This window comes from Chionomys nivalis, chromosome 19 (assembly GCF_950005125.1).
Source record: "Chionomys nivalis chromosome 19, mChiNiv1.1, whole genome shotgun sequence".
NCBI lineage: Eukaryota > Metazoa > Chordata > Mammalia > Rodentia > Cricetidae > Chionomys > Chionomys nivalis.
The window spans coordinates 34,559,896-34,848,253 of NC_080104.1; the positions used below are offsets into that span (position 1 = coordinate 34,559,896).

Genomic DNA, 288,358 nt, shown 5'->3' on the forward strand with positions numbered 1-288,358 from the left:
CATTTCCCGGGCATCTTCTTCTCTTTTTCAGAGCTAAGGATGCGACTCAGGGCTTTGCAAATGCTATGTAAGTGGTCTCATACCAAACCATACCGATAGCCCTTCAAAAATGGCTTTTAAAGGCGGGAACTTGCTGCCAAATTTATCATATTCTCCATCTGTTATTTTTACTGCACATGGATGGTGCTGTCTCCATACATGGCAGACAGAAATTTGGAGGTTTTTAAGAGGATCTGCTAATCATTTTACCCAATTCTCCAATTTTATGTGAGAAAACTGAGGATTCAAGAGGGTATAATTCTTCTCAACACCTAGGCCACCAGAGAAAGCTCTCTGGCCTGTTGGCCTGCCTCTCCCCCTTTCATCCTTCTTTGAACACAGTTAAACATCTTTCCCCTTATTAGATTCAATTGCCTTTTCTCATCAATACTTTTATTACTTATTTCTAATCAATCTACATCCTCAATGACTTTGAATGCTCAAATCATATCCATGCTATCTACTGCCCTATTCTGATCTGGAAAATACATTTCCCCAAATACTTCTGCAACAAAGAAAAGCTAAGAAATAAGTAAAGCGGTGTTGTAATTGTCAGACAGCCTTGCATAATGAAGCTTTCCCCGGAACTTCTGCGCTTGGGTACAGATGTGACTGTCGTCCCTTATACCTCAGGAAGATGAGCTTTCAGGTCCTATAACCTACTAAGCTCAGGAGTTACTCATGGGCTGTGGTTTGCATGTATCACTCAGAGTTCCTGTGTTGGAAACAGAATCCCCAGCACAACAGTGTTGAGAAGCAGGATGTTTAGAGGTGCATGTGCTTCGCAGACGCTGTCTGCACATTCCTTGACATAACTGTGATTTTACATGTCCCTTAAAGGCCCTTGTGTTGTGTTGATGGCTTATTCCCAGATAAGCCAGGAAGTAATGGGAGAACTTTAAAAAGTGAGGTCCAGTATGGATCCTGGATCACTAAGTAGTGTGTGTGTGGGGGGGAATTGGTGGAACCCCCCAACTGCTCCTTTTTCTTTCTTTGCTTCTGGCTGCCTTGAGATGAATGACGCTGCTCTGGCAAGGGCTCCCTGCCACTCTGCCATCTTACTGTAGGTCTAGAAGCAATGGGGCCCACGTATCATGGACTGAAACTTCCCAAACTGAGGAAAACAGAGCTTGCTCTTGTTACAGTGATGGACGAGTGACATGTTCTGCCTTTATTGAGGACCCTTACTTGAGTCTTCTGCCTAGTCTGGCTGATCTCTACACTCTTCCAAGTTTTCCTTCTTTATCTAAGACAGCTACTTTACTCCCTGACCTGAAATGTCAGGGTGGTGTTAATTTTCTAATTCACCACCTTCATAGCTCAGTTTATTTTGTGTGCTCAATCAGATACCATTTTAACAACTTTTCTATTGCCGTGATACAATGCATAAACAGTATAGAAGGAAGGGTTTATTTGGGCTTACAGCTCCAGAGGGGTAGAAGGCCACTGTGGCAGGGAGCATGGCAGAGGGCAGGCAGGAATGACTGGAGCAGTAGCCGAAAGTTCACAACCCAATCTACAAGCAGGAGGCAGAAAAACACACTGGGAATGGCATGAGTCTTCTGAAACCTCAAACCTATCCTTTGTGACGCATCTTTGGGAACAAAGCCACACCTATGAATCCTTCCCAAATAGGTCCATTAACTGGAAACCAAGTATTCAAATGTATTAGTCTACGGGGGCATTCTCATTTAAACCACCACAGATACCCAATGACAAGGGCTTGTCTCTACCCCCGTTCATATGTTGAAGTTTTACCTCCTCTCCATGGGTTTGTACTTGGAGGTAGGTTCCTTGGGGGAAGTAATTAAGTTGGGGTAAGTCAGAAGAGTGGCACCTAATGCCACCTGAAGATGGCTTAGTGGTTACCATCATTTACTGCTCTTGTAGAACTTGAAGATCTGGGCTTGGCTCCCCAAACCCATGTCAGAAGGTTCATAAATGCCTATAATTTCAGTTCAGGGGCACTGACGGCTTTTTCAGGCACTTGTACACACAGTGTACATATCAATAAGCAGGCAAACATACATACATGTAAATAAAAATAAAACAAGAAAACAAAAAAAAAATTAACAAGGGTGAAGCCCAGAAGGTCAGGACAGCACAGAGTACATTCTCTTCTCCTTCATCAGGCACCCAGGTGGATGTCTTCCAGACTGAAAAAACCCTTGGTAAAAACTGAATTGTTAAAAGCATTCATCTTGCACATAGAGCCTCTAGAACCATAAGAAAATACATTTTGCTAGTTACACATCAGTATGTAGCTGCCAAGATTATCAGTGGATGTATGAAAATGCAGATAATATCCCAGCACACACACACACACGCACATGCATACACACATATATACATACAAAAATAATAAAATAAAACAATAAAACAATTATAACAACATACTATAATAGGTTGTTTAAAACTTGTGAAGTTTATTTCCAGAATTTTCCACTTAACATTGTCAGATTGAAGTTGTTCTTGGGTAAAGGCTACCTCAGAAAGGAAAAGCATAGTTCATGGAGGGCTACCATACGAAAGGTACCTGGGTCAAGATCTTTGGCTATGATTACCTGAACTAATGCATGGCTGTGCAGTTTTAGCAAGGCACCTACCCACAGAGTTAGAGGTTCAAGTGGGGCAGAGGTAAAAAGGTTCAGTTTACTTTGGTTTTGGGTGCAAAAGCAAACATTTGGTCACTGTTATCCAGCAAACTCCATCTTTTCCCTGCTCCTGGCAAGATGCTGCGAGTGCCAGCACAGTGCTGAGGCACGAGGACAGGGTCTTACCTTTCACCTCCATGCTGCGCTCTGGAATCCCTTCAGGTGTCAAGTCTTTGAAGAATCTAGCATCCCATGACCTCTTAGACCTAGTCACCAGTCCTCACTACCCTGGCCTGAGCTCTTGCTTCTCAGTTTGTCTTTCTTATCTCTTGCCTTTATCTAGTATACTGAAGAGGAAATAGGCTGGGGGGGTTAAGCAACAGGAGCAAGGTTGCACAATTGACAAATAATAGAGCTAGGGTTCAGCCCCAGTTCAGCTTTGCCCTGATTTCTGCAGACTTCAGAGGGCAGCTGTTTAGTGCTCTTTCTGTCTGGCTGGGATTACAATACTCCGAGTTATGGGTATTTATGAAACTGTCCCATGACCATCCTTCAGCTGTAAATTCTCTGAGGATACACTGTGACACTCTTTCTGATATCCTGGGCACTGGTTAGCCCTTTCAATAAGACATACTGCCCTGAAAGTGGAAAACGACAGGCTCAGCGGTGACACTGGCCATTGCATCTTAGGATGGATGAGGGACTTATAGTGGGATGTGGTGGCTCTGAAGTGATGGGAGGGATTCATACAGATGAGAAGGAAGTGGTATGAGGTAGGCCTCAATGTCGTGGGTCTGATGCTAACCCGTGGAAAGAGCTGGGGGGGGGGGACTGCTATATCTGGAAAGTGATCAGCTGTGTACACAGGACAAGCTACTTCTTCAGATTTCATTTTCCACTGTGTGAAGCAGGACAGTTAAGAGCACCACTTTATTATTATTAATAATAGCATGATCTGAAAGTACAGTGATGTGCGCTGACCTAGTTCACTGAGTAAGTTAACCTTCTCAGGGGAATAACTTAAAATGTCGTTGCTGTTGACCAAAACAAAACCATTTAAAAGCATGGATAGACAGTGGAGAGGAGCCTCAGAGGAATGCTTACCTTGCATGTGAAAAGCCCTGAACTAGATCCCCAACACAGAATAAACTGTGCACAGGTTTAATTCTACCAGGCTGGGAGAATCAGAGTTTAAGGCTATATTTAGCTAACCTAGTGGGTTTGATGCCAGCCTGGCGTGGGTGACACCTTGTCTTAGAAACAAAAACAAAACCAAATTAAAAAACAAAAGCGGGTGGTGGTGGCGCACGCCTTTAATCCCAGCACTCGGGAGGCAGAGGCAGGAGGATTGTTGTAAGTTCGAAGCTGGCCTGGTCTACAGAGCGAGTTCCAGGACAGCCAGGGCTGTTAGTTACAGAGAGAGAGAGAGAGAGAGAGAGAGAGAGAGAGAGAGAGAGAGAGAGAGAGAGAGAGAGAGAGAGAGGGAAGAGAGGAAGAACACTAACAAATTCTCAAACACCTGTTACTATGAATTTCCTAATAAATGGATATAAGGAGTTTCAAATATAAGTTAACTTTACAATGGAGTTCCACGTCAAAAATCTTAAGACTGTAAACTAGCAGGAAGCAGGGGAGTGCTAGTCATTCTCTGGGCGCAGCTGACTTGAACTTTGGGTATATATAGGCTGGCCTGGCGAGGGTCCCCACTCCTTTTCCACACTAGGCTCTTAATGGGGTTGTGTAAAACACTTATGAGTATTTTCCACTCCAAGGCTATAACGTAGCTACTGCCTAACTTAGACCAGTTCATGAGTGTGTGGCAAGGAAGTAGGTGCAGGGCTGCTAGTGACAATAGATGCCCATGTCTGTGAAGCCTGGCACCCTGGAACACCAAGCTCCGCTTCATTTGCTAACTGGTCAGGACCATTCCAGGCCTCTTAACATGTGCGAGTCAAGTCCCCAATCGGCGATTTTACAATACTATCTGGCCATTCTGGGGTTACTCCCGAGAACACCGGCTCTAAGGTAACAGGGAGCCACCAAACATGCTTTTGGCTGGTCCAGAAATGCAATAAAGATGACTTGATGAAACAGTGTGTAAACTGGCTAGCTGACTTGCTTCCATTGTGTTGGAAGAAGCCTGTTTGGTGACCCGTGGAGATCTCCAGGTACTAAGCACGGTCCTGCCTTTAGAGCCCAAACAGACTGTCAGGAACACAGCAACAAGCAATTACAGGGGCTGTTTTGGATTCGGCCCGGCGGTCAAGTGATGCTCAGCGAATCCTCTACCTGCAACCTTGTCACAAATCGAGCCTGGAAAAGAGAAAGGAAAGGAAAAACCTGTGGGGAAATGGGGAAACGAGGGGCTCCGCGACCGATAGGCGGCGGAGAGGGAAACCGGGAGAGGTGGGTGGGAACGGAGGTAGCTCCCTTTGCCCGGTCGGGCACACCCTTTCCCCGGCGCGGCGTGGGTCCGTGGCCTCGCGGCCGCGGGGATCCTCGCTGTTCTCCATTCATTGTTAGCAGAGGCAGGGGCGTTCCCTCGAGCCCCGCACCTCCTCCGGGAAGGCCCCGAGGGCTCCCCAGCCCCACCCAGGGCCCGACCGCCGTCCCGTGGAGGTCCCCGCCGCCCCGCCGCCCCGCCATTGTTCGAGCCCCACCCCTGCTGAATATTCACGCAGCTCGGGCGCGGGCGAGGGCGAGAGCCGGGTTCCGCCCGCTTTCCCGGCCGGAGGAGGAGGAGGAGGCGGGGGAGCCGCTCGCTCCTCCTCAGAAGCGCCGGTCGCTGCCCCGCGTCCCCGCCCCCGCCCCCGCCTCCCGCGGCATCTTTGTCTCGCGGCCTCGCGCTCGCTCGCCGCACTCTCCGGCGCCGCCGCGGCCCCAGCTCCGGGCCGCTCCTCCGAGGCGGACGGACGGGCGGGCGGGCGCGCGCGCACGGGCGAGCGAGCGGGCGGGCGGGCGCCGGAGTCTGAGGCGGCGGGCGACGCCCGGGGGGTGGGGTGGGGGGCTGACGGCCGCCGCGCCATGGTGTGAGCCCCGCGGCCCGCGCCCGCTGCGCTCCGAGGAGAAGCCGCGCCGACCCCGGCGGCGGCCTTGCCCGTACGGCCCGCGCCCCGGCGCCGCGGAGCTCCTGACCGCCGCGGCTTGTCGCTCTCGGGGCGGCGACCGGGGAAGATGGCGAACGATTCGCCCGCGAAGAGTCTGGTGGACATCGATCTCTCGTCCCTGCGGGTGAGTGTGGCCGCGCCCTGGGCATCGCGGTGGCCGCGGACACCCGCGGGCGCGGCGGCCCCTTTGTCTGCCGGGCGGGCGGGACTCGTCGCGGCGCTCCCGGCCGGCGGGGACCCGGCGGGGCCAGAGCCTTTGTCACCGCCCTGCATCCCTCCGCCCGGCTCTGTGTCTTCATTTGGGGGGCCCCCTTTTAAAACGACCATCTCCCCCTCCTCTCTCTTCAGGACCCGGCTGGGATTTTCGAGCTGGTGGAAGTGGTTGGAAATGGCACCTATGGACAAGTCTATAAGGTCGGTGTGGGGCGCCTTTGTTCCCCGTGGCGTGGAGAAACTTCTTAGGGGACGAGGGAAAGGGTGACGAGACGCTGCTTGACTGGAGGCCATGCCGCCTGGCCAAAGTTGGGAAAGGGGTTTCGCCTAGCTTTTTTTTTTCCGCTTGTGTTCAGACTGGCCTTAAAAGACCTCATTTCCTGGCTTTGAGATAAAGGAAATAAGCCACACTGTTAGGCATGCACTTTGCTTCAGCAAAATAGAAAAGGAATTTTGAGTTCGAAGATGACCAGAAGGTCTCCCCCTTCACCCCACCCTCCATTTTTCTCCAAATCTGGCCTCCACGCGTTTGCATTGGTTGGTGAATTAAAATTCAGTGTAGACAGGCCTTGCCTGTGATTACCCTCAACCACTGGCTGGGTCTTCTTCAAAACTGTCGTCATGCTTCTTCCTGAAGAGTGCTTGCCAGGGGACTTGACGTGGGGAGTTTGGTGTTACCTGGAACTGCTTTTCAAAGCTCTGGCCAGCCTGCCCATTTCTGGCGGACAGTATTTTGGGGAGGCCGGGGGTGGGGTGGGGTGCGATGGGGGTAGTGTGTGTTTGGGTCACCGGAGCAGGAAGAATTACAGTGTGGGGATTATAAAATCTGAATTCCAGGAATAACCTGTGTAACAGCTGTGTAATTGAGATAGCGAGGGAGGAGGAGTAGAGAGGGTGCCCGGTTTCACACCCACCACCCCAGGTCTTTCTCTTCCTTTACAGTTGTGGAGACTGTTAGTCTGTGCTGGGTAGTAGCTGGCACCCGATGTGCCTAACTGCGTCGTTCATTCTGTTGAGTGCACGTTCTAGAAGAAGGCTAAGGCTCCAAAAAAAGGAAAGAATGAAAGAAAGAACTTTAAATTCTCTTTCCCGATTTCTTTCTTGTTACTAAACGTTCTCTGGAAGCTGTCTTCACCGGGAGAGTTTTCCCGTTGTTAGGACTGGGTCAAGGTTGAGCTACAAGAAAATTATCTTATGAAGGAGGCTTTGTGGCTCACCATGAAGAATTGTGATTGTTTCACTGAAAATGGGGGTGGTGGTGGAAGCTGACTGCAGACATTTTCTGAGGCCAAATTAAGTGTGGATTCCATTGTCCCTTTTCTGTTTTATGAATAGGGTTATGTGTTCCCCATTGCTTCTAGCTTTAGTGCCCCCCTTCCCCACTCTGGGACCTGGATGCTGGTATTGACAGGCCATGGTCTGAACTTGAGTCCATATTTTTAGGTGATCTCAAGTGAATTAGCGTGTTTCGTTGGTTAACTGTTGGGGCCCGGGCCAGATTTTTGAATTTGAAAGGCAGCCCTGTTAACAGCCTGCTGGGCTCAGCTGAGTTTGGAAGGCTTTGGAAAATTTTGGAAAAGCTTGTGTTGCAACTCAGAGTGGCTGGTAACTGGCTTAGAGGCTTGCTTCCCAGCCCCAGTGTTTGCTTAAGCACTGCATGGTTTTTTTCTAACCCAGTTTCTCTGGCCAACTCTGAGTGGTGAGTAGACTCTTCCAAGGGAGTTAGCCAGAGCTTGTTTTTGACCTGGTTACACAGTAGTTGGATTGTTCGGGTCTCCCTGGGTCAGCCTGGAGGCTGTGGTAGTGGAGTCAGCTAGAAGGCCCTGGTGCGGTTTAAAAGGCATGCCCGATGAAATTAGTTTTAAGAGGTGGGCACTTGGTGGTGTGAATTTGGGCAGGTTCTTTATTGTTCTCCTCTCTTCTTTCGCCCCACCCTTCCTACCCCAAGGGCTCAGCTAAGCATTGCTTTTGGGGAGTGTTAGGGATACAGTCTCTAGTGTTCTTGGACTCCACCCTCTGCAGCTGAAGTATCCTCTATGCAAATCTAAGGAATTAAGACCTTGACATAGAAGTTGCAGGTCAATGATAACAAAGTAGCGCTTAAGGTTTTCCTCCCAGGCAGTTACACATTTCCCCTCATCTTTGAGGAAGTTTTCAAGTACGCACGGTTTTTATAGCACAGTTTGATAGCCCACCATTGATTCTGTTTCATCTGTAGTCTTCTTCCTTTCCTTTTTCTTGAACTTAAGATCACGTTTTATTGATAAATACTGGAGTGTTTCCTCCTTCTTCTTAAACATTGTCACAGTGTTATTCCACACTTAGACACACATCAGATTTTCTCTAGCGTGCCCCGCCTGCCCTAGTCCTTGCCACTTAGCAGGTACAGGAGCTTGAATTTCTTAGAAATGGCATGTTTCCTTTTCCTTTTAAATGCATAATTTCTAGATCCGATACTGTTGTGCAGAATGGTTTAGTTACTATTTTTTTTTCTTGGTTGCTTGGCATGGGGTAGTTTTGGGATTAGTTGAATTTATTATAACTTATAAATTTTAAGCATTTTTAGGTTAAACACTTGGACAACCTAGAATTCTAATTTATTTCAGTGTTTCCTATTTATATATACACACACGCACATGTATATATTTATATACATTCTACATATATACACACATGTATGTGTATGTGTATATATATGTATGTATGTGTATGTATGTGTGTGATTGAGTGTGTAACCCCATGTATGGATATGTATGTGGGTGGCATGTGGAGGCCTGAGGTTAATGTTAGGTGTCTTTGATTGTTCTCTACCTTACATCTTGTCGTAGGCTCTCCACTTAGACCCAGAGCTTGTCAGTTTAGCTGGTCTAGTTAGTTGCTTGTTCTAGGTTCCCTGTTTCTACCTTCTATATGGGGGGGTTACCGTGGGTCACCATGCCCCCTGGGTGTTGGGGATCTGAACTCCTAGCCTTAGATTTGTGCTGCAAGTGTTTTACCTCCTAAGCCACCCTACCTGCCCCTCTATTTTATAGGGACAGAGTGAGGTAGGGTGCTTATTTTGAGGGGCTGTGCTGAATGAAGTGAGATTTCTTTGAAGATGACTTTGTGAGGATATGGCCTGGTGTGTTTGAACCATATCTGCAGTCTTTTCTTTGAGAGGTAGCTCAGCAGGCAAGAATGCTTGCTGTGCTAGCACAAGGACGAGTTCAGATCCCCAGCACCCATGTGAAAAGCTGGGTTACCTGTCTCTGTGGGGTTGAAAGCTGAAAGACCACTGGGGTTTGCCCTCCAGTCTAGCTTCAGATTCCCTGAGAGATTCTGTCTCCAGGGAACGAGGCATAGGGTGACAGAGGAAGATCTCCTCTGTCTTCTGGGTGGTGAACACAGGCATGTGCTCCAAACACATATGCATATAACATACCTACCCCAAAGGTAAAAAACATAAAAAATAAAAAAAAATGAATTGAAAGACTATATTTTCTTCAGAGAAATTTATTTCTAGCCTTAGTTAATCTGGATGATTGTGTGGAAAGATACTCATAAATTAAAGCTTAGAAAAATAATCTTTGGGCTGCTTCCTATGTTCAGTGAGCTGGTGCTTGCTTACTCAGAGGTAGGCCCTCAGTTCTGTCCCTAGAAACCTACTGTGTGTGCAGCTCTGGTTACAAGGTTCTATTCAGAATACCATGTAAAAACAATGTCTGTAGTAGTGGTTTATCTGCTTACTAGTTATCCACATTGAATAAATGGCAAATTACAAGTGTTTTTGTCAGTGAGACAATAATAGCATGGAAGATTAAGACCAGCAAAAGGCTAATTTCCATGTTACTTTGGGTTTTATTTTTCTTCTGAATATTTGAGGATTTTTGCTTTTTTTGGGTAACTACCATTATTTTGTATTTTATGAGCATACTGCCTTCTTGAGAAGTACTTAGTAATAGGCATTGCAGGTGTGGGGGGGAGGGAGGGAGGGAGAGAGAGAGAGAGAATGTCTGAAATCTGGGTGAACTCGGAGGTACCATAGTTTTGGAGGACAGAATTTGGCCCTGTTTTGTTGACCTTGGAGGAGTGGTGTCAGGCAAACCTGGGTGGCTAAACAGGAAGCTCATTTAGGCCCAGAGACCTTGATGTAAGTAAGGGTAACTAACACTGAGAGTTTGTTTTTGATGATTCTGCCCCTTCAGTTATTTAAGGAAGATAGAGGGACAAGGGTGTGTGGCAGATGAAGGAGCGAGAGTGACCATTGGGAATGGCAGTATCAGGAAGGCATTGTTTTTGGACTGCAGTTGAGGAGCAACCGTATTCCTGAAACACTGAGAAGTCTTTAAAAGGTTTTATTGGGCCCTGGGATCCCTAGGGACCTATATCAGATGATACTCTGGGAAGAGCAGGTAGGATGGGTGACCTGGGACCTGAGTCCAGAGAGGGGTGGCGAAGGTCTGAAGCAGGGTAGTGGTGGAGGTTCTAGAGGGGAGCAAGGTGGAGACAAACACTCGGTAATGTCTTTCTGTATTTAACTTGGGGGATGCATGTATGCTTTGGTTCTCCCTTTTAAATGCGAGTTCATGTCACTAGATTAGGTGGAGCTTTGGCCGACAGGGTAGGAGTGCCCCAGTTCCCCAGCTGATTCTGATTGCTGCTCAGGGATAAAGAACCCAACAGGCAGAGCACCTCTTGTTCCTGGTCGGAGGTGAAGCCATGCAGTGGGCAGTGAGAATTCTGAGCGTGATGTTCCGTCAGGAGAGTGTTGTGTCAGCTGATCTGTAGCTGAGTGGCATGTTCAGACTTGTTCTGAGACTTGGGTTCCTTCACGCTGGAAGGATCCTGGCTGTGGGTAAGGTGGGAGGAAGCCAGCCTGTTGAACAAGTATTGCTGTGCAGCTCTTCAGACTGTCAACCCCAGACTTCTACATGCTGTTTCCCAAAAGCAGGAACATCAAAGCTTGACCAGCGGGCCCTGCTAAGGTGCAGCTTTAACAGTTTCTGAAACATTGTAATAAATATGAACTCATGAGTAGCTTCAAACTTGTATTTTGCCTTTTTTCTTAGCAAGAATTGGAGATGTTTATATTTCTATGTATTAACACAGACTGAAAGTATTATCCATGCCTTTTGATAGAAGTGCATGTGTTCACAGATTGAGCCTGAAAGAAAAAAAAACATAAAAAGGTGTCCTCCTTTTGGAGTAGTGTGTCCCAGGAAAGTGGTGCTGAGCGGAAGAATAGTTACCAAAGCAGCTTCCTTCCTAGGGAGTGGAAACATTGTGGTTGAAGTACCTGAAAGGTGGAAGCTTTAACCTAGGGATTTCTGGGTGGTATTTTGTTTGTTTCTTTGCCCACTGGTGTGAGTGACTGAACTAAGCAAGGCCCACACTTGGATCATGAGGCAGTTCTCAATTCTCTCTGCTGTATTAAGTTCACAATGCCCCTGTTTTATCAGCGCCTTCATTTTCCCCGTCATTTATTCCAGTCATTGAAAACAATAGCAGGGAGCAGTAGGACATGCAGTTGCAGAAATTCACACTTTTTGTACCCAGAAAGGCAAGGTGCTGAGACACAGCTCTGGCGAGAGGTGAGCACTGCCATGTGGTCACCCCTCAGGTTTATTCTCCAGCTTAGATGAGGGGGTTTCATGGACAGTAGAGTGAAGTGTTCAGAAGGAATTAGATGGCTTCTTTGTCCTCCGTTTCAGGGTTTGAATTGGTGTTAGCACAGGGTAGACAGATACCTAGTAGATTGTAGCAGGCTGGGTATTTGCAAATAGTTACTTAGAGAATTTAAGTAGATTTTACACTGTGTTTGGCTTCTCATCTGAATGATCAGTGCTGCTGCTGATAAGGGTAAGGATCCCCAAGTGCTTCACTGTGGAAGACTGGGGTGACATTAGTTGACTCTGCTCATAACACAAGGATTGAATCAGGGCAAACTGTTTGGATATGGCAAGATGGATGGGGAGCATGGAGAAGGGCAAGGAAATGCTACATTGTTACCAGTCGCCAGAAATTTATCTGGATTTTAGAATTTTACACCACTGTTTGCCAAATAGAATATGATCTTTTGTATGAGACTGTTTCACTACCACAGACTGCTGGCTTTGTTTGGGCTAAGAAATTAGTGTAGTAATGATTTAGGATACATGTTTTCATGAACATATCTTAAAGAACAGTGTTTTAGGACTTCATGTTTTAAGACGAGGAATGTTTTATGTTTGGGGCCATTAAGAGGAGTTTAGAACTAAATGAGGAGTCAAAAGAAAAATGTATAGCAGTGTTTTTTTCTTTTTTCAGGTACTTACTGTACTGTTTCCTGCATGGGGCTTCTTGTGTGTGTCAGTGCACTGTGGGGAGGGACACTGCTTCCTTTGATGAAGGCAGGAAAGACAGGAGAGTGGACACAAAGTGACAGCTACCAGCTGTATGTGCCTCAGCTCTGTGTGGTCCCCAGGACCTCAGCACCTGCTTTCAGACACGTGAAACCAGCACAGTGCACGCTTATTGTGAGACAGATTCTCACTACACAGTCCTTGATTCATAGCTCTTGACTGGTTAGGAACTCACTGTGTAGACCCAGCTGGCCTTGAACTCAAGGTTCTCCTTGAGTTACTTACTCAATGCCTTACTTAGTCTCCAGAATAGTGGGGACTGTAGGAATGTCTTACACCTGGCTACAGTTTAGGAGGTTCAGGAACTGTTCAGTAAAACACAGTACAAGCAGATGACTGGAGAATGGGAAGGGAAGATCGGCATATAGAGTGCTGGTGTGTAGTTTCCCACAACAGTGTGCTGTGCGTGTGCTGTTTCAGAAATGATCTTATTGCACACTGATAGTGAACTGTGCTCTGAGAAGTTTGGAGCTGACTTGTAAAACTCATAGGGAGTAGGGCTCTTAGCTCACCCGGCTTGGCACGTCAGCAGGCTGATGTCGGTGTCTAGCAGTTAACTTCCCACCACTGAGCAGCCGAGCCCAGGAACCTGTGCTTCCAGCTTTGTGCTTATTGCCAAATATCTCTGGTCTCTGGCATTGTGTCTCAGATATGGCTACATATGGACAAGTTATTCTATTACAGTTAAATAATTAAAGAAAGAACCCCATCTTGGCATTATAATTTTAAAAAAATCTGTTATTTATGATAAGGGCCTTAATGTGTATTACAGTTAGAAGCAGAGTAGGGATCAAGAATTTTAGGATGCTCTTTTCAATATGTGGAGCTGCCCTGTCCTTCAGAGGCGTCAGTTTCTGTTCTGTTTGCTGCCCCTTTTGATATTTACTGCCATGTCTCCCTCCCTGTTGTATGTTGGTACCCATTTTTCCTCAGTTTATTAGCTGAGTTCTGCATTGGCAGCCTGTGACAGTAGTTTCTGCTCTGAGCTGCTGCAGTTCAAGAGCACCTGAATACTTGGCTCCTGCACTTGCTCCCTCCATAAATGAGTATGTCATCATTTGGGGCTAAAATGATAGCAGTTTATATTATCAAGACTGTGTAAATATTATTATCTGCGAGCCAACTGGCGTATAATGTTTCCTTTCCTAAACAGTACCCTTCCTCTTACATTCCTTTTCTTTGTTATTGCTTAGTTTTCAATGCTTTGCCGTTTCTTTCTCATTCATACACTCCGAAAGATAAGCTAAATTAATGCTTAGCAAAGTTCAATCTCTCTCAGCCGATTTCCCTAATACTGAGTACATAGAATTAATTGTTTCAGATAACCTGTTAATTTCAGCTTTTCCACCCTGGAGCCCCCTCAGAGCTGAGCAGATAAGACTGCCCCTAGACCTGGTGTCCAGCTGTGTCATGGAGTGTCCCTGTTTCTTATGGCCCCTTTGGCTTACTATTTATTATGCTGAGATACATCCTCCAGCAGCCTTCAGGAAAGCATGCAGAATGTGAAGCCATAAGTCATTGCAGGTCTAAAGCACATCTTCTCCACCTCTGCCCTCCATTGGCCTCTACCATGTGTGGGAGCATCCCTTCTTCTAAGGGTTAACCCTCTGACTCGCCATGGTATGGAGTGATGTCAGATAGTCTCCCAGTTGTGCGAGGCAAAGCAAGGGCTGCAAACTTAGATACATTCTCTGGAGATTAGCCTTGTACTTACTCCGGATGAGTTGCTTTCAAGTGATGTTTTCTGGACTCCAGAGGGCAAACTGCCTGACTTGTGTCAGTGTCTGTCTGTCCTGGCATTTGGGTTCATAAATGCTCTGTCTCCTTTTGGTTTTCAGAAATTGATAGAAATGATCTCTGTCATAGTCTCTCTTGGTCTCTTTTTCATTCTTTTTTTTTTTTTTTTTAAATATTTATTTATTTATTATGTATACAATATTCTGTCTGCGTGTATTCCTGCAGGCCAGAAGAGGGCACCAGACGTCATTACAGGTGGTTGTGAGCCACCATGTGGTTGCCGGGAATTGAACTCAGGACCTTTGGAAGAGCAGGCAATGCTCTTAACCGCTGAGCTATCTCTCCAGCCCCAAACTGTGGTTGCCAGGAATCGAACTTCTGACCTTTAGAAGGGCAGCCAGGATTCTTAACCACTGAGCTATCTCTCGAGCGCTTCTCTTTTTCATTCTTTTGTTTACCTTATAATTTCCAGTAGTTCATGGTGCACATGATAACTCCACCACGATTAGCTAGGAGTTATGACTGTGATGTAAACTTAGGGGTTGGCTCAGGTGTTTCCTTTACTCCGACAGTAACAGAAACAGCATGGAAACAAAGGCGAACAGGTCAGCGGGCCTAGTGCAGGCTCCTGTGCTGACTTGAGATGTGCAGGCCCTGGAGGTGAAGGAGAGGAAGGGGGAACGGAGGAGGTGTGTGCTCTGGAGTGCCCTGTGCTGCTTGGAGCAGCTTTTCAAGACAGTGAGTTTGGAAATTGATTTTTCAAAGTTTTTTCTATTTGCTGTAAAGTTGGCCCTGTTGAAGCTTGCATTTTGGTGATTTTTGATCCATTTATAGAGCAGCACAGCCTTTGCCCCCAGCAGTTTTCATAAGGTGATGGCCCAGGTAAGATACTCATCCTCATATACATTTACTCCCCATTCTAACTCAGCACCAGGCCAGTCCTGGTAGTTCTGTTTGTGTAAATTTACCTTTTTATTTAAATTAGCTCAGTGTGTAGCATGTGATTTCTTTCACTTCCTGTTTTTGAGGTTTACCTATATAGTGGTCTGGTGGTTTCTTTTTATTAGTTCATAGTATTCCAGTATGTGGATATGCCATACATCTGCCTAGATGTTCACCGCTTCACAGACACGGCAGTGTGTTTAGTGTGTGGCTTGCTTGAATGGTGCATTTGGAAGATATTTTTGCTTGGCATTGCGTTCTTGTTCAGAAGGCAGCCTGATGGGGTTACCTGAAGGAGAGAAGAGAAAGGAGCAGGGGTTTGTGTCCTTGGGTCTTTCCATTTCTGTCATTTTAACCAAACACCCTTTCTGGCTATACTACCCTGAATGTGCCTGATCTCTGATTCTCATGACACAGCTTTGGTACAGGGGTGGGGTAGTGGGTGGGGGTTGATATGGGGGGGTAGCATTTGAAAGTTCCACTTTCCTGAAATCTTTACCTTCTCCCTTGCTGTAAGGCTAAGTCATAGTCTTGAGCTGTGAGTACAGTTTCTTTCTCTTTGTTGTACAGACAAGCTTTACTGAGTTCACTCTCATCTGAAACAGCATTCTCCCTTCTATGTGTTTTACAGATTTCATTTTATAAAGGTAGCCAGTGCCGTGATGCTGAAGGCCGTTGTCTTCCTTTATACCAAATAGGAGCTGTTGATCTGCCAGGATTTAAAAGCCGGAAGGTTCAGAGGATAGAGGCTCAGGCCTGAGAGGTCCTGAATTCCACTCTGGGATCACACTAGGTGGCAGGAGAGAAGTGACTCATGTGTGTTGCCTGTAGCATTTGTGCACATGTGTAAAAATCTGTATTTGGACAGAAAAATGCATCTCAAGTTAAATAAATGATTTTTCTCTGATATACGTGAAGGAATGAGGTTACTCATCTGAGTTTGCTGCAGAAGTTCCTTCAGAATGTTTCCTGGGGGGAGGGGTATGGGTTATGGGTGATACTGTGAGACAGGATGTTGCTAAGAAGTCCAGACTGATTTTGAACTCATGATCCTTCTGCCTTAGCCTCCTGAGTGTCTGTCTGAGTGTTGGGAGAATAGGTGTGTGCCAACTTGTACAACTTTACATTTTTAAAAAATGATTATCTTTTATTAGAGACTTGAGGCATTAGCCCTCCTCTTATTAAGTGTAACGATTGTGCACCTCTTGGGAACTCTTGACCAGGGAGCCTTCTTTCTTACCTGTTTAGACAGTGTGTTGCCTCTCAGACAAACTTCTTTGCCTACCTCAGTTTTTTTCTGATGTCTTTGTGTAATTGCTGAGTAGCTTTTCTGACTGTAACTTTGAGATCTCGGGTTAAAGATAGTTATTGGAGTAGAGACTGTGCATCAAGGGACACAGACTTTCTCAGGGATTCCCAGTGAGATACTGAGTGTTGGGTGTGGTTGAGGATGAGCCTTCCAGTTGCACACAGTTGTTGGCTATGCTCACTTTTACATGACTCAAGTCCCAGGGCATGCCAGTGTGAATTTGGGGTGTGTAGCTCCTCAGACCTCTGAGGCTGTGGGTGCTCTTTCCTGTCATTCTTGCTTTGCTCTCCTATGATTGTCAGGAAAAGAAATTGTGGATCCTCAGCTCTTACTTTGGATTTAAAGTCTTAATGTTTTTTTTTTTGGTTCACTATCCACAAGTATTTGAGCCTAGTTCAGCTAGGCGAGATCTCTTACTCATTACTGAAATGCTTAATGTGTGTATAATGTGTGCCAGGCACCAATGGAACAGCGAACAGGCAAGTCCGTGTGTGCCGCTGCGTATTTACAAGCCCAATGTTAGGCAGACAATGAACAGTTTAAGGGAGTGATGTTACAGATGGAGTCCTGCAGAGGCTGTGAGAGAACCTGTGACTGGAGCAGAACTGCATTTGTTAAGTAGATGGCGATGTCCACAGTAGAGAGTCTTTGCAGGAGGCATAGACTAGCGGGGAGAAATAGTCCCTAGGTTCCAGAGAAGCCATTTAGCCTGTGACTTATTGTCTTGGTTAATACCATATTAGAGGCTTAAACAAAGAGAAAGAGAATGGGGAGGATTCTATATTTATTATGGTGATTGACTCTTTTCCTCAGTTTGCTTTGAGCTAGCTGTGTCTTGGGAACCGTTGCCTCCAACAGTGTTGATTGCTTTGAGTCTCCTGTATCCATGTATCAGCCTGGACATCTCTTCAGAGGTAGGTCTCATTGGCCTGGAATGTTCCAAATATTGAGTAATATTTGGGTTCATACTTGGAGAGTGGAGACCCAAAGCAGGCCATGTGTGCCCTGCACACAGAAAGGAATCACTTTCTCAGGTGCTGGCCCTCCTGATCTTAGAGCTAGAAAGGGGGGCCCGCTGTAAGATGGCTACATTGGTTACAGGTTTTCGGGATAAACCCATATGCAGGTTTAAAAGTTTTAGTTTCCGTAATAGAAGTAAATGATTGAAAGATGAACTTGCCATTTCTTTTTTAAGCTGTTTTTGAACAGTTAGTTGTGGGTTGTTTAATGCTGGGAGTACATTCTGAGATATGTTGCCCTTGAGGTTTTTTGTTTTTCTAGTGTGTAACTTTAGTGTGTATATAAATGAATACAACTGTCACTAGGCAGGACGTCATCATGTGTTGAGTCTGTTACTCAACACATAATTGTTTGCTTTTTGATAATGGATAAAAATTTTATATTTCAGAGCTTACTAAGTAAAATGGCTTTGTTGGATTTTCCATTTTTAATTTTTAAAATTATAATTATTTGTATATGGGTGGGAACATGCCATGATGTCAGTGTGGAAGACAGAGAACAGCTTACTAGAGTTCGTTCTCTCCTTCATTGGGTCCCAGAGATCAAGCTCAGGTTGTCAGACTTGGGTGAAGTGCCCATACTTGTAGAGCCATCTCGTAGGCCCTCAAAATCAACAGAATATTTCTAACCTTTTTCTGATCTTAATAGAAAAAAAAAACTCTGCAGCTATTAATGTTAGCTTTCAAAGTGTGAAATTCTTTTTATTTTGATTTAATAGGGCCTTGTCAGCCATCAACCCCCAAGATTGAATTAGACAATTCATTTTTCACCAGTTTGTTACTTAATTAGCTGAAAATAATTTCTGCTGCTTACTTACTGTTACATGAAAGAAGTGATTTTATGCTAAGTTTTATATAGGATTTCTTTGTTTTGTTTCCCGCGACTCTGTATGTAAGGAGTTGTTTTCCCTTTTTGTCTTTGGGAGTCTTTCCTCCTCCCATAATTCCATTTTTTTCTTTGCAGGTTACTAGCTGTAATTTTGTTATTTTATAGGTTGCTTTAGAACTTGTAGTGCACTGCTTGCTTACTTATTAATGAGATAGGGTTTCCCTTTGTAGAACAGGTTGGCCTCCAACTCAAAGAGATTCTCCTGCCTCTGCCTCCCAAGTGCTGGGATTAAAGGCGTGCCTAAGTTTTAGTGTAAATTTTTAGCTACAGTCTAAGTTGAGACGGCATACGTTTCATGTGTAAGTTAGCCTGTATTACCTGTTAAGAAGCAAAGATAAAGGAGGAAGGGTTCATCTCAGTTTGAGGTTTGAGGGCACAGTCTATGATGGTGGAAAGGCATGGCAGCATAAAGTGGAAGTCTGGTCACCCTGTAGCCACACAGAGAGCCATTTGTCTTTGCTCAGCTGGCTTCTCTTGTTTTTCAATCTAGGATCCCTGTCCTTGGACTGATGTAGCTGACACATTGGGGGATCTTTGCATCTCTGTTGATGCAGTGTGCGTAATCCCTTACAGGCATGCCCAGGGCTTTGTCTCCCAGGTGATTCTAGGTCCTGTCAACTTGATGGTATTGACCAACTTTGCCACGTTACTGTGGTTACTGTGTTAGCTAGCGTTCTGTTGCTGTGAAGAGACACTATGTCCAAGGCAGCTCCTATAGAAGGAAGCATTTAATTGAGACTTGCTTTCAGTTTCAAAGGTTTAGTCCATTATCCTCATGTCAGGAAACATGGTGGCATGCAGGCAGACATGGTAGCTGAGAGTTCTGCATTTGGATTTGCAGGCAGCACATAGAGTGAGATACGGGGTTTGGCTTTGACTTTTGAAACCTCAAAGCCCACCCATGTGACGTACTTCCTCTAGCAAGGCCACATCTACTAATAAGGTCACACCTCCCAATTCTTTTAAGTAGGGCCACTCCCTGATGATCAAGCATTCAAATTTATGATCCTGTGGGGACTATTCTTACTCAGCCACCAAACTCTACTCCCGGTCTCCTTAGGCTTGTAAGCATATCAGAATGTAAAAATGCATTCGATCCAACCTCAGAAGTCCTCATCCTTTGTCAGTCTCATCACTGTTTAAAAGTCCAACGTCTCTTCTGAGACTCATGGCCATCTCTTACTTGTAACCCCTGTAAAATCAAAAAAATCAGAAAGCAGACCACATACTTCCAACATACAGCAACACAGGATATATATTACCAGTCCAAAAGGGAGGAAAGGGAGCATAGTGAGGAAATGCTCAACCAAAACAAGACCTAAAACCAGCAGGATAAGTCCCAAACTCTGCATCTCCATGTCTGATGTCAAAGCACTTTTCAGATCCAGCTCCTTTCAGCTTTGTTGTCTGCAACATACTTATTATCTCTCTTGGGCTGGCTCCGCACCTGGCTTGCAGCTCTTCTTGGTCGGTATCCCACAGCTCCGGAATCTCCAATATCTTGGGGTCTCTAATGAAGTTAGGCTTCACCTTCACACTTTCATGCGGTGGCCTCTCTGGGTCTCCATTCAGGGACACCCCTGGCACATGCCTGGCTGAGGGAGATTCCGTAACCCCTTTATTGTATCCTTGACTCTAAAGCCAGAACCACGAGGCCAAAGCTGCCAAGTTCTGCTGCTTGCTGGGCTAGGGCTTGCCCACCTCCTTCAATTACAATTGTTCAGCTGTCTGTTGTTGATGGTTTCCTTTACTGCTTAAGCTTTTCTGTAATTCCTTTCTGCAAGTTGGAAGCTTAGCTGGGTGGGATCTTGCCCTGAGGTCACCACTCCCTTTGGACCATTTAGCACCAAGGCTTTTCTTAGCTTTTTATCTTCTCCATCATAGGACTTAGCTTCTTTAGACTTTCTGGTGCTCATTTTTTCCTCAAACTGTTATGTTTTGTAATATTCTTATTCACTTGCTCCTTTTCATTATAGATTTGCATATGACTGGCCATTAATAATCACATGACAGAGTCAGTACTAGATTGTCTTGAAATCTCCTGTGTTAACACCATTAATTCAAAACTCTTCATTTTAGCCTCATGCAGATTTTTGGGGAAGGGGGCAAGGATAAAAAGCAGCCACATTTTTTAAGGAGACAAAACTGGTCTCCTTAGTAATGGTGACTTACTAATATTCTTCCCCTCTGCAACTTCTTGAGCTGGGCTCTTACAGTCCACCACACTCAGGACCATTATCTTGTATGCTTCTACCAGGATGGCCTGTTAAACCTTGCTTAAAGTGTTCAACTGCTTTCCTACCTAATTCATAGTTCATGTCTTGCCAAATAACATGGTCAGGCCTGTCACAGAAATACCCATCTCCCTGGCACCAGCTCATGTCTTGGTCAGTGTCTATTGCTGCGAAGAGACATTCTGACACTGGGCCTACCCACACTGACATACTTCCTTCAACAAAGCCACACCACCTAATCCTTCTAGGTAGTACTACTCTTCCATGGCTAAGCATTCAGATAAATGAGCCTACGGGGACATTCTTACCCACCTACCTCACATGACCTTATAGCATTGTGGCATACAAGTGATTACCATGGATAGTACTTGTCATTTTTTATTTAGACCTGTATTTTTTGGTATCATCTTCTTGTGTCTGAGTATTTTCTGTAATTTATTGTTATTATTTAGTGCAAGTTGGCTGACAATAAATTCTTTCAGCTTAGCACATCTGAAAGCATTCATTTTTCATTTCTGGCAGATATTTTTGTGCATATAGCATTCTAGGCTCATATTTTTCCTTTTAGTATGTTAGAGTTACTCTGTCTTCATTTCCATTTTTGCCTCTATTTGAATCTGTTAATTCTTATTTTGTTCCTCTGTTTATAAATGTCATTCTTGCCGGGCAGTGGTGGCGCACGCCTTTAATCCCAGCACTTGGGAGGCAGAGGCAGGCGAATCTCTGTGAGTTCGAGACCAGCCTGGTCTACAGGAGCTAGTTCCAGGACAGGCTCCAAAACCACAGAGAAACCCTGTCTCGAAAAACCAAAAAAAAAAAAAAAATGTCATTCTTTCCTGGCTGCCTTTAAAACTTTATTTTTATTGTTGGCTTGATTTGATTATCCTGTGCTCATGTGTGTATGTGTGTGTCTGTGTGTATGCATTTACCCTGTTGCTTGCTCAGACTTCAGGCTTCATTTGGGGTGGTCACTACTGCTCAGGTTTCATGTTCACTTACCCTTTAAAAACAAATTTGTTTTTACTAATTTATGTGTACGTATATGTTTGTGGGTATGTGCATGTGAGTTTGGTTTCTACAGAGGCCAGAGGCATTGGATCCCTTAGAGCTGGAGTTCCAGGGACTTGTGAGCTGTCAATGTGAGTGTTGGGAGCCACTTGGTCCTCTGCTGTGCACTCTGAACCTCCATGCCGCTTCTCAAGCACTTTCCTTTTTAGCTCCAGGGTCCACTTTGCTAGTAGTTTCATCTGTTATATATTTTTAAATTTCAGACATTAACATTTTTTCAAGGATTTTCGATCTTTTTTTTTTTGTATTTTTCTAGGCTTTATATTGTCTCTATGTTTTTTGAGCAAAAGAAATAGCTATACTGTTTTTCATAATGCCATCTAATTCTAACCTTTCAATTTTGCAGTTTTCAGTTGACTTTCAGAGACTTATTGTTCTCTTATGGGTTATGCTTCCCAGTATGTTTATCTTGCAATGGATGCCATTTACCGTGAATTTTACTGTGTTTTAGTGCTGGGTATTTTTATCTGGGAGTCAGTTACATAGGAGAAAGTAAGTTAATCTTCTAGGGACCCATTTCTCTGATTTCTAAATAGGACACAACAGGGTGGCACTAGCTGTTTCTTTCTACACATGCAAGACATTTTGGAGTGCTTAGTTTTCTATGAACTCTGCATTCAGTTATTTCTCTGAATTGGCTCTGTTCCATCAGTTTTTTTCAGTATATATTTTATCTTCACCATAAGTAGTTTCCTTATGTATGTATGGTTTGCACTGTCTGAACTCATACAAACCCCCTTTTAGAGCTTGGGGTTCTTTATGTCTGGGCAGCCTCTGTATCCCTGCCTCTGCATTCCCATTTTAACTCTGACTTCTTAATCTACCCAGATTCTCAACTCATCCTTAGCTAAGGGAATATATTGGCTGGGTTTTGCTTTGGTTTCTTTTTGAGTAATGGCCTGAAACTTTATAGGTAGTCCCAGGAGTCAGGAATCATTCTCTGCCTTTCATTGTTTGATATCCAGTTTCCCCCTTTTTTCTTCTCCCTTTTTCTTCCTTTCATTTAAAAACAATTCAGTGTATATGCAGATGCACCTGTAATGCAGTGGTTCCCAACCAGTGGGTTGCATATCTGACATCCTGAGTACCAGATATTTGCATTCTGATTCGTAATGATAGCAAACTTACAGTTATGAAGTAGCAACAAAATAATTTTATGGTTGGGGTCACCATAACATGAGGAACTATACTAAAGGGCCGCAGTGTTAGGAAGGTTGAGAACCATGGGTGTAAGAACAGAAAAGAGTATCCAGTGTCTAACTCTGTCATTCTCTGCTTATTCTTTTGAGGCATAGTCTGTCTCAGAACTTGGGACTTGGGTTTTCTGAGCAAGGTTGGAAGCCAGTAAGCCCTGTGCTTAGGTAGATGTTGGATACCCTGGGTTGTTAATCGGCGCTGTGATCTGAACTCTGTGTGATTGCCTGGCAAGTACTCTTAACCACTGAACCATTTCTCCAGGCCTCCTTTTTCTTGGTTGGATCTTGCTTTGTAATTAGTTGCCTTGAGATTCTCCCTTCTCAGCCTCTTGAGTGTTGGAATGTAAGGTGTGTGTACTACCACAATTGCCTAAACATCTAGGTTTCTTGTTTTTGAGAGTCTCACAGGTAAAACTTGGCTGGCCTGCTGGTGTTAAAGGTGTATACAAACATGCCTTCCTCCTTTTTTTTTTTTTTTCTTTGATGGTAGTATTGACATGTGGAGCAAACATGTTAGCTTTAGAAAGAACTGCTTGTCTTTGGTTTTGTTTTTGAGACAGGGTTTCTCTCTGTTGCCCTGGCTGTTCTGAAATTCACTCTGTAGACCAGGCAGGCCTCGAACTCAGATCTGACTGCTTCTCCCTCAGTACTAGGATTAAAGGTGAGAGCCACCACTGCCCAGCTAGAAAGAAAGAATTTTTTTAAAAAGGAAAGTGTTATTCTGATGATGTGATTCATTTCCTGCATCGCACGCCCATTTACAACATGCTCTCCATGGCTCTTAATGTATTCAGAATTGCACACAGTCACAGTCTGATGACATCCTTCACAAAGACCCATGTTCTAGTCCTCCTGGTGCCCTCTGCTACCGCCTTTGTCTCTGTCTTTTGTAGATGTAGGTACTGTAGACATTTCATAGAAATAGAGCCACACAGTGCCTGTCTTCTTTTGGCATGGTGTTTTCAAGGTTCATGGATGTCTTAGTAGGCATCAGGGCTTCGTTTCCCATTTTTGTCTAATGGTGTTCTGTTGTGTGGTTATACCACATTGTACTGGTTCATCAGTTGTTGGACACGTGGCCGGTTCCAGTTTGAGCTACTAGGGATAATGCTTCTGTGGGCATGCACGTGTAGTTTCTGTGTAGACTGTTAGGGCTGTAGGAGTCTGATAATTGTGAATTTTGAGGAGCTACAGAGTATATAGTTTCTGTGACACTCCCATTAGCTGTATAGGAATGTATTTTTTTCTTTTTTGCTAATGCTTGTAATATCTGTCATTTTTATTATGGCCTTCATAATGAGTATAGAGTGTTATCTCATTTGTAGTTTTGATTTGCATTTCTCTGATGACTAATGGTGTTGAGCATGGTTTTACTTGCTTTTGGCCTTTTGAATATTTTTATGGATATAGTTTTCAAGTCTTTTAGCCATTTTTTAAGTTGGGTGATAACGATTTCTGAATTTTCTGCCTAAAAGTTCTTTGTAAGTCTAGGATCGCCAGGCATACAGAGCGCAGCATTTTTTTGAATTCTGTGATTGCATTTTCACTTTCTTGTATAGTTTTTTCAAGCACATTTTTCATTTTGATGAAATCCAGTGTGCCTCTTTTGCCTGTGATGTTGGTGTCATATCCGAAAAACTTTTTCCTAATCCAGGGTTTAGAAGGTTCACACCTATGTTTTCTGCTTTGCTTTATTTAGCTCTTAGATTCATTTTTAATTACTCTCTATGTGTTTCACGTTGTGTGCATGGTCACCCATTTGCACATGGATATCTGATTTCTATCCCCATTGTTTGAACCCACTTGTTAAAACTCGGTTGATTTAATGCGAGAGCTGCTGGACTCCGGCCTCAATGTCTGCTGTGTCTGCTTATGCCAGCCTCACAGCATCTCGATTACTGCACCCTTGCAGTGTTTGGAGATAGAAAGTGAGCCTTCTTTCAGAGCAGCTTGTCAAAGAGCCTGCTGCTTTTACTTGACATATGACACATATTTTTTAAGGAACATTGTTAGCAGTTGCTATAAATTTTTCCATTCAGTACTTATTTCTCTCAAAGTTAATATTTCACCATTTCTCCAGAATAACACATATTTATATATTCTTACATATCATGTATATAGTAGAGCACCATGTTTTTGTAAGGGGGGCATATAGAAACATTGCTAAGTCTTACTTGCCATATACATACTTCAAAGAATAATTTGATAATGCCAATGATTTCAGGATCTCGACCTTATCAAATTATAGGCCATATAGTATAGAAGAAGATAAAAAGATTTTAAGGAATGGGAATCAAGCCAATATCTAGATGTAAGATATCTGCAAAAAAATTATGGTGTAAAACACTTGCAGAATATGTACAAATTCTCTATGTTGATAACATATCTTTCAATATCACAAAAGTCTAGTGATTTAGGGTAGATCAAAGTCTGTCCATGGAACACTAAGTAATAGTTTGCTTTGATTTTTTTTTCAGAGCCAATTAGTTAAAAATTTCTGTTAAACCGAAATCTTTATTTTGCTTAAAATATTTCCCATAGTAGGAAAAATGTGCTCTGCTATTCCCATGTTCCCGTGACAAATGGAAGTTCTTAGTCTCCCATCATCTGACCCTACCAGAAACACCACACCGAGGTGCTTCCTATTTCATTTGCCATCCTGAATGGTCTCATGAAAAGAGTAAGTCGCCAAATATTTTTGTCTTAATACTCATACAATACAGATAAACCTCAAATCTAATCTAGAGCTCTTAAGAACAATGGTGTACTTAACAAGGAACTCCCTGTATCAGGCTTACCTTAAACTCAAGAGAGTAAAGGCGTATGCCACCATGCCTGGCCCTTCTCACACTTTCAAAGCATAGTTTTCATTCAGTTTGTTCAACTGCTGGTTTATAAATATTAGTAAAAGAGGAACTACCCAGAACACAGATTTCATCAAGCAACCTGTTGAGACTAAATTTCAGGGGAGGAAGTTTTTGCTAAGATGCATTTTTTTTATGGTGAAGAAACCTTTGTTGAGAAATTAACTTCAACTCTGAGAAAATGGTGGCATTTCTGTGCAGCCTTTAAGGAACATAATTTTCTGACATTTCAGTTAGGATCTTTGAAGAGAATCTTTCCACTACAGGAGTACAAGGAACTTATTTTACAGCTATCCTATGTGACTACCCACAAGACTTCTGTGCTGGTTTGAAAGAAAATGACCCCCAAAGGGAGTGGCACTAATAACAGGTGTGGCCTTGTTGGAGGAAGTATGTCATTATGGGGGTGGACTTTGTGGTCCCTTGTGCTCAAGATACCACCCAGTGTCTCAGTTCACTTCCTGTTGCCTGCAAGATGTAGAACTCTCAGCTACCTCTCTAGTACCATGTCTGCCTGTGTGCCACCATGTCCTGCCATGATGATAATGGACTAAACCTCTGAAACTGTAAGCCATCTAATTAGATATTTTCCTAATTAGAATTGCTGTGGTCATGATGTCTCTTCACAGCAATACAAGCCCTAAGACAGCCACCATTTTTCTAAAGCACGAGGAAACTGACCTTCAGTGAAAGTCAACTCTGATGTTAACTAAAGATGAAAAGTTAAAACTCCTTTCTAAATTGTTTTGCAGACTATTCTGATTTCCATGTAAGCTCGCTTAGGGTTAGTGGCAGTCTTGGCAGGATATTTTGTTTGAACTGTGATCAAAGAATGGATCCTCTAGAGACTGTAGACCTACTCCCGAATATAAAACCTGCTAGTCATGATACTAAAATCCACCTCAATTAAAAAAATGCTTGTTCTCCAATTTCCATGAACTCTAATTGATTTATTAAGAATCCTCCCCAGCCCCTACCCCTTAAAACAGTGTTTTGTTATGTTGTCCTGGCCAGCCTCTCATGATTAAGCAGAACAATGACTGGGCTGGGTCCATGCTCAGCATGGTGGTTCTAGCCCCTCAGGCAGCTGCTGTGTCACTGAGTTAACTGGAAGTTTTGTGGTATTACATAGGGGTTGGCAGATGTTTAAAACACCTTTGCCATCTTGGTCACATCAGTTTTCTCTTTGTTCTTTTTAATATAATGTTAAAAAGATACTGGCCATTCCAGCACCTGGGAAGCAGAGACAGTGGAGACTTGGGAGGCAGAGGCAGGCGGATCTCTGTGAGTTCAAGGCCAGCCTGGTCTATAGAGTGAGTTCCAGAACAGACTCCAAAGTTACAGAGAAACCCTGTCTTGAAAAATCAAAACAAAACAAAACAAAACAAAACAAAACAAACAAACAAAAAAACTTGACTTTGTGGAAGAGCTGGTGCTGAGTTAGAGTTAGGAATTTTCCTCTATCACTTAGGACAGTAGTAGAGTGACCAAATGGTTGTAAGCTTTGCTTTGGTGTAGGAGCCTCAGTTCATGCGTGGCTATGCTAGACCTGCTTTGCTTAGCTTTACAGGAACGAGAGTAGAACTCTGTAGAAGGAAATCCTATGTTCTCAGCTTTCAGTTTGCAGGCTTCTCATCGGTGGTCTAGGAGAACAATCATGTTCTTGCTCCTCAAATTGCTCATGATTGAAAAAAAACTCAGGTATAGCTACAGTAGATTCTGATTCAGTATGTCTGCGGGGAGGCCTGGAACTCTGCTTGTCTTCGATTCCACACTTTGAGTACTGAGGACACAGGAGACTGAAGTTAGCCTAAGAGTGTTGGGGGCTAGCTGTCGACTTAGGTGTTTCATTGGAGCAGAGTGTATCAGTGTCAATTTGGATTGAGATTGTGCTGGGTGAAGTGTCATGTATAGTCACACACATTGATGATGTGATTAGATTGTGGCTTTAGTGAGAATTCTAGTTTTGGGAGGACTCAGTGTTCTTAGTAGAAAACAGGATATTAGAGATTGCAGTGTGTGGCCTTTGGGTACACAGATGGAAGTGGGGTCTTTGTGGCCGTGTTATGGAGATCTGGGGTCTCTCGAAGTCTTTCCTCCTATTGGGAGTACAGATAGGTGGTGCTACTTCCTTGCCACCCCAAGTGGGGATTTGGTGATTATTAATAGCATTAGAAACTCATGGAACACATTCCATTTTGGTTTCTAGTGCACATCTAGAATAAATGTAAAAGTGTCTGAGAGTGTGAATGAAGAAGAGGCCTATCTCCAGAGTGAGGTGGGTCACAGTAGGCCCACGGCCAGAGTGGCCTGCCCTGTTTGTACTAGAAAAAACAGATGAGACCATTGTGGTGGTGTGGAAAAAAGCTATAGACTCATACAGTGACAGGCATTCAGACCACAGCTGTGATCTGAGTCAGCGAATTGGGCAGGTATAAAAATAATCATATGGGTAGCTCAGGGAAGAAGCTTATGCATGCCCCTCCCCTTCTGATTATGTGCCCATTCTTGTATCTAGGGAAGCAGTCAGGAAAAGATGTCATAGTTAGAGTAAAAGCCTGTGGGAATACAGATGCCATAAAAGCAGTGGCTGGAAGGTAGGGTGAGCTTGATAAGGGGAAAGACAGGTGAGGGAGAAGCAGGTTAAAAATCAGTCTTGGCAGAGATTTGCATGTCATGTTTAAGCATGTCCCGTGGGCTGGCGGATAAGAGCTTCTATGTTGGAGCTCTGGAACTTCAGAATGGTGGTTCTGAGGGAACTTTAGGAGCTGGTATTCTCTCTCTTTTCTAGAAGTTCTGAGACTCATTGAGGTAGAGGGACTTGATCAAAGATTAGTGACATTCCAGTGTAAATATCCTCCTCCTCCTCACCCCCACTCTGCCTTCTCGCTGGAAATGTTATCTGAAATAAATTACTTTCCAGAGCTTGCAAACCAGTGGTTTGGGGTGAAGGAGAAGCTGCCTGCTAGGCCGTATGCCGACAGAGTCCCACAGTCACTCTGGTGGCACCAGCTTCGTGCCTTGTTTCTAGTTCACATTCACCGTCTTGAATAACAGTTTTGACTCTAAGTAACAGAAAATATAGCGGAATCCCAGCCAGTTTCAAAAGTGGCTATCGTGTGACATGATGACTCAGGACTTAGGGTTTGCTGGTCTTCCACTTGGCTGTCTTAAGGATGTGGATCTGTTCTACATACCCTTTCTAGCTGCAACCTCTCTTTTAAAAAGTAAAATTTTTTTTAAAAAATTATTATCTTAGGTACAGACACTGTAATAAATGTTATTTTTATCAGCTTTATTTTTTGACTTTAATTTCTTTGTTTTTAAACATTCATTTATTTTATCTGTATGAGTGTGTCTACATGTATATATGTGTACTGTGTGTGGTGGTGTCCTTGCAGGCCAGTAAAGGGCGTTGGAGTCTCTTACAATGGTTGTGAGCCACCTGGGGGTGCTGGGAATAGAAACCAGATCCTCTGCCAGAACAGCAAAGTCCTCTTAGCCACTGGGCATCTTTTTAGTTCTCTAGTTTCTAGAAATGTATTCATGCAACTTAATGAAAAAATCTTGGGTTGAACATGTTAGACTAGGTTGTAATTTCAGGACTCTGGAGTCTGAGACAGGATGAGTTCTAGGCTGGTCTGGGCTGGTGAGACCCTGTTTCAATGCCCCTTCCCAGGAAATGAAATCTTTTGTTAATGTTTTCTTGATAGGCCAATAATTACTAAGTCTATTTAGGGTAGGCTATTATGTAATTTGGAAAAACAAGTACAAGTGTTTATTGCTGAATTTGGTCAGCCTTGGTACAAATTTTGCAGTCTTTTGCATCAGGCGGGCCAGTTTTTAGAGAATAACAGTTTTAAGATTATTTCCTATGATTCATAAGAATGAAAACCAGACTTTATATTTTGACCTTTCAAAGAACTGTAGTCTGGCAGAATTGCATTTAGCTTTATTATAGCACTTCTAGCATTAATTCAAACTGTCTAGTTATCTACAAGTGTAGATTTAACATTTCAGTTTTACAAGTGTGACTTTGATAGTTAATTTCCATCTTCAAGTTAGCAGGCTCAGAGTTAAAAAAAGTTTGACTGCTACTGGAGATGGTCAATATGACATGCCACTATACAGAGGCAATCCCTTGAAGCAGCCTGATAAACAAAGTCCACCTTTAGATGACTTTGGAAAAGAACATTTACCTTTCCTTTTAGGCCGTTGTAAGAAACGACTTTCCAGGAGATCGCCCAGGTTTGAGAAGGAGGAAGGGCTGTGGACTTGGCAAGGAGAGAAGATGTTAGCGGACACTGCCAGGGCCAGGTCTGAATAGTGTATTCAGCAAGGTGCACCTTAGCTTTGGACTGCAGCCTTTGGCCTGCTGTGTGAGAGGAAGTGTGGTTAGTATTGAGTTAGAGACTTGTCGTAAAGCTTCACTTTCCCCAGCAGTATTTAGAATATAGTCCTCTCCCACCTCATTTAAAACAACCCTGAACCTAGCAACAGATCAGCCACACAGTAGACCGGCTCTCAGTGAATAGCAGCTGCTCAGGTTAGCTGTGTGTAGTCGCTGCCTCCTACTGCACCTGGTGAGTGCTTGCCTATAGCCGTGCTCTTTGGAGTTTGGAGACTGCTTACTGGGGTTTATTCAGAGAAAGCAGTCATACAAAATTTGAAGGGAAAATTTCGGACAGCATTGCCGTATTGTTCAGAATCATCTTGGGGGAGCTGTAAAGCTTCACTGCAAGCGGAAAGGCAGCTTTATACAATGGAACTGTTTATCCGAGGTGTGGACATAGCTAATTGAAAACTTTCCCCACTACCTTGCTCACACAGTATAGTCACTAGGAAGATCAGAAAAAAATTGATGCCTGTGCTGCAGCCCCAGGAAGAAAGACTTGATATTCTTCAGTGCTCTTTGGGCATTGGCGTTTTACAAAGCCCTTAGATTACCTTGTCGTGCACACTGCTTCCAAACCCAGTGCTTCAGTAGCGCTGTCAGCCAGGGTTGCTGTGAGACTTGAGCTGATACTGAATTTAGAAGTCCTTTGCAGTACACACACACACGGGGGGGGGGCAGGAATAGAACCATTTGGAGCACAGTTACGACTGTAGGTAGGGAACTTTTAGAGCAAGTGAACTTCTAAGATTGCCAGGGTGCTGTTCTCCACAAATCAGTAGCACGGGAGGTGAGTTTCAGTTCAGCCCAAGCACTCTGATTTTTCCAGTTTAGGACAAGGCTAGAGTTAGACCCATAGGCACTAAAGACAAAAGATGTATGGAGTTTGCATGGGCATGGGAAGAAAGGGGTTTATATTATACATACCTGTGCACAGGTGGCCATGGACAGTGCCCACTTGCCATGTCTTTCTTTATCTGTTCTGCTGGAGGAGGGATGGCACTGTTAGGAAAATAGCAACGATTTATAGACTCTCACAGATTGGTTTTGTGATCCTAAAAAAAATCCTGTTTGAATCCTAGACATAGCAGTGCTGACTCATCTTAGTGGGTGCACTAATACAAAGTGTTGCACCTGGCGAGCATTTTATAAATTTGATGAAGTCTCATAAGAATTCTTTATCATCTTTTCTTTTATTATTATTCTGCTAATTGGTAGAAAAAAGTTCCCAAAAAGTGAGCTATTGTCCATTATGTGGTATCACACTGGAGTGTCTGTAATAGGAAAGATTGAGGCTTTGGAAATGCTTTAATTGAAAATCGGTGCCAAGTCAGATCTTGAAAGTATAAAAAAATGACCTGGTAAAATGTTATGTTGAAGTTCCCCCATTTTTTCTAAATTGTATAGCTAACAATTATGTGCTATAAAATTCCCTTTTTTAGTAAAAAAAAAATCTAGAAGAGAAGAACCTCACGGCTAAGTCTGAGGCACATAGTTGTCTACATTGAGAATGTGCAGAATGGAACAATATGAGAATTGGGCAGTTTGCTTAGAAAGCGTCCACGATCTCATTATATAGCAGGCCGGAGTTTTAATACTCTTACTTTTCTTTCTTTTTTAAAAAATATTATTTATGTTTTTTATGTATGTGCATTCTGCATGCCAGAGAAGGCATCAGATCCTATTATAGATGGTTGTAGCCACCATGTGGGTGCTGGGAATTGAACTCAGGACCTCTAGAAGAGTAGCCAGCGCTCTTAACCACTGAACCACCTTCCCAGCCCTACTCTTACTTGTCAGTTGCCTATCTTTGCATCTGCTCTGACACAGCAGTTCAGCCTTCTCTAGTTTTCCTGATCCTCTGAAAAAGGGGAAAAGAGCCCTAACCATCGAGCCATCTCCCCAGCCCTGGACTGGCCGTTTTTGCCGAGGCCACCCTCCCTCTGAGTTTCTCGTCTGAGGGCAGTGGTTTTACTTCTCGAGTGGTGTCTAAGTAAAAGTCAACACACTGTGCATGCCACCTGTTCTGATGCTAGAGTTTCCCGTTGACCTTGCTGCGGAAAATTTTGGATTTTCAAGCAAAATTGTTTTCAAGCAAACAGTTTTCAGAATATTCCAGTTATTCCTCATTTTGGGCAGGGCCTGAAGGTTGTGGCTAGAGGACTGTTAAGTTAGTGAGTCCAGGCTGTATTCTGAAGGAAGACCTGTTCTAACGTAGTGGGCAGGCCAGCATGGAACCATGTGGCTGAAGGTACTGCTTTGGGTGCTGCTGGGTTAGGAGCCGGAGAGAAAATAAACATGGAGGTGTGTGGAAGAATCAGTGCTAGAGACAAGAGAAGTACAGACCAAGGGGTAGCTGGCAGAACAAACTGGGATTTTGACAGACTTTTTTTTTTAAAGATTGTTTCATTGTCTTTTTAATTTTTTTTTTTATTGAGCTATACATTTTTCTCCTGTCCCCTTCTTCCCCTCTCCCATGATCCCCATGCTCCCAATTTACTCAGGAGATCTTCTTTTTCTCCTTCCTATGTAGATCCATGTATGTCTCTCTCAGGGTCCTCTTGGTTGTCTAGGTTCTTTGTGGTTGTGGACTGTAGGTTGGTTTTTCTTTGCTTTATATCTAACAGCCAGTTATGAGTGAATATACTTTAATATGTTTTTTTCTAGATCCATCCACTTGCCTGCAAATTTCAATATGTTATTATTTTTTGCCACTTTGTAGTACTCCACTGTGTAAATGTACCACATTTTCTTTATCCCTTCTTCAGTTGAGGGTCATTTAGATTGTTTCCAGGTTCTTGCTATTATGAATAAGGCTGCTATGAACATAGTTGGGCACATGTCCTTGTGGTATGATTGAACATCCTTTGGGTATCTGCCCAAGTGTGGTATTGCTGGGTCTTGAGTGCTGTAGGAAGATTTGCCACACTTGAGGTAGATTTTTTTCTTAATTTTCTGAGAAATCACCATACTGATTTCCAAAGCGGCCATACAAGTTTGCACTCCCACCAGCAATCGAGATCGAGGAGCGTTTCCTTTACTCCACATCCTCTCCAGCATAAGCTGTCATCAGTGATTTTGATCTTGGCTATTCTTATAGGTGTAAGATGGAATCTCAGAGTTGTTTTGATTTGCATTTCTCTGATGGCTAAGGATATTGAACATTTCCTTAAGTGTCTTTCAGTCATTTGAGATTTGTCTGTTGCGAGTTCTATGTTTAGATCTGTACCCCATTTTTTTTTTTTTTAAATTGGATTATTCACTCTTTGGATGTCAAGTTTCTTGAGTTCTTTGTATATCTTGGAGAGTCCTCTGATGTGGAGTTGGTGAAAATCTTTTTCCATTTTGTAGGCTGCGATTTTGTCTTGTTGACCGTGTCCTTTGCTTTACAGAAGCTTCTCAGTTTCAGAAGGTCCCATTTACTAATTGTTGCTCTCAGTTTGACACAGACTGAGGTCTGAGCCGCGTTGAAGGACTGCTGGCAGGTGCTTTCAGGACAGTTGATGCAGTGGTGCTTTTTTCTCAAGAAGACATGCACCTGCTTTCAGCTCGTGTTTGCTGATGTCGCCTGTTGACATGCAAGGGGCCCGCTTCCGAGGTGTTTCGTGCCACTCAAGCATGTTGCCATCAAGCGTTTTGAAGACCAGAATGGTAGACTTGCTACCAGTGCTGCTGCCGTGGTCAGGGTCCTTCTGTTTGTCTGTGAAGCCCACAGCAGTACCTTTATCCTGCCTGGCCTCTACCTTTGACCTTATAGTTACAAATGTTTCCACAAGAGATTGATTATGTCACCTTCTTCACTGTTCCGAGTGCTGTGACATGTACTGTTAGACACATTCTGACTGGCCCTGGTGCAGTACAAGCCCAGCTGACATGCATCCCTCCTTGTTGCCACCGCTCTAGCCTTCTGTCAGGCCCTGGTTCTTACATCATTTCCACCTAGCGCTTAAAATTCTGCTGACCTCTGCCTGAATTCCTCACTGGGCCCTAGTTATAGATATAGGTGTTTAGTCTATTGCCATAGCACTTGGCATTTTCTTTCTGCAGTCTTTGATTAGTGTTAGAGAGGGCTCACCACTACACCTCCTGGCTTATCACATAGTTGAATTCAGCCTAGCGTGGTGTAGTAATCCATTATGTCGCTGAATCCTAACCCCCCTAAGAAGTTTCGTTCGGTAGGTCTTCCTGATAGTCCTACTGAAGTCACTCTTTATGCTGGGCTCTGTAGTACCTCTTACAGCTTCGCACTGCTCTGTGAATGTCAGCGGTGATCTTTTGGGGTGCAGGATTAGTGCTCCTGACACAGTAGTTTTTGGCATCCACTGGGTGCTACATCAAAGTTTGTTGGGCAAGATTCACCTTGGGAAAGGTGTGTGTAAAATTAAAAGTCCTGGCAGCAAAAGTCTTCACCAGTTCTTCTCCCTCTCCCTCATTGGTCGGCTCATTTTCACTCTTGTAGTATGTGTTTGCTTTGTTATGAGCTGTTCACACACAGGAAAGGAGGAATGTTGGGCAATTTGGAATTCTGGGTATGAAAGTTAGTCATTATGACTAGGCTGTGAAACACAGGTGATAAAGCTACTAATAAACTTTAATCTCTGAGATTACTCGTCTTCCGGAAGAGCTGCCGTTCTGATGATACCTTTACGGCTGGAGGGTGTGTGTGCTGCTGTTTACTACATAGTCTTAGATGGTGTCTTGTTGGTCTTGCTGTTTTCTTCTTGACGTTTAGATTACATTATATTGGTCTCATGGTTCCAGAGAACTTAGTGCACACCATCGCTGCCAATGACTAGTGAAGTCTTAGCAAGGCGAGGTGTTTTCATTTCTGTCTCCTCCGCCCTTTGCTATTACTAATTGTTGCCTCATTTGATGGATCACAGAGTATGATTAGGAAATACTGAGTAGTTACATTTGGAGAGAGACAGCTGGAATAATCTGGCAGGACTGCCCAGTGTCTCATTAAAGATGTTGATGAGTGCACACAGGAGCAGTCCTGTGCTTCCTCCTCTCTTGAATCACTCAAGACCCTTCAGGGTCCTGGGCTCAGAACAGGTGACTCAGATGAAAGTTTGGAAAGTAAAGCTGCTGTCGTTTCCGGCTGTTGTTATCATTCATGGCCTGAGCTAGTGAACGCCTTCCCCTGCTTTCTCTCCTCTTGCTCTCTCATGTGAATTCTTGCCTACTTTATTTCTCTTTGCACAGTCTTGGTTTTCCAGAAATGAGTAGAAATGCAGAAGAATGCCGTCATTACTATCTGTTGATCCTGCTGTGTGGCAGGCTCTGACCTCTCGTCTGTACATCACTCCCAGATCCTTTTCTGCTGTGGAGCCCAGGTTGCCCTGGAGTTTTAACCTTCTGAGTAGTAGCAAGACAGTGGACACTAGGTACTGTGCCAGCAGAACATTATTTTGTAATAGTTTATATGCCATGTACTAGGTTGGTTGGTTCTTTTTTTCTTTTTCTTCCGTGTGCGTTTGTTTCACTGCATAGGAGTAGAGATAGTGAACAATTTTTGAAGCCCTTTTCTTCCACCATGTGGGTACCAAGGAACAGAGCCAGGTAGTCAGGTGTGGCAGCAAGTGTCCTTACTTGTTGATCCAACTTGGCAGATCTGCCAGAACAGCTTTTAGTACTTTTAATATAAGTCGCTTGGAGGTTTTGAGCTATTTTCTTAGAGGACATGTTGTATAGATCAGGGCCGATGATGTATAATTAAATAAGATGGAAACTCTTCCTTTACGGTGGTTACATAGAATTTGTAGTGAAACCGTAAACCCCAGAAATTAATAAAGAATTTGCTTCAGTTATAGACAGTCACTTCTTTGTCTCTCCACTTTGAGAAGTCAAGAGTACATAGGCTCTGGACCAGCCCAGTGGATTCTGTCTGTGTCACCTTGTAAGTAAGGCATTCTCCCTTGCTGTGCTTGGGCAGAGTCTCTGGTCCTTACATCAGAAGAAGTAAGAGTGAGAGCAGGGTTATTGGAGCTTCCGGGTGCTGACACGGGAGGCCCAGGGTGAAGACGGTGAGTTTCCTGGGAGGAGAGAAAGTTCTGTCATGGCTTCAGTGCAGCATCTGCTGTTTGGGGTTTTAAGGTGACTTATCATCTTGATATCTTCTCCCTAAACATTGTAATTCAAGCCCACATTGTCTCTAATTTACTCTATAAATCTGAAATAGTCCAGAAAGGATTTCCATCTTCAGTGTCATCACAATTGAAACTGTGTTTTGACCTTGATGCCTGCAGTTACTGTTGTTTTCAGTTGTACTGAGTAGACTGCAGTGTTGACATTCAAATGCGAAAATATACATTTGAAGATCAGCTGTAGTTTTCTCAGTTCCATTGTCAGCACAAGAAAGCCTTTTTCTTATCTGTGCTGAAAAAGCACCTTATGTTTAGAGTAAGGAAAGGAGGAGGGCTAGGTTTTATGAAGTGGGACACTCAACCCTCTCTCCTTGCTGCAGCTAACCACAGCAGTGAAGATTATTACATCAGCATGAGTCTCTGTGGCCAGGTCTTCAACTACATACCTGGCCCCTAAAAACATCCCAGTGGTTGTTCCTTGTTTCTGCGGGTGATAAGGCTGAGCTTATAGGGCTTGTTATCTCTCCCACGGCAAGAGAGAGTTAAGCACTCTGTGCTACCTCAGGACTCTGGGAACATCAGTGTAATAAATAGATATTCTTCTCCCTTAAGGATCTCACAGATTCTGTGTTAATGATGGATTCCTAATTCATACTAAATTAGATCAAGGGCATTTTATTCTGTCTCCTTTCTCTCTGTAATTATTCAACTTTAATTTCTCATGTAAATTGTGATAGTATTCACCTTAACAAAAGTTTGATTTTTCTAAGTGTAAAAACCAAAACTGGAAACAAAACCACCGGCATATGTTTTGGGACATGCTGCCTTGAGTTTGTTCCCTTTCTTTAATCTTTAGCTGTGGGTCCTTATGGTATTTATTTTTCCGATTTTCAGTGCCCTTATTTGAAACAAATAAACAAACAGACAAAAAACCAAACCAGCCAATCAGAGTAAGTAATGGGGTTGTGAGATGAAGTAAACTTCCTCACCAAGTGTCTCTCCTGGCAGAATGCAGAGTTACCGTTGTGCTAGACACCAGAGATAGCAAGAGTATTCTTTTTTTTTTTTTTTGGTTTTTCGAGACAGGGTTTCTCTGTGGCTTTGGAGCCTGTCCTGGAACTAGCTCTGTAGACCAGGCTGGTCTCGAACTCACAGAGATCTGCCTGCCTCTGCCTCCTGAGTGCTGGGATTAAAGGCGTGTGCCACCATCGCCCGGCTAGCAAGAGTATTCTAACTGCAAGTCTGGAAGAGCTTACAGTCAGTCATTCTGAGGCAGATTTACTTGTCAACAGATAAATAAAAATGTATTGGTAGACAGGAAAAGCACTCACTAGTGAACATCTACTATTTGAAGATGTCGCTAACAAAGGCATAGGTTGAAGAGTTCTGAGATCTGGTCCCGGGATCTTCCGTGCTCCAGTGGGCCTTGCCATTTGTCCAGGAGGACATGTAAAGACCCCTTCAAAATCTTATGTTCTGGAATTGGTTTCAGCCTATCTCTGGAGAAAGTGCCATCCAGCAGGGACTGTGAACTTCAACCTCTCTCTGGTCCCCTGGGATTTCTTTTGGAGACCTCCTAGGCATGTGCCAGCGTGTTCTGATCTTGATTCATTCAGGTTGAATAACAAGGTATTGTCGAAGGCAACAGGGCTCTGCACTGAAAGCCTTTTTGGTAATCTCAGGTTGTGTCTGATGTCAGTGATCTCTTTGGACTAGGTTGTTTCCCTAAGTCTTTTAAATTAGTTGACTTCTGTTTTCCTTGGCTTCCTGTGCCACACTGCCCTCCCACATCCCTGCTCATGTCCCTCTGCTTACTCATCTGTTGCCCTCCCAGTGCCTTTGTCTTTTCATTGTATGGGGCTTACAGTGAAGCGTGTGTGCCAAAGAGTGAAGCGTCTTCACTCCAGTGCTAGCTTGGGCATGCATTAAAGGAGTGAGACTTCCCACTTCCTCTGGTGCTTCTTTGTCGTGGAGAAACTTGACTGGCAGATGGAATGGAGGGCACAGAGATTTTTGCTCACTATGCACGCTTTACACGTGGCAGGCAGCCTTCTTCACATCCTAGACGTGACAGGAAGATGACTGCCCTACAGCAGCTGCTCACAGGAAGAGCACTGATTGGTCACTGGGATTGAGTGTCTCTTCAGACTCCAGTTCTCAGCCGCAGTCAGCCCTCCACAGATGTGTAGTGCTCCCCCATGTGGCAGGGCCACGGTGAGCTCTTGGATTCTATGGAAAGATGTTGTCACCCTTTATTTCTGTCCTGTCTGTCCTACCCCAGATACAACCACCGTTTTTACCAAGGAGAAAGATACCATAACTCCCTTCAGTGCTGTACCCAGACTGTGATTGATCTGGCTGTTCAGTGCTATCAGTGCAGTTTACCTTCATGTGCTGGAACACAATAATATAGGGTCTTGAAGGCATTGTTTGTAATTCTCACTGTTTCTAAAACTATGTGAGCAGCACTGGCCACCAGAATTACGATAGGAACCATGTGTCTTTTAAATTTTCCTACAGTGCAATAAAATGTGAAAAGAAATAGGTAAATTTGATTTTAATAATAGGTTTTGTTTAACTTATTATAGCCACAGCTGTTGCTTCATCATTTTAAAATGTCATTATTAATCAGGCAGTTTCCTTTCTAGAAAAAATAAGCCCACTGTATAGTGTGTGTTTATAGTACATGTTCACACCTTCTCAAAGCCCTCAGATAGGCAGAGCAGACTTAGGGGATTTAGCCTTACCTCTCTTCTCAGCTTTTTGGCTAAAATTGAGGGTTGTGAGAATTTGATTTATAATTAAATGAAACTTTGTTTAATTCCTTTTTTCTACTCAATGAATTTTAGACGGTAGATTTACAGATTTGCCCTTTGGCTAGTACGGAATGGTGTGCTGCTGCTTGTGTTGGGAGGCCTGAACTTGTCTGAGTTCTTTGTGAGTGGTGGTATGTGCAGGGTGGGTGCCGCTAGGGAGTACCGTGAGGGCCAGATCAGTGGCTTCACTGGCCATAGAAAAGGCCTGCCCACGTCTTATTCCAGGTGAAGAACAAATTCTTCAGAGAAACTTGATTTCTGGGCTAGTGTGTTGTTACTGAAACCGAAGGTTTACTGAAAGGTCTGTCCGCAACTCCATAGCTTAGCAAAGGATTCTCTGCTCCCCCCTTCTCCCAGACAGAGTTTGAAGTGGACCTCCCACAGAAGAGTTGACTCCCGGGATGGAGGATGAAACTGACAAACAAATCTAACAACTTGGCCTTGGATTGTTTTTGTGCACTTCAGTTCGGCCAAGAAAGGTCTATATGTCCTTGTGTCTGAGGGGTGTGAGACAATGATCCTGGTCTCCCTAGAACGGAGTAGGCATTTCAGAGCTGAATAATTAGAGACTTCTTTAAAGGAACGGGCATTCCAAACTTCTAATTAGAAAAGTCTGTACTGCATATGACTGCAAATTAAAACAGCTCAGCTGGTAAAGGAGTCTATAGATGGCAGTGCCCAACAGCCTTGTTTATTTCTCCTTTTTCCGAAGGATCATTTTTCCTTCCTAAGCCTTATATAGGGATTAGAGAAGCTGTCTGGCTTACAAAGTTACCAGAAAACAACAAAAGCTCCCACATGTTATCTCAGACTAACTGTGCCTGTGTTTGGACGAGAAGGAAGCTTTGATTAACTTTTGCAGCCTTTCAAAATAATCAGCTAGGCTTGGGCTAGACTGTTCTCACTGTGACTGACCAGTTTGTAAAATGATTCTTGTGTAAAAAAGCTTTGGAGGCACTCGAGAAACTTGGAGCCATTGATAATAACTTTGGCATTAGCCTCAGAGAAACAGAAATACTTGAAATGTCTTTAGCATATTGATATGTTGGGCATAATTGTAATGTATTTTCCATCTGTTCAAAGGAGCAGCCACACCCTGAGGCTGTGGGTGTGAAGCAGTATCATAGTAATTTAGGACGTATCCCAGAGAATTTTAGTGGGCTGTGCGCATAAATCTATACCCTGCTTTTTGGCTTCTGAATAGTCGAAAGTTTAGTAAGTAAAGCTGCTGAGAGCATGTTAAATACCCAACAAAGGTAGCTAGGTATGGGTGTGTGTCTGTAGTGGACTCAGAAGGAACATGTTTCTGATAAACAAGCAAAACAAAAAGCAACTCTAGTCTTCTGCTTTGACATTAGAATTGTTTACTGTCAGGTGATGGACTTATTGAAGCTTTCATTTATCCATATGATTTGTGTTTCTCCCTCTTGATCCTCAACTTGGAATAGCAGGAAATTACAGTTAGAAATAAAGAATGAGGAAACATATCCAGGGCTATCAGGATGACCTAACAGAGGAAGAGGCTGTCAAAATAATGCATCCAGCTATTGCTGTAAGCTATCTACCGTTATATCTTTTCATTCTTCTTTTTAAGAAGTTTTTGTGTGTGTGTGTGTGTGTGTGTGTGCGCATGCACATTCATTGTGTATGATTGTGTGGGTTTATATGTGGAGGCCAGAAGTGGGCATCTGGTGTTTTCCTCAATTGTTTGCCACCTTATTTTTGAGGCAGTTTTTTTGTTTGTTTGTTTTTTAAAATTGAACTTGGACCTTGCTGATTACATTAGCTGGGCTAGCCAGCAATCCCTAGGAACCCTCTTTCTCTGCCTCCCTGGTGCTGGGACTACATGTGTGTGCTGCCTCACCAGGAATTTTATGTGGATGCTGGGCATCTGAACTCAGTTTTTCCCAACTTGATGAGGCATCTATCTTCTTTGTCCATCGTTTTACTTCCCTTCATGTTGGTATTTTAGCTGTCTCCAGGGTTGACAGCTTGGCTGTAGCACTGATCAGAGCGATAAGAAATGAGGTAGTGCCATGACCTTGCATGGTTTGAGTCCCAGAATCTTGGCTACACAGAAAATCTGGGATCAGGTGGTCTGGTCTCTCTGGAGAACCTACAGCACTCTTGAGCCCAGTGTGTTTATCATATACATCTAAACAGGAAAGTGGGGTTATTGCATACAGCTGGAAAAGGATGAACTATGAGGCAGGTTTTGTTTGTCTCTATAGGACCAGTCTCTGTCGGGGACTGTTTTAGGCCGTAAGCATCTTTGGGGGAAAAGCTATAGTGGACATTTTCTGTGTACGCTGTCAACATTTGCACTCAGATTCAATCCAAGGAAGACTTTGCCATTCCTCTGAGCCTCACCTGGGGGAAGACTTTGCCAGTTCCATGGGGCTGAGTGTTTGGTCCTTGATATGGCCAAGCTCATGTCAACACACATCTGCTCAAGCTTTCACTTGCTCCCTACATGACATCCTTGGATATTCTGTTGGTGTTCTGCCACTTTCACTTCCCTGGCTGTCCTGGAAAGTTTGACAGAGCTTTAATAATGGTGTTTGAGTTACAAATTAGCATTTCTGTGAAGAATTTTTGTTTACTCTCCGGATGCACACATTCTTACCAGCTGAAGAAATATGACGTCAACTACGAAATAGACTAAGAAACAGGGAAATTGGGGAGTTGTATGAAGTAAATACTGCTTCCCCAGAATGGTATTCCTTCCTGGCGTGCCTATGCCGGGGAGAGGTAGAATCCAAAGATCCTTTCCGCATCCTGACCACAGCATATAACTGTTACAGCAAGTAGCATAGCCTTAGACTTCATGGGGAATGGAGTATCTCTGCTGAGGATGGACTTCCTTTTTCCCGGCAGGTGTTAATTGGGTACCTACTGAGTGCTACTAGGCACAGTGCTCTTTCCATTTCCAGGAATAAGTGACCTCTGCCCTCCTTTGTTCATGCGGACAGTATAGTGAGGTAAGCAGGGACAGAGAAGATGGTAGTTTTATTTAGACATAGGAGGGATGTTAGAGATTTGACTGCTGTCCACAACAACAGAATTTAGAGGCTTTAACTGTGTGCGTGCGTGGGCACTATTTTAGTTGGGCTCTCTGGGTTTGCATACACCTGAAGTTTCTGTGTCCTGATGGAAGGTAGGAGAGTTGAGTGTTGAGGCGGGAAACACGTATATATGACTGGATGGATGCGTGAGAAAGACTTAGGGTGAGAGAATTGAGGGAACATACATTTGTAACTGACTCAGAAAGGCTTTTTAGATGTCATTTTATTCTCCAAAATCTTTGCATCTTGAACACCTTAAGGGAGTAAATTTAGCAGGCATTGTTGTCACAGTCAGCGTGCGTCTCTTGCGGTCTTAGTGGTCAAGTTGCTTTGTTTTCAGTTTTACTCTGTCTCAGTATAGACCCAGAGAAGCCAGCATAGTGCTCCTGACTCAGGATGAGGTGTGGGCCAGGATTCTTCTGCTTCTTTGGCAGTGTTCTGCATTTTAACTGTGAGTAGTCTTGCTGCTGAGTTGTGTGTGCATTACTGGGTGCTAGAGAACACTGCTTTCCTGCACTTGGGGTGTTTCGGTACAGTTCTTTGATTTCTCTGTTATATTTTCCTTTGGAGCCATCCCTTCTTTTCAGAGTTTTAAAGTGGGTTGATACTAATTTATACTGAAGTTGAAGGTCTGACATGCACAAGGATAAAGAAGTCCAAGTATTAGAAGCCTGGTCTGTGAGTTAGGGAGAGTAGCCTAGGATCACACTGGGCCACGTGGATTTGAGATTCTCAGGCTGTGCCTGCAATGCCATGGCTTGTTCCTTTCTGAGCATTTCATTCAGTGATTCATGTGCCTATCTGAAAGGGGGCGGTTACATCATTGGTTCAATTTTGCATTGGTTCATTCTTGGCTGAGAAGAGGATGCCACTCCCCTTATTAACCTGCATTTTCTCATGAACACAGCCGTATGACAGAAGCTACTTGGTGTTAGACAGTTCCAGGGCAAAGAAGGAGGGGAGAAAGAAACAGGATGATCTGGAAGGTTCATGGAAGTAGGCCCTGTGCCAGCACTGTCATGTGCTTATCTGTTTGAGCTGAGGAGGACATGGGAAGCTTAGTAAAGTTGAGTTACCTGTCTGTGATTATATGGCTTGAAAGGTGCTGGCTTGGAATTCAAGATCTTTCCACTGAGCAGTACTAAGAATTTTCACTACATCCACTTTCTACGTCATTATCATTGCTGGTCCCTGTCTGTGTCTGTCTGTAAAACCATGGCCAACTGAAGCGCTCCTGTCCTGTTTTTTTCTGGTGCCAGGTTCTGCCTATAGGGAGCACTGGCAGCCTTGTACTGATGGGGTCCTGGCACCAAGGACAGAACAAACCATAGGACAATGTTGGTTCTGTCTGTGCCATAAGTGACTGTAACAATTAGTGGCATTTACTGTGTGTTCTGTGCATGCTAGAAGTTATAGAGCATGCTTGTACGTAAACCACCATCTCAGGTAATTCTTTAGATTATTTTGTTGTCCATCTTGTAGGTGATGAAATTTAGGTTTGGAGTTGTTTATGAAGTTGCCTGAGTTCTTACAGAGCTAGTCTGTGCAGAGTTGTGACTTGAGATCTCTGTTTGAAATAAAAGCTTTTGAATGTGCTTTGGTGGTTTTGCACACACATTTTCATTGTGCTGCCTGGAGGAGATTGTGGAAATGCATTTCCTGGAGAACTTAGCAAAATAAGGTAGACAGACTTTTTTGTTGAAGCTGAGACATGAGAAATGAAGTAGTGGATACAGAGGACTCATCTGGCTCTGCTCTCTGGAGCACAGAGATAAGTGATTTCAGCAAGCGTGCAAACCATTTTTGGCTTTTTGTGAACTTTATTTCCTTCCATTTTGTCCACAAATATTAATTCACCGAGTCTCATTTAACCCAACAGAACATTTCCAAGCTTTAATCTAACAGATACTTCTTTTCAAACAATATTCACTATAGACACTGTAGAAATTGCCAGCTCTCGAAGGTATTTTGCTGCTTGCTTTGGATTTAGTCAGCTGTGTTTTTTAAAGTTTCCCTCACTCTGTGGCTTAAAGAATGAAGTCATCTGTGTGATTTGCTCTTCAGCACATCTTGCTGTCTGCTGGAGTTTTTTCCCTTATCTTTCAGGAGTCACTATTGCTCAGCTCATGTGCAGAAGGGTGGTCCTAGTAAAAATGAAGCCAGGTTCTAGGATGATTAGCTAGCCCAACGTGTTCAGAGTTTCTTTCTCTTAATCGAGAAAGACTCAAAGAATGGCACCCCCACCCTTTTTGTTCATTGTTAGGTATCTATGTGCATGGTCTTTCCCCCCTCATTTTGTGAATGAGCCTTGTGCAGGGTATCAGTTAGCAGTAAATTCATTTTAATGTCTTCATGTTGCTGTTCAGATTCAGGAGGTGGTTGCTGGCCCATTTGTGAGAAATCTCTTTCTAGTTTTAGGTATTCCCCTATTCTTCTGTTGGAGTTAGAATTGTTGATTTAAGTTTGCATTAAACAGAGTGAATTAAAGCCCTAGGAAAATGCTCTGGGAGAATGAGGCTGGCATTTAGTTGGTGCTAGAACCAGCAGCAGCGTCTGAGTATTCAGCAGCTAGCTCAGTGGTGGAAAGCGAGAGTCTTTTCTGCTTTAAGCATTTTCAAGAGTGCTGGGAAGGTATCCAGAGGAAGAATATATAGTAACATTAACAAAGATTGACCATCAAGTTGTGTGTTGTATCACAAGAGTGAGTAGCAGAGTTAAATGTGTTTGTTTTCATTTGTTCCTTGCTATTGGGAAAAAAATAAAGATGTATCCTCACTGCTTAGAGTAGTCCATGGAAGGTAGTTGGGGGTAATGAGAAATTTGCCTGTGCTGAACTTGGATTTCATCAAATGTTTTCTAAAAATGGAATTTGTTTTGATTTTTTTTTTTAAAGTAGAGTGAAAAATTCTGTATTCTGGTCTAAAATTTTTGAAGGTTTTCTTGTAGGCTTCACAGTAAAGCTTTTGTCTGCTATACAAACTGAATTCATATGATTAGGACTGGGGAATAAGTATTTAAACACAGCAAGGGTACATTGTCTTGTCTTCTCAGTCTACCCTCTATTTTTCTGAGTCTAAGAATCTATTGGAAGAAAGGTTTATACAGCTAGTCTTGACCTAGGACACTTGGAGGGGCTGAAGAGTATCAAGACTACCTGACTTAAAGCTTCAGTTCCTAGTGTACTGTTCATCCTCGCAGTCAGTACCTGAGTTTGGCCTCTTTCCCTGTTGAGTGTACTTGTTGTTGGACAGGACAGAATAAATATAAACAGGTATTTGTGCTTCATTAAGAAGTATGTATCTCAAGGGTGACCCCAGCTAAGACTCCTAGCAATAGTGGAGAGGGTATCTGAACTGGTTTTCTCCTGTAATCAGATTAGTGACTACATTAATTGTCTTCAGAGAGCCTTCTTCCAGTAACTAATGGAAAAAGGTGCAGAGATCCCCAGCCAAGCACTGGACCAAGCTCCCCAAGTCCAGTTGAAGAGAGGGAAGAGGTTTTGTACCAGCCAGGGCATCAAAATCATGGTGGGGAAACCCACATAGACAGCTGGCCTGAGCTAGTGGGAGCTCATGGACTCTGGACTGATCTAGCTAGGGAGCCTGCATGGGGCCGACCTAGCCCTCTGCATGTGTGTGACAGTTGTGTAGCTTGCTTTGTTTGGGGCTCCTAACATTGGGACCAGGACCTGTGCCTGGTACTTGAGCTGGCTTTTGGCAACCCATTTCCCTTTCCCAGCCTTGATGCTGGGGGAGGAGCTTGGACTGCTTCAACTTGATATGCCATGCTTTGTTGACTCCCATGGGAGGCCTGCCCCTTTCTGAATGGAGAGATGGAGGAGGGGTTAGGAGAGAGGGGGAGGGAACGGGAAGAGAGGAGGGAGGGGAAACTGGTTGGTATGTAAAATAAATGAAAAAATTTAAGAAAAGTGTGTATCTTTTATAGGAGTCCTGGCCATACTTTCGTTCATGAAGGAAACCTTATGCATAGCCAAATTTTCATTCTAAGTTTGATAAAAAGGGCTAACAAGAGTCAGTTTCATCTCTTCTTTGTTAGCCACCCTTCTGAAAGTTGTGTATTAGCAAAGCACTCTTAGTGTGACTTCCAGACAGTTTCATCCACTTTTCCCACTTTTCTTTGGGATAAAGTTGTTTGTACTAATAAACTCACAATTTCTTTTTTGAGGGATAATTTTTGAGAAATGAGAATTATATGAGAGGACTTACACTGAATCTCCTATGTTAATAAGGGAGTAAATGTCTATGTTTGCTTTCTCATTACTCATTGGCTTTTCCCTTAGAAACTGTAGCCTGTAGCTGAGAGGACACCCGGGAGCTGAGGAGACGCCGTCTAGTCCAGCCTACTCTTGTTTGTGCCTCTCCATAGGGGTTGAAAAGGTCCGGGAGATTATTGATCGGTGATGCTTCCCATTGGTAGGGACAGGATTGAACCCTGACCGTGTCCTTTGTCCTCTAGCCATCTTCATCACAGCTGTGCCGCATTAGAAGAAGTGCAGCCCTGTGTTAGCTGGACTTTATCCAGTTTATTGAAGCCGTGTAGTCATGATCCCACCATTGTTAGTGAATTTTCCATTTTATTTCGTGGAGAACACAGAGATGCAGGGCTTGCTTTCTTCCTATGGTTTCACTCAACTGTTGAGACTACTTCAGAAGGGTTTGTGTGTAACTTTGAGATAGAAGTGAGAGGAACACCATAGGCCAGAAAGACCCCTCCACACTTAGCTAATGTAGTTAACGACATTAGCAGCTCACTGAAGTGATTGTTTGACAAGATGCTTTTGGAATATTAACCTTCTATTTTTAGGGCATCCCCTCTTGGCAACTCTAGAACACTTGTTAAAAGTTTCAGAAATATTGTGTATAAACTTTGTTTCTGAGTCTGTCCCTCTATGAAAATGGAAAACACCATCCTAGTAAATGCTGTAGTGAGCAAATGAAACCTGTAGTATGCTTCAGAATTTTTACTCAGTACAGTAGTAGTAGCAGCAGATCATTGAGTATTTCAATGGGAAAGTGAAACTTTCTAAAAATGGTCAGTAATTGTGGTGATTTGGGATAAAATGACCTCAGAGACTCGTAGGGGGTGGCTCAGTTGGGAGGTGTGGCCTTGTTGGAGTAGGTGTGGCCTTGTTGGAGGAGGGGTGTCACTGGGTGGGGTGCTTTGAGGCCTCTGGTGATCAGCTAGGCCCAGTGGGTCACTGTTCCTTCCTGCTGTCTAAGGATCCAGAACTCAAAGCCCCTCTCCAGCACCATGTCTGTTTACATTCTGCCATTGTCTTAGTTACGGTTTCTATTCCTGTGACGAAATACCATGGCCAGAAAGTAAGTTGGAGAGGAAAAGGTTTATTTGTCTTAGGCTTCCCATGTTCATCATTGGAGGAAGGCAGAACAGGAGCTCAGGCAGGGCGGGAACCTGGAGACAGGAGCTGATGCAGAGGCCATGGAAGGGAGCTGCTTACTGACTTGCTTTCCCTGGTTTGCTCAGCCTGCTTTCTTATGGAACCTAGGACCACCAGTCCAGGGGTGGTCCCATCCACCACGGCCTGGGCCCTCCGCCATTGATCACTAATTCAGAAAATGCCTTACAGCTTGATTTCATGGGGGCTTTTTCTCAACTGAGGCTCCTTCCTCTCTGATGACTTTAGCTTGTGTCAAGTTGACACACAAAACCAGCCAATTCAGCCATGCTTCCCATCATTACAATAATGGACTACATCTCTCAACTATAAGCTGGCCCCTAATTAAATGTTTTCCTTTATAAGAGTTGCCCTGGTCATGGTGTCTCTTCACAGCAATAGAAACCCTAACTAAGGCAGTCATATAACAGTGGATTTAATCATAGAACCCATTGTCCTGGAAGGTGATAGATAACTCAGAGAGATTTTGTATGTTGTAGCTGTGGTGGTAATACATCTTACATCCCTTTTTGGAAACGGATGGCATAGAGGGTCTTAGGGCTACCATGCCACTTTAGTCTGCTCTGCTAAGTATATAAAGCTCCCCCAGGTTTCAGGCTGGCTATATAAACTTTTCCCTTGGTGTCCTTAGTTCTTAGGGTCCTACAACTTTGCTTTATATGCTTTTCTGCTTATGAGGAAGCAGCTGGTCTAAAGAAAGGAAGGAAAAGGCTTGAGAAATTCAGCCAGTGTCAGGAATAGAGACATTAGAAATAGCCACACAGTTCTCTCAGGTTAAACAGAAATCAGTCTCTTTCGGGTATTCCCGGCTGTAAAAAAGGGTTTGCTGTTTTATTTAGGCTTCTTACTTCAGTGTCAGTAGATTGAAAAGGCTCATTGAGCCATATTAAAATCTTTCTGTGTGAACAAAATTTCCTGCCTTGGACACTTTTCCCCTAGAAAGGAGCTCTTAGCTATTCTAGTTTTTTTTTGTTTTTCGAGACAGGGTTTCTCTGTAGCTTTGGTGCCCGTCCCGGAACCAGCTCTTGTAGACCAGGCTGGCCTCGAACTCCCAGAGATCAGCTATTCTGTTTTTGAAGACATCTTGCGTACCACCACCTCTTAAGCATTTCCTTCAGTCTGTGGATTTCCTAGGAGGGGGAGAGGAAGAGGCCATGAAACCAAGTGTTCTCACTAGCTCCACCCTTCTTTCCTTCCTCTCTTTCTGTTTCTTTATTTGTTCCTCTCTCTCCCACCCCTTCCATTTCTTTCTCTCTTTTTCTTTTTTCCCTCCCTCCCTCTTTCTCTCTTTCCTTGTTTCTTTCTCTCTTTCTCTTTCTCCTTGCCTCCCTCCCTCCCTCCCTCCCTCCCTCCCTCCCTCCCTCCCTCCCTCCCTCCCTCCCTCCCTCCCTCTTTTCCTTCCTATGTTTTATTTCCATGTTCTTATACGGTGTAGGACCTTGCACTGACTCACTGACATAATGAAGCAGCAGCATTAACTGGGTAAAATAATGCAGTCAAGTGATAGGCAGGTAAACCATGATTAGAAAAATGCTGTTAAAAAAAATCCAGCTGAAACCTGGGTCCTTTAACTGGATGAATCAAAGGAATCTTTTGTCTTAGATGTAGGCTGGTCTCAAACTCATAGTGTATCTGAGTATGTCCTTGACTCTTGATCTTTCTGGCTAGGATTATATGCAACTTCTCTTCATGCAGGACTCAAAGAACTTGATTTTATCTTTGGAATTGCTAAGTCTTCTAGAAGCAAAATATTGAGGCAATAATAGATTTTTAAGTAGCATTTGTGCTTTACAGATACACTATAAACATTAAATATTCTACTGGAGTAGTGTTGCTTTTCTTTGATAGCACTTCATTTTTAAGATTATGGTAGTGAAGATTTTCAGATTTGATTTTTCTTTTATATTGTGTATACAGTGATGGCTTGGCTTTTCCCAGTGACATATGGGAGACATTACTTAAGTAGTCATGCTTGTTCATCTGGCATTATCGTAGGTGCCCATCTGCATCTGCCCGTCTGCACTGAGTTTATGCAGCATGGGTCTGGATTTAGGACAGTCAGATTCAGGTCAGTTACAGCTGGAAAAGCAGGGAGCTCTAGGGTGAGAGTCTACCTTGCCGAGCTCCCTGGCTGTGCCTCAGCAGGTCTGGAGATTGGGCAACTGAGCCTCTTAGTTGATTTATTGATTGGAAAAATTAAACCAGGAGCTCCTGGCAAGCAAAGTCATTTTCAGGATAGGAAGTGTGTGATGGTAAGTGAACTTTTAACTAAACATGATGTAAATGGTAGTGCTGTGACCCATCCTGATGATGGCTTTGATGTCAGAACTTGAGTGTTCTCCATTTAGAGGGGCCCTATCTTAATGGTCTAGAAGAATTCTTCATCTAGAATATGTAATGTGGTAAGTGCCGTGTCTTGATGTGATGCTTAACCTACCCTGACTTTAAAGTTGCAAGTTGTCCAGGATGGCATAGGTAGCACATTTGGTGGTGTCCCCTCCCTTCCCCTTCCTCTGGGCAGTGAGGATTCCCCTGCATTGACTTGAATGCTTAGGGTTTAGAAGGCCAGAGAAGTTTTCAAAGAGGCCCTTGTGAATAGAGTCTCTGTCTGGCCCAAGCCTTCGGTACTCCATTCAGCTCTGAGTACAGAACTGCTTTTGATACCATCTGCTGAGTTGTCAGCTCTTGTAGAGGTAAAACAGCTGAAGTGGCACAGGGGGAGATTATTAAGGGCACAGCCATCTAAATGGGAGCCCTTTAACAAAAGTCTGGCAATAAACATAATTTCCTCATTCGAAATTGCTGTGGAGAAACCCCGAGCATGTGGTACACAAAGCTGTACTGTTGTCTCACTGGGCTAGCAAAGGGCTGAGGGGTTCTCAGACTTGATACAAATTTCCTCCTCTTGGGCCCGTAGTGCTTGGCCCTCCTTCTGGTGGAATTGAAAAGAGGAGAGGAAAGGATTGTGGGAAGCAGTGGTTTCTTTTATGCTGGTTCTAGCAGTCGTTTTGGATGGGTAGGGCTGGGTATGTATGGTAATGGATTTTAGTAGCTACCATGTATGGAAAGGTAACATATGAGTATCATTTGCTAGGCAGCTGTATGTGGGGAAGAGAGGACAGAACAGCACAGAGAAAGAACATTCAAATTGCATTCTTAGACACCTGCTTTGGACTGAGATAACTGGGAGCCTAAATCCACTTTACCTCAGCATATGGCTCTAGAGAAGAATCCAGCAAGAACAGGAGAAGCACAACTTCTTTGCACACACCCTTTACCTCCTATTTCAGTAGTGGACAAGGCCCTGTCCTCACAGCTGCTGTGAGTGGGATGGGTTCATGGTAGAACCATTTTGAACAGAGTAAAAGCCCAACCCATTTATTTGTTGGGGTATGCCTTTACAAATTCCAGCCAAGTCGAGTGACTTTTGATAGTATGTATGAACTCTTAGATCCCTTTGTGCTTTGTGTTGGACAGTGTAGTTTTTCAAGGTTTTTGGTGGTTAAATTGGTGGGGCTTGTAAAATAAAATTTTCACCCGGTTAGTTTGTTCTAGACAGAGAAGAAGAGTCTGAGTTGTTTCCAGAATGTGCACAAGTTCTCTTGTGTTTCCCAGACAAAGGAATTGAGTGAAACAAATTTTTCTTGAGTTTTTTTAAAACTGATAACATTCAGAGACTCAGAGGAATGGACTGGAAAATGCAAGCTTTCTATAGGAAACAAAGATTAGGAATTAAATAGGATTCTGGCATGAATGCACCTGTGAAAGAGTTGGAAATCCACCTTAACCTGACACATTTACAGTGTATCTAACAAAGAGTTGGAAATCCACCTTAACCTGATACATTTACAGTGTATCTAACAAAGCAGCAACACAAGTGTGCCAGCCCCAGGCTGAGGATGGAGAGAGGTGAGATTTCACAGAGACCGGGCTGCCAATGCTGGGGTTCTGACAACCCCTAAATGCTGTTTTTGTCTGAGCACACAGGAATAGATTCTGGCAGTTGTAGTGCAACTTTTATTTGTCATGTGAAGCTGTGTGACAGCTTTATGTGTGGGGAGCTTTGTGGGTTTGATGTGCCTTAAAGAGGGTTTATTTCACACACTTGGAGATTCTGTTAGCTCAGGTAAGGGGGCATTGACATTAACAAAAACTTATATATAGTTTACATATATTGTTTATATATATAGTACATGAAATGGTACCTTGGTTTATAAAAAGAACATTGTCGCACTGTAGTATCACATTAAAATATTTATGAGAAATTGTACTCCAGTGGAACCTTGCTCAGAATTTATATCTCAAGTTTATTACAAAGGCCATTATACTGAGTGTCAGGCTATTGGAAATTTAACTTTAACACCATGTTGCAGTACAATGAGGGTGAGAACATTTTAGTCTCCCCCCACTATTAAGTGGCTGTTAAGAGAGATCCAATGTGTGTGATTCATGTATGGATGCGGGCGAGCTCTTGCGTGTTTGAAAGTCTATGGATTTGAAGACGGCATATCTGTTTGCTTGTATATATTTTAAAATGTATTTTAATGCTATCCAAAGAATAGTTTGAGGATTAGATTTCCAGTGTTAATTGCATGATAACTATTATCTCCTGGCAGTAAAGCAGACTGACAGACTCCACTTTCTGTTTAAATTTGTCACTCATAACCTAAACTAATAGAGCCAAGACCTGGATTTCTATGGTTGTGGCTCATTTACTTCTCGTATTATTCCCTTTTTTGTTCTTGTATTCTCTCATTTATGATGCTTGTAGGTGAAATGACCTTAGAGTACAATACTGATATCATTGCTTAATTGAGCGCAGGATCACTGGTATACGGCCAGTCGGATAGCCTGCCATTATATTGTAGATTTGTAATACTGCCATTATATTGCAGCTTATGCCATTATCCATAGCGTGTTCATAACAATTAATCAGGACCTACTGGAGGTAAACTCACTAAGAGGAACAAATTTATCAATACAGCTAACACAAGGGAATTGTCAGATGAATTCAAAACAGGAGACTTTCTTTAAGGAAACTGCCCTGCTGTATTAGTTACTTTTCTAGGTGCTCTGACCACCCACTTGACCGGCAAGGAAATGTTTATCTTGGCTTGCAGTTTAAGAAGGGGTGTGGCCCCCGGTAGGAGGTACTGTATGCTGGCTGGGGAGTGGGCTGGCTGTTTATACTGTATTTATAGTTAGCAAGCAGAAAGAAAGTGAGAACTGGCCATAAAACCTCTACTCTAGGCTCACCTTTAGTGACGAACCTCCTCTGGCAAGTCTCCACCTTCAAAGGTTTTATAACTTTCCCAGATAATGCCAGCAGCTGCAAAGCAAAGGTTCAAGGACATTATGAATGTCTGTGGGGGAGGGAGCGATGTCACTTTCACAGTGACAGAGTCAATGAGTGTGTAAGACCGTTTAGAAAGTGTATATAGCTAGTGGGTAACATCGTTTTCTTAGCTGTGATAACGGTATTGGAAAACTGCATGTGATGCTCTTTTTGGAAAGGGTTGTTTTGATGTCTCTGTTTTGAAGTAGTTCATTGCAGTAACCTGTCTTAACTAGGAGAAATCGGTAATGTTACTGTTAGCAGGTGTGTAATCTAGGTATTAAACAATTAGATAACCGTTACATATAGGGCTGTTACTTTCACTTGTGTTTTAACAATAATAAATACACAAAATTGTTTTCACTTCTGAAGCAGTACTTCACAGATTGTATTAAAATGTAGACTCATGAATTTCTTTAATGAAATTTGTCATACTTCTTTTTTAACTTTTAATTTTTGAAGCCCAAACAAACCTAAAACAAACAGAAAAGCTTGTGGCAATAACGCGTTTGTTTTGTGGTCCAGGGTGTGGGGCGTGCCTGCTGTTTCTGTTGGTCCTGGACCAGTCACACAGACTCCTTCTCTGTCACCACCTTCTGTGGACTCGTGCTCTCATTTAGATTGTTTCTGGACAAAATTTCTTTTCTCCCTTGGTCAGAAAATTGAACTAAAGTGGCTGCCCAGTCTTCTGTGCTGCGTTATAGGTGAAGCCGGACAGGGGAGAGGGTGGTAGCCGTGTAGACTGGGTGTGAGGGATGACACTGCTGTAGCTTTTGTCAGCCAGCAGAGCAGTTTGCTTTTGCTTTAGGTTAAGCCTGATCAGAGATATCTTAAAGTTGGAAGTTAGAAAGGGCCTGGAGGCCTGGAGCAGCCCGTGCCCAGCTCTCAATCATTGAGGCATGGCCTTTGTCTCTTCAGTGTCTTCCCCGTGTATAAATATATACACACAAGTGGAATTGATTAGGTAGTTTGGAAGGAAATAAACCTCAAGCCTCGTATTTCCAGCTGTTTTCAGATTTAGAGGCTTCTCAGAATTGAGGGTTTTTTCTTCCACTTTTCAGAGTTTCCTTTAAAAGTTTGCACATTTGGTTGTGTTTTCCTAACTTGTGTCCAGCTTTGGCATCTTTGTCTTCATTTCTCTGTTTCCTGTACTAGGAAATCGTGTTTTTAAACTCTGCTTGCATAGGCCAAGCAGCTTCTTTGCAGTGGAGAGATATGTTGACAGTGGAAAGGGGAACCATGGCACGTGGTCTGCTCTAATGAGAAAATGCTACAGAGGCTTATTGAGACTGTCTACACGTTGAGTAGAAGAGGCTGTAATTTAACCTGGCTTTTATTTCACCTCTCCTCCACTAATTCAAGATTATAAAGTTTTCACCCCTTCCCTCAGTGTGGTTTCCCAGCCTCTAGTCTGAATTCATCTTCAGAAGGAGCTCTCTGACTGCAAAGGATTTTTCCTGAGCAGGATGACTTGCTTTGGTGTCTTGGCTTTGGCTGTGCTGTGATCTGTTATCTCCAAAATAACCTTACTGTTTATTCTCAGATTTTGGAAAGCACAGCTTTGCTACTTTTTTGGTGTGATCCAGTGTCTTACCTTTGGTGCTGCACCTGCCGCTGCTTTCTCCAGGCCACAGCTTTTGGTGTTGAGAGTGTTTTCTACCTGCTGGCTCAGGGCAGCCTCCCCTGACAGAGGTGCTCCCTTCTGACTGCCACTGAAATGAAGTGTATGGCAAGGCAAGTTGTCTTAGCCTTTAATTAGGCACCTGCCTCCTGAGTGCTGGGATTAAAGGTGTGTGCCCACTGCCCGACCTGGCCTTGTTTCTTAAGAGGGTAGGACTCAATATTTCTCTTTGATCATCTCCATTGCAACGAATTGAAAAATGAAATGTCTGCCCTGGCAGTGCTGAAGCATGCATGGGCAGCCCTTATATGACGATTCTGTTGAACTTGTCCATATTGGGCTTTATGGTCTACATTGATGAGGACAACTGACCAGACTTCTTTCTCAAGAGGGCACCAGATCTCATTACAGATGCTTGTGAGCCACCATGATTGCTGGGAATTGAACTCAGGACCTTTGGAACAGCAGGCAGTGCTCTTAACCGCTGAGCCATCTCTCCAGCCCCTTTCCCATTTCATCGAACTTAGATTAATCGAGTTCTTGGGGTGTTGTCTTGGTGGCAGTCAGTTATAGGAGCTAAAATGATTATAAGAGGCAGTTTGCTGGGCAGACAGCTGTTACCAGGTGCTGTGCTCTTGTGACTAGGATCCAGCTGAATGTAGATTGTACAGGTAGTTCACAGTACTGCTTCCCCTATTTATCCTTCATTCACAGGTTGAATTGAAGACTGCCCTTTGAAAGCAGGAGGGGCTATAAACGGAGGACCCCAATCAACTGCACACTTTCTCTCCTTAGATAGAGGCAGAAATCAGGAGTAAAGGAGGCATTGATTTGTGATAGATGATTAAAATATCACTGCTACTGGTGAGGTCAGCAGCTTCTTCCCCGAGCTTAGCTATCTAAGCATAGCCTGACATGGCAGGGCCAGGCCTCCAGCAGACCTCACTGTCTTTACCCTGAGATTGTTTCATTGGGCTTCAGAAGTCTTGGCTCAGTGTGTTTTGAAAGGACAGTGACCAAATAAAGTGGTCAGAAATGGCCCTAATGAGGAAGACTGCAGGCTCACCGACTTGTGTTAGCGTCTAGGCTACCCAGCAACCATTGAGAATCATTCCGTGTGTTTTTCTCACTGGAAGGACAAATCGTCTCTCCAGACTTAATAGTCATTTTAAACTTGGTTTATGAACTTGGGGTGAAATTTAATGAATTTTGCAAAAATTCTTTTAAAGTGTCAAATTAGAAACACACCTACCACTTAAGCAGATTAGAACTTTTAAAATGATTTGTTTTCACACAAACTTTGTTCTTTTTAAATTGTGGACAATTGTAACTTACTTTCCCAAAACCTGATTGAAATTATTTTGTTTCCTTGCAAGGAGGACAAAGAAAAGTTGCCACAGATGTCAGTTTCCACCTTTACTTTGAGGTGGAGGTGTCCAGCGAGGGGACACTGGAGGCTGCTCACCACTTCATGTGATTCCTCCGCTTTGTTTTATCTGAGGGATACAATTGACTTATTTGCATTAGGTTTTCAGCATGTTGGTGTAGGGTGGTGTTTATAGATACTGGAGGATTCCACGATTCATGGTCCTTGTACTCCACTGAAGAGTCTAGCACTGGAGGAGGAGCTCTCCTTGTCGTGGACCTCCCAGATCACCAGGAACTCTTAACTTTGAATTTCTTGAGTGTCAATGTGAAAAGAATAGGAAAAGGGAAGGCAAGGGGGAGAAGGAAGGAAGACAATGCCAAGAAACACAATCTTTGAGTGGATGTGTCTGTCTGTCTTGAGGGGCCCCTCACTGAGAAAACAGGAAAAGAGAACCAAGGTCTGAGAGACACATAGGGTTTTGAGTCATTGCTGCTTCAGCTCAGTGACTTAAAAAAGTTGCCAAGTAAAAGTGACTCTAGTTTTCCTTGTGTGTACAAGTCTGAATAGAGTTTTAACACATGTAAGGATTGTTGAATCTATTGCTAGAACAGATCCAGTACCCTAAGGCCTACTATGTGGTCTTCCTTTGGTTTCTGAGTAGAGAGAGAGAGAGAGAGAGAGAGAGAGAGAGAGAGAGAGAGAGAGAGAGGAAGAAGGAGGAGGAGGAGGAGGAGGAGGAGGAGGAGGAGGGGAGGGAGGGAGGGAGGGAGGGAGGGAGAGAGAGAGAGAGAGAGAGAGAGAGAGAGAGAGAGAGCGCTGGTTTTTCCCTAAGAAGTCTACCTAGTGCTCTTGGAGGACCTGGGGTCATACACAGACAGCCCCATAGGTCTTCTACAGAGGCAGCTCTGGGCCTTTCCAGCTAGGTGTCTGGGTTTTGCCTTTATCACATTTTTGTTGGTATATACATTTAATGGCTTTAATGGCGAATAGGGTTTCCTGGTTTGTTTGTTTTTCCCCTCCTTTACGTATATAGTTCTTTTTTTTTTTTTTTTCTTCAAGGACTGGATTAAGATTGTAGCCACCCATCTGTAGGTTTCTATTTCCCTGTCAATGTAGATCCCTGAAGTTTACTGTGTATCATGCAGTGGCTCCGCAAGGCTATAGTATACCTGTGAGGACCAGGCCATGGGGCACCTGGCCTAAAAGGAACAGCAGGGGTGTCTGGTACTGGAGAGGCGATGTCCTGTCTACTGCAGAGGCAGATGAGTTAATTATATCTACCTGCCTTCCTTCCTTTTCCCTCTCCCCTCTCCCCCTTTCCTGCCTCCATTGGATTGTGTTTTTGAAGAAGTTGTATTTCAGTGAGCTCATCCTGGGTGGTCTGTTGAAGGAGATGCTGCCTGGAAACCTAAAAGGAAAGGCCACTGAGGGGTTTCAGGGTCTGGCCCTGTTGCCATTGCATATACAAAGGTTTGTTTATAGACCACTGACTGGATTTCTCTTTGTTACTTGCTGATCTCCTGCTGTGAGCGGTCCTGGACTGGCATTAAGGGTGAGAGGTTAGCTCCAGTAATTCATGATTTGCCATCTTTTTTCTCCCTTTTTTCTCTCCAGGGCCTTAGATAACAAAAGCAACAGCAACTTGCAGCCTGGTGAAAGGAGGGTTTCATACCTCCAGTTCGCCTGGTCTGGCATAGTTTTACTCCGGGTCCTGTTTGCATGGTGGGTTAGTGTGGTCAGAGCAGGGAAGGGAGGACAGGGCTCTCAGAAGTCTCCTGTTGGTGCCTCATGGGTCGGCTTCTTGTGTGCCTTCTTGTCAGTTCAACACCTGCCTCCTCCTGCATCCAGGAGACAACCACATATCTTATTAGCTGTCTTATGATGTTCAACTTACTGCAACGTGTGATAGTGTTTCAGGGATCTTACAACTTTTTTTCTTACTGACAGTTTGGGTTTTGGTGTTACATACTGAAGTGTGCTGATACTACTGTCCATGGGGTATGGTACAGTAGATTTAGGTCAAACATATTTGACTAGAAACAAAACAAAACAAAACCCACACAGTAAGACGTTTCTTCCAGAGACTGAGCTATGGTTCAAGACCTACTGCTGTCTGGAGCCTTGCAAATATATTTCAGGACTCTTTGTTGGTAAAGGCCGGGAGGATGCTGAGAGCTGCTGCTGCTTGGTCAGCACCCAGAGGCAACAGTCAGCTCCGCTTTAGATGCTGATCCCTGGGCCTAGCCTAAGACACCAATTTTAACTAGGGTTTTTAAAGTGGTGAGTGTTTGGGAAGAAGAAAATTAGTGAGAGAGGGAAAGGGAGACAGGAGATGCTAATGGGGAGGGAACATGCCCAAAGCTCGAGATATACTTGAGCAAAAATGTTACAAAATCCATTGCTTTGTACCCTGAATATACACTAATAAAGTTTTTAAAGTATGTAATGCCCTGATTTTTGTAATATTCAGCAGAAAAGGTGAAATGCAAATATCACCCCACTACTCACCCTCCAGCAAACAAGCTGCAGGAACCATGTTGTCCATCTTAGTCTGCGAGCTACCAGGGAGAAGACCCCCCTGTTAACCTTTAGAGAGTGGGCTCTGCTGTCGGAGCCTTCAGGAAGCCTGTAATACGGTGCTAGGATGATATGAAGTGGGAGCTGTGCAGTCATAGCAGACAACACAGACTCTGAGTATGGGCGCTCATGAACTTCTGCGGCTGTTACTCAGCACCCTAGTCTACGGTGACCTCAGAGCCCCTAGAGCCACATGTACATAATAACATGTAGTGGGTGTGCCATAAGTTTTCTTATTTTTAAAATGATCTTTTTCTCCGTTTCTCTCTTTGATTCATTTGACTGCATAAGCAGTGTACCATGTCTTTGCTCAGGAGCAGGGCTTTTTAGAGAAGCAACAGTTGGAAACCTTAATTGAGGGTTGGCTAGTGGTCAGTGGAAATCCATGGGCGGGTCCGCTGCCCAGAATGGAACCAGAGTCCTTTTTTCACACGATCTTCTGTCTTTGGATGGTGTCTCAAATGCTGATGCTCGGCCCTAAGCCGATGGGAAACGTTACCCTTAGTGCTTTAGTGATGTTTGAACCTAGTTTCCAGGGTTGCAGTGATGTGGTGGATATAGTCTCACAAAATGAGGTATGCTGTAAAGTCACAAGGAAGAAATGTATGGAAACTTCTTGGGTGAGGGGATAATGCTGCATTTCTGCCTGGTCTTTTATTCTGGACAGATGGTCACCATTATAACGTACAGGGTTTTTATTAAAAGTCACAGGTGGATGGTAGTAGATGGTAATGTGTGTGCTCATGGAGCCAGAGGTCAGTGTTAAATATCTTCCTCAACTCAATCTCTTGCTTATTTATTTAGTTTTCACAACAGGGTCTCACTGATGAGGAGCTCAATGATGGGCTAGATTGGCTGAGCAGTGAATCCATGGATCATCTTATCTCTGCCCTCAGTACTAGTGTTTACTATAGGTACATGCTGTCGTGACCAGCTTTTAACATGGGTACTGGGGATCTGAACTCATTATGCCCTGTGCTATTTTCTATCTCCCAAGCCCCTAGTATTTATCCTTTTTTGAGACCCACTGTGTAGAGGTGGAATTCATCACATAAACCAAGCCAGCATGGGTGCTGGAATTAAAGGCTTGCACCCTGACACCTAATTCATTCCTAATGTGTCAGGGCAGAATGTGAATTTGAGGTTTAGCATGAATAGACTGACTAGTTACATCGAATGTATATTTCTTGGTGGGTAAGTTTGCATATAGTATGAAGAGTAGAGAGTTTTTCTAGTGAATGAAGTGAGTAGTGGTTATACCGGTATGACACATGTGTCATAGCTGTCTGCAGCCAGCATCTTCCATTGTTCTAGCCCTCAAAACAATCATTCTCACAAAACAATCCAAACCCACTCTAATTTGATACTTACATGCTGAGGGATGGAAGTAGAAAAATATTCAGAGTCTCTTTTCTGAACTAGAACTGTTAGGTTTCCATAAAAGCAGTAAGAAGTGTGCAGCTCACCATAGGCAGTGAGTGGCCTGACTGAGCTAGGGTGTCTTGGGCAGCGTTCCTTGGTGTTGGGTGGCATCTGGCACATGCTGTACAGAGTACTCACCTGTGTCCACAGCCCAGGCTGCAGGGACAGGATCCCCGTGAGGCCACAAACACCTGGAATCGAGTATTTTGAGTTTTTAATTAATTTTTCTCTACAAAGAGTTCAGAAATTTTTGCTGTTCCCTAATTCTTTTTAGACCCCATATTTAATTATGCTCCCTTTATGGGGTCTGACCTCATGGCTTAAGAAATTGTGTTTTGAGACAATTTCTAAATGACAGAACAGATAAGTAGGCAGGCCTTTCGTACTGCCGGGGCGAACAGTTCCCTGAAGTGCTCTAATTGCAGGGACTGGGTAGTACTTGTGTCACAGTGTCCCTGAGCCATTAGGAAAAGCATTTTTATGGCACTGAAGAGTTCAAGGTTTAGGAATTTTCCAGACTGGCCCCTTAAAGAAAATGTGCTACGTAATGCATTTAACTTTCTGTTCTTTGCCAGCTCTGCTATGCAAGGTGATGGATGACTCATTGACTGGGGAGGGGCATAAGGCAGTCATCCTATGGCCCGCTTTTGCTTTCCCTCACTCTTATCTCCATTTACATAGTTGTCTTTAGTGTTGTTTTAGATAAGTAGCTTTTATCTAAGCAAGGTACGATTTGACATTGAGATTTTTAATCTTAAACTCTTGGGAGTGTTCTTTTTTTTTTTTTAAATTAAAACTCAAGTTCTGACTGATCTCATAATACACATTCTAATGCTTCTTCTGTCTACCTGCTCACGTGAAGCTCTGGTCCTAGGAATGGAGAAGCAACAAGCCATTGTTAGTTGTGTTAAGTAGGAGCTATAGGATTTGATATGCAAAGGTGTGAGCCTGCCTGTTCTTAGCCAGTATAGGAGGGCAGTGACATGGGTCAGTGGTCTCCTGCTGCCTTATTCCTACTGCCCTGCAGGGAGATATTTAGAACATTCTAGTTGTTTTCTCAAGTACTCTCAACCGTCTCCTAAACTAATGAAAAGCTTTCTTAGATGGCTCACAGTGCTGTCTGGCTGCCTTATACCTTCTCTCCCACTGCCTGCCTGCCTGCCTGCCATCCATCCATCCATCCATCCATCCATCCATCCATCCATCCATCCATTCATTTATAGGCACTTCCTGTAAAGTCCACTCTGAAGTGGTTTTGAGGCTTACAGTGTGGAACCAGTTACCCTGTCCCTCTCTGCCTTTGGGATGGATCGATGGAGTGGTCATCAAACTGCCCAGTGCTGAACTCATGCTGTTTAGCAGAGAGCCATGGAGGTTTCATATGTGCTTTAGAAAGCAAACTCAGAGCAGGGAGGGCCTTGGAATTTTCAAGCTGACCTCATGGTGGTCTATATAAGATGTTGCCATGATGTGCTGGTCTAGATGAGGTACTATGTGGCTCTTTGACTTTACTTCCTCATATGAACTGCTTATAAGCGATAGGGAAATCTTAGTCTGGCCCTCTCAAACAATCATTTTTTAAACTTTAAGAAATATTTTTGCGATTGTATTATAATTACATTACTCCTCATTTCCTTCCTTCAGACCTTTCTATATACCCCTCCTTTATCTATTTCAAACTCATGACTTCTTTTTTTATTAACTGTTAGTAAACACATACATGTATATGTGAATATAAATATATATTCCTAAACATTACCTGTTCAGTCTATATAATATTACTTGTCTGTTTTCAGGGCCGGCCATTTGGTATTGGATAACCAATTGGTGTGCTCTTCCCTGGAGAAGACTGTTTCTCCCACTCCCAGCTTTCCTCAGAAGTGCCTCAAACCCTAGGGGGCACAAGCCACCAGGCACTGCTTTAGAAAGCTATGGATCTTGTTTTGCTCTCTTCAGTTCTCATGTTGGATCTGGGCTGGAAGTCTACACATTTTGTGTGAACAGGAACAATTTTTTTTGTGTGTGTTTTGTTTTGGAACATGACTTATTTACTAGAAAAGCTTAACACTTCTACGTTGGGTAGATTTTGTTTTCTTTTTTAACAAAAGGTGTGTGTGTGTGTGTGTGTACATGCATGCCACTTGTGTACAGGTAGCTGTGGTGGTCAGAAGAGCATGTTGGATCCTCTGGCGCCGGAGCTACAGGTGTTTGTGAGCCTTCTGATGTGGGTGCTGGAAACCAAACTCAGGTCCTGGAAGAGTAATACACACTCTTGACCACTGAGCCATCTCTTCAGACTCCTCCATAAACTTGATTTAAAAAAAAAAAAAATCTGTGTGTGTATGCATGTGGGTGCATTTGTCTGGAGGTCAGAGGATAACCTTGGGCCAGGATCTCTGGTTGATTGCTGCTGCATGAATTGGGCTAACTGGCCTGTGGACTTCTGTGGCTTCTCCTGTCACTGCCTTCCTCTTGCCATATGAGATTCGGTCCATTCAACCTTTTGTGAACGAGTCCTGGGCATTCATCCTACGTTCTTTATGCTTATACTCCAACCTCCTGTGAACATCTTAAACCCAACTAACTTTTCCAAATCAACAAGACATCACGTCTAGGAACAGAGATTTTGGAAATAAAGCTTATGGTTGGGTGGGAATGAGAAACAGCCAGATCTGCTTCCCTTTTTATACTGTGATGAAATCTCTTCCTAAGCTTTCGAGAGGGCTGCTGTCTTGGCTGGGTGCAGTGCATGCCACTGCCTGTTGGTCTGCAGAGAGTTTGCATGGTTTTGTGACAGGGCTTTTCATCCCAGGTGAGTCATCATGTTCTTCCTTTCATTTCTGGCCACCTGTATGTCTGTTTTGGGATATAGGAAAGATTGTGTGCAGCTCCACTTCTCAGGAGGGAACCCATGGCCTACTCTTTGATCGGTTGTTTTCAGGTTATTATTGCTCCCTAAAAACCTACCCTTTTGCCTTTTCTAGCAAAGGAGAACAGTTGGTTTCTCACTGTCATGCAATTCTACTATCGAGTCCCAATAGTGCTTTTCTTATTGGGTAAACACAGTGTTTCTACATACACACATATTTCCAAATTACCATTTCTCTGAGCAAGTACCATGTCGTTAAGCAGTTTTGGACAGATAACTGTGGGAATAAACAAAAGCCTAATACAAGTTTCAGAGACACATGAGCTTTGAATTTGACCTCATATACCTCTGCCTACACATCTCTCTCTCCTCACTGGGATTTAAAAGCTTCCCTTAATGTTATTTCCTCTGTGCTTCCCACGGGACAGGGACAAACTTCACTAAAGGTACAGACAGGCTGCAACGGTGTCCTGAACCTTAAAGCTATATAGTGTAATTTTCCTTGGAGCATGTATTGTGTATTGTATATTTGGAAGTGCAAGGTGGTGATTGTGACTGGGTCAGAAGCTCAAAGGAGAGTTGAAAAATAGGTCGTTTCCTTAGCCTGTATCTCTACCAGGCCTCTTCCCCCCCCAAAGAAGACATTCATTTTCTTAGTAGGGGGGGAAGCAAAAGTGAATCAAAAGCTATGAGGTTCTGTACTGAGGGGTAATTCTCGTTACTGTGAGTCAGGCAGACTGCCATGAAATGACACAGGTAGAATATTGTTACTTAATTGGGATAAAGAAAGATGACACGGTGTCAGTCTTTGGAGAGAGAGTGTTTTGACAGACTCATGAGTTTTCTAGATTTAGAGTCCCTACTCTATATTTTATCTGGGCCAGGCCAGCATTACATACCTACCTTCTCAAAAAGAAGAAAGGCCAAACAGCTCCTGGTGTTTTCTACTATTACCCGGTTTCTAGCAGTGAGAAGTTTGCTGTAGTGATCTGGAAATACCCTTTTAGCCACTGTAGAAAGGCCGAAAGATTGAGGGCTCTGTGGGAGGAGATCATCGTACTCTTTCTATCGCCGGTGTCAGGGTAAGGTTACACTGTGTCTTAAGTGTACTCTTCCTTCTTGGATTCCAGAAAAGCACAATTTGGCTTTGCGATTGTGCTGTCACATGGGAGATGCTTGATGCTGTTACTGATGGAGGGGATAGGCTCATCTTCTGCGGTTATATTTGACCACTGCCCAAGTGTCCCACAGTATTTTTTGCATCTCGATTATTATATTTCACAATGCTATGAAGTATATCACTACGGTACCCCATCCTCCGTGGAGCTCAATACACCAGTCTAAAACATGTCTCCACTACTGGTTGCTGAGCATGCTAGTTGTTATTTAATTACAGTGTACTAGTTGTCAGATGGTACCATTTCAGGGATTGCCTTGTCCTTGTAACTTGAGTTTCTGCACAAATTTCGTGAGTAAATACAGAGTTGTCCTTTGATGTTATAAATTCATTCTTTCTGTCATGAGACCACAAAATAGATCTTCGGGAAATGTGAGGGTGTTATTTCTGCTTTGCACAGTTGCAGAAGGGCCATTTGTAAACACTGCATCCTTAAGTACCTCATGTACAAGATAGCTGGGTGGTTCCTAGTTATTGCTTTGAGAAATGCTAGCAAGGCTTTGTTGCAGAGAGTAGGCTGATAACCAAACCCATCCTGAGAGAGAAGAATTATACCAGATTTTTTGAAATACAGAGTGACATGAATGAGCAACACAGTTTTAGGTCCTAGATCAAAAATTATAGTTGTGACAAAGTTATTTTGCTTGCCTCTGAATCTTTTTGTATACTTCCTTTGCTCTGGAATATAGCCTCTATTCCCTGCATTGACTGTTGGGGCTGTAGGAAGATTTTAAAGAGGACATTCTTTATAATTTGTGAAATGAAGTAGTTACTATTGGGATTCCACTAGGAAAATGCAATTACCCATTTATGGTATAAAATAAATAGCTAGAGCTTTATCCATCCATCCATCCATCCATCCATCCATTGGCCATTGAAGGAAAGGTTGGCGACCCTGATATATAGACACACACATTACTTAAAGTTGATTGGAGGACTGGAGAGATGGTTTTCTCCTCTGGTTGCCAGCACCCACATAGTGGCTCAGATTTCCCACACCCCCATTACCTCCAGTTGTAGGGGGATCTGATGCCCTCCTCTGACCTTCATGACTCCTGAATGCATGAAACTTACACAGGCACACGTATACATAAATTTAACAAAAGTATTTTAAGTTCCTTGGATTAAACCAGAAGAAAAAGAATTGATGTTTTATTTAAATTCATTAGAACTTCTCTTATTAGTAACAGAACAAGCATAGGGAAGAGATACTGTGTGAGAGACTTCAGCCATTCTGTTTGGGTGACTGTCCAGAATGTTGGTATTAACCAGTCTTTCTTTTCTCTTTGTCCAGGGTCGACATGTTAAAACAGGTCAGCTGGCGGCCATCAAGGTTATGGATGTCACCGAGGTAAGGCTGGATCACGTATGTTTATGAAAGGATCGTGACTTGAAAGTTACTCCTGCCCTAATAAAAAGCCTCTCTGTGTTTGGAGATTGTGATCCCTTGAGCACATGGCTCTGCTGTGGCATTTGGTGCTCAGGGTCCAGTGGCAGCCAGTTGACATACTTGAGTTGTTGCAGATGGTCCCCAGGTAGCTAAGTCAGTAGCATTTGCTTATTATTATTATTATTATTATTTAAAACAGCCGTCCTAGAACACCTCCCTGTGATGTCATCCTTGGCTACAAAATGGAGTGTAATTGGAAACATCTTCATTAATAGGAAAAAATCTGAGGCAGGATCATGGAGGTCACATGAATAGAGAGTGAAGGAAAGCTTCCCTTAGGGTAGTAGTCTACACCTGTGCTATTTTTTTATCACGGGAGAAGAAAACATCCAGCCAAGTTCCCAGGGGTTGTAAGAGAAACATCTGTTAGAACGTTGAGTAGATTGTTGGCAAAATTTAGTGGGAAAAGATAGTTCTTGAAATGATTGAGAATTTATGGTGCAGCTTTACATGGGAAAAGAGAACTGAGCCAAACAAAATGTGAGTCCACACACGTGGACATGCAGGGGCCTGCCTATTTGAGTGCATTGAGAATGCATACTTAGTTCATAAGATAGACAGACATACGGTGTGAGGAGCTGGGGGTGTCTTTACATCAAATCGTCTGGAATCTACTGAGGATGCTAATGGCTACACTGAGTTCAGTGTGCCACCAGTAATCTAGTGAGGTGTTCTCTGACCTCTCCACTGCTTTCAAACAGCATGCACCTCTCCAGTCTTCATGGTTGTGATGTGGAATTAGAAAACATGATAGACCACAAGACATCTGTTGAATCTGACAAATATTTGAAGGTGTGGCAGGAGGTGACTGCCCTCTTTGTCAGAGAGCATAAGGAGATCTTAGAGGAAAACGTATTTGGTTGATACCCAAAAGATCTGCTTAGCAAATTATGTTATGGACAGTTTATATGCATGTAGGATCCTACCTTGGCATATAGCTCAGTGGAAAACTAGATGCTTTTCAGCTAAATTTTTTTGGTTTTCTTTTTATTTTTCAAGACAGGGTTTCTCTGTGTAACAGCCCTGGCTGTCCTGGAACCACTCTGTAGACCAGACTGGTTTTGAACTCGGAGATCTTCCTGCTTCTGTGCCCCACCCCCTATTTACAGCATTTGAAAGAACAATGAAAGAGTAGTACAGTCTAATTTGGTGTGATTTAAATATTTGTGAAGTGCTCTCTGAGACTGGACCAGGCAGTGGCACCTTCTTGCTGAAGCCCCTATTCCTGCCCCTGTGACTCTTGTTGCTATCTTGGGATATGGTGTCCCAGAGCCCAGGAATTTTGAATATTTATAAACTTTTGTTGACTGGTTTATTGTTAGATTTGTTGATACCATTTTAAATATAGACTTTGATCCAGGCATGGGTGTGTAACCTTTAATCCCTACACTCAGGAACCAGAGGCAGATAGATCTCCATGAGTTCAGGGCAGCCTACATAACAAGTTCCTGGACGGCAAGGGCCATATAAAGAGACCCTGTCTCAAAAACAAAAACAAAACAAAACTAAAAAAAAGTAAGCCTTAAACTTTGGATATCTATAAATCCAGAATTTAGGGCTCAATGTCTTTAGCCTGTGCTGTGCTTCTTGAATAGCTGCTGTGGCCTCCTGGTATGTTGCCTTCACACCTCAGATAGACTTCAAGGGAGGACCTCCTTATCTATGGCAGAGTCTGATAAATGTGCAATGCATGGTCACCAGAGAAAGAGATTGTAATATATAGGAGAATATAAAGAAAGTTACATCCTTCCACCTTTCCACAGTAGCCACTGTGTGCCTCGGTATATTTCTCTTCCAACCATGCGTCTGTGAGAACATCTATAAAGTACATGCAAACTTATACATGTACTAGATGCTTTTGTATTGTATTATTATTGTTGTTATTTTCTATGCTGGGGATTAATGAGGACCTTGTGTGTCCTAGCTAAATAAGTGCTGTACCACTGACCTACACACCAACTGTGTGTTTTCTTTCCTGAAAAGTAAGGCAACAGTTTGCAAATGCATGACACAAGTATATTCAGGGTTTCTTTAAAAATAATTAGTGTAAAGCTCATGTATTCCAGTAAAAACCAGAGTGTGACCCTTAAAAAGAACCGACCTTCAATCAATCATTGAGTATATTGTATTGTATTGAGTAATATTTTTTTACATGTGCTTTTCTTGTACTGACCTCTTCTGTTGTAGCCTGGGGCTCAGAAAGGATCTAGCATAAGTGTAGATTATGAATAGAAGACCATGTTCAGCTGCATGGAGAACATGCTCTTGTCTGCCCTGAACATCAGTAGCTTCTAGGCTTTGCCTGTGAACTTGTAGGCATGGCTGGAACCTGGGAGGCACATAGGAGAGATTTCGCACCAGACTTGAGCTCCAGCAGGAGATGTCATTGGATAGGAAGGTTCTGTCTGATTTCCACTCTATTTCATCTCAGGGACAAAAAGGCGCAAAAGCTAGTTTCTGGGGGTGGGGGGGATCTTGTTAGGAGAAACTTAATGGTTGTTGTAGACTCAGAAGGGAGGAATGGTATGGGCAGGAAGACTAAGCCATGGTTCTATCCCTCAGTTAACTATTGGCAGCCTGAATGAATCCAGCTCCAGCACCAGCTGCAGTGAGTGGGGGAATGGAGGCCTGCTTCACCCAGTTTACTTGGTTATGTGAAGAACCTGGACACAACCAACCAAGAACTCATGTTCTGCTCTGGGGTGTTTTGACATGAGTCTGTTGTAGAATATTATTTTAAGATGCGTTAACATTTGTTTATGCTGTGGAACATTTAATAATGCAAAGATGTGTTGCATTTTTTTTATTTACTTTTGTTTAACTCTGTGAACTTGTGATACTTTGCCTGCCTAAAACACCCCATGGTCTGATAAAGAGCTGAATGGCCAATAATGAGGCAGGAGAGAGGATAGGTGGGGCTGGCAGGCAGAGAGAATAAATAGAAGAAAAGAGCAAGGAGCAAAAAAAGAATGGGCAACAAGGGAGCCACCTCTGAGGGAGCAGGCCTGAGCCAGCGACCTCTGCCAGAGTAGGCCCAAACCAGCAACCTCTGTTGGAGCAGGCCATGACAGCTACCTTAGTGGAAGCAACCCAAAGCAAGCAACTACCCTGGAAACAGGCCCAAATGAACCTCAGTATTGCAGATCGGACATCATCCCCCCCCCCCCCCCCCCCCAGCTCTGAGCAACCTTCAGGAACATCAAGTGGCCTCCAGGGCTGACTGGAACCTTGGCCCTGACTGCACTACGAGGAACAACCATCTGAGCCTAGGATCCACTGGCACCTGGAAGATTGATCACCAGAGATACAGACAGTCCCAGCTACACCAATCAAAGGAAAAGATGGGTAGATAAGACAAGAATACATTCAACATGACACCAATAAAAACTAGTGACCCTACAACAGCAAGACTTGAACAACCAAATACAGATGAAGCAGAAGAAAATGACCTAAGAAATAACTTTAGGAGAATGTTTGAGGCCCTTAAAGAGGAAATGAAAAATCCCCTCAAAGAAATAGAGGAAAAGACAAACCAAAAATTGGAAGAAATCAACAAATCCCTTAACATCAAGAAAAAACAATCAAATATATGAAAGAAACCATTCAAGATTTGAATACTGAAATAGAGACAATAAAGAAAACACAAACTGGGGGAATTATAGAAACTGAAATTATGAGAAAATGATCAGGAACCACAAATGCAAACATAAACAGTAAACAGCAGAATACAAGAGATGGAAGAGAGAATCTCAAGCACTGAAGATACAATAGAGGAAATAGACTTATTAGTCAAAGAAAACATTAAATTTAACAAAGGCTTAATACAAAATATTCAGGAAATTTGGAACTCCATAAAAAGATCAAACCTAGGTATAGAAAAAGGAGAAGTCCAACTCAAAAGCACATAAAATATATTCAACAAAACCATAGAAGAAAACTTTCCCAACCTAAAGAAAGATATGCCTTTGAAGATACAGGAAACTTACAGAACACCTAAGGATCAAGAAAAAAAAAAGTCTCCTCACCACATAATAATCAAAACACTAAACATAGAATAAAGAAAGAATATTAAAGCCGGGCGGTGGTGGCGCACGCCTTTAATCCCAGCACTTGGGAGGCAGAGGCAGGCGGATCTCTGTGAGTTCGAGACCAGCCTGGTCTACAGAGCTAGTTCCAGGACAGGCTCCAAAACCACAGAGAAACCCTGTCTCGAAAAACCAAAAAAAAAAAAAGAAAGAATATTAAGAGCTGTAAAGGAAAAAGACCAAGCAACATATAAAGGCAGACCTATTAGAATTACACCTGACTTCTCAGTGGAGACAGTGAAAGCCAGAAGGTCCTAGTCAAGCGTTATGCAGACATTAAGAGACTATGGATGCCAGCCCGAACTACTATAACCAGCAAAACTTCCAATGACCATAGATGGATAAAACAAGATATTCCATGACAGAACCAGATTTAACCAATACCTAGCCACCAACTCAGCCCTACACAAAGTACTGGAAGGAGAACTCCAGCCCAAGGAAGTTGGTTACATTCACAAAAACACAGACAGTAGATGATATCACAGGAGCAAATCCCAAAGAAGGAGAAAGCACATATTTTAACATCACCAACAACAAAAACTAAAATAACAGGAACGAGCAATCACTGGTCATTAATATCCCTTAATATAAATGTTCTCAACTTACCTATAAAAAGACACACACTAAAAGATTGGATATAAAAACAGAATCCATCCTTCTACATACAAGAAACACACCTCAACTTCAGTAACAGACATCACCTCAGAGTAAAAGGGTTGGGAAAAAAATTTCCAATCAAATGGACCTAAGACACAAGCTGGTGTAGCTGTCCTAGGCTTCAAACTAAAATCAATCAAAAGAGACAAAGAAGGACATTTCATATTAGTCACAGGAGAAATCCATTAAGAGGAAATCTTAATACTGAACATCTGTGCCCCAAATACAAGGGCACATTCGTATGTAAAAGAAATACTTCTCAAGCCTAAATCACACATTCAATCCCACACACTAATAGTGGGAAATGTCAACACTCCACTCTCACCACTGAACATGTCTGTCAGACAGAAAATTAACAGAGAAATAAGGAAACAGGAAGATTTATGACTCAGATGGACTTAACAGACATCTATAGAATATTTCATCCAGACATAAAAGAATATACCTTCTTAGCACCTCATGGAACCTTCTCAAAAATTGACCACATACTGGATAATAAAGCAAACCTCATCAGATACAACAAAATTAGAATAACCCCATGTATCTTATCAGATCACCATGGCTTAAAATTAGAATTTAACAGCAACACTAATTCCAGAAAGCCCACAGACAGATGGAAATTAAACAATGCTCACCTGGACCATCAGTGTGTCAAGGGAGTAATAAAGGAAGAAATTAAAGACTTCCTATAAAATTCAATGAAAATGACCACTCAACATACCCAAGTTTACGGGACGCAATGAAAGCAGTGTTAAGAGGAAAGTTCATAGCACTAAAGCATACATAAAGAAGCTGGGAAAAAATACCACACTAGTGAGTTAACAGAACATTTGAAAACTCAAGAACAAAAAGAAGCAAACTCACCCAGGAGGACTAGATGATAGGAAATAATCAAATTGAGATCAGAAATCAACAAAATGGAAACAAAACAATAAAAATAATCAATGAGACAAAGAGTCGGTTCTTCGAAAAAAATGAAGAAAATAAGCATTTTCTTTATCCAAACTAACCAAAAGGCAGAGAGAATATATCCAAATTAAAAAAATCAGAAATGAAAAGAAGGGCTTAACAACAGGCATGGAGGAAATTCAAACAATCATTAAGTCCTATTTTGAAAACTTGTTTTTAACAGATTTGGAAAAAGAAAATGGACAACTTTTTGGATAAATATCACTAAAATAACATCAAGCCTACCTCCAGTGACCCATTTCCTCTCTCAAGGTGCTACTTCTTAAAGGTTTTACAAGTGTCCTAAACACCACGGCCAGCTGGGGACCAGGATTTCACACACATCAATCTATGGTGGACATTTCACATTCAAACCACAATGTTCTGTCCCTGTTCCTCAGAGACCCATGGCCATTACATAATGCAAAATGCATCCATTCCAATCACATAGTCCCCATAGTCTTAACATGTCAAGCATTTCAAAAGTTCAAAGTGTTTTCTGAGACAGTTTGCTTAACTGTGAGCTCACATAGAATTAAAGAAATTATATAATGCCACAAAATAAACATTCCACTTACAAAAGGGAGGAATTGGGACATAGTAAGAAATTATCAGACCAAAAGAAGACTGAAACCCATCAGGACAAACACCAAATCTTACAGCTCCATGTCAGGTACCTGGGGCTCTCCCAAGGGTTAGGTAGCCCTTCTGCCTTTGACACAGCCTCTCTTGGCTGCCTCCAGCTTTTTTCAGCTGCTGTCCATGGTTCCACCCCCTCCGATCCTGAGGTTTCATTGCAATTTTGGCCTTACTCTCATTTACTGGCTTCTCAGGGCCTCCTTGAAGTTACTCCAAGCCTTCCATGGATTGCTTGGCCTCAGTGATTCTATAAAACCATGGTAGAAAACTTCAGGGCCCCTCAGTCTTTTGCTTTTTATACCAGAGGTGGTTGATACTGCCAAGTTCTGCTGCTAGCTTAGGGTCAAGCCTGGCCCCTTGGACCACAGTTTGCAATAGCCTCTGTGTGTGCTTTCCTCACCTTGAGCACTCTCAGTTTTGTAGATGGGCGTAGGTGGAGCTTTCTTGTGCTGGCGGCCACACCCAAATAGCTACTCAAAATATTAATTATAAGTGGTCGGCCAATAGCTCAGATTTGTTGCTAGCTCACTCTTAACATTTTAAATTAACACACATTTCTAATTTACCCTCTGCCTTGTGACTCATGGCTTGTTACCTGATTCTCTACACATCCTGCTTCCTCTGCATCTGCTGGCGTCTCTTCTGACTCTGTCCTTCTTCATTCCAGCATCCTTAGTTTGGTTGTCCTGCCTATGCTTCCTACCTGGCTACTGGCCAGTCACCTTTTTATTAAACAAATTTGAGTGATAAATCTTCAGAGTGTTCAGAGGATTATTCCATAGCAAATGGGGACTTCGATGGGATTGTGCCCTTAAGGTCCCCTTCCTATTGTTCTAGTACAGACCAGGAGACCGAGCCATTTTAGTCTCTTTCCAGGAAGATCCATGGCTGCAAAGTTAAATTTATTTGAGGCCTTTCTTTCAACAAACTGCCCATTGTTTATATCTTCTGTCCATTTGCTTTTTTCCCCCCGTATACCTTAGAGAAAGTGATAATAATGCTGCAGCCTGAATGCTATCCTGCCTTGAAACCCTCTCTGCTAAACATATTAGTCCATTACTTTTAAATCATCCTTATTCAGTGTCTTGGGACATGAACATAATGCAGCCAGATTCTGTGATGGTGTGCAGCCTTGATGGCTTCTGTCTGACTCCCTAAGAGTCCTTATTTTCCCTGAAGGGTAAACCTTATGAGTTAGGACACCACTGTCACATTTCTCTATGCATTCTAGTCTTCCATGTTCTGGCCGAAATGCCCTGGTGAGCACTATTTATAACATTATAGGGGTTTTCACCTGCACAGCGAACTTTTCTCATTCCTCCTGGGAAACCTGTTCCCAGAGTGTGTGGATTCGTCACACACTCTATCATACGCGGTCAGATTGCCACAGCGATGACTTGACTTCTCAGCACTGATCTCCTCCTGGCTCCCTTGTGTGTTGTGACAGAAGGGAAAGGAAGAGCAGTGTCAGGTGGGAGGCTGGCAGGCCACACTGCATCTGTACTTGGGGAGCAGGATATGAACAGGAAATGGACCGGGGTTCACCCCCTTTACCCACTCTCTCCAGCAAACCTAACGGTTTCATAATCTTCTTAAATAGTGCCCACCTACTAGGGTCTAATTTTCAGACACATGAGCTTATGAAAGACATTTCACATTAAGGCTCCAATGGCTGGCATTAATTACTTGCATACAATATTGGTTTCTTTGGCCAAGAAAATTAATCTTATTTTCATATCCTTTTTATAATTGCAGATATCGTAATTAGGAATGCTAATAATCACCAGGTATAGTGGTGCAGGCTTTTATTCTTAGCATGGGGGAGGCAGAGGCAGATGTATATCTGAGTTTGAGGCCAGCCTGGTCTACAGAGTGAGTTCCAGGATAGGTAGGGCTACAAAGAGAAACCCTGTCTCAAACAAAACAAAACACCCCACCACACACACAAGTAAACCCTAGAAATGCTAACAATCATAAATAGTAGCATGATATGTTCTTTATACTTTTACACTTACATTTCATGTCCCAAGAAAAGAAATTATTAGACTGACCATATCTATAATTCCAGCACTTTGGAGATAGGAAGATTGCCCCCAAAGAAAGTAGGCTGGATCTTGTTAAGAAGACAAAGATTTTGTCGCTAAACGAATAGAAAATGCCTTAGTCTTTTTCCTGTAGACATCCATTTGAAGAACATAAGTACCTTCCAAGTTGAGTTGTGAATCTCTAGTATTTTATGTTCGTGTCCTTGCTTTCTCCTGGAGACAGTCAATCTTACATCATTCCTTAGAATATTACTCAGGATTAAACAAGATAACATTTCAGTTTGCTTGCATATAGAATGGAAAAATAATTCCAATCTTGTAGGCTTTTTATCAGGGCTAAAGCATCTAGTTAAGTACTTTTTACTTGATAAGCCACGCTTCCTTGCTTCATTGGTCTCTCTCAGTACATTAAAATACCGTTTTAAAAGTTACTTTATCATTATATGTTATGTGTATGTTTATTTTACATGCACATTTGTCTGCACCACGTGCATGTGTGCCAGTGGAGGCCAGAAGAGGGCTCTGGATCCTCTGGAACTGGAGCTAGAGACAGTTGTGAGCTGCCATGTGGGTGCTGGGAATTGAACCCAGGTCCTCTGGAATAGTAACTGGTGTTCTTAACCACTGAGCCACCTCTAGCCCCGAAAACACCATTTGCTGAAGATATTTTAAGGCCTCCTGGTGCTCTTATTGCATGTTTGCTACTGCGGTGAACTAGAATAGTTAACTGTGCTGTAGAAACATTTATTCTTTATTTTTTAAAACCTTCCTAGACCTGGATGGAGTGGGGAGGACCTTGGTCTTTCCACAGGGCAGGGAACCCTGACTGCTCTTGGGGCTGGAGAGGGAGGAGAAGAGGAGTGGGGGGGAGGGGGAGAGGGGCGGGAGGAGGGGGAGGGAAATGGGAGGCGGGGAGGAGGCGGAAAAATTTTTTTTCAATAAAAAAATAAAGAAGAAAAAAAAAGAAAAAACTTTTTGTGGCAGGATGTGCCTAGTGTTAATGAACACTTCACAATCAGATTGGATGTCTACATATTTTAGTTCAAGTTTATTTTAAAGTAAAATAAATAAATAAAAATTACTCAACGTATTTTGTACAACTAAAAATTTTTATATCTGTCTTTTGTCCTTCCATTATTCTGTTCTTTCTCCTTACCGTGTTATTTTAGAGCACGAGGCTACAAAGCAAGATGAGCATGGGTGTGGGGAGATGCATTAGTGAAGTTTGGAGGAGTCTAGGCACAGACCTCGGATGCCCTGGAGGCACATAGAGCAGACACACTTTCTTCCAAAGACACCTGGGCATTTTCATCTACCAGCGAAGCTTGTTAGACTCAGGCCCTGAGCTTTAGTTTGGGGCTGACAGTATAAACAGCCACTGTTAGCCCTATTCTTCAGCAACAGTTCTACATAGTGCCCTTTTGTCTTCCTTCTGAGCCACACTCCATGTCTCCTCCATATCTTCTGGGAGACTGGGTAACTTTTCTCCTGACCCTGTGAGCTGGCAGCTTGTCTTCTCCCTTGTGGAGGTTGGGAAGGAATCAAGATAGTAGCAGAGGGAGCTAAAGCCAAACAACATCCCAAGCCAGCCTGAGATCTCACCATCCTACCCTGTTGGCTCCACTCTGATCCTGTCTCCATAGCTCCCACAGAGCCTGGAGAGACAGAGATCGCTGTAGCCATTGTGTTGGTGTGGTGACGTTTTGTTGTCCCTCATAGAGAGCAGCAGTGAGGGCAGTAGCTGTCCAGGTGATGCAGTACTTCCTGTGGGTGACCATTTCTTTTTTGAATGAGAGATGTTTATACAAAATAAGTGGGCGTTGTCTTTGTAGCTGTTTCCCTTCCGACAATGACAGCTGAACTCCACATAGACTCTTATCTAATTCCTACTCTACTAGAGATTCTGGACTCCCCTTTGCCCTAGAACTAAAGAAAGTTGTGGTCTTTCATTAAGTTGTTTAGGAAGAGGAGAAAACAGTGGAAAGTGCTCCAGTAGATTTTAAAAATCCTTTTGCTTAATTTTTTTCATGAAATACATTTTGATCATATTCTGTTCCCTCCCCAGCTCCTTCAAGATTTATGTATATTTAGTCAAGTCTTAAGGTCACATACTCACCTAGAGATAGAACATAGATTTCCCCTTACCTTGGGCTGTTCCTCAGTTGCTTAGCTTCTGACTGTTCCCAGTATGTCTTACTACTGCCAGTCACTCAAAGGACTCTACTTGGTCATTTGCTTACCTTAAGGTTACATTTAATTTCAGAACTTTGCATTTATTCTAGGAAATGTTCTAAATAATTCAGAAGATGAGTTCCTTAACTTACCTCATCTCAAATATGTCCCTTAATGTATTTCAGATACCCCCCCCCCCCAATTTCCCACCTCACAGTGAGCTCTGTCTTGTAGCTTATAAATAGCGTGCGCAGCCAGCCAGTCCATGCATAGTTACTTCTGTCTGTGCGCTTAGGCAGGCTGGCTTTAGGTTGTGAATCCCAAAAGACCAGGCCAGTTTTAGTGACAGTTTTTACTTCTTTCTTGTAGTTGTTTTTGTGGTTGGCGCACAGGGTCTTGGAAGGTGACTCTTCATTACCACCGTCTATACTGAAGATTTAATGAGTGCTCTCCTTAACAGATACTCCTAAAAGGGCAAGACAATTGCCATTGCCTTTATTATTTTAACTTGTAGAGAAGGAAGCAGTATAACCCATGACTGAAACCTACCCATTTTTAAACGTTCTCCTGATGTGGACGCTTGAGCCCAGGTGATGTAGATTGACATCATTTCTTCACATAGCAGGGAAGGAAGATGACTGGAAGATGACAGTCACTAAGCTGGGCTGCAGCATGGTGTCTGTGACCAGTGGAGCGTCAGTACTAAAACACCTGGTTTAGAGCGTTCTCTTGCAGCTGGATGAAAAGTAATAGAATAATGCCAAGTATACTTAATTGGCAAAGGGGGGAGGCACGTGATTTAAAAATCAAATAGGATTTTGATTTTTTCCATGCAGCCCTGAGGATTTCAGTGCACATGTACTCCGGCTGTGCTAACTCCCTGTGCTCCAAGCACACAAAGAGCAGTGAAAGTTTCAGCTAAACTCAGGGTGAATTTGGTTTGGATTAAATTTCTTGAGAATTGCTGTGTCAAGAGATGTGTTCTTAGTAACTCTTGTACATTTTTAAAAAAGATCTTTAGAAAATTTACCCTTCCAGCACACACCTTCAATCCCAGCACTCAGGAGACAATGTCAGGCAGATCTCTGAGTTTGAGGCCATATTGGTCTACCTAGTGAGTTCCAGGAGAGCCAGGGATACACAAAACCTTGTCTCAAAAAACAAAACAAAACAAAAAAGAAAGAATAATTTTCCTCAATACCACCATGGGTATTTTCTTTATGTAATTAACATTTTTAAAACTATACAGTGCACATTTATGTGCTTATATTATTTTTTCTATATTAAGCTCATGTATGCCCATAGTTAATGTGTAATAGTTAACCTCACTAGTTCTTGCGTTGGATGAGGTGGGTTGTTCTTATCTCAAGATTTTACAATCTGTTTCCCACATAATCGAGGATGTAATCTTAAGTGAAGTCACTTAACTTGCTGAGCTGTGTGCTCAGCGTTAGAGTAGTCAGCTGCTTCTTTTCTCCAGCCTGTCTAATTCTAGTCAGCTGACTGCAAACAGAAGCCGTGTTTCTCTGCTGCCATATTTTAGGCCAGACTGTAGTGTTTGTAGCTGCGGAATGTGCTGGGTGCAGCCTCTGATCCTTACACGTTTGCTTTGTCTGATAGGTTCATTAGTGTGGGCTTGAGCATGAATATAATTGTTCTGATCTGTAGGAGTGTGTGTGTGTTGTGTGTCCGTGTCCATCTGTCCCTCTGTGTCTGCTTCATTTTAGATGCTGTGAGTCATGTTCTGGATGACTTGATGCTGTAAGATTATCTCAAGCACCATCTTCAGTCTCTTGTCTGTCTTCATCTTCCTGGGGAGCCAGTGACTGTTGTCTGTCCCTGTGCTGCAGAGTCTGTTGACATTTGTTGCATAGTGTTCATCCCTGCCCTGTGCATGCTCCCTTGTTCCAGTTCAGCTTCAGCTGTGAAGCTGACCCTCAATGTGAACATGGAAATTGAAAATACTTTATCAGCGAGCAGGAGAATACATTTAAAAGGCTGGCAAGGAAAGTGACATGGTCTCCTCAATCTTCTTATACTTGTTGTTTATTGCTGGTGGGAGGAGGAAGAACCAGGCAGATTTTTACTTAGGAATTTAAGTCGGTAATGGTCTTTCAGGGTCTTGACTGCGGAATAGTCATTTCGGCATATAACTAATTGGCTTAAATTCTAGACTCTATAAACCAGTATGTATTGTTGAGGAGGTAATATCATTTGGTCTCCTTCCTTCCTTCTTTCCTCCTTCCCTCCCTCTCCTTGTGTGTGTATATGTATGTATGATGGTGATAGATTTAATTTTCCTTTGATGCAGAAACCCAGTTCTGCCATCCCACTACTTTTGAGTACAGGCATGGGATAGTAGGTGGTCCTCTTTCTGACAAGTGAGTTCTGTTTCTTGTCTCCAGCGAGAGTTCCATTTTTAAAACAATTGTTCTGACTTGGCCAACCTCAGGAGACTCCAGACAAACTCTTACCATGTGTTTTGCTTTATGGTCATGCAGAGTGCCAAGAGAGGGTCTCTGGGGAGAGATGACTGTGTTGTTACTAGGGGGTGGTATCACTCGTCTGCTGGCAGGACGGAGAGCTGTTCTGAGGCTCTGCTCCCAGACCTCTCTTCCAGAGAGTTCCACTGCCTCTGTCTGTCTGTGTACTTGCACTGTCGTGATGACTTCAGAATAGAAGGAGGAAGAAGGAACTAAAGAGCCTATCTCAGGTTAGTGAGCTGCTTTTAGACCAGACTGAAATGTGCATGCCGTCGGCTGCCCTGGAGTTCTGTGTTAAGATTCATCGTCAAACAGTGTTTCAGTCACTTCCCTTCCTAGTTCCCTAAGATAGAGGTCTGTTTTTCTTTTACTCTCAGTAATTGCTATGCAGCTTTCTTGCAGTGCTTAGTAGGGTTGTGAAGTAGTAAAATAGTAGGTTTAACCAACTTCTGTTTTCAAAACTTCATAAGTTATAGTTTGCCCATTTGAATTGGATCATGCAAATCCTGTAAAAGTTTACTTTTATATCCAACAAAATCTCACACATTAAACAGTTGTCTTATATATATCTTTTAAAATCACATTTGAAAGGACAACTATTCTTTGATAAGATACACAGTGTTCAGTATCAACACAGCTGTGCGGTGTGCTCAGAACATACCCTAGCATGCATTTAAGGGAGCAGCAGCAGTAGAGTTCATGGTAGTGGTACTCCCTGGTGTAGCACTGTTGAGCGGGACTAGCATCAACAGTGGGTAAATATAATTATCTTTCCTTACCAGTTTCTTTGGTATCTGTAGATTATAGTCATCTTTCCTGTTTTTCTAAGAAGGAACACTTGCAAGTTGTTTTTGTGTGTGTGTGTGTGTGTGTGTGTGTGTGTGTGTGATTATATGAATAGAAGTAACAGTATATATAGTTAGGACTCAGATTGCTATTCATTGTTAGCAAGATATTTAGCCTAACTGGCCGTTGGAAATAAAGCAGGTTACACTGGCATTGTCTGGTTTGACCTGTGTCATCCTTACTCTGTTTTCTTGCTTCATCCCAGCAGTAAGTTTTAGATTTCCGGGCTGCCCACTGCTGCTAGCAGGAAGGCCATGCTGAGCATTTGTGCCTATATTCACCAGGGCTAGCTTTTGTGTTACAGGCTGCTGTAGGAATGCAATGTAAAAAGGCAAAGGTAATTGAAGTTAAAATCACAGCACATATTTGCTATGTGCTGTACACTGTAAAAATATTTTTATGCTAACCTAATTTATTATTTATAACACTGGGGGGGGGCCCTCACCTGCTTGGAATGGATCCCCTATCTTGAATGTAAAGAAACTTGAGTGTAAGGAATTGGCTCATGTTATTTTTAAAGCAAAAACATCATCATTGCTGTGTGTAGTGGATAATGTTTCTGAAAGCAGGTGCTGTAAAGAATAAGACCACGAATTTCTATTGTGTGCATGTGTGTAAAAATATTAAAGAAAAAGACCATGACTTTGAAGGGAAACAAAGTGGGGGGGGGGTGAGATAAGTGGGAAGGATCTTAGGCAGGAAAAAGAAGTTGTGCAGTTATATTAAAAATAGAAACTAATTAAAAATCTTTGCTTGTTTGCTAGTACTTTAAAAGTCAGAATTAAAAATCACTTTATTATTGCTTGCAGTATGGGCTGTCTAATAGTTTCCATGGTATCTCTACTTTTGGTTCTGCATTGTTGTGTTAGCAGTTGATAGGCAACAAAAATCATTAAAGTGCTGTGATTTGATACATTAATTTTAAGGAGGGTTTTCTTTCCTAATTGTGATGATAATGTTTTTTAAAAATCATGATTAGTTCCTGGTGCTGCATGCCTGATTCCAGCAGAGTTAAGGCCATCAAGATTGTGGGTTTCAGGATAGTCTGATCTGCATAGTGAGATTGTGTCCAGATAAATAGAAGTCACAGTTATATTCTCCCAGTGCTAGGTAAGTGGAGACAGATGATCTGTGGGGTTTTCTTTGTCATCGTCTGGAGGAACTGAAACATGTAAATCAAGTTGTGTTAATGTAGCACACCCTATCAAGCCAAGTGATGCTATTTCAGGAGCATGTTCCTAACAAGCACAATAGTCAAAACCAACAGGAATAGGTTGTTGGTTGTTTATCCCGTTCTCTTTTGTGGTTATTTGTTCTCATTTCTTTACCTGGCAGTTTCTAGTTAGATCAGCACCATGAATTCTACCTTCTTGGATTCACAATATTTTATACTTTGATATTCTTGATTTTGCATGGGGTGGAGGTGGGGTCAGTTAATTACCATAAATTGGGGATTGGATCAGCATCTAGTCAATGACTAATTCCGCTCCGCTGTTGAGACCATGGCTTTCAAAGTCCTGGGGGATGATGTTTTCCAGTTGGGTTTGTTGCAGTTTGCACTGTTCCTGTCTCTGTGAGGGCTGGTTTCTGCTCACAGGTGCCTGGTAAAGACTGGCTTCTTCCTCATACCCCAGTTTCTTGGTGGCAGTGCTCTCCTGCAACCCGAGAAGGGTTCCATATTCCTCGGCTTTCATCTGTGCAATTCTCTCCTCTCTGGACGTTTATTCATGTGGCTGCTGCCGATCTTCCAAACTCTGTTCTACTCCCTGAGCTCATAGGCTCCTCTTGCTCCATTTGAGTCTCCTGTTCTTGGTTAGTCTAGACTCTCTCCCCAAGGCAGGAAACTGCCCATCCTTACCTGGTGTCTTAGCCTCCTCAGGATTTAATTTTAGTTGTTTAGGTAGGAGGGTAAATCATCTGGCCCTTGATACTTTATCTCCTCCAGGAGCAGATGTCCCTCCCTATATTCTTTCTAATTGCAGATACTTCTCGGAGCATAGCCTGTATCTGAGCATGCCAAGTGAGTAAGCAGGAGCTCCCGTGACCTGGGTCACACATGGGTACTGCCCATCACTCCCTTGCAGTTTTCCTTTGTCAATCTGCACTTGAGTGTTTGTATGACTTTAACACCACTATTCAGCATATACAGTATTTTTTTTCTTTCTTGTATGTAGTATGGGGAGCTTTGTGAATTTGTCACTGACATGAAAGTTTACAGTGTCTGGATGGCCCGAAGCTATCTATATCCCTATAAGGGAGCCTCTGGCAGTCAGAAGTAAAGACAGGATGATGAGCCTCTTCCTTGCTTCTTACTGGGAATGACTTACTTTTGGAAACAGCTCATCTTAGGTCACAGCAGACAAGAAAGAACAAGCCTGAGGCCTTGTAGTGCCTCTGGCCTAGTCCTAGCCAGGCTACGAGGGTCTTAGGTTTGGCAGAACCCTGCAGCATTAGGGACGGGAGACACACATGGAGCAGACCATAAGAACTGACAAAGTTCTGTTGAATTCTCACAGGACTCACATTCCTGTTCCGTAAACCATAATTTTTTCGGAATTAGCTAAATATTACACGGCCATGTAGAAGATTAAGACATTAAAGAAGAAACTGACCTAGAGATGGTCTGTATTAGGATCTCCTCCTCTTCCTCTGTTTTGTGTACTCATTCACCCTGTCTATAGCACATTTACATTATGGACAGCCGCGTTTGTTGCCAAGGTCATAACTGCTTTGCTAGCTTCTGGGTGTTTTAGATTTTGGATCCCCCCTCCCTTTTCGTTCTTATGATTTAACAGTTTGTACCCTTTAAAATGTTGAAGTATAATCACTTTTAAAACATTGAAGTGTAATTACAATTTGGTTTTGGAAATAAATTTGTATTATTTGAGATTGTATCATTAGAAACACTTATACCTATGGTATTTTGCCTTATAGTTTAGGACTGACTTTGGTGTCTGGGTGTTGACACGAAACTTTGGAACAATCTATTAGTTCAAGGGCCTAGAAAAATAGTGCTTTATTGGGACTTGATGGAAGTCACCATTTGCTGTGCCTTTTGGAGGTGTGCTTTGGGCTTCTGTGTTTTTTTCATTGTGTTCATGGGGGCACCAGTCCCCTAAGGCTGCTCACAGATGAGTGCTGGTGTAGAAGGAAAGGGCTCTGCTCACTGTATTGTTGTTTTAGTTGCAATCTCAGGTCTGTCTCATTCTTCCATGCTGTTACTTGTTTTGTTTTTAGTCACACTGCTAGATAACCAGGTGACTAATAAGGTCTCATTGAAGTTCTCAGCAAGGGGCAAACTTAGAGAAAGAATGTAGAAGACTCAGGGCAGTTCTGACTAGATGTGTCACTAGGCAAAGAAGAGCTTCGAGGCCAAGGCCGTTACCAGAAGAAACACCCTGGTTCAGTTACATAAAAAGAGTGTGACTTAATACAGAATGTGTTCAAAAGAGTGTTTTTCTTCTATATCTTGAGCAAGCTGCTGTGCATATGCGATTTTCACTTTGGTTATATTAATTTTCATGAGTTTTTACTGTAGTATTCAGTGATTTGGATGAGGATGTTAGTTTTGAAGACTGTCAGTCTTATGACCTGATTCCATAACCTTAATTTTGTTCTAAAATTTATCTTCTTCTAGAATCTGTAAAATTTTCTTCGTTTACATGTTGTTGAATGGTGAATTTAAGATGTGTAACTTTTTATGTTTGAATCAAATTAAACTTAATTGAGTCTGTGCTCCATTTAACTTGACTTGAACTGAGTAATACACTCAGATCTACCAGGACTCTGTAAGTTGAAATATCTTAATTTCTTTCAGTTTGCAGCCATAAGGAAGAGCAGAGTAGCAGTTGACTATAAACCATTCATTTCTTTCAGGAACATGCTTACATCTTAGTGCAGAAATCCTCCAGAGAGACTATCTCTCTTTACCAGTGTTTTTCTCCAATTTTGCAAAGACCATCCGTTGCCTCTCTACTTGTTCAGCTGTCAGTAACTGATATTTAAATTTGTGAAGAAGCCAGGTGGAAAGATGGTAAACTCAGAACATTTCTCAGTCCTCGTTTCCCAGTTAGCGCCCCGGAGGTCTGCCTGTCTCTGATCAGTCCTACCATCAGCGGACACTGAGACAATAAGGGGTTAAAGCATATTTTAAGGGAACAAAAAAAGGCTGGAGATGTAGCTCAGTGGTAGAGCGCTTACCTAACATACTCAAGGCACTGCAAAACAATCTTCAGAACACCACCCAAGGGGCCATTAAAGGACAAAGAGCCAAAGTAATAATTTGCACCCCTATGTGCTCAGATGGTGAAGTGGGCAGTGCTTCTCATTTGACTCATTTACAACCCATAGCTGCTTGTGCAAATTAATGTTGTGCAGATGTTGGCTCCTCCCAGCCCCCAATCCTCTGATAGCCAACTGAAAGCTCACCCACTGTCAGAGCCCAGCTCCAGACAAAGACCTTTTCTCTGAGAACTGCTCCTGTTGGTCAGAGGCCAAAATGCTAATTGGCACCAGCTGCATTAACTCACTAAGTGGGGGTCAGCAGCTGCCTCCTCATTGCAGGAAACCAGAAGAGAGCCCTCTTCCTTTTTGCACCAAGAAGCTCCCACCCCATCCTTCAGATCCTCCTATTTGCGATCATCTTGGCTCCCCTAAAGTAGAGTATGAAGGACACAGTAATTTGGACTCTAAACTAGACACATGGGGTGTTGTATAAACTTTCTCTATGTAGCGTTGTCAGTTAAGCTATTTTTTAAATGCCAGCCCCAAGTCTGTTTACTGCCTGTTTACTGCTGTATCTTCTACTTAAAAACGGTGTTTACTTTGATGGTGGTGGTGTGTGTATCTAATAAATGTTGAAATAAGACTACCAACTTATTTTTTTAGAAAACATTTGTTTTTTATTTTATGTGTATACAGTCTGTGTACCACATGTGTACCTGGTCACCATGGAGGCCAGAAAAGAACATTGGATCCCCTAAAACTAGAGTTCTAAATGGTTGTGCACCTTCATGTGGGGGCTGGGTATAGAATCAGGATCCTCTGGAAGAGTAGCCAGTGTTCTTAACTGCTGAGCTATCTCTCTAACCGTGAACCTTACTTTAAACCAATGATCAAAGGGAAGTTGAAACTCAAAACTTGCTTCATTATATCTGTAGTCTAAAGAAAATGTAGACTGTTGCATACTCAGTATTAGTCCTTAGGTTCTAGTTGTAATTGGCTCAAAGTCCACTGGCAAATCTCTATTTCTGATGCTTTTTCCTCCAAGGCTAGGCCTTCATAATAAGTCAGTAAATGACAATAAGTGGTGGAGAATGTCTTTATTAGATATGCAGTAGTCATCTATTTTAAAGTCATAAAAACAATAGAGATAATGTTCAGAGTATCCATTACATTACATCATCCTAAAACAGTACTTTGGAAAAGAGATCATGATTTCCTCTCAATATTCTTTGTAGTCGAGTTTCTTATGGCTTAGGATTTGACTCCTTAAGACCTCAAGGGCATATTTTGGCAAGTAAATGAATGTGATCACTTTCTCTCTAGATGATGTATCAGTCCTCTAGAAAGGCTACTGTTGAATTGAGTGCACTTAAGGTCTTGTATTTCATAGACTAAGACGTAACCCAGTTTCTCTTTTTGAGATGAGTCCCATTATATAGCCTACAAACTCGCAGTCTTCCTGCCTCAGCCTCCCAGATGCTGGGATTCCAGGCTTCCCAGCCCAGTTTGAAGGTGTTACAGCTTGAGTCTTGTGATGGTGAACATAGTTACAGAACACACTAGTGTGTTTTTGTCTAAAGATGTTTAGAATTAGAAGAAACAGTGCAATGAAAACCTGCCAGTCATATTTCTCAGTATACATACTCAATATTTTCAGACCACTGGACAGTACTGAATTTAAGCTTATAATGAGAATATGTGCTTGTTTTTTAACCAGTGGGTTATGGAACTATCAAGTACCTTTGGAAGCGTTTGATGAACAGCTAGATCTTAGAAGAATTGCCTTCTGGTAATCAAAGGAAAAGTGCACTGCAGCCAGTCAGACTCTTCTGGTTCTTAATTACTCTTGAGGGAGCTAGACAAGGGGTTGGTTCTGCTTCTTGTCTAGTGGGGTGCGACAATGACCCTGGGAAAAATCAACCGAGATGGAGAGTGGAAGAAGGTGGGGTGAGGGATGTGTGGGCAAACATGTCCCTGAACAAGGACAGCTCTGCAGCAGTGAACTATAGGTAATGTTTAGCTTTTTCCTGCCTGCTGAAAGTACTCTTTTTGTTTTGTACATGTATGCTCTTCAAAGACAAGATCTCACTGTGTATCCCCGGCCTGCAACTCTGTATGTAGACTGAGGCAGCCTCAAAGGGCTTGAGCCACCACGCCTGGCTGTGCACTTTTTTTTTAAAATCTGCTCCAAATTTCTCTATGTTTATTTATTTCTTTTTGTTTAAGTAAAAATGATCTGATCTTTAGTTTCTGCTGTGATTTCCTGGCTACAGCTAATGTAAGGAACAGGGGATTTGGGGCTCTTTGGATCATGTGTTTAGCTGTGGACCTTGTTCCAGGAGAGGGCATTGAATGGCTTTGTCAGCAGACCCTAAATGGTCCTTATTAGCACACTCACCACCTTCTCATGTCTCATATATATTATTCTGGACATATGAGTGTGCATGTATAGGTAAAGGACACAATTAAAGCCTTTCTATGAATCGAGAATTCTTAGTTTTGTTAGAGACATATTTCTGCCTTTATTCATACTACTTTTTGTTTTAATATAAAGTTCTTTTGAAGAAAAAATTTAGATAGGATCATTTTTTTTCTTATATTAGCCAAGTTAAGTGTTAGTTTGTATAGAATTAAGATAATTACCATAGCCATAATTATTGTCCCAGTTTTCATTGCTGCTTTGAACACGGCCATGTTTGAGTCAGTTGTTGAAGTGGTATGCATTTAGTATGATTTTCCTCTACAGGGCGGAGAATCATTGTAGAGCCTATATTTGGCCAGCTTACTCTGCTGCCTTGTGGACAGTTGTCTCCTATGGAAATTACAAGATCACTGTATTTGCAGAACGTCTGTAACATCCCAATATCTGTGCCTTTGATTTGTCATATCTTTTTTGGTAATAATACCCAGGAGGAAATCTGTCCTTCATGGATTCACTACTTTAAGATGACTGCATACTTTCTGAGGTGTTTGGTTTCTAAAGTAAAATATATAACTGAAATTATATTTAGTACTTTTCCTTTTCCATTTCCTTTGGTCTTCTCTTTAACATCTAATTAGTGATAGTTATCTTTTATCTTAGAGTATAATAGTGATAAAGTCTAATATATTTTTTGAGGCTTTAAGAGAGCTTCTGTAGATGCTAGCTAGCCTAAAGCAATTGATATCTTCATACTTTGTGCCTGTACTCATACACACACACACACTTGTGGGTACTTTACTATGCTTCACTGGACATGCGTGTACACACGCCTGTGTATTACTCAAGTTATTCCATGAAAAGGGAAGAACGTCAATGTTGAGTAGGTGTATTGCAGAAATCTAAGGAAGCTGTAACAATGGAGTGCAGAAGGAATTTTAGAGATTTTTATCATGAATTTACCCGTTATACTGGGCTCTCACTTCAAGACTGAGTCCTACACACACACACACACACACACACACACACACACACACACGGTTTTCTCACTTTAATTCTAATTTTCCTTCATTTGTATGATACTTCGTGAACTTCCATAATCTGCTGTCTTACAGGAAGTTTGTCAGTGTGTGTAGCAGGCAACAAAATAAAATGTCCATGCGCTTTCTTCCCTAAGTGTAAAGAGAGGTGGAGACTATGACCTCTCTCCCTTTGTCATTCACAGGACAACTTACTGAAGTTTTTGTGCCCATACGTCCGGTCCGTCTGTTTCCTTCTTCCTCCTCTTCCCATCTTCTCTCTTTTTCCTGCTGCTCTACTTATTAATATGACAGCAGGCGCAAGGAAGAGCTCAGTCTGAAACAACCTGTGTAAGGAGGTCAGCCTCTGATGGAGCCTCGTACAACACCTGGAACACATGTGTGTCATCTGAAGTCTATTCATAAATGTTTCCTAAAAAGGAAATGGCCCTTCTTAATGATCATTTGAAATAGTAGCAGTCAAATTACCATTTTACACTGGGGTGGGGTTTTTACTTGAGCAAACTGCCTCCCAGAGAAGTAGAGTCAGTAGCCTGAGGTCACAGGGGGTGGAGGAGCAGGCTGGTTATCTCTCTCTGTTGTCTTGTAGTCAGTCACCTGCGGGAGGGTGAGCTGAGAGTGAAGGGAGCCTGTGTTTCTCCTCACACTTTACCTTTGTTTGTGTGGGAGGAAATCAAATCATTCAAAAGCCATGTTTTGTTTTGTTTTTTTTCCTTAAGGATGAAGAGGAAGAAATAAAACTGGAGATAAATATGCTGAAGAAATATTCTCATCATAGAAATATTGCAACATACTATGGTGCTTTCATTAAAAAGAGCCCTCCAGGACATGATGACCAACTCTGGGTAGGTAGATCTTTGCAAGTCTTGGGTGTGTTTTCTGTCTGTGGTTGTTGTAATAAGGGAATTAAGGACTTCACAGGAAATGTGGAGAGAGGAAAAAAAAGCAAAACCAAACCAAAGGGGGTTGTTATCGTTAACCTTCCTTATCCTATATCTGTAGTATGGCAAGGAGATGGGGAATGAGAGGCCATTTCACAGGAAGCCGTTTCATAGACATCTCAAGGAAGTGTGGTGTTCTGAGGAGTAGAAGAAACTCTTCTGGCTGTGCATCTGATGGAGGATTAATATCTAGAATACATTTTAAAAATCAAAAACCAAACAACCCCATCAATAGATGGGGTAATGAACCCACAGGCCTCAGATGAAGTCCATATCACCAACAAATACCTGAAAAAGTGTTCAGTATTCTTAGCTGTCAGGGAGAAGCTGTCACAAATGCCTGTGAGGATGTGGGGAAGGGAACTCATACACACTGCTGGAGGAACGTAGATTGTTGGCCACTGTGGAAGTCAGCGTGGAAGTTCATGTGACTAGCTATATATACCACTTGTAAGTAGGTACCTGACAGGCTCCAGTGTGATGGGCCTCAGGAGATACTTAGACATTGTAAGTAGGTACCTGACAGGCTTCAGTGTGATGGGCCTCAGGAGATACTTACACCTTGTAAGTAAGTATCTGACGGGCTCTCAGGAGATGCTTACACATTGTAAGTAGGTACCCGATGAGCCCCAGTGTGATGGGCCTCAGGAGATACTTACACATTGTAAGTAGGTATGTGACGGGCTCCAGTGTGATGGGCCTCAGGAGATACCTACACACATGGTTGTTTGCAGCACTGTTCACAGTAGCCACATTTGCAGCCAGACTGTGTACCCGTTAGCAGATGAATGGATAAAAGAAATGCAGTATATACACACTGGAGTTCTGTTGAGCCACAAAGAAAGATAAAACTATGTCATGTGCTGGAAAATAGATGTAACTGGAGGTCATCCAAATAGAAAGACATGTGCTGTATGAGCTTTCACATTTGTGGAACCTAGAATATTTTACTGATAAATAAAGTCACACACGCAGAAAATCCAAAACAACAAAATGGTGAACAGTACCTCACTCATTTAGTCCTTTGTCCTCCACATACATGTATATGTGTGCATTCTTTAATATAGATGAAAATGTGCTTTGATTCAATCCTTGCACATGCATACTGTGTTAAGACACCAACAAAAGCAATTTAGAGGAGAAAGGGGTTTATTCTGGCTTACAGTTCCAGTGTCCATCACAATGGGGAAATGATAGCAGCCAGGAGCATGAGGCCCGCTCGTCACATAGCATCAGCAGTCCCAAAGCAGAGAGCAGACAAGAAGTGGGGCCAGGTTATAAAACCTCAAAACCTTCCGCAAGTGACATATGTCCATCAGCAGGACTCTCCTTCCTAAATGTCCCACAACCTCTGAAACAGCACCACCAGACACATGAGCCTGTGGGGGCCATTCATTCAGAGTAAAACACATGGACTACAGATGAGAGAGAGGGAAACAGAGGGAAGAAGAAAGGAGAAGGGAAAAGGGGGAGCAGAAAGAAAAGGGAAGGAAAATAGAAATGAAATAGTTACTATTGCCTAAATCCAGTCATAATTGAAATTTTAGAATTGTTCAGTTCATTTTCTAGGAATTAAACAAGTGTAGTTGTTATTATGTTTAGCTATTTCAGATATATATATATTCAGAACTAAGTAATTTCTCAGAAGTACCATAGGAAATATTATGAAATAATTTGAAAATCATCTCAAGGAAGAATTTCTGGAATAGTGATTTCTGTTAGTTTGGCAGTGGTGACCAGCAAAATGACCTCTGTTAGAGGGAGGAAAGAAACATATCATTTGCCACTCAGGTATGTGTGTGAGAGTCTTCTGGACTGTATGAATATACTCTCAGGGAAGGGACCACAGTGGATACACTCTCTGTATAAAGCAACTGTTACTACTTGGATGCTTCCAACATGATTGTGTGTGTGCCTAGGTGTTCAGGGGAGCAAGCGATTCGGCTGTGTGTTTTGTTTTGAATGTGTACTCAGTCTGGTCTATGATTGTTTCCATCTATCTTGTCTGCCCTGTAGCTTGTTATGGAGTTTTGTGGGGCTGGGTCCATCACAGACCTTGTGAAGAACACCAAAGGGAACACACTCAAAGAAGACTGGATTGCCTACATCTCCAGAGAAATCCTCAGGGTAAGTAAGGAAAGCGAAGTGTCCCATTTCTATCTCATGTGTCCATTTTCAACTGAATCCCAAGTGTGTTCTACATCAAGAGATAATTATCTATTTTGATAGCCAAGTATTTTCTGTACTTCGTTAATTTATTCTACATCATGGTTTGAAACTTGCCACTCTGTGGAAAGGTTGATTTTAAAAAAAAAAAAAGTAGCGTTTCCTACCTAAGAGCTTGCCTTGTGTGGTTGGAAAACACTTGAAACAAATTGCTGTGTTCAGAATACACAGACTCCCCCTTGTCATTACTTCATAAATAATGCAGTATAATAGCTATACTATCCTAATATTGAATGTGACCTAAAAAGAGGATATATATAGCTTATATGCAAACACTGCACCGTTATGAGGAACTTGAGCATGCTCATATATATATATATATATGTTTTCTTGAGACATGGTTTCTTTATGTAGCCCTGGCTGTCCTCATACTTGCTATATAGACCAGGCTGGCCTCGAACCTGGAGGTCTTCCTGCCTCTGCCCCACAAGTGCTAGGATTAAATGTGTGCACCATCACTGCCTGACTGATTGTGTGTTTGTATTTTATATAGAAGAGGTTTTGGTATTTTGGAACCAGTCTCCAGATATACCCAAGGGTAACTGTAGTCTCTGAGTTTGTCTTTGTTGTTATAAGGCACCCAATAGTTCCTTTCTTTGGCATTTAAAGGAAATAAGAGTGAAGGAGATGAGAAATGAGCCTGAAATGTTGTGTCTGTAGGCAGTGTGGGGAGATCAATACTAAAAGGACTGAGTGCTGGGTTCCAGAATCTTCAACGGACTTTAGCTGTTAGAACCTCTTGGAATATTTATGAAGTGAGTCTTAATGCTTAATGTTATTTACAGCTGATTGCAGAGCTGGCTAATGACCTCAGAGAAAGTTCCTAAATTGCTGTTTTTTAGCCACTAAATGGTTCCTTTCAGTGGTAAAGCCATCCCGACAGCACAGAGGTTTTCAGGGCTTCATATTTAAAAGCTGCCTGAGAGTTGAAAGGATGCCTTTCATCCCATGACCATAGTTTCTCTTTTCCTTCACCCCTAAATTACACACTTAAATTAATTGGCTGCATTGTTTATCCTCCATTTTTTAAAAATAAAGACTCTGAATGTAAACTGAAATTTTACTTCCTATTTCCTGCTAAAGTCTGGTAACAAGTTACTCATTTTTTTATTGTAACTAAATTTACTTTCTATATTTAAGATTCATAGAAGACTACAAACTTAAAATCTGCCAACTAGAATTCCTAGAGAAATGTTTAATTTCTCTTTCCTCATATATTTTATGGAGTGTTCAATAAAACTTCCTTCACAAACCAGTGTGAGGAAGGGAGTCTGATGGAAAGAGAACCATACTTTTATAATTACTCAGACTTGTCATTATTAAAATAGCAGGTGCTTACTTTTTATGGATATTACTGAAAACTGAGGCTGAAAGGAAAAAGCTGCTGTACGGGCTCTGTAGTGACAGGCAGGGTACAGCAGCAAGGATTGGATACAGAGCTGCTTAGATAAGATCTGAGGAGCTTGATGGACTATTTAAACATAGACATACCCTTTTTGTTTGTTGTGGCTTTAGACTTGTGGCCTCCTGCTTTGGCTTCCTGTGTGTTGTAGTTTTGGGGTAGAGCACTATGCTTAGCAGATGAGAGATTTCTCAAGTGGAGAAATCTGTGCTTTTAGCATAATGTTATAGACATAAGATGTATATCAGACATCAAAGATGATTTACCTGTTTTTTTTTTTTTTGCGGGGGGGGGGGGTTTCGAGACAGGGTTTCTCTGTAGCTTTTTGGTTCCTGTCCTGGAACTAGCTCTTGTAGACCAGGCTGGCCTCGAACTCACAGAGATCCGCCTGCCTCTGCCTCCCGAGTGCTGGGATTAAAGGCGTGTGCCACCACCGCCCGGCCCACTTGTTTTTATATACCTGGGAGGAACAGTTTACCTCTCAAGTATTATGTGTTTGTTTTAGCATTTTGTTACCCTTGACTCCAGGAACATTGAAGAGAAGACCAAGTCTGCAGCACTTCATCCTTTGAAGTGCTGCAGACAGTTTCCTTCTCAGTGAGCGTCTTTAATAGGAACCTTCTCCACTCATGAACCATATACAATAAAAATTTTCTGTGGCAGAGTTTTAGTTCAAAACAAAGGAATGCCCCATATTGTATGCTGGTGTTAGTTTTAGGCGTTGTGTTGATGTTGATAGAGAAAGCAGGGTACCAAGATGGAGGTGAGGTCTCATGTAAAAGGCACCCCAGTGGGTCCTCAGGGTTCCCACACATTGTTGAAGGTAGCTGGTTTGTGTGTGGGAAAGCTTTTCCTCACCCCTTAGTGGACACTCAAGAAGACTAGACCAGGCAAGGGTCCTAAGTCTGTAGACCACAGCTGTCAGAAGTCCTCTATTGGGCTAGTCTGCTGAATGGTGAGGGCCCCAAAGTTTACCACACAGCCATTCCTGCTCATTCAAAATCTAAACAACAATTTTCTCATCTTAGTAGAAAGCACTATTTCATACTGAAGACGAGAACTTAGGACTTTACGTTACCAATGTTGAGGGACAGTTTGCTCTTTGGTTACATGTGGTCAGTTACAATAGACTTAGAAGAAAACTGTTTCCTAGCTCAGAAACACTGCCCCAGTTGATTTAGAGCAGGCTGTTTGCAGAGTAAAATGGACCTGGAATCTTTACCAAGGAGGAATGATTGTTGGCCTTAGTTCAGGCTTGGCTACCAAAGTACAACGTATAAGGGACATGTATTCATGTTTGTTCTGAGTAATTAAACTTCAAGATAGCAGTATTATGAGCTATTTTTGAGTAGAAGCAGCAATGCTTGCACAGTATGGACTGGGGAATGGGCATGGTTTCCCACACTTCCTGCTGGAAGTGTGCAGGATCGCACATACTCCTAAGACAGGCTGCTTATGTTTGTGGGAAGATGTGAAGGGTCAGAAGTAAATGTGTGTACGTTCATGCAGGTTAGGCAGTAGAAGTAGGAATTCTGTAAAAGAATGAAGTGGCTTCATTTTGCTCTTTCAGCGTTTAATGTTATAGCATGCAGAGAGGGAGATGTGCTTCCTAATTAGACCACTGAAGGATCACGTGTTGGGTGCTTTTCCCCATCACAGCCTTAGGGTATACTACTATACCTTGTGTTATGAGAATAGATAAGTATCGCATAAACTGTGTTCTGTTTCACTGACAGATTAGTCAGATGAATTTAGAGCCTACCATGCGTCAAAAGGTAGTGATCTAGAGCTGCAAAATGATGGAAGTTAGGCTTGATATCATAGCTGTAGTCCTAGCACTCAAAGCTAAGGCAGGAGGTTTTCAAGTTCAAAGTCAGGCTGGGTTGCATAGTAATGACTCTGCTTGCAGCCACCACCACCACAGCCCATCATATATATATAGCAAGCCCCTTACAAGTAGTACTGAGGCATTTCAGAAAAAATAGGTTGTTTGTGTCTTAAGGAGGCGCGTTCTGGGGTGTGGCTTCTCTAGCCAGGAAGAGGAAAGCCATGAGTTGCGGCAGTGGTGCATAGCCGCCTTCACACCACAGTTAGGTGCAGCAGTGTTTTCCTACCGCCTCCTGAGAGACGTTGTTGGGCTCATTCTAGATACAAGGGCATCAAAAAGTGCTCTATGCCAGGAACATTTTCCCCTCTAGGGAAGAAAGACATTTTATCCCTATACAAGGCTGTTCTGGTGGCAGAATTATTTTACATCTGGATGGAAGTAGGGTACATCAGCACTTAAGTTGTTCCTGTGTAATGGGAAGACAGGCCTGCATTTTAAGCCCCTCTCTAATCTAGACCGGAATGGGTCTAGCTCAGATAAGTTCACAGGGTTACCCACTGAAAGATAGAAGTTTGGCGTGGGAAAGGAGCTAGCCTGTACACAAATAGCACAAATTATAGCAGAGAAACTATAGATGGCAATCAGTGTTTGTGTCATAGGCACAGCTAGAGAGTGGTGTGATCACCCCAGAGGGAACACCCAGCCCGCTGCTTACTGTGTGTGTGGCAAGGCTGACAGCGCCTTTTTGGGAATGCGCCACGAGTAAATTTTATGTTCTAAATGTGGATTTACAAACCCTTGGCCCACGTGTGCCACTTACTGTAAACAGGTGCTGCTGGCTGTCTGCTTACAGGGACTGAGAGCTGAACTCTGCTCTGCTTTCTGTTCCAGGGTCTGGCACATCTCCACGTCCACCACGTTATTCACCGAGATATCAAGGGGCAGAATGTGCTGCTGACCGAGAATGCGGAGGTGAAACTTGGTACGTAGCTGATGTGTGTGAGGTCGGATGCACCCACCTGCTATAAGCCAGCAGCATGCCATGCCTCTTCAACATTCTCCCACTTTAAGACTAAGAGACCTGGCCTATTGCTTAGTCAGGCACCAGCCTCCCTTGTCCCATGCTTCTGTAGACTCCTCTGTCTGGATAGAGCAACTAGCCAGAGTGTTTTAATTTTTTATTTTGATTAACTTTGAGGAAGGGGGACTGAGAGGTTTCTCTTGGTTAGGGTCTATTGCTGTGAAGAGACACCGTGACCATGACAACTCCTATAAGGGAAAACATTGAATTGGGGTTGGCTTACAGTTCAGAGGTTTAGTCTGTTGTCACCATGGTGGGAAGCAGGGCAGCATGCAGGCAGACATGGTGCAGGAAAGGTAGCTGAGATTATATTTGGATCCACAGGCAGTTTGAAGGTAGAGTTATTAGGCCTGGCTTGAGCTTCTGAAACCTCACAGCCCACCCCAGTGACACACTTCCTCTAATATGGCCACACCAACTCCAACAAGGCCAGACCTCCTAATAGTGCCACTCCCATGGGCCCATGGGGGCCGCTTTATGCAAATCACCACAAGACCCAATCCCAGGAACTGATGACGGAGGAACACTTTCAGCCCTACCCTGACATTAAAAGTCAGACTTTCTTGCTTCAACACCACCCTTAGTGGTATCTGGCATTCTATTCCTAGTACTTGGAAGGCTTAAACGGGAAGATTGTGAGTTTGAAGCCAGCCTAAGGTATGAAGTCAGAAAGAAGGAAGGGCACAGAGAGACACACACAGAGAAGCAGACACCCCTAATAATTTTGTTTCACGTCACAAAAATTCATGCTTCTTGCCCTGGCTAATGAATAGTGTGGGCCTGACCCCTGCTACTTTCCTGCCAGTCATCTGACCCCCTTTTTCTATCCTATGTTCCATGTTATAACGTGGAAGCAATTTTATAAAGTTTTTCTAGTAATAGAATAAGGAAAATCATAAATAAATAACGCCATAAAAAGTAAATCAAGATGCATTTGAGATACAAAAGATCGGTGGAAGCATCAAGGGGCACTCAGTCACTGCCATTTCCTTTCCTTGGCTTCTTAAACAGCGCCCAGACCCTTTGCATTTCCTGCTCTCCCTTGGTAGTACTTGTCTGCATTTTCAAACTTACCATTTTTTCCTGTTCTCAGGGGCTCTCTGTGGCCCTCTGACCCTCCTTGGACTCCTGCCTCCTTTCTATACTACTGTTGATAATTTATGATTCTGTTGAGAGTGTGTGGCATTTCTCAAAGAAAAGAAAGCATTGTTCTTCACCAGAATACTCTGGAGTCCAGCGCCAGGGCTGTGTTAGTCCCTGCTGCCTTCACCTAACATCTCGTGTGTTGTCTTCTTGTTGTAGGTATTGACAGATGTCATAATGGGTACTGTTTCCTAGAGGTGGCTTCTAATGATTTACAGTGTTTCCTCTCTCTCCTAGCTACACCTGAACTTATTCTCATTTTATTTTTACTCTGTTAACATTTTTAAACAGAATCAACATTAACTTTTCTTCTACTTTTCACATTATTTTTCCTTTGTCCACTCAACAATTTAGTCTCCCTTCTCAAAAGTCTGAACCATAGAAGTTGCTTTTTAGAGTTCAGATCACTGCTCTCTTCCTTAGTGCCTGTGCTGACTGGCTATCTGCAGATGCTCTGACACGTGGAAGTCTGCATAGGGCTAAGCTGGAACTCTTGCTCCGTCCTTGCTCCGACTGCCTTGGTTAGGTGTGTCCACGCACTGACCTCATGACACCGAGACTGTGATACCCTTCAGTAGTTACCCAGTTAACAGTTGCTGTTGCTAGTCAGGGTTCTAGAACGCTTATTTAGTCTTTGTCCTGATGTTGTTGTCTTGTGTTGAGGAGCATTCAACAAGCCTGCGCTTGCGCTCTCTCTCTCCCTCTCCCTCTCCCTCTCCCTCCCTCTCTCTCTCTCTCTCTCTCTCTCTCTCTCTCTCTCTGTCTCTGTCTCTGTGTGTGTGTGTGTGTGTGTAAATGTGGGTGCAAATGCCACAACACACATGTGGAGGTCAGAGAATAACTGGAGCCTGTTCTTTCCATCCACCTTACATAGGCTCCAGGGATGGACCTTAGGTCCCTAGGTATGTCGGGTGAGTTCCTTTTCCTTTAAGCTCCCATATCTGCTGAGCCATCTCACAGGCCCCTTTGTGTCTTCATGTGTTAGCTGGGGCCTGTATGCTGAATAAGCTCTGACAGTGGGGAAAGCAAGGATCTGGGAAACAACCCTTACAGACAGCTCTTGCCTACCTGGCACCTTTCAGTGCATTCTTTCCAGGAAAACCACAGTTGTGAATTGCAGAGCTAATCTAGGACGGGCTCTATGTCCGTTCTCCTAAACTTGGGGCTTTCTTTAATTTGCACTTGTTTTGACACACATATTTTCTAAAAAGTGCAAACCTCATTATTGTCCCTGTAACAAACAGGTCCTCTTCTGGTCCGGGGCCAGGCCTCTTAGGTTCTTCTGGAGTGGTACAAGCTCTTGGTGTCATTGCTCTGCCTGAACAGTTCTGCGGATGACAAAGCAGTGTTGTTTGTGTTTGCTGTGACACCTCGGTTTTTTTCTTCTTTGTTAATTGTGCTCCACTTTTCCTTGCTTTTTGTTCCTTAGTTGATTTTGGTGTGAGCGCTCAGCTGGACAGGACGGTTGGCCGGAGAAATACATTCATAGGCACACCCTACTGGATGGCTCCTGAGGTTATTGCCTGTGATGAGAACCCAGACGCTACTTATGACTACAGAGTAAGTGGCACCTGCTCTCCTGGGCCACACATGGGTCCTTAGCATTGCAGAGGACTGGGGGCTTGCATGTGAACTTCACACCACTCACACCTACTGGAAATACACAGACTGTTGAAACAGGTTTTCAGGCCTGTGCAAAGATACTTTTTTGGTGCTGTTGATCTGTTGCTTCGTTTCTGATCTCACTGAGGTTACAAACAGCCAGCCAGACACAGATCTTCTCATGAGCCTGTTGATGCCCCTCCCCTAGCAGTCTTTCTTTCTTGAAGAACACATTAGAATCAGATACGGTTTCTTTTTAATATACCAAAATAGCATCCTCTGAAATTTTATAGTATTTTTCTGTAACGAGTTTTCTAACCTCTTAGTTATACAAATAAATTGAAGTGATTATACAGTGACCTCTAGGGACTTGAAACCATAATGCACTTTTTTCATCCAGACATAAAACCTGTGTTTAATAATCTCATTCAGGTTGACTACATTGCTGTTTTATTTGTCAACAAACCAAAACATTTGCATTAGTGGTTATTGTGTCTGTTAATGATGTTAAAACTGAGTTCATATTTCAGTTGTTCCTCATGTAGCTCAGCATTTGTTTCAAATACCCAGTTAACGATGATTAAACCATTGCTGCAGAGGAATTTTCTCTTGATTCAAGTATTTAAAAATATATTGCAGAGTTTATAATTTTCTACTATTAATATATACCTAAAATTTGAAAACACCTTCCAACATTGTCAAAATAATATCTTGCTGAAGTAAATGGCAAATATTTCCTGGCGCTGGGGAGGTAATGTTTGTTTGTTTCCATGAAGGATGTGTTTATTTCATTTGTATGCCTATTCAGAAATATAAATAGGTATCTAGAACATTCTCTTTTTGTTTTTGCAGAGTGACCTTTGGTCTTGTGGCATCACAGCAATTGAGATGGCAGAAGGTGCCCCCCGTGAGTAACTTCTTCCTTTTGAGCTCATTTCTTCTGTGTAACTTGAACCCAAGGGCCCTGGGCAGAACCAGTGGAGCGAGTGGATGAAGGGCCCACCATCAAGAGTGGCTTTAGATGTAGAGCGAATTCTTGGTAACCAGTAATCCTCCTGGGCTCCAGATTTAATAAGGGCTAATTTTTCTTAATTGCATTTAAAAATATCATTTGGAATAGGTCCCTAATCTTTAAAATTTTGTTGTTTTTTATTTTGACTTTACAAATTGAGATACTGTCTTTTATTTTTTTGTGAAGATTTGAGTTTTCTTTTCCTTGGGTTAAATCAGTAAATTGATTGATCATGAAACTGATATTTAATTAAGGTTGTAATAGAAATGTAGAGAAAATAAGGAAAGAAAACATGTGTAGCATTTTCTCCTGGTCTGCTTCAGCAAGGTATGCACAAACTGTACAATGCCCGCACATAGTTGTTGAGTAAATATTTGTTGAATGAATGAAGAAATATTGGCAGTAAAGAAACAGTTACAATGCAGAAACCGGGTCCCTTGTGTATTTGTATGATATTGAGACAGGAGACCTATTGCTGGCTCATTGCCTGTTTTCTTTCACACTGGGACACTGGTGTCTGCTAGTCTAGGCCCCAAGTTCCTCCTAGAAACGTCTCTCTTCTACCGTGACACGCTAGTGTGCGTGTCTGCTGAGTTCACCTTGCTCGGATTGTGTAAATACGGACGGTAACTACAAAGACTGTTTACACTCAGCTGTACTCTTCCTGGTGACTCTAGCTGTAGTAACAGACAGTATTGCGTGGAGGCTCCGAAGGCCTTCACAAGCCGCTCTGAGCCTTAAACCAGACTTCCGGAAACAGCCATTTTCATTACAATCGTAAAGGTGATTTGAAGACTTAAGTATTTTCTCCTTTTAAATTTGAATTAATATTTATCTTTGGTTTATGAAAACTTTCCAGTGTCTATTTGAAGTTGTGAATTGTTGGTTTTCTCCTTATATTATTGCTGTTTTTAAATGGTAAGTTCCAAGATATGGCCTAGGGTTTGTAAAATACATCTCAGCTGATTGACATTTATGGCAGTTGAGCAGTGGGATAGATTATTTGAAATTATTTGTGAATGAATCCCGAAGTCAAGAATGAGTAAATATGTGCCTTACTGACACAGCCGTCTCCTTTCCCCAGCTCTCTGTGACATGCATCCCATGAGAGCACTGTTTCTCATCCCTAGAAACCCTCCTCCCAGACTGAAGTCCAAAAAATGGTAAGCTGTATGTGGATTTCCCTCCCTCCAAAACCCCCACCCCCAATAGTTTCACTTTGCTCTGGGATAAAATTCTGGCCATTTTATTTTCGGTAACAAAAGTCAGCACCCTCAAACAATCTAAAGTACATTTGTTTCTTTGTGCTGTTGTTCTTCATACATTATTTGGATTACACACTTATGACTAGTGACACCTGAAAGCTCCATAATATAGAGAAAAGGTTATATTTTAATGTTTAAACATCTTTTAACTGTAATATGTCGCAGAACAATGGCAAAGATGTGTTGGAGTCCTATGATAATAAGACTGTAATGTTGGTGGAAGGTTTTGGGCCGTGATGCATGCTCGCAGGCCCCATGACTTGTGAGACTGCAACAGGAGGAACGTTTGAACGTGGGGGTTTGAAGCATCTAGATAACAGAGCAAGACGGCATCTGAAAAGGGGGCAGTTACTGTAATGATGGTTTGTAGAATGGCAGGTGGGCACACCTCTTTGTCGCAGAAGAGCTGGTTAGCAGAATGGCCCATCGCCACCCGACAGCCAGCTCCCGTTGTCTTTGCCACTTTCTGAGTTTGTCAGAACGGAGGGTGGGCATGATGACCGCTGAGCAAAGCGTTTACAATCGTAGCTTGTGAAGAAACGTGCTTTGGTCAACTTTAAATCTTTAAGGGAGGAGAAGTGTTTTTTTTGGGGGGGGGGGCTGAGAATTTTGCCTAACCCCCCGTGAATGTTGTCTGGTAGTTCCTGTCTGCACTCAAGCACCCCATGTTTTCTGGCCCGGCTCTCCCCCAACCCCGCCTCTGTGCCCTCTGCTCTCGGCTTGTTTAATCCTGCCTCACTACTGTGCTTTCCATTTTCCTCTTGTTTGAAATCTTACTAATTTTCCAATTAATTGATGTTACTCCCTCTTAGGTTTCGTTACTCTCTCTGAAATACACACAAGGCCTCACAGTCAGTCCATCCATCTAGATTTGGTCTTTCAGTTTCTACTGGCTGCTGTATTCTTAGTTGCCTGTCTTCTGCGCCATGAAGATTTCCTTTCCCTCAGCTGTAGGTGCACCCACCATCCATCCCACCTCTCCTTTCTCCTTGTTTACTCTCCTGGTGTTCAACACATTTCACTTTTCCTTTCCCATTTTTCTTTTACTTGAAAGATTTTTTCCCATTCTTTACACACCCTTTAACCTTAAATCGATGCTAAGTAAAAGAATTGCCTAATTCTGTTAAACCAGTGTTTAGACAGATCTGAAGGACCACACAGTTGCAAAGATTTGGGCCCCGATTAGTTCCATGTATTAATAAGTGAGAGATGATGATTCTGGGCATCATTGATAACCAGTGCCAAGGACACAAATGTGTGTAGTGGGCGCTTCCCAGGGTTCAAGCTAAGGGACTAGAGCAACTATTTAGCTCCTGCTAAACCAAGTTGTCTTTGTTTTCCTTTTTTTCCCTTGTGAGATTTTATTAATGTGATTCTGTTCTGGGAGGATTACAAATCAGTATTCTGTATGAAGAATACCTCACACTGTCTCCATTATATGTAAATTTTGGTTAACCATTTGCATGTAGTATATGCTAACAGAGACAGTGGTAGATGGGGAGTGATACCTCATGGGTTCTTAAGGCAAACTCTGTCTAACTAAATTAGGTAAAATGCTACATTGATTCATTTGCGCCACTATTCTCATCTTATCCAAGTATTTGAAAGTACAGCAAGCTTCTGCCTTTGTTATTTCTGTCTTACTTCCCAGATGTAATTTCTGTTACTTTTTCTGGAGAAATGGCTATCAGAAATGGCCAGTGGCTTATCTGCCAGAAGAATTCACTTACTGATTTTAAGGAATATACTATGTCTGGTTGATTCCTAAGTGTTGTCTGGTGGACATGGTGCATAAGTGGTTTTTAATTTAGGGATTGAGTCTCAAAGTTTGGAATTTTGCTGTAGTGAGTCAGCACTTGTTTCTTTAGTGAATTCCATGAATGATGTTAGTGAGTGCAAGGTTTGATAATCTGTGTTAGGATGCTGTATTATACATGTTACATAGACTGTCATGTTCCTCTTTAACCTTAGACCCTTCTGTGAAGTGATCCTGACCTGTCTTTCCATTTTCTTCTGCCTTTTGTAATAGCCTCAGAAAGTGACTTTTTAGTCTCTGATACTTTTGCCCTTTTGTTCATGTTCTTATTGCCTGAATACAGTCTTCTTCTTTTTTTTTTTTTTTGGTTTTTCGAGACAGGGTTTCTCTGTGGTTTTGGAGCCTGTCCTGGAACTAGCTCTGTAGACCAGGCTGGTCTCGAACTCACAGAGATCCACCTGCCTCTGCCTCCCGAGTGCTGGGATTAAAGGCGTGCACCACCACCGCCCGGCTGAATACAATCTTCTTGTTCCCAACTTGGAATAACAATATTGTACCTTTGGTTTATGCTTAAACACTGACATAGTTTTGTTTTTCTGCCTTTATATACCTGCTGCTGTGTATACTTAACTTTGCTCTACTTTACTTCACATGTGTGTTTCTTACTGAGTCTAACACAGGTAGATTAGATGTACATACAAATATTGGTTAAACTGAAAAAATAGCTTGAAAATATGAGATATAGAAGTGACACAATTAGAACTAAAGTAAATATAAAGATGAATAACTCATTCATTCAACAAAAACTTATTAAAATACTCTTTCTGGTATGGTTAATATTGAACATGACTGACAAGTTGAAAAATAAGAACCCATCTCAGTATGTACCAAAGAAACAAAACTGTAGTCTACAAACTGTGACTTGCAGATCTCTCCAGAAGAAATGTTCTTAACTTGGGGTGGGGCGCTACCAGGAGACCGTTGCAGAACTAAGTATCAAAAAACCCAGCAGAATGACTTAACTTGGGTCAATGAGACTGCTCAGTGAATAAAGGAAGTTGTCCCATTGTAAGGTCTAGAAACCTGAGTGTCATCTCCAGATCCTGTGTAAAGGTGGAAGGAGAGAAATGAATTCATGGAGTTGTTTCCAACCTCCACACATGTGCCTGACTCTCTCTCTCTCTCTCTCTCTCTCTCTCTCTCTCTCTCTCTCTCTCTCTCTCCCTCCCTCTCTCTCTCTCTCCCTCCCTCCCTCTCCCCCCTCTCCCTCCCTCCCTCCCCCTCTCCCTCCCTCCCTCCCTTCCCCTCTCCCTCCCTCCCTCCCTCCCTCCCTCCCTCCCTCACATATATTTTTAAAAAGATTTTATTTTTGTATGCAGTATTCTGCCTGCATATATGCCTACACACCAGAAGAGGGCACCAGATCTCATTACAGATGGTTGTGAGCTAACATGTGGCTCTTGGGAATTGAACTCAGGACCTCTGGAAGAGCAGCCAGTGCTCTTAAACCTCTGAGCCATCTCTCGTCCACATACATACATTTTTAAATGTTCCAACCAAAGGTAGGGCTAGGTATGAGTGTTCATGCGCTAGGCCAGGAATGGGAAAAGGGCAAAGCTCAGAAAGTGACTAGTGGCACACATGTGGGCAACAAGTTATTGTGCCCTCCCCCAAAGTAAAAACCGGCTACTTCTGCCTTTGTTCATCAAGCCCTGGGATCTGATGAGTCAAACCAGTGTAAGACTGGATGGAGCATCTATGGGTTCAGAATGCCCTGCACTTGCCCATTGAGGCAGACCCTCTGCTCATCTCTCTGTCTGTTCTTGTTTTCTGGATACCAGACAACTATCTTCATCTGTGCTCCTGCATGTGCTGTCCACAGTCCCATCATCGATGTGTCCGTGTCATCCCCCCTCCCTTAGTGAAGCCCCTCTTCTATTCTCTTGCCTCTTCTACACCCATGATGGAAGTGGTGGAAACTGAGTGACATTAGCCTTAACCTCTTTTCCTTTAAATCTGGCTTCTTTTACAGCGGTTTCTGGTACATTGTTAGTGGTATACTGCAAGTGTAAAGCTGTGTTAATGCTCCTGCCCCCTTGCCCTCAGTCCTGGGCTCCTGTGTCCTCCCAGCATGCCTGTGTATTGGCAGAACGTTTTTCAGGCTTCTCACTGCTATTTTGGAGCTATACTTTTGCGGTAGAAGCTTGATGGTGTGTTTCACTTCCTCTTACAGGTCAAAGAAATTTTTCAGCTTTATAGAAGGCTGCCTGGTGAAGAATTACATGCAGCGGCCCTCTACAGAGCAGCTTTTGAAACACCCTTTCATAAGGGACCAGCCCAATGAAAGGCAGGTTCGAATCCAGCTGAAGGATCATATAGACCGGACCAGGAAGAAGAGGGGGGAGAAAGGTATTTTCACTTTTTTCCTAACGTAATATTGAATAAAGTTTAGAAGATTATAAACTAGTGTTAAAGGCTTCACCCTAACATTTTTAGATAGAGGAGTTTTGTTGTTGTTATTGAGCCTCCACTGACTTCCCCGCCATCCCTCTCCCTCTCCCTCTTGCCCTTCCGTCCTCACATCCTCTTTCCACTTTCCTGGCCCATGTTCCTCTATCTTCCTGTATATGCACACTGCAAGTGTAAAGCTGTCACAGTAAACGGCCATATCCCCTCTCGGGGTCCCCGCTGGCTTTGTGTCATCTACTCACACACTGGCACACATATGTAAACATTGTAAGGAGGGACTCATGAAAGATGCTTGTCACTACGACTCCGAAGACTACTGCACTGTCGGTCACTGTGACGCTGAAGTGTCATTTGTGATCAGGTGTTAAGGTGTCCCCAGTTGTACTCTTTCTTTTCATTTCCATTTAGCAAAACTTTCTCTTGCCATCTTGCTAGAAGCTCAAATGTAAAAGTAATTAAATTTGGTTATGATTTTGGTTGCTTTGGTTAAATTCAGAAGATAATTTTTGTGTCTATCTCCTTATCTACCATTTATCTCTATCATGTATATATGTGTCATCTCTTTATATTTACTTTGTTATTATAGGTTTCTTTGTGAATATGTTGGTGCTGTTGGACTATTTTTCTTGTGAGTACTCTCACAGAAAATCCCACAGCTAAGAATTTATCGGTGCTGAAAACCTAACACTTTTCTGTAGGGAGTGTGGCTAGCTCAGGGAATTTACTGTCATTGATATGGGAAGTCAGCATCTGTCCTGTGCAAGTTCTCCTAAGCGCCATGTTCAGAAAGAGCATCTTGTGTTGGTCACCATGCCTCTGGAGATGCTCACCTCCTCGGGTGCCTGTCAGGATGTGTCAACGCTCCTGCTTGTCTCCTAGATGAAACAGAGTATGAGTACAGCGGGAGTGAGGAGGAAGAGGAGGAAGTGCCTGAGCAGGAAGGAGAGCCAAGGTAAGGGCACCGCCATTGCCGCTCCGTGAGAGATGGCGCTCCAGTGAAGGTGGCATTCCCCAGGAACAGATAGCACTGGCTCGCTTCCTGTCCCCATCCTCACCTCATGACAGATGTCTATGAGCAGCTGCCCACTCCAAACTGTTACCTAGTGTTTTGTTTTGTTTTTAACCCAGTTTTATGTTTGGGGCTGAGGAAATAACTGCTGCTGACATTGAGTGCTCCAGGAGGCACAGTGGTACAAGTCCTACAATAACTTAAACAATCTGAGTCCATTTCAAACTAAAATTTGCACAAAATTAGAATTGATTTCATGACCACTATAATTGCTTTTAGAGAATAAAATGGCATGTTTAAGATACACACTGGCATATGTAGTAAAAGGAATTGCAGCATGTTTGTATTCTTGCTGTTCTGTGTGATATGGGATTGGGGAAGACAGAACAGTACTAGCTCAGCGTCCTGTGCAAAGTCCACTCACAAGCCCGTTTGGGGCCTGCTGCTGTCCCCGATCCTAAAGAGCAGAGGTAGGGAATACAGAGCAGGCTTGATGCTGGCCAGATGAAAATGAAGGAATGCTGAGTACCAGTGACTGCCATTTCTTTATGAAGATGGAAAATAAGAGGGCCAAAGAGAGACCATTGAAGTGACAGAAAGTGAGCTCAGTCTTCCATTGTGTTGTTGAATTGATGGGGGAGGCCCATGTAGAAATGCCTACTAAGCGTCTAGAACTGATTTTTCGGACATTACTAATGATAAAGGATTGTGCAAGCCTTCTGAGCTGTAAGCATAGTTGTCCCGGACCTGTTGATTGAACACCTGGGCTAAGTTCTCATTAAGAGAATTGAGTGTAGAAGAGGAAGAGGATGCCCATGCTCTTTGCGCCCTCAGAGCCAAGGTGATGCATGAAGCCCTGATAGCCCTCTTCACTCTGCAGTTCCATTGTCAATGTGCCTGGAGAGTCGACTCTGCGCCGTGATTTCCTGAGACTGCAGCAGGAGAACAAGGAGCGTTCTGAGGCTCTGCGGAGACAGCAGCTTCTCCAGGAGCAGCAACTCCGGGAGCAGGAGGAGTATAAGAGGCAGCTGTTGGCGGAGAGGCAGAAACGGATTGAACAGCAGAAGGAACAGAGGAGGCGGCTGGAAGAGGTAGGAGACATCCGCATTGGTCTTTTCCTTTTCCATACTCATGTCTGTTGGTTACCAGACGCCCCGCCAGGTTGCCGAGGTGATGTGGTACTGAGACAATAGGTGCAGGCCCTGTTGTAGCCATTCAGACCTTCTGAAGGGAAGCGTGTGCTTTGGACTGGCAGGCTTCACATTCCTGGACCTTAGAAATGTGTTCCTTGTAAAACATGCTGAAGGCCTGCCTAACACTTAGTTTACATGTGTATTGTGAGGTGTAGAACTCCATTGTCGTGAAGATGGCACTAGACCAGCTTTCTGTATTGTTTCCATTGTGCTTAAGTTGACTTGCTTAGACTTGACCTGATTTCTTTTCCATTCTCGGCTTTTGGATCCCAATTTTGTATTTTTCTGACACTAGACTTACACACACATACACACACACTCACATATACACACATACCCTGTGAAAAAGATTGTTCTCAAAATGCCTTAACTTTGGGGTGGATTTAAGAGTAAAAAATTCAGGCCAAAAAGATGGTTCCATGGATGTAGATGCATGCCACCAAACCTGACAACCGGAGTTTGGTCCCTAGATCCTAGTATATTAGAGAGAATGAACTCTAGCAAGTTGTCTTCCTCTACACGTGTGCTGTGACATGTGCATTGCATGCACTACACACCACATACAACAAATGTATTTTTTTAAAGGAGTAAGAAATTCAGAAAACAGAATAATTTTGTTCTATGGCAGGCAAGTGCAGTTTGCACCATGTTTATTTACACCATTAATATTCTCATCATTGGTAATGTAGTTATTTAAAGGTTGTTTTTATTTTTAATTCACAGAAACATAGTTTCCCTGTAATTCACTTGAGAATCAAGAGTGTTTTGATTTTCTTTTCTTGACTGCCTTTTATTTACTATGCCATAGCCCCTAATTTCTCACACTCATTTGTTTTCATTTGATTTGAACATATTTTTTCCACCTCTATAATTTTTTCCTAGTAGAAGAATCATCAGAAATAAAGCCCTGTAATGACATTTCCAGTGGGATTTACTTTAAATAGCTAAGCATGCTGTTGCCTAGGTCATGCAGCAGAGTATGCTGACTCAGTGTCTTTTATTATCCCGTGGCTTTGCTCACTGCTTGGAAACCAGTGTGTGCCTCGCGAAGGGAGATATGTAAATACTCAGAACTTTATAGTGCAAAAATTAAGTGTTTGTAGGACTTTTAAAAGCTTACTTGAAAATCTCTTTAAAAGATATTTAAGGCTTTTCTCACTGTTTTGTGAACAAACTGGAAAACTGGGGTGAGTTTGGAGGCTTACTGCAGGTACTGGGATGAGCTCTGACCCTGTCTAGTTCCACTGCCCAGGCAGGTGGTAAAGGTTGCCCTATGGGGCTATTATGAACTGGATTGTCTAGACTTTGTAACGCAGGCGGTGACAGTGGCTTTCAGGCTGTAGTAGTGAGATTGGCATCTCTCCTCTCTGTGAGGTAGGCAGTGAGGATTACACAGTGAAGACAGCTGAAGTTTGTTGATGTTTTTGGGTCATTTGTTTCACTCAGTACATAGATGCCTAGTGGGTTAGAGATGTCTGCTTTGCTTGTTTTTCTCAGTCTGCCAGTTGATGATCGAGTGTAAATTCATACTCAGGGTCACCGCAGATTCCACTTTTCCTAAACACAGGGGAGGGGCTGGAGAGATGCTCAGTGGCTGAGAGCACACTGGTTGCTCTTGTAGAGAAACCCAGGTCTGGTTCACAGCACCCACGTGTGGGTTACAACCATTCATAATTTCATGGGCACCAAGCACACACGTGCTACATATAAATACATGCAGGCTAAACACTCATTTCCTAAAAGCGAAATAAATAAAAAAAAAAAAAATAGAGGAAATGTGGTGTTAGGGAAATTGGAGGGGTGAGAATGAGGGGATGAAGTTGATCAAAACATTATATGTATGTGTGAAATTCTCAAACAATAAAAAAGAAACCTTAAAAATAGAGCTAGGCACTGGAACGGCAAGTGTTCTCACCAACAGAATCTGCTTGTTGGGATTCTGGGAGGTCTAGCTCCTTTTACTTAATTGGAGGCAGTTGTAAGCATTGTTTGCACCCTAGGTTCCAGAAAGGTAATTTGGGAATCTTTGAGGCTGAGTAATTTGTAACCCTTTCAATAAAAGGCTATGTTAGCCCTCCTTTTAAATGGAAATAAAAATTCCTTTAAAAAATTTCCACTATGAACAATGTAGGTGAAGATATGCAGCCCCATTCATGAGATGAGTGAATGTTGGGCCAATGAGATGGCTCAGAGCTTCAGTCCCTGGGACCCACATGACAAGAGGAGAAAACAGACTCTTCCAAGTTGTCTTCTGACCTCCATATGTGCACTGTGGTAGCATGCTGTTCACATGTGCATACTAAATAAACATAATTTAAAATTTCCCAAAGCCTAAATAATTTCCTTTCATTAGGCCAGCCAGAAATGCTTTAAAATGAGGAGTAAGGGGCTATGGTGCAGAGCCCCCCCTTTTGCCCCTGCTTTAAAACTAGTCTTGCTGCTGCTAGGTGTGTCCTCTTCCTAGCAGAGGCCCATTATATTTCAGTACTTGTGTGCCTCTCCCTTAGCTAGGAGATACCAGCTGTTCCTTCTCCTGTTTGCTGGTGTGCTGTACATGGGCGTGCAGATGCAGCATTTGCCTCAGAGGGAGTGATCATGGCTAGGAACAGTCCGTGTTACCCCAATACCCTACTACACATTACCTTTACATTACATACCTAATCACATATTACCATTACATCACAGCTTTATGAAGTTGTTGTGATTGAGCAAAGACAAACAAGTCAAGATGCTTCTGTCAGGAAGTCTTCCTTGCTTTGCTAAGGAGAGCCTATTACACACCCCAGGCCCTGCTCTCTGATGACCTCCTAACCTTTGTTGGAAGCAAGGAGTGTTAGAGCACTCCAAAGGATTTACCTAGTAATCATGGCTGTTAGGTCAGACACAGTGGGCAGTGAATGGTTATTAAAGAGGCTAAAGACAGCCAAGAAGCTCATCTCCCAGTAGTTCCGGTCAGCCAGCAGCCTTGCAGAATCTCCAACACAGGAGCTTATTCTTACATCTCAGCTCACGTAGGTATCTGGGAATTGGTTTTCTAGTTTTGTTACTTTCTGCTTTTCCTGACACATTCTCTTAGTCCCAGGAAGGAGTCCACACGGGCCAGTCTTTCCATAATGCTCTTGGCTCCCTTCCCTGCTGCTGTCCCTTCTCTGTCTGTGAACACTGCAGTAGGGTACCCACTTTTCCCTCTTGTGTCCTTTCCATGGGTGTTTAGAGAAATGGTTTCTACTCCATTAGTGTTTAGCCCTGGAGTCTTAGCTGTGGCTCTGTGACTGGGGATTGCTTTCCTCAGCAGGGTGGACATGGAGTGTGTACTCAGTAGAGTTCTGCTCCCCAGGAGGACACATGGGTTATTCAGTTTAGAGGGGCAGATAGAAATGAATACGTAAAAAGCAAAGGGAAGTGAGAGAAAAGAAAATTTCTTTGTGAAGTGGGGTTAGCATTAGGCAGACATAGTTTCTGTAAGAGTTAATAAGCCATCCTGTGTCTGTTGTGTTTTTGGCTCTGAGATCATAGAAGGGAAAATTTGAACTCCTTTGCCTCAGAGAATTTTCAGAGGCTTTCCACACATTTCAAAGGAATAAGAACCATTTCCTCACTTGCCGTCACCTACAAAAGGCCATTGTTGTGCAAATCATCAGCATCTGACAATGGGGCCAGCCTTGGCCTGGCGCTGCTTTTTTCACAGCTCAGGCTTTAAAGATCTGCTTTATTCCCGGGCCTGGCAACCCAGGCCTAGTCCAGTTGGCAGTGGCTGTCGTGTTCATAAGAACCTCTTGTAAGTTTTTGAATGTTCTTTTGACCTGCAGTCTTGTGCTTTTATTTTTAGTTAAATTTGGTGAAGAATTTAATTCAGCAAACATTGGTATCTTAAGATGGGGAGAATTTTCTTTTGGGAAATTCCAGTCATTTTTTTTCTCTTTTAAAAGGTGATCAGAACTGTAACATAAGCAAACACACTGTCACCTGTATGCAGTAGCATGTTCTCAAGCCTCTTGAATGGAGGGAACTAGAATATTGCTAACACTAGTAAATCCAGGACATATGTGAATGGGCTTTAGAGCTGTATCAGAATGGCAGACTTGGGGAAGATTTTAACAGCTCAAAAGCATTTACTCTGACACACTTAAGAACACTTCAGGAATAAGAAAATCTGTGATTTGAGAGACCTTGAGAATCATTCTTATAACATTGTGCAATATTTCACTTTGATGTTTGTTAAATTGATGCAAAAAAACAAGACAAGGTTAAACTAGTATATTTGTAGGTATTAACAGGAGATTCATTTCATTTAGGTTATTTTCTTTCATGAAAACAGCCTTTCATATTAATCATCTGTTAAGAGATATTTAGGGGGCTGGAGAAATGGCTCAGAGGTTAAAAGCACTGGCTAATCTTCCTAAGGTCCTGAGTTCAATTCCTGCCAACTTCATGGTGGCTCACAACCATCTATAATGAGATCTGGTGACCTCTTCTGACCTGCAGGTAGAATACTGTATACATAATGAATAAATGGACCTTAAAAAAAAGAGCTATGTAATAAGATACATTTGAAAAGTCAGTTGTTTGGATTCTACTGTTACGGTCTTTCTAAATGTGAAGAGCTTTGGTTGCTCACAACTGTCCTGTTGATTCTTGGTCAGATTCTCAGACTCTGGGTCTTGGGAGGGTGGTGAGGAGGGTGTGCAGTGTGGCAGTGCCTCTGTCCTGTGGTGTCCACCTCTCTGCCCTGCCCTGGATGTGCATGCAGTGCACTCTCCCTCTCGGGGTCTAAATGCTCCTCCACACTGTCTGCAGCATGTGTCTGGTGCTGCTCCTCCACACTGTCTGCAGCATGTGTCTGGTGCTGGTCCTCCACACTGTCTGCAGCATGTGTCTGGTGCTGCTCCTCCACACTGTCTGCAGCATGTGTCTGGTGCTGGTCTCCCTGTGAGTGCGCATTTGCCCTTTCTCTCCCCAGATACTGCCAAGACCACTCATTGCTCCACTTACCTAAGGGGTTGAACATCGGTGATTCTTTCTGGACCTGTCTTCTTTTTCTCCTCCCTAAATTAGAGCAGTTTTATATATTGTTTCAGTTTATACTTGTGAATATTCAAGTCTATTATGGAGGGCAAGTAAGAAAGAAATTGTCTTGTTCTTTGCCTTGGCCATTCTTTCATTCTTCCCCTAGGCAAGATTTGCTTAAAGGGGTAGTCTCAGGGATGTTTGCATGTACCTCATTGTTCACATTTATTTTCGTATGTCCATGATACTTGCTAATACAGGTTTCTCAAGTGGATAAATCAGTCATTTCTAGTCCTGTAGGAGCTGCGGGCTGCGTTCCTGCCACCTAGCTCCTGGCCGCCTGGCTAGCTTATGCCCTGAAATAACAACACACAAATTGTATACATTTAAACACTGCTTGGCCCATTATATCTAGCCTCTTCTAGCTAACTCTCATATCTTGCTTTAACCCATATCTAATAATCTGTGTAGCACCACGAGGTGGTGTCTTACCAGGAAGATTCTAGCGTACGTCTATCTTGGGCTGGAGCTTCATCACGTCTGGCTCAGAGAGGAGAGGCATGGCAACTGAGCTCACTTCCCTTCTTCCCAGCATTCTGTTCTGTCTACCCCACCCACCTAAGGGCTGGGCTATCAAATGGGCCAAGGCAGTTTCTTTATTAACCAATGAAATCAACAGATTGACATATGACCTTCCCACATCATAGTCCTGTGTGTATCTCTGAAAAGTGACTGTTGATACTATACTCATTTGAAAATGGATCCTTAGGTGTGAGATATCTGAGTCTTGGATACTTTTTATTATTATTATTTTATTAGTTTTCTTTTATTGGTTTTATTGAGCTATACATTTTTCCACTCCCCTTTCTTCCTCCCTATTCTCTTCTACCCTCCCCTTGTCCCCCACACTCCCGATTTACTCAGAAGGTCTTACACTTTGGACCACTCAAAGACCTTATGTCCTGAGAAACAGAGGCTGTGCTTTGAAAATATGATACCCTACCCACATATACCAGCTATTCCTCAAGCTTGTCTGTACAATATGCAAAGATTATCGTAGGATTTGATTGGGTTTCAACTCTGAATAGATAGTTCAGTCTTCCATCACTCTGAGTGTGAGATGCTGACTGAGTACAATCACAACAGTTTTCTCCAGGATGCCATGTGCTTGTCACGAGTCGGATTTAATTAAAACAAAACAAAACAAAACAAAACAGCACACAGGCTGTCAGGGGAGCTCAGTAGTAGCTGAGCATTGCCTGGCATGTTTGAGGCCTTGGTGTCAGTTCCCAGCACGCACGCACACACGCACGCGCACCCTGTATTCATCTTAGGAAGGTGATGTGTACATGCTTTCAAAGGACTTAAATTCCTAAAACGTTTTATTTAACACTAAGAAGAAAATGCCTTTTGAAAACTTTCAGTCAATAATTGAGGTTTTTCTTAATAAGATTTATTATTCTATGTGTATGGGGTTTTACCTATGCCTACCTGTGCACACAGTGCCACAGTGGCCAGAAGACAACATTCGATCCTTTAGTGGTCTGGAAGTCCCGGTCCCTGACCACCACCCAGGCTAACTCAGAGAATGCTTCTCAGGAGCGAGGATTGAAAGATTTCTATAATAGCTTGCACAGTGTCTAAGGGTAATTCTCTTTTATTATTCTTTAGATCTAATTCTCTTGTTCTAATTGTCTATAATTCTCTAGCTTCTAATTCTTTAGGTCCAATTATATAATTTTAAATCTTTGGTTTCAATTCTCTGTTCCAATTCTCTGTAGTTTCCTGTTCAATCTAGCCTGAATACACTTTTTACAGGAGGCTTGTGGTTATAATTTAAAAATTACAGGAGTTACATCTTGTTGGTAAGAAGCACATTCCATTGGGTGAGTGACAAGGGGAGAGCCCTTTACCACGGCCACACAAAGCTTCAAGGTCTCTGGAGTGACTGTGACCAGAGGGCAGGCATAGTGCCCAGGGAGATGAGCTATGAGACACAGTTTCATCAGCTACTCTTGGCAAGTGAAGAAGTGATAGGATTTTTTAGACTTTGTGTTAGTAACCTTGGTTAGGCACTCACGACCCTGAACTTGTGCAGAGCTGTAAAGTTTTAAACTTATACTCCATTCACAAAAACCTTTAGTTTAGTTTGAACTTGCTCTAAGGTAAAAGCAAGCTGATTGTGTGCAGTTTGTCTTAGACTGAGGAGACATTTGTTACTTTCTTATAGTCGGAGTAAAGGGAACAAAGCGGCTTCTAAGTGCCTCACAGTCCTCGTGGGACAATAGATCTAGTTATGAAGCATATTCTAGCATATTTCTATATATATCAAAATCATACAGATTAATGAGAAGTCATCTTCCTGACCATCCATAGATATATGTGTGCCCAGTAGATGGAATATTTTCAGGAGATAAATACACAGGCAGTGGGAAAACACCCAAAGCTGCTCATAGGGAGGAAATGAAGTGACTCATGAGAGAAATTACAGAAGAGACAAACAGTTGTCTACAGTGACCCCATGGCCTTACCAAGTGGGGCTCCTGTCAGAGGGTCACTCATCTGATAATAGGTCAGCCTATTGGACACTAGTTATCACCTGCTGTATACTCCCATGGCCTCCAACAAGATCCCCAGGAATTGGAGTTACAGATAGTTGTGAGCTACCCTGTGAGTGCTGGGAACTGAACCTGAGTCCTTTGGAAGAGGAGCCAGTGCTCTTAAGTTCTGAGCCAGCTTTCAAGCCCCTGAGGATGGTTTTTTTATTTGTTGTTTTTTTAATGTAGTAAGAATTCCTGAAGTATTTAAAAACTCTTAGAGAATAGGAAAAGAAGAAAAGACAAATTTATGGGTAATAGAACAAAAGACAACCAATTGATCCAGGAGCCCCACATTGCCTTTAGTAGACATTCTAAGACATTGGTGTGATGGGAAGAACATACAGTTAAACAAATAGTTAAATAGTTAAACAAAATTTCTAGCTTTGAGAAACACATTTATGTCAGGCATGTTCTGCCATTCCAGAACTCAGAAAGAGGCAGGAGAATTGAAAATTCAAAGCCATCCTGGGCTACATAGTAAACCAAAAATCAAAAACCAGCAGATACGGTTTCTGAGTTGAAAAACTTAATACATACAAAAAGAAAAAGAAAAAGAAAGAAAGGCCCATGTGATGGCCCATGTCATCTTCGAGTCCCTGTATTGAAGACAGAAAGGGGCTCCTAGAGCTGCAGAGCAGGGCACTTTGTGGTCCTGTTGCAAGGACTGAGAGTCAGTGGGACTGACTGCAGGTCAGCGCGGACCTCGGTTGGGCAGACTGCACATTCTCAGTGGGGCATCACCCTCCGTCCAGGCCCAGCACACACAGGACATGCCTTAGACGCTGCTGGAGTGTGGGGAAGATTCAGAAGGGGACTAAGCTCTAACAGATCCTTATGTTGTGTACCCACTGTAAACTTGTGATATAGTGTTTTTATTTAATCTTGTTGTTAGCCACAGTATCACAGATAGAATTCGTGAACTGTATCAGTTTTCTCTTTCTGAAAAAGTGATATATTCTGTAGAGTTATCCAGTGGAGTAGCCACTAGTGAACTCGTTTCCTTATGCGTGCAAGCTACAATTTAGCGGTAGTGTTAGCCATGTATTAGACAGTGCTGGTTGAATGTTAGCATTTCCCATATTCATAGAAAGAACTATTAAACTTTAGACTCCACAGCATGTTAGTGCTTTGCTTACAGGTGCTGTGTCATTTTTGCAAGAACAGTTAGGGAAGTAGCTGTGTTGTTGTACACTGCGTGCATGTCTGGAGCGGGCTGAGTCTACCAAGTTGGTTTTACACTCTATCTGTCGGGGTGCGAGGTGGAGTGTACTTACAGAATGAGCCTTATAGGCGGAATGGCTTTTCCAGCAGAGGCTTTTTGGCCAGTGACATTGGACAGGTCATTTTATTTTTCTGAGCATGTTTTCTGTGTAGTAGCAATGAGTTACAGTAAGAATGAGATCCTGAATTCCCAGGGTTGTAAAGAGAATTATATTAGGTGCAGCAAGTGATTTTTAAATGGTGTTTACAAAGCCAGGAACATAGGAGCTCACAGGTCTTCATTGGTAGCTTTGAGATATTCCTAGCAGTAATAGCGATACTCGTTTTCTTTGCTGATGCCCATTTCTTTTTGTTCTTTCTTCTTGTGTATACTTCTAATTTTTAAGATATTTTTTTTTTCTTCTTTGTCCTTTTTTCTACCCTCTAATCATTTATTTCTTTCTGTTTTGATTTAAGAGTCCTAGATAGTGATGCCATGAATAACAAAGAATGGTGGAGTTCAGTAGGCAGTGAGGATGATTGTAGTCAAAGCAGAACACAAACCCTGTAAGAGCTCAAAGGAACACACCTGTGACCAGTAGTTATGGGGAAGCTGTTAAGTACATGGTACATGTAGAACACTTGGCCAGAAGAGGCTGCAGGGTCCAGGAGTTTCGCTCATTGACACCTGTTTCTCACTGTCGGCAAATCTCTGAGGACCACAGCCAGAGGATCCCTGGTAACTCCACAGTTCTTCTTCTGCAGCAACAAAGAAGAGAGCGGGAAGCCAGGAGGCAGCAGGAGCGAGAGCAGCGAAGGCGAGAACAAGAAGAAAAGAGGCGTCTAGAGGAACTGGAGAGGAGGCGCAAAGAAGAAGAGGAGAGGAGAAGGGCTGAGGAGGAGAAGAGGAGAGTGGAACGGGAGCAGGTTAGTTTATCAAATCGTGGTGTTTGTTATCCTGTTGAGCTGGGGACTGGGAACCAAAAGTACTCTCCTGTGTGCATGCACTCATGTACACTCAGAAGTTTAGGTTAGTGTTTACATTGGAAACACTAACGACTTGACTCCTTATCTTCAAAAAGAATAGAAATTGATGCAGTGGAGAGACCCTTTGAAACTAGCCAGAGTCCTGACAAGTGTGACATGTGACAGATTTCTGAATATATGTTCACAGACTCGGCTTACATACTGTGAACTCTAGGTATCTGGGAGTTAACTTTTTAGACAAGGAAATTAAAAACCAACCGTAAGGGAATTTGTAATAAATGTTTGAAATATCTAGTGACTGAGTATGTTTTCAAACATATATTTGTAATATTAAAGATTTTTTGATATAGTTTAACAGAAACAGTTTTTGTAATGCTTTCAATTTTAGTATTGCTTTCTATAGTTTATTTGTAAATTTCTTAAACCATATGTAAACAAAAAATAACTTTTCTTAGTTTATTTGGCTTTCCTGTCTTTGAATTGATCATTCTTTGTTTTGAGCTTTGAATAAAGAAGAAAGTCAATGAATGGAAACCATTTGACTAGTGCTTGAATTTCAGATTTAAAGTACTTTCAGACCATGATTTTAACTTCCAAATGGGATGATCCAGCTGCTGTCCTTGGTTCTTCTCCTGGACTTTGAGTGTCTGAGCGTGGGTCTGCATATACGCCAGTCTGTTTGAACCTCCGTGATACAGCCTACGTGTTACTGTCTATTTCTTGATGCTTAACAGCATTGCTTGTTTGTTTGTGGTGGCTATCATTAATATTTTATCATGTTTATCCTTGAGGGCTACAAATTTGTGAAAATGCCATTTGTCAAGAAGTCACTGGGGTGTTGCTGTGTTTGATTGTGAGAGGCTTGAGGGTGGTGCTTCCCCTCTAATGCCGTGGTGGAAGTTGCAGTTGTTCAGATTTTGTGAATAAGGGCGGTGAGCTTGCCCAGCAGGGAGAGCACTGGCTGCTCCTCCAGAAGACCCAGATTCAGTTCTCAGCACCCACATGGCCCCTTAGGAACCCCGTTACTCCAGTTCCAGGGCCATTGGCCTCTTCTTGACCTTCTCCAGGAATGCATACACATGGTCTACAAATATTCGTGTAGGCAGAACACTCATAAATACAAAATATAAATAAATCTTAACCTTGACTAGCAAGTACCCTGCACTTTAAGGGTTTCTTAAAATTGTTTCTGTTTTATTCTGCTTTTCCTTTTCGATTGCTAAATAATAGTTCTCTGTTAAACTTGCTGTAGTACACATTGCATTCCCATGCAAGTGTGTGTTCCATATTCTCTGATCATTGTACGTCAGAATCTTTGTGGTTTGGATAGCATGTGATTTTTTTCCCTCTAGTTTTCTTGCGTTTTAAAGGAAGAACATGAAAGATCAAGTTACTATACTCATTTAAGTTAGGATTTAATTCTGTTTTGCTAAAACAAAAAAATATATGATTTGGTATTCAGATTCCCTTTTTCAGACAGCTAAGGCCACATGTCCATCACAAAGACTCTCGTTGCGCTGGGTGGTGGTGGCGCACGCCTTTAATCCCAGCACTCGGGAGGCAGAGGCAGGCGGATCTCTGTGAGTTCGAGGCCAGCCTGGTCTACAAGAGCTAGTTCCAGGACAGAAACCAAAAGCTACAGAGAAACCCTGTCTCGAAAAAACAAAAAAAAAAAAAAAAAAAAAAAGACTCTCCTTGCTAAACATGATCTTGGGGAGCCAGGGACTAGGGACCTGGCTTTGGGGACTCAGTCTTCTTTGTAAGATATGGTGTCCTGAGGGTGTTTACAGGGCATTGTTTTTGTGTTGTCTAGTACTCTTCTGGCCAGAACTATGGTTTGCTTAAGCATCTGTGCAGCCCATATCTTTGGCTCTTTACTTCAAGGCATGTGCCATGAAATAGAGGCTGGTCAGTAGGAGGCATCTAAAGAAACAGAACCCACCTCCATGGAACGATTTTCCCACAAGCCCTTCCTTTGCTCCACTTTTAGGGCGGGTGGGTAGTTTTCATTAATGCAGGGGTGGCAGTGTTTGTTTTCCTGACGGAATGACTTCTTTAAAATGCTTTTTCTCCAGAGAGATATTTCATATCTAGCTCATATTCCATTTCTCTAGTGAAAAAACATAATGGAAGGTTGAACATATGCAGCAAATCACACAGCTTGTTTTTGATGGAACTGGGTTTAGGATCTCCTCATCGCTTTGTTCAAATAAGATAGGTACAACTTCAAGTTTGGGTATATTCCCACCTCTCACTCCTTCCCCCAAACTGGAACTTGAACTACGGACTTTAGGCAAGTCAAAGTAGCATTATTACCTTTGTGTATTATGCTTCATATGTGATTGCCTTTCCCATTGTGATACAGATCGGTCATTTTCACCCACTGCCGTGCCCGTGCACACATGTCTGTGCACAATACACAAACACGCAGGCTCATCACCAAGAGCTAAGGGCCCATAGCCTGTGATCCCCGACCATATCCTTCAGACTATAGGCATTCAGGTACCTTTCGAATCATTAGCAAAAGCACAATTTGTGTTTGGGTTTTTTGGTTTTAGGTCTTGAACAGATATGAGTTTTAGTTTTCAAAGGTTGCTGACCCATGATGTTTAAAATGATGTCACATAAGCAGGTATTTACTAATCAGAATCCCTTGCTCCTAATTCAGCTCAGTGTCTGTGGAGTCTGTCATCAAGGGAGGACGACCTCCTTTACAGTTCTGTGTGGGGTGTGGTAACAGCATTGTACAGCAGTGCTCCCGCACTGCCACGTGCCGCTGGAGCCCTGGCCTCCCTGCACTCACTGGCCAGCTTGGACCCTTTGTAAAAGTCTTCTGCAGGAGGTTGTTTTTCGGTTAGGTGTGCATTCTTTGGTGAGTTTGCTGTGAAGCTTATTGGAGTAGTTCTTGGTTGCCCACACAGGTGACTGATGCTTTTCTTCTGGATGTATTGACTGCTGGGTAATTTCTGTGTGACAGGAGTACATCAGGCGGCAGCTAGAGGAGGAGCAGCGGCACCTGGAAATCCTGCAGCAGCAGCTGCTCCAGGAGCAGGCCATGTTACTGGTAACGCCCGCCTCTCCCATTCCCAAGCCACAGGGCCTGTCCCTCCCCTAAATTGACCGGCTGTGGTGACTCCAGAGCTTTTTGGTTTTATGTGGAAGTCAGGTTCTAGTGAAGATGTCCTCTGTGGTCATGCTGTCAAGCACAGTGTAAACTGGCCTTTGTTTATTTCCCATTAGTAAGTTAACTGCTTTGTTCAGTACGTGCCTGTCATGTTTTAAACAGAACTTGGCATTCAGTGAATGTGAAAGTGCTGAAGGTGTCAGGCTCACCGAGCATGGGTAGAATTTTTGCTGAATTTGTGTGTATATATACCACTGAATCTGATGTTTAATTAAATTCTTTTACTCTGCAATGATATTACAGTTAGCAAATGCTGTCAGATTTTACACAGGTAACATGCTGTTTAAAATCCCAACCATTTGCTTTGCTCTTATACAAGAGGGGAAGTGCTATTTAAACGAACAAAAATCAAGAAGGGACTCAGAGACGAGATGAGCTCACCGTGGTCCCCAGATTCAGTGTTGCCCTCTCCCTCTCCAAGGAGTGCCGATGGCGGGAGATGGAGGAGCACCGGCAGGCAGAGAGGCTCCAGAGGCAGTTGCAACAGGAACAAGCATATCTCCTGTCTCTACAGCACGACCACAGGAGGCCGCACCCGCAGCAGCAGCCGCAGCAGCCGCAGCAGGACAGGAGCAAGCCAAGCTATCATGCTCCAGAGCCCAAGCCTCACTACGACCCTGCTGACAGAGCTCGGGAGGTATCTTCTTTCACTTTGCTTAAATGATGGTTTTGGAAAGGCTCTGAGACGTTCCCTCGTGACTGGTGAGAGCTGTACCATGAATTTCAGAAGGGACCAGCAAATCACCCGTTTTCTATGTTGATGCCTCATTTAACAAGTATTAGAGGAATTAGAAGTAAAACTACACAAAAAAGAATGCTTGGCACCATCATTCGTTAGTGTGTGAACAAGAGAAGTGATGGTCTGGTGTAAGACTAGGATGAGGATCAAGTGGACCTTTAGCCTGATTTCTTATTGGGTCAGCTGGTACATTTGGTCACATCCTCAAACTAGGATGCAGCCAAGCCTTCTTCCACCTCTGGGCTGGACAAAAGGGTTTGGTTGCTTCCAGGAGCACTGAGCAGTTCTGGCCTGTAGATGGCACTCTTATTCTACATCCTCCTTCACAGGGCGGAGAGTCAGGGAACAAATTCTCTTACAGATAGAGTAATGAAACTGGGCACGGAGGCTGTTTTAGAGGCTGCTTTGCTTAATTTTATTTTTCATAGTTTTTAAAAATCCTGTATCAAATCTTAGCCCTGCTTTTTTGCCACCCCTCAGCTGCTCTCTTTCTTTTCTTATAGCTGAAGAGAACAATTTCTCTTGATGGTCCTGCTCTTAGACTTCCTTCTTCATCTCTCCTTTCCCTACTAACATGGTGCTGTGTCTTCCAATTCTCTGATGCAGGTGGAAGATAGATTTAGAAAGACTAACCACAGCTCCCCTGAGGCCCAGTCTAAGCAAACAGGCAGAGGATTGGAGCCGCCGGTGCCTTCCCGATCAGAATCTTTTTCCAATGGCAACTCCGAGTCTGTGCACCCTGCCCTGCAGAGACCAGCGGAGCCACAGGTAGCAGCAGCAGCCTTTGCTGTGCTCAAGACACATAGTGGCTCACTAGCCACGCTTAGTGCATTGTCACGTGGAAAGAGGAGAGAGCTGCTGTGGCGATACAGCTAAAGAAGGATATGCAGTCGGACTTCATTGTTTAAGTCATTAGGAACAGTACATCTATAGGCAGTAATTTCATTTTCTCCCTCCTTAACTCAGATGTGAAGTCCCTCCTTCCTCTTAAACAAATACTTTTTCACTAGGTTTTTAGAAAGTTGTTTTATTGTGTAAACACATTTGAAAAGAACCAGAGGCTCTTCTCTCAAATATTTTAAAGTAAATGCTTTACTCCTGTGGTTCCCAGCTCCCTGGAGGACGCTTGGAGACTGAAGATGTCTGAGATCCAGGCAGAATTCTGTTTATTTGGCTGAATATGTCTGGAAAAGTCTTTGTTTTTACCAGATTCACAAACATTTCAGATTCAAACAGGTTATGACCATTAGATTAAATATTGATTTCCTGGAGGAAGTCTTGACAAAGGTTATGACTTTTCTTCAGTCCGTACCATATTCTGCCTTGTCTGAGTACTCAAAAGAGAAGCTACCATGTTGTCTAGGAAGGAAAGTAGTTGGCAGAGACATCCCAGGCTGACTGTTGGCCTCAAATCCTGTTTCTTGCTCTCTCGCTGACGACAGTGTTTAGGTACTCCCTCCATGCTGTTCTGTACTGCAGGCTGCCTCAGACAGATGCTAACTTCCCTGCACTTGCCACTGGAGTTTGCATGTCCCCTAGGACAAAAGTTCGTGGTTTTGAGACAGAAGTAATGATTGTGCTTTGACAAATGCACTCACCTGAGAGTTTGAATGTGCTTTACAATAACAAATCCTCCTATTGGACAGTGGGGTGCTATGGCAAGGGGTCAAGAGGAGCAGATTTGAGGCACAGTATGTAGGGAAGGGGGTTTATGTGGGTACAGCAGCTGAGAACTCCAGAGATTAAAAGATGGACAGAAAAAGATACAGCATAGGGTGAGAGAACAGACCCAAGTAGAAAAGTTTGGTTGCCACTCGCTCCTAAACTTGGAGCTTGTTTCCTGGTGTGATGCGTGTTAAATGCACAAGAAGCACTTGTCTTGAAAGTTAAACACAACACAAGGGTCAGACTTATTTCTGAGCAGTAGAATGCAAGAGTTCCTGAGTTACGTGACCTCATTTTATTTCATGAGTGATTAATACAGTATTTAGAAATAGTCTCCCTTTTCTTTCTTTTTTGCTGAGAGTGCTCTTGGCCTAAGCAAGCACTGTAGAGTGTTCTTGGAAGGAACTTTCTCAGTGGCACCTAACATTGAGCCCCACTTACTACTGCTTGGTGACGCATTTGTTTGTATCTTTCCCAGTGAATGATTAAAGTATTTTAGTAGTATGAAATTGTAACAAAACTAGGATTATATGGATCCACTTGTGAGCTATAGAGATTGTGCACTGGGATTTGGCCACAGGTTATATTGGCAGAAGTCAAGCGGGTTAAGGACTTTGTGATTTCAGTTTGCACTAAACACGCTGATTAGTAAGTATGTAGCAAGAATTACGAATCGTAATGTTGAACAGTTATTCTACAATAACAAGACAACATTTATTGAAAATATTTCATAGATTTTTGAGAGAATGATTTTAAAGCAACTAAATAAATCTGCTTGCAAAGTCACCTTCTTGAGTTCTTAATTGGAAGGCACACTCCGACACTGGTCAGCCTGGGGTGACTTTTCACTGGATTTTTTGCTAAAGAAATTTTAATTCCACTTTTTTTTTCATAATTAATATAAAGTCTCAAAGATTAGGAGGAAATAAGAAAAAGCTATTGGTATATTTGAAAAGTCAGTTGTTTGGGTTCTACTGTTACAGTCTTTCTAAATGTAAAGAACTTTGGTTGCTCACAACTGTTTTGTTGATTCTTGGTCAGATTCTCAGACTCTGGGTCTTGGGAGGGTGGTGGGGAGGGGGATGCAGTGTAGCAGTGCCTCTGTCCTGTGGTGTCCACCTCTCTGCCCTGCCCTGGATGTGCATGCAGTGCACTCTCCCTCTCGGGGTCTAAATGCTCCTCCACACTGTCTGCAGCATGTGTCTGGTGCTGGTCTCCACACTGTCTGCAGCATGTGTCTGGTGCTGGTCTCCCTGTGAGTGCGCATTTGCCCTTTCTCTCTTCATCAGAATTTAACCGGTTTGCTGCTCCATGCCTGACCCTGTGCTGCCCTGATTCCCATTTCACTTCTACTAGCTTCTATTGGATTTAGTGTTGACCAGAAAAGCTAGTTGTATGCAGAACGCATTGAATGTTTTGTGTTTTGTTTTCTTGTAAGGTACAGTGGTCCCACCTGGCATCTCTCAAGAACAATGTTTCCCCTGTCTCGAGATCCCATTCCTTCAGTGACCCTTCTCCTCCCAAATTCGCACACCACCATCTTCGCTCTCAGGACCCATGTCCACCTTCCCGCAGTGAGGTGCTCAGTCAAAGCTCCGACTCTAAGTCAGAGCTACCTGACCCCACCCAAAAGGCTTGGTCTAGATCAGACAGTGACGAGGTGCCTCCAAGGGTAAGGAGCAGAAAGACAGATGTGTGCTGCTTTTTCTTTTTTCTTGTAAGATTTATTGTTTACTTTGATTATGGGTATGGTGACTTCACCAGATTTAAAGGGGCAGTGAAATTTCAAAGTAACTTTTTATAGAGAGAAAAACATTCCATGTTTAGTCAGTTACATTTAGCCAATGGTCAGTTAACTTTTTATTGTTAACTGGTTTAAAACGTAATTTAATAAAAAGAAATTTAAAAGGGGACTAGAGATGTCTCATGTTAAGAGTAGTGGTTGCTCTTCCAGAGGTCCTGAGTTCAACTTCCAACAACTCCATGGTGGCTCACACCATTTTTAATGAGATCTGGTGCCCTCTTCTGACATGCGGGCATACATGTAGACAGAACACTGTATACACAATAAATAAATCTTTAAAAAAATTTTTTAAAGAAAAATTGTAAACAGCATGCTTCTAAAGTAAATAGAATTGTAAATTTAAACAGAAGCTTTTCATTATTATGCATAACATCATAAATTTCAGAAAAAGTCTTATGAGGAAAAAATTAACAAAATGATTTTTTTATTTTAAAGTTATTTTGTAATTAGTAACAAAATGAAATTAAAAGGCATGTTTTAGTGTATTTTTTCCTTCACTTGGAATTTGCTTCCTCTAAATAATTTCTTGCTTCTTTGCCAGTCTTTGCTTCTTGCTAATCTATTTGTAGACCATTGTTTGATTCCTTTGAGCTTATCTCTTGATTCTTACATTATCTCATCGAAGTGCTGTTGTGCGTTCCCTGCCACCAGCTTCAGTCCACACATCACATCAGTGTTGCAGAGTGTAGAGATTGCCCAGGCCGGTTTGATCAGTGCAGGACAAGGGCAGGACTGGGAGGGAGGAGCCTAGTGATAGGTGTGCCAGCATAAGGAGGACTGTGTTGGAATGTGTTTTGAAGAGCTTTGAAGATGAGCTTTGTTGCTCAGCTCATGTCTTTAGTTTTAACTGCTGTGTTTTCCTATCTAAAGGTTCCTGTGAGAACAACATCTCGTTCCCCTGTCTTATCCCGTCGGGATTCCCCACTGCAGGGCAGTGGACAGCAAAATAGCCAAGCAGGACAGAGAAACTCCACCAGGTAAAAAAAGAGTGACAGGAGCCGATGTCCTGTGTGCTTGTTCTCAGAGTCATCTGTTGTCTATTTTCATAAGTGTGCTCTTCCCAGAACTGAAGTTCTAGACAAAAGACATGAGCAGCTTTGTGTACACACACTCCTACCTCATTAGTATGAACAACAAATTGATCTGTAGTAAAAAGATTTGGTATGTATTGTAGTTGAAATGAAAACAGCTTTTCTCTGTAAAGCAGAGAATGGAGGCTTGGGAACAGGTTCTGAGAAACTTGAAGTTTGAGAAAGTTTTCAGCCTAAAGGACTAAACTGTGAAGTGTAGGCTGATGTAAAAGTCACAGCACAGACAGTGTTGTAGCATCCTGCAGCAGGCTAGTGAGCTTGTCAAATGGCATCACGCTGGGGTTGGGGCGGCTCTGCGTATTGCCGTAGTGTTAGCCACACAAGGCTAAGTGGTAATTTAACTGACTTTAAATGAAATAAAATTAACACTTCACCTCCTTGGTGGGGGATTAGCCGTGTTTCAAGTGCTGGTGTCACGTGTACTGCTGGTACAGTGATCAGATGTGGAGTGTGTTGCATGTTCAGCTTACTGGAAATTTCTATTTGTCAGCATTGCCGTAAAGATTATCCTTGCTAAGTCTTTGGCAGTTTGGTCATCACTGAGCCTGTCGTGTTGGCAACCTTGGTATAGTTACGGGTGGCTAGATGGATGGAAACTCAGAATCTGCAGGCAGCGCTTTAATGCCAATGACCAGAAAGGACTGGCATTCTCCTGTGCCAGTATCCAGAACACGAATTCTCCCCAGTAGATGTGTGGGTCTGACCATAGCCAGAAGGCCTTCCCAGTTTTGCTTCCCCCACACATCTCAGACAAAAGAATGAACTGTGGACATTCAGGGTGTGAAAACTGTAATGGGTGAACGAGGGCAACCTAGATATAATGGGTAATTATCTAAGTGATGCTTATTTCCCATCGAGAATTGGCTCTGATTAGGATAGAAATGCTGCTTGTAGCTCTAGACTGTGTGCATCCATAACATGGATGTCATGTGCTTCAGGAGGAGGTGTCTTTTGGTGTGTGGTAACTTAACAAGGTCTGCACACCATGTGTATGTAGTGCACTGTGTTAAATGCTGTTTATAGGCTTCTCTCTCCTCCACACATTCCACATCGTGTACATATTTATGCCATAACATAGTGGAATGACACCGTTCTCTCTTCTTTTCCAACAGCAGTATTGAACCCCGGCTCCTATGGGAGAGAGTGGAGAAGCTGGTCCCCAGGCCAGGCAGTGGCAGCTCCTCAGGGTCCAGCAACTCAGGATCCCAGCCTGGCTCCCATCCTGGGTCTCAGAGCGGCTCTGGTGAACGCTTCAGAGTGAGATGTAGGCTATCCCTCCTACACACTTTCTTTGGGAACACCCGTGGCTGTAATTAGTGATTGGAAGACCTCCTTGTGTAAAAGAGACCTGGACTTGCATACAGCTGCGTTTCACAAATGATGCTTTGACATAGATTGCTGAGGATATAAGTAATCATAAATAATAAGTAATCATAAGTAGTCATAATAATTTTACTCAGAGCTCTATTTTCAAAACTTCACACATATCTAGCACCATAAGCACTTTAGAGTTGAGTGCAACCAAATAACGTGCCTAAAGTGAATGAAAATGCCTAAGCTGGGGTTTGAACACATTTCTTCCTGTTTGAATTTTGAGACCTATGCTATCGTCAATATGTATTATTGACAACAATAGTTAGAAATTCCCATTACTGTGTTTTTCATAGTCCTTGGGAGCACCCATGAAACTGATGCAGGGCTTTTAGTGAGACATCAGAAAAACTGCCAGAGTGTCCCTAGATCCCATTTTTTGCCTGAAGTTCAGACTCCATGGAGAGAAGTCAACAGGGAGAAATGGGAAGATGGGTGGATGTGGGTGGGGCAGGAACAGTGTATGATTTGCATATATCTGTGTTTCTACTTTTTTATCTCTTGAACTGAACAGCATCGTCCAAGTCTGAAGGCTCTCCATCTCAGCGCCTTGAAAATGTAGCCAAAAAACCTGAGGAAAAGAAAGAAGTATTTCGACCTCTCAAGCCTGCTGTAAGGACTGTGTAAAATCAATCGGTTCTTTCCCAAGCTTGAATGAAATCTCTGTAGTAAAAATATGACTGAAGGGCTATGGTATGGGGCTGTACTTCAGAGGTTCTAGTTCAGTCTCTAGCAAAAAGAAGGAAGCACACTGATTGAGAAGCCTGCGGTGGTTTGATTTGTGTGTGGTCCTTTCCCTGTGTGAGGAGGTCGAAGGAATGTCCTGTGTCAGGATACATTTGTGGGTTCTCCCTTAGGTATCTCACACCTGAAGTCCCTAGTGGGGCAGATTTTTTTTCTACTTTAGCCTTATATTTTCTGTCCAGTCCTCTTTACAGAGAAGTACAGAACAAAATGTAGTTTTATTTGGAAGGCATTTTTAAAAGGAACACATACTTTATAGTAATACTAAGTAAAAGCTAAGATTTCCCCTGCCTGCGCGCGCACACACACACATACACATACACATACACACACAGCTAGGCATTAAACCGTATGCTAAATGAGTTTGGCATTTACAGTACTGACTTTCAAAATGAACTGTTGTAAGTCAGCTTTTCAAAGCCTCCTGTTGCTTGAGTGCTGCTGCCTTTGGTCTCTGGAATGTTGGCTGTGACTGCCCCTCACACTCCCCTTCTTTCCTTGTAATAATAACTAGTTATGTGACTGTGGGTGGTTGTAGATTTAAGCCTACTGAAGTTTGAGTTTCCTGCTTGGACTGATTTCTTGACTTCTTCCCCCTCCCCTTTTCTCTGCATCCCCCATCAACGATGGCCTCCCTCGCCACCTCTATGAATTGCCGTGTCCTGAAGGGTGAAGTGGTAAGCCCTAACTCTGGCTCGTCTACCTTCAGCAGCGCTCTCTCTACCTTTTAACTTGGCTTGAATTTGAACTCTGCTCTCGACTTGCCTTACTGTTTTCTAGACATCACAAACTGTATTGCATTGGTAATCAGATATTTTAGCATTAGGACATGCTCCGGGTATTCTCTGTTGTCAGACTTCAGTCTCTTGAGCGTCTGTTTGAGAACTGCTGCAGTGACACAGATAATTAGCAGGGTATGGGGGCTCAGACTCGGTCCCCGTTGTTTTAGAGGCTCGAGGGTGAATTAAAAAGCATACTCTTAACTGCATAAAAGAAGAAAGCTAAGCCAGAACTGCTCTTTAAATAGAAAGGAAAAAATATATATAGTTGTTTGTTGTTTTTTTTTTTTTTTTAATGTCATTGCTTTTAAGTAAAATTCTCAAGCGAATTTGGACTCGGCATGTAAATGGGAGGGGTAAGTAATCATCACTCTGGAAAATTAGGTTTGGCAGATTGATAAGAATCTTAAAATATCTCAGCACAGTAAAGAGGAATGAAGCCAGGGTTTAGTAAGTTTTTCTTTGATGTTCACACTCCTTGGCCATATTGCAGGGGGCGTGGCTGAGTCTAGAAGGGGGGCCTGGAAAACATCTCGCCTATTACATGGTGTATGGCAGAGAGACTTTCCCCTGTGACTCAGCAAGATTGTAGTTACTAGTAGGGAAGTGAGGGGTGACTGTGCTAGAAGCACCCCACTGTCTTGTGGACTCGGAATTCTATAGAAATGAGGGAAGAAAACTCAGATGTGTTAACTTAGATCTGTGTGATTCGAGGCTGCTGTTCTGAATAATCCCTTTAAAAGAAATGCTATAGTGTAGTCAGGACACGTCATAACAAAGCCTCGGCCCTGTCTCTAGATGTAACAGACATAAAATACTAACTACTTCCTATTTGAAAACAATGCTGTCAGCTTATCCTAAGCAGATCATTGAATTGTGATTGCCAATGGCATCTGCCTTTTTCTATCAAAAACTGTACAGACTCCTTCATTTGAAACACACATCTGACTCCAACCTTGGCTGCTTACTGGCAGTTAGCCTGGAAAGCTTATTACCTGTTCCTCCTACCGGCCCCTTTGCCTAACTCTGTTTTCCATCCTGTGTGTTAGGACTTGACTGCATTGGCCAAAGAGCTTCGAGCAGTGGAAGATGTTCGACCACCTCACAAAGTGACAGACTACTCCTCCTCCAGTGAGGAGTCTGGGACCACGGATGAGGAGGAGGAGGATGTGGAGCAGGAGGGACCTGATGACTCCACCTCAGGACCGGAGGACACCAGAGCAGCGTCAGTGCTTGCTGTATTAGCAGATGAGACTTCCCTCTAAGCTTTCCTTCTGCTGCAGCCTTTTGCCCTAGCACTGTTGCAGAAGTTTGATGTGGTTTTCATGAACTCAGTAGAATATAAACTTACACGCACACGCGCGCACACACACACACACACGTCAGTGCCTCCTCACAATATTTCAATGCGTTTTTTTAAATTTAAGGGTGCAGTACAAAGGAAGTTTGGGTGTAATTAAAAAGTATACTTTCTGAGGTTTTGCTTAAGAACAAAGTAAACAGCAGAGAACTCTCTGTCAAAAGGATAAAGCCAAATCATGCTACCTAGAGGAAGCTCATGTCTGCAGCCTCCTCTCACCTTAGGCTTTGAGATGGTAAGGAGGTTTAGCTTGATATCCTTGACATGGGATTTTGTCACCACAGGTCATCTCTGAATCTGAGCAATGGGGAAACAGAATCTGTGAAAACTATGATTGTTCACGATGATGTGGAAAGTGAGCCAGCCATGACCCCATCCAAGGAGGGCACCCTGATCGTCCGCCAGGTACCTGTGTCTCTTCTTTCTGTTGTCAGAGGCTGAGCTTCTCCTGTAGTCATTAACCCACTTGCTCATTCACTCACTCATGCTATTCTACATCATCATCTGTTTTCATGTTAACACAACTCTGAGGGTAGGGTATCCTGGGCTAGGGAGGCAGGTGTGCTGCATGCCACCGAGGTAGCCAGTAGTCTTCCACCCCACATTGCTGCTCCCCTGCATGCCTGTGGCAGCCTTCATCTAAGCACCATGCTGAGTTTCACAATCTGTGTTAGAGTGGTAGAAAAGCCACAGAGAATCTGAGATCTGGAGCCTGTAAGAGGGCCACCAAGAGGCTCTGCTGGGGCATCTGGCCCTGAGTGTCTGCAGTATTGCAGGAGTGGCACACAAGGATAAGCAGGTCTCCTGTGGTCCAAAGTGATTATCTCGATTTGTGATGCAAGATGTGGTCTCTTTGGACCGTGATGTTTTATAACTGTTCATTCTTAACTTAGATTTCATTCAAGTGATAGGCTCCTTATTGACATAGGACAGGGCACTCTCGGCTTTGGGATTTTGCCCTGAGTGTTTTATGCCACAGCAGTGTATTTGGATGGAAAGTAGGAAGAACATGAGAAACCAGGATTCAAAGAAACCACAGGGTACTTTCTAGGGGTAATTTAGAGAGATTTACAGTGAGAACAAGGGGGTGGTCTTCTATGCTATTGCTGCAGATGAACCAGGTGAAATACTTGCTACTTGTATTTGGTTGCATTGGGTACTTTGAATTCAATTGGCTCAAATTGGGCATTTGGCAAGGAAGTTTGAGTGATTCCGGCTAATTTCATTAGATTTTCCTTGGTAATTTTAACAGTTTGAAAAGTCACACAGCACCTTGAACAAAGCAGTTATCAGTAGGGTTGTCAGCAATGTCAGCAGTGCTTGAGCGAGACCAGTGTGCCTGTTTTTTCTACAGAGTACAGTTGACCAAAAGCGTGCCAGCCATCATGAGAGCAATGGCTTTGCCGGTCGCATTCACCTCTTGCCAGATCTCTTACAGCAAAGCCATTCCTCCTCCACTTCCTCCACCTCTTCCTCCCCATCCTCCAGCCAGCCGACACCCACCATGTCCCCACAGACACCCCAGGACAAGCTCACTGCTAATGAGGTATGTCTCACACCACAGCTGGCTGCTTTCCTGGGGTTAGACCAGCACTGCCGAGGAGCTAGTTTGCAAAGAAGCCCTTCCCAGAAACCCTCTCCTTCTTCCTCCCCCTGCTATTCTGTCATCTGCCCTCCTCCCCAATCCCAAGTAACATGTTCAGATCTGCATACAAATCCCTAACCCTAGATGGATCGATTCCCCAAAACTTGCCAGTTCAACTGTTTACTTTTTCTAGATAAGTATAGTTGCATGGCTTGCTTTATTCTGTTCATTTTTTTTTAAATAAAATGATTGCTGTGTTCTCAGATCCATTACGTACTTGGCATGAAATCCTTGTAGTCATCTGTGGAATTTGCCTCTTCATCCTTTTTATCTAGTTTATAAAATACAGGAAAATGTGACTACATAAACTTGGCCTTACTTGCACAAACTTCTTGTCTTGTGTGAGAATCTCCTTCAAATAGGCATTGATTGTGTTTTGGTTACTGGTTTCGTCTGTTTATTTTGGGGAGGGGTTGGCTGATGACTTTGGTTTTAACCAGCCCTTTCCTTGACATCCACATGTATTCAGGGTTTAAGAAGAGTCAAGGACTTTTGGGGTAAAATGTAGACAATTATGATGCTAAGCAAGAACAAAGGTCTGAGCTTTCTTTTAATTTAAATTCTGTATAGGAAGTCCTGTGTGTTTGTGGCATAGCTGTGCTGCTCAGTCTGGGTCCTGGGGGTGAGCCTTTGTTCTTTAAGTAGGTCATGCACAAGTGCAGTGACAGCCCACCTGAGCACCTGCTTAATTAAACAAGAGATTTAATTTCAGTGTGTGAACTTACTGTGTCCATTTGTTTAATAGCTGAGAGAGGTCTAAACATTTAGTTTCAGCCAATCTTGTCAAGTAGACACCTGATTGACTGCTAGGCAGCAGCAATACTTTGGTTCCCTCATTAGAAAGTATGAGAAAAGTCTCCTGAGGACAGTGTCAGGCAGCTGCCTTCTCAGCAAATCGGCTTGGCCACTGATTGACAGGGCAGGGAGAGAAGTCTGTGAGATGGCAACCTGGGCGGGTGGGGAACCTTAGGATGGCATGGGCTGTAGGACATGGTGACTTTCAGGTGCCCCACAGAGGAAACAAATAGAGAAAAGGTGCTTGCTGAGCTGTATTCTGTCCCCGAGATCTGTGCTTGCACTCCTTGTTTATATCTCACGCACGCTCCATCTTACTGTAACCCTTAACTCACTAAACTGGCAAGTTTTTCTGTTGGTTTTAATCATCATTGCATTTCCACTTAACAACTTGTTTCACTTTCTTTGTGAGCTTTTTGTTTGTTTAATTTTTTGATTTTAAGTTACATTATTAACACCAGTGCTTCTAAAAGATCAGAAGGTCATGCCTATTGTCATTTGTACGTTTACTAATGAGCCCCTGTTGTGTGGTATGGGCTTAATGGTCATTCACCTTTTAGCAACATTGGCATTCTGGAAGAGGCTCAGTTAAACAATGAACAAAAGAAGTATTTGCCCATAGTCTGTCCCAGGAGATAGTAGGTCACACTAATCACCTACCATAATGGATAGGAGGTTATAACAATATTTTCTATCACTGTAAAAAGTAGATAATACCAGTAATCCACCACAGTACCTAGGAGATCATACCAGCAGTCACCACAGTATATAGGAGATCACACCAGTAGTCTATCACAGTAGATAGGAGATCACACCAGTAGACTATCCCAGTAGATAGATTACACCAGTAGTCTATCACAGTAGATAGGAGATCATACCAGTAGGTCATAGTAGATAGGAGATCACACCAATAGTCTATCCCAATAGATAGGAGATTACACCAGTAGTCTATCACAGTAGATAAAAGATCATACCAGTAGGTCATAGATAAAAGATCATACCAGTAGGTCATAGTAGATAGGAGATCACACCAGTAGTCTATCCCAATAGATAGGAGATTACACCAGTGGTCTATCACAGTAGATAGGAGATCACACCAGCAGTCTATCCCAGGAGATAGGAGACACACCAGCAATCTCTCACAGTAGATAGATCACACCAGCAGTCTATCACAGGAGATAGGAGATCACACCAGTAATCTATCACAGTAGGTAGGTGATCACACCAGTAATCTGTAGATAGATCACACCAGTAGTCTATCACAGTACATAAGAGATCACACCAGTAGTCTATTATAGTACATAGATCACACCAGTAGTCAGTTCCAATAGATAGAAGATCACACCACATAGGAGATCACACCAATAGTCTGTCACAGTAGATAATAGGTTACATTTGGGAGCGGGTATGAGAAGTAAATCCAGAAGGTACCGAAGTGATGTTAAGACACTTTAGATGCTGTTTAAGAATTTCCATTACTTTTTTTTGAAGCTGATCATGAAGTGGTGCTTTTGTTGGTAGTTTACAGCATCACTGCCCTAGGTGTGCATCTCAGGGAAGAGATACGGCAGTTGAAATGCCTCCTGGGGTTTTTGGGGAATGATGCAGGAAGAGGGGGCTTGGATTGGGAAATGGTGCTGTATATATAAGTGGACTGAAATGGTCTTTAATGTTCACTTTTTAAATGTCTCTTATATTAATGAAATTGAAATTTACATTGCAGACTCAATCCGCTAGTAGCACACTCCAGAAACACAAATCTTCCTCCTCCTTTACACCTTTTATAGACCCCAGGTTACTACAGATTTCTCCATCTAGTGGAACGACAGTTACTTCCGTGGGTAAGTACAGCAGCAACAAGGAAAGCAGCTGACAGACAGGACCTGGTCCCTTGCGTAGCTTCCCAAGTGGCTTAGGCATGGCATGGTTGCTCATGGCATAGACCTCTGCTAAGGAGTCCATCCCACTGTCATTGCCTGCTTAGCAGTGAGCCTCACAGTCGGTTTCCTTTTCCATGTATGTTTTACAGAATGCCTTTTCTCTGAGAAAGTGTCAGGTACAGCATATGGCTGTTTATCTGGGGCATGCTGAGGGGGCCGGGTAATTGTGAGCGTACAGGAGATAAGGTTTCATGTGTACTGTGTTTCAGTGGGATTTTCCTGTGATGGAATGAGACCAGAAGCCATAAGGCAAGATCCTACTCGGAAAGGCTCAGTGGTCAATGTGAACCCCACGAACACTAGACCACAGAGCGACACCCCCGAGATTCGTAAATACAAGAAGAGGTTTAACTCGGAGATCCTGTGTGCTGCCTTATGGGGTAGGTGTCTCACTGCTGTCTGATTGTGTAGTTTTATTGTGACGAACAGATTTGTCTGCCATTCAGAGAATCACTGTTTTAATAGTGCAGAGATTTTTTTTTTCTTTTTGAAGGACTTATGATTTCTGTGGTTGCTGCCTTAAGTCTAGCTGAGTTTGTGCTAGGGGGCCAGAGTGCGTGTGTGTGGCTGCAGTCATTCCAGCAGATTTTGGAACGTGCGCCTTGTCTCCTTTTCTCCCGTGGAGGTGCGCGGTGAGGATGAAGCAGGAGGTGGTCCTTAGCACAGGGAGGTGAAGTGCCAGTGCTTGTGCTCACCTTTCTCCTGTGACTTTGACAGTTTCCACATGGCACTCTTAGACACAGTTTGCAGAGGGACTGCCAGCTTGTCTTGTCTTACATGTGTGCACTCAGGGCAGTAGCAGGGAGCCTGCTGTACACTCAGGTCTGCCTTCGCAAACTCAAACTCGCCTTTCTGTCCTGTCCTTACCCTGACATCTAGTCCCACGGTTTGTGTTCTGCTTTAAAAGTACACAACTTTTACTTACAAATGACATGACGTCCTGGAGGGGTCCACAGCATATACTTCCTACAGTCCTCGTCCCTGAAATCACAACCACTGCATCATGCAGTAGTAAATCAGCCGTCCCCTCCCAGCCCAGCCTTGCATGCTCCTTTCTGTTGTTGTTGGGAGAAAAAAGTGAGACCAACGCAAGGGCTCAGCTTTTACCTTTAGACCCCGAAAACACTCCCTGCCCCGTCCTCGCCCATGCTGCCTGCCCTCTTTCGCCTGGCTCTGAAGCTCCTGCCCAGCCGTCTCCCGAAGTCTTTTGAAGAGCTATGCATACTCATTGCAAACATACCTGCTCTCTTGGGGTCAGGAACTCTGCCATGTTGTGACTGTTTTAAAGCTCATGGCACACAATGAGGACTTTATTAGCTGGCTAGATCAATGGTTCTCAACCTGTGGGTCAGGACCCCTTTGGGGAGATTGAATGACTCTCTCACAGGGATCACCTAAGACCATCAGAAAACAGATATTTATATAATGATTCATAACAGTAGCAAAATTAGTTATGAAGTAGCAACGACGATAATCTTCCTGTTGGGGTCACCGCAGCTTGAGCAGCTGTGTTAAAGGGTGGCAGCACTAGGAAGGCTGAGAACCACTGCTGGGTAAACTACAACTATGAGGGGTGTAGGCTCCGTGCAGCAGGAGCCTGGCTCACAGGTGTGACTAGCACGCTGCTGCTGCTCAGTAGACGTCAGTAGCCGTTGTTTCAGGAAGCAGGCTGTCATTTATTCACACTGAAAGATTTTAATGTAGTTTATATGTTACACCATAGTTGGTATAGAGATTGTGTTAAACATGTCAGTTATGTTGAAACTGGTAATAAATACTTAGCAAATGATGTCATTTTATCCAGAAAAGTTAGGCCTGGGAACAGTCTTAGTGTTACATAATGTTCCTCTAATGTCCCAGCAAGTTCCAGGCCCACCTCATTTTTGTACTTTTGTCTAGTGTGTTGATGTTCTAAAAGGACCTTAGTTCCTTTCTTGTGATCGAATGCCTGAGAAGAAGCAAAGTAAAGGCAAGGGTTATTTGGTTCTTAGTGTTAGTCTATTTACATAGGTGGTGTTCCTGTGGATAGTCCATTAGCGGATGAATCAGAGCATTGACTTAGAGCATGTGTCCTTACAGCTTCATAAACTTCCAGCAAAACTCTTAGTAACAAATTCTTTAGTAGTCATGCAAATCTGATAATGACTTAATTCTGGGGGAAAATGCCCAAATTGTAGAGACTCTCTTAAAATGTTCCCAAGCTGTTTTATAGACTGCTCCCCTTTAACAAACTGTCTTGACTTCTCCCACTGCCCATTTCGTGTATGTAAGATGATTGACCTAGCAGGGACTTTGTAAGAGCACCAAGACTTGGTTATTTGTCTTGCTGAGTTTATACCCAGCTTAGAGGATTGGCATGAATGAATGTGTTTAGTTCGCTGGAAGCATAAATCAGTGCTACATGTTTGAAGATGCTTTCAAAGGTAAAGGTTTTAGAGCAAAGAAGTGCAAACATTTGGATAAATATGTGAATGTAGAGGGAGAGTCCCCTGCCTCAGAAATTGAATATTAACTGAAGCCTTTAGTGGAAGAAGGCTACTGGCTGCAGAAGTGTGGGGTCCTGATTGTCAGACCAGAGATTGTGACACTGCATCTTGGGAGGTGTAAATTTTAAAGATACAGCATGACTCCTGAGTTTTAAGAAAATGAACACTTGAAAGAAAGTGGAAGTTACCTGGACAGTCTGAATCAAGGCCCGTGTCCATCATCTGTAAAATGGTCAGAAAGCATGGTAGATCAGAGTGAGAGGACAGAAGGAAGGAGCAAGAAGAATGTTAACTGACTTGGAGACCAGGCTAGGTAGCTTTGTCAGATGGGAAGCCTGGGCTCAGTAGGAGTCTCTCTGCGGAAGAATAAGGAAGTAAAGTGTGGCAGTAGGAGCCACTGTTTCTGACTGTTACCTGACGTACGTGGGCAGCAACTTTAGTGTCCATGGAAGAAGCAGAGACAGTAAATGGGAGCAGGATACTTCCCGACTAGGAGTTAGTACAAGTTTGCCAGTTGTGAGGCCATGGTATCAGAGGAAGGTTTTTTTCAATGTGGCCAGAACTGTAAAACCTAAGAAACAGTAAGCTCACGGTACACTCAGGACAGAAGGACGGTGGGCACAGGTAAGGTGATGGGGTTTCCTCAGAACGTAAGTAAATGTCACTGTCATTTCTTGTGTGGTAAGAATCATTTGCCTTAACTTCACTGTTCTGAGCATTTCTTTCTGAATTATGGAAGCTATCGTCCTTTCAAGTAGAGAATGGTTTCTTTCCTTATGATAGAGCTCCATTCAAGCACAGCCTAAAATGTAGGCCACTCTGTGTTCTTGAAACAGGGGTGAATTTGCTAGTTGGCACAGAGAGCGGTCTGATGCTCTTGGACAGAAGTGGCCAAGGGAAGGTATATCCTCTGATCAACAGAAGACGGTTCCAGCAGATGGATGTTCTCGAGGGCCTGAATGTCTTGGTGACAATATCTGGTAAGTGTTTTGTAAAGCAGAATCTATAGCATCGGTCATTATGTCTAGCCTTAAATACTGAACTCAGCCCCTTCTCGAACTACTGGTTAAATAATCACAAGAGTATTATGAGTTTGCCTGATGTGGGAAGGTGTGCAGAGTCACTACATGCACCCAGTTGTCCTTATTACTAACCTATTTTTTATTTGTAGTCCATTATTTTTTATTGTTATTAATAGTATGCTACTATTAATTAAAATGTAATTTATATTGCTATGCAGTGCATTAACTTGGTTTTTTATTTTTTTAATTTTATTGATTTTTTTATTGAGCTCTACATTTTTCTCTGCTCCTCTCCCTGCCTCTCCCCTCCCTTTCAACCCTCCCCCAAGGTCTCCATGCTCCTAATTTACTCAGGAGATCTTGTCTTTTTCTACTTCCCATGTAGATTAGTTCCATGTATGTCTCAGTGTCCTCATTGTTGTCTAGAGTCTCTGGGATTGTAATTTGTAGGCTGGTTTTCTTTATGTTTAAAAACTACCTATAAGTGAGTACATGTGATATTTGTCTTTCTGTGTCTGGGTTATCTCACTCAAAATAATGTTTTCTAGCTCCATCCATTTTCCTGCAGCATTCAAGATGTCGTTATTTTTTTCTGCTGTGTAGTATTTCATTGTGTAAATGTACCACATTTTCCTTATCCATTCTTGAGTCAAGGGGCATTTAGGTTGTTTCCAGGTTCTGGCTATGACAAACAAAGTTGCTATGAACATAGTTGAACACATGTCCTTGTGGCACGATTGAGCATCCTTTGGATATATACCCAAAAGTGGTATTACTGGGTCTTGAGGAAGATTGTTTCCTAATTTTCTGAGAAATCACCACACTGACATCCAAAGAGGCTGTACCAGCTTGCATTCCCACCAGCAATGCAGAAGTGTATTAACTTGGTTTTGACAACTATATTACGACACATATATTCCATTATTCTGTCAATCTAGTACTATTTGTACTTTGTTCTGAGTTCCTGGTGACAGCTGATCAACTTTTTGATTACTTTACTATTCTTGCATGCTGTTATCATTGGATTCATATAGCGCTAACCTTGCATGACTGTTTGGATCATGTAATACGTGGACTGACTTCTTTCCTTTGAAAATACCTTTCAAAAAAAAAAAAAGAAAATACACTTTCAAGTTAAGATTGCTTCATGTTTTTTGTGGTTTGGTGTCTGTCTCTTTTATATTGCTAAATGTTCCTCATACAGATGTGTCGCTGTGTATCCAGTCACTTACTGAATGACATCTTGGTGCTTCTGGGTAGGAAGTTATAGGGAAAGCTGCTAGATAAGTATTTGTGTGCAGCTTTTTACTTCATTTCATGTACTTGATAAAAAGCCAACTAATAGAAGCATAGGGCAAAAGCTTCGTTAGTCTGGAGAATTGCTGAACGGTCTTGCAAAGTGGCTCCATGTTCACAATTGACAGTTAGGGAAGGGGGCTTCTGTACCTCATCCGTAATGCCCAAGATCGTTAGTGTTTTGGATTTTCCATCTTGATAGGTTAGTAGAGTGGTCTCTTGTTCAAATGGGGAATCCGTTGGTGATGTGTGTGTTTTCATGCTTTTCTGCCTTCTCTGTCTCTTCCTTGGGGACCTGTGTACTTAGTGTCTGCATAGATCTTTAGCCCATATTGCAACCGGGTTACTTTTCCCCCTACTCTTGGATTATAAGGAGTCTCTGTATATTTTAGATAGCAGCCTTTCATTGCATGTGCTGTGGAAATACCTTTTCCCTGCCTGTGGCTTCTCTGTTAATTCTCTTTACCAGTATCTTGAAGAACAGACTCCTTAGTGAAATCAAATACTTCGTTTTCTTTTTCCTTTTGTGTATTGCTCTTTTGGTATTTTACCTAAAATGTCACTGCCAAATCCAAGCTCCGATTTGTATATGCTTTCTTCTAGAAGCTGCAAACTTGGATTTTCACATTTACATCTGTGACTCACTTGTACTTTATGTTTGTGGAACATTGAAGGCTTGTGAACAGATTCCCTTCCATTCACAGCATTCCGTTTATTTTAGAAGGGGCTTCTTCCTTTTGCCGTTAGTTCACTGCATTGTGTGCATCTGTTTCTGGGCCCTTCTTTTTCACTGTTTTGTTATGTCTTTTGCTAATAACCACATGGTCTTGGTTACTGTAATGGGTGTATAGTCTTGAAATCAAGAATTGTCCAGAAACTTTGTTTTCGTTTCAGTATTTTGTTCACCATGTCACTGCATTGCTCCTGAATATAAATTTCAGAGTGTGTTTATGGTATGGACAGATAACTAGACTGGGTTCAACTAGAATTCTGTTGAGTCTAATTCAAGTTGGGAAGAACTGATGGTGCATTTTTCTATCTATGAACACAAAGTATTTCTGTTTAATTCTTTGACAAGAATTTTATAATTATTCTAAAATAGATCTTTAAAAGAGCTATTTTGTGAGATTTGTGCCTTTTTCTTTTTTCTTTTTGGAGGTAGAGTTTCTCTGTAATTTTGGAACCTGTCCTGGAACTAGCTCTTGTAGACTAGGCTGGCCTCTTACTCACAGAGATCCACCTGCCTCTGCCTCCCAAGTGCTGGAGTTAAAGGCATGTGCCACCAGTACCTGGCCTATTTCATTTCTTTAGTGTTAATATGAATATTATGTTAAATTTCAGCTCTATTTTTTTTGCAGTTGATGTGTATAGGAAAGTAATTGGCTTGTTATCCAAAATCATCCACTGTAATTGTTTCAAGAAGTTTTCATCCTTTCCCAGATGGACTGTCTCCCAGCACCCTCATGTGTTCTGCTATCTTAAAGTTCATCCTAACTCTGTAATTCTGTTTTTTTTTTTTTTTTTTTAATGGAGACTTCATTTTATAGACTTAATCCTTGGCTAATGGTGTTAGACTCAGGAGATAAGGGGTGGAGCAGAAAGCCATGCTGCTCTGGTCTTTCTGGTTTCTAGCTCTCATCCTGAGCTTCACAATAGCCTGCTACCCATCATTCTATCATTAACATAGAGTAAAATACAAAAAAAACCAGAAGTGTTTCTACTGTATGGTTTATGATCTGTCGTGTAAGTGAAGATTTACTATTCTTTCAAATCCTATCCTAGCCATGCCTGCTTATACCATTGGTAAATTTTAAAGGGACTTCAGAACTCCTTGAAGTAGCCCAAATAGGAATTTCAGATAAAACTGATACTAAATAATTCCCTTGGGAAAATGTATTTACTGTTTCTTTTGGATATTTTTGTTATTAGTAATAAGATTTATTTTTGACCATGCATATAAAATACTTATATTTATCAAAATATAAATTTTTATGTTATTTGTTAGGAAAAAAGGATAAGTTACGTGTCTACTATTTATCCTGGTTAAGAAATAAAATTCTTCATAATGACCCAGAAGTTGAGAAGAAGCAAGGGTGGACGACTGTGGGCGATTTGGAAGGATGCGTACACTATAAAGTGGGTAAGTTCCCAGGGAGTCGTAGCGTTTGCTCTCTTCAGCTTAGTTGGGGTCTCATCTGGACATCTTACTGTTTTGTTCATCTATAAGTACAGCACAGTGTGTTCCTTCTGCTCACTCTGTCCTCAGTCTTCCCTACACCTTTCCCCCTGAGAGTCTCCCACCCTCTAAATAGCCCTCATTCTCCTCTGTAAGGTGTGATTCTAGATGACCTCTATGAGAAAATGCTACCATACTGAGCCCTCTGACTTTGATCCCTTTACCTTTCAGCTCTTATTTAGAGTGTGCTGGGTGCCCCTTAGCAGTCACTAGTAGAACATTGGAGAATTTAACTGATATTTGTGCCTTGTTATTTTTACTTAACTACATTATGCAGAGCTACCATAGTCCTTCTATATAAACGACTGTGGCATGCTAGTTGTTGTTTCTTGGCAACCATTGTGTGATTGGCATTTTCCTCCCTTGGAACATTCAGTGGATCTCACAAAGTTAGCTAACCATATGAGAAAAATGAAAGTGCTTGTTAGAAATAAATGGGAACTAATGAACCATAACAAAGTCACAGTTTTAAGGACTGATAATGTGGTTTTATAGAATTTGGCTGGTTAAGGTTAGAGAATCCATTGAGTACTGATTTGTGCTTGCATATTTTACTAAGGTACAGACTATACACAATTGTTCTGCCCACCTCCCCCAGGCTATTGTAATCCTCGACGTTGTCTTCTTTGTCTATAGTGCCAGCTCATCGGTTAATAATTATTACAGGAGTCATCTTTCTATTTGGAATGGTTCTGAGTTTCCAACAAGATCAGGTGGCTAAAATACAGTTAGTGTTAGCAATCTTTAGTTCAGCTCCCATGTGGCCCTAGTACCTCCTCAATGTCAGTAGCTATGGTATTCTCTACAGGGATTAGTAGTACACATAGAACGATTTCCATCATTCCAGAAAAGTCTATTAACAGTGTTCATTGGACAGCCTCTTATAATTCTTTGTATGACTCTTGAACATTTGACAGTGTGTGATGTTTACCAGAGCTATATCAAATAGCGGTGTAATGATAGAAAGTTTGTGTGGAGTGGGTGGCAATGTGGAGCAGACATCACGTGTGCTTAGGGCATACTAGGGAACAGGAGTAGCTCTGAAAGAACACAAGGGCTTTATCATTCAAGCAGCATGTACTACTTTGCTCCTTACCTATTGTCTGTATGTGCCCCCCTTGGTTGGCCTGTCACACTATTATCACTTGGAAGTAATAATGAGTCCTCCAGTCTTGAGGATTGGCTGCCTGGAATGGCCATTGGTAATAAAATACTTAGAATCTAAGACATTATGATCATCTGCTAAACTATTTATTGCTTTTGTAGAATTGACCTAGGGACGTGAATTACACACGGAAGAATTAGAAAAGCAAAGTGTGTGGCTTGAGCTCTCTCTTGATTTTGGATGAGCAATAAGAGGCATATTTATAAAGTTTACAAATGGCTACTGAAAGAATTTGTGGCTCTGTGTTAATACTGATAGTATTTCTCTCGACTTTTATGTTTATTTCAGTAAAATATGAAAGAATCAAATTTCTGGTAATTGCTTTGAAGAGTTCTGTGGAAGTCTATGCGTGGGCACCGAAGCCATATCACAAGTTTATGGCCTTTAAGGTAAAACCACCAGTTTTAAATTGGCTTAAGAAGCCTGAACAGTTAATATAAAGCCATATATTAATGTAACATAACTGTCTAATAAAAAGATATATATATATATATATATATATATATATATATATATATATAACATAACATAATAATAATAAGCACATGTAACTATTTTCTAAGTTCTCAGATAATCATTTTGCCCAAATGGTACTTGCACCCTCTCTTAAGACGTAGATTTTCAACTGGGCACGGTGGCTCACGCCTTTAATCCCAGCTGTCAGGAGTCAGAGGCAGGCGATCTCTCAAGTCCAAGGATAGTCAGGGTTACACAGAAACCCTGTCTTAAAATCCATCATGATGATGACGGTGATGGTGATGTAGATCTTCATGAAAAGACATAGATGTGATGACGATCCAGATATGTGGTTAAAAGAGCTCAGCAGAAATCAGTAGTAAAGGGTGTGTTAGTGCAGTACAGTTGAAAAACTGAGTAATAAACTGGGTGTGATGTGCACGCCAGAGAGGCTGAGGCAGGAACATTGTTGTGAAGTCAAGGCCAACCAGGTATACATAGCAAAACCCTATCACAAAACAGATAATTGAATTATAGAGAATCTTGAGGGTATAAACAATAGATATTACACATTAAATAAATGGAAGAAGGAAGTTAATGACTATATTATGGTTCTGTTTTTCTTTAAATTAAAAAACTTGTCAGTTTAACAGCATCTTGATATTTACAGTAAGGTGGTTTTACCATTCTACAGGTACAGTCTGGGTGAAGTAATAATGTTTGTGCTAAACTTGATACTGTTTAGGGTGTGAGTTTACGCGCACTCATGATTGGTCTTATATTTACTTGCAGTGTGTGTGATAAAAGGTAGTATATGGAACACTTCCAGTAAGCCTTGTGCTCCATAAGCATCCACACCTCCAAATACAGAGAACTGCCAGTCATTGTCCCGTGAATATTTTTAGTAATTTATTTTAGGGAGTGCCCTAAATCCAATGCATAAAATTCTTAATTATAATTGATACTGTTCTAGCATTAGATAGAAATAATAATTATTTCTATTTTGAAATATAGAGCCTTAAGAGTAGTGCAGGGACATTTTAGTAGAGGTTAAGAAACAAGATATTTCATCTAAAATAATTGCATTTAAAATAATTTTGATATAGTTTATTGAAAGAGTAAGTTTCAGTTACTTGGGAAATTTGAATTAAGGGGGTGCTTACTGCTTGATTTCCCCAGTGAATCAGAGTCAGTGGGGTTAGCATTTTTGGTAAATCTAGTATTACTGAGTAAAGATAGATTCAGTTGAAATTGGAAATTTACCTACATTGTCTTTTGGAATCTAGTCTTAATATTCCTACATGCCAGGCACTGTGCATGTTGCTTCTTTGCCTTACGTCACTACTCCAGTTTACTGTCCTGGTCCTGTGAGCTGTGCTGATGTTCACACAAAGTCTATAGCTCCTAACAACAGCCAGATTCTCAGTGCTGTGACTCCTACAGCTTCCCATTCCACTGCTATGTTTGAGTATTCAGATACTGTGTTGTGCCAACTCCTCATTGTTGACTTTGCACGTGTTCTAATCAAGACACAGGACAGAGCATTTTCCTGCTAGGTGGGAGGGAAGTATCTTCCAGAGAATAATTAACAATGCCACGTGGTAAACCAGATGCCCACAGCCAGCTTCTTATCTGATGCTGTAAGTTTGTCTTCCTGCTTCTGTCTTGGTTATCTCTGTAGTCATTTGGAGAACTGGTACATAAACCATTACTGGTGGATCTCACTGTTGAGGAAGGCCAAAGGTTGAAAGTGATCTATGGATCTTGTGCTGGATTCCATGCTGTTGATGTGGATTCAGGCTCAGTCTATGACATTTATCTACCAACACACGTAAGAAAGAACCCACACTCTATGGTTGGTTGACTGGCTTCACTTTGTTTTCACTTTCCCTTTACTCTGCTTAGTGAACTAACACAAGCAGGGTTTCCTCATTTCCCCGGCGCGTAGGGTGAGTATTTAAATGAAGCAGCATTTTCCTGGCTCTGTTAGGGCCTGAAGACATTTAGCACTTGCTTTAACTAACATGGGATGGAGTTGGGCAGTTGCTGTCAGGCCAGAACACCCTGGGTTGGGAATGTTTCTCAAATGTGTCTGCTATCCAGTTATGTTTCCAGGACTCAAAAATTGTGAGTCAGTAGAGTCCATGAACTGTAAATGGTAGACTTGGGGTTGTATATTGCATGGGTTTCCCAAGAGTCCTGCCTATTTGTGGTAGGTATGGCCAGGGGTATAGGACTACTGCATTCTCTAGACAGTCTTACTGAGCATTTTCATGGGGCTGGAGATAGCTACAAACATGCTTCCTTGTTTCTATTCTCTAGATTCAGTGTAGCATCAAACCCCATGCAATCATTATTCTCCCCAACACGGATGGAATGGAGCTTCTGGTGTGCTATGAAGATGAGGGGGTTTATGTAAACACATATGGAAGGATCACCAAGGATGTGGTTCTGCAGTGGGGAGAGATGCCAACATCTGTAGGTAATGATGCATCATGAAGAGGCATTTGTGAGAGGAGCCCACTAAGAGCACATCTGTTTATTGTACTAACTTGGTTGGTTAGTGGTCATCAGCAGATGGGAGAAGGTTAAATAAGACAAAACCCACGTAATTCTTGGGTGCCTTTAACAACTGTGCTGTTGCTCTAGTTTGACCCTTACTTTATCTATATAGAATAAACCAGGTGTATTTTGGGTTTTTTGATCAATTTATATGGAGTGAAGCAAATCATAGAAACATCTTTAGTGGCAGAGCCCCAGTTAGAAACAGCCTCTTGCCCAGTCTTCTGCTTTGTATCCAGGAGCAGAGGCTGGTGTTTGACCATTTCATGGCTTTGTGTTTACACCCTGAGCTGTCTGCTCGTCATTTCTTCCTCACCATCTCTCATGCTGTGTTGATGAAACATGTATGATAATCCACACACCATGGCTATTTCCAGAAGTTGGTTGAAGACCTAAGGAAAATCAGTTCTTTGAATTATTAATTCATATGACTACTTCCCATGACAGACAGGGTATAGAAGCACATTCCCCCTTTTTGATCAATACCCAGGCCTTGTGCACAGGAGGTAGGCTTTCAGTGATTGAACAGATGCCCAGCCCCAAGGCAGAATGCCTGAAATACCAAAGTCCTCACATGCCAGGCACTCAGGTAGACGTGTGTGTGCGTCACAAGCGCCTTGTCACGAGTTTGCTATGCTAACACTTTTCCCCTCTCTAAAAGCATATATCCGATCGAACCAGACCATGGGCTGGGGAGAGAAGGCGATCGAGATACGGTCTGTGGAAACCGGCCACTTGGATGGTGTATTTATGCACAAAAGGGCTCAAAGACTAAAATTCTTATGTGAACGCAATGACAAGGTATTGTTTCCTTATGGCTCCTGTATAGTTGTGGCTGTTTTTTTTTTTAAGTAGCTTATTCTTTATGGACATTGATGGTGAATCTCCTTGCAGTTCTGGCATATTTTAAAATAAATTAAGGAAAACTTCTAGACATTGCTTTTTAGACATATTTTGGGGGGGTGGGGTTAGGCACTAGAAGGTAGCAGATGGCCCTCTAACTGCCTTCTCTGGTTGTGTTTGCAGGTATTCTTCGCCTCCGTTCGGTCTGGTGGCAGCAGTCAGGTTTATTTCATGACCTTAGGCAGGACTTCTCTTCTGAGCTGGTAGAGGCGGTGTGAGCTGAGATCACTGACCCCCGGAGTCGTCAAGACCCTGAGAACTTGGAATTCCTTGCAACTGGAGCTCAGAGCTGCACCGGTGCAGCCAGGACAGCTGTATATGCAGGCCTCTTGCGTGTTGGGTCCTCTCCCCTCCTTCCTACACTTTCTGCCAGTTTATTCCCGTTCTCTCCTTTTCCTCACTCGAAAATAAATCAAGGCTGCATTGCAGCTGGTGCTGTTTAGACTCTACCATCGGTGCTAGGAGTGTTTGGGGATGAGCATCAGACCAGAAAGAGCGCCTTTCCACAGCTCCAGGATTCCTTGTCTCTGAGTGACTCTGGCCTGTGGGTGTCTGAAGGTTGTGATGAGCACACCATCAGATGTTGGCAGTGGGCACAAGGAGGTGTAGTGGTGTAAGAAGCAGCTTGCTGAAGCAGAGAACAGATTTAATATAGTAACATTAACAATGTATTTAATTGACATTTCTTTTTTTGTAATGTGACAATATGTGGACAAAGAAGAAGGTGCAGGTTTAAGAAGTTAATATTTATAAAATGTGAAAGACACAGCTACTAGGATAACTTTTTGTGGGTGGGGCTAGGGTGGGTGGGGTGCGTTAAGGGATCCCATTTTGTTTCTTTGAAATTTTTTGGAGAGGATTGTCCTGGCCAAGAACTGAGTCATTTTTCTGTGTACCAAGTTTTGCCTAAATTGTGCAGATGGTTCTAAAAAAAAGAAAAAGAAAGAAAAAAGAAAATGTGTGTGTCTTGTTCGATGGCCAGAACTTTGTTGTGTGACAGTATTAGCACTGCCTCTGCTAAAGGTTTGATTTCTGTTTAAGCCTAGAAGAGCAACAGCAGCTCCACCATGGTCTGCACTTGGAATAGGAAAAAAGTCAACTTTCCTGTGGGTTTTTTTTTTTTTGTTGTTGTTACTGTTTTGTTTTTTGCCTACCTCATTGTTTTTAATGCATTGAGAGGTGATTTAGTTTATGGATTTGGCAGAAAACATTAATGTTTAATTTAACTTTAATACCAAAACTATCTGATTGAAGTTTGACTGACTTTGTCACAAGTCTAATCAGGTACCAGAAAAGCTGTCTGTGAAGGCAGAGACCAGCCTCTTGGCTGGTGCGGTCTGCTTTCAAAAAGCAGAGCCTCTGTTTTCACCAGGTTCACCATTAGTGGTCGGTGGGTGGGCTGCCGTCACCTATCCTTAACACATGAGATTGCATTGTTCTCAGTTGGGGTTTGGTAGCAGGCAGGTTGTCACATTTGAGTAGTCATGCAAACTGTTCATTGTTTCAGGAACCTTTTCTTGGGGGTAAGGGTGTGTCCCTTTTCTAAAAATGCAACGCACTAAAACTATTTTAAGAATGTAGTTGATTCTACCTATTCATAAAGATGGCATCTCCCTGTGTTTTAGGTGTAATATTGAAGCCCTGGCTTTTCTTGTTTTCTCACTTGCTCTCTCGTTCTGTTTTTTTTTTTTTTTAAACTAATTTTTCTTTATGAATATGTCTGTGACATTTGTAATAAATGTCTTGTAATAATTTGCTTCATGACTTGATGGTGATCACTACATTCCTCTGAGGATGCTAGTGTCTCAGAGAAGGGACAGTCATGCCCTGCCATCCTGCTGTAGCTCTTACGACAGCTGCTGTGGGCTTCATTCCCCAGACAGAAGCTGCTTGTTTCAAAGGCTTGATCTTGCTCGATGGTGAATTTGCTTTTACAGCATAAGCCATCTAATCCCCTGTCCCATGTAATAGTTATCTGTACCTAGTGCCAAGCCTGTCCCATCTGTCCCATTCAGATACCTGTCCTCTTAGCTCTGGTGTAGTAGTTTTGTGAACAAAAGTCTAGTAAAGAATACATAAAACTGCAGTTAAGTGGTTGGTTGTAAATACCAGCAAAGACAGGTCAGAATAAGTGAGCAACCCTTACTCTTAGAGGGTAAAGGAGGGAAAAGTAGTTTTCCATTGATGCAAGGACTTCAAAGCAGCCCAAGAACTATTACTGTTCTTCTCTAACTGTGGTCAACCTAGAGTGGGTTAAAGAGTTAATCCCACACAAGACTGAGACGATCCCAGAAGCAAAGAACTCAAAATCTAATGCTGACAGCCTCTTGCCCACACTCAGTCTTTGATGAAATGAGAGGAGGTACCACCAAGGTAGACATGTGAATCAGGAGGACACAGAGCTGTTCAGGTGATGTCGGCCTTTCCCCTGGGTTTAGAGCGCTGTGAAAGGTGAGCAGATGGCTTTGAAGAAGCATCAAGCTACAAATACCAAGGAGCCGGAAGTGACGAAGGAGGCTGCTGTGCACTTGACTTCTGTGTCACGGGGCACCACTGTCATGGCCCATCATCCACAGGCTGCAAGCTCTGTCTTCAGTGAGAGGTTGCAGATAGTACAAGAATCTGTTGTTGGGATTGTTCATACCTAGAACTTTCCTGCGGGGGTGGCAGGAGAAAGAACATCCCTCCCAGCCCAGTGCGCATTCCCCCAGTTGACCCAGACCAATTCCATGGCCAACTTGATTGAAGCAGAACAGAAGCAGCTGCTCCCCTGTCATCTTGACTGTTGCCTCTCCAGCTTGACACCTTGTAAACCAAGTTGAGATTGAGTTATACAGATGAATTCAGGTGTCTAGAGAGAGTTGCCCAGGAGGGAAAAAAGCAGGCTGCTGTGACTTCGTATTTCTTTAGGGAGGACAGGCTGTTCCCTACTCTTTTTCTACAAGACAATGCTTTCTTTATACAAGTGTCATTTTGGCAAAACAGTATTAAGGTGACACACCACCGGTGTGGATCATGGATGTGCCGAAAGGGTGCTTGTTGCGGTGCCTCCACGCCCGGTGTGTCTAAGAGCGCCAGAGCTTCAGTGCCTTTCTGTACGTAAGTTCGAAGAACCTCTGTGCGTGTAGTACAGTGTACCATGCACATTCTACATGGGAAGGGATGTTTACAGGGATGGTTTGTGGCACTAATGTGCACCCAGTTCCGGTTTACTTCTAAATGACTTTTATGGGCTGTTGGGTTTCTAGCTTAGGAGTAGCACACTTCAGGATTTGTAATCGCTAATTTTACTAGTTTGAGTAATAATACAGGTGAGAAACTGCATTAAATTTACTAGTCATGAAGCTGAGCAGGCTAGGACAAGTACACAGCCTTTGTTTTTTTGTTTTTGCAGTGCTAACTTGTCTACTGTTATATAAATTATTGTTCTCCCCTACCTTTCTTTCCTAAATAAAGTAAAAATAATTTCTACTTAAGTGTGTCCTGACCCTTTAGACATCGAAGACCCCTGTCTTGTGCATCCCCCCCTCCTCCAGCTGGCCCCTCCAGGCCAGAGCGGTCTCCCACATCTGCTGTCTCTGCCTGTGGGAGATAGCTCAAGGACAGCTTTATCAGAAGTAAGGTGAGAAGTTCTCAGTCCCTAGGGCAATAATGAGAGGAAAGGGAGAAAGGAGGTTGGGGTTTTGCGTGTCTAAATAGGATCAAGATGTGAACTAGCTGGTGAGGAGGCTCAGCAGTTAATAGCACGTGCTGTTCTAGCAGGACCAAATTCAGCTCAGCACTCACCCATCCATCAGGCAGCTCAGAGCTGTGACTCCAGCTCCAGGGAAACCGACACCCTCTTTTTGTCCTGCATGTGGAAGACACATGGCAGACACACAAATGAAGGGGAACAAAATCTTTTTAAAATGTAAAGTAGCATCTCATTCCCAGTAGGACATAAAGTAACGTTTTCTTTATTGGTGCTTAAATGCTGTGTTGGGTGCAATGGCTAGATGGTGTCAGTGGGACTGAGTGCCTAGTCGTATCCCAAGGTGTTCTAAACACGTGCCACTTCTGACAGATGGGCACCAGCTCTTAGGACCATCACCATGTCTTTGTTGCAGGGATGCATTGTCACTATTGTCAAAGAAACTAACACCTGCGTCTCGGAGCATGTTCTCTCCAAAGGTGAGAGTAAAATGACGGATCCCTTGGCTACCAGGTGATCTAAGGTTTGCTCTTAGATCTGCTTGCAGCTGGTGGCCAATGAAGCATGAAAATCTGGTGACATCTTAGACTATCAGTGAGTCTTCCTCTTCTAGCTCCTGCACTCCCCCTCCGCAGCCCCTGTTTGAGAGTTCACTCAAAGGAGGTAATTGGAATCAAATTTGGCCTCTTAGCTGACACCAGCTGTTTTGGTCCCACATTCAGAGATGTAGTTGAATTGTTGCTTCCTTCTGTGTACCACTTTAAAAGAACGGTGTCTCCGCTTCCCTTACCAGGAGCAGATGGGGTGCTTTAAAAAATGGCTAAGGGGTTGAAAGTTGGCAAAAGTCATTACCACATTTTCTTAGAAGACCGGTGCATTCAAGCACTAGGTTCTAGTCTCTCAAGGCTAACCTGTTTTTCATAATGAGAATGAAATAAAAAGTGATGGGAATCTTGGGGGAAGTGCTGCCCTCGTGCAGTATGGACCTGGTGTGATGGCTCAGCTTTGTTGTCCACTTATACACCTGGGAGGACGGAACAGCGGTTGAGAGCTGCCCCTGTCAAATGGAGCTGTGGGCATGGCTGTGGGGCATTGTCTGGATGCTAATTGGTGGAGAGGAGCCCAGCACATTGTGGCTAGTGCCACTCCTAGACAGGTGGTCGTAGGTTGTATAAGGAAGCTGGCAGAAGCAAGGAACAATCCAGTAAGCATCACTCCTCCGTGGATTCTGCTTCAGTTCCTGCCTCCAGGTTCCATCCCTGATTTCCTTCTAAAGAAATTTGTGATCTGGGACACAGATGAGACAAACCTTTTCCCTCCCATTTTGGTCTTGGTCAGTGTTTTATCTATCAGCAGGAAGGCGGATTAGAACTGCCAGCCTGTACATGGAAGACCAGGGCTCGCCCCAGTGTCCCCATTGGAGTTGCCATGGCAACACTGAGGGCTCTCCCTGACCAAGGTCTCCAGGGAATTTGAGTTTGGTGTTTAGCTTTCTTCATCTGTTTGTTCATTCTGTGTTGGTTTGAATTTTTTTATTATTTTTAAGAGAACTTCATTTCTATTTTGTTCTAAAATATAGAAGGCCGGCAAGGTACGCACGTGTTCTGGATGGGATCCAGAGCTGGAGCAAGCGTATCCTGTCCCTTCCCTGAGTTTGCAGAAGTTAGACCTGATCACAGCTACACAGACCAGTGCTGACTGACCTTCATCAATAGGTGATACTGAATACTGTCTTAAATCTTCACATACGACTCATCCACTGAGACACACACAGGTTGATGGCCTGTGTGTTCAGGCTTCCCGCACCCTTTTGCAGTTATCTCCTGATAATAGGCAACCTCCTGTTTCCTGGTCACATTCAGTTTGCCTCCTCCACATTCATGGATTACGGCATCCATGGTGTGGCCTCTGCCGTTAGTGTAGTTTTCAGTGCATCCCGCTATAGCATTGCCGGTAATTAATGTTTTATTGGCACTCTTGGTTCTTAGTCTATGACCAAGGTCCCTGCCTTTATCTTTAGAACTGACTACCTAAACCACAAGGCTTCTCTCAAGAAGAGCCATAGGTTACTCTGTCACCCCTTGGGAAACAGCCACCAAAGCTGCCACCAATTTCAGAAACCCTGTGGTCCTCTTCTCCCTAAACAATCCTATGAACATCAAGTTTATTGTAGATTAGATATGGGTTGCAATTTAGAGCAGACGCCATCCGGAAGCTAGCATCGTGCAAACTGGCCCTGCCTATTGCGGACAGTCTGTGGACAGGTTGGTGAGGTCAGGGCCTCAGTTGTCCCCTCACACTTCCTGTTCACTCCTACAGAGAGGCAGAACTGGGCTGCATAGGATCCATTTCTTATATGGGAAGGACGTTTCAAAAGGTCTTGTCTTGGATCCCCATGTGTTACTGGCATCTAGGATACTTCCTTGGTGTGCTCTCTGAAGGACTAGTTGTCCCCTCACCTTCCCTAGCAGGGTACATCATTGAGTAAGTTCTGGGAACTTGGTGGCTTTTTTTGGTCAAGTTGAGCAATCCCTGTGTGCTGAGCAGTCATAAGGCACAATACTCCTGTGGGGAAACTGGCCTAAAGGGTGGCTTGGACTAGTGATCATGGTCCTAGAGGCTACAGCAGAGCCTCTGGTCTCAGTGCATATGCTGAAGATTGTGTGTGTGTGTGTATCTATCTGCACATACATACATATGAATATAGAGACCAGAATGCTGGTGCCAGGGGTCCTTGTCAATTGTCTTCCACCTGGTTTTTGGTTGTGAGCCTAGCCTTAGCAGCTGAGCCATCTCCAACCCTCTCTACCTCATGTTTGAGATAGTCTCTACCTGTAGTTTCACTGGTTGCATTAGATTGGTTGGCCAGCCTGCAATCTCCAGGAGTCCTGCCGTTTTCATCTCTCTCTTGAGCTGTGATTATGGGTGATGCCATTGTGTTTAGTTTTCTACATGTGTGCTGGGGGCTTAGCCCCTGGGGATCTCTGTGGGCTGTTTTTTTCTGTATTTCAGTGTATGTTATTGTGACATATGTTACTAAAATCAGAGGCCTACAGGATAACCAAGACAAGGTCCCACTAGAACAGTGGTTCTCAACTTGTGGGTTGCGACCCCTTTGGGGGTCAAATGACCCTTTCACAGGGGTCACATATCAGATAATCCTGCACATCAGATATTTGCCTTATGATTCATAACAATAGCAAAATTACAGTTATGAAGTAGAAACAAGTAATTTTATGGTCGTGGGTCACCACAGCATGAGGAACTGTATTAAAGGGTTGCAGCATTAGGAAGGCTGAGAACCATTGCATATAATGTTACCTATGCTGAATTTTACAAAATCATCCCATCCCCCACATCTACAAAGCTTTCCTGCATCTATTAAAATGGTACTATGAGATGGTCAAAGTGGGAGGCCGTACTTTGCAAACTTCAAGACAGTGCATTGGCTCTGGGTGAAATCTAAGAAACCCTCCTTCCTAGTGGCAATCCAGCATGCTCCTGTGTCCTGCATTTTCTAAAGGCTGCAAGGAAGGCAAGGTTCCCATATGAAGTTGCAAACTGTGTGCTCATGCAGCCAAATGACTGCTGCTCCTGACACAGATGGGGTTTTAGACAGAAAACTGTCATGTGCAGCAGAGGTGTTCATCCGAGCCTCTGACTCACTGACTGCAGTGAGTAGGGACCCATCAGGCTGGGAAATGAGGCGCTCAGAGACTTCTTGTGGTTGTGGGGAAAACCCACCCTTCCACTGCATCCGGATTCTGGCTCCTACCCTTGTGCACAGACCTGTAGAGGGAGGAATTGAGAAGCTTGATGGCAGCTGTGTAATTTGTTGTCCTCATGGCACAGTCAGATATATCCTTCCCAGTCACTAACAAGATTCCAGTGTTCCTTCATGAGTAGCTCTGGACTGTGCCACGGGATGGATGTTGCCTGTGTCTAGATCACAATCTCCCTGGCTGGTTTCAAACGAAACTCCAAACTCCGTTGTCAGTTCCTGCTGTTGGGACCTCACTCTAGCTAACTGTAAGTACTGTCGTGAAATTTGTGCACCGTGAGTTGGGAGAAACACAAGAGAATGGTCAGCCTGAAATCTGCTGAGTCACCACTTCCCATCATGTAGGACATTTCCCCAGCTTCACATCACATTTGTCTTTTACAGACATGGAGCAGCATGAAGCATTGCCATTGCATTAGAAACTGAGGGGTTTTGTGTCCACGCAGTAAACATTTATGAATTGATGCACTTTGTACCAGCCACCGTAATAACTTATGTAGTGCTCAGACACTGAAGTTACCATGAGTGAGGCTCTGATATGATTCCAAAAGGAAGCAGACTATATAAAATAAAAAAGGCAGTATGTGCAGATCCCAAGAATGCAGCATGGGGCTCCAGAGAGGCCAGCTAAGTGTTGGCCTTAGAGGAAGGTCCAGCTGCAAACGTAAGGGTCTTCCAACCTGGGGCATAGCTGGCATTCCCAAGAAGGGGAAGTTCTTTTTTGTTTTTACTCATTTTATTTTTTAGAATAAGGGTTTTTTGTTTGTTTGAGAACTTCATGCCTGCATATATACTATGTTTTAGTCAAATGCAACCCCAATTCCCTCACCTCCAGTTCCTCTTGTTTCCCCTCTCCCCAACTTTCAACTCCCAACTTCATGTACTTTTTTATTTTTTTTTCAATGCATTGAGTCAGCTTTGTGCTTCTATATGTACACGGGTGTAGGTCGGTCTGCGGAGCATGTATAGGCTTCTGGAGCTGTATCCTTGAAGAAAACAGACCCTCCCCCCCAGCAGCCGTCTATTGTTTATAGCCCCCCAATGAGGGATGGGATTTGTACACCCCTCCTCCATCCATGCTGGTGTTTTGCTTGGCTCGATTTTTGTGCGTGCAATCACAGCTACTGTTGGGTTTGTGCGTGCAATGACCCTGTCATATCCAACAAATGCTGTTTGACTCCAGACATCCACTCTCTCTAGTTCTGATATTTCTACCTCTTTTTAAGCAGTGAGCTCTGAGCATGGAGTGGAGAATTTGGTGAAGATGGCTGGCTGGGTCTCACCCTCCAGAGTGTTTGATTATCCAGATTTGAGGTGTCATGGGAAAACCCCAAGTGACAAGAGACTACTGGAGAGAAAACAAAGAGTCTCTAGATAGAAGGTTCTGTACCTTCCTCCTAATTTCCAGATTGCTTATAATCCCCAGTGTTTCTGGTGCAGTCTTAAGAAGCTGTAGACCCCAGTTCTGTGCAGGCTGTCAGTGTTTTAACCAGAAGAGGTTTTAGGTCCAATTCTGTGAATAATGTGAGTGTCTTCACTTGACCATTATGGAGATGATACACATAGGCTAAAGTTGCTTTTTAAATCTTGTAGCTGTGGAAAAATTAGAGTATTTATAAAAATAATAGGAAGTTAGAGAGATGGCTTAGCAGTTCTAGAGCACTTACTGCTCTTGCAGTGGTCCTGAGTTCAATTCCTAGCACTAAAGTCAATTGACTGACAGGTGCCTATAAATCTAGTTCTGGGGGAATGCACAGGCCTACATATACACAAACACACATACACATACAAATGAAAAATCTTAAATGTTTCCATCTTCAATTACATTTTTAATATATTTTTATATGTATAGCTGTTTTGTCTGCACATATGTCTGTGTACCATGGAGGCTAGAAGAGGATGTCAGATCCCCTGGGACTGGAGTTACAGGTGGTTGTAAGCTGCCAGGTGGATGCTGGGAATTAAGCCCTGGTGCTCTGAAATCACTGAGCCGTTTCATCACCCACCTCGTACTTCAAGTATTATCAGCTTAGAGGTATCTCTTCTTACCTCATTTTACCTATGGGTCCTCTCAAAGCAATCCCTACACTTTAGATCATTTTAGTCATAAATACTCAGTATCCATGTCCAAATACATCACATAATTGCACCAAAATCTAGCAGAAGTAATTTCATCAAATATTCAGTTGTCATGTGTTCTTGTGAGTATTTTTTTTTGTTTCATTTTTAACTGTGAATGAATCATCCAGATGAGTGCCAGCATTATTTGTGCACTATCTTAAACTTTGGCCCACAGAAGCTTGTTCCTGTTAGCTGTTGGATGTAAGAGACAGTTGTAGTCTCTGATACATTTCCTGTACTTACTGCATTCATCTCTTTCTCTAAGACTGCCCCATCTTCATGAGTGCTCAGATTGCTAGTAGCTACAGTGAATTTTTCTATTTCCTTGCAATGTAAAGACTTTTTAAGGGCTGCTTTATACTCATGTCAACAGCACATATACTGATATTGGAATGATACAGAGAAGACTAACATGGTGCTGGCATAATGACATGCAAATCTGTGATTTTGCTTTTAAGAACAAGGTCTCACTGTGTAGCCCAGGCTGGCCTCAAATTCTTTATCTTTTCTCCTGAGTCTTCTCAATGCCAGAATTGCACTTGCAGGCTATTTATGCCTGACTGAAGATTTTATTAATAATAGTAATAATATTTTTATTCTTTGAAAAATGTGCATTTATTAGTATACTTTAAGCATACCCATTCACCTCTCACTTTTCTGACCTTATTTTAATGACAGCAAACGCTGGGTTTATACTTGATATTCAGGTTGGCAGACTTTTTTTATTTTAACTCTTTGGTTGGTCCTATAATTCTAGATCTACTTTCTCCTCTCCTGAATACCAGTACCATTCCCTGGTCACAATACATACACCAAAGCCAGAATACTATTAAACCCACCCTGAATAATGTATGATGGTTGGGAAGAAGTTACGGGTTTGTTGGTCGACTTTGTTTTCCTTGTTGCTTTTGCCCTTAGAATGGTGATGCCACCAGGTTGGTACATAATTTTGTTTGCTTTAGAGTTTTCAGGATTGCTTCTTAAATTTAACTTTTTATATTCACGTGAAATAGTATCTGTTACTGAGCCAGTTTTACTAAACAAAATCTAGTCAGTCAGGAAATTGAAGCTTCTCTCCTTTCTCCAGTAATTAGCTTCCTTATCTTTCTAGGTAACTTTTAAAAATGAATTTGGCGGCCAGAGGTGGTGACACACACATGTAGTCCCTGCACTTGGGAAACTGGGTATCCTGTCCTAGCATGAGTTAAAGACCATGCTGGGCAATTTAGTAAGAACCTGTCTCAAAAAGCCAACACACACACATAAGCTAGGTTTCTTTTTATCTCCATTAAAAAAAAAAATACAAGCAAACGTGTTTGTGTTGTTGTAGCCACAGCCACGGCTGTGTTGCTGATCTCACTTTCATGCTCAATACTCATTCATCGCAGAACATCCCATGGCCGTGTGAATGGGCTTTGCATTTTGTTTAAAAAACGGCTTTAATGAGATATCACTTAAACAGACCTCAATATATTCCTTATCTGAAAGGTCCATGTGGATGAATTCTAATCATGCATCACTCATCACAACCTCCCTTAATACTCGTACCATTCCAGAATGTACCTCCCAATGTTAGCTATGAAAACCAATAGTGGTCTGTGGTCAAATGTTGTGACCTGTGTACCACTGAAAGGAGATGTTTCTGATAGGAGAATGAACAGCCTTTTCCAACACTGTTAACTCTTCAAAGCATGCTAAATAGTTTATTCATATTTTCCCTGAACTTCAGCATGTTTTTCCCCACTAGATGTTGAACAAAAGGCTAAGAAGTTATCTTCATCTGGTCTACCCAACTTCCATCTGGCCTACCAGATCTTCAGTCTTGCCTTAGTATTGAAAATATAGAATGCAATACTTTTCCTATCAGGATCTCTTGTAGACCACCACAGCTTCCTCTCCTTCCTAGATGATGCTGTCTAGGACTGTAGGCCAGCTCTCACTTGGCACTTCCCTTCTGTGATTGCTGTTCTTCTCTTTACCTGGGTTAGATGTTTTCTGGATTTCATTTCCTTCTCTCTTTTCTTTTCCTTCCTTATTTTCTTGAAGAACATCCTTGAGCAACTTCCTCAACAGTTTGTGGGAAGAAACCTTTACAGTAGTCGTTCTGAAAATGTTCATGTTCATCCTGTGTCTCATAATTGGTAGTTTTGGGGGGAATAAAATTCTGTATTGACTTAAGTCAATACAGACCTTCAGATTCATTATGTTCTGTCATTGATTGTTAACTCATTTGAAGACAGTGTTGATATCATCCTGTTCTTTGCTACTTAAAAGTTTTCCCTGTTCTAGTTTCCATTTCTGTTGCTGTGATAAAATGTTCTGACAAAAAGAAGCTTAGAAGAAAGGATTTCTTTCAGCTTACAATTTCAGGTTATAGTCCATGATTATATGTACAGTTCAAGACGCAGGGAAGTCGTCAAGGCTGCAGGAACTTGAAACAGCAGTCACAGCATCCATAGACAGTAGCAGAGAATGAATGTTTGCTTGCATGTGCCTGGCTTATTTTCTCCATTCATGCAGTTCAGTTCAGGACTCCCTGGTTAGAGACTGGTGCTACCCACAGAGGGCTGTATCATCCCATATCATTTAACTCAAGACAATCTCCCACAGACATGCCAGATGTAGACAATCCCCCAGTGAGACTCTCTTCCTTAGTGATTCTAGGTGTGTCAAGTTGACAAAGCAAACCATCACACCCACTCTAGAAGCATCAGGGATTTTCCTTTTACTGTTGGTGTTTGGAACACTTTCATTTTGGACTCAATCATTGAAATTAAAAACATATCCTAAGTGGCACTAATAGAGCCTTCCAATCTATAATAAGGTAGTGCTGATTTTCTCCACTGCTTTCACTAAGTCCAACAGTTGTTCAGATCTACCTGATGAGTTGGCTGTCTTATTCTGTCTTCCTGATTAAAGACTTGCTTGTCCTGTTTATTGGACTATCTTCACCTTAACTTGTTTACTAATTTTGCTTACATTTTAACCAAAACTATTTACTTAAGCTCAGGTAAAAGTCTTAACCATTGACAGAATGCATGCTCCTAACTACTGACAGCAATTATAAGTGCTTTAAAAAGATTTTTTAAAAATCTACATGAAAACAGGGTAAGTATGCAAGCCAATGTTCTTTAGTATTTCTGCTCTTGAGACGATGCTTATTTGAAAATAGTGTGGCCTAAGGTTGATGAGCAGGAACTAAATCTGGGCTTCCAGCAGTTTCGTAGTCACTGGAGCCAAAAACATGGATGAGAGAGAGGTCTTCAGGCTTAAGAAACCAAGTCTTAGACATTTTATACTAAAAGGAGAAGCCAATGAGATGAACCAAGATTTTGTTGTATTTTCCTCATGTAACGGCTAGCTTTTATAAACAGCATGAATTCAAGGCCCTAAGAAGACTAAGAAAAGATACAGAGCTTTGACAGTCTGATAAGTCTGGAAGACATAGATTCCAGTGACTTTCTTAGGAAACAGGACCCCAGAAAAGCCCCAGACTCCCTATGAGAACCATAGGACTGGGCTGCACTCTTAAGATTAGGGGCAGACCTGAAAAAGGAGTCTCCCCAAACACTAAAAACCAATTTCAAATCAGATCTATCCTGTACCGGACAAAGTGAGCTTCCTCTAACCCCAAGTGTGTGCCAAAAAGCAAGATATCTCAGGACAACTTCAGAAAACCTCTAATTGTATCTATAATTTTTCCATACATAATATTCAGCATGTAATAAAAATCAGATATCCTTAGGAAGGAATATCAAATATCCTCAGTAAAATATACTATGTCAAAGAATGGAGTTACCTTGGAACATTTATGACCATGTTTAAGAAAATCAGACTAGCTTTTTTTCGTCAAGATGGCGCCGAAAGCGAAGAAGGAAGCTCCTGCCCCTCCCAAAGCCGAAGCTAAAGCGAAGGCCTTGAAAGCCAAGAAGGCAGTGCTGAAAGGCGTCCACAGCCACAAAAAGAAGAAGAACCGCACATCGCCCACCTTTCGGCGGCCCAAGACCCTGCGGCTACGAAGGCAGCCTAAATACCCCCGGAAGAGTGCGCCCAGGAGGAACAAGCTTGACCACTATGCCATCATCAAATTCCCCCTGACCACCGAGTCAGCCATGAAGAAGATAGAAGACAACAACACGCTTGTGTTCATTGTGGATGTCAAGGCTAACAAGCACCAGATCAAACAGGCTGTGAAGAAACTCTATGACATCGATGTGGCCAAAGTCAACACCCTCATAAGGCCCGACGGAGAGAAGAAGGCATATGTTCGGTTGGCTCCTGATTATGATGCTCTGGATGTTGCCAACAAAATTGGAATCATCTAAACTGAGCCCAGCTGGCTAATTCTAAATATACACTTTTTCACCATAAAAAAAAAAAAAAAAGAAAAAAGAAAATCAGACTAGAAAGTTCTATATAAAGCTGGGACCAATAAAACAGATTCATGGAAATTTGGTAACAGAACTTATTAATAATATTTTACTTTAGGGGTTTTGCAGATACCACTATTCCTGTCACCACTTCGCTGGCAGTCATGGTAAACCCTGCCCCATGTTCTTCAATGTCAGGGTAGACAATGTTTCCAGGGCAGCAGAGAATATTCATGCTCTGAGCAATAGAGAGAAAGAATTTGGAAATAAATGTTCCTCCCTTCACAGAAGTATTCTAGGACTCATGTTCCAGGGTGGTTACTTCACACATCATAATGACATTGGTGGCAATTCCATCTACACAAAGAAATTTGAGGATGAACCTTTCATCCTGAAGTGTCCGGATCTTGGCATCTTGCCCATGGTAAACGCTAGACCAAACACCATTGGTTCATTGTTTTTCATCTGCACTGCCAAGACTGAGTGGCTGGATGACAAGTGTGGTCCTTGGGAAGGTGAAAGAAGAAATGAGCATTATGGGAGCCATGGAGCATTTGGGGTCCAGGATGGCAAGACTAACAAGATCTCCCTCGCTGACTGGACAACTCTTAATTCTTTGAACTTGAGGGCACCTTACCCACCAGACCATTCTGTAGCTCAGGAGAGCCACCCCCACCCCATCTACATGTAATGATGGTAATGATGGACAATTTTTGCTCTCGCTGAAGTCCTTAGGGTTTCCGATTTTCCTCCTTCCCTTCCAAGTCTAGCTGGATTACAGATTTAAGTTTATGAATAAAAATGAAATTAGAAAATTTAGGGAGAGGCCGGGCGGTGGTGGCGCACGCCTTTAATCCCAGCACTTGGGAGGCAGAGGCAGGCGGATCTCTGTGAGTTCGAGACCAGCCTGGTCTACAAGAGCTAGTTCCAGGACAGGCTCCAAAACCACAGAGAAACCCTGTCTCGCAAAACCAAAAAATAAGAAGAAAATTTAGGGAGGAAACAATGTGCACATCTTGTATCTCATAAGGGATTGATGTGAACTTATTATGTCTCAGGACAAAACAAAAACTGATTAAAACCTAGGCAAAAAACTTGAGTAGGCATGTTTCCAAAGGATAAGCACCAATGTCCAAGAATCACAGAAAACATACTCAACGACATTAGTTGGGGGTATGCGATTCAAATGCTAACAGAAAATATACGGATGAAAAGATGTGGAGGAATCAGGATTCTTGTTGGGAATGCAGAATACTTCAGCAGCTATAGCTGTGAGTCTGATAGTTCCTCGAAACGTAAGCACAGTCACCCACATGGCATAGCAACCCCTCTTCTGCCTGTGTATACACTAGCAGCAGTTCGCATGCCCATAGTTGGATGAATATATGAATATTCACAATACCAAACTGCAAAAGGACAGGAATTAACATACATCTTTCAAAAATAATTTCAAGTAGCAATGGACTAAATCCCATAATTAAAAGACATAGACTTATCTAGTTGGATTAAACAATATCTAGCTCTTTGTTGCCTCCATGAAACACACAATCTTAGGTAAAATCATGAAAGAAAAGTATTCTAAACAAATGAACCAAGGAAGCAAACAGTTGTCACTGTGCTAATATCTGACCAAATAGTCTTCAGACCAAAATTAGAAGAATGCCACATCATACTGAAACATAAGCAACTCCTAAGGAAATAGCACATCAAAAGGGTATTACAAACTAGGCACATACACACTGTGGTGGTTAATGTTGCAAGCCAACTGGACAGGATATAGAATCTTCTTGGAGACAAACCTCTGGTTATGTCTAAGGAATTTCCTAGTTTAGTTTCATCGAAGTGGGAAGGCCCACCCCAACTCCTGAGCCACATCAACATGAGTCTGCTGGTCACAATCAGGTCTCCTATAACAAACATAAATATTTAGGTGTGATGGCGTCCCAAAGCCCCAGGATGTGGCATCATTTCCTGGGTCAAGTGGATCTGGAGCTTCTCCAGCTGCCATCCAGGGGTGTCCGCATGACTCCAGACTTGGGGTAAAGAAAACTGATGCAGCTTTGGAATCCTCACACAAGGTGGCCAGCGCATTTATGGACTTGCCTGTCTGCTCCTCTGCTACATGGAAGAGGAGAGCCTTGGGCCCTCCTCCTCGGGGAGCAGCTCAGCCCACTAGATGTGTACCTGGGACCCAAATCTAAACGGAGAAAGAAAACCTACAGGAGAACATCTGTCTAAAGCAATGCTTCCCACCACTGCTCCCTGAAGCAGGGGTGCTATGAAGAAGCCCTGCCCTCATCAAGACGCACAGGGACCCTCCCAGGATCCAGCTGCTTCCATCCGGTTGAAAGCACCTTTCTTTCTCCAGAGGGTTTGACTTGGGGCCTTCACTGTGATTTTATTGCTTCCTTGTTTGGTTTGGTTTTTATCAGGCAGGTGAGATGTAGGGGAGTTGGGGGTTCGGGGGAATGGCCATCTCCATCTGCGGCACAGTGTTGTCTGGGGCCGGGGGCGTTGGAGACATCTCGATATTTATCTCACAAATGCTCCACAAGTGTCTCAGAACCTTTGGAGAAGTCTAGGTGGATAATGGGGGACATTTCCCTCTTTCTGCTGAGGATAGCCCTCAACTGCCATCCTTGTTTTCTTCTCTCAAGACAATTATGAGTCAAACTTCATAGTCACAGAAAGGTATCGGCCTTGGTGATTAGCAGCTTGCCTTCCTTCCTCTTTCCACAGTCATCAGCCTGGCTTTGATTTCACTAACCCTGGCTTCTACATCCTTCGGTAAACCACTTCAGAAACATGTTTAGGGCGGCTGTCATCCAAGTGTAGCTCAGAGAACTTGGCCCACCTGCAACATTAGTTTCGTGAAATAAAGAGAGGAGGGGAGAGAAGAGGTGGGATGGGAGAGAATGGGAGGGGGGTGAAGGAAAAGGGGGCGAAGAAGAGAGGAGAGGAGGAGAGAAGGGTGGAGGGGAGCAGGGGAGGGGAAGGGAGAGGAAAGTCACCTTAAGGAAATGATTAGATTCATACTTCCATTTCCCTGGAGCGTGTCCTTCCTCTAGAGACTAGGTTAGACAGGTTTTATCCCAAACTATGAGTTCATTAGCAAAGACCCATCTGAAAGCTTCTCCTGGCCCCTAGACATGTTTCCACACACAGTACTTAGAGCGTACGCACTACACTGTTCTCTGGAAGTATCTCCAGTTGACCTTTGAGGGTGGCAATGACAAGAAACAGTGACTGATGGGGGCAGGGAAGCAGAAAGGGAAGGAAGTTCCCATGAGGTATTGGCCGCAAAGCCCACAGTCCCTTCCTGGAGAAGTTCTGAGTTATCATTAAATCATTTTCCCTAGGATGATAAATTAGACACGATGTAAGAAAAAGACATCTACATGCCTAACAACATGGTACTAGTTAAGTAAGCACAGCAGAATTTTACAAACCAAACCTGAATTGTAAACATTATTTTAAAACAAAAAGCCAAACCTGCAGTTTCAATGATGTTTTAAACATTTGCAAGCTTGGAATCATAAAAGTTTAATTTTTTAAGAAAACATTTGACATCTTTAGTCAGAGTTCTTGAAATAAAAGAATTAAAAATGAAACTTAAAAAGTATGTAAGCCAGATAGTGGTGGTGCACATCTTCAATGCCAGCACCTGGGAGACAGGCAGGCATGTCTCTGCAAGTTCAAAGCCAGCCTGGTCTACAGAACAAGTTCCAGGAAGGTCAGAACTACACAGAGAAACATGGCCTCAAAAGAAAAAAAAAAAAAAACCAAAAAAGTAAGTTAAGTAAAGAAACATAATTCATTTTTCAAAGGTTTAATTTGAAGGAAGTAAGGGTGAGCACCAAGAGGAACAGGGGTCTAGAAATCTGAACAGGTGAGAAAATGGCACACCAGACCTCTGGATGGAGTGATGTTCTGCCAGCATCCCTGCAAGGTACCAGATCTAAGACATTCAGGCCCTGAGTCTGTGGTTCTTTATGATGGGAGTGCTAGGAAGCTAATACTGTCTTACATGCTTGAGCTTATGCTCGGTAAGCTTTGCTTTCTCTGTCCAGTTTAGTCCTTGGGACCCTAGATCAGCGGTTCTCAACCTATGGGTTGAGATTAGTAACAGTTACAAAGTAGCAATGAAAATAATGTTATGGGGGGGTTGATGGAGGTGGGTCATCTTTCTATCTGTTGTTTTATTGGTTAAGTAATAAAGAAACTGCCTTGGCCCCTTTGATAGGACAGAAAATTAGGTAGGCGGAGTAAACAGAACAGAACGCTGGGAGAAAGAAGCCGAGTCAGGAGTCGCCATGATTCTCCCACTCCAGACAGACGCAGGTTAAGATCTTTCCTGGTAAGCCAGCTCGTGGTACTACACAGAATATTAGAAATGGGTTAGATCAATATGTAAGAGCTAGCCAATAAGAGGCCGGAACTAATGGGCCAGGCAGTGATTAAAAGAATACAGTTTCCGTGTAATTATTTCGGGGCATAAGCTAGCCAATGTGGGCGGCTGGGTGCTGGGGACGCAGCCCCGCCGCTCGTATTACGCCAGAGTGGCACCCAACGTGCTAATGAACTCCACGTAAAACCTGAGAGGGCTTGAAAAGGAGAGAGAGAGAATTTAACACAGCTTTTTGCTGTTTATGGAGAGAGACATTTCATTATATGGGCTGCCAAGCTAAACCAGAATGGATATAAGGGTATTATGATTTCAGAATATGGGTCTAAGGATATGATGCTTTGGAGAGGGTCTTCTTTTGTTTTCACAGAGGATGAGACTCTGTGGATTGCATCTATCCCGATATGGTATGATAGACCACGCCCTCCTAAAAGGTTGCTGTAAACACCTTCAGAAAATTACTTCACTCAACTGCCGACTGAGATGACCCTGGCACACAGGTTATACCATGAAAGACCTAATTAACGACGCCCCCTTTCAGCAGGAAGCAGTTTGGAGAGAAAAAACTGCGCCCATATCCCCAAATATTGTTTATAAATGTTCTTTTACATTTAAAGGGGGATATGATATAGATATGAATAATTTACATTGGTATAGATTTTAAGGTCAATTTTGTTATATGTATATGTATTTCTAATCTTGATTAAGGTATTGTGATTGTATAGTTCATTTAAAAATGTAATGTATATAGGTTGTTAATGGATAATCATCAATAGTAATCAAGCTTGTAGTCATGTTAGTTAGATTTTCTAGATGTGCATAGATATATTTCAGCTAGATAGGCATTCTTCATATCTTTCAAAGACTGCAAAATATGGCATTTAATGTTTTAATAACTTAGGGCTTTTCATGACAATGAGACACATCTGCTCCTGTCAGCACCAATCTACTTCAAGAGGAAGATGGGCATCGAAGAGGATCCTTATGGAGTTTGATAGCCACTTGGGCAAGAAACTGTTCTTGCCTGGACTATTGCATAAAATGGACACAGAGAACCCACAGAAAGAGGACTGCTAAACTTGCCTAAAGGTGAGATGGTTTTTCGGGGTTCCTGACTCATAAAAGAGTCTGCGAGACATTCTACAGGACACAGCAAAAAGTGACGGAACTGTCTTTGGAATTTCCTGCTTGATAAAAATGTCTGCTGGACACTATGGGCCTGAAGGCTAAAGATGGATGCCCCAACGGTACAGAGGAACTTTGGGTGACTGTCCAGGCAGTGAGATGTCTCTGTCATTTCTAGAGTTTTTGATCTCTTGTTTGCTTAGGTAATATTATATCCTTCTGGAGTCTTTAATGGAGTTAAAGAATAAATAGATAGTTATAGTTTTCCTTAGTTATGATAAAAGATAAAATAGATTAAATATTGTAACTGTAATTCTTGCTTAATAACTGTTTTGCTATATGTAATCTTACTATGTTAAAGTAAAAGCCTTTCTTTTTTGTTTAAACAGAAAAAGGGGAAATGATGGAGGTGGGTCATCTTTCTATCTGTTGTTTCATTGGTTAAGTAATAAAGAAACTGCCTTGGCCCCTTTGATAGGACAGAAAATTAGGTAGGCGGAGTAAACAGAACAGAACGCTGGGAGAAAGAAGCCGAGTCAGGAGTCGCCATGATTCTCCCACTCCAGACAGACGCAGGTTAAGATCTTTCCTGGTAAGCCAGCTCGTGGTACTACACAGAATATTAGAAATGGGTTAGATCAATATGTAAGAGCTAGCCAATAAGAGGCCGGAACTAATGGGCCAGGCAGTGATTAAAAGAATACAGTTTCCGTGTAATTATTTCGGGGCATAAGCTAGCCATGCGGGCGGCCGGGTGCCGGGGACTCAGTCCCATCGCCACTCATATTACAACAGGGGGTGGTCACCACAACATGAGGAACTGTATTTAAGGGTTGCAGCGTGAGGAAGGTTGAGAACCGCAGCTCTAGAGACTGTGACTGGGTTGCTAGGCTATGTGAAGAGAGCTCCAAGGCATCAGAAAAGGCCTGTGGTGGGGCAGGATGGGAGAAAGATTTACCAGCTTCTCCACAGAGATGCTAGGTGAGCAGGACATGGCCTCAGAATTCAAAGAGTAGACTCTAGGCGGTAAAATATATCTCCTGTTCTCAGGCCAGAAAGGCCAAGTCTTAACTATCCCCTTCCCAGAGCCTCGGGACTGACTGATCAGCACTGTTTCCAGGGCAGTGTCTCCTCCTTCAACTGGCTGCTGCTCAGATATCCTCCACCAGGTGGTCAGCCAGCCAGCCACTCCCTAATGGGGTTCCCTGTGTTTTAAAGGGTCACAGCTTCTGGTACCTGGGAGATAGTGACTGAGGCAGCAAGAACAGCAAGATAACTGTGCAAGGCTTCCCTGGTACTTAGGAAAAGTGGGTTTCAGAGGGTGTTAACGCAAGGACAATACCACCGACTGGTCAGGACAGAGAAGCCAGACTTCCTGGGAACGTCTGTCCTTCTGTGCCCTTCCATTTCTCCTCTCACAATAAACTGGCTTTGAGTACCTGCAATGGAGAAAATTGTGATGTCATTCAGGGTTAAACTGTTTCCAGTTAAACTGTTAAACTCTGGAAACTTTGTCCTCAGTTGTCTGAAGGAAAAGCCAGTTCTAGGGTACTAGGGGTGAGCGGGCAGGCTGCTGGCAGCGACAGAGATACCACACCCCCTTCTTTACTGCTGCCTAGCTGTGTGAGGTCACTGTGACTTATGGCCGAGCTGACTTCAGGATAGTGACACCTTCAGTGAGCTGGGTCCTCCCACGTCAGTCATCTGTGGAAAAAGCATCAGACAAGTCATCTTCAAGGGGCATTGTCTCAATTGATGGTCTCTCTAACCTGTGTCAAGTTGTCAGCACACAAACCTGAGGTCACACAGACAGGGAGTGATGGAGCTCATATCCCAAATCAGGCTGCCTGCTTTTTAACTGCTGTCTGTGTTCTCTCTCTCTTGAGTTGGTTTGCAATTTACCTATCACATGTGTTGGCACTATTAAACCCCCATCAAAAAAAAAAAAAAAAGAGGAGGAGTCTAGAAAGATGGTTCTGTGGTTAGGAATGCTTGCTGCTCTTGCAGAGGACCCCAGTTGTGTTCTCGGCACCCACATAAGTGGCTCATAACTGCTTGGTGCTTCAGTGCCAGGGGATCTGACATCCTCTTCTGGCATTTGCACGCACGTGCATGCACACACTCATAAGCACAAAATAATTTTTTTTTTAGAAAAAGAAACATGGAACTTCCTCCTTCATCTATGGTACAAAACATCTTACAGAAATCAAATATAAAAACATTTAAATAAAAATCGCAAAAAGAAAATGCAAGGAGCCATGTTTTAATGCTTGTGACAGGGGAGACTTCTTAACCTAAGTCAATAAACCTGGAAGGTATTATATATTAGATTCAGATGCACTTAATTATACATGTTTCTGAAATCAAATTATACTAGACATGAAGCTATCAGCTTTCCATTACTGCAATAAAATACTTGAAATAATCAACTTAAAAAGTAGAAAAGTTTACTTGGGTTCACGGTTTTGGAGCATTCAGCCTGTGGTTGGTTGTTCATTTGTCCATGGCTTCGCAGCTTGTGGTGAGGTGTTGTGTCATCACGAGCGTATGACTGGCTGCTCACCTCATAGCCAGGAATGGAAAGGGGAAGCAGAAGAGCTTCAGGCTGCTGACCTCCACCACAGGAAGAAGTTCCACCTGCAAACAGCTCTTCTAACTCCATAGGCTGAGGCCCTGAGCTCTCAGTCCTTTACCCACGGCCTCTGTCCGACACACGTACAAGTCCTAGTAGAAGTCGGGGGTAATGATCAGATGGAGGAAGGTACTGTTAATGCATATTGAAATACTGCTAACACTCATAAAACTGAAGAAAAATTGGCCAACTACATAAATAAGTAATCCATATATTCACAAAAGAAACCCAAAAAACTGAAAAGTTATGGACAGCTGTAAAACATCATTAATCGTCATAGAGATGCAAGTTAGAATATGCAAATTATAAAAATTAAGATAAAGGGCATTGTCCCACTGATCAGCGTGTAAGTTGGGCCTCTAAGATCCAACCCAGGTCCCCCATGTGTGTCAACATGTTCTTTCTGGAAATCTTTCTCAGGCTTTCCTCTTCTCAACCAAGACTCCTGCAAAAAACACACCAGCCATCTACTCTGGAGGATGCCCTGGTCTGATGTGTCCCCACAATTAGATGCTGATCATGTAACTCTGGCAGGAATTTCTCAAAAGGAATGTTAGTCATGTCTGTGCAGTAACATATTCCTTTTTAAAATGAGTTGTATTAACTTCACAGTATTTTTGCGGCCCCTATCAGCACTTTTGCATCTACCGGAAAGCAACTTTATAATCTCTTACTCTTTAGTCACTATTCCCTGAAGATCTCAAGCCTTCATCCCTAGGCGACTACTGACTTCCTTGATGTCCCTGTAGTTTTGCTAAATACAGACCGTTGGTGGACTTTAGCTCAATGCACCCCAAGGTCCTCTGCAGTCCGGATTTTTTCACTTGGCATGAAGTTCCCCAGGTTGTTTGTGTCCTCGTTTAACTTATGTTGCTGTGATACCATATCCTGACAGAAAGCCACCGAGGAGAGGACAGATTTCTTTTCCATACAATTCTCGGTTACAGCCCGTCATTTCGGGGAAGTCAACGCAGAAACTTAAAAGCAGTTAGTCATATCACACCCACGGTCGAGAGCAAAGAGAGAATAAACTCATCCTTGGTTGCCTTCTGCTCCTATTCAGCTGGCGTTCTGGCTTTTGTACAGGTCAGGGCCCGGCCCATGAAACAGCCTTGTCTATCACTGCAGGGTGGGTCTTCCCACTTCAGTCAGGAGTCAAGACAGTCTTCCACAGATGGCTCCCACAAGCTAACTTGAGCTACATAATATCTCATCCAGGCTCTTGTCCCAGGCGATTCCAGGTTCTAACACACATTTTCGGTCTATTGATTTATAGGTGAATGATAGTAACATAGGTGAAATTGCTTGTAGAATCCACTGGGATTTCTGAGGGCCTCCTTTTACTGTTGCTTTCCAGGCCTACTGCAGCCACTAACATCAGCCTCAAACTACAGCAAGAGTAGGCCCTCACCAGACCTGCTAGCCTTTGCTCCTGAAAGACCTCCTCACAGGGTGAGGGATCTTCCAAGTGAAGAAGTCAGGCCAGCTATTTCCTGTACCCTTCCTTCTAGGCTGTACCCCAGTAATAGCACCTTAAACCCTGAACTTTGGGGTCATGCCACCCCACCCTGATTCCCAAGCCTGTAATGTCTTCTTCTCTGAGTCTGTTCCCTAAGTGTGAGCCTTTTGGTCTAATGGGAATGATGAAGGTAGGCCTAGCCAGAGTAGCCGGAGCTGCTTGCAGGTAGGCTGGGGACATTCTTGCACTTGAGTTTTCTGGTGTGTTAAACAGTCTTGGAGGAAAGGGAAGATTGTGGACAAGATAGCCAGGGCTCTCTATAGAAACAGATCCATTGGCATCTCTCTCCTCTCCCTCTTTTCTCTACCACATCTATCTATGTCTGTTGGAGGAAGCTTCTTGTTGGTTCCTGGCTGCCCAGCTAGTTTAGACCTGAAATAATCACACAGAAAACTTTATTAATGAAATCACTGCTTGGCCCATTAGCTCTAGCTTCTTATTGGCTAACTCTTATATTAATTTAACCCATTTCTATTAATCTGTGTATTGCCATGTGGCAGTGGCTTACTGGCAAAGTTTCAGCATATCTGACTCTGGCGGGAGCTCCATGGCGTCCCTTAACTCCACTCTTCTTTCTCCCAGCATACAGCCTAGCTTTCCCTGCCTAGTTCTGTTCTTCCCTGCCATAGGCTCAAAGCAGTTCTTTATTCATTAACCAATAAAAACAAGACATAGACAGAAGGACCTCCCATACCATATGTCCACATATCTATATCAAGAAAGATTTATGATAAGGAATTGACTCATATTCATAGAAGTTGAGCAATTTATGACATCCTGTCTGCAAGCTTGAGACTCAGGACCCCTCAACCGGTATAGTGTAAAACCTCCAGATCAAAAGATTCATGGTATAGATTCCAGCCCAGGTCCAAAGACCTGAGACCAAGAGAGCTCCATGTGCCTAGCCCGACAACCAGGCTTTGTCACCCTTACTCTGTCTATCTGTTATACAGGTTGGTGTTTGTACTCCCACATTGGGCTGCTTTATCCGACCTCCCAAATGTGCTAATCTTTAAGAAGTTCCCTCTGGACCCTACCAGAGACAATGTTAAATCAGCTGCATGGCTAGTCAAGCTGCCACTAGAGTAGCCATCACACAGGTGTCTCTACAACCCTGCAGATACCTAAAGACCTCTCCTCTAGCTAGGGTGTCATCCTAAAGTAGGGCTCTACAGATGGTCCCTGACTTCTGATGAGTCAGCATACGATTTTCAACTTCATTGTGGGTTGAAAATACTATGCACTGGATAGAAACTGTGCTGGGAATTTTGATCTTTTCTCCATATTAAACAACTTATGGAATCTCTTTGACTTTTGCTGTGCTCTGCCTTGGAACTCTGGTTGGTTCCTTCCTATGCCTCCTTCACAGCCTCTCAAAATGCTGGATGGGAGCACTGAGCTTCAGCTCCAAGTCATAACTGTAGTCTTGAGAGTGTTCAGGTGAGAATCTGTGGTAGGTGGTTTGCTAAGCTGTGGTGATCAGGATACTAGGCATATTAATCATATAGACTCATGATATTTTCAGTTTACAACAGGTTTTATTGCAATTCTATGGTAAACCAAGGTACATCTGGGCACAGTTCATGAACTGTTTGGACTTGATTCCTATCTTAAACACAGATACACAGCCTCCACTTGTTGCCTTGCCCTGTTACTGTAGGTGTTCTTTCTTTACAATATTCTTGAGTCAAGACTCTCATTTACTGGATTGTGTCATTTCCCTGTAGCTATTGCTGGGCAAAGAAAGATCTTGGAACCAAATGACTCAAAATAAAGATTTCGATTATTACTTATGGTTTCCTGGGATATCTGGGTGGTTCGTGGCCTCTGGGCTGGCTCAGCTGAGACTGGTCAGCTGGGCTGGCATGGCGTTGGAATCTTTCTTCTCGGACTGATCATTTTCCAGCAGGCCAGCACAAGTCAGTTCACACGAGGGTGGGAGAATTCCTGGAATGACAGAAGTAACTGCACTGGTGTCTGTGTTTTTGGTTGTGCTCCTAGCCTTTAGGACAGCTGAGCCATCTCCCCAGCCCTACAAAAGCTTCTTAAGACTTAGCTTTGAAAATCATTGGTCACCTCTGCCATCTGCTATGCTCAAATACAGACAGCTAGAACAATAAATGAAGAAAAAAACAACAACACAATAGGAATGGTAAGGATATCAAGGAGAAGAAATCATTTTGATTATGATAGGTTGCAAGGACATGCCAGACCCAATAATGAAAAAAATAGAGAGAGCTGAGGATCTTCTGTTTTGTGGGGGTTGGGTTTTTTCTTCACAGTCTATTAAAATGTATAGTTTTACTGTTTGGTTGATTCTCTAGACCTACTTTGGCAGAAAATTGGTATATCTTTCCTAGGATACCTGGAAGACAAATGCTTGAGTCCTAAAAGAACTACCTACAGTAATCACATGACTTAGTGTGGTGGCACAGGAAGAACTAGCAATGTTACTTAGCATTTGAGGGTTGGGTCATGACTGGAGGATGCGCCCATAATGGAGCTGTGGGATAAACTCTAGTTATGGAAGAACAGGTTAGTGGTTGGCAGTATCCCTTCACAGTGGCATATCAGTGGTGGTTAGTGGGCAATGTACCCTGTCTCCACATTGCATCGCTCAACATGAAGCTGGTTTATCAGCTGTTTGCTGATAGTGACGGCAGAAGTGACTAGACAATGGCCATGGTCTCCCTTGGTCTCCCAGACCACAAAGGAATGGACCCAATGGATGGGACCTCTCCTGCATCTCAAATCACAGCAGCAGGTGCTTTGGGATCTTCAGTATAAGAAAGCTGTACTGGGCACATCTGTGCCAATCTAGCCTATCTCTCAGTTAACAGTGTGACCAGTCTGGGGCCTGGGGTGATAGCCGGTCTTGCAATACCCACTTTGTTGGGTGAAGCACATACATGATGATGGCCTGGACAGTGATGATTAATCCATCTAGCCTGATTTTAGCACAATGTCAAAGCATTCAACCTGACCCCTTTCAGTTGCCTTTGGAATTGTAGGGGTCTCTTACTTACTTATTTGTTGTGAATAAATAATAAGATATTTTGTCTGTTTTGTCCAGGAGCGGTGGATGATGTGTCTATAATGTATAGAAAGTATATTGGGTATTGTATAACTCATTCTTTTTTGTTTCTGTAGCAAGTACTTGAAGTTGGGTACTTTGTAAAGAATAGGGGCTCACTTAGCTCATGAGTATAAAGACGCAGGAGCCTGGTGCTGGCCTCTGTTCAGCTCCAGTGAGGACTTTCTGGTCATATGCCAAAATGGTAGATATATGTGTTGTAGTTTAGTGGAGGCAAGAATGAACCACAACATACCACAAACCCACGTGGGAGTAATTTGATAGAAGGGTATGGGGGTTGTGATAGGAAAGAGAACAGCTGAAGGAGAGAGTGAGGGGTGGTCAGAACTTGCTTTAAAAGGACCCTTTGCACATGTTACAGAGCCTTAAGCAACCACACAATGTATGACATGGCCACGCAGTGTGTGATGTAGTGATATACGTCTGTAGGGCCCCCAGGCTAAGTATTTGCCTGACAAGTCCATGTGTGGCTGTAAGACTCTGAGGCTGGCTAGGTATTTGCCTGAGTGCTGTCAAAGCATCCTGCCAGCTGACAGGGGCTGGGCCAGCATAATGCCTGAATCCTAAGAGTATGCATATGGGAAGGGGGAGATATGATGACTAGAAAGGAAGCCAGAGAGCCTTAGGAAAAAGCCTTCCTACTATAATAACTGGCATTCATGGGAGCAATAATAGGGGTCCTGTGAGAGCCATCTTCCCCCAGACCTCACCTCTTAAACATCTTCACATCTCTTGGTAATATCAGGCTATGGAGGTTGGCCAGCATATCTGGATAATAGGCCCAGGATACAATCTTGTTGAGGAAGGGACAAGCACATGTCAGAGGGGCCAGCCACATGCTCTGCTGTTCTTCCTCTTAGACCAGTAGCCCCCATGCCTACCACACCACTCACTCTTTAAAAGTCAACTTCCCTTGTTAGGCCAAGAAAAGGGGAAGTTTGGCAAAGCACAGAGGAGTTGGTGTTTGATGTGGAGTGTCATATATCAATCTATTGCTTTCATTGGTTAATTAATAAAGAAACTGCTTGGCCTGATAGGTTAGAACTTAGGTGGGTGGAGTAAACAGAACAGAATGCTGGGGGGAAGAAGGCAGTGAAGGCAGACACCATGCCTCTCCTCTCTGAGACGGAAGTAGGTTAAGAATCTCCCTGGTAAGCCACCAGCTCGTGGTGCTACACAGATTACTAGAAATGGATTAATCAAGATGTGAGAATTAGCCAATAAGAGGCTAGAAGTAATGGGCCAAGCAGTGTTTAAAAGAATACAGTTTCCGTGTAATTATTTCAGGTGTAAAGCTAGCCATGTGGGAGCTGGGCGGTGGAAGTGGCCTGCTGCTCCTCACTACAGGTGTTGGCTTGATAACCAGGGTCCCCCTCCTGCATAGTATTGCTTTCCTCTTCCACCTCCAAAGGGGACTCTTCAGGGTCGATATCTGGGTAGGGGTAGGTTCTTATTAAGCAGAGTGTTCTGTCCAGAGATGGTTTCCAGGGGATTCAGCTGCTGAGGCAGCTGCTAAGGAAGGACAGGGGAGGGGTCACTAATGAGGTCTATTGAGTACCAGCCTCAGTTACCTCTCAGGATTCAGAGAATGCTACAGCAAGTGAGAGGCTTAGGATCTGAGGACAGAAAATGAATCTCTCACTCTGTATTTTTCATGTCAGTTTCTTTATTGTTCTGCCTCTATCCTAATTCTCCTGTACTACTTCTAACTTCTTCTAGTGTCTTCTTCTAGTCTAAAAACTCTTCTCCTTCAAGAGCCTTGACACAATAAAGAAATTACAGGAGCTCTTTCTCATTGGTCAAGAACATATTCCTAGGGCAAGCAATAGGGAATTGAGCCATTGCCATGGCAACACAAGGATCCAAGGTTCTAGAAGTAAAACCATGACCAGAGGGGTAACGATGAGATAATCTTTGAGACATAGATCTTTTGTTAGTAGACTGGCAAATGAAGAATGAATATGCTTTTCTTGGTAACCTTGGTTGGACATTATAACCTATTTACAAAAAGCCTTTATTCAGTTTAAACTTACTCTGAGATGAAAGTGAACTAATTGTGCACAGTTAGTCTGAGCAAAAGAACGAAGGATCCACAGTTCCTTGTGGGACAAAGAGATCCAGTTATGAAGTAAGTCTCAGTATATACAAAATTATACAGCCAAATGAAAAGTCATCTTCCTGACCACCCACAGATATGTGTGCCCAGCAGATGGAATATTTTCATGAGATAAACACTCAAAAGCTATTCTTAAGGAAGAAATGAAGAGACTTACGAGAGAAATTATAGACAGGAGCAAGTGGTTTCCACAGTCAGGAACTCCACGGCCTTTCCAGGTGGGGCTCCCTATCAGAGAGACACTCATCTAGTAGTATATCACCTGCTGTATCTCTCATGGCCCTGGACAGGTCACCAGGCTACTTAAGAATCATTTGCTGTCAGCCTAGGCAATGTCAGAAGGAAGAACAGAACCCAAGCAAGACAGATAGGTGAGTCGAAGGCTGGATCACAGGGCCTTCAGCAGAGAACAGCATCCTTCAGCCCTCCCAGATGACCTAGGTCATCTCACCAAGCCCTCATTTGACAAAAGGAGGCACACAGAGGGAGGCTGGGACTGACATCTGATACTGCCCCGGCTTCTGAGTCATTGCTCCCTCTGTGAAAGCCAAAGCCACTGGAGACCATATAGGAGACCCTGCTTTTCCTTTGGCCGAGCCAATAGGCTAAACTAAACCGGGCTGGTCAACTTTGAGTGCCTTGAGGCACTGAGGGCTCACATCTGCCTGGCCACTCCTGAGGTTTCCTATATCCTGCTGCCTTGAAGAGCAGGCTCTGCTGCCCAGCAATGCCCTTGGCAAATGAGAATTCCAGCTTGGGAGGCTGAGTGACTTGACAGGAAGTAGAAGAATCAGCAGGTTCTTCCTGAGCCCTATGGGCTGCTGCCTCTTCCGGCCAGAGCCTCTCTGAGGGAGGCAGCATTTGCTCTGGGAACTCCCTGTGCGGGGCCTCCTCTTGGTATGGTCTGTGAACTTATCTCAGAATCAAAAGAAGTCAGGGGCCTCTGAGCCAGCTGCTCCCCTGGAGCTGGGAATGATGGTGGCCACCTGGGCTGTGTTATCTGTATTTCATCACATGGTTCTGTTTCGCTGAGTCAACCGCACACTGTTTTTCCAGCAGGCAGAGGAGTTCTGGCAGGCTTCTTCACAGGCCTCTGCAGTGGGAAATCCCCGCGGGTGCAAACACCCTAGCTTCTAGCACAAACCTGGAGTGCTGCTGCCTTTTGTCCTGCAGATTTGGTGGCTCAAATCTTCTTGAGAACCTGCCCACCCTCCCGCTGTGCTCCTGGCCAGGCGACAACGTGCAGGCTGTGTCACTTGTGGGTGTTAGGGCCACCTCCCCTGTACCTCTGTCTCCACACTTTCAAAATAGGACCCGAAACGCAGGAATTGGTGACTTTACCAATGAAATGCTGTGAAGTACCGTATTTCTGACTCGCTGACTCTTTTTTCAAACTTCTCCACAGAAGCCTCAGTGGGTTTCCAGTTTCCCGCCCCACGGGGCCCCTGGCTTTAGCAACAGCACAGTAGAATTAGCCAAGGGTATCTGTAGGAGGTGGTGGGCTTGGCTGAGACCCAGGGACCTTATCACACGAACAGAATGCCCTTGTGGGGTCAACAGCAGGAGACCTAATGCACATGACTACATCCACCCCTTACCGCAAATGGCCCTGGAAGGGAGTAGGTAGTTTGCCAGGTAGGTAAAAGAGCTAAGACAGGGTTGCGAGATCAGAAATCAATCCCTGCTCCCTCTCTGAGGCAAGGTCTTATGCAGCTCAGGCTACTATAAAATGCACGCTCACTAGATAGCCAATGATCACCTTGAATTTCTAATTGCCTTACTTCCATCCCCTGAGCATTGGGGTTGCAATAATTATACCATGAAAGCTGACCCCAGAGTACATCCTGATGGCAAGAACAGGCTCATTGCTGGTGTGTCGCCCCCTAGCAAGACCCTAAGACAAGGAGTGTAGCCAGCCACCCAGTTGATGGCAGGGGAGTCTCTTGCCTCAGGAGAGGTGAAAGAAGGGACCACAGCTGGAGGTGAGAAGAGTGGGAGGTTTTCCAACAGGGACAAGAAGAGCGCAGCACACTTTCAGTGAGTACCAGGCTCAGGCTCAGGGGCATCTGGAGAAACACCTTTTGAAAATCTCTCAGGGTCCCATCTCCTGCCTGACCTCCCGAGAGTCAGAGGAGCCCGAAGAGTGCACAGGGCAGGGATAGCCAGCCAGGCCTAGCTGGGGTGGCATGAGCTTGTGTAGGCGTGTGTGATGGAAAATTCCAGGCTCCTCAACGAGCCACTTTTAATCTTGCCCATCGTAGTGGGAGGACATCAATGCTCTGCTGGCCTCACAGCTGGTCCGGCAGCACAGGCTTCCCCTGCTTCCCTTCAGGGCGTGAGGCACGGAGGGCAAGGCAAGACACAGCCCCAAGGATGAACCATGAACATATCTGTCCCCTCCTAGGCTAACTCAGTTGCCAGGGTGAGATCTTGACTCCACCGTATTTTGCAATCCTGATTTATATTCTTTCCGTAGCATGCTTTAAATGAGCAGCTGCACTGTGTAAATTGGCTCTGGGAAGACATTCGTGTTTAGCTTGTGGCTTCATGTCATGTCAGGTCACAGGCCCCTCCTGGCCCTACCTCAGCTAGTTTCCAGACGTAACAGCCCGGCTGTACCAGCTGTAGTCCCCACAGTCTGCTAAGGCCTCTGGGAATCAACTTTGTCAAGCTGCAGAGGAGAATGGATCCGTGCCCACAACATGCTAAAAAGAATTTCAGATAAGCCACACAGGAAAGAAAAGGTCCCAGAAGAAAAATAGCCAAGCCCCTTGGAGGCTCCATAGTCCTGTCCCTCAGGGGGCCCCTGGTCACCTTTAAGTCCTGACTCCCTGGGGCCGCCCCTCTTTCTCTGAGTCATCTTGGGCTAATCCACATGTGATGTAGAGATGAGCCTTCCTCACTTATGGGATTGCCCACATACAGCACTGGTCAGCCTGGGAACTCGAGAACATGACCTTGTCCGCCCTAGGCTTCAGCCCTCAGGTCCAGGGGCTGCTAACCAGGGTAGGAAGTCTGTCGTGATTCTCAGGATCTTAAAGGACAGCAGGGGTTTGGGTTTGTTGGTGCCATTCATCCATCCTAGGTTGTGTTGAGCCTATGGGCAGTGCAGTGTACTGTAGTGGAGAGAGCATGGTACCAGAGGCCTGTTTACCTCACGGCACCCAGGAGACAGGAAGGGGAAGCCAGTGTGTTAGGATTATACTGGCCTGCCCTGTCTTCTGGCAGGATGAACCCAGCCCGGGGAGCCTATGGCTGCTGTTACCATGCTAGTGCAAAGGTCTCTTTAAGAGACAAACTCCGGCTGGGTGGTGGTGGCAGCGCCTTTAATCTCAGCACTCAGGAGGTAGAGGCAGGCGGATCTCTGTGAGTTCAAGGCCACACTGGTCTATAAGAGCTAGTTCCAGGACAGGCCTCTCTCTCTCTCTCTCTCTCTCTCTCTCTCTCTCTCTCTCTCTCTCTCTCTCTCTCTCTCTCTCTCTCTCTCCCTCCCTCCTCCCTCCCCCTTCCTCCCCCCCCTTCCCTCTCTCCCTCCCTCCCTCCCTCTCTCTCTCTCCCTGCCCCATCTTCATTCCCTTTATCTCAATAAACTCCTCATTCAAGCTCAGTCTGCCCTACGTATTTCATCTCCCGCCTATGTTCCTCACCTGCCACAGAACCCACCAGGGTCTCTCTCAGGCCTATCTTACAGCGTTCTAATAGTCTTTGGACGACCACTTCCATAGCATTTTAACTTCCTTTCCCTAAGCCCCACCTCCTAATGGTTTAACAACCCACCAGCTTGAGTTACAGGCTGGTGACCAAGAGTTTAACACAAGAATTTTGGGTGGACGCTTATCTTCTGCCAGGGGGCCCGTGGCCCAGGAGGACCCTGTGCTTCTGAGAAAAGAGGAAGTTGATGGTGATTTGTCCTACTTAGAAAACACAGTAAAACATGAAATTTCCAAACCCAGAAAACCTTTATACAAAGAAAACCAATTTATCAATATCATTTAATAAGCTTTTTTTTTTTTTTTTTTTTGGTTTTTCGAGACAGGGTTTCTCTGTAGCTTTGGCGCCTGTCCCGGAACTAGCCCTTGTAGACCAGGCTGGCCTTGAACTCCCAGAGATCTCACCTGCCTCTGCCTCCCGAGTGCTGGGATTAAAGGCGTGCGCCACCACCGCCCGGCTTCATTTAATAAGCTTTAAACCAGGATGTGATATGCATCATCACAACAATCTGCTAAGAGATTCCAGACAGAAATCTCATCCTTTTACACAGCCAAGTGGACACAAGATAAACAACCACTAAAGGGCCATGGCAGCCCTGGTAATGGCACATGTTCCCCTTCACAGTTCATCTGATAGCTGGGTCACCGTCTGCGCTAGTTAACTGATCTCATACAAAGGCAGGGCAAATGCCTGTCTATGTGATGAGGGCCAGCGCTATGGCAACAGTCAGGTCCCAGCTCTTACAGAAACCAAGAGCTGCATACGTGCTGTCCCCAAATGTCTGTATCTCAGGGGAATGATAGACAGCTCTGGGTCATAAAGCTGGTAGGTGGCTCCTTCAAATTCTCAAACAATTTATGCTCATTTTAAAGAAACCGCTGGAAGGACCTAGAACGCCCAGTTATAAAGGACATTGCGTAGGGAAGTGAAGGAGGAAGAGTCTGTCTTTCATTATTAATTGCTGTTACTAATTGCAGAGAACTGAACTGATGCAACTGAGATACAAGAGCACATTTTAAGAGGAGGGGTCGTCCCCTGCTGTTAGCTGGGCCGATCAGTGATTTAGACGATGACGAGGATGGATAGCTACAGCAAGACAAGACTCTATGGAAAATGGCAGTGTGGTTTCCATCTTTTAGGGGGCTCAACGTGTCTCACGGAGTGTCTGAGGCCTGGGATACACACTAAGCTGGCTCACCCGTCAGATGTCTGAAGACCCAGTGTTTGTGTTTCCGTAGTGAGTATATCTGCCATTGCCATGACCAGATGTCTCTCAGAAACAGTTTAAATGAACACGGATTTGCTCCAGACGCAATTCTCAGAGGTTCAGGCCACAGTTGCTCAGCCTGTGTGTTTGGGTAAGATATCATGATGGTGGGAACCTGTGGCAGAGGAAATGCTTCACTTTATACTGGACGTGAAGCAGACAAAGAAAGAAACCAGAGTGAGATGTGACTCCGAGGACATCCCCCCTCCCCGCCCAGGCTTTCCTACCTGCCTCCAACTAGGTTCCACCCCCTATGTTTCACTGCCTTCCAATGAAACCGTTGTGTTATGAATCCATCTAGGCCTTAATCAATCAAGGAGTTCAGAACTCTCAGGATCTAACTGTCTCTATGAATGCCATCATAAACACCCTTCCTGGTATCCGTTATTAATTGCCCAGGTACTGTGTACACACACACACACACACACACACACACACACACACACACGCTTCACATATATCATATATAATATTTTATTACTACCTTGAGAATTTCATATATGCACCCTATATATTTGATTATATTCTGATGCACGATTAATAAAAGCTCGGGGTCAGAAATTGGGGTTCAACCTGAAGAGCTGAAAAACAAAACCCAGCTATTGGCTCTTACCTCGACCTCAGTCTGAAATGATGATCCTGCCTCCTGGAATCTCAGAAGGAGACTGCACCTGAGGAGCTGTCTCAGGCCCGTTTTATATTCCTCTCTAGGGCTGGGATTAAAGGCATGCACCACTGGGATTAAAGGCATGCATCTCCCAGTTTCTAAGGCAACTAGTGTGGCTACTGGTATTAAAGGTGTGTGTCATTATGGCTACTGAGATTAAAGGTGTGTGTTACCATAACCTGGTCTGTAAGGCTGACCAGTGGGACTGTTTTCCTCTCAGATCTTCAGACAGTCTTTATTTATTAAAATACAATTGAAATGCCACTACAATATTCAACACCTGCTTCCCCATTATTTCCTTTTAGATCAGGTTCACACCTCCTCTCCTTCCTAACTCTTTCTCTCTGTTTATATCTCAAGAGTCTAATTTATGCTACCCGTATACTTGCTGGTATGAGGCCATCCACCAGAGCTTACTTAACCTTCCGTGGGCCGTATCCTTAAAGAAAACGGACTCTCCCACCCTCAGAAGCCACAGCCTGTCAGTAGTCCCTCAGCAAGGGATGAGGCCTGTGACACCTCCCTGATCTCTGCTGCAATGTTGACTGGCTTGATCTCATGTTGGTCCTGTGCAGGTCACCACACTACTGGGAGTTCATGATCGCCGAGGTCCTGTCATGTCCAGAAGATGCTGATTTGTACCTGTCTTCCCCAAACTCTGGTTCTTAAAATCTTATGTCCCTTCTTTCACAGTGCTCTCCAAGTCCTAGTAATTTCTTATCCAATCAAATGAGCAATACAGTTGACCATCACAAACAGCAAACCCAGTGAGGCTTGAGCAACCCTGGCTTTCCATTTTCAACCATTCCCCCACATAACGCTTGAGCCCTCCGTAAGCAGGATTTCAGCAAAGCTGAAATGTGGTTGGGTACTCAGTGGTCCAAATGAGAGGACTAGCCCATCAGGAGGCTCCAAAGCTGAGCCCCACACACTGAATCTATGAAGGAAGGATGCCACATACGTTGAATCTAGCTTTGTACCGGTTCAGAGGCTCAGGCCCAACTCTCTGGCCCTTTAAATCCTTTGGGTACCAAATGGAGTGAAGGCACCAGGGACTGGCTGGTGGAGACCAACCACCATTTCTTAACCATCCCTTCCTGCTCTCTCTCCCCTACCCAGACATCATTCTGCTTGGCTCCTAGACCACACACATGGCCTTTCTAGTCTTGCACTGTTTAGAGTGGTTTTTTTTTCTTCGTCAGAGCTAAAGTGGGAAAGGGTTGTGTATGTGAGGGGGAAATGGGGTGGCGAAGAAACTGCCAACATGACTGACTGCTCCATGATGTGATTAATGAAGGAAAGAACAGCTACAGGCATCTGGAAGAGTCCAGAAGAGAGAGAGAGAGAGAGAGAGAGAGAGAGAGAATGGCCAACAGACTAGACATGGCCAGAACCTGGGAAGTGGTAGAATGGGAGAGAACTGTGGAGCTAGAGAGACACAAGAGACAGAGAATAAACCACAGCAAGAGAGAGCATGCGTGGGAATAGTAGAGAATAGAGTTAGAAGGAGACGGAGACTGTGGGGGGGCTTTGAAGCACGTAACAAACACTTGTGACTACTGAGATTTGTGAATAGTATTTGTGAGCCTGGAGGCTGGCAGAGGCTTTGCTATGCAGCCACAGGTGTGTGTCACAGAAGCCACATGTCCCTTCTGCCAGAGGTTAGGGAAATGAACTCCTTTTGGCAGATAGGAACCAGTCTCACAAGTTCCTGAGGAATGCTGGATTTTCTCTAACCCCCAAATCCTCCTACAGTCCAGGTTCGATTCATTTCTGGATATCTGGACAGCCTGAGACCTAACAGATGGGATTTAGCTGGTGGTATTTCTTAGGATCCCAGACGGGGCTGTATAGGTCTTGAGATCCCAGGGTGAGCTGGGTCTGGAGATTATTTCCCTACAATGGCAGGATCTGGAAGAAAAGCCTCCTCCAGAGACAGGCAGCATGGAGAGGGGCAATGGCCTCTGAGTCAGCAAAGCCAGCTTGCCAGTGATAGGTGGCTGATCTCAAGCGTACTCCCCAAGGGGGACAAGGCCTCACAGTGTTTGGAAGGGTTGTAGAGGAGACACGTATGTAGACCATCTTAAAACCACAACGGCTCTCACTAGTGGCAGCATAGTGCTGTCATTAAAGTACTTGGGTGTCTTCTGGGACTGTGTCCATCCTGTCTAGAAAACGAGGAGCTCTCTAATGCAGCCAACTCCCCAGTGTGGGCCCACTGCCATGTTTGTCTTATAAGACAGCCAGAAGAGATTTCATGGAAAATGTTACCACCAGCCTTTTCTGCTTCAACACGACCAGAGGTCAGGGGTCTGTGCTCACTCCAGCCTGTGTGCTGTTGGGTGACGTCATCTGCAGAGCATAGGGCCTGAAGAACCTTGCATCTGCCTCACTCACATGGACGTCATTATGGTCTTGATGATTCAGGCTGCTCTCATGCCTGTGTTCCTGTGAGGTCTCATTTTATATCCAAAGGACCAAGGTATACCCCAAGTGAAATATGTGTTTAGAAACAGGCCCTGTTCTCAGGCATGTGTGGCTGGTCTTCCTGGAAGGGTTTTAGGCTTGTAGGTGATAGAGACTGGATGGAATCTCCTTTTGTTTCTATGTAATATTTAGTGTAGCATCAACCCTCTATGTGAAGGCAGTTTAGCACTGTGTTTTTCTGAGATAAGTCTTGTTAGGAATATGAAGATATGGATTCTCAGTTGTTATCATCTCCATAAATTATTAAACACTGAATATACTTATTACAGACATGGAAGCTATGGGGGTTACCTATGAATTCTCTGCTTCCATCCTCTAAGTCACTGATAATGTAGGTAGCATTACCTATTACCAACAAGGACACTGTGACTCACACGATAACTCATGTGTCTGAAGCTCTAGAGGTGAGGCTCACCGGGCTGAGCTAGAAACAACTGGCCCCTCCCTTGTTCTCTACCTCTCATACTAATAAATAGCTTTGTAGATGATCTCATCTTTGCCGTACTCCCTACCCTTCCACTGTGACGGTAAGAAGAAAGGTGACCTTATATGGGGAACAGTGTCAGGCACGTGCTAAACCTGACGATCGAGAGGAGAAAGGACCAAATCCAAAATTGTTCAATTAAAGCAAGCTGTACATTGGGGTGCCCCAAGGACTTGCCAGCTGGGGTCTCATCTGATTTGAGAGAGCAGCCCCTGCCAGCCTCTTGAATCCCTTTTATAGGAGAGATGCAGTCTTCACAAGGACGAGAGAGTTGGCTATGATACACGGTCGAAAGGAAGGAACAAAGGCAGGGATATATACGCCATATGAAGGGGGTTGCACGCAGCTCACCTCAGATATCAGGTCTAAGAAATATGCTTCACTACGAATAGAAACCTTAACTTTCAAGGACTTAACACAGGACAGACAGGAACTTCTTTCATTTTTGATTCTTGAATTAATTAATTAATTAATTAATTATTTTAGGTTTTTTTCAAGACAGAGTTTCTCTGTGTAATCCTAGCTGTCCTGGGACTCACTTTGTAGACCAGGCTGGCCTCGAACTCATGGAGATCTGCCTGCCTCTGCCTCCTGAGTACTGGGCTTAAAGGTGTTTGCCATCGCCCGGCAGACAAGGATTTTTTAATTACAAATAGAAACCTTCATTTTCAAGGACAAATTAACAGAGGACAAACTCTTAACTGTCTTAACTGCAAACAGAGCCTTAACCCGCAAGGTAGATTGCTTCTATTTTGGCCTCCCACATGCCTGCCACTTTGATTGCATTTACTTACGTTTTTTATGCAAAGTAACACAGCTTCACAGAGTTAAACAAATGTAACATAAAAGAATGCAACACACCTTTGCATCATTAAACAAATGTCCCACAGCATAAACAAGTGTAACACATCTTTAACTAGTATTCCCCAGCAGCAGTTGATTAGCATGTGACTTGACTTAACTGCCCTTCCCACCGCTTTCAGAAGTCAGCCCTTCTGCTTGCTGTCTCTTCCCACATTGCTTTTCTCATGTGAATCCATGCTGTTTAGACTTCTCCCCTGAGCCAGCTATAGCTGCTTGCAACCCTTAATTCAGAAAACCCTTAATACATATTTGCTTACAAGACTTTAACTTGTTAAAAATATCTTTTAAAACAGAGTGTGTGTGTGTGGGCACAGGAGTCAGATATCTACAGGGGTGCCCCTGGAGGTCACCTACAAACTGGGGCTATGGGACTTGCTTGTGGAGGAGTTCACATAGCTTCAAGGTAAGCTTGATGATGGCCTAACTGAGAATGAGTTTCTCAGCAACTTGAATATCTCCAATTGGGGGTTTGGGCATCTGGGAGTGCCCAGGGCCAGACTTAGTTTGATGTATCAGAATTAAGAAATGTAAGGTTTTCTGCATCCAAACACTGTGGAACAAGTGCTGTACATGTAGCTGCATTTTGGAGGCTGCCCTGGGCTCACAATGACTGCGCAGGATGAGTCTACGCTGACTCACGTTTCCAGTCGACTAGAAGGTATGACGTCTTAGAGGGCTTGTGCGCAACACACTGCTAGGAAGGGCAAGGATTTTAAGGATCTTATTTTGGACTTGGAGAACCTAAAGCATCATGATTACAGCACAAAACCCTCCGAAGACATAAAGGAACCAATCTCTACAAGCCGGAAATCCTTCCATGAGAAGGAACAGCATGCCTGGATGACGTGAGGGGAGACATGGAAAGACCCTGTCTTTGTGCCTAACTTCTGGGATATATGTGGGCCTACTGGGCTAAAAGCTCTACAGGCTTTTTAAGTGAATTATCAGTTGAGAGTTTTTGTAAAGAATGACTTGCCATTCTTTCTGGGAGGGCTGGAACATTAGGTACTTGGCTCATCTGAGATAGTGGAGCAATGCAGGCTGGGTAGCCAAGGTATCATGTTGCTGAGGTTTTGAGGGTGCATTGTTCCAGGGGCTGGCTAGTTAATGAGTACTTCAAACATGTCAAAACATACCCCTGGTTGCTTAAAAGTCTGTTTTTAGCACTTTTTGAAATCAGGCATGATTTTTGCAGCCTAGGTTGGAGTTAGGAACTTGGGTTTCCTGGGGATTAGCTTCTGGTCTTTGCATGTAAAAAATTGAATATAAGGAATAAGCAATGGCCAGTGCATTTATATAAAACAGAACTCTGATCCAGGTATGTCTGCAGCAGCCAAACCAGGACATACCCATTGTTTGCAAAGGTAGCTCAGCTCAGGCAGAGTCGAGCTTGAACAGGGTGATAGAACAGGGAAGCCAAAAGATGCCTCAAACAACTGCTCCATTAGGGAGACTAGATTACAACTCACAGCTGCCCCAGCTTCCAGTTTACAATCAGTGGAAGAAAACACCACCCTGAACCAATCATCCAAACTGTCCACATCCATTTTGCCACATGCAGCCCCCCACGGCAGCAGTTTGTGTCCCTCAGATGCTTCCCTGCCCCCTAGGAGGAGGCTCACTGCCACCTGCCTTTTTAATCTGCCAAATCTCAAGTGACTGATCTGTCAGAGCAAGCCTTTGCTGGTTCCCTCTTATTTGGGTAGTCCTTATTTCCACAGAATTAAGATCCCAATCAAAGAAGAAATGGGCCATCCTGGGGCATGCCGAACTCTTTGCTCCATCAAGTTCCTAAACAATCAAAGCAAGCGGGAAAGGGGTGTCACAGCAAGAAATGCCAGAAATATGGACAGGCATGTCTAAGCTTTTCATAATTGTTGAATTCCAAGAAACTGAGATTCGCTGAGTTCATGGTATTGGCAATCACCATTTTTTTAAACTCTCATCTAAATGATATTAACTTTCAGATCTCAAATTGTGTGTGTGTGTGTGTGTGTGTGTGTGTGTGGTGTTCCCAAGTGACCAAGAACGGGTTAAAGAGTTGCAGAGTTCAAAGACCTTGCCAGAGAAGCAAAGAGCAGATACAGGTGCAGCCGTTGCATGTGCCAGCTTTGGCAAGGGTTGGTAGCTGCTACCGTCCCAGTGTTAGGTGTCCCTCTGTTTATGTGGCTCAGGGGAGGGAGTAGTATCACTTGTTGGTCATGTGCTTTTAAAAGTCCATGGGCTGGGAATTTTTTGAAAAAATGGTTTTGGTAGACTTGTGTGTTGTAGGTGGAGTGTTTTGTTGGGACCACAATCAACTCTGTTCCCCCAGCCACTTCCCAAACAACCACTCAGAGAATTATTAATTATAAATTCTCAGTTGATAGCTCAGGCTTATTACTCACTAGCTCTTACAACTTAACCCATTTCTATTCATCTATGTGCTGCCTCAAGGCTCATGGGTTTTACCTCTCCTGCATGTCCTGCTTCCTTTTTGTCTACCTGGTGACTGACTCCTCTGACTCTGCTCTTCTTCTTCACAGCATTCTCTCTGTCCTGAAAATCCTGCCTGATTATTCCACAGCAGCATGTCCATACTTTCCAAGCCTAACTTGATAAATTAACTTGGTGGTCATGTTTTATTTGCATAACAACATTCAAGCCTATTTGTGCCATGCAGATGGCAGTACGCACTTGCTTGCACAGGCAAGATGCAGTCTTCTCCTTTTCCGGAGCATTCACACTCACAACGGAACAGGCTGCCAATAACATAGAGCCATGCAAGGCAAGGCACAACTTGATGCCTACTCTTCTCCACAACACAGTGTCTTAGGGCAGAATACAGACTGATCTCAAGGAGCAGGGTGTGGAGGAGAAATGTGGTTTGGGGGGAGATCTCAGTGGCTCTTCCAAGGAGTTCTAGGGAGAAGACCCTAAGGCCAGATGATGAGCCAAGGGGTTCTGGGACTTGAGGGCTGTGTTGTTTTAAACCTAGGCATTATTTAGTTATGACTATATGCCTTGAAAAAACATGGCGAGAATAGTAGATAGAATCCATATATAATTCAATGAGATTCTCTGAATATCAATATTTTATTGTATCGACACTATCTTTTTCTATCCCTTCTCTCTGTATATGAATTAGGGTTTTTTTTTTAATTAATGAAAGATATGACTAGGCACATTTTCTGTTCCTAAACACATCAGAACACATTTCCTGAAGAAAGGAAATTTTCTCCTAGTCAGAGAACCATATGTGTGTGTGTGTGTGTGTGTGTATGTATGTATGTATTCCCGTTTCTCCCAATAATTCCCTTATAGCAAAAGCATCATTCCTTGTATTTCATGGTCATATTTCATTGGCCCCTGTAACCTGGACTGTTTCACCACTTTTCTTTACATTTCATGGTATTTGCCACTTTAAAAGATGGTAGCCTGGGGAGTCTTTGGAAGGCCCCTCCATGTTTGTCTAGTGTTTACTCAGGGTTACCTTCAGGTTTATATCATTGGCAGGAACCACAGGATCAAGATACACTCAACTTATCATTTTTCTCATTGCTATGATCAATTATCTAATGAAAAAACAAAGAAGGAGCAAGATTTTATTTTTGCTCATGGTTTCGGAGGTTTTGGTCCATTGTGTGAGAGCCTGCTCATTCAAAGTCAAAGCTGAGGCAGAATGCCATAGCGGTGGTGGAATGTGACAGAGACTTCACACATCATAGGGTGCAAAAAGGAAAAAGGGAAGACGAGGGAGAGGGAGAAGGATAGGGAGAGGGGGAGGAAGGGGGAGGGAGAGAGAGAGAACAGGGATAACAAGAAGAGGTCAGGGATAGAACACTCCCAAGCACCTTCTGCCAGTCAGACTCCACCTCTTAAATTGTTCAGAACCTCCCCAGATAGTTCTACTATCTGGAGATCAGCTCCCTGGGACATGAACTTTTCGCGGGGAACAAAATATATACAAACTGCACAGTGACATTAAAGTCATGTCCACATCTATATCAGATGCCACAGGTGGTAGGTACTGGCATTGAGCCATACCTCAGGACTACAGGAGTATCAGGGAAGAGGTCTCAAGAAAGGGGTCATCAAGCCTCTTAGTAAGAAAGTCACACCTACAGGACGTTTCCTGCTTATATCTTAGTCATCAACTGACTGAACACCAAAGTGGGTGTTGTTGGTGAAAGGGTGACTTACTCAAGCCATGGTCTGAGTTGGAAATGGGCTCTCACTGCTGACAACAAAGGCCGTTGAGATGAGTGGATTGGGCTGAACCATTTTAGGAAGTTCTGTATGTTCTTGTTTTCAGGACAAAGGAACCCTGGAGGCATGATGATCTTTATTCTCTATTCAGTCCTGGTCATTTTCTCCAGGAAAGCAAATGGGTATTTACTTTCTGTCAAATTTCTGGGTACTAGGAGTCTCGAAAGGAGGAGTTCACAGACACCCCTTTCATTTCTGGAGACTTCAACAGTGGGATCTTGGGCTCTGATGCTTCTTTATTCCATGGTTCTCTGCTCTGCATTCCAGAGACAAAAGCCAGTGCTCCCTGGTGATGTAGTTTGGGACTGCATGCTCCTGAGAATGGTTCACTAGAGGGCCTTTGGTGAAAGAAGGCAGGAAGGGTTTGTCCTGGTGGTCAGGTCATGCGAGACAAGCCTGGAAGTAATTGAAAGCTGGGGTGAGGGGTACTGGTTATCTGCAGAACGTGGGCTCCAGGGAAGGTCTGGGCCTGTGGCCAGTGGTCAGCACAGCCAGGGCCAGCAGGCCAATACTTAGAGTGGCCACCCTGAGGGTGGGCCTGTGTCCCATGTCCTCAGAGCAAAATCTTGATTTGACTGCCGAGGAGACCACAATGGGAGTCCACTCCACTGAACCCCAATTTTTGATCAGATTCTGATCATGTCGCCTGGTGAAAAGTTGGTGCATTCAGGGGCCTCTTGTGGCCAAGAGGGTCCTGGGGAGATAAGAACCCTGTTGTCTCAGAACAGGCTGTGCTGATCCCTGACTGTATAGGACAAAGAGATTCAGTCCTGTTGGTGTGTGTAGTGGCTGGTAACCTGGAGTTTCGTAGATGTCACCCTCAACCGGGATGGTGAGGAGCCCCAGTGCTCTGACATCTCAGCTTCGTCCATGCTTCCTGAGCAACCGGTTAGCTATTACTTCATGGTGAATCTCCACCAACCACAGAAATGGACAAAGTGAGGAGAAGGATTCCCCCAGATGTGCCCACAGCTTTGGAAGCTGAGGGAGAGTAAGGAATCAGGGGTCAGCTGTATGCAGCAGGAGGGGTGAAAGACACTGCATAGGTATTGTTAGGCTGAGAGGGGTTCAGATATAGGAGAGGGAGCAGGGTGGGGTCCCAGGATGCCCTGAGGTGCCATTCTTTTCCTTTCCTTATGGAATAATGTGGCCCGGCTTTGCTAATTCAGGCTCCTTGTCACCTTAACAAGATGAGTGGCTATGACTCACTGCCTGGAGGCCTAGAGGCTTAGAGGCCTGGGCCATGGAGACCTGGTGCAGGTAGCATAAAGCAAGTGACCAAGTGCTGCAAGCATGGGCTCCCTGCGCCTCCTTCTGTGGAAATGCAGTGCCCAGGACACATGAACACAATGGGGAAATCTTGAGCTCTGTCCAGAGTGGCCTATCTCCTTAGGGAGCTGGCTCCCAGGGCCGACTGGGTACACTGGATATCTCTGGAGGAGGACATGAACCCCATCCGCTCCAGTCCCTCTGCATCTCTTATTCCTTCACCCTCCATAGCTGTCACTATCTTCTCAGTACTCGACCTGTGCCCTGACATCTGCTTTTGCTTCACCAAGGTGCCAGGCCTTGGGTGCCTGTGCCAATATGTAAAGGAGAGAAGCTAAAGCAGGTCCAGGCCTGAGCTGGGAGTGGAGGAAGGCAGGAACAAGGTCATGAGCTGGCAAGGTTGACATGACCCTGAGCCAGCAGCTTCAGGATCACTAACTTGGGCCCTATTGCTTAGAACGGTGCTTGTTTACACAAGTAAGGGCCAAGACCCAAGAGCTGAGGCAGGGCCTGCTTCTTGCTAGAATTCACCTGGCATCAATGGTCTTGTGTTCTCAATCCTTGTAGTTCAGGCTGAGACCTCTGTGTTCATTAGTCTATGTTAGCTCTGTAGAAGTTGCTGACACGACCGGGAGTTTTTCTTTGTGCTCAACCTTTCCAGATGTCAGTTTTATCCTAAAACACTGTTAGAGAGAATATGATTGTATCCACACTGCAGAAGAGCACACTGAGGTATAGAGGGTAAGCCACATGCCTAGTTACTCTCTGTGGTAGTTTGAATGTAACTGGCCCTCATAATCTCATAATGGCACTATTAGAAGGCTTGGCTTTGTTAGAGTAGGTATGGCCTTGTTGGGTGTGTCACTGTGGGGTGGGTTTTGAGGTTTCCTATGCTGAGGATACCACTCAGTGTTACAGCCGACTTCCTGTTGTGTGCAAGATGTAGGACTCTTAGTTATTCCTTCAGCACCACATCTGCCTGCACACCGCCATGCTCCCAATCATGATGATAATGGACTGGACCTCTGAAATTGTAAGTGAGCCCTCCTCAATGAAATGTTTTCCTTATGAGTTATGGTGGTCATGGTGTCTCTATCTATAGTGCTATCTAAAATACCACTTAGAGCACTAAGACACTATCTAAAGCATCACGTTTACCCTTACACCTTGACTCCAGAAGCCAAGCTGGTGCTTCATAATGCTTTGGGGGCCAGAGCGATGAAATAGCCCAGTAGTTAATAACACTTACTCTTCCAGACTACCCTAGTTTGCTTCCTAGTACCTGTGTCAGGCAGCTTACAATTCCCTGTAATCTGAGCTCCAGTGGATTCAACACCTTCTTCTCACTGCTGATGGTACCTGCAAACACGTGGTGTATACTCACACAGACATGACATATACTCACGCAGACACACATATACATATTTAAAAATATCTAGAGACTGGACAGGCAGAGGAGCAGTTAAGAGCCCTGCTTCTCTTTCAGAGGACCTGAATTCAGTTTCCAGAACCCATGTTGGGTAATTGGCCTATAACTTTAGCTCTAGGGGATCTGACATCCTTTTCTGCCTACCATAGGTACCTACTCACACACACACACACACAAACACACAAATAAATAATAAGAAATTAATATTCAAAAGATCAATGCTAGGAAAGCTGGGTTGAATTGGTGACCTGTACCCCTGGGGATGTTGGTTACTACCTTTGTTCACAGGGCCTATGTTTTTCAGGGTGACTGGTTAATGCGTGCAGTGTAGGTGCTGTTCTGACATCAGGGTGAGAAACTCACTTTCATACAGACCCCAATAATTCAGTTGAAGTCTGTCCCACCCTGGTGGTGCCCAGTCTTTGTGGGAGCAAGTTTGGGGGTGCCCCTCACCTACCCTCTGGGCACACAGTTTGCTCTGGCCTCATTCCACCTGGCAGGAGTAGCAGACTCATGCTGCAACTGACGGGGTCAAATCCTTGCAGAGTGAAAAATCACTTCAAAACGTGGTAAACAAGCCCAGCCCATTACTGGGGCACATGCCATCCTTCACAAACGTGTTCTGTTACTACAAGCTAGAGTGTCAGGGGTGGTTTCAGTCTTGTTGGAGAGGTTTGTCAACTTGCCTCTGTCTATCTTAATCCTTTGAGAATGTAGATGAGCAATGAATGAAACGTTATCTACCATCTATTCTGTATCTGTGGTGTTCTTGGCTAACCACCACCAATACCACCACCACCTCCACCTCCACCACCACCTCCACCACCTCCACCACCACCACCACCAATACCACCACCACCTCCACCTCCACTACCACCACCACCTCCACTACCTCCACCACCTCCGCCACCACCTCCACCTCCACCACCACTACCATCACCATCATCACCACCACCACCACCTCCTCCACCACCACCACCACCTCCACCACCTCCACCTCCACCACCTCCTCCACCACCACCACCTCCACCACCTTCACCATGAGTTGAGCTCCCTGCTGCTTTATTTACAGTCGTCCCAGGCTCTGCACTACCAGAAGGCACATGTGTGGTTTAGCCTAACAAAGAACTGCCTGCTAGATAGTTTAGAACAATCAATTTTAATCGTATCTTCCATCTGAGTTCAGACTGTGGGGTCAAGTCACACTCCCTCTAGTGGCTGCAGGAGTATCCTTCCGTACCTTTTCCATATCCTGGTGTTGCTGGCCATCCTTGGCATCCCTCTGTTTGCCACAACAGCCACAGTTGTCCTCTCAGTTTGCCTTTAAGTCCTCTTCCTTCTCTGTGTTTTTCTCTGTGCTGGCTTTTCTCCTTTGTATACAGGCCCCAGTCCATGGGCTAGAGCCCACCCTCATGATCTTATTTTGACTTCCTTTCATATAGACCATAGTTCCAAATAAAGACACAGTTAGAGATACTAAATGTTAGGATTCAACATATCTGCCTTGGGAAAACCCATTTATTGTCTTGCCTTTGGAAAATTATTAGTGTCAGCAGGGATCCATTTCTTTATCTGCAGACTAGGCTGTTAGGTCACTAGATGATTAAATGAGCTACTATATAAATGAAATGTTTGGAACTGTCAGGGTCTTAGTTCTGCTGTGTGAGAGCTGCCATCACCGCCATCTTATTGCACTTGTACGAATGCAGGCTCCGGGGAAGTCATGGTGTTCCCTGAAGGGTTCGAAGATGGGTTAGGAACCCAACTCTGCCTGCGCTGGGACAAAGCTCCAGGACAGGCTTCTACCCAGACCAGCATCATGGCTCACAGACAGGCTCCATGGAGCACCTCTGGAAAGTAATGTTTTCCTTCAGAATCTTGTCAGAGAACCAAGCTCAAATGCACATAGAGGAACAGTGATGGCTTTAGCCCTGGCCTTGAACATAGATGAAAACCTGCTGTCCTGGCTTCTTCAGTGACAAAGTCAGTATTTGCCCTAATGGCACCAAAACTTTTCCTGACAATCTACATTCTATGTATCTATGAATACCAGAACAAAATATGGTGGGAAGATCAAGTGCTTCTATGCCTCCGCTTGGATTCTGCCTTTTCTACAGATATTGGTATTGTTTTACCGGAGGCTTAGTGACTGCACCTGAATCTACTGCTGTTTTAACTACTGCCTTCGGCCCACAGTCGGGGAGTAGAAAGAAATTATTTTTTTCTTAGCCCAAAGGTGATTGGACTTCCATCTTCAACTCCCCCATTCCCTCTCCTTTAACAGAATACCCAAGACTGGGTGGTTTATGAAGCATATAAGTTTACCTGGCTCCAAGTTCTAGAGTCCAGGCAACCCAAGAGCACGGTATGATACCTGGGAGGACCTTGCACTGCCTCCTACTACGGCAGAGGGTACCCTGTAGGTAGGTAGAGCAAATATAACAGTTCATTTGGTGTTTTAATCCCTCTAGATACCTGGTGGTGCCATCTCAGGTCCCATCCTCATGCCCTAATCCTAATCGATAGCACCTCCTACAAAGGTCATTTAAAAGGTTATAGATTACATTTCCAATGTATGAACTCTTGGGGGTCACCTATTGAGACCACAGCAAGTGTTTCAATAAGTGTTCTACCTGAGGGAGAGGTGGTCTCCCTAACTAGGGGATTGAGGATACAGAAGTGAACTCAAGGGATGTCATGGGACTTCAGAGATGACCAGAATGTGGTCCCGGGGGACCAGGGTAGCAGGAAGCAGCCAGACATGTTGGTGGGAATGTTGGGCAGGGTAGTCTACCAGGACCTCTCCTGGACTCACTTGTCACTCTCTGTGTCCCCTGTCACCTCCAGGACCCTGATAGGACTCAACCCTTGAGTTTACTCATTAGCTGTATAGCACCTTTGGCTCTTCCTGGGACCCAGTTCCAAGTTTCCATAAAAATGAACCACAGCCTATTATCAGGGGTCAGCCCTGAGGGTTTGAACACTCAGTGGGTGTTTTTCTTTATTTCGGTGTGGCAATACTCTTCAATCAAAACCACCTTCTGCTGAAAAGATAGCCTGTCATCACAGTTCTCAAGAGGAGGTGGCATGGCACACCACAAAGAGGTATGGCACCCTTGGGGCAGGACTCAAAGGAGAGGGAGGATCTGTCTACATTGAGGGGATGCAGGCCTCCAACTGATCGATGGGTGAAAGTTCTGTCCTTAGTTGTGGTGGAAAGTCTAATTGATAGCTCATTGGCTCCCTTTGACTTCAGATGATCAAGTCAAGAAAAATCCTCACAGGTTTATCCAGCTGCTTGGGCATCCAGATGTCATCAACCAAGACTAGCAATCGCAGACAGGTTAAATTTAAATAAGCTGAGTATAGAGCAGGATAGCAGGTTAAGGACATAGCATTAAGTGATGTCAAGGCACATTATCAACTTGGCTTTACAACACAGTCCAGAAAGATCTCAGTCTTTTTGGAGTCAAGAGCTATTTTCATAACAATGTATCACTATATTTCTTTCAGCTTGAAGGAGGTTGGAGTACCGCTCAAGTCCATTTTGGCTGCACATTGGTGTCTGTGTGCCCTTGCTCTCCAAGCTCAGCCTAGCTTTCTCTCCCATGTCAGGTTAGGAACTGACCTCTTCTTTGTATGTCTCTCTCTGTTTCTCTCCATCTCTGTTTCTCTCTCTTCATCTCTGTCCTTCTTCGTTCTGTCTCTGTCTCTCTCTGTCTCTCTTCACAGTTCACTGACCTTGTCTGAGGCAGCACACATCATACGCAGATGTTGTAACTTCAGCAGTGTTCGGGAAGTGGCATTGTGTGGTCACCACACTGAGTGCCTGTTAGACAGAACTATCCTCTGAGCCAAACAGCCACCATCTTGGGAAGTTCAGCTGTGCCCTCTTGTAAAAGATCATCCCTGCTTGGGTTTTGACTGTTTTCCTCACGCCCACCTCATAGAGTGTAGAGAAGGGTGTGAGGACCCTCACCTGAGTGGTCAGCTGCTCCCTACTGCCAGGCATATACAGCTCTACCCTAACTATGTAGGGGAAGACTAGGTGAGTGGGTCCTAGCTACAGAGCAGCTGGGAAAAACCATCATTTCTGCTGGTAAAGACTTCCCAAGGTGGCCTTTTGGTGGGCGTTCCCACACTGCCGTAAGTGCGGCATTTTATGCTCTGCAACGAAGCTCAATAATCTCATTGGTTCCTCCGAAAGAACGGTGGTGGAATTGTAACGGAGTTTGTCATTGGAATTGCAGAAGAAGAAGTAGATGGAGCTCACGTGGATCCCTGGGAAGAAACTGTAGCAACGGTGTCATTTCCTATGAAAGCTGCCATTGTAGGATGAGGAACCTAGAGTCCTCTTCCTGGCTGGCTTCACTGTCACAGCCTGAGTCTGACAAGTCAAAGCAGGGAACCCTTTCACACCAGTGTGTCCTGGGGAGGGGAGGGGTTTGAAGACGATGGGTCTGAGTCAGGGCTCTGCAGAAAGCATGCGTGTGTGGGGAGCCACACTAGTATGTCGCAGTGCCCAAGTGGGGTTCACGAGAAGTTGCCGTGTATACAACGAGATGGCAGGAAGAGGCTCTGGGAACCCTTGGGCCTTATGGGATGGCTGCATTGCAGAGATACGGGCTGTTGACGAGGAAAGCGGAAGTTCTGTTGTGCTACGGAGAGATCATTCAGAAGCATAGAGGGCTCATGATTCTAGAAAAGAGAAGACTTGGAAGCTAGAAGGTAATATAGAAGCTAGGGGTGTGGTGTGACGGGCGACTGAGGGTGGAGGGGTGAACGAAACCACCAACCTAAGACTCAGTCATACAAGGCTTTGGGTGATGGCTTTGAGATTTGTCTTAAATGAGTTCTCAACATGGGGTCTATTTAAGTCTTAAAACACTTTCCAAATGCAAACTTTTAAACAAAGTCTGGTGCTTGCTACTCTGTTTTGGCATGGGTCTTTAATTTTTAATACACTGAGAGCTTCAAAACTGTGACAAGGCGTGTGACTTGTCACCTGTTGGCAGTCCTGTCAGGTCTAGGTGGAAATGGTGATGATTGGTGGATCAGGGATGGCGGGAGACTGAGTGTGGCTCTGCGGGGCAGAAATGGAGAGCTATAATTCATTCACACGGGGGGGGGATATCTACAAACATGTAACACCCTCTCCACATATCTGAGGGATCCTGAAGTAGAGACCTCATCTAAACGTTTTAGCGTGTGTGTGTGTGTGACAACTTCATTGTGAGCCATGCCAACTCAATTCTTCAGTAATTTTTACTTCTATTTGAAGGCAAAGGGAGCCAATGAGCTATCCATTAGACTTTCCACCATGAGAAATATCCACGCTTTCTGATGCTAAAGGAATAAAGCGTCTTCCTCTCCCCTCCAGAGCAGAGCTTATCGAGTCCATGGCAGTGAGTGGCCTGTCCGTGGTCAGTTTCTGGGGCTTCCCTCCTGGGTAGGCCCCGTGGGCAGAGAGGCAAGGCCGGGGAGCACCTGTTTGCTCTCCTTGTATAAGGATCATTTCTGTCAGATGCGAGCAACACAAATCATCAGAAGGTTGGAGATATGTGAAGGAAGGGGCCTCAGGCACATAAACCTCGACCAGACCTGTCGCAGACTCTTCTAGAATCAACACTTGCCCAATGGCTACCACAACCTTACATACACACACGTTTCTGCTCAACGACTTCCTGTTTAATGTAACTGAAGCCACACATGGTATTGATCCTGTGGCCTGGCATTATTATTTCAAAATAACTTAAGCAAGCCTCCCCCGTTTCTCTTTAAAAGCTGCCCTTTGACTCAACTTCCTTAAACCCCACGTTATTTACTATTGTGCATTTCCCCCCTGATGAAGCTCATTGTGTGTGGAGACTCTCCCTGTGGTTGTTGGTGTTTGATTCACGCAAAGAAGACAGTGGGCTCAGATCAGGGTAGGGGACCACATGGTGTCCCCGGAGCCCCAGGCTTGGAGAAAAGACTTAGTGGAATTGATGGAAGAACACACAGGGTCTTGGGTCCTGAATTAGGCTTAGGTGCTCTTGGGATGGCCAGATGGCATGGAAATGAGACCAGATTCTAGAAGCCCTGTTATTAAGTCCTGGGTCCTGTGGGAAAGTGAGCTGGTGTGAGAGTGGCCAGGGGTGGCCAGTGTTAAGGCTGGTCCCTCTGGAGGTCATTCCTGTGATTCCTCAGTTTGACTGGAAACCTGAGGTAGGAATAAGGAAAGATAGGAAATCAAAAATCTTCCACAGTGATCACTGGCTTTTCTTAGAATTGAACTGCCAAGTAAAGTCTCCTGGAAATCTCCAAAACTCCATTCTTTGTTTCCACCTTAACCTGGGCTATGAAAGGAATTGTGGGATTCCAGTGAATAATTACGCACAGCCATTTGTTGTTAAGAGACAAAGTCTCTATGCTGGGCAGATTGGCCTTGAACTCTGGGACTTGAGTGATCTTGACGCAGTCTCTGAGCGCTGGGACTCCAGGGGCATACTGATGTGCCGGCCGGAACCACCTTCTCAGTCTTCTATTTAGAATTGTAAGGCACGGATCTTGAGTGCTGGAAGGAAGCTTTGCACTTAAACAGGCTGAAGAACTGAGCCGAAGGATGTCTGCTTCTGAGACTTTGGAAGCTGGGAGCATGTTATGTGGTGTGGAGAAAGGAACTTCATTAAGAATTTCCAGGTGGCGGGGACAGGTCTGGGTTGGGTGCTGCTTAAAGGAAGAGTGGTAAGCTGGCCAAAGGAGAAAGGGGGTAGTGTGTGCAGGGCTGTAGCCAATGAGCAAGAGAGCCACAGAGGCTGGAAAAAGACCGAAGCATGAATGCTGCCCTTGAGTTTCCAGCAGAGACCCGATATTAACTGCAATTCATTTTAGCCCTCGGAGACCCATTCAGACCTCTGACTCCCAGAATGATGTAGTAACAGGGAACAAACAAAGATCTCATTTACTCCTGTCTTCATCCTATCTTCTCGAAAAACAGGAGCCCGAAGTCCATGTCTTCTCCCCTTGCTCTGAATTTATGAAGTACTTATGTGCAAGAATGCCTTTTCTCATGTCTCTGTGAAAAAGACAGAGGTTTTCTGTTGCTCAATTGGCCATGTTAGGGCTGAAAATTCCCAATTGTATGATGTCTCACGGTGAATTTTATCCTAGGTGTTTGATGACCACATTTTCTTCCATCAAAACTGCAGGATTTGGGTCTGATAAAAACAAATAAATTGTATTTTAGAATTAAGACTTTGCCCTCAAACTGGTAACAAATTCAAATGCTGTTAGCTGGCCCACTTGCTGTCTTCCTGTTCACCTCCCTTCATCCTCTGATCTGAACACCATCAAAAAGGACCTGGCCACCGGGTTTTCAGATGTGGCTGCTGGTTTCTGAGCCAGAACACACATTGGGAAAGCGTCCTTGGGGCTAAAAGAGGAGGAGTCACTGCTTCAGCCTTTACAATGAACATCTTGGGCAACAGGCATCTAGAAGCTCAGGAGATCTTACGATGCTCTTGTTCATTTCCCATCAGTTGGTGGGGAAGCTGAGCCAAACATCCTGTTGCTGGTGGGACCATGAATGGAAGATAGAGGGATGCAGGAGAAGCAGCCATTGTCCCTGGTCCTGTAGCAGGTTTGGGGATTTGAAGCCTTAGTTGTTTTATTATTGTCCTCCTCCTTCTCTTCCTCTTTCTCTTCTTCCTTTTGTTAGAGTCTTTCCATTTAACCCTAGCTAGACTGGGACTCTATGTAGAACCAGGCTGGCCTTGAACTCACAGAGATCTACCTGCCTCTGCCTCCCAAATTGCTGGGATTGCAAACACACATTCCCAAACCAGGCCTTGAGCATACTTGAAAGGACTATGAGACTCTGATTGCCTTAATTAAGTTTCTAATGCTATGATAAATACCATGACCAAAGGCAACTTGGGTAGGAAAGGGCTTATTTCAAATTACAATTTGAACTCAAGGCAGGGACCTGGAGGCAGGAACTGGAGCAGACACTATGGAGAGATGTTGCTTACTGGCTTGGTCTTCTTGGATTGCTCTGCCTGCATTCTTATCCTATCCAGGACCACCTTCCCAGGGATGGCAGCCTGTTCCACCCTGCCTTCTGAGATGGGCCCTCCCATATCAATCAGTTATCAATAAAATTTCCCCACAGACTTGCCTATAAGTCAATCTGATGGAGACGTTTTCTCAATGAAAATCTCTTTTTCTTGATAGGTCTAGGTTTGTGTCCAGTCAACAAAAACCAACCAACACAATGATCAAGCTTTTCCATAACAAAAAATGAGGTTGGGTAAATTCCTCTTTACGGATCACAAGGTCACACAGTTCCTCTTGAGTGTAGTCAAAAGCATCTGCTAGGATCTTGCTTCTCCTCCGAGGCTGCCTTAAGCCGTGTGTTGCCTTCGCTGTTGAGTGGATAGGATCCTATGTTAGGCAGGTCAGCTGCAGAGATGAGAGTGAACGAGTCTGCCGTTTGCATGACCTTTATGCTGAGATGGAGATGGCATTTAGGAAAACCTTCCTGTTGGGGTGAATTTCTGCCTTTGAAATTTCCTTGGCATGGCTCCAAACTTAGAGCTTACTCTTCAGTCTTATCATGTCAGAATTAAGAAACAAAGCAATCATCTTCCTTCAAGTGTCCTTGGGAAAAGAATGAACATGGACATAACTTAAGACTTACCCTTTGTCCTAAAAGTTCATTTGGGGGTAGTTATAGCTTTATAAGACTATTGCCCAGTGTACATGTTGGCTTTGACACAAACCTAGATATATCAGGGAAAAGGTGATCAACTCAGAAAATGCTTCTTTAAGACTGGCTTGTAGGCCAGACTGTGGGGTATTTTCTTGACAAATGATTGATGTGGGAGGGCCCAGACCATTGTGGATTGCACTCCCTTCGGCAGGAGGTACTAAATACTCTAAGAAAGCAGGCTGAGTAAGCTGTGGGGAGCAAGCTCTTTGGCCTCTGTTTCAGTTCCTGCTTTTAGGTTCCTGCCCGGTCTTCCCTTGGTCATGGATTGTGACGATCTGAGAATTATGTGATGAAATAAACCCTCTCCTCTCCAAATTGCTTTTGGTTATGGACTTTTATCACAATAATAGAAACCTTAACTAAGACACCCAGTATGATGTTGTGTATGTGATTAAATTAACATAGCTAACTCAAACATGGCCCCCACAACTGCCTGGACCTCAGGTTGCTCCTTTTCAACTGGAGGATGGATTTGATTATCACCAAGTTTTCATTTAGTTCTCATATTATATTTCTTTTAGATATCATTTGCTCAATTTGAAATTTGAATTCCAAGAATTACCTTCTTTGCTATCCAAAGGCTGTCAGTTTAACTTGACCTTGAGACTTTAAAAAAAAATTTCTTTGTTTAATTTTTTAAAGTTACTTCTATGTGTATATCTGTGTAAGGTTAAGCGCATTTTAGTAGAGGGCCCTCCATGGTAAGAAGGGGGAGTTGGATCCCCTGGAGTTACAGGCAGTTGTGAGCGACTTTGACATGATGGGAACCGAACTTGGGACTTCTGCAAGAGCTGTATGTACTTTTTTTTTTTTTTTTTTTTTTTTGGTTTTTCGAGACAGGGTTTCTCTGTGGCTTTGGAGCCTGTCCTGGAACTAGCTCTGTAGACCAGGCTGGTCTCGAACTCACAGAGATCCACCTGCCTCTGCCTCCCGAGTGCTGGGATTAAAGGCGTGCGCCACCATCGCCCGGCTCTGTATGTACTCTTAACTGCTGAGTCTTCCCTCCAGATCTGGCCTTGAGACTTTTGTTGAGGATATGGACGTCTTAATACTTTTCTTAAATGCTTTTGTACCTACTTTTTCACCTGTGGGGACATGATGAGCCGGCATAAACAAGGCAGAAAATAACACTGGGGTTAATAGCATCGATTGGTGGTTTGTTTCTTCCATCACTGATACTGTTTGTGATTATTACTTGCAGTGCTGGGTTTTCAAGTATATTTTGTAAATCATCATTTTCTATCCTCCAATAGGGGGCCTCCAAAGCACCTGCTTATACTGTGTGGCACTGTCCAGCATCTATACAGCGGGGCAAAGGGGCTGTTGGGACTGCATAGAGCTTTCTGGGTCTGAGTTACCTTACTTAATATGATGTTTTCTAGATCCATCCATTTGCTGCAAATTTCAAGATGTCACTTTTTTTTCTGCTGTGTAGTACTCCATTGTGTAAATGTACCACATTTTTCTTATCCATTCTTTGGTCAAGGGGCATTTAGGTTGTGTCTGGGTTCTGGCTATGACAAACAATGCTGCTATGAACGTAGTTGAGCACATGTCCTTGTTGTATGATTGAGCATCCTTTGGGTATATATCCTAAAATCGTGTTGCTGGGTTGTTTCCTATTCTGAGAAATAATCATGCTGTTATTCAAAGTAGTTCTACCAGTTTGCAGTCCCACCATTAATGCAGGAGTGTTCCCTGTACCCCACATTCTCTCCAGCATAAGTTGTCATCAGTGTTTTTGAAAATCAACTCTTTACATCACCTCTCTTTGAAAAAAAAAAACAAGGTTAAGAAACAAACAACTAAAAACCAAAAACCTAAACTGAATCCCCTAAAACAATCCCATAAGCTTAACCCTCTTTAGATCTCAGAGAGTTCCTCGTGGGTAGGAGTGGGGACCTTCTCTCCCACTCATTAGACACCTCCTTGTCTCTTTAATGAGACTGTGTTTGGGTTTCAACCAGTGTCCAGCTAATGTGGTGAAATCCCATGCATGGAACTGTTTAAATGTTGGATATACAACCAGAATCACTTTAAGATGTGTTCTTGGTCGGAAGTACGTCATTTTAGCCAGTCACATACACACACACACACACACACACACACACACACACACACACACACAATAGGGAAACTCAGAGTTTCCTTAGGCCACTTCCCCATCTGGTAGGCATTCACGCACAAAAAAACGCCATGAGCCTAAACCGGCTGCTCTCCTGTGAGGAGGGAAAAGGTGTGTCCACCCATTTAGAGTGAGTGACACAGCCCAGTTAGGAAGTCCCAACAGACAGGAGTATATAAATCCCTGTGGTGACTCTGGAGACATCACTGAAGGTGAAAGTCTGACCTGGCAGCCTTCCCCAGGCAAGAAGCAGCAAGCTACAAGAATGCAGAGCTCCAGGTAAGAAGCTTGGAGAGAGCCTGGCAGACTCTGTTTTCTTTACTGGGACCTCAGACAAGTCTCTATGCTCCTCCTGTCTTCGTCTGGGTGACCTTTCTCCCCAGTGAGTGTCTATACAAGTGTGCAGGTCACTTTAAACTTTAAACGTTTCTTTGCCTTTTCCACTTTGATTTTTCTGTTAAGAAGTGTGTGTGTGTGTGTGTGTGTGTGTGTGTGTGAATTGGGTCAGAGGGCTTCTAAGACAGTCCACAGTTCCAGGCCGCAGACAAGCATCTAGAACCCCCCTGGAGGGACTGAATAGGTTGGGCTCTTACCTTAGGAGGCTGGGCATGTGAGGCAGAGTGCAGAGCGCCTCTTTGGAAGGCTCCTGGGACTTTCCTAATGTGGAGTGCTTGTTTGTTTTAAATGGACCTGAAGCATCTCAGAAGCCATAGCTTCTGGCAGAGTGAGCAGCCCTCTAGGATAGGCCTGGAATTCACAGGTGTTAGAGAAACTCTTCGGTTTTTTTTTCCTCGTTATTTAGAGTCCCCTCTCTTGACTCCCTTTTGGAATCTTTTCCCCTCCCCCTCTGAGCCCCAGCTTACCAGTCTCTGACCTGAGCCTCCTTATGCAGGGTGGTCTGGGTAAATAGAGGCAGAGCACTGGACTGTCCTCCTCAGGCCCGCCCAGGATTCTGCTTGCAGTGAGATGTTGCTGTTTTCCCTCTGGGCTTCTTACCATCAGCCTCACCCTCTTCTCCCTCTGCCTTTCCAGGAGGCTTTTTTTTCTGGGATCAGTGTCTTGTTCCTACAGGCGTAAGTGCGGAAGAATGCCTTCCCCTGAGGCTCCTCTGAACCTCGTCTGTCTCAATGCATTGTTTCCCTTCTTTTAGCTTCGTAGGCTTTCCCAGGAGCTGCAGTTCTGGAAGTGTAGCCAGGATGGACCCTCCCCCATGGGCTGTAGGTGGGCCTGGGCTTTGCCCGCCAGATATCTTCACTCACTTCGCTTCTCATCCTCCAAATCCAATTGTTTGATCCCTAGAGTCGAGCAATCCTGTGATCACATCCCTCCTCCCATACTCCAGGATAGCAGAGCCAGCTCCTAGTGCTAGAAATGCTGAAGTACCTTCCGCAAGTGGTGCTGATTCAGGCGCCTTGCCCTGCATGCTTCACCACGGCAGTGCCCATGTTTATCAGGTCCTCGGAATTTGCCGCTATCAGATCTGCCTACCACACAGATTGTTTGGCCCACACGAATTTCCAGATTCAGTGGGTGTGGATGGGTACCCAGGGACTTGTGTCACAGACTAGCACTGCTTGCATGGGAAACCCATTTTGAGGACTGTTTTCTCAGGCGATGAGACAGGGTTCATGCCCATCAGTAAGCCTAGGAGGGAGTTGTTTGGGGACAAGGACCTTGTGAGATCCCTGTTTCTCCCAGGAGTCTTGTAGACACGCAGGTGATTTTTGTTCCTGCAAACTGATATAGGGCCTGAGCATATGCATTCCTTACAAGTGCCACTCATGTTGTTGGGCTACACTCTGAGCAACTAAGCTGTAAGGAGGTTGGAAGAGCCCTTACTTGAGGGTGAGGAAGGAGAAAATGTAAAGCGTTGGGTGGGTCTCAAATGTTCTAGAGGCAGCACTCATCAGGATATTTTACATGCGTGTAAGAGGCAGAACCGTAGAATGGGATCTGCTGATTTATACCCTGTATAAGCCCCTCTCATTGAGTGAGGCTGGGATGTGCAAACAGATGGATCCACAGCCACGGCCTGTGTCCCCTTATATAGTACAGCTGTAGGACTTTTGTGGGTGCAGTTCAGGCTCTTAACCAGCTGAGCAAAAGGAAGAGCAGATTGGTGGCTCCCATGCCAGAGCCTCACTCTCCCTAAGTGGGTCTGGAGGTCAGCATCAGAGAGAGTCAAAGCTGTATCAGTGACCTGTTGGCCTTAAAGAGGTGCACAAGCTAGAGATTGGGTGGTCACTAGGAGCCAACCTTCAGCCACTAGAAAGCAGGGACTTCAATATTCTAATCATAACCATCACAGTAACTTGGAAGAGGACTACAGGCTCATAAAAGGAACAGAGCCCAGCTGACTTTTGGCTCTAATCAGGAAAGACTTTGAACAGAGAAACCATCTAAACTGAGCTCAGACATTAGACCCACAGAAGGTGGGGGCTAAATGCCCAGTGTATGGTCCTTGGTTTCACAGAAATAGGAAACAAAACTGTGTCCTGGTCTTTCTCTTTGACTTCTGTATGCCCTGATCCAAGTTGCAGTGTAGTGGTACCTACACCGCCCTGTAGTCTAACACAGCGTCGGTCAGTTTTCGCTCCTGCTGTCTCGTCTTCCATCAACTGTGCCAGACCCTGATGACTTCCCACAGCTTCCCCAGGCCTCCCCGGCCGTTTTCAAATCAGTATTTACAGAGAACATCTGCTGGATTATATATTGTTTTGACATCCATTCTCTCTCCAACTCTCTCTCTCTCTGTGTGCGTGCATGCATGTGTGTTTGTAATACCCCCCAGGCTTGCTACAGGATATTCAGGACGTGAAACTGCTTCTCTGTCCTACGGAAGTGGTTTTCAATGTGTAGTCCCTGAACAAGAGGCTTCAGTATCATCTGGGAACTTCCTAGAAATGTAAATTCTTGTGTCTCCACTCATACTTCCTGAAAGAGATGAGGCAGGGACAAATAGTGGGGATTAGCAGCTGGACTTTGGTTATCACCTGTCAGGGTGTCCAGCTGTGTTCTGCTGGCAGCATTCACCAGAGCTCCTTGTTTCCCATGGCCAGAGAACAGAGGGCTGGCGTAGAGAACACCAGCTGTGAAATGGGTAGGCCTGGAAGGCCAAGCGTTCCTATCAGTGCTGTGCCAGGACTAACTTCAGGGCTGCAGAGGAAAGAAATTATACCAGAGTAAGAAAGGGGCCAGCCACTAATGAACCTGGTATACTAATATCTACCATGTCCTGTTGCTCAGGTATGTTAGCTGGGGGTTGCTATAGGAGGGAAATCCTGAACTGGATTTCAGACTGCAAACTTCTTAGGGATATTCTCGTCACGAGGAACAGGCTGGTGGTGTTGTCTTCCAGGAGTGAGATGCCAGAGGGTTCAGTGTGGCAAGAGAACACAGCCCTTTGGGGAGAACCAAGAGTTTTCGAGCCCATGGAAAATGCAGTGGGTCTGGGATGACTTCCATTCAATGTTTACATTGTCTTACAGGAAGGGGTTTCCCACATGGTGTAGATAGAAAGTTCTTGGATTCCGTGTGTGCGTGTGTATGTGGGTGAACGGGGGAGTGTGCCTATGTGTTCACTGTTGACCTTTATTTTTTCTCATGGACATTCATCATACAGGGCACAGGATAGCTTCTTTTCTTGGTGACCCTCAGAGCAGAGGGCATCTTAGCTGTTGTCCTTGGTTACCCTTAGACTGTTGGCCAGTCTAGGTTGGGCACAGTTGCTGGAGAATGGGAGATAGTCTTTCAAAGCATAAAAAGAAAAGTCCTATCTGTCCTGACATCTTGACAGTTCTAGAAGAAAATGTTTCTACAATGTATAGCTATATTACAAAAAACCATATGCTCACTGAAAATCATTGCCCCTCCGTGTATCTGCTGTTGCAAGAAGAGTCTCGTTTGGTTCCCGAGTCCTCTTTCCATGGGGAAGGGGGATTCAGCCAGCTCTTGTGTATCTCACCTTCATTCCTACTGGGCTCATCAGATTCCTTTGGGTTGATGCTCATTGCAGTTTCTCATCTGGTTCCTTCTAGCCATCTCCTAGGATGCATTCCCCAAGAATGGTAGGAGGAAGTGTGCTTGATGTATACCTGCCGACCTAGGGTCACTCACTGGCTTCCTCAGACCTGTGTTTGTGTCTGCTGGGACCCATGGCTGGGAAAACCCACAGTCTAATGTCCCAGGTATGTGACAGCCAATGTCCTCTGTACTCCTCACTGACTCTGCCAGTCCTCTGCATTTGGCCACCCCTTTGTTTATTTTCCTCTGGTTCAGAATGTCCAGGTGATAACCAAAATAATTAGCAGCTGGTGGGGGACACACCCCAAACAATCCGAATGGATACTGCCACATTGATTGCTCAACTATGGTGCAGTCTGGGAGCATCAGGAAAGCTGGGGCATCAGAGCAGAGGCAAAGTGGCTCTGCCCTGGTTCCTTCTCAGACCACTCTGCTGCTTCCCAATGACAGCTTCATCTAGATCAATCCCTTTCACCGTGGCAACCCCAGCTCGGCCCAACCCTTAGCTTACTTCCCATTCTTCACTACACATACAGTCTGAACCCTCTCCATTGACCTGGGAGTGAGACTACCAGCAAGCCATCTTGTAGCAACTCAGCATCCCTTCTGTGGATGTATCCTATCGCCAGTGCTTTTTCTCTCTGCTGTTCCCACCCTACTAAGAGTAGCTAGCCAGACCAAGGTGGGGCTCCTATACATATCCGTTTGTAGTGAGCAAGAGTTCTTCTGCTTTTAGCTTCTTGAAAAAAATCAAAATTCTTTTCTGCTTGGCTTTCAGGTTTCAAACACATTTTAGGTCTATCCATCTCTTTCATCTGGTACCTCTCTTTCCCATTTTCCTTGGACCCCAAAGGATCATTCTCTTCTGCTTGTCTTCCTACTGAGAAGGAGTTTCCCCCATGTCTTATCTACATCCTTCCCTCCTTTCCAATCAGTGTGTTGTGCTTCCACTCCTGGGACCATCTTGTAGAACCATCAGGAATAGCTTGGACACATTGCCTTCACTAAAAACATAACCTGCTCCATCTCCCAGAAAAAAAAAAAAACCTCGAACCAGAGTTGAACTGTTCTGTGTGATTCAAGGCCATCACTGAAAACCTTAGCTGTTTTGTGCTCTCACATCCCAAGGCCCTTGTTGGGACCCAATAACATGGAGGGAGGGCAATGCTTCCGTCTGCTCTTCCAAGCCCCACATGGTTATTTGCTTTGTTTTTTGCAAGTCTTAGTTCTTTTCTCATCTCCTTTATTGGCAGGGAACCACCTGCTGTTATTTGCAGTTTGCATTTTTGTCTGTCAACTATCTACTTTTCTACCACCAATCAACTCCCACCCCCATCCTCCAGAAGCTTAAATATGTTCAGTGTGTTCCGCTCTACCAGCAGCATTGCATCTGCTTTTGAGTGAACATTCATCCTTGCCTCCATGATAAACTACACTAAAATGTAGCCATTTGACACAACCACCGCTTTGTTATAACTCATACATCACAGCCAGGCGGTGGTGGCGCACGCCTTTAATCCCAGCACTTGGGAGGCAGAGACAGGCGGATCTCTGTGAGTTCAAGACCAGCCTGGTCTACAAGAGCTAGTTCCAGGACAGGCTCCAAAACCACAGAGAAACCCTGTCTCGAAAAATCAAAACAAGCAAACGAACAAACAAACAAAAACTCATACATCACGTAGGCCTCATATTTGAGAAAGGCTGGGCAATTCTTCTGTGTATTTCAACTGAGTTCCAACTGTGGTACCTTTGAGAGGATTCGAGAGGTTACTGACAGCTCAATCAAGACCCTTACGCATGCCCCTCTGGGGGCAGTCAGGCTGCTTCCAAGGTGGCTGGTTTTCTGCCAGGAAGCTAGGTGGCATCTGCTTTGCTCTCTCACCTAGCTGCAGAGTTCACATAGAGTGAGCTCACTTCTGCTGCATTCTTTTGGCCACACATGAGTTACTAGCCTGTCCACATTCAAGGGAGGTGAGCTGGACTCCACCTCTTGATGGCAGGCTGATAGTAGCACCACAGAGACTTATGAGGGATGGAGGCCATGCTCACAGACATCTGGAAGGTCTAATCTACTCTGCAAGAGAGCCACGCCACGTAGAGAGAGAAAGAATGTCGGAGGGGGCTTCTAGGATGTCACTGTGAGTAAACACAGACTCTTGGGTTGAGAACCTAGGGCTCCTTCAACTGTTCCAATCTTTGGGGTCCTTCTTTGTTCTCTCTGTGGTATTTTAGAGGGACAGGTTGTCTGGGTAATTGGTTCTTTGAATGTTTCCCTTGTTTCTTATATTCATGTTCTAGGGGTTGGAAGCACATATTTCATCTGAAGGGTGTCGTGTGTGCTGGGAGTCAGACTCAGCCCCAATGCCAGCAGAGCAGACCTGACCACTAGTTACAGTTGCCTAGAAATGGTCCAGCGGGGGCAGATGGTTCTGTTCTTCACTGCCCAAACAGCCCACATAGATGGGCTGACTTGATATACTTTGTCTGATGAAGCCCCTTGACTTGCTTCTTTAGAAGTGGAAGTTATAAACCTGACAAAGACCTGTGCTCAAATCCAGATTAACTTTGAATCCTCGGTAGTGAGGTCCCGTCAGCAGAGCCTTTGTATTTCAGAAATGAGGAAATGGTGACACAGATTGTGTAATTGACTTTGTGGTTGCCCAAGACTGCATAGCAACACAAAGACAGAGGGCCCAGTTCCTATCTCCATTACCTGTGTTTAAGGACTCTGTCACTAAGGGGTCAATCTGAAAGAAGGTACCAGAAAGCTTAGAATTCCCAACCAGCTTTATAAACCTATAAACCTATAGGTATTTTTCTCTGTGTACTCAAGATCATGCTTATATGTTAAATATATTCTACAATTTGGAGGGATGCATTTGGTCTTACTGATTGCTTTAGGCAACTCTCTATACATTTCTAGCTTGGTAACTGGTATTAGCTCAGTTATTGACAATGACGCTAGAAAGTTCCTGACTGTGGAGGGCCACTAAAGCAGGATCCAGGCAGAATGCAGATGGTGGACTCTGTGACCACTCACTCAGGTCGTCCAGCTACGTGTGCTTGCCATGTCACTAACCCCCTCAAGTATCAGCTTCCGTGACATACCGGCGAGCCTCGCCATGTGTTGAGCACGTTCTCTTTTCCAGCGCTATGTTGAGCTCTACAAGTGACATGTCCATCATCCTAAAATGTCTACCGGATTGGATCCCTTTCACAGATGAGGGGGATGAACCACCCACATGTGATGTTTCTGGCCCTTGGCTGTGCCCCTGGTGTTCCTTGTGTTCCCACTCTCTGTCCCCGTGAGTTTTCTCCCCTGGGTTTTCTAAAGAGTCTCACTGAGGTCCAGGATTACTGACCAAGGTGAACAAGATTTCTGTGGACAATTCTAGGTAGCAACATCTGACCAATGAATGCCATTTAGAGAAAGGCAACTTGGGCTCTGAACTGGCAGAAAAGTTTTGGATTAGGGATTTGTCTGGAGATGGAAAAGGCCTGTCTCTTAAGGAGATAAGTTTGTGACCATCTACAGGTGATACTGATGGAAGGAATTTTCTAGGAAGTGGCAACATCTCCTCCCTAGGCTTCTCCAGGGAATGGTGGGAGTGGGGGGACCCTCATTAGGGAATGCTCAGTATTCATTCTGACATGATTACACAGTCAGAAGCAGCGCCATCATGCTTCTTGGAGGCAGAATCCCCTTTATTCTAGGGGTGAAACCAGGCTACTGTCTTTTTTATTGAGCAGCATTGATGTGTGAGCAGCCCATCAAAGGCTCTGTCTCCAGCCAGCACATTTGCCAATAAAAGTTGCGGCTGCCCTGTCGGACATTCCTCCTGACTTACGCCAAGGATGTTCCGATCCCGTCAGTTCTTAAAGTTCTGAGATTTCCTGCCTAAGCTATGATGTCAATATTTATCTCCTTATCAGTCATAGAAGGCTTCGTTGTAGGACGCACATGATACACGTGTGGGCTTTAGGATCTTTGCCACCCTGGCCGTGACTAAGTGATGGGTGCTTGAGCCAGTAGCTAATCAATTTGATTAATAGTCAACACTGCCACCTTGTCCTGTTGTTTTGGTGACTGTTCTGTCTGACTCAGAAGTGGGACAGTTGCCCAAAACCTACAGGCATCAAAATGAGGATAACAGCACACTAAAGTTTAACCTCCCAGATTAATTCAGTCCTGACACATTCAAATACAGTACTGGAAGGTTTTTATTTTGAAATATTTCAACTGATTTTTAAAAAGAATTTTGTTTATATACTCGCCTGCGATTCCACTCAGATCACATATACATCTCTCTCCCAACTCCAGGCCCTCTTTGGATGACCCCCTGAGTTCGGTTAGGGCGACCTGGATGTGTATGGTATCGAGCCAACCCCTAGAGCAGGAGAAATTCATCAGGGGCTGCATCTCTAAGGAAAGCTGACCCTCCCTTTCTTAGCAGCCATTAGCTACCAGCTGCTCATCAGTTGGCAGTGGGGCTTCCTGCTCCCTCTTCCATCCACATGGAGACGTTGACTGGCTTGATATCTGCTGGTCTTTTGCAGACAACCCCAGAGGTTAGTGAGTTCATGGGTGCGATAGTTCTGACAGGCCCAGAAGACACAATGAAGCAGCTGTCTTCACTGATCTCAGGCTCCCACAGTCTTTTCTTCTCTCCTCTCAAGATGCTTCTGAGCCCTTTGAGGAGGGGGTTGTTAAAGATGTCTCATTTAGGGTCTCATTTAGGGATGAGCACATATCCCCACAGTGCACTTTGATGATCTGTCTCCATAGTAACTGCAAAAAGACGCTTCTGTGATTGGGGGCTGAGAACTGCCTAATCTGTGGATAGAAACTTAAGTATTTAGAAGGCAGTTTGATGATCTGTCTGTTTAGCCAAACAATGACCATAGGTCTTTCCCTAGGGCCAATGACCTCCCAGTCACTAGTTCTTATTTTTACTTAGTTTTTCTGTTAAATCTGTTAAAAATGTATTTATTGCTATATGTATCCTGAAGTACTTAGACATTTGATGGTACCTGCAATTTTCAGATGTTGTATCTTTTCTGTATATGGAATTTTACAGTATACAGAGAGAGAGAGAGAGAGAGACAAAGAGAGAAAGAGAGACAAAGAGAGAGAGAGGAAAAGGGGAGGGAGAGAAGAGAAAGAGAGACAGAGAGACACACACAGAGAATGAGACAGTGAGACACAGAGAGAGACAAAGAGACAGAGAGTCACAGAGAGATACAGAGAGAGACACAGACACACACACACACACATACATACAAAGACAGAAACAGAGACAAAGACACAGAGAGAACAATGAGTTCCAATTCTGGGTGAAATAAACTCTGAAGTACCCAGACCTTCTTTGTTCCCAGTCTGTGAAGAGTGATGTAATTGCTTACGTGCTCGTAAGCTGTTTGCATTGTCCATGTACAAGGGTCAGAAGCTAAACAGCTCACCAAAGGACAGGTCCCCCAGGCCTGAGTGAGTACCAGGGGAAGATGACTCCTGTCTGCTCAGGGCCTGGTCATTTGGGCCTTTTACTTTACTATGTTATTTTTCTTTTCCTGCCTCATCTTCACACAAACTTATCATTTGCATGTAAAATCTAGTCGCTCTCCTACCCACGGCCCATCGCCGTGTTCTTACACAGAATGAAAAGCGTGAAACATGATTATTTGTCCAGAAAAAAAAATAGAGATCAAATTATGACTCCCGTGCTTGGAATGAACCACCCCTGAAATGTCCTCCCGATCACAAGGTCAGCTCGGACTCCAGGAGAAAAATCAAGCTGCCTGGGCTTTGGAGATGTGTTTAAAGAAAGTAGGGCAGGGAATGTGTTTGGGTGGGAGCCTCAGCGAATGATTGCATCCCCTCTATGGGCCTGCCAAGGACTCGCTGTTTCCCACACGGCAACAATTTTGGTTCCAGCCTTTTGTGAGGTTTTGATTATTGAAAACTGTCACTTCTACGTGCCTGTGGTTTGCTTGTCTGAAGCCACTTCCTTGGGGAAGTCACGGTGAGGCAGCTGTTTTGCTGTAATCCAGAGAGAGAAAGAGAAAAATTCAAGAGAACCTCTTGATTGGGGGTAGCCCGGGGACATGGACAGGGGCAAGCAGAGCTCAAGGAGGGCAGCCCTCGAGGATTTCCTTTCCTTCTGGAAACAGTTACCTTCTTGCTTGACTAGATGGATAAACTGGACAGAACAGTCAACTTCCAATTCTGTTTGGTTCCTTGCCCAAAGAAGATATTGGAGTAAAATTCTTGTATTAGTTACTTTTCTTGCTGCTGGAACAAAAGAAAAGAAAACATAAGAAGCAACGTAAAGCCAATTATTTTTGGCTTACAGTTCTGGGGGCTATAGTCTATCCTGGTAGACAAGACAAGGCAGCAAGCAAGACAAGAGACAAGCTGGTCACATTGCATCGGTAGTCAGGAAGCAAAGAGTGAACAGGAAGTGAGGCCAGACCACAGAACCTCAAGACTACCTCTGTGACGTACTTCCTCCAGCAAGGACACATGTCCTAAAGATTCCCCAGCCTTCCAAAACAGTGCCGCTAGTTGAAGACCAATGTTCAAATACATGGGCCCGGGACATTCCCCACCTTAACCACACTTGCCTGATGCTTCAGCTTCATGCTTCCATGAAGCATCAACTAGAGACCACGCCAGCAGATACTAACTGATGTCTTGGTATCAGAGTAATTGTTATTCGTTATAGACCTCGATACAAACCCAAGGAAAGCCTGACTCAGAAACAGTGCGAGCCTTGGGGCGGGGACTGCTTTCATCCCCGCAGAGGTTACAAGGCAACTCCTGAGTCAAAGTCATTTTTCAGAATCCTCCCACCAGATAAAGTCTGATCTGGGCCAAGTTGGTGTCAGAAGGAAGGCTGTGGGAACAGCGCGCTTCATGCTGCCTTTTAGAGCTCCTTCCCCTGGGTATTTTTTTAGAAAATTATTTAATGATCTCCAGGCAGGTCACAGATCAGGTTTAGGTGCATACTGTAGAAAGTTCGAGTATGTAGAAGGTGGTCAACCCTCTTCTCATTGATCCAACACTTTTCATGAATCCTCTCAACTTGTGGTCCAAGATGGTGGCTGCAGTCTAGCCACCAGTGGGTGTGAACACTGAGGACACAAGGAAAAATGATTAATGGACATTTTGTTGGGGATGCTATTTCATTCTAACTGATAATGGCACATGTTTATGGGATACAGCATGGTATGGTACACACACATACACGCACACACATATATTACATAATGAGCAATTATATGCAATGAACAAATTGATCACTTGATATAGATCTCATCTGAAAACCTCCTAGCTACTTTGGAATACATAACAAATCTACGTTGACTATAATTATCTGATTTCACAATTAGAGAAGTAGCACTTATTTTGCCTTTCTACTTCTAACTTTGTGTCATTGACCAACTACTTCAAATCCTTTCTGGCCCCAACCCCATCTCTGGAGACCACTATTTTACCCACACCTTCTGTGTGATCAAGATTTTCAGATTCTACATACAAGGAAGATTTTATAGTAATTGTGTATGTCTGGCTTCTTTCGCCTGACATGATATCCCTTCTACTTACATTGCTGCAAATGGAAGAATTTATACTTTTAAAAATGACCGACCAAACAGTATTCCATTATGTGTATATATGCCAGATATTCTTCATTACATCTGGATATTGAATTGACTCCAAATCTTGCTTATTGTGAATAAGAGCGAGTGTCTCTTTGACATACTGATTTCATTTCCTTTGGTTATATGCTTAATCATGGGACTGTGAGGTTCATAAATATTATTTTAAGGGGCCTCCCCAGGAAGATTATGCATTCCAGTTACATTCCATTGGCTCAAATTTTCTTTCTTACATGGACAATTCTAACAGCAGAGGGTGATGGGAAGTGTGGTCTTTGTATGGGATGGACCCAGTGGAGAGACAGAGGTAACATTATTAGGGAAAACAGGGTGGATAGGTATTGGGGGAGGAGAAAAAGAGTATCTGCCATAGAAAGTATCACTCTGAAGAGCAGGGGCCTTTGAAGTCAGCAGTCTTGGGGTAAACTCCAGTTCTTACTTAGTAACTATTCTATCATGGCCAAGCCCCCTTAATCTCTTTGATTTACTCTGATGTATCTTATATAAAATGGTACGATAGTCACCCCTAGGGACAAATGAAGAAATGTATGTTCAATATTTGTCACAGTTGCTGTGGCTATCACATTAGCTCGCACACTTGTATATTTGGCTTAATTTTCTTGTACAAAGGCATAGCATAAGTTAGACATGGTGTACTATTCCAACTGGATGATCAGTTTGTCTGGCTAGGGCCAGTGTAGCTGAAGACATGATACTCAGATGAGTGTCTGAAGAGGACAACTCGCCTAATGTTTGTACAGTTTTCACGTCACCAAACAAGAGGACAGACAGGGTTAGAAGTGAGATTTAAGAAGTATTTATGTTTCAAGAATGCATGCGTGAGAGAAGCCTGTGGAAGCAAGAAGACCTTGGGGCACACAGTACTAGGCCAGATGCACACCTAAGAGAGAAGGATCCCCTGTCCTATCACGAGAAGTAGGCTCCAAGGCTGAAGGTTTGGGTGTTTAGAATCTGAGAATCCCTGTTTATGAGGGAGGATTTTACTGGAATATTCTCAGTGCTCTCCCTGCATTAGTGTGGATATTCATCTGAATTATTGCAAGTTGTTCCCAGGGGAAGGGAGGTGTGGTGGTGGTTCAGACTACACCTCAGGTAGAATTTCAGTCATGAATATCCCCTGGTACTTTCCATGATTGGCCACTGAGGCCAGTAGACTTGTAAACCCAACACAGTTTCTGACTGGAAAGCTGTCACCACCCCTGGAGAACCAGGCAAAGAGCAAGCACAAAAGAGAACATGAATGTTCCCATAATTACCCCTGCTGGTGGGTGACTCTTGCCTTGATCCCATGACCTGCTGAGGCCGTGGAATGTGGGCAAGTAAGAAGGCACTAGTTCCAAGCATAGCAATGCTTGCTTCTGCCTGCGTTGCTTGGCCATTCCTGAGAATGGGTGTTTCCAGCTTTAAGGATACTGAGAGCAACATGGAGGCCATGCGGACTCCGCCTGTTTCTCGGAGTCATCCTCAGCCCTGCCTGGTCTTGGCTAGTCAGCCGCTATATGACATAAAGACTTGTGAGTCACGGCCGATGATCACTTTATGTCGTCAGCACTGGGGATAATCTTCTACGCTGCCTTGCTATGGTCATGGTTGGCTTGCTTAACCAGCAGTGTAGTGTGGTGTGAAAGGGCCAGGAGCCTTTTAGACAAGCAATTGGTGGACCATACCTAATGCTTCACGAACTTGTACATGATATTCACTTTTTAGATTCTCATCCCTTCAAGATATTCTTGCCTCCCCCCCCACCACAATACTTTAAACCAGGAAGTTAGCGCTGTGTAGAATCTCTAAGTGCGTGTCAGAATTGTGTATAAAGTAAGAGTCAGTCTCCAGGTCTATGTCATTGACTTAAGGATCTTCTAGATACTGAAGACTGAGGATGCTCAAGACCCCTATGGAAGATGGTGCGGTACCTGTGTATGAATTGTATAACCCTCCTGTATGCTTTAAATCATGTCTATGCCACTTACGATATCAAACACAAAGGAAATGCTAGCTGTGCAGTTGCTCTAATGTCTTGCTTAAGGAATATCAAGAATGATCGATGTCTGTGCATGTATAGCAGAAATGGTTAGAAAGAATAGGAAGGGCCCAAGTGGTCCAACCACATTTTATGACTTTGGCAAGTAGTCTTAGCAAATAGGTATTTCAGAAATAATACCGTTCTGTGAAAGGGAGGGGAGGTGGGAAGAAAGTCCGAAGGACAGGCCTTTATGAAATGCTGTCAGAACTCTATAGTAAAAAATCTTCTGTCATGGGTCTGTAGGGGTGTGAATCTCCAAACCCCTAGGTCTACAGATCCCTAACTCAGACAAGCAGACCCACCCCTCCATCTGGTACTTCACTCCAGTCTCATCCCCTCTTCAGACTCCCCCTCCTCCCACACAGAAGGTTGTATCTGGGAATGCAGCAGAGACGTGCAATTTTCTCAAACCCCCTTTTCTGTTGCGATTTAGACAAAGCAAAGCTCTCCAGATAGGAATTCCAGTCACACGTCTTTAAGGGTATCTCTGTCAGGGCACACGGGTCTAGCTGCTTGCTGACTGCAGGTTGGAATCATCTGGAGGGAAGAAGGATTACTAATTTGGGGATCCCCTTTCAGCTGCAGTTTCTCAGGGTGTTAGGTACTTTTTGAAAGCCTCCAGGTGATCCTAGTAGGTAGTCATGTCGAGAAACACGAATCCAAGTGGGGACTTCCTGAGAAGACCCAAGTGAATCAGAATCTAGGGCCCAAGAATCTCCTAACTTAACATGTGCTAAGCAAGTCAGTTATGCATGGCAAGTTCTGCTTAGACACCATCTGAAGACACAAAGGGGTAAAGGGCAGTCACCTCTACAAATGGTTTCCGCGTACTTCAGCAGAACCATCTTAGTGAAAATGCTGGCCCCGCTTCCGAAGACGATATGCGATCACACTGATGTACCAAAATAAGACGGATGGACTTAACTTTCCTCGGAGTTTTTCCATTCCGGCTTTCAAATTTTGAGGTGTTTCTTTCTTCCTCTTTGGCCACCTGCCCGCGTTTATTCCGTCTTTGATGAGGCTGAGGTCAGGAAACCAGCTGCCACTCTACCCCAGGCAAGAGACTCAATTTCCATCCTGGGAAATGACAACTTGAGACGGAGGCATGATCAGGGAACAGGTGTTCCTCTCAGCAATGGACGTGGCTCAATGCTAAGACAAGCTTGGTAACTTCTCAGAGAACCCTGAGAGATTCAGGGATGAGTTCCTAAAGTTTGACTTTTGTCTTGCCTCGGAGGCGTGTTATTACTGCACCATGGGCCAGCACCCGATACACGGCCACATAGTTAATGTGCAGCGACCCAGAAGAGATGGAGTTCCTTGTGTGGGTCCCCACTGAGACCTGAAGAACTCCACCTTGAAGCTAGGGAGAGAATAGGACATCACGTGACCTGTGTTTTTGAAGAAATGAAGGGTTTTAAGGTTGAGCCTGTTCAGTACAATCAGCTTAGGCCTTCTTGAGACTTTATCTGGGCACTCCTGAAAACATGACAATGCTGTCCCACGCTCAGCGGAAAGACGGGATTCAGTGGCTACCCATCTTATGACACAGGTTGCCCCAGCGTCCTACAAGAACTTACACGGCTTGAGGCAGACTCTGACCTTTTGTCAGCTCTGGTAGAGGCCTGTAAGGATTTTCACCACAGAGTGGGTGGAAGGTCTGAGAATCATAAGAGGTTAGAGAAACCTGTGAAACTCTAGCTTCCCTGACTTGATTGCTACCTCAGGGCCACCCCACAGAGCCCCTGAAGGTCTATAGCCAGCTCCAATAGGAACAGTGACATCAAGGTCAGAACCAGTGCACATAAAGGAAGGGAGCAGGCTCTCTCTGGTCACCTCGGGAGGGCACGCTGAGAGGCTCCTTATGCTAAACCCAAGCTCAGTCTGAGGGGGAAATGTCACCACTTGGACTGAAGAGGCCTGAGGGTCCTTCAGGCTCTATCGCCTTCCCCCCAGAAGTCACTGTCACCACAGAGTCACACCAGGAGAGCCTCGGCTTAAGTAACCTTTGGCCCGCAAACAGGGAAACAGTTTTGTTATATATGGAGTTTCCTGTTCTAGTCTAATCCAATTTCTTGGCCTTCATTGCAATGCCAGCTGCTCAGTGATGGATATAAGTGGGCAGCCTGAGGTCAGGAGTTCAACTTTCCTTCCAGTCAACACCTGTTTCTATTTCTGTTTAGAGAGAATGGATAGGTTTCTACAGGTTTCTATTTCTGTTCAGAGAGAATGGATAGGTTTCTTCATTCGCTAACTTACTTTGATGGTACCATTTCTAAATTCATATACATCCCTAACAGACAATCTCTGAAAATACAGGTTGGCTCTGGAATTGCTAGTGAGACAGACTCCTTAGACCCCACCCTTGTCCATGAAGATAAAGGGGAGCACCTTCTTGGTCCCTGGGTCTCAATATTTACCCAAAATTTGAATCTCTTCAGTGTCATGATCCTGTGTGCCTTCTAAGGGTGTGATCAGGACCTACAGGAAGCTCCCGAACTTTCTTGGGGTTGGGGACAGCCGCTATCTTTTTTTGGGGTAGTGTTTTTTAATCAAAGCAGTATGAAAACCATGTTAAGAAAGGGAGCTGGGCTGCAAACACAGACAAGTGCCATTGTTAGGATCCAGAGGACAGCCCTGTGCGTTCCAGGCATGGCAAACTATAGGTTTCTAACCTATACCCTCAGGAGAGGCATCAGGACCACATGTTACTAGAACTACCAAGGAGAGATTTCTATGCCTCTAGCCTTTGAGTAGCCAGAAACAGATATTGTCAGTCATGAGCTATTAAAATCTCCGAAGATACTAATCTTGAGGGTGGAGGGTGAGACGAGAGATGAAGAAAGCTCTGATTTCTCAACCCTGCTTTCTAGCTTTAATGAGAAACAGGCTCTGCAGGATCATGCTATTTAAGCCATTTCCCTCACAGAGGGACTTCAGTTCTGAGCAGTCCTGGGTGTCTGAGGCAAGTATCCTGGATTGTGTAGGCTTCGCTTCTCACCCCTTCAGAGTGACCCAGGGACTCTAGTCTGTGTTCTGCTCCCTTGTGCCCACCTGAGCGTAATCCCCTCCAAAACCTCTTGTGGAGTTGCTTGCTTTATTTTCTACCTTGAACAGAACAGAAGAACCCAAGGCCAAGGAGGCACAGTAGCTTCCTGTGAGCTGTGGTCCCACCACTGGCAGGGCAAACAGGTAACAGAAAGGGCTGAGTGGACGGGTATTAATGAGAGGAGATTCTTTTGCTGGTTTCTCATCCATGGCCCGTTCAGTCTGCCCACGTGGAACCAGGAAAATCTCCATGAGGAGTAAGACCTGAGGACTTCTGGCTTCTAGTGATTTGTTAAACTGTCCACAGATTCAGCAAACGAACTGGGGTGGAGCAGGATGGTGAATAAAGTGGATTCCTCATCCACATAGAGCTAGTGTGTGTTTAATGAAGAATTGCTACAGAGGATCACAAAGTCAGAGAGGAGGGTGTGGAGGGGGCTCTGGGGCCAGAGTGTAATGCAAGACTCATGCTGAGGGCAAGGAGAGACCTCACTCAGAGAGTGGTGTGTGGTTGCACGCCTGGAGGAGGAATAGGTACAAAAAGTTGCCCAGGGCTGGAGCTATTGAGATGCACTACTGGAGAGAGAAGACACTTGGGACCTGAAATTTCCATTCCAGGCAGGTATGTGGGAGACGCCCGGGAGTTTAACGTTAGGCACCTTCAGAAACACAGCCACAGGGAGACAAATAAAATGGTTTGAGTTTTCTTACTTGAAAATTTCTAGACCAAATGTTCCCCATCCTCAGGTGCAGTTTCAAGACCCCGTTCTATCCCCCAGGACCATCTTTCCACGAAAGCTCACGTTCCTACCAACTCTTCTTTCTCCTCTTGTAGGCTCCGAGAGTCCCGTGCCCTTGGGAAGTTGGTGCAGACGATGTTCATCTTGTGTGTGTTGGTGACTTGCGTTTCTGCTCTCACCACTTCGCCAGTGGAACACGCAGAAAGGGTTTCTGGAATCCCCACTACGCCAGAGAAACACACAGGTAAGAAACAACCACTTCAGCAGGGAAAGGGCCCCACCCCGTGTTTTTGGGGAGCACAATTCTCTAAACAAATATACATATTCAGAATATGGCCAATCTGCCCTTATTTAAAGAAACATTTGTTATGGAGTTTGAGACCCCTGGAAAAAGACCACAGCCTTAATCCAGATTGTAAATAGTTAAGTTTAGTGAAGCTGTTAGCAGGACAGCAATTGCTGAGCCAAACTAGAGACTGCTGCTCAAAGGGGGGTGGGGTGAAGGAAGGGGTTTTTTACACGCGAAAACCACAAGAACACCTTGAGTATCAGCATAAGCAAACCAAGAACTGTTCTGCTCTGCCAAGATTAGGTAGCCAAGGCTACCTCAAAATAGTCCTTGAATGTCTATATAAGAAGGTTACAGAAGCAAAGCAAGTCATCAGTCATATCATGGAAGTGGGTGGTCATGGGTGTGTATTTTTGGTTGGGAGTTACTGAGTTACTGAGATAAATTATTGGGGTTTATCTTTCAGGGACTGGCGTCAGAGAGAAATGGCTAGTGGTTACTAAGATGGAGGCTTAGCAGAAAATAGAATTTCTTTAACCATCACACCTTTGATTTGAAATCTGTCTCAACCAACCTGTTTTATCTGTACTTATAGAGTTCAACATTTAATATCAACAAACGAAAATATAAGACCATGTATTTAAATCTTTAAAAAAGAAATTTAAGATGTTTTTATTTCTGTGTGCTTGTGTGTGTGTGTACACCCATGTGTGCAGATGCCCTGAAAGACCAGTAGAGAGTGTCAAATCTCCTGTAACTAGAGTTACAGATGGTTCTGAGCCTTCTGATGTAGATGCTGAAGAATGGAACTCCAGCCCCCATTTTTTAAAAAATAGCGCTGTGAATCTGATTTAACTGACTCCTCGGGATGAAAACTGAAATTGGTGGTCCCCAGGTTATCGTTTGGGGAATTCCAAAGCATAGTAGCAGGGAGCACTGCTCATGGGACCCTGGGTGCGGGCCAGTTTGTTGGGGACACACAGAGTCTTACTTAGATTACCCTGTGTACCCTTTTGTTGGAAACACCTTCAGTTTGGGTACCTATGATTTTGCGATGTGAGCAGGTTTTGGACCTAAAGCCTACTCTCTCTGACCGGCAGAGCTTGGAGACAACTGCCAATTTCGTGGCAGAGAGTTCAAATCTGAATTCCGGCTGGAAGGTGAGCCTGTGGTTCTGCGGTGCCCTCTGACGTGGCTTTATTCAGATGCCTCCACCAGTTCCTACCCCTTTCTGACCTGGCATAAGATGAACTCGTCTCAGCTGATCCCGGGAGATGAGCCAAGGCTGTGGGTGAAGGATGCCTCCCTCTGGGTTCTGCCAGCAGTGCAGCCAGACTCTGGGACCTACATTTGCACATTCAGGTAAAACCCTCTGGGATGGGGCAGTGTAGCTCCAGGCAGAATGGAGTCGAAGGTTCTCAGCACACACGGATGGCAATTCACACTTCGTTCTCCATGGGGTCCCTGCAGAGCCCCTGTGCTGGTTAGGGTTTATTTATTTATTTTTATTTCTTTGGTCAACTTGACATTAGCTAGTTTCAAGGAGAAAGGGAACGCCATTGAGGAATTGTCTCCATCAGATTGACTTATAGACAAATAGGTGGAACTTTTTGATTAATGGTTTATATAGAAGGGCCTAGCAGTGTTCCTCTGCTACAAAGAGAAACCATGACCATGGCCATGTTTACAAGAGAAAGCATTTAACTGGGGCTTACTTCCAGCTTCAGAGGTTTAGTCCATTATTACCATGGTGAGAAGCATCATGGCGTGTGGGCAGACATGGTGCTAGAGAAGGAGCTGAGAGTTCTACATCTAGATCTACAGGCAACACTGGCACTGGCTTAGTCTTCTAAAACTCCAAAGTTCACCCCACCAGTGACGTACTTCCTCCAACAAGGTCATGCCTCCTAATCCCTCTCAAAATAGTGCCACTCCCAAATGATCAAGTATTCAAATACATGAGCTGCTGGGGGCCATTCTTTTTCAAATCACCACACCCACCATAGGCAATGCCATGCCTGGTCAGAAGGTTCTGGTTATATAAGAAAGGAGGCTGAGTCATTCGTGCAAAGCAAGCCAGTAAGCAGTGTTTCTCCATGGCCTTTACTTCAGTTTCTGCCTCCAGATTCCTGTCTTGACTTCCCTTCATGATGGACTGTAACCTGAGAGCTGAAATAGGTCCTTTCCTCTCCGAGGTGCTTTTAGTTAGGATGTCTATCAGTGATGGAAAGTCAACCAAGACAACACCTCGCCTGGACATTATTATAGCTCTCTCCCTCCTGTGGTGTGTTTGATCTCTGCTCAAATGTCACATCTCTGGAGAGAACTCCCCAGCATGTTAGCTGATGCAGCATTTGGTCCTCTCTCGTTACACTGATGTCATTTTTCTTGACCGAGTTTTCCCCACCAGACACACCTGTTCTGTGCACATGTATGTAATATTTGTCTGTCATTAGAACACGAGCCCCAGAAAGAGGGGGGTTTGCTTTGTGCCCTTCACTGGTGACTCATGGTAGAGAAACATGTAGAGAAACAAGACATAGCTGGAAAATCCCAGGGAGAATTTTAGAACAGGATCGAGTCTTAGAGATAGCTGAATCCGATTGATTATTGCACAGATGAAGAAAATGAGTATATATAGAAAATTCTTCTAGAAAGGAGCAGGAGATAGACCATGAATCTGGACCAGTCCTCCCTATTTTATGTCCTATTTATGTCTCATGGTGCAAACACCTTCCTGTCTGCTTGTCTGTTTGTCCTTCTGTGAACACTTAGGTTTCTTCTGCTTTGTGGCCATCTTCAGTAATGCCATTATGAACATGAGCTTTTGTTTATGTTTCTGGATCATCTGGCGGTTTATGTCTGATCTTATTTGTTTTTTAGGAACTGCCAATCTGTTTCCCATAGCAGCTGCATCGTCTTCCATTCCCACCAGGGTTCTGCTGTTCTCCATGCTTGCCAATGCTGGTTGCTTTTCTTTTTCACAGGGCTGTTCTAATGGGTGTGAACTGGTAGTTTGTGTCCTTGGCTGTAGTCTCCTGGTATTTCAGCTTTCCATGTCTTTTTTGGCCACTTGTGTATATTTCTTGGAGAAATGGTTACTGAAGTCTTTGCCAGTTTTGAGAACTGCGCTCTTTATTGCTTGCTATTGAGTTGGAGGAGTTTGGGATGTCTTCTCCTTATTGGCTGTATGACTTGGGGATCCTTTATCTCACTCTCGGGTTTGCTCATTCACTCCATTGATAGTGTCTTTTGCAGAAACTCATTTGCATTTTGGTGAATTCTCGATTATGTACTTTCCCCTATTGTTCATGTTTTCTGGGATCAGGGAATCATGAATGAATTCAAAGTTATGAAGCTTTCCCCCGTTTAACTCTTGTATTATGGGTGTCTGGTACATTTTAAGCTATTTTTTGCACACAGTGTGAGGCAAGGGTCTGGCCCTGGTTTTGCATGGGGCTCTACTGCTCTCTCAGCACCATCTGTTAAGGAGATTCTTTCTGCAGTGATTGGTGCTGATGTGTCCCGCCACCTCTAGAAGGGTAAAGTTGTTGACTTCATGTTGATGATCTTGATCGTTTCCTGGCACAGTTCTTCCGAAAGGATTAGGGCACACCCTTGGCATGCCTGGAGAATAGCCTTCCTTCTCGAGATGGCTACCTCTGTTCCTGGGCCTCTCTTGCTCCACCTACTTGCTGACTTTAGAGTTCCTCTAGATTTCATTAACTCATTTATGGCAAGATTGCCCAGAATATTGATGTTTAGAAGGAGATCTAGACAAGCTGACGTTCTGAGCATGAATGGAGGAAGCTCAGACAATATCAGCTTCAGTCCCAGGTGGGGCGTATAAGCAATGTGCATGTGTTTGTGGAGTCAAAAATTCTTTCAGATCCAATCCAGCTCTGCACGGTGGTCGGTGTGCCTCACTTCCCCTGCTTAGAAGGCAGGTTTCAACCTGTCCACTTTCGCTGAGGAAGCAGGCCAGGGATCTCTTCCTCCTGTACCGGGGAAGTGTGAACATCTGACTTTGCAGCCAGCAGAAAGCTGGTTTCCTTCTAGGTTTTCTGTCTGACTCTCTCTGAGGAACACTACCAGGAACACTCAGAAGTGGAGTAGGAAAAAAATGAACTTGTTCTGGAATCAGAAAGACATAAATGGGAATTTTAGCTGCTCCATCATGTATCCTGATACTTAAGTCTTGATTTTCTTCCCCTTTGGGAGGTTTGTTAGAAGAGTTGGATACACTAACACAGCCTGGGAAGGATCTGGTGTACTGAGACTCATGGTCTATAACCAATGTGAGCATGGAGCCCCTGCAGGGCTACTGCCTAGAGACAGGAATGTTAGGGAAGGGTGGACAGAGGCATGTTGGCCTTATAGTAAGTTTTTATGCTAGATCAAGAACTATAGCTAATATCCTTATTTTTGTGTGTTTGGGGGAAGGAGCTCTTGATATTGAGGTGGAGTGGTGAGAACCCCAGTGTTGAAGTGTTCTTTGCCTGGGGGGAATGCTTGCCGTCTCTTCCAAAAGTGTAGTACCGAGCTTCAACTCGAGTGGAAATCTCCAGCAGCTGCTAGAACAAACTTTGGCATTTATGGTTCCAGGCCACGAGACTGCCCTGCTCTTCCATGTTTATGCTCTTGCTATTGGGAACTCACGTGACCTTGCTGTTGCTCAGAGTAGTCAACATAATACTGCCAGAACAAACAGTCCTCAGTCTCAATGCTTTGCCCAAGGGGGAAATAATGGAATAAAAAGTGGAAAATATGAAAAAAAAGTCTGGAATAAATACCAGATCAATGTTGTGAACAAGCTTTAGACTCTTTATATGTTTGGCAAGCTTAGTTTCTGGAGACTTCTCATAGTTTATGGGATTTCCAAGGGCCTTTGATTTTTGTCTTTTAGTAGCTATAGAGACTTAGAAGGTTATTTAAATTTGAACTGAACTTACTTTAGTTGAAAACACTATAATAGTCATGATTACCATATGTATGTCTATGTATATGTACATATATACATAGTTAATTTAAGGTTACTTAAATGTGTACTTAATTTACTTTAGTTGAAAGCACTATAATAATCATTGCTCCCATATATATTACTTGACTGAAGACCACTTTGCTAAAACTAGCTACCTTGAGCACTCTTCAGACTTCTCATTTTCTTTTTATTAAATTGTTTTTATTGAGCTATATATTTTTATCCACTCCACTTCTTTCTTTCCCTCTCCCATTCTACCCTTTCCCAAGGTCCCCATGCTCCCAATTTACTCAGGAGATCTTGTCTTTTTCTACTTCCCATGTAGATTAGATCCATGTATGTTTCTCTTAGGGTCCTCATTGCTGTCTAGGTTCTTTGGGGTTGTGAATTGCAGGCAGACTTCTCATTTTCATCTCTTCAATTTGTAATGTGATTATTTATTAGGCAACTTCATACACATATTTACTGAATTTTGGTTATTCCCATTCCCCATTGTTGTCTTTCATTTCCCTCTTTTTTTCCCATTGAAACCCCTTTTCTTCCCCCGAATCCTCTTCCAACTTTGGAGGTGTCTTTTTGTGTGCATGACCCATTATGTTTAATCATGGTTGCCTGCATAAACATGACTGGGTTGTTGTTTACTAGCGGCTACACAACTGGAGAAAGCGACAGCCCCTTCTCCTGGTACCTATTAGTTGCCCATAGTTCTTCAGTGGGGAGTGGGCCTCAGGGGCTCCTCCCCAGTGCATTATGCAATTGTAACCAGCCTAATTTTATACAGGCAACCCCAGATGCTATGAGTTCATGGATACAGTGGCTATGTCACGTCCAGAAGATGCTCTTTTGCGGCATTATCCCAGCCTCTGGGTCTTGCTTCTTTCCACCTCCTCTTCTGCAATGTTCTCTCAGTCAGTGAGTAGGTGACATCTGTGTCGTATTTAGGGCCAAGCACTCCCTAGTCACTTATCCTTTACACTGATAACAGCATTGAGTCTCTGTGTTGCCATCCGTTGCAAAAAGAGGCGTCTCTGATGAAGGCTGAAAGCAGCATTCATCTATGAATATAAACACAAATATTTAGAAAGTGGTTTAACATCATGTCCATTTAATAAAACAAGACTCAAAGGTTCCCCGAAGGGCCTATGACCTCTCTAGTCTTGGAGAACAGGTTTACAGAACCAAGCATGTGTTTCTTCCTGTGGAGGAAGCCTCAGATCCCAGCAGAGAGCAGTTGGCTACCTCTGTAAGAGCTACGCCATTCTTACAGTAGCGTGCTATCTTGCCAGGTAGGAAGCTGCAGCATATGGGGTCCACAGCAGTTAGACTGCTGGTGACTTTTCTCCTCCAACAGTGTGCATAGCACGCTTTGACACTGGTGAAAACTAGCCAGGGGGGAGGGAACTTCCAGCCATAGCTCAGCTGATTTTCTCAGTGTCCTTCAAATCCCAAGGGCGATTACTCATTGTTTTTAAAAGTTAGAGTTAACATTCTGCATTTTCTTTGTGCATAAATTGTCCATCTAGTTCAATTTTTCTTGGTTTTATGTTTTTAATTCACTTTTAAAACTTTCATCCAGTTAAGTGATTATAAAATCTCTCTCACATATATTGATCATACGGTGTTACTTCTTTGGAAGTATATTGTTTGACTTCTTTTGTGAAAGTAACTTTTATACCATATTTGCAATTGATTCTCATGCTCTCGATTGATGTGTTATTCATCTTAAGTGGCTATTCATATCTCAGGGTCTTAGCTGATAGAATTGCATTTTTCTGCTTTATTTTGTTTCCTTTTTTGGATGCTGCAAATTAAATGCACAGCCCCATCCGCATAAGTGCATGCTCAATTACTTCTCTACCTTCCAAGCCCTTGTTTTTCTATTTTAAACATTAAATTTGTTAATCTTTTCTATCCTCCATCCATTGCCCCTCATATTTCAAGCACTATTTTTATCCCTGGCTTTTTCTCAGTTCTAAGGGCTTGATAGAGTCACAATAGTAGGATTATGGGTGGGCTGATGAACAATCAAAAACATCTTACCTAGTTAATGGTCCCTGTCCCCCCCGCCCCCGCCTGCCATGCAGTTGTGTTTATGTCTTTTAAAATCCGAACTCAAAGTTCTCAGCAGTTTCCTGAAACTAGAAATCAGTTGGTAATAAAGCTGAAAGAAAAAGAAATTTTCTTTAATGGAGACAGTGGCTCGTGGGAAGCCATCTGTCTGGGTCTGGTCCTTTGGATCATATCTAGGCTAGTTTCAAGGTTCTCAACTTTCCAATTCCTTTGGAGAAGGCTTGGGGGTTTCTTAGTGTCCTGGGCACTGGAATGAAACTTCTGCGGGGTCCTTCACGAAAAGCACAGTGCACAGAGCTTCTATATAGCTGTAAGGATGTTACGCTTTGTTTTGTATCCCAACAACTTAAAATAACCAGGAGTTAAGCCATAATCATCAAAACCATGCAGGCAGAATTGAATGAGGGTGGGAAGTCGCTCTTAGCTGCATTTTGGTTTTGTATTTCTGTCTTATCATTCATCGCCTCTTTCTTTTTTTCTCAACAAACAACTAGAAACGCATCTCATTGTGAGGAGATGTCCATTGAGCTCAAGGTTTTCAAGGACACTGAAGCATCCCTGCCATTTGTCTCCTACTCGCAAATCTCAACCGTTTCTACCACCGGCTTGCTAGTGTGCCCTGACCTGAAAGAATTCATTGGCAAAACCGGTGGAAATGTCCAGTGGTATAAGGTACGTGTGCCACTGAAATACGTCTTATGGCCCATGGAACCCATACACAAGAGCTCTGAGAAGACAATCTATCCATGCAGACACACATCCACTTACATACTTAGAATTATAATATTAATTTAAATGGTGGTGATTAGTATTGTCCATTGGTCCTTTTCTGGTTTGTGGGTAAGGTTCATATAGACAGACTATGAAATGATTCCAGGATAAATAGCTGCTAAGGAGCTTTTGACTGTCACTTGCCTAAAAATAAGCAGGAAAAAAAAAACCCTGTTCATGACTACAAAAATGTTATATACATGTTAAAGAAGTATCTCTTAAAGCACAAGGCAACTTTTGGGTTACAGGAGAAAATGCAGTTGCACTTGGTCTTCCTGAATAAAGAGCAAGGATTGTGTGGATTCTGAGGGCATCAGACATGGTTATGTCGAGTATAGGCCTCAAATTCTAGCCTAGAGTTACATAGCGCCTGTCTTTGGATAACTCATCAAGTATGAAGAGTTTTCAATTCGGAAATGCTTGAAACAATTAGAAGACTACTTCAGAGCACGTGACCACTGACAAAAGCTCAAATTTCAATGTCCACAAACACACCTGAATTATCCCATAACAGAGTATGACTATGACGTCACTCAAGGTTATATCTGCCTACTAAAAGCTTTGCACTTTGATCACATTTTCTTTTCTTCCCCTTCCTCCCTTCCTTTTTTCTTCCTCAGCCCCTTTGCCCCACTCCTCTTTCCTTCTCCTTACAATAGGCTTTTTCTACATAGCTCAGACTGGCTTCAAACTCCTAATTCTCCTGTCTTAACTTCCCCACTGCTGAGATTATGGGTACAGAATACCATGTATGGGTCTATTGTGGTATAGAAAACAATATTCTTGAGAACATGGTATAATAAAGATTTTTTTTTCACCCTGTGCACTTCTCCCGTTTTAATGGAGGCCTTGCCCTTGAACGTTCTATTTGCAGAGAATCTACAGGACTCTGTGTCCGTATGAGACTATGGACCCAGGCTTCTCTATTTTCTTACTCTTGCAATATGTCTTTTGTAGTATGTCCTAAAATTGAAATGATTTTTAAAGCAATCCCTGCAGCATGCTCTCTTCCCACCCTTGCTCTTCGTATCTCCATAGCTGGTGAATAGTGGTCTTCCTTGATATTGTTCCTAGTCGCTAGAAGGCTGTTAGATCTTAAGTATATTTGTACTTTAATGGCCTAAATTATGTTAATCTTTAAAACAAATGTTAGCAGATTCCTTTTCCTAAACTGGGTATGGGCATCCATCCACATCATCCCAGAATCCAGAAGGCTAAGACAGGAGAATATAGAGTGGAAGGCCAGTGTGGCCTACATGATAGGATTCTGCCTCAAGAAAAAAGTATGAGTTTCTTAAAAATATAGTTAAAAGTGTGCCCCCAAAGACAAAATTGTCAATGTAAATATGTACTAGGGAAATTCTTGGGTTGCAGCCTCTAGACAGTGATGATATAGTTCTGAGTGCTGAAGAGCTATGTTATTCTACAATGTAACGTTATGATATTTTCTCTCAAGGGCTCTGTCCTCTTGGATAGAGACAGTAAGAAATTCCTCAGAGTGCGAGACCCTACACGCTTACTGATCTCCAACACATCCCTGGAAGATGCCGGCTTTTACAGATGTGTCGCCACATTTATCCACAAGGGCACGAAATACAACATCACTAGGAATATTAAGCTCCGTGTCGAAGGTGAGTACTTAACCACCACGTAAGTGTCACGCCTAGAAGCAGTCCGATGAGAATAAATTCAGAATCACATAGAAGCCCTTGAATAGCTTTGACATCAAGGAAAAGAAAAATACATTTGTCAACTATTCTAAAACTTACTAATACATGTGTACAATACTTTAAACAGTATACTTATACCAGGGAGTTCTGAGAGGAGAGTTAATTCTTGGGCAGGTAAAGGATTCAAGTAGGTGTTTGAAAATGGTAAGCCTAAAACTCACCACTAGAGGAGGCCAAACCAAAGAGTCTGGAACATGGAAGGTACAAACTGAGCCGGTGAGGACACATTTGCCATACTCTTGTTTATACTTCTAAGGCACAGGGATTTTACTGTAGTGATTCTCAACCTGTGCTTTGTGACCCCTCTGGGGGGTGTCACCCATCAAATAGCCTGCATATTACATATTAAGGTAGATTAAGATACATAAAATTAGAAAAATTACAGTTATAAAAGTAGCAATGAAGCAATTTTATGGTTGAGGCTCACCAAAACATGAGGAACTGTATTTAAGAGTTACAGCATTAGGAAGGTTGAGAACCACTACTTTATTTTATTTTTTTATTAAATTTATTCTACTTTATGTGTATGACTGTTTTGCCTCCACACGTGTATGTGTACCACATGTGTGCCTGTTGGATTCACTGGAACAAGGATTACAGATTGTTGTGAGCCACCATGTGGGTTCTGGCGATTGAACTCTCATCATTTTGCAAGAGTAACAAGTGTTCTTAGTCACTGAGCCATCTATCTCTCCAGCCCTGTTTTATTGGATTTTTGAACAGAGCACTATGCACTGATGTGGCCCATTCAAAGTGTCCTGGTAGTTGTCTGCCGAGGGTATATCTCATTGTTCTTCATTCAGATTGAGCACTACCTGCCTGAAAGTTGACAACAGAAATCGTCAGGATCTTGATTTCCCCCACCCCCAAGAACTGGCATATTTGCACTGGCATATTTACACTGGCATAATGAGATATCTTGGGGATAGGCACAAAATTAAATATGAAATTAGTTTATGCTTCATATATATTTGTTTAAATATGACCCAAAGATAGTTTGATGTTCTATCTATCTATCTATCTATCTATCTATCTATCTATCTATCATCTATCTATCTATCTATTTTTTTATGTTGAGGCAGGGTCTCAAGCTATTCTTAGAATGGTTATGTGGTCCAGGGGCTGCAGGCTGACTTCTAGCTAGAGAACCTCTTGCAGTCTTTCCATGCTGAGATTACAGAGCAAGCCACCAGTATTTTAAGTAACTGCATAAAACCAAGTGTCACAGTCCGGCATTTTCCATTCCTAGCATTATATTGGCGCTCAACGAATTCCAGATTTTAGAGGACTTCAGATTTTGAAAACCTGGAAAAGTGACGCTCAGCCTAGACCAGGACAAATTATCTGGGAAAAGAAGGCAGGAGGCAGGGTTGGCCAGCACTTAACAGCGGTTTAATATCCATCCCATCTCTTACGTGCTGGAGAATAAAATATGTGAGCCACACACTGTGTCCTTGAGAATACCCAGTCTTTCTTTATTCTGAGGATCAGATACAACTGGATACTTTAATTAAAGGCAAATCAGAGAGCTTGGGAACACTGAGGGTTAAATAACTTCTGTGAGGGGAAAATAGCTTCTCTCCCAGAACCCAGAGATTCATTTGTATCATAAGGAATATCTTATCCTCCATGAACCCAAGCCTCTGGGCTATGCTTTCTTTTTTCCTGTCCTGTGAGAACCCATTCATAACTCCTTGCTTGATTGAGGCTAGTGCTTGGGAACGTCCGCCACTGCTTGTTTGTGTGTAATACTACACAGAAACACGAGGGGGCGGTAGACCTACACGTTGTACTGAGTTGTGAACCTGGGGAGGCACAGTGAGTCCCAAATGGTGGTCTTGAACCAGAAGCAGCGGCGTCACCTGTGTACTGCCTATCCCAGGGCCTTCCCCGTCAAGACCATGCAGGTGCACCCTCAAGTTGGAGAACTCCCTTGACTGTCCCAGCCTTGTTAAAGGTGGCAATGTTCCTTTCCCAGTGGAGAAGCCATCTGCTCCTTAACTTTCACTGTCAGCTCCGCAGGTCCTTATTTCCCTGGTAATTTAAGTTCTTTTTAGTAGAAGAAAAGAGACCTATGAGGCCAGGTGAAGGACGGCTCCCAGCCCCTTCACTTGCTCCCAGCTGTTCTTTCTGCTCCAGGCCAGGTGCTCCGCTCCTTCAAGCTGGTTCAAATACCGTGGAGGTCCACTCAAGCCTCCTTGAAGAGTTTATTTCCTTAGTTAAAAAGGCATTCGTGATCAGGGCTGGGTCACTGAACTTAATACCCAGCGTGGGATTAGTCTCATGCACGGGCGACTTTCCAACCCCTGGGTCTGCTCTTGAAGAAGTGAATCTTTAGCGTTGATGGATAGGGCAGACTTTTAGGCAAAAGCCATCCTGTGGCTTTCATCAGTGTGCCTTCAGGAAGCCTGGGAGAGGACCAGCTGATTGTTCACCACAGAGCAGATAAAAAGACCATCTGCCAGAGGAATGTGCAACCGTGGCCTCTTCCAGTAATGTCTATGCTGGGAAAAGGATTGGCTTAAGATGCTCAGTTTTATGGAGAGCCCATTTCCGTTGCCAGACAATGGCTGATTCTCGAAATGCCTGGCCACATGGGGAAGGATCACTTAATGAACTAAACAATGGAATTTGAATCTCAGCTCGAAACCGAGGCTTCCCTAATGCAAACTCTTTTCCTTCCAACCTTCTCAGAAATGACCGCGGAATCCATCCCTGTGATTATCTCTCCCCTAGAGACAATACCAGCATCTCTGGGTAAGGATCTGTGAGGACTGGGTATCCCACATGCCCACTGCGGTGCCTGAAATCCATCGGGGTGGGGGGTTGGAGACCTGCATCTGTTGGCCACACCATGCCCTTGGGTGTATCCTGCCTGAGTGGAACCCAAGAACCGCAATATGTAGGGACCAACATGACCAATGCAGGGGACCTCTGTCTTTTGCCAAGCGCTTTTTAGGATTGCCAGTATTTGAGAGCAACGGTGCTTTATTATCTCAAAGTTACACCTATAAAAGCCTAAATGTGAAGAGGTAAATCATTTGGTAACAGTTATTAACTGGAGGAAAGAGTCCTCAGAGCTGGCATCTTTGGTGTATATAGCTTAATTCTTGTTCTCAATGTTTAGCAACTGCTCAGAATCCCTATAAGAATCTATTTGTCAGACAAAGCCAGCAGAGACTGCAGACAGTTTCCTGTTATTAGAGGAGCTGCTATAGTCTCTCAATGGTCTGAGGAAAAGGGCTTTTCCGTTCTCTCCCCATGCTGATGCTGGATGTCCTAACCACCACACACACTGGCTGGATGGTCCTTAGTGGGCAGCCAGTAAAGGCACATAAAGGAACTGTACTAGTCCCTTTTTGACGTTCATGAGAGAGAAGAGCTGGCCATTTATTGAGCATCTACTCTGTCCAGTGGGAGTCCATCCCATGCCAACACCAACTCTATAGGAAGGTTTTATTTCTGCGATTCACCATAAGGAAAAGCCACGGGGGAGTCATGGGGATAAGAGGGCACTTCCGAAACTCACACTTGGGGTCACGTCTGGATACATATTCTGGTCTGCATGCCTGGGAAGTCAGCTGACATGTACATACCCTTTTATGTGTTTGGTTTTAATAATATAGATTTTTTTATAGTTTTGATGTTCATTCTGGCTTCAGAGGCCTTTTTAAAAACAAAACATTATTCTTATTACCTTGGTTTAGTGTTGGATTTAAATGCTAAAGTTAAACCCTGAGGCCATTGAGGTAGAAAGCTCTTATATAGAGGTTAGAATTGATTGTATCCCTCATGCCTGCCTATTGACCAGCTATTTGAAAGCCGTAGTTGTAGAGACAGTGGTTGGTACTGCCTGGCTCCCAGGTTCTTAGATCTCAGGTGCTACCCGGCAAAGAGGATTCCAGTTCCAATCTTTTGCTTTGAGGGCACCACAGGGTGTAGTAGAGTCACATGACTACCGATTTATTTATTTATTTAATCCCATGGGGTCAGACTTTTTGCGCATTAGACATGACCTAGATATAATGGGCTATACTACAGCAGGGGGAGAGGGTGGGGAGTGTTTAAGGTCACAGGGACAAGAAGCGATGGAGGAGAGCTGATGTTCTCTCTCTAAGTATGACATAGGACCAAGAATAGGAACAGACCAATTGCAGAAAGTGTGTCTTAGGAGTAAGAAGCGAGGGAATGGGATTTACTCTTCTTTTTCATCGTCTCCTCTTTGGTGACTCAGAAAGAAAGGTAACTTCCTATGATCGCAAGGCATTGGCACCATCTCATGGCACAGCCGTATAGGAGCCCCTGTCCTTAGATTATGCAGTTGGTTTTCAAAGGGTTAATTCTAAACTTTGGTCCTCTTGGAATGGAGCCTTCTATTGGGAAAGAGTGGAGCTGAGACCAGCAAGGGGCCAAAAGAAAGACTCACATATGGTTGGATTTTATGTAGTTAGAATCAGTGTGGAAGAAGACAGTCCTTGAATGTTGGGTGCTCTGTAGGAACTGAGTGACCACGATGAAGCCACTCAAGTTCATTGTCTGCACAGACCAGTGGGTGGTCCTGGGGATATTTGGTGAATAAGAACCGAACAAAGCTTCACTTGAGCAGAACCATTTGAGGAAACTCAATTTTCCTCTAAGGAAGGGATTGACTTGTGAGGGGTATTTGGGAAGACAAAGAAGGCTGAGAGCTTTCTGTAGGATGGGAAGTTAGGTGGCCCCTTTCCCTGCTGGGTTCTGATGGTTGATGTGTTCTATCTTGCTATACCTAGGGTCAAGACTCGTAGTCCCGTGCAAGGTGTTTCTGGGAACTGATACATCTTCCAACACTATTGTGTGGTGGCTGGCTAACAGCACTTTTATCTCAGTGGCCTACCCGAGAGGCCGTGTGACCGAGGGCCTACTCCAGTAAGTGGGTGAGGGTCTCTGCTGTGATTTGCTTCCTTCTGAAGGAGGTGTTACATTCAGGGCCTGTTAATATGACATACGTGCAAGAAAAGTACTTCTTAAAAAGATATAAACTATTGGGGATTTGGAACTTGAAAAATTGAATTTTGCAAAAAGTTGTCTTGAGAACCAAACATTCTCTAGACTTGGAGGAGTTGCAGTTTGCTAGTTGATTCTTTGAACATTTATTTCTTGAGTTTTTGCATGTCTAAACTATCTCAGAGTTCATATAGTTCCATTGCCCACTCTGCCACATTCATTACTCTTAAAGATTTTCATAAGTTCTTGTAAACACTGTAAGACCTTGCCCTAGTATCTGCATTAGAACTGCAGTCTTGTAGCTCGATGTGTTCTAAGAGAGAGAGAGAGAATGTGAATTAGTTGTGTATAAGCACCCATCCCTTCAATAGGTTTTTGCACTATGAAAGTTGACATGGAAGGAGACAAGTGGTTCAAAACTTCCCCTGCTTTATAAGTTGCAGTCTTGATATTTCGAATTAGCCTGGATTTACGTGTGCCACTCTTTTGCATTTTGGGGAAGATTAACAAGAAGTTCTTTATGGGTGTAATTAGTGGATGAGAATGATGCACAGTAGCACAATCATTTGCTTTCAGTTCCTTGTTTCCAAAGACTTAGCCACAATAAATGTCCAAGGTTAGTAGACTCAGCCTGCTTCCTTAATAGCCCCAGTTAACACATGCTGGGATGCCTATATTCATATGAAGGGATGGTAGTGAAATATCTTTGACTTCTGCTAACGTTACAAATGGTGGCTACCCTGATTAAGGCCTTCCCCAGGCTGGATGATGCCTCTTACCTGGATTTGTTTTTGCCGTGAAGCCTGCAATAGCAATGAGGGAAGACACCTATAGGGGGTGGGGTTCTGGAAACTCCTCTGCCTCACCATGCAATAACTGACTGGTGAGAGAGTCAAATTTCCCAAACCAGAATTTTCTGTTTCTACTTGATAATTGAAAATATTTTTATTCACCCCCAAATGAAGTTTTCCATCCAAACCAAGGAGAGAGTACATGTTTTTATTGTTAGCAAGTGTCCTGTTACAATGAACAGCATCTTCAAGAATGCATTGTCCTCCGGGAACATGCTAGAAGGTCTCTCAAAAGAGAGCCAAATATGACGACCAGTTCTTCGAGCTCCACAGAAGTCCTGGTCAGTTTATACAATTTTATACAGTTTCTAATTTGAGAAGGTCTGCCTGGCGATCTTGAAAAAGGCAGGTCTACTTGTTATACGTACGTCGTACTTAATCAAAGATCTTCTCACCCAGCCAATATTCAGAGAACGATGAGAATTTTGTGGAAGTGTCACTGATTTTCAATCCAGTCACAAGGGAGGATCTGAACACGGACTTTAAATGTGTGGCCAAGAATCCAAGGAGTCTTCAGTCACTCCATACCACAGTCAAAGAAGGTAGGGATCTGGGGGACACGAAAAGAAAACCCAGCTTATTGAATGCTTTATGGATGCTGGACAGAGCTGCACACTGATGTTTCCTTGTGGGATGTTGAAAGCAAACCTCAAAATGTGTGTGAGCATGTGTGTTGTACATATATGTTCATGCTGGTGCAGAGAAGCATGTTGGATGCCTTTTGCAATTGCTCTCCACCTTATAATTTTTTGAGACAGAGTCTCCCACTGAATGCAGAGTACATCGCTTTGGCCCATCTCTACCTCACCACAGAATTGAGGTTATAAATGTGTGCACCCAGCTTTTACGTGGCTGCTGGGGATTCAAACTTAGGTCCTCATGTTTGCACAGTGGACACATTACTGACTGAGATATTTCCTCAGTCCCATACTTCCTTTTTTGGGGCCCGTGTTACATGTTATACATAAACATACATATTGTGTTCATATGAATGCATGTGCAGGTAAGTGCCCACGCATGTGCACGTTTATGTGTGTGTGTGGGGGGGGGTATGAGCACCAGAGACTGTGTTTTCTTCAACCAATTCCCAGTTTATTTCCTGTAGACAGGGTCTCTCACTGTTAACACAGAGTTCATTGATTGTAGGAGTCTAGTTACTCAGCCAGCTCCAGGGGTCCCTGTTTCTGTCTCCTGGGTGCTGGAATTACAAGCAGGCTGCCACATCCACCTTGCATATACATAGGTGGTGGGGACCTGCAGTCTGGTCCTTAGGTTTGTGCGGGTAAGCAAATTTCCAGGTACCTCCACACAGATTCTCCTGAGCTGCCCCAGATTGCAACTGCCCTGGCTCCTTCCAGATTGAAGGTATATAATTGGAACTTGACTGCCTGGGGTTCTGTTTCAGGTCATCTCGGTGCCATTCAAGCTGGGAGGGACCTGGTGATATAGGAATTGCATAGATTTGGAAGTCAGAGTCCCACAGAAAGTTGCTTCGCCATCTGTTGAAGGAGCTGCAGGCTGCATTCCTGCCGCCCGGCTCCTGGCCGCCTGGCTAGCTTATGCCCTGAAATAACAACACACAAACTGTATTCATATAAACACTGCTTGGCCCATTTCTATTAATCTGTGTAGTACCAGTCTTACTGGGAAAGATTCAGCATGTCTGACCTGGTGGCTTGCTTCATCGCGTCTGCCCTCAAGAGCAGAGGCATGGCGTCTGAGCTCACTTCCTCTTCCTCCCAGCATTCTGTTCTGTTTACTCCACCCACCTATGTTCTAACCTATCAGGCCAAGCAGTTTCTTTATTAATTAACCAATGACCTTCCTCCATCAACCATCTGGGTGCCAGATTAACAAAGGAACCTGGACTGTGTGTGGTCCCTGCACTGGAGACATTTTACACGTTAGCTCACTAAGCCCTAACTTAGCATGTCTGTCCCTAGGGAGGCTGTGGCTTCCTTTCAAGGGGACATTAGGATTGAGAGGTATATGGAACTTGTTTCTCAGAAAATGACAGCTTCATATAGTTCTCATCCACGGGGAACTGTAAGACGGTGGGGGAATTCCCCATAGAACTGGCTTCAGATCCTGTTCATCCCTGGACAGAGAATGGAAAATATTAGCTCCAAATGTTTAATCTGATACTGGGGAGAAGTTCATCAGGTAAAGCAAACTTGAGTTCAGATCCCAGGCATCCATGTAAAAAGTCAGCCATTGTAAAATGTACCCATAACCACAAGGCTGTGGGGGAGGAGACAGAAGAATCCTGGGACTCACTGTCCAGTCAATCCAGACAATAAATGAACTCTAGGTTCAATGAGAGACCCTGATTAAAAAGAAAAGGGGGGGGGGAGAGTGATAGAGGAAGACACCCAAGTTAGTCCCTGGTCTCTGCACACACGTCTCTACTCACCCACTCATACCCGCATATGCCCACATCACTGACCCTACAATCCTCCCCACATAAACATCTACCCCCATGCACATCCACATACATACACCCACACACATGCCCTACCATCACCGCACTTGCACACACCCATACCCGAGAGAGAGAGAGAGAGAGAGAGAGAGAGAGAGAGAGAGAGAGAGGTAAACACCGCTCTAACAAACGTGGAATCCTACATACCTATAGCCCTAGTCCCTGAACCGAAGCAAGGGGGAGTCAAGAGTTTGAGGTCCTACTGGGTACTGAGACCCTATCTCAAAAAAACATCGTTGAATTGTGACCTTATCAGTATAATATCCAATAACACTCTTCTCATACACGCTTTTTGTTATTGCGTTTGCAATCTCTTCTCGTATTTCCATAACAGGTATGTCTAGGAATCAAATACACAACACTGAACCAAAGAGATAATCTTAGCATCCAAGGTTCTTAATCAAAAGTTTCTTTATTTCCTACTTAATCCCCATGACCCCCAGGATCACTGGCAAGACAGAGATTGTCCCCGGCACATCACGGACAGCTAGTAGGGACAAAGGCAAACTCTTTTGCACATGCGCCACCCCATGGGTACAGCCCCGTGGCCTTGGCTCCTTACTTTGTGATGTCCTTTAAGTAGGTTTTGCCCACCTTGCTTGTTCTATGATGTCACAGGTATCATCCTCAAATGGCTTTGGTGTAAGAGACAAACTTTCTAGAAATTTATCGAAAGAGAAACTCTCTGGTTTGTTTCTTCCCTGCGCCCTGTGCTGCCTGGTTCTGCAGAGCTGTTTCTCCTCACGGTCTCTCTCCTCTCTACAGTCTCCTCCACGTTCTCCTGGGGCATTGCGTTGGCACCCCTGTCACTGGTCTTCCTGGTTGTGGTGGGAATATGGATGCACAGACGGTGTAAACAGAGGGCTGGACTGACCAAGCTACGGACTGACAACCAGGACTTCCCTTCCAACCCAAGCCAAATAAAGGAAATGAACTAACACGAGGCCAACCTGTGTCATGTTATATGAAGGTCACTGTGCTGTTCAGAGGCTGGTTTGCTCTGTGTTGTTCAGCAGAGCTTTTCTGTAGCCGGAGCTGAAAGTCCACACTCTACACTTCTCTGAAAATCGTGCTGGGAGCAAATGTGTAGGGAATAGGAGCAGCCCTGTCCCTGTTGGTCCATGTATGAGAACAAGTCACGTGTAGTCACAGCAGTCGTTGAGGTCTTGTGGAGAACGTGCCCACTGGGCCTGACCCTTGGTACAGTAATGTCCTTCTTCACCCATCCAAAACAACCACTAAAACAAAGAGCCATTAATCTTGAGTAAGAGGGAAACCTTCCAGAGTGCTTTGAAAGTCCATCCGCCCTTTCAATTAAATTGTGCTAGAAGTCTGTTTAGTCAGGCTGATGGGAGATACTGGGGGCACAAAGATGCTTAAGACACAATGTCCCCAGAAAGGACGATTTTCATTTGAATGCTGGAAGGACAATTTAGAAATACTGAAACGGAAGAGTAAGGATTAGTGATTGAAAATGAACAATTATCTTTTCGCAGTGGATAGAAACCACCACAAGAATCCCCAACCTGTCAAAACTGTGGAGAACAGCTGCCTACAGAGTGTCCATCCCCCACTGTTACATCTCCAACACAACCCTAGACTCAAGGCTCGAGAAACATCTCAGAGGGGTAGAAAAGTTGTAAGAGTCAGAAGTTGAGGACATTTGCGGTGAGGTAGGGTTTTCTGTAAGGACAAGGAAGTCGCACCTATGGAATATCAACAACACGGTGTTCTAAACAAGACCCGGATAAGACAACAGCAAAGGGGGACAATTCACAAGCCCCTATCCCTAGATAAAGAGCTCCAGCTAATTACTGGCTGCCGAGGGAGGGAGAATCAGCCTTCTCCAGGCTGAGCCCCCAGTAGATTATTCGCTCCCAAGTGGTCAGCTTTGAACACACATACACAGGAGCAACACTAAATGGATGTGGCAGGTTATAGATGTGTATGCATACACATAAAATAATAATTCAAGCTTAGGTCATGAATTTGAGAGGGAGGTGGGGTCACGGAAGGAGTTGACTTAGGGAGAGGGTGGGGTATGATGAAAATACAGTACTCATGTGTACGAAATTCGCAAAAAAATGTAAAAAGCAAAAGAACAACAAAATGTAGCTTGCTTAAAAATTCACTACTTTTTCACAAACAATAGAGTAGTTTAAACATTAAATTTAAAGTTACTTAGCTGAGAGGCATCGTTCTTAGTATGTTTTGCTACTGTCTTAGATGACTTCTCTTGCTTTGAGAAAAACCAAATGGCCAAAAGCAGCTTGAAAAGAAAAGGGTTAATTTGGCTTGCAGGTTAGAGGCCAACACCAGGGGAAGCCAATATTGGACTCAGGGCAGGAACCTGGAGGCTGGAAATAAGCAGGGGCGAGGGAGGATGCTGCTTACTGGTTTGCTCCTTAGGCTCACATTTAGTTCCCTTTCTCATACCTCCAAGGACCACCTGCTTAGGGATAGCTCCATCCACAGTGGGCTGGGCCCTCCCACGTCAATCATGCATCAAGGTAATTTGCCTACGGGTCGTTCTGATGGAGACATTTTTTTTTTTCAGTAGATGTTTCTCTTCCCAACTCTAGCTTGTATCAAGCTGACAAAAAAACTAAGCAGGACAGTTACTGTAACAAATTACAATAAATGGGGCAGGGAATTGGCGCTCATAAACAATGGGAGTTCATTTCCTACAGTTCCGGAAGTTGGGAGTTCAAGATCGTGATGCTGGTACTTCCTGGTTTGCAGAGAGCTGCTGTACAGAACAGGCTCCTTCCAAAGGCCCCGCCTTCCAACACCATTCTACAGAGGATTAAAATTTCAACACAGGAATGTCAGGAAGACACAAGCAATCTCGTAGCAGTCACACCCTTGTCAATGTGAGAACATGGGTAGGAGACACACACACAAATGCTTGTGTCAGTGATCAACAGATGAAGACTAACGAGTCACCTATGAGGTTACACGCTCACACCCTATCCGGTGTTAATGAGTAAGAACAAGGCTGTTTGGATGCAGGCACGCCAGTACCCCATAACTCTTTTAGCAATTTCAGAATAGGAAAAAGGCAATAAGGATGAAACCAGTGAGATGCTAGCTAGGGTCAGCTTGAACATGTTTCTAAGATCCAAGTATCTCTTAACCCTTTCTGCTCAGTGATGTCATGCTGGTAATGGAGAGCCATTGTGAGCTCATTTCGCCATAAAAAAAATGGCCAATGCCACAGACAAGCACTTCCTTCCTCTCCCCAACTGCCACAGAGATCAGACAAGGTCAAAGTGGCACCAGTAGTGCCATTCCTGGCAATTTATCTCAGGCAATCCTTTGAAAACAGAATTGATTAGAGATATACAACTGAGTGTCTTGACGCTAAAGAACTGTGCATCAATTTTCAGTTATAACTGTTCATATTGCAAGACAAGGAGACTGTTAATGGAAAATTATAAAGTGTGTTGTGTGATCCTTAGGATTCTGTTACAAAGCATGGTTGGAATCTGGACTGGCTCTTAGCCTCTTGGTCAAAGAATTGAAAGAAAGCGGCGCATAGGTGCAAAGGTTAGCAAGGAAGCTTTATTCAAAGTGCATTGATAGTGCAGGTCAGCCCTACACTGGTAAGATTGACAGGGGTTCAGATGAGTGAGTCATTTAAAGGCCTGACTGTCTTCCCTGGGACCTTCTTGTACATGATTCAAAAGAAGAGGAAGTGTAGTTCGTAGGGCAGAACTAGAGCGAGTCTCTGTTGTAGCTGACCGATTTATGTTGCATAATCATTTTTCCTGGTGGGTCCCTTTCCGTAATGCATCTATCTGATTACAATCGTATGCGCACCCAGTTATGCATATGCATAAGATGGTAAACAGAGGATTCTTCTGGGCAGTTCACCTAGGGACAACGTGGTTTTGCATCATTACAAAATGAATCCAAAATCAATCCAGGCTGAATGGCCTGTCTACCTTCATACCTCGACATAAGCCAAGGGTGACTGCACAGAATCAAGGTTTGATGGTCATTAAGAAAAGGGAGAACACACTCCATTGTTGGGAGTTGGCTGTGCACATAGTTTGGTTCAGGTTTGGGTCCCAGGTTGCTGAAGGGTTGCTAGGTGCATTGTTTGGAGTGAGGTGTGTGCATAGGTTGAGTCAAGTGGAGTTCCAGGTGACTAAGCTGTTCCCCATGCTTGACTGCCTTAGTTACGATGCCGTTACCTGCATCTAGACAAAGATGAAAGTTGGAAATGAGGAATTGAAGGAGCTCTATCTTTGCTGTGTGACCCTGGGAAAATACTTTCATCTTGCGGACTACCACTTTTCTCATTTGAAAAGTTGGGATGATAGTAAATGTTCTATTAACTATTTAGCTATATTTTGCGTATTTATACCTTTCCCTTTTGAAATTAGAAGTCAAACTCAGGAAACGTGAATGGAAATCAAAACAGCTGCTTTGTGTAGGCTGCACACAAGCAGACCACATCTTGCCAGCAACTCCAGTCTGCTGTTGGTTTCTGTGCATTTCTTCCCATCAGAATGTAGCCATGCCTGCATGTTTGTGGATCATCATTGGCTGTCTTTGCTCTTTGCAGATAGAGCAGCTCAAACAGGAAAGCCTGGCACATTTACTATCTGTCCCTTCCCAGAGAGAGTTTAACAGGCCCCGATTTGGACCAAAGAGAACCAGAATCAATTTCGACCCTTATTTTAACATTTCCCTGCTGTTGTCTCCTCTTGCCCTGTCCTCTGTTTTCTCACCATTTGAGGAGGAGAAGAAGCAGGCAGAGGAAGTAGTGGCTTCTGAGCATCTAGGCTTTCCCTGTGAAGGCAGAGCACATGGCTTGAGATGGAAGGACCAGGCAGCTCTTCACAAGCTGCTGGGGCAGCAGAACCGTGGGCTCTATGATCTCTTTATTAGTTCTCTCAGCTCCCTGGTCCCCACCTGCAGATTTTGGCAGCTTCATCCATGATCCCAGAAAAAGAACCTGACTGTGACTAGGAGGAACTGCCGACTGATCTTCAGACTCACCTTGACTGTGCCTTGAACACACTGCCTTCAAACTATGTTTCGGAAATGATAGAAGAATATGAGCTAGGGGTTCTCAGCCGCTTGTATTCATGTCAAAGAAGAAGCGTGATGAGATCAATACAATAAATGGAAAAAAAGAGCTGTTACCTTTCTAAAAGACACTGTGTATTGTTTAAGGGCAGTGTCTTAGGTAGAAGAATAAAAAAAATAAGATTGACCATGTGTTGACATTTTTTGTCACTGGTGATGGTTTTTCTGGGTTTTTCCATGCCATCCTGTCTATAGTTGTATAAGTCTGAAAATTCCCATATTAGAGAGTAAAATATAAGGCAGAACCAAATCAGGTATCTACTAGGCAAGGGGTGGGAATGCAGTAAGTAGCATGGTGGGCTTATGCAATGGGAGACTATAGAAGCCACTGTAATAAATAAGAGGCATGTAACAGTATCACTGGGTCTTAGCAGGATGTCAATGAGTGAAGCCCAGGAAATGTTCATTCACACCATGGTGCCCTTCTAGGGAAAACAGGGACAATGAAACTGGACATTTGTGTTCTCTCTCCCCTTAATCTTTCTCTATTTTTATACACGCACACATGTCTAGACACACGTCTGTGATTAGAAGACAGTAGTTTCATGCATATATTTCTAAATGTGTGTGTGTGTGTGTGAGAGAGAGAGAGAGAGAGAGAGAGAGAAAGAGAGAGGGAGAGAGAGAGACAGAGACTTGTGTCAGGCAACAAGTCAGGGACAATGGTTGGAAAGAATCGGAAGATGTCAGATGCACCTAGTTTCACTCTCACGTTGGGTAGTGGGCTATAATTGCTTAGCCTATCATCAAATAAGCAAATTACAAACCAGGCCACCCAGGGAACAATGAAAAATTTGCATGAAGAATCAAGGAAACCTGACTAACACAGGTTTATGCACTCGAGTCCAAATGAAGTATAGCAGCAGGTTGATCTCTTAATGCCCTATGTATCAATACGCTACCTCCTCAAGAAGTAATTAAGGATAACAGTGGTTGTTAACAACCGTTACCAAAAGTGACTGATACATTAAAGGTATATTTAATGCCTCATGCATTTCAAATGCCCAAGGAGATGTTGGGGGCCTCTTAAATAGAAAAGATGGAGATTTACTGCAAGAGTCTCAAGGCAGGAAGGTTCTTACTCAAGGGTACATCTCCAGAACTGGGCATGGGCCTTACCACACTGTAGATTTTTACAATGTGTCTGCAGCATGAATAAACTGCTCCCATCCCAAACTTGCACTGGCTTTTGTCCTGACATTCTGCCAACCGCTGGGCACCAAAGCTCCCTGTGTTTCTGTGGTTGCTTTCTTGAATATGTGTTCTCCACCCCCTGGGCATCTGCCATCCTTGTCACCTCTTCAGGTCTGCTTGTTACTGCTCTTGGGCTCCAAGAGATCACTGCCACCCACCATGGATGTGGCCTCTTAGTGTCCAGGGACAAGTTGTTCAGCTGCTTTTCTTAGCTGCAACCACAGGCAGCTATGGTCGCCCTCGGTACCCCCAGGGAAGTTCTTTTCTCGGAAGCTCACATGGTCAAACAGACTCTAAACCAGGGTGGTGATGGGGACTACAAGCCTCATTTCTTCCCACAGCTTCAGAAAAATCAAAGCCAAACACGTCTGCTGTGGACAGACTTCAAGAGCCCATTGTTCGCTGGTTTTTGAGAAACTGCCCAGCTATAGGGCAGAGCTTTCAGGTCAAGGAGTGATAGACCAGCTCCAAGGACGGGGGAGAGAAAGCTTGAGTGAGGAAAAGAAATAAAGGAACAAAGAAGAAAGTATCATGAATTTACAATATGTAAGAATCTACTAGATAAACACAGTCATCCATACTTTAGAGATAAAGAAACTGATGCTATTTATTTATTTATTTATTTATTTATTTATTTATTTATAGAGTGTGTGCATGCGCATGTAGATGACAAAAGGCTGTTTTCCTTAACCTCTTTTCCACTTTATATTTTTGCTCTCACTAAATCCGGAACTCGGAGCTTGCCATTTCTTCTAGACTGGCTGGGTGATCAGCCCTGGAGTTATGCCTATCTCTGCCCTCCAGCACTAAGGTTATAGGCACAGGCTACCACATGTAGCTTTTATGTAGGTGCTGGGCATCTGAACGCTGTTCCTGTGCTTGCACACATGTACATCACACACTGAGCCATCTCCTTAGCCCTGGCATGTTCACTTTAAAAGTTACTCATTGAGTGTGGCTCAGAGTAGCAGAGACAGTGGGCTTTTTAGACCAGGTCTTGGAACACATCTGCATAACAGTTGGGCCAGGTCAAGAGTCCTGCTAGAAAGGACAGAGTAAAAAAAATTTTTCACTCCTGGGGGCCACTGGCTCCCAAGAAGAGGAAGAGGGACAGTCACAGAGATCTAGTTCCCCCCAAACTCGCCAGCAGATGTGTGTGAAATCTGTGAGGGACCAGAGTGGCTAACAAAGATCCATCCTTCCTCGGAGAAGGAAGCATCGGAAAGGGAACTAGAGTTCTGCGCTGCAGTCTTTTTGTAGTTCTGGTTCCCTAAGCTGGATGGAATGTCGGTGAACAAACCCATGCTCTGTTAGGACACCCTGGAGACGAGCCATCAATTAGAACAGTCCAGCGTGGCTGCCACCTTTACAGCCTGCTCTCCCGGAGAAATGCAGGCATGCCGTTTGGAACCTTTCTGAAGCTATTGGGAGGGAAATCTGGATTTCGCCCCCCAGGAATCTTTGAAGTATTTTAAACAGCATTTGAATAAGTGAGTATCAATATCTCCCACTACCCCGGATGCTGACGATTCACCTTGTATTTCTTATCTCAAATGGCTGCTTTAAAATATGGACATGATTATCCAGGTATGGTGGGGCCAGTGGATCAGGAGGCAGATGCCATCGGAGACGCAGCAGCATCTCTCATCCCAGGATGCAGGACATGCGTGGTGTGAGAGGGCACGGGAGACAGGTTAATCAGGAGGCTGGGAAAGCAGAGAGAAGATGTGGGCATCCACTTTGTGATGATTCTCCGGGGCAGAGAAGCACAGCTGGAGGCAGGTTCAGGATCAGCCCCTCAGAAGAGTAGCCACTGGTTGTGCAGGGCAGTGAATTCACAGTGAGAGGTTCGAGAGCGGGCTCTAGACTTAGTGAATGTGCCTTTGCGTGACTCATTTTCTGGATGAATTATCACAAGTAGGAATTGAGTGAACCTGGGCGAAGTTGATCTTCTGGAGGCAGCAGAACTGCAGTGCCGAATCATCGGGAACATGCGCTTAGCACACGTTTTCTCTGGGGTGGTGCGTGAGAAACAAAACAAGAAATTCAAATGGCCAAACGTTGTGTTGGTGGGTGTTACAGCTCTGCGATGGAGCTTCGCCTCACATACGCAAGACTTTGGTTTCATCCCCAGTTCTGAAAAGAACAAGCCAACAAAAATAAATATGTCCTCAATACCAAATACCATTTCCCAAGCACAGTAGACTAGACAAAATAAAATCTTCCAGACATGGGCAGCAAAGGGTGGGTGCTGCATTGAAATGTGACCTTGGGATTATAGGTTGCCCAATAGAGCCTGAGATCCTGTTCCTGTTCAAGATTTCTTTTTGCTGCATCTCATCCAGGATCAGGGTAGTCTGGGCTGTCATCTTCTGCTGGGAAGTCTGTGACTCCAGATCCTGGACTCTGGGATGGCCTCTTTTGTGCCCCCTTTGTGGTGTTAACAGGTGTTAATGCAAGATCAGCCTTGTGCTGACTCTATCTACATGACATTTTAACTCAAGCCATCTTGTAGCCCTGGGGCAGATTTGCAGAGGCAGGGAGCTCCTAGGTCCAGGCTAAGCGTCAACAGTGTTCACAGAAGAGATTATTTGGGAGTTTCTGAGTGAAGGGGGCCGGCTGGTGGATGCCAGCAGTCTAGATGCTGCTTCTCCATGCGTGGACCCTAGGCCAGCATCAGCATCCCTAAAGAGCGTTTAGACATAACAAGATTGCTGAGAAACGAGGGGACTGTAGTTCAACACCGCCTCCCTCACCCTGCTAACGCTTATACACCAAGGCTGAGCACTAGGTCTCTGTGATCAGTCTAGAACCCTTGAGCTGGGATGGCTTTCTTCTCCCCTGGCACCATGTTTTTTTTTTACCTGTGACTCCACATGTTGGCCTTTCTTTGATGTCAGAGCTCTCTTTTTCATTGCCAGTAGTCAGGTACTCTATGCCCTTCTGCTGTGGAACTTTCTAGATCTATGCTCCTTTCTCAAGAACACGGCTCTTTCCTAGCCCCACTCCAGCTGTATTATCATACTTACCCGGTCATCCTCACCATCAGTGTCCCAGGGTTATAGTGAGAACGGCCCCATCACCATATGCTCCTCTACATGTGGCTTGCCTTGGGCATTTGAGTGGTCAGAACGCTGTACTACATTCCTCCCTCGAAATCAGGCTTCAGAAGTGGAGGGACCACTTCCCGAATGCTTGTGTGGTAGGCGAGTGGGAGGTTTCTAGTCCTGGATCCAGAATGAGGTCACCGCGAGATGAAAGCAGGTAGTCCAGACCACCCTAGGGACTGTGCTACAGAGTCTGGACTCTGAAAACCGTCAAAACTTCAGGGCAGTTTTAAAGAATGGCCTGGGAGGAAGCCCTTGCCTGGCTCAGCTTAACCTCTTTGACATTCTAGCTCTGTGGGTGGCTGTCCTGTCCTTTGCTCTGTACTGTAGACTCAATTGTCCACCCATCCGTCTGTCCATCCATCCTTTATGTACCCTAAGAAACTTCTCTAGATTTTGGTCTCATACATGGGTTCTCATTGCGACTGATAAAAATCAGCAAGTCCAGCCTTGGCAGAAGCTCCCTGGGGAACTGGAAACCAAAAAGAGCCCAGAACATCCGGCTTCTTAATCATGACCTGTCTCCTAATGGACAGCATTTGAGCAGGAGAGCAAGGCACACATGCTTAGCTCAGCTCTGAAACTCCCAATAAGGCCCCACAGTCCTCTCTTGGAGGAGAGTCCATGTAGAAGCAAGCATCAGGCAAGGGGAGCAAGTTTGACTTACTCAAAAGCTAAGCATCCTGCAGCTGTCTCTAACAATTGTGCCGCGGCTTCTCGCTTCCTGTTCTGTTCTTGGTTACTGTAGCGCCTCTTGCCTGGAATGAAGAACCAGGAGAGGCTGGGATTTGGCTTTGAAGTTGGAGTACCACTGAGCTATCTCTTCGGAGTCCAGACTCTAGGAGATGGGACAGGAGTTTTTACTTATTTATTTTATTTATTTATTATGTATATAGCGTTTTGCCTGCATGTGTGCCTGCATGCCAGAAGAGGGCACCAGATCTCACTACAAATGATTGTGAGCCACCATGTGGTTGCTGAGAATTAAACTCAGGACCTCCGGAAGAGCAGCCAGTGCTCTTAACCTCTGAGACATCTCTCCAGTCCCCCTACAGGAGTCTTTAAAGACCACTGTTCACACTCTTGTCTTCCATGTTATGTGGCCTCATCTTCATACCATGGGGCGTTTGTGCTAGAACCAGGTAGTCCTTCTCTTATGTGTCCAGAAAACATGTTTAACAGACAGGAGGCAGTCAACAAGAGCTTATTGGATGCACACAGCATGAACAATGAACAGTTTCTGCCCCGAGGGGAAGAGCGAGCTTTTCATTGGCCATTGGCACCTCTGCAAAGGCTGGGGTCAGGCTCCCATCCAGCACTTCACCTGCATCTTCTTACAGCATCTGTGTTTCCTATGATGCTGATTCTGTTTTCCTTCTTCAGCTCTGGTTGGAGTGTGGGCAAGTCGAGCCCAGGCTCGAGGGTTGCTTATCTTTGCCTCTCAGAACCCTTCCTGTGAGATTTACCAGAGTAAGGGCAAGGGATGGGCTCATGTAAAAGCACTGAGGAGGAGGAGAGGAGCCGCAAATGGTCCCGATGGTCACATCACTGCTGTGACACAGGAAGAAGGCTGGAAGACCCAAACTCCCTCTGGACTGACACACTCCATCTGAGGAAGCTGACAGGACCGCAGGTCTCTGGTGAGGGATACAGTCTGTGGGGGATGGGAATGGCCAGTTGAACCAATCAGATACTCGCCTGCGAGTCTGGCCACTTAAAGACAGTGAGGGTGGGACACCAATACAACTGTCGAGTGCACCCTAGTTTCACTGTTCCGGTCTGGGTTTGTTTGTGGTAGAGCGTCACACTTTCCTGGTCTATTAGATGGCAGCATCTCCTTCCTTCCTCTTTATCCCCCTTCCTCAGCTTCTCTCATAGGGTAGCTGGAGTGTTCTCTCTAGCCCACATCTGATAGCATCATGCCTCTGCTTCAGACCGCCGAATGTCTGCCTCATGCCCATTGTCTAAATGCCCTAGCTATATGCTGCTGTGGAATATTAGTTGAAGATGTGTTACACTCATTTAAGCTGTGGAACATTTGTTTAATGATGCAAAGATGTGTTGCATTCTTTTATGCTGCATTTGTTTAACTCTGTGAAGCTGTGTTACTTTGCCTGTCTACACACCTGATTGGTCTAATAAAAAGCTGAATGGCCAATAGCAAGGCAGGAGAGAGAAATAGGTGGGGCTGGTAGGCACAGAGAATAAATAGGAGGAGAAATCTAGAAAAAAGTGGAGTGAGGAGAGAGAGTAAAAGGAGAGGAGGATGCCAGGGGCCAGTCACACAGCCACACAGCTACACAGCCACACAGTCACACAACCACACAGCCACACAGCCAGCTAGCCACACAACCACACGGCCACACGGCCACACAGCCAGCTAGCCACGCAGTCACACAGCCACACAGCTACACAGCCACACAGTCACACAACCACACAGCCACACAGCCAGCTAGCCACGCAGTCACACAGCCACACGGCCAGCCACAGAGTAAGATGGAAAGAAAGATTTATAGAATAAAGAAAGGTAAAAAGCTCAGAGGTAAAATGTAGTTAAAGAGAAACAGGATAATTTAAATTAGAAAAGCTGGCTAGAAACAAGCCAAGCTAAGACCAGGCATTCATAAGTAAGAATAAATCTCTGTGTATTTATTTGAGAGCTAGGTGGCGGACCCCCAGAAAGAGTTAAAAACAAACAAACGTATTTGGTCCACTCTGTTTCTTTTAGGATGTAAGATTCCAGGAGAGTTTGCTGCTGCTCTTTCAGCTTGCAGAAGACAAGTTGCCACAGAGTCAGTATTAGAAAATCCTGAGCCTGTAGATCAGTTCTCAGCTCTTTGACTTCATCTCTTGCCACGGTGCCACTCTCTCCTCCAGCCTGTGGCTAGCCATAGACACTGGCGCTTCCCTGGGGGGGGGGGGGCTCTCCATTCTTTCTTGTGCTGGGGCCTTGGAAAATGTATTTCTTGTGTCTGGAAAGTCATGTACCACTCTGTCCAGTGACTGATTCCCTGTGTATGGTCTACCTGGGATGTCTTTCTTGGCTCCACTTCCATCAGTTGACAGAAAGGGCTTCTTGCTGGGTTTCAGAGCACCAAGCAGCCTCCTCAGCTTGTACTGGTTAATTTTCTTGCCACTGAGACCCCAGACAAACAAGACGAAGAAGGAAATTTGCGTCAGAGAGAGTCAGCCCACAGTCATTTTGCCCTGTGGACTTTGGCAGACATGGTGGCTGTTGCCTTGGTCCCAGATACTGTGTTCTTTGCACCTACGTGTGCTCTGAGTGTACTAACATTACTTGTGGTCTTGTTTCTGTGCTGGACTGGGAGCTTCTTGAGGTTGGGGATTTATCTTGCACACCTTTGGACTGTACTTGCTGACTGACTATGTTTAGCGAGTTCTAAGCACTCAACAAGCTGTGAGTGAATGAGCAAGCAGAGGGTGGTGTAAGGTTCTAGGTGGAAGGTTAAAAACCCTGTCTTCTGCTTCCATGTCAATGCAGGATGCTTGGCACTGGTTGGCATGTCTATATTGCAAGCCCCTATGAAATCATCCATTATCCCCGTATGGATAGGAGAGCGTCACAGGTTTCCTAATGTTCAAGATGTGTACGAGCATGAATAAACGAATGAATGAGACATGGCAGCCATGGGGGATTTATATTTAGAGAGCCACCAGACTTTGTTCCCTGTGAGAGAAATGTGTTTTCTTTCAGGCAACCACTGCTCCTCAGAAGCCAGTCCCTCCCTCTTTCATAGCTAAGTTCCAGCCTCCGCTGCCTGTAAGTCCTTCATTTCATTGCAAAAGGAAACTCCTGATCTTCCCTTTGCTTTTTAGACTGAATATATCTCTCAGTGGAGTTGGGGACGCCGGGGAGTCTGCTCTAAGCAGGGCGGGTAGCATTTCCCAGTCACCTCTGGCATGGTTCTAAGTGTTTTTTGTTCTCTGGACTCAGGGTTTCCTGTTGAAAAGGTCTGAGAGAGAGATCACAGTTGGGCACGAAGCACTTGCTGAGCTCTGACTAAATACAGCCTGTGATTAAGTCCTTCAGACTCTAAAGAAAATGTTTTTAGGAGATTCCTTTGGGAGCCGTGCCAAGTGCGAGCGCACTTTTCTCGGTAAACATTTGGACCGGCCCGACTTTCTGAGTCAGCTCGTTCTCAGCATGCCCATCCTGAGGAAATTCGGGATACTGATCTTCAAAGCCTAAAGTGGGAGTCGATTTCAGACATCTCCTGGAGATAACGGACCCGATAAGACAGTTCATGCTGCTGCTGCTGCTGCTTTCTGTTTGTACGTATTGGCCTCTTGATTTAAGGCTTTAAATAAAAATTTCCAGCAACAGACTTTAAATGTCAGCCTGTCAAGAGAAAATCCACAAAGGAATTTTCCATCACCCTTCTGGGTCCCTAGTGTCTTCTAAATCCAGGCCATGTGGGGGCAGACTGGGGGTGACACGGGGAGCATTTTGACTACAGGTGACAACTCTGACATAGACTGCTTTAATCACATTTTCACCCCCTCCAATAACCAAGACTAATTCTCGAAGCAGAATGGGTACCAGCGTGAGTAGGAGGCCATGTTGGTTGAGGACTTGGAAGAAATGTTGTCTGTGGGCCTTGTGGTTTCCCAGCAGCCAGAAGTGGGTGGGACAGCTCCACAGAAGGCGGGTGCCTTCCCCCAGGCTGCATGAACGGCAGCTGATGTCTTTAGATCAAGGTCTGTAGCAGTTAGGGGTTGGTTGGTGGGTCAGCAGCTAACAGAAGATGGAGCAGAGTCACTTAAAAGTCAGTCGTGCTGGGTTCTCTCCCGCCACCGGGCGCTCAAGCTTAGCCAGGTCGGGACTGTGGCTGCTCCCAGTTTTGGTCTTTTCCTTCAAGCCATAGGGGAACTGTTGGGGTGTCATGGTATCTACGCTGCAGACACACGACGGGACAATGGGACCTCTACTTTGACTGTTTCTAAAGGCCTCTGCCTCAGTTCCCAGCAGACTTCTGCTTACATATCGCTGATTAGAACTGTCTCTCAGGACTCACTTCCCCCAAAGGAGCACAGGAATGTCATACTTAATCTCTCTTGTTCACTTTTTCTCCCTACTATCTTTTCTGAAGGCCACTGATTTCCCAACTACTTACAGGCTAGTTTTCTAGTTCTCGAGTACAGATCAATAATCTATTTAGGGCCATCTATAATTCATAGCACTCCGTTTTCTTGGCCTGTCATTACTCCCAACGTAATGTACTGTACCGACTATTTGCATAGCCTGTGTACGTGTTGGGTGTTATGATAACCTAGACATGATTGTGATGTGGAAAACTCCATGGGGCCATATATGAAGACAACAGGTGTTGCAGGGACCACATGGCTCCCAATATGTCTGCTGTTACCATTCAGTTGATGATCCCCAGGCTGGCCCCCAGGCTGACCTTATTTCTCTTGAAGCAACTTCTTTTCCCATGAGGCCATTATTTTGAAAGTTATGGGGTGTCCAGTGCTTCCTGATTTGGGGGAAGTGGTGAATCTGGGGCAGGGCTAGATGTCAGATCTGTGAGTGGCTCACCAACTTTAGGGGACTCAAGGATGCAATGGCAATGGGGTGATACAGATACCCTGTTATGTTCGGAAGGAAGGAGGAAGTAGTAAAAGGAAGACAAGGGAAGGGGAGGGAAGGGGCTAGAAGAGGAAGGAAGGGGAGGGAAGGATAAGAGAGAACAATGAAAGACACAAGGAGATCAAAGAAGAAACACAGACCCAGACACATGCACACAGAGACAGAGAATGCACAAGCAAGCCTAAACATGTTAACTGTGCTACACACACACACACACACACACACACACACACACACGGCAAAGAATCACCACAATGTTAAGCGAGGCAGAACAGGGAGAAGTGACTCAGAGGAGGAAGGAGGTGAGAGAGAGGATGAGGCCAGTGCATGTCTCACAGAAGAAAGAACGTCCCGTTCATTTGTCCACTCATTCATTTCACTCATTCACCAAATACAAATGTGTCCTCCCTTGACTCCCTTGCCCCAGGGCAAGGGGCCTGTCCTGTGTTCTGCCCATGTCTCCCTGAGGACAAAGATAACAAAGTGACCCTATAATGGAAACCGTAAGGAAGGAGAATGTGGTGTGTATTGAGCATAATCAAGGGATTGCACCTCCTCTGGAGGTCAGAGCGTGTTCAAAGATGACTGAGAGGTCTGTGTAAGGTAGGAGGGGAAGATTCTGGTGAGAAGCAACAGGCTGAGCAGTGCACAGGGCTCCTGAGGTCGGCTGACAGGGTATGGGAAAGACAAATGCCCTGGCTATCTGAAAATGATATCCCCGAGAGGTATTTTTTTTTTTTTTTGGATTTTTTCGAGACAGGGTTTCTCCATAGCTTTTGGTTCCTGTCCTGGAACTAGCTCTTGTAGACCAGGCTGGCCTCGAACTCCCAGAGATCCGCCTGCCTCTGCCTCCTGAGTGCTGGGATTAAAGGCGTGTGCACCACCGCCCAGCCCGAGAGGTATTTTTTTTAAAGGGAAACAAAGGAATGGATCTGAGGGGAGGGGAGGTAGGGAGAGTGGGACTGGGAGGAGTAGAGGGAGGGAAAACTGTGGTTGGGATGCAATGTATAAGAGGAGAGAGAAGGAGGGAGGGAGAAAGAGAGAGGGAGAGAGGAAAAGGGAGAGGGGGAGAGAGAGAGAGAGAGAGAGAGAGAGAGAGAGAGAGAGAGAGAGAAAGAGAGAGAGAGAATAAGCAGACATTGGGATAACTGCCTGTGGCATGAGGCTCTGTGCCAGTTATATTTCATGTTTGGACTTCTCTTATGCCGAAAGCAATGTTCCCTTAGCTCTAGTGCTCTGGATGCTGGTAACCATGAGAGCGGCAATCCCGGGAAGCAGGAAAAAGGAAGCAGGTGAATGGGCCTGAATGGAGGGTGGTTAAGGGTGATGGATGGGGTCCTTGACCGTGGCAGCGAAGCTCTTGTCTGCAGGCATTTTCTGGACACTGTCAGCGACCCTCAGTCACCAGAGATTCATAGACACATAGATTGTCATCACACAAGCCACATCATAGACTCAGCCAAGGACAGAGGAACAGATGGGGCCATCTGTGGTACATACTGAGCTTGTGAAGTGTTTGATTGTCGTTATTCCCCAAACTCTACAAACTGACAGTTGTAGCAGGCCCAGGAGCTAGGTGCTGTGGTGATCTTGAGACAACCATGTCCAGAGGTTGTCTGCACATCAGTCTTCTTATGGCAGGCGCCCGAGCAGCTGGGGAGTTTGATGTTCAGGCCATGGCAGGGTGGCTGCTGAAAAAATCGGAGATACTCAGAGATGGTTTTATATTGAGGGACTCCCAATTTTTTTTTCCAAAGAAATGGACAAAGAAACAGTGGCGGGCCCTTGAAACACCTGCTGTGGGTGGCATGTTCATTGTATAGCTGAGGGTCAGGAAACTTTAGCCTCTGTCCAAATTTCCTTGGCCAGTTAATGACTGACTGAACTGTGACTACAGAACTCACATTCTTGCCATCATACTCTGAAGACCTCATCACTATATTAAAACAAGATTACAAAAATGTAACGAGACACACATGGACATTAACATCAACATTGCTGTGGTATTTTCCTAATAGTCATTAGTTCTTACAGCCACGAAAGTTTTGGTAAAATTCCGGCTCTGCTGCAGTACTTAAAGAAGGGGGTACCACGTCACTGGGGTTAATGGACCAAGCTAGTATTCCTCCCAAGCATAGATTAGTGAGAGGGGTATTAGAAAGACACTGTGGTAAGTTAGTGTTCAAATCACAATACTGATTGGATGATTATAACCAGGATATAAAGATGCCCACATATCTCTTCCTACTTCTTCAGTGAAGACGTGGATCTAGGGTCAGGAGATACGGGGCAGTGGTAGAGCTCTTGTCTGTCATGCACAGGCCCTGGCGTTATCTCCTCAGCACCACAGATACATGGGTAGACAAACTCACAGGCATGCACAGAGACACTCAGAAACATGCAGAGACACGTAGAGACATACATGGACATAGACACACAGATGCACATGAAAACACATGTGAACTCATGAGCACATGAGTGAGTGAGCGAGCACGCACGTACACACGCACGCGCGCACACACACACACACAGAGTGGACTATAAATCTCCTTCCCTTAACTCTGGTCTGGATTCAATGACTTGCTTGACCAATAAAAAGAGATAGCTGTAACTCTGTAGGAGCTCCCAACTATGTCCCCAGAAATCTACAAAGTACAGGGCCCAGGGCCTCTCCATTATGACAGTGATTCTTGGAGTCTCAAATGACCACTGATGATAGCAGTCGGTCAGAGGCTCAATGTCGGGGAGGCCGCACTCAGTGCCACCAAGTTCCAGATCAGCAACTCAGCCAGCCTTCCAACTGTCCTCACAGTGCCTACTGTATGAGAGGTACTCCAGACCCCACCCTTTTGTAGCCGAGAGCCCCCAAGTGACCACTGCTGATGCCACACAGAATGGATGAACCAATCGGGCTGAGACCTGCCCAATTACTGATCCAGAGAAATGAGAGGTTAATAGTGGTCTTGTTAAGCCCCTAAGCTTCCTGGTGGTTAATTAACAGGAGGTAAATAGAACATGACCTCACTTTCTCTACTCACTGCCACAACACACTTGTTAGGAAGATATAGACAGTCATTACATTAATGCTAAATGCTGTGTTAAAACAGTTATTTGGACTAAGTTCTGATGATCAGACGTTTAATAACCATTGGGGGAGTTTGGAAGTTTCCCTAAACTATGTCAGGACTTACTTATTTACTATTTTGCTGTGCTGCGGACAGCATTTTGGGCAGCATGCCCTCAAGACACAATCTCTATAACTAGTCCCATGTCTGGATCAAGTGCCTGAACAACGCTCCCCCCTCCCCCATAGGTAGGCAGGTGCACACACTCCATTCTTCCCGCTGAACCTTACTTAATTGGTGACTGCACTTCCTAAATCCACTTACAAATGCAGCGCAGGCAGAGCAGTCTAATCTGTCCCTGTGGTGAGCAGCTTCCCATGAGCTCTTGGTGAGGAAAACAGGTGGATGTGTTTTCCAAGAAGTCAAGCAGAAAACAGAACAAAATTTCAGGGGATGCTCTCAGAGAAGGAGGCAGAGCTCATGTGGAGATTGGGGGAGGAAGGTTTCTGGAGGAGGCATTGATGTCCTAGGTAGACAGAGGTCCAAGGGACAGAGATGGGGTGAAGAGGAGATCATGGCCCCTCGCTTTTCAGGTACCTGCATTTGAGTTCCCTGTGACCTCAGCCACGACTCTGGGTAGTCATATACGTACTGCAGTGGGGAGAACTTTGCTTTCATTGGTTATTATGGTTTAGCTAGGCAGCTTAGTCCTTTGTGGGCACAGTTATGACATGGTTCACTTTTAGTTACCCTCTTCTGATGAGGTCTTTATCTGGGTGGCATCTCCCGCAAGCCTATTTGATCGATTTCTGTGACTTTTCACTTTTTAGTAATGCCGGGTTTTCAGAGCTGTCTAGGTCTGACCTTAAGATTGTCGCTTTTTTTTTTTTAACTTCTTAGTGACTAGTAGGATTAGTATTTAGAACTCAGTGAGGAATCATGCTACTTTAGTAAATTGGCATTAGTAGGTTCTCCTTTTAGATTCATGACCTCACCAGCCTATGACAGTTGGCTAGCTTTTCAGTACCCAGTGTGACTTCCCTCCCGTCGAGCAGGTCTTAAGTCTAACTAGACAGTTGTGGCTTTTCCAAAGATGTGAGTACCACTGCGGTACTTTTAGGAATGTCTTGCCATGCTGGTTACTGACATGGTTTATAGACATCACAACTGGGTAGAACCATTGCTTGCTTCCCTCCCTTGGAAACTTGCTTAGCACATTCTGGTACCACGAATGCCAGTCCTCTGAGACGACTGTCCCAGGTCCAGCTCGGATTCTCTGGGTCCTGTGTCCAACGTGAATGGTAGCTTCAGCAATAGAGACATGTGTTCCATCTCTGGGAGGTAACCAAGGACAAAAGCAATAGTCTGTATTGTTTTAGGAGTCATTTGGGCAGCCTGGGCAAACAACTTAAAAAAGAGTTTCTCATGACTGGTACTGAGATTTTCATTAGATAGTATATAGCTCTTGAGGGGAGCATTGTCAGTCTGTCCAAGTGGCATAACCTCATGTAAATTGTGTGTGTGTGTGTGTGTGTGTGTGTGTATTTTAATATGCCATTCTGCCAAAAAGACACTGGAACAGAAAAAAGGCAAAATGGCTGATGTGTTGATTTGGTACAAGACAGTAGTTTTTTTAAAAGTCTCCAGTTGTGAGAAACTCCTCCCCCTTCCATCCCATAGTCTGTCGCTCTGGAGAGTGACAATCTTTCACTCCTCTAGGGGAGCTGCCTTCCAAACTCCGCACCCTTCCTGACTCAAGACACAAAGCCTTATCTAATAAGTATTCTGGGGCTTGAGGCAGCCCCTTCCTCCGATCATGGGTTTGGTCACAGAGCAGAGTGTCTGCAAGTTTCCAACTCTCTGTGCGCTGAGATGCAGCAAGCACCAGCTGTTGGTTGGAGAAGCCAGGGTCCTGGAGCCTCCTGCTCAGCTGTGACTCTTGATGATCTCGGGTTTATTTACTACAGTACCTATGGGGCATGTGTTTGGTTTCACAATCTCTTTCCCAGAGTGCACAGTCCTGGGTGGGCTGGGGCTGTAGGAGGGAGGAGGAAAGAAGCTGTGTGGGTGATTGTCTCAAGTCAGGCTGTTGCCTTCATCCTACTGACCACTGGGACTCCTCCATCTTGCCTTGATTGGTTCTGGGGCCAAACCATATTTCCTACCAAGTGTTGACTGTGTGAAAGTTGAGGAGGGCTTGGGTTGGTTTTTCGATGTTCTCCTGGGGTGACTGGTTACAGATTCCATTGTTCCCTGTGTTTTAGATAATATTAATGTCACCAATGTCTTAACTTGTTCTGGCTGAAGAGTCCCTGTCTTCCTATGATGGGCCACCCAGAAGAACCAGTTCAACCCATTCTCCAACTCTCCTGAGCCTGTGCTCTGTAGACCAGCCACCATGAAGAGCCTTTTCGGCACTGTCTGTTACCCGCTACAGTCCTGTTGGCTCAGGTGGGAACCGAGGTGAGGAGGCAGAAACCCTCTCTGCTGGAATCTCCCTCAGGCCCAGAGTTCTTGTTGAGTCTCCCCTTGCCCCATGTCTTCTTGTGTTTATTCTCTGGGTCCACACTCCACAGTCTTTCTCCATGCTTCTGAGAATCTCTTTCAGCCCCTCATTATGTCATTTTTAAAGATGTGGTCACCTAAAATTCATGCAGTTTTCCAAGTATGACCAAGTGGGTCTGTGGAGACATAGGATGTTGGTTTGGGGGGTGTTTCTGACAATGGCTTCTGCTTCCTCTTGACTCTGATGAGACAGCAGGAGTGTGTATGGGGTTGGAGGGACATTGCCATGAACCCACCGCGGTTTCTCCAGGTCCATTTTCCGGGCCATGGTGAGTAGCCTGGAGACCTTTATCTTATGAAAATAGTGCAGATGACTTTCCTGGAAGAAGTTTGAAGGGAAAACTATAATCGGAAAACAGTCTCAGACAAGAGACTCAGGCTGTCGTTTCCTCTCAACGGTTTCTTACATGTTCAGACCTTTCCCAAAGCTTTTGACTTGGCATCACCTTATCTGAGGGATGAGAGTCATCTCCAGGTCAGAGTTCCCCATCCACTCCCTGAGCAGACCACGGAGAAATATTCACTTCTGTCGGAGGTTGGATTGGCTCCCAAACTTCCCATCTAGACTTTCTAGATGCATGCATTTTTCTTGGTTCCATTTTGAAGTCGTCAGGCTGGAATGGGAATGCCTCTGAGGTAGGATCAGAATTCGAGTTGGGGGCAGGAGGTGTTTGTTTCCACACATGCGTAGTTTATCAGGATCTGGGATTTTCTTCTCAGGCAAATCAGAAATGGGGATATACCTATCATAAATATGTAAAATTATGAGGTATTTTTATATATTGCAAACCCACAAACTCTGTTTGATATTGGTTAGGAAAATAATTCTCAATATTAAGTAAGTCTTTGGAAGCCATTCACAATGAGGTGGTTATATTGCCAGGCACCCAAGAATCGCTTAGTGGAATTAGATAACATTAAATTACAGCAACACATGATGTAGTCATTTATAACAGAGGGTATGTATCCAAAGGAATTAAATCAGTATCTGTATTCTCATGTTCCTCACAATAGCCAAGATATGGAACTAATTTAAATGGGCGAACGAAGTAGGAAAATATAGTATCTCTCTATAATGAAATGTGACTAAGAAGACGGTGTTTTGTCATTGTGACAAAATGGGTAGTATTATGTTATTAGAAGTAAACCAGAAACAAAAAAAACTAATATTACATGATTTAATTTATATAGAGAATCCATTCACTAATTTGAACTGAGCAAAGACAAGAGAAGGACAGTGAGCAGAGTCCCTAGAAAGGGGCCGTAAGGGTCTGGAGGGTTTAAAATAAATGATGCAAAATTTCTGACAAGAGGAGCAGATACAGAGCACTGACTTGATTAAAATAGCAATTAAAGTTATCCTTGGTAGCACTTTTGTATCAAACACTTACTGGAATTAACCACTTACTGGAGGACCAGCCTCGACAAATCACCTCTTACCAGGTTAGTGGCATAGGAACTGAAGAAATATAAGTAAAGGCTATGAAGACACACAGAATAACAAGACAGAAACCATAAGACAGTTCCGGGAGGATATTACAGGGATTACTGAAATCCTGAAATTCACCTGTGTTTATTTTTCCACAGTTTTTATACCCAATGTAAACTGGGGGAGAAGGTAACCAAAGGCTTTATTAACATGGTACAAAAGGATAACTCACCGTCAACTCTGAGACATGAAATGGTGAGCATTGTCATCTAGGTAGCCAAAGTGCTCCAAGTCATGTATGTGTGCTGAAGACTGCCCTTCCCTCCGTGACCTCATAGTAACAACAGAAGGAGCAGAAGTACATTTACATATCCTGACTCCACCCCCCCATCAGGATGGCATTGAGCTATCTTAATTCCAAAAAAACCAAGCAATCACCTCCTGAGTTAGGACATGCAACTATCAAAATTTGGAGTTGTCAATCTCCAAACTCTCTGACTGGCAAGGTTTGGAAATGGGCCTGCATTTTTCGGCCTCCACAGTGGTTAATAGCTATGTTTATACAAAAGCATGCTAGAGAACTCAAGGGTGTCATTTGCCATAAAGACCCTTTCCTCTATTTTAAATTCATTTTATCTTTCCGGAAAAAAAAAAAAGAATTTGCAACCATTTTAGCCCATCCTTCACCAGGTCTCCAGTTGCTCTTTGGAATGGCAGGCATCAGACTGGAAGAGATGCGGGAATGTGTGCCCGATGAACTCCAGCATGGCTAGATTCAAATGCCAGCTCAGACCTTAGAATCTGACAGTGACTGGGTCCCCTAAAACCCCCACAGGAGGCTGCCTGTCTCCTTTGGTTACTCCAGAGACTGAGTGAGGTATAGATTGAGCGTCTGTCACAGGAGGGCTTCTTAAATCAGCTGGGTACATCTGTGACAATGCTCTGGGTCTCTTAAGAGAAAGTCAGACACCAGCTAAATTTTTTAAATGTTTACTGGAACAAAGAAAAAGGTCTAGAATTTTGCAGCATTCTGGGCAAAAGTAGGTTTGGAATGCTCTTTTTACCATGCATATAAGCTGTATATAGCTGTATATAAGCTATATATAGACGCAGAGGAAAGGAAAAAACAGGAAAACCAACTGCTTGGTTGTAGTCACCATTTGCCTTATATGGGCGTTATCTGATGTATTGACAAACTGTTATTGACTCTAGTATTTTGATTGACTGAGATTCAATCATCTTTTGTAATATTATACTTTTAAACTACTTTACAGCTTGTTTACACACCAATTTAGACTGTATTTGTTTAGTGCCTAAGTAGTTTTGGGTCAAATTTTATTACCAAAATACAGCAACAAACTCAAGATGAGTATCACTTGAATAGTCCCCGTGAATCTTGATGTATAATAGCTCAGCCCACTGTAGGTGGCACCATTCCCTTGACCGGGAATGGCATCATTCCCTTGGTGGGGAATCTTGGACCATATAAGAGTAAAAATTTCAAGCTGAGCATAAGGAAGTGAGCAAGCGAACATGTATACATTTATTTCTTTTCTTTATGCTCAAATCTACTGATGTCATGTGGCCAGTTGTTTCAAGCTCTCCCTATTATGGTGGACTGTCACCTGAAACTGTAACTCTTTTCTTTCTAAGTAGCTCTTTGCCAGGGTAATTACAGGGCAACCCATTGAAACTAGGATAGCAATGCTTCTGGGTTGGGTACTGTGGTACGTGTCTCCGAGTTTTAATCAACTGCAAGCATTTCTTTTCCAGTTAGATGAAGGGACTAGATTTCTCGTTTGGTTAGGGATTCTATGCAACCTTACTCCTTGTTTGGTTAGAAGCATCACCTCAGCTCCCTAATACTCCTTTATACAAAGAGTCTGGATTGTTTAGTTGGGGGGCTTCATCCCAGCCCCCTGGCATCCATCTTGAAATGTTGGGTAGAAAGTTCCATTTCAAAGCTCCCTCCCCTGGGAGTTGTCTCAGTCCAAACTCCGCCTCCAAGAAAGCCTGCCAAATGGTGACCTCTCCCAAGGGAGGGTCAAGACCACTCTCACAGGCTATTTAAACTACCACCAGAGAATGAACACGTGGTCTCCCAGTTTTCCGTGGTCGTTCCAGTTCTCCTTCCCCCCTCTCTGTGTTTTCCTGGGGGGCCACCGGGGAGCAATGGCATCCATTAAACCTGGGTGTCTTCTAATTCAGTCTGATTTAGTCTTATTGGGATTATTGTGTTGGCGGAGAGGTTTTTCAGCTAAGGAAAAATACTTAACACTCACATATAACTTAATATGGCTGAATGTCATGTTTCTGACTTACAGAACAATGGTTTCAGTTAGAGACCTTATAAACATCTTTTCGAGCATCTTGGGATGACTTTTTTTTAAGATGAAAATATGCTGAGAAGTTGTTTGTTTGTATTTATGACGATTTTCTATTTGAGAGGCTTAAGTTAGCAAAGACACCTGCTAAGTGCCTCTCACCCTGGGCAAACCTCTTTCCCCAGAGCTAATACAGCCAAGCATTTGGAGGGTCGGTCACACATCACTCCATGTTGATACTAGGAGAAGTGGGAAGTCAGTGCATCACTTCCAGAAAAATCACATGTGACAGATCTCCTGTGGGGACAAGTGAACAGTACGCCCTTTTAAGTCAAGCCAAAAAGTGAGGTTCAGGAAAACAGCTGATAGAAGTTAGCAGCTTGTTTGATCAGGGTACATGGAGTCTTCGTCAATCTTCTCTCTTGCAGGAAGTTGGCATCAGCCAGGAGTCTGAGACACAATGTGGATCCCTGGCTGGTTTGCGTTCTCTAGAAAACACTTTAGGATAGAAAGAGTCACATGGTCCCAAATCCAGGAAGCTCAGCAGGTTTGCCATTTCTCTTCTTAGGGGGAATCGAACGCAAAAGAACGCATGAGGTGTTGTTCTCGGCATCCAGCTGGGGAAAATAGATCAAATTGGGTCAGTACAGGGAGCGCTGTGCTTACGTGGCTGTGTGTACTCAGCTAGAGTCCAGCCTTCATAGGTGTTTGTTTTCCTATTGCTTCAACAAACACTATGATCCCGAAACCTCGGGGAAAAAGGAGTATTTCATCATAAATGGAAATAAGTAACTCATACAGAAGCCATGGAGGACCGATGATTATTAGCTTGTTCTCTATGGCATGGCTTGCTTTCTTATAGATTATGAGCCTAGCCTTTAATATCTGGGCCATCTCTCCAGCCCATGAGCTTACTTTTATACAACTAAGGACAACCTTTCCAGGAAGGGCACCCTCACAGTGGCCTGGCACCTGCCACATTAATCATTAATCAAAAAAAAAAAAAATTCCACATAGATTTTCTTATAGGCCAATGTGATGGAGACATTTTCTCAATGGAACTTTCCTCTCTTCAGATCACTGTGGTTAGTGTCAAGTAGGAAAGTTAAAACAGAAAGAAAGAAAGGAAGGAAGGAAGGAAGGAAGAAAGAAAATAAGAAAGAAAGAAAGAAGAAAAAGAAAAAAGCCAACCAGTGCAGCAAGATTGTGGCTTGAAGAATCCAGGAGGAGGAGTCTGCAAACACATAGTGGGCCTACACAGTACACCTCTCTTCTTGGGTTTCTTCACAAAGGCAGAACTGTCTGAACCTCTGCAAGGAGCCTGTTTGTCCTCTAATGTTCGTTCATCCAACTTCCAGTACAGAGATGATTAAAACCATCTCTGTTAACACACAGAGTAGCTGCTGGAAAGCAGATAGGGTGACAGGTATATGAATAGTTCATTGAACAAATGAGGAAAAGCCTGTCAAGCAGAAGTAAATACTCAGAAAGGATGGCCCTTTGGCGACATTCAGTGTCCTGATTAAGAGAAACAGTAGAGCCATGCAGTCCCTAGGACGCTCCCCAGGCAGCATTTGAAGCCAATGAGAAGCAGCAATACTCACCATGGCACATGGTCCCTAGAAAGACAAGTCCCTTGTTTGTAAAGATCTGGCCAGGGAACTGTGTGATGATACAAAAGTGGCTCTTCTCTGGTTGAGTGGCATTGGATGAGGAGGGCAAGATTAACAGAGGTCAGGGATGGTGGCTGCACATTCTATGGGGTCAATTCAGACCAAGCTTCTAGCGAAGCTACTAAACAAAGTGTGTGTGAGGGGGAGAGGCAGGGGATGAGACTCAAGGTCCACCTACATTTAAGGTGTTTTTATTAATGCTATCATCTTCTGGGTTGTTATTAATTTTTTAAGTGAGTCTGCCGGCATGGACTTTACGAAGCTACTGTGACCAACAGGGCAATTGTGTAGTCTCTGACTGAGAAGAGGTGAGTTGGTGAAGTGATAATTAGTGTGTCTGTCTGTGTGCATCTGGACATGCAGCAGTGACCAGGACATGTGAGGTCACAGTCACACGCTTTTTTCCCCACTTTGAACTGGATGGAAACCTCAGTGCTCTTGACTGCTCTTCTGTCTACAAATGAAGGCAGTTTTTAAGTCTTGCTCCTTGTGTCTGTCATTGTACTATTCTTTTTCTAGAACAATTATTATTGAGAAAAAAGTGTAAAGGAAATGTTCTAGGTATCTGAAATAAATAAACTATGGGAGTGAGTGATACTTAATTCTTAATATAGAGGTGACAAGAGAAAAGATTAATGTTCCTATCAGTACAGGTCGACATTTGGCTTCACTGTTAACTGCATTTCCAGTGTGAAGCCTATTATTTCATTTTTCTTTATGTTTATGGGTGTCTTGCTTGCATACATGTCTGTGCGCCGTATGCAGAGGCCAGAAAAGGCTATCGGATGCCTCAGGATGGGGGTTGCAGATGGTTGTGAGCCATTATCTGAGTGCTGGAGTTGGAACCTGGGTCCTCTATAAGAGCAGCCAGTGCTCTTGACTGCTGAGCCATCTCTCCAGCTCCATCTCTGAGGTCGTAACCAACCGCAAACCTCCCTCCATGCCCACATTTTTTCAAGCCTTTCTAGTCTGCAATGCAGAGCAGCCAGTGTGGCCTCAGGGACTGCTGCATGCCCAACACTCATCTGTGGATTGTGAGGGCAACAGGAAGACAAGGCTTTTGGTGACATACTCTGGCCAGACACATTTGCAAACGCCGTTCTGGGTGGCACCCCCAGATTTGTCTTTGCCCTTTTAAATGGGAAAACAACGGATTTGAAGGAGGGGTCAGTGAGATTCTTCTGGAGAATTTTGAGGAACCAGTTGAGGAAGGATCCGTGGACCTTTGTGTAGGTAGAGCTCATATATAGATCAGACATTCAGGAGTGTTCTGTCTTGTCCAGCTGTTCCAGCAGACTATAAACCAGAGCCTACATCTCACGGAGACGAGGGTTTCACTTCTTCCTGATGCTAACTAAGCAAGGCCAGTCTCTTCTTCTACTTTACCTCTCTTCCTGTGGGTACTGTATGAGTGAATTTTCTTTTTCTGTGGCAGTGCATAACAAAAGCACCCTGAGTGAGGGAGGGAGGGCTTCTTTCAGCTCCCAGACAGAGTGAGAAGGTGTGACAGCTGGAACATGCAGCCGGTCACATGGTCACACGGCATGTGCAATCAGGAAGGAGAGGATAGACAGGAAGTGGGGCTGGCTTATAAAACCCGTGGCTCACCTCAACAACTTGCTTCCTCCAGGGAAGATAGACCTCTCAAAGGCTCTACAACCTTCTAAAACAGGACCGCCCCCTGGGAACCAAGTGTTCAAACCTGAGCCTATGGGTGACATTTAACACTCACAACAGGTACAAATTGCTGTTGGCCGGTTGTGGTCTCCAATCCTGACTTCTTTCATTTTTCACAAGAAACCTTAAGGCGTTCCTGGTTTCTTTTCTTATTCAGTCATCCTCAAATGATAAGCCATAGTTACTTAAAAGTTTCTGCTAGTGGGCAGATGTCTTAGAAGGGAATTTACAAGTGTGGCTGGCCTGTGCTCATTCTCTGAGAGACAGCACCATTGCCATCTCCTTAGAGACATCCAGCACAGTCCCAGCTTTCCACCGTCACAGTGAAATGGCAGGCTAATCTGATAAAGACAAGAGGTCTATTTAGCTCACAGTGTGAGAAGCTGAAAGTCCAAACAACATGGTCCAGGCCCTGGCAAGAGCTTCTGCCACAGCCTTCTTACTCCATGTTGGGTGGAGACGATGGGATGACATGGAGGTAGGTGATCGCATCCCAACTGAGAAGCCAGAGAGCTGGACAGAGTTAGACGGGTTTCTATGGCAACATTATAGACTGACCAAGGAGAATCAATTAGTCCTTAAAAGATTTCCCACCAGGCTCTGCCTTCTAAAGTTTCCATATCAACCAACACCACCACCCTGGGAGCCAAATTTCAAGTTTTGAGGGATACACCATATGTACCCCATCACAATCACACTGAGGGAAGACTGCCATGTCCTCAGGAAGAATCACTGAAAGGCATGTGAGCAGTGTTTAATGGGGATGGTGGTGGGGGGCGTGGTGTCAGAACTGGCTGCAGAAAAGGACAGGATTAAGCTATTATTTCCTATGACATGATCTTTTCTTGCCTTTTCCCTTCAAGTCTGTGCATGTATCTGCGTGTGTTTGTGTATACATACATATGCAAACATGTATAGCATATATATTCTTATTTATGTGCAAACATAAATAAAATGGTATTTTAGAGCTCAGTTGTAAAAATGATATATTTAGAATTATTTACCAAAGTCTTTAACAAATGAACTTGTAAAACAGTAGGAATAGTGGGCCAGGGATGTGGCTTCCATGGTGGAGGACTTGCCTAGCATGCCCGAAGGTCTCTGACCTCTGGTGCTGCAGAAGAAAACAACATCTGCATTTTACAATTATAATGGGCGTCTTAAAATTTGGGGAAGCCAGGGTGAGGCAAAGCCCTGTCTGTCCCATTGCCCTTGAGTCCTGCGCTGCCACCTGCAGGACTCCCCACGTGGGTGTCCCTACATAGCTGGGCACCAGGCTTAGAGAAAGAGCTGGGAATTTGGAAAGCTCAGAGTCAGCACGCTCTGCAGGGCAAGGTCAGGTTCCCGTCTGAACTCTGTCACCGGATGATGCCCGTGCGACCTTGGACACATCACCTTCACTCTCCAGGCCTCCATTTCTGTTTTGGGAAATGAGGGTTCTCCTAAGTGGTCCTAACAAAGCCCCAAACTTGTGAAATGCACTCTATGACCTCAGTACAGGGGGAGTCTTAGGCTCGAGTCTATTCTAAAAGTGCAGACCATGCCTGCTGCATTGGCTCTCCTACATCCTCTCCAGGTGACAATCACAGGAAACCAGACAGAACACCACGCGAGGAGCTGTTACTCCATCTCCTTCCCTCAGCAGCTTTGACTGTGGGCATGGAAATTAAGCACATCTCTGGGTGTTTCTCTGCAATATGGGGGCTGTTATTAATTCACAGGGTTGTTCTGTAGCCAGCACCCCACAGCCATGGCTCCTTTTGGCTGCTTCAAATTAAGTTGAAAATGGCTTGGGAATCTCGGCCAGGGCTCAGGAGCCATGACCCCCGAGTCACTTCTCAGCAATACATACCAGAGAGTGAGGAACAGCGATTAGAGCTTCCAGAGAATATTTGCCTTCAGCTTCTTGGAAGCACTTTTGAGGTTTCTCAATACTACAGCACAATGGTTCTCTTCTTGACTGAAGGTGCTGTGTGAATTGAGCATTCTCTCCTTTGCTAGTGTTTCCTTTGGATAATATTGACACACAACTCCAGTCTTCATAACTAAACGTCTATATTAGTGACATTTTTATTTTAGTGACAACTTCAGCTGGAGTGGGAGGTTCATAAGTAGAAGAGAATTCAGGCCTGTCTAGATTCAGGGTCTTAGGAGGTCACCTCTTAGTGTCTTTCTGGCAGGATCTCTTCAAACGGTAGGGACATTGGTCATGGTTGCTCAAGTTACGTTTTCACAGCAACCCACATGAGAATGGAAAACTCTCCCCATACGCCTGACTGAAAGAACCCAGCCCATGTCCTGTGTTCCTCTCTGGACTAATCCCTAAAGTTAAGGAGATGTTCACATCAGACTGGCAAGGCTGGGGTGGCATGTCCTCATTCATTCTACCGTTCCAACCGTCTTGGTGGCACAGCTTTCTCACTGTTTGTTAGTAGCCAGAAGGATGTTCTAGTTTAGTCCTGGTGGCCACTATGTAGGGAGAAGCCATTGGGATTACTTTTGTCTCTCCCATAGACTTTCTGGGAAGCAATGCATTATGAAGAGGAATGCCTAGGTGTCCGGCATTGTGGGAAAGGATCCAAATTAGAAAACTAGGTTGCAATGAGAAGCTTCAAGCTCATCCTTGAAAGATGCTGAGGCCCTTGCAGGTGGCTCCACGGGCTTTAGACTTCTATCTGAATGGACCTGCTGCCCTTAGCATTCCTTGAAACACTTGCCACCATGGCTTCCAATGAAGTGCTGTTCACACAAACTCTGAGGTGGGTGCTTGCTTTTCCTCTTCAGTGAAAAGGGGATTGGCATCATGGGGGTGTCCACTCTGCTAAAGAAAGCCCCTCAACACTGAAACAAGTCACCCTCACTTTTTTAGGATTGAAGATTCTTTGTTTAGTTAATTAAAATTTTTATTCATTTTATATACCAACCTCAGTTTCCCTCCCTCTCCTCCTCCTGCTTCCCCCCCTCTCCTCCCAACCCATTCCCTCCCATTCATTCCTCAGAAAGGGTAAAGCCTCCAATGGGGAGTCAACAAAACCTGGCACATTAAGTTGAGGCAGGACCAAGCCCTGCACGCCCTAGCACCCACCCCACCCCCACATTAAGGCTGAGCAAGGCATCCCACCACCTGGAGTGGGCTTCAGAAAGCCAGCTCATGAACCAGGGATAGATCGTGATCCCTCTGCCAGGGACCCCTCAAGCAGGTCAAGCCACATAACTGTCACCCACATGGAGAGGGCCTAGAAAATTCTACGAATGGTTTTAGGTGAAATTTCCATTTCTGTGATATTTTGAAGACAAAAAAAAAAAAAAAAAGAAGAAGAAGAAGAAAGAAAGAAAAGAAAACAAAGATGAGAAAATGAGTATCCTGGTGCCCTGAGTATTGAAAGCCTTACAATGATTCCACCCACGCTGTCTTCCTTTGGGTGGTGGGCAGCCTCTGACTCCGATGGGGAGGCTGAGGGGGCCACTGAGCCACTAAGTGTCTTGTACTAGCTGGGGTCTAAGACTGTGACTTTTTGAAATTTTGTAATTTTGGATGCCTTTCTGTCCAGATTCAGTCTGGGATTTCTCCTTAGGTCTTTAGGATTCCAAGACTCTGTGATCCACAGAACTCCCCCCATTATATCCTGATGTTTAGAGCTAAATAAAGATCTGACACCCTTTCTCCCCTCAAAACAGGTTTGTATCTTTCTTCAGAACTTTCAGGTCACACACCCCTGACTGCTCGGGAACAGTCTCTCCTGTGCTTTCAAATGCCCTTTGACCCTTTTCTCAGGTGACATTGACCTCCTTTCAAATGTTCATTATCAGTTTTCCCCTTCCAAAAAGGCCTTTGAAGCTCTGTTCCCTGTGACTACCAGGCAGCCTTGTCCCCTCCCTGCGGCATTTACTGGAAGGTTGGCGGGAACTGGCCCTTGCTTTGTGTCACTGCCAACCTATAAACAGGTGGGCTAAGGACAGTGGCGCCGTCACAGGGTTCTGGCTTCTAGCTGCAGGGGGCTTCCCCGTTGCTTCTCGTATGAGGATCTCCTAGAAAGATACAAGGATACATTTAAAAATTCATAGTCTGCTGTGTTTACACGCAACTTTCTGGACCCCATCTCTGTGAGTGGGTTCCTTCTCCTTAGCATTGGGTGTCAGTTGAGTGTGACATTGGGGACATTAGGATCCCCTCGTAGGATCAGAGCCTATCTCGGACCTGAGGAGGTCTGCGCTCCCTAGCCTCTGAGGTTTAATTTTAGGCTTTGGGTCTCTTTCTGATCAGATTCAGTCTGTGACCCCAAACCACCAGCTTCTGGCTTGGAAGCCAGATGGTGGGTTGTTTTCACCCATGGGGTCACTTAGAGCCTGGACTTGGAACATCAAGGAAAAGAACACCACAGAACAGAGAGGCCCTCCCTTAATGCCAGGCTCCACATCAGCATCAGAGGGTGATGGAGGTTGCCCATGGTAGCGATGTTACCAGATCCCAGACCTCGGGGACCCTCTCATCATCCCCTGTGGAACTAAGCTTGCTGGTCCATTTTCACAACAAAGAATCAAAGTTAGAGGAAAAGGTGCAACCACAAAAGGAGCTCTTATTCCAAACATCCTTTGAAGGGACGGTCCTGGACAAAGCTTAGAGCTCTTTTGCCACAAAGGAAGGGGAAGTCAGACTAGGCAAGGCATCGTTTGTGGGACCCAGGCTAGATCAAGCAGGTTCAGAAGGAAGGATGGATGCGTTAGGGTGGTGGATAGTTTTATGTCAACTTGACACAAGTTCAAGTCATCTGAGAGGAGGGAACCTCAATTAAGAAAATGCCTCCATAAGATCTGCACTGTAAGCAAGCCTGTAGAACATTTTCTTAATTAGTAATTGATGGGGAGGGCCCAGTCCATTGTGGGTGGTGCCATCCCTGGGATGGTGGTCCTGGATTCTATAACAAAGCAGGCTGAGCAAGTTAGGATGAGCAAGACAGTAAGCAGCACCCGTCCATGGCCTCTGCAGCAGCTCCTGCCCCCAAGTTCCTGTCCTGTTTGAGCTCCTGTCCTGACTTCCCTCAGTAAAGGACTACAATATGAAAGTGTAAACCAAACCAAATAAATCCTTTAGTCTCCAGCTTGCTTTTGGTGACGGTGTTTCATCACAGCAGTAGAAACCCTAACTAAGACAGGGTAGCTTACCAAGCTAGAACCTGGAGAAGGATATGGGAAGTCTGGGTACCAAGTAGGAAGCTGTGTGAAGGGACCTGTGGATGTTTTCAGATTCCAAAAATCCAGGTAGAAGCCTAGAGGCAGGCTGCAGCACAGACTTGGGTGGCCTGGCTAAGCCAGGACACTGGATATGGGACCTAGGCCAAACTGGGTGGCTTGCATAAAAGGCTTGAATGGGTAGGTCAGGGAGACTCACCAGGCTAGACCCTGGAGGAGGAAGTGAGGAATTTGAGTACCAAGTTCAATGGCTGGAAGCAGCACAAAAGACACCTATGGGTGCACTTGTTTAATTTTCAAGGCATGCATGAGTTATGCTTGAGGATACACAGTGGACTGCTCTCTATCTCCCTGCTTGCTGAATCTGGGTCACATTCATGCCATTCATGCTACTTTGAGGGTTAGCATGCAAAGATCGGTGGTGGGAGAGGTAACCGTCGGGGGCGCCAAGGTCCTTGTGCCCACAGATCACTAGGGAAACCAGGAACGGTAATCATGCAGGGGATGACATACCTGTTTCCCATCCAGAAGGCTGGGAAGGGATGTTCATGACCTAATGACCTTTCACTATCTGTGGAGGCAAACCTCATCCCAACCCCGTCCTCCGATGAGTATCCCAGGCTCTCCATCCCTAGACCGTTATCTTTAGTTCCAGTTAATAGAACTCACCCTTAGGGGAGATGCCACATTCATTTTATGGCCTGCTGACCACTGTGCTATCTCAGTCAGAGACAACACTAGATTCTAGGCTTTTTAGCTGTAGAACCCACCTTCAAGGTCACATGTACTTTGTCAAGGAGTTTCAATGGAGTCAGACTTTAATCTTTATTGTGTACCTGAAATTAGGATGATTGTTGCCTGGAAAATTTCTCCCACATTCTATTGTGTCGAAATATGCTATGTATAAACCACCTGGCATTAGACTCCCTGATCCAGGTTGACTAAGTCAGTCTGAACTGAGTTCTCTTTCTCACCTCTTTGCAGTTCCTTTCCCTGCCTGCGGTGACACCTGCAGGGATCCCCTCAGGTAACCACCATCTTCTTGCTATGTTTACATGGCTCAAGGGCTTAAACACAGCACCCTGAGCAAGGATGCCAAACTCCTCCACTCCCTACTGCTGTACAGGAGGATGATCTGAGCCAAACTGCCATCATCTTCAGGAGTTCTACCAGGCTTATGTTAGAAAGATCATCACAGCTGGGCTTGTTGACTTCTCGAAAGGAAGGGTATGGAGAGCCACAGACTCTCACCTGAGTATCCAAACCACCTCCTCAACCAATTGTATGTCATTCTTCCCTAATTGCATGACGCTGTGGGGTCTCTGGGAAGGACTAGAGGATACAGGGGAGGAAGAGGGATGAAAGGGGACTCCATCTACACAGCTACGGTGGAGGCCTCATCCACACCAAATATAGACCTTCCAGTATCGCTGTTTTATGGCCCCACATGTTGTTGTCCACTAACCCTTCATCCATTGCCTTGTTAAAAAAACAACAAAACAAAAACACCTGTGGGTTCCCTAAAGTAAACTTTGGTGGAATTTTATGTAGGTGAAGACTGTTTCCCGGCTGTCTAGACCCGAAATGTTTGGCCAATGGTTCATGCATATTCCTAACAAGCTCTTATATCTTAAATTAACCCATTTCTATTAATCTGTGTATCACACAAGACTGTGGCTTACCAGTATGTTTCTGGCTTCTGTCTCTTTTGGCAGCTATATGGTGTCTGTCTGGTACTCTATCTCTGTTCAGATTTCCCGCCTGGCTGTACTCTGCTAAGCCATTGACCAAAACAGCTTTATTCATAATCCAATAAAAGCAATACATATATAGAAGGACATCCCACATCAATCTTTCCTTGGTTTGTTGAGACTTTAGAAGGAGAGGGTAGATGGTGTTTATGTCCCCTCAAGGAAAGACATTTAGCAATTCCGGTTCAGCATCCAACACTGGTTTCTGGCCAGAGGGAAGATCTTCTGTCTGCCAAGGCTCCTGAGGGACACATTTCAGAATGTCAGTCTAGAAAGTGGTGACTGCAGCCTTAGGGACAGGATGGACCTACTCAAGCAGATATGACAGGCGGACTGGGCTGGAGTGTTTTCTCTTGCGATAAAGGGGCCTAGGCTATACACACCTGGTCAACTCTCCAAATTCATGGTGTTTGTCCCAGTACCCCTCTCTGTACCCAAATCTGCACATGTTCAAAGCCCAGAGGTGAAACGGTGCACGAACATCACAGAACCCGTGTCTATAATATCTTCCCATACTATTTTCAAACATCTCTGGAATCTTCATAGTATGTGTGATGATATAATGCTGCATAAATAATTGTGCTGTTTGGGAAATGAGGAGAAAAAGTTCTCTGTATATACGCCATACAGATGCAGTTTTTCCATCAATCTTTTTCTTAGTGTGGGAATTGAACCCAGGGCCTTGTAGATGCTAAGCAAGTGCTTGACACTGAGTCACAGTCCATGCCTTTTCACTAATATTTTAAAATACAATATTAATGAATCTGCAGATGAAGAATTTGCATAAAGAAGACCAACTATATGCCATATATTTCTATGCATGCAGCATATTATAAACACATTGCAAACATAATATACTTCCTTATCCACAGTGTCTAACGTATTTCCTATTGGTCTCTACAGACAAAGTCCGTCTACCTGGTGCTATAGCATAATGATTAGTCATAAATTATCCCATAAGGAGACAGTTATTTTTCGGTAATATTGTTAGCTATTATTTATTGTGGTTCAGAAAGCTTCTGTGATTTAGTAAGTAAGTAACAGAGTGGGAATTTTCAGCTTGGGATAAGTCAGTCTATGACAAACTTCATTTTTGACCCTGGAAACAGGTACAGGTTTCTGGTCTTCAGTCTCTGCAGGGGACATTTCTATTCCAGAGCCACCAGGCAGTGTTGGGACCTCTCCTGTCTCATGAGCTCACTGGGATTTCTGCCAAGATCTTTTAATTATTAAGGTTTCGCGTGAGAACACTTTGGTGGGGAGCGCCTGTCTTTCTCAGCCTTTCCTGTATGGCCTTCCAAGTTCAGCCATTCCGTTGTAGCTGGCAAGCTGCCCACTGGAAACAGAGACTTCCTCACAGATTTCACCCTGTGGGCACACAGAGCACAGGGCTGTTATCAGTGCGTCAGCTTCCAGGGGCTGCCTCCTGCCTCCCCGTGACTCATCCCAGAGAACAGTCTCAGCTCACTGAGATGCACCATTTAGAAATGTGCTACTCCCTGCAGCTTCCAGGAACGGGGAGACCTAACACCAGGCTTTGGAAACTTGTGACAGCTTTGCATATTGCTTAAAAAAATGAACCAATATTTTCATAAATTCTTTGAGAATTTCACACAATGCATTTTGCACATATTCACCCCTCCTCCCCTCCTCCTCCCATATCCACCCTCGCTCACCTCTTACCCACTCAACTTTGACTCTTCTTCCTTCCCCATCGAGTTCCATATACTTCCCCAAAACTAGGGAGTGGGACCTGCTCTGAAGAGTGCTTGACCTACGGGGGGTGAGGGGGTCACATAATTAAAGAAAACAGCGGTTCTTTTCCCAAGAAACATTAAATGCCAGCGGCTTCTCAGCTCGGGAAGGGATTTATTTCCTGCCTCCCTAGCTTCATGCTGGGATTTCTGTTGCACAGACCTGGCACATACTGTCACCGCTGGGAACTCATTCTTGTAACCGCCCTGTTGTGTCTGGAAAACACTGTTTCCTTGAAGTTATCAACCACCTCTGGCTCTTAGACTCTTCCTGGACCCTCTTCCATGAAGAACCCTGAACCCGGGAGGGCTGTGTGAGATTTTCATATTCCATTTAAGCCTGACCACTTTCCAGTCTCTTGTTCTCTGCAGGTTGACCAGTTGAAGGTCTCTGCTATCTACTCTCTGATGAGGGTTGAGAGATGCTACACTTATTTATTATTATATCAATAACTCCTTTGGAGTCCTTTTAATACTATAATTACTGAGTAGAAAAATAATATTGGTTTCTCCCCTAAGGCCCGGGGCCTATTTAGCCAAAGGTTCTTGATACCTTTAATAGTGTCAGGAATGGGTTCCATCTCATGGACTGGGCCTTAGAGGCAATCAGAAAGTGATTGGTTACTCCCAGAACATTTGTGCCATTATGGTACCATTGGGCATATGTGTTCTTAGGCAGGACTCATGATGACATTTACTCTTTTCTACAAATTGTTATGTCGTTTAGTAACATATGTCGTTTAGTTAATTTGTGGACAGGGGCAAGAGTATGGCTAGCATGCTATTTGTACTACCCAACTTAGAAGATTGATGTAAATTCTTGAGGTTCCAATTCTTTTTCTGTAATGGGGATAATAGAAGTGTAGCCAGTCATTCATCCTTTTAAATATGTCAGCAGTGGGACCCATTCAAATGCCCATAGTCCATGAATGTTCAAGTTCCTTAGAGGGGGAAAAAGCACTTGCATAGATTCTGCATATATCCTCTTGTCTTTTCAAAATTACCTTTATATCATTTGTGATCCCTAACGTAATAGAAATAGGTACCACATTGTAATGTTTAGGAAGTAACAATAGGAACAAAAGGCCATTCATATTTAGTGCAGATTAATATTTTCCTTTGTAATTTTTTGAGTCTGAGTCTATGTAGTTTAGCCTTAAATTTATACTCCTCCCCGCCTCTGTCAGCCATATGCTAGAGTTACAGGTATGTGCTTCCGGGGCTTAACTTTTCCCTTATAATTTTGATCTGTGGTCGGTCGAATCTGCAGAGGCAGATACAGCTACTCCCGGGAGAGGAAGATGCGACAAGCCACTTAAAGCCCCTGCAAGAGTACAGACCTTCAGACCAGCACATGACCCGCACATACTGTGGCTGCTGGCTGGAGAAGGCTGGGATGAGTCATGTGCCCCTGGGCTTCAGCACTATTGCTCAGTTTGGTCCTCCGCAGGGGCATTTTGAACACTCTCTGGAGCTCCTCCGTCCCTGGCTGAGCCTTTATCTCCTGGGCCTCAGTGCCTCTGGGGGGCCTGGCATTTGTCCAAGCTGAGTTGCAGGAAGAATGATCTTTGGCTTCCAGTTGTGCCCAGGTGTGCACCCCAACTCTTTGTGGCTGTATCCTAGTAATGCTGTTCGACACTTGGCTTGCCTCGATTAATAGCTTCGGAAGTTGTCCCTGTCCCACCCGTATCGAGTCCCAGGCACCTCTGGGTTATTTAGTGCTCACAGTGTGCTTGCTACCTTAAAGTTTGAATCCTTGTAATTTCTCAAAAGCTCCTGCTCTGTTTTTTCTCCAATCATGATGTTTTATCACAGCAACGGAAGCCTAACTATGACACTAGCAATTATGCCTGCATACAGCATGTATACATCCATGTATCAGTCACTAGCCAGGGCTCCTCAGAGAAAGCCCAATCCTCATGGCAGACCCATTTATCACCCCCTTTGCACGTACAGAAAGGCTGGATAGCTTGGCCAAGGTCCCAGTGAAGAGGGTGCTCAGACCTGGGTCTGAAGTCTTGCTTTGCAGACTACTTCCAGATGTCACCCCCTCACCAGAGACACTATGGACAATGGGAGAAGAGAGCTGGGCCAGGAAAATAGCTGATGCATCGGAAAACAATTAATTGTACCATGAGTTGGCAGGCCCTAAATGGCTGGGGAATCTTATTTCCCTCCCTCTTCCTGACAGTGAGAGGCCAGTTAATTTCTTTCCAACAGATAAACCTGAACTGTTAACCCAGGAAGGTTGAAGTTCCCCTTTCCCTTTTTGATTCATGACCCGTTTCTATTACCACCAAGGTAGAGTTTGACACCTCCCCCCACACCCCATCCCAAAGGGATGACAGCCTCTCCTGGCTCAAAAGTGTCTGACGGGGGTGGGGTTACTGCCAAATTGTGACCCTGCACTTCCAAGAGTATCTGGTTCCTGCTCCAGAAGGAAGCTAAAGCCTCCAGAGTGGTGTGTGGGGTGTGCGGCTTGGTAAGAGACTCTGGTTGGGACAGCTTCTTCTGGGCCCAGAATCCCTGGGTGACTGCAAGTTAAGCGTTGCTCCCCGGAGGTTAAGGCTGAGTCAAGGGGACTGAGAGCTACTGCCTTCTCAGAAGCCAGAACACACTGTGACTCATGTCCAGTTTGAGACCATTTGCCAAAGGTCCTTACAGGCTTGGCACTGAGCTATGGATAGCTCCTAACTTCCTAGCTCCCTTCCCACACAAGTCACCTCCTCTTGGAATTTTCTTCCTAGTGTGTAGTTCCTGTATGGCTCTCTACCACACACAGCCTGTAGCAAGGTGCCAGATTTCCCTAGATGCCTCTGACCTTTTGAAAGCTGCGGCTTTCTGCTGGTACCTGTATTATTGTACTCAGAGAGAACTTAATTCTGTTGCAAATATATTGACTGGGTTGCATATGGTTCCAAGAGGCAGAGCTGTCTCCCACTGATGGGGAAATAGCAATGCGGCTGTTTGGACATTGATCTGAGTTCCAGTAAACTTGAGCTGGGAGGGTGTGATTGTGTCATCCCAGGGTGGCAGGGCTTGTTCATACACAGCCTGAAAAGAGCCACGTGCTTTAGTATCCTGCAGAATTGCTTGTTTTTAATTGTTGGGACCTGATGCCCGCCACTGAGGGTGTACCTTAGAGGCCATTTACATTGGCTTGTTAGAGACGTGCTGGGCTAGATCCAAACAGTGTAGACTGCGGGGGGTGGGGGGGTCATTTGGGGCCAACCACACATGTGCAGGGAGGAGGTGATGGTCTCAGGTCAGAGAGAGGCCTCCTTGTCCTAGAGACAGCTCCTCATCGGGCCTCTGACTCGAGGCATAGAGAGGAGAGAGTTAAGAGGGGACATTCGAAAGAATTTCTGGGAGTCTCGGAATTATGCTTGTTGGCCACAGGGAGACACAAAGGTGGTGCTTTGGTAGAGTTTCTGCGCATGAACCTGCTCCCCTGTACCTTCTGTCCACTTGATTTTGTCATGCCTTTGGCCTCTTTTAATAAGTCAATGCTTCCTGGTTGAGCCCAGCATTCTACAGCATGTGACCTTAATGTTCCCACGGCCTTAAGTTTCAACTCCGTCATTCTGTTATGTGACAAGACTCTTCCTAAGGAGACAGTACACACACATCTAGTCACCCAGACAGCAAGCCCATGACAGGGTATGGATGCCATTTAAATCCTACTCATAAACTAATGTGTTTTATGGGGTTACTTTTAGGAATATTGGTGAGGGGTTCCTTACATGAACAGGATGGAGTGTTTCAATCTCGGAGGACACTGCTATACGACACATTCTTTCAATCTCTTGACCTTACCTATTGATTTGTCTTCGCTTCCAGAGTTGCACCTCTGTGATTCTCTCCCAGATCTGGATGCAAAACCTTTTCTGAAGCACGCATCTCTTCCAGACAGACTCCTCTGGGGGAGGAGAGAGATCACAACTCATTGTTGACGTCATGTCCCTGACCCTTTGTTACCCTGCAGCACCTACACTTGGCTTACCCCAGGGATCACCTCCATCAGGTCCTAATTAGTCATGTATTACCTGCGTCATACTCCCAGCTGTGCTCGTGGAGGACCCTGATGTCACAGCTGAGCAACATGAGGCTAAAGATGGAGTCCACTGGAAGGCTTTTCCCAGTCTCTCCCAAATCAGCCTCCTGATTCTCAGTTTGTATGTGGTTCCCACCCTCCCCCTCTCTTTATGCTAACCCTGGACCTTACAGTCGTTTCTTCCTTCAGCATCTGTCTCATCTGCTAGCAGCCTGATTGGCCCACTGTCTCTTCACTTCTCCATCTGTTCAGTTCCTTCTGGCTCAGCAGTCCCAGCCCCTGAGGGATAACTTCACTGCCTGGTTGGGCTCATCCTGTGCTTCTTGCTTACAGCATTTATTATACCATACGTTATCTTGTCTTGGTGTTTTGAAAAATCAGCTTCTTTACTAATAATCTAGGTTAGAAACAAGAAAACGTACCTATTGAAAGTATGCATCTTGATGCATTCTGATATTATTTATTCCTGTGCCAATTAGCAGGGCAAGATAGAGGTTATTTACAACACCACCCTGGGCCATTCTCCTTCTCCCAGCCCTGTGACCACTGCTCTGATTTCCTTCACTCTGTATGACATTTTAAGGTTTTCTGTGTGTAATGTGCACACTGGAGGTCATCCAACCTTTTGACAACCCCACTGTGTGAACACACCATTGGTGGCTCACCCGAAGCTAGACCCTTTCTAGCTTTTGGCTGCCTTGCCTAAAGCTGCTATGCACTACAATCTCACACATTTTATTTCTTGAGTAAATTCTTAATAATAGAATCATCGAGTTAAAGAGTGGGTATGTATGTAGATTTTCTTAAAGGGCCAACATGCTCCACTAGGTGGGTACATGCATGTATATTCCTATCAGCAGTGTATATGTATTAGAGTTCCAGTGTCTCATGCCTCTGACAACATTTGTGATTGTCTATCTAAATTTAGTCATTCTAGCAGGTGCACAGAGTTTTCTTGTGGCAGCAGTTTTCACTTTGTCTTATTCTGCTGTGTTTCAATATTTTTCGTTCGATTTCATGCTCAGACATTAGAACTCAGTGCAGTGGCAGAGTTCCCTTTTCCTGATTGAGTGAACCCAGTCTGAATATCACAAGTCCCTTGTCTTCACTCCACTTAAAATCAAAACAGGACATGTAGGAAGATGCTACTCACGTAGCAGGTGTAGTGGCCAACAGTCCTATTCTGGGACTGAGGAACTCTCAGGCTGTAGGGCCATTAGTGCATGAACGGACAGGGTTTCACGCATCACGCTAACGCTCAGCTGGAAGATTTGAGGGTCAGTCTCAAGAAGCAGGGTGATATGCAGTTTCCAAAATGGTACTTGATTTTTCTATAACTGGTACTCTGTATTCTGCCTTCTGATAATGGTAGGGGAAAAAAAATCAAGCCTTCCATTCCAATTGTCCTAGTTTTGTTCTGTTGTTGGAATAAAGAACCATGCCAAAAAGCAAACGGGTTTATTTGGTGTCCTGGGAGGTTGTGATACACACAAAGAAGCCAGAGGTCTCTTTATAAGGCTACAAGACATTTTTGAAACATCTGTTCCTGTACATACTCAGGAACAAGATAAAGCAAAGTAAACTTGCAAAGATCAACAAGATTTGGTGGGCTAGAGGAGTTGGCCACAGATTAAATCGCAAGCCTCTTCCTGCTCTACACTAAGCCATTACGTGGTATATACAGCAACCAAGTTAGATTAGTTCAAGTCTGTCCTACACAGAGACTTATGCTGATGGGCAGAGAATGATGTAAAAAGATGGTAAAATATCCTATAAAGATAAGAAATATAAACATTGTATTATGCCAGAATTTGAATAATAACTGCAGCAGCTTGTGTCTGAGGAGATTTCTTAGGCACTCTGACCATTACGAGTTAGTAATGCAGTATGCCTGGGATTGCTTAAAGATGGTGTTGGCCTAATGTCTTTGTAGCCACAAAAGCAACTAGCCTGAGAACAGCTTGTCAGGTACCTCTAGATTTTTAAAAATTGGATTATGGGGTTGATGAGTACAAATGGTTGTGAAAGAGAACTGTTTATCAATGACGTCAAAACTTGAAGGAAAATGATTGGAAATGAGAACTCTGTTCTCTCATAGTTTATTAATGATTACTAAAGGATGAGGGAAAGGAAGTGAAATACATGATCACACCAAAAGTGATAGGATCTATGCTTTGGAACAACATAAACGCATCCGTACTTATTAAATTCTGTATAAATAAAGAAGCACTCCGGCTGCCGGTCAGTCAGGCTGCACGATTCTCCTGACCACCACAGCCTGGTTCCCTCCATCACCGACTCCTTACATCCTGTCCACCGTAGTAGATGGCTCCCGGCAGTGTCCAGTTTCAGGAGAGTCCACTTCTATGGCAAACTCCAGGCAGGAATGTGAATCCGCGAATCCACAGTCAAGAGCAGAGGAAGAATAAACGTGTGGGTGTTGCTTCTCTCTGTTCTCACACAGTCCAGGACCGCAAAGGAAGGGAACGATGCTGTTCACAATGCGTTGGCATCTGCTATGTCAACAATCAAGACACCCCTGACAGACACATCTATGGACCACCCTTATCTATACAGTTCCTCAGGGGACACAAGGTCCTAGCAGACTGACTGTTACAATTACCCAGCACACCAGTTCAAGCAAACTCAGGTCCTTTCAGTCCTGCACATGGTCAATCAGGGATTTAAGCAAGTTCAATGTTTTCTTCCCTCCATCTTTTCTTTCATCCCTTACCCCCACTCCTTTCTCTCTCCCTCTTTCCTTTCTTTTAATCCTGTTCTTCAACATTGTCCATACAGTAGCTACCAGGTGATGGCCGTTAACTTGGGCCCTGAGCATTGTATTGTTAATTCCCAGGTGTCCCACTTGGTCCTTGGTCTTGGGGCGGGCGGGGGGAGGCTTTTTCTATAGAAGGATCACAGAAACTTTTCAGAAGTCCCTATAACTTGCTTGGTCATTTTAATTCTGGGCTTCCTGTAGGTCTATGTGTTCTGGTGGAAGGCCCACCTCAGTCCCTGGCATTCTATATCTAAGGAGTCTGGGATGTTCAGATGGAAACCCTACCATCATCTATATATATCCAAAAAGGTTGGGATCTTGAGGATCTCCAGCTAGGGGCCCCATTCCATGCTCTGGTCTCACTCCTGCCATTCCAAACCTGACCCCTGAGAAAGTCCACCAAAAGTAAGCTCCTCGCCGGGCGGTGGTGGCGCACGCCTTTAATCCCAGCACTCGGGAGGCAGAGGCAGGCGGATCTCTGTGAGTTCGAGACCAGCCTGGTCTACAAGAGCTAGTTCCAGGACAGGCTCCAAAACCACAGAGAAACCCTGTCTCGAAAAACCAAAAAAAAAAAAAAAAAAAAAAAAAAAGTAAGCTCCTCTCTGGGGTTGCTCAAGACCACGCCGACAGGCTATATAAGGCCTGGTAGCCATATTTTCCATGCAGTTCCTCCCCTAACTTCCCAAAGGTCACCCAGGAGTTACTTTGCTCGGTTCAGATTAAACCTGGATTTACAAATTCAGTGTGATCTGACTTCTTACATCGGCAACAACATTACTGCTGGGAGACTTAAACTTTTCACCAAGTTCTCAGGCATTCTTCCTACCTGTTCGGTCTCCACTGTGAAAGAGGACCCTCAATAAGAGGTTTTAGTCTCTTGAATTACATCCTGGAATTGGAGGCCCAGATTCTCCATCCACTGTTCCACTGAAGTCTTAAACCCAGACGTTCTCCACGGTCCTTGCATTACACCCCAGCTCTGATATGTGCTTCTTTGAAATGCGACCTCGACTTTAAGACACACTCCCATGATACTTTTATTACCTGCTCACTCTGTCTTAGGGTTCTATTGCTGTGAAGAGGCAGCATGACCATGGAAACTCTTGCAAAGGGAAACATTTATTTGGGGAAACTTATTTTCCGTTCCAGAGGTTCAGTCCACCATCATCATGGCTGGGAACATGGCTGCATTCATGGCACAGGCAGATATGGTACTGGCTACATCTTGATCAGAAGGCAACAGGAAGTGGACTATGACACTGAGTGAAGTGTTAAGCAAAAGAGACCTCAATGCCTGCCCCTACAGTGACACACTTCCTTCAGCAAAACTACACTTCCCTATGGAAGCCAAGAAAGAACATTCAAACTACTACAAGTTCTCATGTGTGTTGGTTTTTGAAATAAAACTCTACTCTGTCTAAGCTCTATGCTCTTAACTTTCAGATGTGTGACTCTTGAAATATAGGGATATTTTCCAACAAATACAAGCAAAAATAAACCAAACCATTGTGTTTCGGATAGCTAGTTAGAAGTCAAGGCTTTTCAGATTTGAGTTTTGAAAATCAATGATTGTTAAATTGACTTTTGACACAATGCTAAGGGTAGTATGCAAGGAATGGTGCCTGTCATCTTGGGGAAGGGGTTAGGGTTGGCAGGAGCAGGGACAGAGAGGAAGAAGGAAGGGAGAGGAACTCTAATGCCTCTTTAGAGAGGTGAGGCAGGAGGTGGACTTTCAAGAAAGGGTAAAAAGGGTTCAGGAGCTAGAAAGCGCTTTTGGACCAGGAGCCTAGAATAAATCAAAGCATGAATTTGCCCCAGCCTGATGCACAGGTCACTGATCGGGCAGTCAAACCACACAGAGGAGGATGTGTGTTCCAGGGTAGATAAGACTGGGGGGAAGTTGCTGAGGAGCTTTCTCCGTTTACCTCAGAACCCGGAGGGGTTTCTGACAGCCCAGCTGTGTGCCAAGGAAACCCAGCCCTCCACTCCCCTTTTCTTCCCTTCTGCTGACAGAGCATTTCATCCAGTCTCAGCACCACCAGGGGAGAAGGCAGGGTTGCATTTAGTCACAGAGAAGAAACAGTGGCCAACAAAGGCAAGTCATTTCCTTAGGACCTCAAGCAAAGGGTAGTTCTCATTTCTAATTCCATAAAGCACCTGTCTTCAATGTTGCACTGATGGTCATGAGCTGCTGGAAAGAGAGACTCGGTTTCCTTGAAGGGTGCGGTAGAAAGATCTTGGCAGATCAGTCATGCTCCAGTGGGGGGAAGGCCACACGCCCAAGAGTATATGAGCAGCACAAAGTATAATTGATGACTTTTTTTTAAAAAAGTATATATTACATTTTGTTCGTAGGAAAGGGGGTGTATTTTTTGGGTTGGGAATATATTTAAATATGCTTTACAAAATTCTCAAAGAACTAGGAAAATAAGAAAGATAACATTCTTCAAACAATAGCAAACATGCCCTGTGGCATCTGACTGCCGAGGATGTATAATACAAATATTCATTTCTTTCGTACTTAGTAATGCTTTAAAACAGCATGATGATGTTGCATCCTTAACTGAAAAGCCTGTGAAAAGTCTGAACCTTCCCTAAGTCTCCTCAGTGCATTTGTATACCTCGTCACAGGGCTCTGTCGTCCCTGTGTGTCTGTGGATACCTCAATCAAGAACTCAGCTGAACACAGATGGGAAATATCTTTTCAATGTTGCATCCATGCTGGACTTGCACAGATCCTGGTCACTCTTTTCCAACAGTTTATAACAGCTTTCCTTGTAGCATTTAGAGTGGGAGGTATTCTGAGTCACTCAAAGATGATCTGAAATGTAGGGGGTGAGTGTGTGTCGGTTATACGAGTGTAGTATACTGTTCTACATGAAGACTTGAACACCTGAAGATCTAGACACTCTGAGGGGTTGTGGGACCAATATTTTGTGGATGGGAAGAGATGATAATGCTTCCAAAGACATATGACTCTTAATACGCTGTGCCGCTTGTTAACGTTTCACTTAGAGCTGGTAACCTGATAAAGAACCGTAACTGGTGATTTAAGTAAGATGCTTAAAAACATCCAGGGTGTGTGTCTCTGTGTGTGTGTATGTGTAATGTTCTTTACTGAAAATTGCAACAGGAGATGGAAGGCTGCCCAGAAGTGGGGCACAAAGCCAGAGTTACCGGATGCCAGGATAATGTATCCCCAGCTGGATTGCTCCTCCCGTCTTCACCTCTGGAGAAAAGCATCAACCAAAGCATCCTGAGAACCAGTGCCCAAGGCATCACCCCTCTTCACTTGCATCTTTTCTAAAAATCTATTCTTAATTACAATAGTGTTGTGGAATGTTTGCATACGCTGTAAAGATGTATCTCTGCCTATGGCACCTTCTGATTGGTTTAATAAAGAGCTGTAGGGCCAGTAGCGAGGCAGGAGAGGATGGGTGGGACTTCCGGACAGAGAGAGAAACTGCTAGGAGAAACCTATTTCGCCAGCAGCCTCAGAGCCATGTGTCAGAACAGATTATCAAAAAATTTGGGTTAATAAGTTATGAGAGCTAGTTGGAAACAAGCCTAAGGTAAACGCCAAGCTTTCATAATTAATAATAGTCTCCATGCCATTGAAAAAGTACCGCTACACAGCAGAATCACAATGCTTTCCTTACTCCATTTCCTCTCTCTAACCCTCCCAGTTAGCCTCCTTTGAGTTCCTTCCATGCCTCCCTTTCTCAAGTTGATAGCCTCTTTTTCTTTATTGTTCTTACTCACATATGTACACACACATTTAAAATGTTCTGAGTCTGTTTTTACTGGTGCTATGTATATGGTTTTAGGGATGATCACTCTGCACTGAACCACCAAAAGGAGGCAGACTCCTGGTATTTTGGCTCTTACAATCTCCACTCCCCTATCTTCCTTGATGTTCTCCAAGCTATAGATGCAGGAGCTGTGTTGTAGATGTATCAAATCTGTGTTCTCTGAATTGTTCCAGTTATGGTTTTCTGTAATGGTTTTCATTTAGAAGGAGGGGAGGCTTCTCTGACGAGGGATGGTATAGCTACATATATGATTTAGAATGATGCTGATCTAGCAAAGCGGTCTTAGTAGATTCTTCTCTAAGACCCATGATATCACTAGCCCAGGGAAGCTGGCTAGGTTTCTAGTACCAGGCATGGCTTCCCTTCTGTTGAATGGGCCTCAAGTGTGAACTTGTGAATGCTGCTTAATGCACCTTTATGGAAATCCTTCCGTGCTGGTAATTGCTGTGGGTTATAGGTATGGCAGCTGTGTAGGATTATTTAACTACTTTCCTCCCTTGTCAGCATTGTATAGTGTTTTCTATAACCGTGAAAGTTAGACCACAGCAGAGAGACATTCGGGTCAGATTCAGCTTGAATTATCTGAGTCCCGTGTCCTAAGGGTAGCAGGAGAAGCCTACCCTCACCTGCAGAGCGGTCATCAAGTGTTACATTGATAATCCTGATCTAAAGACAAGTGAAACCAATTAGCAGAGAAATGGGTGGTCCTTGAAAAGATCGTATTGAGTGAGGAAATCAAGAGCTGGAAAGACAAACACCGCATGTTCTCATCTGTGACTCCTAACTCCAAATCTTCAGATGAGAGTTTACAACATGGAGCAACAGCAGGAACCAGGAAACTATAAAGGGACCATGATGAAACATCACCAAAAACGAGTTGGGGAGGAAAGGGTTTATTTGGCTTACACTTTTATATCATTGTTCATCACTGAAGGAAGTCAGGACAGGAACTCAAACAAGGCAGAAACCTGGAGGTGGGAGCTGATGCAGAGGAAATGGAGGGGAGCTGCTTATTGGTTTGCTCCTCATGGCTTGCTCAGCCTGCTTTCTTATAGAACCTAGGACCATCAGCCAGGAATGGCTACAGTGTTCTGGGCCTTCCCGCATCAATCACTAATTTTAAATAATGCTCCATAGATTTGTTCACAGTCCAACCTTATAGAAGTACTTTCAAAACCGAGGTTCCCTCCTCTCAGATGACGTCAGTTTGTGTCAGGTTGACCCAACACCAGCCAGCACAGGGACCGTAGGTGGGGGAGGGAGAGAGTAGAACACAGGTGATATGAAGCGAGACATGGAAGAAATGGGGAGGGGGAGGCTTCGCCTGTGGAGGAGGGAGGTTGTTACCACCAAAGGAGAAAGAGGGTCAAGGGACAAGTCACACCAAGGTTGTTTGATAGAGCCTCAAGTAATCAAACGAGTTTATGTTTACCTAAAAATCATGTACATGACGTATAAGATATATGTATATACATCTTAAAGAAAGTTAAGCCCCTTGGGCTGACAATGTGTCCAACAAAAACCACAGACTAACAAAAGCCCCACTACCAAACATGAATGACAGCAGTTCAAATGGCACCCCCAAACAATGTATTTTCAATATTGAAAAATGAGGTATGATACTAGTTTAGGAGAAATTCCAAATCGCTTCTCTTGACTAATTGTGAGAAAGCAGAGGACAAACTGTTGCATTTCTAACAGTTCTTTCCAGGGACATGCATGACCGGAGCCGAGCTTCCTGCATGACTTTCTTGTTCCGGTCAGTGTTTGACATCTTCCCATTTCCGGGATCTGATGACCCAGAGTTTGGAGCCACTGCGGCTTACAGCATTTGAAGACATGTAATCCCAGAAGGAAGACGCACAGGAACCTCAGGCTTAAAGGAACATCGGAAGGCCCCTTTGCCTTCTGAAATATGAAATGACAAGAACCACTATGGTCAGGCTCTGTGCTAAACCCTCTGACTGTCTTGTGTTTGCTTTTCTCTGGGACCATACAGACACACTGTGCAATTTATTTTCTAGGTGGGTTCTCAGATATGAAACATGGCTTCTAGAGAGTGTACAGCTGAGACGTGGCTCTTACTTATTTTTTTTTTTACTAATTTTATAAGTAAAAACATACGTTCTCTAAGGACCGACAGCTAACTGAGCTTAATGGACTCGGACTAAGCAACCATTTATAACTATGTCATTAATAGCTACTATTCTGATAATTTTTAATGAATATTATCGATATCACTTCAACATTCTAGAGCTGAAATGCCTTAATATGCACGTATATTGTATATAAAAGTTCACCCCCAAAAGTTCAGGGGCTGAGGACTTGGTCCCTCGTTGGTGGCCATAAACATTGAGAGGTGATTGGGCCAGAAGAGCTCTGCTCATTCTCAGTGGATTTTTCCAGTGACAGATTCATAATTTGAAGGTATTGTTGGAAGATGATGGAAACTCATAGGTGGTGTGTAGTTGGAAGAAGTGGGCCACTAGAGGTGTGGAGTGGGACCTATAGAAATCTACATAGAAGGCTGTGCTTGAATCCTTTTTTTTCTTTTCTTGAGACAGGGTTTCTCTGTAGCTTTGATGCCTGTCCTGGAACTCCCTCTATAGACCACGCTGGCCTTGAACTAACAGAGACCTGCCTGCCTCTGCCTCCAGAGTCCTGGGATTAAACACTTGCACCACCATCACCCAGCACTTGAATCTTTTATGCTTAACTTACCTAGATATTAGAATACTTTTGGTCCCTGACAAATTGCAGTATTTACTATATTTTAACTTTTACATCATTGAGTATTAGTAATACTGAACATATATTTTATATAAATTTCACATTATCTTCTATGGATAGCACAACCCTATCTTTTGCTGCATTTGTTGTATGAAGATTGTTAACTTACAGTAAACATTGATTATGTGTTGGTAATTCCTGTTGCAAATATTTTCTCTGAGTTTTCCTAACTTCTCAAACTTTTTTAAAAATATATTTTATGTATACGAATGCTCTGTCTGCTGCACACCAGAAGAGGGTGTCAGATCCCACTATAGGTGGCTGTGAACCACCATGTGGATGCTGTGGATTGAACTCAGGGCCTCTGGAAGAGCAGCCAATTCTCTTAACCTCTGAGCCACCTCTCCAGCCCATGAAATTTTTATTTTATCCAACTCATCTTTCCTATACAAAGATTCTCACTTTCAGATCATTGAAATCATGTTTTCCTTTACGGCTTTCTTATTATGCTAAGGTGTCCTCCTATCAAGGGTTATAAAAACCACAGTCTTGCATTTTAACTTTATTTCTCTATTCCAGACTCTATTTATCTAAGGTATGTCTGCTGTAAGGAGTAAGCCTGATTAGAAATTGGGTTTGACTCAGCTGTCTGATCCTATCTCTGCTTTTTTTTTCTCCCATTTTCTCTGCTGCAGACAAGCAGTTTTGAAGGCTCCTGCAATAGAAGCCCAGAGCCAAGCATATGCAACACGCGCGTGCGCGCACACACACACACACACACACACACACACACGAGAGAAAGAGAGAGAGACATATGCAGAGTGAGAGAGACAGACAGACATGCACACACAAAAAGAAAAGATACAGAGACAGAAAGACAGACAGACAGAAACACACAGTGAGAGAGAGAGAGAGAGAGAGAGAGAGAGAGAGAGAGAGAGAGAGAGAGAGAGAGAGAGAGGCAGAGAAATAGACAGACACAAACACATTGGGTGGGGTGGGATGGGGCAGACAGCACTGTTTTACTTGTTGGGGTAAGATCAGAGCTTGCTAGCTGACCCAGCATGTGTTGGCTGCAGTTTTCAAGAGCAGTGGGGAGGACTCGCTGTTCAAAGGCCTTTCTTGGTCACCCTGGAGCCTGAGTGAAACGAGAGGCTCATGCTATAAATAGCTCCTTGGTATGCATGGAAGTTTTCTTTCTTATTGTGTCTGAAATACCATGGTGATTTCTCTTGATGCTTGTGGTTTCAGGTCTAGATTAAGTGTTTCTTGATTTTAAGTGCTTTAAGAGAAGCCACTTGCCACAGTCAGTAAGAGGCAAACTCCCCAGCCCCACTCCAGATGCAGTAGATCTGCTGCAGAATGTGTGAGACTCTGTTCTTGTCACACAAGTGTTCAGGACACCACTGTAAGGTCATGGACACAGTATGGCGAGGCGTGCACTTCATGCTCTACTGAAGGGCAGGGCTGATATGAAGGAGAAAATAAGTCTGCTGGGTGAGATGATTCAGCTTGAAAGATGCTTACATCCAAGTTCAATGATCCAAGTTCAATCCCAAGGACCTACATGGTGGGAGGCGAGAACTGACTCCAGCAAGTTGTTCTCTGTGCATTGGACACACATCCCTCTCACACAAATAAGTGTAATACAAACATTCAAAGATGCAAATAAAAAAACAATTTGGCACCTTTTCTGGGGAACCAAAAGTTGGGATGGAAGAAGGAGCCATGGCACTGACCAGATGGAACAGAAACAGGGAATGCTTGTGTCTTTGTCCCTCTCCACCTTCTATCCTCTACCTCACTAAGCTGACAGAGCGGGGAGGACACCAGGGACAATTAAAAACAACTAAAAAGAGAAATGACTTTTACAGGAGCTTATGATGTACCTGCTACTGCCACGGTCACATTTTAATCCCAATTTTCACTGTTTCTCAATGAAATTGCTTAAGACTTGGAGCACAGGAGAGTCCCCTGCCGGGCTCTGT

General features: G+C 44.0%; 2 protein-coding genes across 49 annotated transcripts; both read left to right on the forward strand.

Annotated features, from left to right (window-relative positions):
- The first annotated feature begins 5,487 nt into the window (after positions 1 to 5,487).
- Map4k4 (mitogen-activated protein kinase kinase kinase kinase 4) lies at positions 5,488 to 148,201 on the forward strand. 48 transcript variants are annotated; one of them, XM_057794707.1, is made up of 32 exons: positions 5,488 to 5,864; positions 6,089 to 6,154; positions 65,053 to 65,109; positions 87,486 to 87,611; positions 89,724 to 89,834; positions 94,055 to 94,145; positions 96,817 to 96,947; positions 97,842 to 97,896; positions 99,086 to 99,164; positions 103,256 to 103,431; positions 104,371 to 104,443; positions 105,381 to 105,591; positions 115,266 to 115,427; positions 118,465 to 118,551; positions 119,093 to 119,308; positions 120,017 to 120,178; positions 122,514 to 122,747; positions 123,750 to 123,856; positions 125,086 to 125,234; positions 125,856 to 125,953; positions 127,914 to 128,089; positions 128,509 to 128,629; positions 129,579 to 129,770; positions 132,388 to 132,505; positions 132,814 to 132,984; positions 135,927 to 136,070; positions 139,414 to 139,548; positions 141,098 to 141,198; positions 142,947 to 143,120; positions 143,588 to 143,747; positions 144,489 to 144,628; positions 144,854 to 148,201. In XM_057794707.1, exons 1-32 carry the CDS (start codon positions 5,808 to 5,810, stop codon positions 144,935 to 144,937), a joined length of 4,164 nt encoding a protein of 1,387 aa, XP_057650690.1. In that variant the 5' UTR covers positions 5,488 to 5,807; the 3' UTR covers positions 144,938 to 148,201. The 48 variants fall into 48 exon arrangements, with proteins under 48 accessions (XP_057650690.1, XP_057650692.1, XP_057650689.1 ...); XM_057794706.1 differs by having other exon boundaries at positions 5,489 to 5,864; positions 125,083 to 125,234; XM_057794708.1 differs by having other exon boundaries at positions 5,489 to 5,864; positions 125,083 to 125,234; positions 142,947 to 143,096.
- Positions 148,202 to 201,050: 52,849 nt separating this feature from the next.
- On the forward strand, positions 201,051 to 233,148 carry Il1r2 (interleukin 1 receptor type 2). Its single transcript, XM_057751734.1, has 7 exons — positions 201,051 to 201,166; positions 218,494 to 218,642; positions 219,788 to 220,049; positions 226,233 to 226,410; positions 227,966 to 228,140; positions 230,934 to 230,996; positions 233,009 to 233,148. Exons 1-7 carry the CDS (start codon positions 201,153 to 201,155, stop codon positions 233,146 to 233,148), a joined length of 981 nt encoding a protein of 326 aa, XP_057607717.1. The 5' UTR covers positions 201,051 to 201,152.
- The last annotated feature ends 55,210 nt before the right edge of the window (positions 233,149 to 288,358 follow it).

Excerpts from the sequence above, each read along its gene's own strand:
- Map4k4 (XM_057794706.1), top strand. The coding sequence starts at position 5,808 with ATGGCGAACGATTCGCCCGCGAAGAGTCTGGTGGACATCGATCTCTCG. Across the intron at positions 94,146-96,816 it reads GAATGCGGAGGTGAAACTTG|TTGATTTTGGTGTGAGCGCT; the intron begins GTACGTAGCTGA and ends TTTGTTCCTTAG. Across the intron at positions 128,630-129,578 it reads GCACCCTGATCGTCCGCCAG|AGTACAGTTGACCAAAAGCG; the intron begins GTACCTGTGTCT and ends TTTTTTCTACAG.
- Il1r2 (XM_057751734.1), top strand. Across the intron at positions 220,050-226,232 it reads ACCTACATTTGCACATTCAG|AAACGCATCTCATTGTGAGG; the intron begins GTAAAACCCTCT and ends ACAAACAACTAG. Across the intron at positions 230,997-233,008 it reads GACAATACCAGCATCTCTGG|GGTCAAGACTCGTAGTCCCG; the intron begins GTAAGGATCTGT and ends TGCTATACCTAG.